Below are 288358 nucleotides of genomic sequence, written 5' to 3'. Positions count from 1 at the left end.
AAGACCAAATTGATCCATTTTCTGTCCTAGTTTGCATTCTCTACAATTTCAAATAAATCAAACAGTATGCCCTCTGTGACTTTTTTTACTCAGCGTAATTATTTTGAGATTTACCTATGTTGTGCCTCAGTAGTTCATTACTTTTTTTTTAATTGTTGAGTAGTATTCTTTGTATGGGTATGCCACAATTTCCATATCCATTTACCCATCAGTGGATATTCTGCTTGTTTCAGTTATTGTCTATAACAAATACCATTTTTTTAAAAAGACCCTATTTATTTATTTGACAGAGAGTGAGAGAGCATAAGTACAGGCAGTGGCAGAGGGAGAGGGAGAGGGAGAAGCACGCTTCCCGCTGAGCAGGAGGCCTGACTCGGGGCTCAATCCCAGGACCCTGGGATCATTACCTGAGCCGAAGGTAGATGCCCAACTGATTGAGCCACCTTAGCACTCCTGTGACAAATATTCTTCTACAAGTGTTTGTATGGATATAGGTTTTTATTTCTTTTAGGTAAATAGCTAGGAGTGGAATAGCTGGCATTTGATAGGTATATGTTTAATATTTCAAGAAACTGCCAAGCTGTTTTCCAAGCGGTTGTACCATTTTACATTCTCCCCAGCTGTGTATAAGAATTTCAGTTCCTGGGGCGCCTGGGTGGCTCAGTGGTTAAAGCCTCTGCCTTCAGCTCAGGTCATGATCTCAGGGTCCTGAGATCGAGCCCTGCATCGGGCTCTCTGCTTGGCAGGGAGCCTGCTTCCCCCCTCTCTCTCTGCCTGCTTCTCTGCCTACTTGTGATCTTTGTCTGTCAAATAAATAAATAAAATCTTTAAAAAAAAAAAGAATTTCAGTTCCTCCTGACTTATGACTAGTATCTTTAATCAGCCATTCTAATAGGTATGTAGTGGTGTATCTCATTGTCATTTTAATTTGCATTTACCTAGTGACTAAAGATGTTCAACATGTTTTTATGTACTGCTTTGCCATCTATATATCTCCTTGAAGAAAGGTCTCTTTTTCTCATTGTTTATCGAATTCCTTTTGTTTGTATTGATTTACAGGTGACACAAATGGGACATTTACAGTAGCCTTAGAAGATTTTTAAATAAATAAATAAAATCTTTAAAAAGAAAAAAAGAGTAGGGGAAACTAGACTAAAATGAGACGGAGCAAATGATACAAGAGGAATGTTTGGTCTAAACACCCAATCAGCTTTCTAAAGGTAGACGAAGCTTTTTTTTTTTTTAATTTTTAAGTCTAAACTTAAATGAAGATGCTGGATGTTACTAGAAATGTAAAGTTACAGATGCCGTAATACACAGCAGTCCAGAGATAAACTATGGGGGACGAGTTCGTAGTGCAAAACAGTGCTATTGCTATGGTTGGGTGTCCATACATTTTTAAGTTTAAAAACAACTAGGAGAAACTAAGCATTTCAAAAGGAAAAGAAAACATCTTAAAGTTCATGGTCTAAATTAAAGGCATGTACACTTAAAATATAAAACAAATATACCATGCACATGACTTTCTTTTTCCGTTTTTTCTAAGATTTATTTGAGCATGTGAGCATGTGTGGTGGGGGTGGGGCAGAAGGAGAGGGTCAGAGAGGAAATCCCAAGTAGACTCCCCCCAGAGCACAGAGTCTGACGTGAGCTGAAACCAACAGTTGGATGCTTAACTGACTGAGCTACCAGATGCCTTGATCATGCATATGACTTTCAATAAGATATTTATTATATCTCACATGAAATTCAAATAGAAATTAAAATGTTTGCCTGATTTTTAGTAGGTTACTAGTAACCTAAAGTACTAATTGTGCTAACTTTTAGAGTGATGCATATTGAAGAATATGTTTGGTATTAAATTAGAGGAATAAATAATCCTTAAACCAGGAAGTGCCCATATAATCACTTTACTAATAAACTGGACAAAATAGATGGAACTTTCTATCAAATCAGCAGGTATAGGCTTTATTTTTTAAATTAAAAATGAGGAGGAAACACATTCTCAAGGAGATAACTTCTTTCTCTCAAAACTTTTTTTTTTTTTTAAAGATTTTTCTTTATTTATTTGACAGAGGGAGATCACAAGTAGGCAGAGAGACAGGCAGAGAGAGGAGGAAGCAGGCTCTCTGCTGAGCAGAGAGCCCAATGTGGGGCTCAATCCCAGGACCCTGGGATCATGACCTGAGCCGAAGGCAGAGGCTTTAACCCACTGAGCCACCCAGGCGCCCCTTCTCTCTCAAAACTTTTAATTTTATAAAGGAGATTGAATCATCTCACATGAAAATATCTAAGAATATATAAAACCAGTAGATGTAATAGAGCTGCCAGCTGAACATTTCCACAATTTTTTAAAAAGATTTTATTTATTTATTTATTTGACAGAGATCACAAGTAGGCAGAGAGATAGGCAGAGAGAGAAGAGGAAGCAGGCTTCATACTGAGCAGAGAGCCCGATGGGCTCAATCCCAGGACCCTGGGATTATGACTGGACCCGAAGGCAGAGGCTTTATTTAACCCACTGAGCCACCCAGGAGCCCCCATTTCCACAATTAAAATGAAATAAATCACTGTTTTTTCCCCTAAGCTTTGTCCTGATCTTCCAAATCCGTTCGTCTCCTGACTGACTGATTTAAGTGACTCTATTTTCTAGTCACCAGGATTCATTTTTTTTCTTTCACCCTCTCATTCCTTACCAGTCTCCATTTTTCTTCTTTGGATCTTCAAATGCATATTACACCTTAAATTTTATAATATACATTTAAAAAGATTCTTATCATTATATTTATATAACCACTCTATGAGTTAAGCAAAAGTTATTAGCATTTCATCATTCCTATTAAAGGCCTCCAAGGTGATGGGCGTGTAAATAAGCAGAATCAGACAGGTTAAATGACTTGCCCAAGTTGACAGGACCAGTAATTACAAGTCCTATGATTCTAGTGTAAACATTCTTTTCATTACACTATGACGCCTGTCATCAACAACTCATATTTGGTCCATTACTATAGATTCCCAGTGGTTTTCTCTCCCTCTATTCCTACTTCTTCAGTCTATTTTGCATGTCACTATCAGAGTAAACACAGCTTTTATTAAAAGAAACCACAATGAGGAAATTTCCAATGGCTTCCTATTATATAGAGAATACAAATCAGAACTTGATCTCTGCCTTTGTATATGCAATCTCTAATCAAGTTGGGCTCCTCATGTTCCTTCAAATACACCTGGCTGTCTCAGTCAGTTCAGTGTCTGCCCTTGGCTCAGGTATTATTTCCAGGTCCTGGGGTCAAGCCCCCACTCAATGGGGAGCCTGCTTCTCCTTTCCCCACTGCCCCCTTCCACCAGCTCATGTGCTTTCTCTAATAAGTAAATTTTAAAAATATCCTTCAAATATATCGTAACTTTCCTGAGACTATGCCTTTGCTTCCAGTAGTGTTTCCCTTCCTTGAGTTACAAATCCCTGAGTAACAGTTATTGCAGGGAACCTGGACATAAATAACACACTACTATGTTTATTACATATTTATTTATAGTTTATATGTGAAACATATACAATTACTACCTTGTGTGTTTTGATAAGAGAGGGGACAGGGGCATCCAATAAAAATTTTTGACATTAAAAATGAGTCTTCGGGGGGCACCTGGGTGGCTCAGTGGGTTAAGCCGCTGCCTTCAGCTCAGGTCATGGTCTCAGGGTCCTGGGATCGAGTCCCGCATCGGGCTCTCTCCTCGGCGGGGAGCCTGCTTCCCTCTCTCTCTCTCTCTGCGCCTGCCTCTCTGCCTACTTGTGATCTCTCTCTGTCAAATAAATAAAATCTTAAAAAAAAAAAAAGTTTAGATCGCCTTTAAAAAAAAAAAAAATGAGTCTTCGGGGGCGCCTGGGTGGCTCAGTGGTTTGAGCCGCTGCCTTCGGCTCAGGTCATGATCTCGGGGTCCTGGGATCGAGTCCCGCATCGGGCTCTCTGCTCGGCAGGGAGCCTGCTTCCTTCTCACTCTCTCTGCCTGCCTCTCTGCCTACTTGTGATCTCTCTCTGTCAAATAAATAAATAAATAAAATCTTTAAAAAAAAAAAATGAGTCTTCGGGGTGCGTGGCTGGCTCACTTGGTGGAGCATGTAACTCTCGGATCTTGGGGTTGTGAGTTCAAGTCCCATGTTTGGTATAGAGATTACTTTAAAAATAAAAAAAAATGAGTACTCTGCAGTTACACTTCTGGTAATGAAGAACTAGGTGAGTTTTGATCATGCTTCAGCTGACAACAACTAGAAAAGTGGACCAAGAAAAAGAAAACTATTTTCTTTAAAGGCACTGAAAAGCTGCCAAATTGGTGAAGATTGCAGGGCCAAGATCTAGGAGAGGGAGACATGTTGGAGAGATGCTTGAATATCTGGGGTCCCCCCATTCTGCTGAGGCATCAGTCTCTTCCAAAAGCAACTAAAAGGTAAACAGATTTTTGTAAGCTCACAGGCTTAGGAAAGGGGGTAGGGAGGTTGAAAAACTGGAGTTTAGGGCTCACCAAGGAAGAGATAAATACCTCACCCAGCCTTTCAGTTGAGATCCTAAAGAGATGTACCCTAGCAAAGTGAACTGAAAATAGGTCAGAAATGGCAGGGACTGAATCATCTCTGGCCCTAACTGGACTATAGTGATCTGAGTCTGCTAACAGCTCCAGTTGAGTTGCCTAATGGAAGTAAAAGAAATCCTCTCTAGAGGAAAGCAATGCTATCCAGAGCTTCAAAATACTTCTGCAATATTTTATATATAATACCCAGCACACACACAAAATAATCAGGTATGTGAGAAAGTACGACAAAACCAGAGAAGCAACAGATCATGGAAACAAAACCCACAGGGATTATGAAACAAAGACTTTGAAATGCTGTTTAAAATGCTCAGGAACTTAAAAAATAAGAATGTGTGTAGAGAATGAACACATAAACAAATGGAAATTCTATTTGTTGAAATACTGTAACAAATTAAAAACCCAGTGGATGGACTTAATAGCCAATTATACAGTGCTGAAGACAAAATTAGGGAACTGGACAAAATTCAGAAGAAAATATTCAGATTTAGAGACAAAGGATGAAAATAATGGCAAAAAAGGGGTGCCTGGGTGGCTCAGTGGCCTCTGCCTTCAGCTCAGGTCATGATCCCAGGGTCCTGGGATAGAGCTCCACATTGGGCTCTCTGCTTAACAGGGAGCCTGCTTCCTCCTCTCTCTCTGCCTGCCTCTCTGCCTACTTGTGATCTCTGCCTGTCAAATAAATAAATAAAATCTTTAAAAAAAAAAAAAAGAAAATAATGGCAAAAAAAATTTAAACAGTGGAAGAGACTTCTGGTACAAAATTTAAAAAAAATTAATATAGTTATAATTAATGCCCAGAAGGAGAGGAATGAGAGACTATAACAAAGCCATACCTGAAGAGATGTCTAAACTAAGTAAAAGGCATCATGCCTTGTATTCAAGAAGCATTATAAACATTAAGCAAGAAAAAGGCAAAACCACACCTAAGCACATCATAGTAAAACTGCTGAAAACCAAAGAGAAATTTTAAGCATCCAAAAGAAAAAGATAAATTACTTTATCAGATGAATGACAGTAAGGCCAATGGTTTGCAACCAAAATGATGCTATCTTTAGAGTACCAAAGGAACATTATCATCAACTCAGAATTTATGTTCAAACAATATAACTTTCAAATATTGAGGCAAAATAAAGACATTGTCAAACAAACAGAAACAATCTGTCACCAGCATTTCTGCCTTATAAGAAAGAGTGGACCTTGGGCAGAGAGAAATGATCTCAGATGGATGCTCTCAGATTATGGAAAAGATGAAGAACAATGAAAAGGAAAAAATATATAGGTAATCTCAATAAACAGTAACTTTACAAAACAATGCTAATATATTGTGATGTTAAAAACTTACAGATTTAAAAATGCAACAATACAGTAATTGAGAAGAGAAGATAAAGTGATCCAAGCTGGTCCCATTGTCCAGGAAGTGGATAAAGTACTAATATATCTTAGGTTTTTAAAAGTCAAGGATGTACATCCTAATTTCTAGAGGAATTAAGAATATTAAAAGAACACAAAACCAAAAAGCTAATCAAAAGAAAACAAACAAAAAACTTGAACAATCCCCAAGAAAGTAGAGAAAAAAAGAATGAAGAACAGGTGAGACAAAAACATCAGGATGGCAGCTTTAAAGCCAATGTATCACTAATTACACTAAATGGAAACTGATTATCCCAATGCAAAGACAAAGACTGTCTTGGATTTATAAAGGTACACCTTTAATCTGTTTCAAGAGACAAATCTTAATAGAATGTAGAAAAACTTACATCATGCAAAAACAAAGATGGTTTGATTATGCTAAATCCAAGTAGATTTTAAGCAAGAAGCAATAGAAGAGATAAAAAGTTCATGGTTGCCTGGCCGGCTTAGTTGGTAGAGCATGGGACTTTGATCTCAGGGTCAGGAGTTCAAGCCTCATGCTGGGCACGGAAAAAAACAAAACAAAAAAACTTCATGTGTCCAAGAATCCTAACAGGAAACAAATGATACACTCAGGATAATTTAAAGATTTACCTACAAAGCGACTAATTACAAATGTGTGTATGTAGGATATAACAGAATTACAAGGGGGGCTCTAAGAGACAGAAGAGGAAACAATCAGAACCAGGAAGGAGAGAATTGTGAAGAGTTCACTTTGAGAGAGGCAGTGACCTAAGGTCAAGGTATACATCCAGTTCCAGGTAGCCTCTACTGGAGGGAGCCAGAGGGAATAAATATGCTTACCTCACTCTTTTCCACTATGCAATTTCCTCCCATCAGCTACAAAATCATCATAGGGTGGTATCATTCAGTCCTGAAACCATAAACATTAGCCACTCCAGAAGTCTTCATATATAGTACAGGAGAAAACAAGTTCCCAAATAGTCTTATAAAACCTGCTTTTTAGGGGCACCTGGGTGGCTCAGTGGGTTAAAGCCTCTGCCTTCCGCTCAGGTTATGATCCCAGGGTCCTTGGATGGAGCCCCATATCGGGCTCTCTGCTCAGCAGGGAGCCTGTTTCCTCCTTTCTCTCTGCTTGCCTCTGCCTAGTTGTGATTTCTCTCTGTCAAATAAATAAAAAAACAAACAAACAAAAAAACCCCCTGCTTTTTAAGCTGATTATGAGGCGTAGATTCATAAACATAGTTGTTCTCTTTCACCATCCATTCTTGGTTTCTCTCACTTTTTGCTTTACCTCACCTGAATGGGATTTTATTTTTTTTTTTTTTTAAGATTTTATTTGAGAGAGAGAGAGAGAAGAGGAGCAAAGAGAGAGAGATTGAGAGTAGGGAGAGGAGTAGAGGAAGAGGGGGATAGAGTATCCTAAGCCAACTCCACGCTGAGCATAGAGCCTGAAGCAGGACTCAATCTCACAACCCTGATATTGTAACCTGAGCTGACGTGAAGAGTCAGATGCTTAAAAGACTGAGCCACCCTGATGCACCCTGAACAGGATTCTTTTTTTTTTTTTTTAAGATTTTATTTATTTATTTGACAGAGAGAAATTACAAGTAGGCAGAGAGGCAGGCAGAGAGAGAGGAGGAAGCAGGCTCCCTGCCGAGCAGAGAGCCCGACGCGGGACTCGATCCCAGGACCCCGAGATCATGACCCGAGCCGAAGGCAGAGGCTTAACCCACTGAGCCACCCAGGCGCCCCTGAACAGGATTCTTTACAAGGTCAGGTGCTCCAACATTCATTCTTATGAGTCCTAGTGGAGATCATTTTTGGGCTACCCTAGTTTTTTATTGGACTATTGGCTAAGAGAATACAAATAAGCATTTCAGAGAATACCCTTACATTCCATATATAGTCATATTTATTCCATCGTATAGCAGCAATGCAATTTCCCCATTAAAAGGGATCCCATGGGGTTCCTGGGTGGCTCAGTAGGTTAAGCCTCTCCCTTTGGCTCGGCTCATGATCTCAGGGACCTGGGATTGAGCCCCGTGCTGGGCTCTCTGGTTAGCAGGGAGTCTGCTTTCCCCCTTCTCTCTGCCTACTTGTGATCTGTCAAATAAATAAAATCTTTAAAAATAAATAAATAAAAGGGATCCCATGACACCTGGTTGACGCAGTCAGTTAAGCATCTGACTCTTGGTTTTGGCTCAGTTTGTGATCTCAGGATTGTGGGATCCCTGCTAAGCGTGGAGTCTGCTTAGGCTTCTCTCTCTCCCTTTCCCTCTTCCCCTGCTCTAATAAATCAATCTAAAAAATAAAAAATAAAAGGGATCCCTCACCTTGCCAGAAGAGTGATCCTTTCTTTGTTGGTTAGTGACAGAAAAATCCCATACCTGCCAACGAGCAATGTCCACTTCTAATTCACTGAAACCACTTTCCTAGGAAGATTTCCTTGGAAACATTCCTCTCTTCAGTATTAAGACCTCCAAAACCACTAAGTCCAAAGTTTCAGGGACCAAAAATTCTTCAAGTGGGTTATTAGGTATAATAGAAAACCCAACAAAAATGCATAATGTGTATACCAGAAGATGTACACAAGAATGTTCATAGTAACAGTCCTTATAATAGCTCCAAATTGAAATACCTCCCTTGGCTGTCAACAGTAGAATGGATAAATGTGGAAGATTCATTAAATGTGATATATTAAATAAGGGATATATCAGTGTTGAAGCTAATGAAGTGGGTGCTGATTATACAGTAATCTTCACTTTGTGGAAGTCATGCTAAATAATTATATTTGTGCACTTTTCTATTCATGTGTTATGCTTCAATTAAAAACCTTTAAAATAAATGCAATAATAGCCTTCTTGTGTGTAATGTGTACTTGTACTGAATGCTTTTAAGATGTTTTTCTTAGTTTTATCAGTTTGACTATAACATGCACTGGTGTGATTTTCATTGTAATTTTCCTACTTGTGGTTCACTAAGTTTTGTGGATCTGTAATTTCATGCTTTTCACCAAATGTAGAAAACATGCCAGTTTTTTTTCGTTCGTTTGTTTGTTTGTTTTTAAGTTAGACATGTATAAAATAGAGGAGCCATTCTCATCTCCACTATGTGTACTTTCTGGTTAGGATAGCACTATATATTGATTATTGGGGTTAAGCATATACTTCATTCCATTGGTCAGCATCCTAAATTTGCAGGTTATTGTCTCTTGCTAGCCCCATAAACTGAATCAGTTTTCCAATTTGTTCTAAGCTCTTGTCCAGCCCTTCAATTCATAAGCCATTAAAAATGAACCAGAGTATACCCTTACCTCAGGCCATTGTCTCCTAAAGTTCTTCTCAATGAAAGGATTTCTCTTTACTGTAGTGTTTCAGGGCCACGAATGAGTGATGTTGTATAGTGACCACTCACACCCAGGTATCGCAAGCTCACTGCAGGCCCTTTTTTGAATTAATAAGACCAAGGGGCGCCTGGGTGGCTCAGTGGATTAAGTGGTTGCCTTCAGTTCAGGTCATAATCCCAGGGTCCTGGGATTGAGCCTTGCACTGGGCTCCCTACTCCGTGGGGAGCCTGCTTCTTCCTCTGCCTCTCTCCCGCTCTTTCTCTGATGAATAAATAAATAAAAATCTTTAAAAAAAAAACCACAAACAAACGTTTCTCTCTTCCATTAATTGGTTCGAGGAACTCTTTTGAAGCCAGTTTATATGGATTGGGGGAGAAGTGCTAAAGGAATAGGGGCAGGTACTACTCGTAGTCTGAGTCACCTGCTTGTTCAGTTTAGTTGTGACAGTGTTCCCAGTCTTGTAGGGCGTGAACTGCTGTTGTGCTCATCCAGTTGTATGGTCTGGTGAATCAGATAACACCAGGTCATGATGGTTGGTTTGATTATTCACACAGTCACTTGATGTCCCATGGTCAAGTGTTCCATCTTTACCAGGTACCAGCAGCAAATCAGGAGCTACTTTTAAACAAAACAAAACAAAACAAAACACTGGTTGAGGAAGATAGATCTTTACTCAAAAACCAAGGAATCTGTGTTGTAATTCTCCTACTGGCACTTATCAGAGGCTTCTTATAACATTTCTACCACATGAATTTCCAATACCACTGGATCTGCCCAATCACAAGGTCCAACTGGCAAGTCAGTTTGTCCTGGGCTCCACTGGAAACTACAGTTACCAGAAAATAGGTTAGAGGAGGCCATCCAAATGTTCTATTTTGTTGTCTTCGGAACCCAAGAAGGTCTGCCGTATGTTTTGCCTTTTTCTTTACTGCTGTGGTGAAAAACACAACACACTGTCACTTACTTGAATGGATAACCTAATTGTCTCAGGACACTGGACCCCTAGAAATTTGTGATAGGTCCTGGAAGTTTTACAGGGTTTTTCTTGCACCCTCTGGCATGCATAGGTCTTACCAAAACATGTGGAGTGCTTATTACTACTTCCTGCTCATTGGGTTCATTTAACATTCATTTCTATAATATTTGACTACTGTAACATTCTTTTTTTTTTTTTTTAGATTTTATTTTTTTATTTGACAGAGATCACAAGTAGACAGAGAGGCAGGCAGAGAGAGAGAGAGGGGGAAGCAGGCTCCCTGCTGAGCAGAGAGCCCGATGCGGGACTCGATCCTAGGACCCCGAGATCATGACCTGAGCCGAAGGCAGCGGCTTAACCCACTGAGCCACCCAGGCGCCCCGACTACTGTAACATTCTATGGCATAGCAAGATGATCAAGGTCCCTTCACACCACAGAACAGAAAGCTGACACAGCCCTGCGACAAGACAGTAAGGGCTCACTGTTGTCCCTGGCAATTAAATGTGATCTATTTCTGACTTCCCTTACTAACTGGAATGGAGTGGTGGGGGCACTTCCAGACCAAAATCTATATATCATGTCAAAGTCTGTATTAATTTCCTCCAGTGAAGATCCCACACCGAGAACAGGAACTACAACTGGCATCTCTGCCTGACCAAATTCTGCAGTAATCCAGTCATTCTTTACTACCCGTCTGGTTTTTACACTGTCATTCCCTATGACTCATGTGGTGACCACAAAAGGAATTTAAGTAGGAATGTGGTATGAATCACTATTCCAGCATGAGTTCCCCAGGATGTCGTACTTTCTGTATACAGTCTTAGTGTGAGAGTGGTAGCAAGCAGTTATGAGCTTCTACATAGCCCTTCCTACTGTAACAGCAGTCACTCCATTGGTCAGGAAAACAAAATGAAGACTGCTTTGGTTATTAAAATATATCTACTCTTACTACACTTCTAGGACTGGAGAAATAGCCACAATATGGGTCTTCCTGGACTCACTGCTACCCAGATTCAGGCCAAGACTATATCCATCACTTGACTTTCTATTTCAACCAGTTGTCCAGGATGGTGTTTGGGGTATCTAGGTATCAACAGATATTAAGAGGAGGTATCTAATAAGCCTCAGGAGGTCTGGTATTTTCCTTTCTTCAGTAAGTGGCCACTAGAGAAGGATTAGGGCAGTGATCCCCTAAGTTCTCACAGGATTTTCCAGGGAGCTTTAAAAAGTATCAGTGCCTGGATCTCACTCCCTGGAAATATGATTTAATTGGTTTGGAGTATGTTCTTCAGAATTCTCAGGTGTCCTAAAGTACAGACAAGTCTGGAACCCACTGGATTAGGGGAAGGTTCATGGCTATAAAACTGTGGCTGCACAGCTGGGTACTTCTTCACAGGGACCCAGTCTCCTTCCATCATCAAGGAGTTCCAGGTCTATGAACTGGATGGGAGTCCTCAAATTTCACTACGACAACACAAGTTTGTTTAGAATTTTCCCACCTATGTATGTCAAGCAGCACCTTATGGACTACTTAAGCCATTTCATTTCTAGGGACTCTGTTATCATTTGGTCATTATCCCCCTTTCCCTGCAGGGAAACTTATTATGGTAATTGTGCCACCGTGTCTCTGGTTGTTATATGCCATCATGTGGGCTTTGCCACTTTGGGATGGCATTATTCTCTTTGAGATTAGGAAACAATTCTACCACAGCATTCATCACCATCATTTTGACAGAGGACAGCCACTTCAGAGCTCTTTGGGAATGCTGATGCTCCTATCACCAAAGCATTTCTTAATGGCTTGGTGAAAAGAGAATGTTTAAGGAAACTTTGTACTCCCTCCTCATGGTATGCTAGGATCCTGGGATCATGACCCAAGCCGAAGGCAGAGGCTTTAACCCACTGAGCCACCCAGGCGCCCCTTTTTAAATTTTTTTAAAGATTTTGTTTATTTGACAGAGAGAGACAGCGAGAGGGTGAACATAAACAAGGGGAGTTGGAGAGGGAGAAGCAGGCTTCCCGCTGAGCAGGGAGTCCGACTTGGGGCTTGATCCCAGAACCCCGGGATCATGACCTGAGCTAAAGGCAGACACTTAATGACTGAGCCACCCAGGTGCCCCTGTTTTTTTTTTTTTAATATTTTATTTATTTATTTGACAGAGAGAGCGCGAGAGAGCACAAGCAGGCAGAGCAGCAGAGGGAGAGGGAGAAGCAGACTCCCCAATGAGCAGGGAGCCCAATACAGTGCTGGATCCCAGGACCCTGGGATTGTGACCTGAACCCAAGGCAGTTGCCCAACCAGCTGAGCCACCCAAGCACCCCTAGCCTGTGAGTTTTAAGGTAAATCCTCACTAGAGAACTAGTCAACAATAGCAACAGAGATAAAGCACTACAGCTCCTCTGTGGTACCTGGAGCTCTCTGCTCTCTAATCTTTAAACTTGTGGGAAGGGATAAAAACTAGGGTCTGCTCTTTTTCTCTTCCTCCATATCCATTATCAGAAAGGGTAGCAGAGGGGCACCCGGGTAGCTCAGTTAAGTGTCTGCCTTTGGCTCAGGTCATGATCTCAGGGTCCTGGGATGGAGCCCCACATCAGGCTCCCTGTTTCTCTCTCTTCCTCTGCTCTTCCACCTACCTTCACCCCCACCTCTGCTCATGCTCTTTCTAGGGTGCACTCTCAAGTAAATGAAATCTTTATTTTATTTTTTTAAAGATTGTATTTATTTATTTGACAGACAGCGATCACAAGTACGCAGAGAAGCAGGCAGAGAGGAGGAAGCAGGCTCTCCACCGAACAGAGAGCCCGATACGGGACTCGATCCCAGGACCCTGGGATCATGACCCGAGCCGAAGGCAGAGGCTTTAACCCACTGAGCCACCCAGGTGCCCCAAGTAAATGAAATCTTTAAAAAAACAACAACAAAAAAAGGGTAGTAGAGAATATAAGCTTGTAAACCAAATAGCTAGACACCTGAGGAGTATGATCATTATGTAACACAACAAATTATGTAACATATACCAACTGAAGCAGAACTATAGGCATATAGGTATTTTAAAACATGTTTTAAGTTTAAGAATTAAAAAACAATTCAGTTAATCATTCAACAAATTTTTACCGAGCTCCTGCTAGTGTCAGGCATTGAGGATTCATCAGTGAATAAGATAGACAAAAACCTTTCTTCTTGTGTGTTTTATTTTCTAGTGGTAGGAAATGGCATGAGGGACAGAGACAAAAACATCAAACAACTTACTATCTAAGGAATAAAATGTTTTAGAAAGTAGTATTTGCTATAAAATAAAGTAGGATAAAGCCGATTGGGAATGCCGAAAAGGGTCACAATTTTAAAAAGAAACTAAGCCTAGGGGCACCTGGGTGGCTCAGTGGTTTAAAGCCTCTGCCTTCAGCTCAGGTCATGAACCCAGGATCCTGGGATCCAGCTCTCTGCTCAGCAGGGAGCCTGCTTTCCCTTTTCTGCCTGCCTGCCTCTCTGCCTACTTGTGATTTCTGTCTGTCAAATAAATAAAATCTTAAAAAAAAAAAAAAGAAACTAAGCCTAAAATAGGAATCAAGAGGATGCTGAGTGGGAGGTTAGTAATATATAAAGAAGGAACAAGAAATCATTAAAAAGCCATGGGAGACTCTTAGGTATGGAAATATGAGTTTAAAGAACATCATAGATAAATTAAAATGAAATTAAAAATTTTTAAAAGATTTTATTTATTTGACAGAGATTACAAGTAGGCAGAGAGGCAAGCAGAGAGAGAGGAGGAAGCAGGCTCCCTGCTGAGCAGAGAGGCCGATGCGGGGCTCGATCCCAGGACCCTGGAATCACGACCTGAGTCGAAGGCAGAGGCTTTAACCCACTAAGCCACCCAGGCGCCCCTGAAATAAAATTTTTAAAAAGTACATCATAGATGGATAAATAGAAGGGTTGGTCAGATTTTATGATGCTTTTGAGGTACAGAATATCTTTATGTAGCTACGATCTCTAGATTTTCCCCCTTGTGGTACCTAGGGCTTTCATGTTTGAAAAATGTAACATTTAAAATATTTTCAATTACAAAATAATATTTGTACATGGTATGACAATCAAACGAAACAAGTAAAGCAGAAAGTAAAAGACCTCATCAACACCTCCCCATTATGCTTTACATAAAAGTAGTTATTCTTCTATGTATCCTTCCAGAAATTTTCTATGTATAATCAAATATGCATATATACATGGTTTAAAGAATTTATAAATAGAATACATTTTTTCTGTAGCCTGCTTTTTCTTTTCCTACATTTGGATCTACTCCAGAGATTGAGGTTTTAAATTACAGTAAGAACTTCTTTTAGGAGGCAGAATTATAGAGATAATAAAAAGATCGGTGGTTAAAAAAAAAGATTATTGGTTGCCAGGGGTTGGGAGAGAGTAGGGATGAACAATGGAGGAACATAGGGCATTTTTAGGTGAGTGAAACTATTCTCTATGATCCTATAATGCTGGGTCCATAATATTATGCATTTGTCAAAACCTACAGAAATCTACAAAAGAGAGTGAACCCTACTGTAAACTATGGACTTTAGTTAATACTAATTTATCAATATTGGCTTATCAAAGGTAACAAATATACCACTAATACAAGATATTAATAATAGGAGAATGTGTATGTCTGATGTAGGAACTCTCTATTTTCTGCCCAATTTTTTTTTTTGTAAACACAGAATTGCTCCAAAAAAAAAAAAACTATTAAAAAATTTCATTTAGAAAAACTATTTTGTAAATCATTTTTGTAAAGGTCTGTATAGGATATTTTAGAGTTGGAGGCTATAGGTCAAATATTAGGCAGGTTGTAGCTATGGTCCAAACATAAATTGATTAGTTCTGAAATAGCAAATTAAATTAGTTTGAAAAGTTTTGCTAATACTGCACCTTGGAAATCTTAAGTGGAATCTACTGTGTTCTTTTGTTTTAGTAGGCTTCATTTAGTAGGCTTCATAGGGGCCTGAATTCCTGACCCTCAGATCAAATCCTGAGCTGAGATCAAGAGTTAGATGCTTAACTGAACCACCCAAGGGCCCCAGAAGCCTTAAGTGAAACTTAAAATTTGTGATTTAAAGGAGTAATCTGTTAAAAAATATCACGTTAATCAAGGGTAGCACACACAAAAAAATGTTTTTCTTTTTAAAGATTTTATTTGACAGAGAGAGAAAGAGAGAGAGAGAGAGAACACAGGGCACAGGAATGGGAGGAGGGAGGAGCAGAGGGAGAGGGAGAAGAAAGGTCCCCGCTGAGCAGGGAGCTCTATATGGGGCTTGTTCCCAGTACCCTAGATTCATGACCTGAGTCAAAGGCAGATGCTTAACTGACTGAGCTACCTAGGCATTCCCCCCACACCCACCAAAAAAACCCCAATATGCTTAAGAATTATGAGAACAAAAAGGAAATACAGCTGCAAAGATGTAAATAGTCATAACTGACATGTTGAATATTTTGTAAGTTAACATGGAAGAATCAGGAAATTATTAATCTACTACACTTGGTGTTGCTTATATTCTTAAACCATTTATTTACAGTTTTTTTTTTACCCAGCTATGTCCTTAACAAATCGGTCATCAACAAGATATTAATGGGTGCTTTTAATCTAAATAGCATGATTCCATACAAAATTCAGCTATCTCAAATTTATGCTATGCACAACAGTATTATCACAAAGCATTCGTTTCCTGTTTTCTTTACTGCCCAATTTATCACACTTGGAGTAGGCTAGTTCCATAAACTTCTGAGGTAATTAAGAATTTGTTCTATTATTTTAATGATTACATATGAAGATTATAGTATATATGGAATTTCTATGGCAAAAAAAGGTGGCTTCCAAAAAAGAAAAAGAAACTTCAAAAGTCTACAGATTCAAGCTTTTTATTATATATGTATGCATTTATCTGTTTGTATTTACTTCTTAATTGTAATCTTTTTCTAGTCAATGACTGCAAAAGTGGCATGTCAATACAGTCCCTTAACATTGTTTGACTCACAATTTTTCAACTTTATAATAATGCAAAAGCAAGGTGTATTCAGCAAAAACCGTACTTCAAATTTTGAACTAGGATTTTCATCTGGGATAGTGATAGTGACAACGATACGCTCTAGTGATCCTGGGCAGTGGCAGCAGCCACAGCTCCCACTCAGCCACAAAATCACCAGCAACAACCAATACGTGTACAGATATTCTGCACCAATACAACTACTCTGTTTTTCACCTTCAATACAGTATCCAATAAATTAGATATTTGGTGTAAACTAGGCGTTGTGTTAGATAATCCTGCCTAACTATGGGTTAATGTAAGTGTGCTAAGCATGTTTGAGGTAAGCTAGAGTAAGCTATGATGTTCAATTAGGTTAGGTGTATTAAATGCATTTGCAAATTACAGTATTTTCAACTTATGATGGGTTTGTTGTGGCATAAACCCATCATAAATTGAGGAAAAACTCTATACTTACAGAATTATAGAGTAGAAAGGTTTTTCAGAGCTCACTCTAGTCCACCACATGTCTCTAGGAATTTCCTATGAGGCAATTCTGCTTGTTTTTAGTACTAGGAAGTACTATGGAAGATGGTTTTAAAAGTTTTATCATATGTTATTAATTTACCAACACCAGTTTTGTTTCTCTAATTTTGCCTTTATTTCCAGTTTGTTGCATTTCCTCTTAGAACTATGGGTAAGGCAAAGGAGTTAAAATGTGGTTCCTCAAGAAGAAAGGGAAGTATAATGTGACACCAAATGCCAAAGTCAAAACACTCTTTTTAATAAATTTTGTTTATCCCTTTAAAAATGTTTGAATAAATAAATTGATAAGTTTAAGAAAAAATCTTTTTAAGACTCTGCTTAGTTTCTAAATCATTTAACCCCAAACTGCAACCCAAGAGGGAAAGCCTGCAAATAATTTGTTCATGCATACAGGCAAATCTAAGCGATAGAGTGGGTTCAGTTTCAACCACCATAATAAGGCAAGTATCTCAATAAAGTGAGTCAAATAATTTTTTTGGTTTCCCATTGAATATAAAAGTTAGGTTTACACTGTACTATAATCTACTAAACATGCAATAGCATTACATCAAACAATGTACATACCTTAATTAAAAATCCTTTATTATTAAAAATGCTAACCATCATCTGAGCTTCCAGTGAGTCATAATCACTGATCACAGATCATCAAGACAAATAATAATGAAGTTTGAAATACTGTGAGAATTACCAAAATGTGACAGAAACACAAAGTGAGTAAATGCTGCTGGAAAAACAGTACCGACAGACTTGCTCTGTGCAGGGCTGCCACAAACCTTCAGTTTATAAAAAATACAGTATCTGTGAAGCAGAATAAAGTGAAGCACGGTAAAAAGCTATGCTTGTGTTAGGTGTTCCATTAATTTCATCTTACTGTTCCAATCCATCAAATGCAATTCCTTTACCTCTCTCTTATTTTGGATTTCATATTTCCTTAAACACATGCTTGCTTTTTCCTGATTTAATCCTCATTTTGGTGGTACACATTCTCTGTTAGCTTTTTAAGAGAGGATGTATGGAGTGTGAGACCTTTTAGGTTTGAACATACTTTATTCTAGTCTCATAACTGATAAGTAGGTTGGCTTATATAGAATTGTAGACTAGAATTAATTTTCCCTTAGAATTCTGAAGCACTGCTCTATTACCCTTTTGTTTCCAGAGTTGCTACTGAGAAGTCCAACACATTTACCTTTGTGTGCCTCATATGAAACCTGTTTTTTTCTCTATAAACTTGTACAATCTACTCTTTGTCTCTCTACTTGTTATCTTTATAGAAATGTGCATGTGGCCCCCCTGAAGCATTTTAAGCAATATTAATAAGATCCCCAACAGCCACATGTGATTAGCACTGACACACTGCACTATCATCACACTGACCACACAGACGTACAGCAACCACGGTAAAAAACCAAGTGTAGCTATAATAAACAAGATGTGCTAATAGTGATGTAAGAGAGAAGATAACGCAACTGTGCATGTGTATGTGCCAAGTGGGTTTAGTTGCTTTGTACGTATTAATCCTCTAAATTAGTATATACAATACAGCCTTAAGAGGTAGGTATTATCTGCATTTTTATAGGTTACATAATTTATTTTGGCAGAGCCAAAATTCTAAACAATCTAGCTCCAAAGTCTATGGTCTTACTGTTATGTTATGTTACCTCCTAGTAGTAGGTGGTAGTAGTTTTTTGTTATATTGCTTTTAAATATCTTTTCTTGACAAAATAAAGAGTTGGCAAACCTATGTTGATTATCTCAATTAAAAAAATTATTGGCGAAATCTAAAAGCCTGGAGGTCACCAGTTTGTGGGGCCAGTAGAGAAAGAAAAATGAAAATTTAAAATGGTAACCGATGAAGCAAGGTCTTGGAGGATGAGTTCTAGAACACAGGGTGCAGAAGACTTGGAGAGCAGGGCAGATGCTAATTATAGGAGGAATTACAGCACATCTAGAGATGCTGGTGAGGAGAGCTTATCTGTTAACTAAAATTCAGGGTCATCAAAGCTTAAAATAAGCACAGTAGTAACAATTAGAAAGCTTAATAAATAAGTAATGTAAAATAGTGAAGATCTGAAGGAATGAAAAAAGTAAATAAATTCACGAATGGACTGACAGACTCGAAAAAGAGAATTTCAACACTAAATATCTTGATAAAGTCAAAGAATAAGTTTAGTAGGAGTGAGGGAGTGGAAGACGTATAAAGAGCTATAGTAGGTTGTGGTCAGAAGGTAGTATTTTTGAATTTAAGATCTCAAAGCCAGAGTAAAGGCTCATTCACTGATGATGATGATGATACAAATGACAGCAACCATTCATTAAGCACATGAAAACAATTAATTATATCTAGTCATAACAACCATTAATATAGGCATATTAGGGGAGAAACTGAGGTTCTAACAATTTTTCAATAAAACTCTCATGTTTTTTCAATAGATTTTAACAAAACTCTAAAATTTATATAGAGTTATCTATAACTGGCATTTCCAAGATAATTTTGAAAAAATATGTGGATTATTAACTGCTGTTAATATCCTCCTGGGTATTAACACTTACTATAAATCTGTAGCAATTATAATAGTGTGGTAATGTCACAGAAGTCATACAAATTGACCGATGGAAAACTACCCACATATGTGTGGAAACCTGTTCTGAGATTAGTGACATAAAATAAAAGTTAAATTATTCAATAAATGCTTCCAGAACAATTGTACATATATAAATAAAACAAAATAAAATAAAATTAGATCTACACCTCATGCACGAAAATAGGTTGATTAAAAATGTAACTATGAAGAATAAGAGTTTTAAACTTTTAGTAAAAAGATAGATAAAAATCTTTGTTACTTTGAAGTAGGAAAGGATTTCTTAAACAAGATCTCCAAAGTGCAAAATATAATGGAAAAGATAAATCTGACTACATTAAAACTAAATTTCAGTATAAGAAAAGACACCAGAAACAAAGGTCAGAGAAAAGTCTTAAACTGGAAGAAGACAGGGAACCAATATAACCAACAAGGTATTATTTTCCAGAAAACATAAATCAATGAAAAAGATGAGCAAAGCATTAGCAAAATAAGTAAAGATGCACAGAGATATCCAGGAGGCATTTGAGATTGCTTACAAGAGAAATCTGGGCTGGGATTAGAGATCTGGGCTATGTCAACATATTGATCACATTTGAATTCATGGGACTAGATGAGCTTACAGAAGAAAACTTGTAAAGAAATTAGAGACTTGGGTCTAGCTAGGACACAAAGTAGGCAGAGGATTTACTGATCTTCATTCAAATTCTTAACACTAAATAATAACTCCTTTAGCTTTATTCACATATTATTTTGTCTGTTCTTTTCTTTTTTTTTTAGGATTTTTATTTATTTATTTGACAGAGAGAGATCACAAGTAGGCAGAGCGGCAGGCAGAGAGAGAATGAGAGGGAAGCAGGCTCCCCGTGGAGCAGAGAGCCCGATGCGGGACTCGATCCCAGGACCCTGAGATCATGACCTGAGCCGAAGGCAGCGGCTTAAATCACTGAGCCACCCAGGCGCCCTGTCTGTTCTTTTCTAACCATAAAATATCTTTATGGCTTTTAAAAATGGCATTTAAATCTAAGATACAAATACTAATAAAACCAGATTTTGTTGGACACCATGTCAGAAAGTGGTTAGATAAGCCTGTCACTTCTGTGTAGGATATTATTTTCAGCCCCTCTGTTTCACATATTGCCACGAAGGCAGGGTTGTGGAAATGAAATGCAAATTAAAAAATATGAATGAAACAAGATTTATATTTGAAAGTAAAAGGAATTTAAGAAAATATTCCCTAAAATACACAGTAAGAATTTTATTGGAGGGGTTAGGAAACTATCACCTTTTATACATTAATGTAGTTTGTGTAATGCATCTCCTCTGAATTATAAGATTAGAAAAAGAAAGAAAGAAAGAGAAAAGGTAAGATAAGATAGACATGGGGATAAGACTTCCACTCATTACATTTCTTCTACTTGGAAACAGCAAACCAGCTATCCACATAAACTGCTCAGGAAAGCCAGTCACAAAAGAATTATGTATTCTTTTTATTGTATAATTGTATAATTTCTTTTATACGAAGTCCAAGAACATGTAAAGCAAAACAGAATAGTAGTGGTGGTGGGGTAAGGAGACATGGTTGGAAGGGGCACAACGAAGCTCTCTCAGATGTTGGAGATATCCCATATATATTGATCTGCACAGTTGTCACATCAGATTCTACCTTTGACACCCGAACATTTTACTATGCTGTACCTCTTAAGTATTTATTTTTTAATTCTCTTAAAGAAAAACCTTAGAAGCCTAAAGAATCTCACTCAACACAGCTTGCTTTTTGCCCTTGTCAAGGCTACAAAGCCTCTAATTAAGAAACAAGTATTTAGGGCACCTGGGTGGCGCAGTAGGTTAAGCCTCTGCCTTCAGCTCAGGTCATGATCTCAGGGTCCTGGGAAGAGGGCCCGCATCCGGCTTTCTGATCAGCAAGGAGCCTGCTTTGCCCTCTCTCTATGCCGGCCTCTCTGCCTACCTGTGATCTCTCTGTCAAATATAAATAAATAAAATCTAAAAAAACAAAACACCAAGTATTTAGGGGTTATCTCCAATCTTTTCTTCCCCTAATTTGCCTCACTCCCAACCCACCCCTAGGTCAATCATCTCTCCAAGGGTACTTCTACATCTGATCAACAGAGATTAAAGATAACCCCTAAGGGGCGCCTGTGTGGTTCAGATAGTTAAGAGCTTTCTTGGACTCAGGTCATGATCCCAGGACCCTGGGATCAAGTCCCTCACGGTGCTCCCTGCTCCCTGGAGAGCCTGCTTCTCCGTCTCCCTCTGCCTGCAGCTCCCTCTGCTTGTGCTGTCTGTCAAACAATAAAAACAAATAAAATCTTTAAGAAAATAATAAAGATAACCTTTAAGAGAACAATCCAGAGGATGAGGATATCTGAGAATACCATATTCATAATAAACAAGCTTCAGGGTCCTACTTTCACCAAACCAACAGTAAGCTCCCAAAAGGAAACTGAAAAGAAATCCTAATGTAAACAACCTTTTGATCATCACTTTGTATACTACCTTCTATATTGCTCTCGTTCATGAACCTGTTATCTAAACATTTTCATTGAAAGTCCACTGTAATTGTATTTTGAACAGGGTAAATTATAGAAAATTGGTTAATCTAGATTTCAACTAACTCTCTTACTGACGGCTATTTATTTATTTTTTAGCTAAAACCACCACATATTAAAGATTCCAGAAAACAAAAGTTACTTTAAAAAAATGTCTTCTCTTTCTCACTTTACAATGAAAATACCAAGGGAAAAATAAAGAAGAAAACGTATTTATTACAACTGGCTGTCATATTAAGTCACACAAAATGAAATATTGCACCGTCGGCAGTTCGTTGGTATTACATATCACTATTGGTCAGGTGGGATTCAGAACGGTAAGGAGGCATAAGACAGCACACCACATACACAACATGCAACCAGCAAAGTGCATTATTTCGGATATTTCACTTCAGTAAAAATAGGAAACAAAGTCACGCCAAGGAAAGAGCTGCAAGGAAGTGTAGCTTTCTTCGATTAAAAAAAAAAAGATATTGGGGCGCCTGGGTGGCTCGGTGGATTAAGCCGCTGCCTTTGGCTCAGGTCATGATCTCAGGGCCCTGAGATCGAGCCCTGCATCGGGCTCTCTGCTCCGCAGGGAGCCTGCTTCCTCCTCTCTCTCTGCCTGCCTCTCTGCCTACTTGTGATCTCTCTCTCTGTCAAATAAATAAAAAAAATAAAGTCTTTAAAAAAAAAGATATTAATAAACAATTAAAATTAAAGAACTTAAGATACTTTAGCTTGTAGCAGAAATTGTACAACATAAACGTCACTTGAAAGGTTTATATTCTTTTACCACTTTCCTAGTTTTAGTTAACTGAATAAAGAGAAAAGATTGGCAGAAGGAACTGAAAGTATCTAAAGCAGGACCATCGCGGGTCAAATAGAAGGAGCTGGGGCGCCTGGGTGGCTCAGTGGGTTGGGCCTCTGCACGGTCCCTGGGATCAGCCCCACACAGGGCTCTCTGCTCAGCGGGGAGCCTGCTTCCCTCTCTCTCTTCCTGCCTGCCTCTCTGCCTACTTGTGATCTCTGTCTGTCAAATAAATAAAATCTTAAAAAAAAATCTAAGGAGCAGAAAAACCCCTCAGGGTTACACAAAACTGCCTAATGGCTAGCTTTAAACAGTTCGTCGTTTGAGTATGTTAACTTTTTTTTAAAACCTGGCTTGTTGGGGTGAGGGAACGAGTCAGGCACCGCAGGGGGCCGGGAAGGGTGCTCGTGGTGAGCATGCAATCCTAGGGCCCTGGCACCCGACCGGTTCCGGGAAGAAAGGGGCCCGGACGAGAGAGGCCAAGTAAATACCGACGCCAGGAGAAACTCACTTTTGAAAGGCACTTTCTGGTTACAAAGCACTCTCACATGCTTTATCTCATCGGACACAGTACCCTTTCTGCGGGCCTCGAGCGTCTACAGATGGGAAAGGCCCAACGTGAACACACGCCCTCTTCAAAACCGAGATTCCACGGAAGGCCTCCTTACTCATCCTTTGCCGCGACTCCGCACCTCGCGGCCGCGCGCTCCCCCTTGGCGTCCGCGACGCGCACACGTCACTCGCCCGCTGCCAATCGGCGCCCAGCAGGTCAACCTCTCCTCTGGGGGCCCTCAGCGCCGCCCCCTCCTGCCCACCGCAGGACCCAGGCCGCGGCGCCCGCCGGCCGCTTCCGCTCTCCGCGCAGGCGCGACAGCTCGGCCGTAGAACGGCGCGGGCCGGGAGGGGAGTGGACGCTGCTGGCGAGGATGGTGTTGGAGAGCGTGGCGCGCATCGTGAAGGTGCAGCTCCCGGCGTATCTAAAGCGGCTTCCGGTCCCCGAGAGCCTTACCGGGTTCGCCCGGCTCACAGGTAATCCCCGCCTTCCTCCAGTTTCCATCCTTGCACGTCTCCCAACGTGGGAGTGGGGGGTGGTCTAAACCTCCCCGGGCCAAGGGGCGGGGCTTGGCGAGTGGCGCGTTACTCCGTGACCCCGTGCGCAGACGGCGGGGGCGGACGCCGGCGCAGTCGCTTTGGAGCGCGAGTGATTCCACTTCTCGTCCTTGTCCTAGTGGCTTTTCCGAGTCCTTTCGTGATGGGAAACCGGGTTTTTGCAGAGAAAGTGCCAAGTTGATAGCGAGCCCATATCTTTCATCTCTCTCTTTGTATCTCTCACTGCTGTGTGCTTGTTTGTGTTAGAGTAGGATAAGTCATCGTTATCTAAGGCGCTGTGCAATCAGGCAGTCCCAGCTCTCAGCGGGGTTTTACCCACAGCGTGTGAGTGTGTGTGTGTGGTGGGGGGAGAGAAACAGAGCCATACACGCAATATGTGTATGACAGTTTTACTCAGTAACAAAATCCGAGAATAGCCTCCTTTCCCATAGGGAAGACTTGAACTACTCCCAGGGCATTTGAGGTTAACTCCATTACCTTGGGCCTGGATGTAGTTAAGGTAACTTGAGTTCAGGAAAGAAAAGTTAGCCGAAAGGTGTTCAAAGGCTAGTACGATAGACCAAATGTTAGGTAATGAAATTTAATGAATATATGTAACATCGTGTTTTTAAGATCCGTTCTTTACAAAACAAAAACCCCACAACTCAGGATTTCACGCCTAAAAGACGAAAATTTCCATAATGCAGCCAACACTTGGAAGATTTTGTTGGGTTTGGGGTGTTAACAGTCTAAGAGGGGTATTTGCAAACCAGACTGAGACTGATTGAGATGGTGAGGGGAGAAAAAACCATGTTGATTCGGCAGACTTTGAACTCATAGATCCTGAATGGGAATAAAACATGCATTGAGATAATTTTAAGATCAATAGGGCTCCTTAGCCTGGAGCAGTCTGGAGTTCTGTGGTAGCTGACATGAAACATAGTGTTTGGAAGGCTTACTGGTGGAAGGAGAATAACATTCTTTGTATACCAAAAGACAGAACTAGGACCAAATTAGTGAAAATTATTTGGAGATGGATTTCAGCCCCAATACACAGAAGGCTTCTGGTTTTTTTGTTTGTTTGTTTTTTAAGAGAATACTGTCCCTAAAAAAGGATAATTTTTTTTTTAATAAAAGGCAGAATCAGATAGTAGATTTAGAGGAGGTAAACTAGAGGACATTCTAAATCTAGAGATTCTTTGAATTATGGCTTGGTAGGAAGCTCGTAATTGAATAGAAAGCATGGTAACTGAATAACATTGAAAGAAGCATCAAACCTCAGAATCAGGGTAAAAGTAACATAAAATGAAAAAATGTTTCAAGTATTTATAAACATCAAAATCTTTTGATCCTGTAATTCTGGTAGATTTTCTGCAGTTATGTAAAATTTTGACTTTTTTCCCTTTACCATTGCTTTTACTTTAGTACTTTACATATTTTAATATATTCCCCTTTTTCTAACAACTGTATAATCCTGTTTTAGACTAACGTCATGGTAGGCCTATCCATTCCCCTGCAGTTGGAAATTTGGAATGTTTGTGCATATATATCTTTCATTCATAATGTTCTGGTAAGTAGCCCTATACCAGTTGTTAGGGGTTTTTTCCTCCTTTGAATTATACCCTCGAATGTATTCACAAAAATGGTAATACCGGGTCAGAAGAATATAATTGTTTTGTGACATTATTTCCCAGTTGCCAACTTTTATTAATAATTTACTCAAATTAATTGCCAAGTTTTTAACAGGAAAGAAAGAAGTCCCCTTACTCCCACCCCAGTCCAGTGTAACCTGAGTTATGTGTGCTGATTCCAGTGGTAGCTGGTTTTACATTGGTTTCAATTTTCTGTAAATGTAGTGTAGTTGTAACAGTACAAAGTATGTAATTTGATTGAATGGCTAGATTTTAGAAGTGGATTTTTTTTCCCCCTTCAAAATCTCCACTGTCAACAAATACTTAATTCCTATTAAAGGCATTAAGGAAAGAGGCGCCTGGGTGGCTCAGTGGGTTAAAGCCTCTGCCTTAGGCTCAGGTCACAATCCCAGGGTCCTGGGATCGAGCCCCACATCGGGCTCTCTGCTCCGTGGGGAGACTGCTTCCTGCTCTCTCTCTGCCTGCCTCTCTGCCTACTTGTAATCTCTCTCTCTCTGTCAAATAAATAAATAAATAAAATCTTGGAAAAAAAAAAGGGCATTAAGGAAACTTAGCCTAAAGTTTTTCTTCCTTAAATCAATAATACATAGTAACTTCCTCTTCGAAGCTGTTGAATATTTAAAGCGGGGACTGATTCTCAGGAAGAGTGACAACATTGATAAATATCTTAAGAACATGTATTTAAGGGGCGCCTGGGTGGCTCAGTGGGTTAAAGCCTCTGCCTTCGGCTCAGGTCATGATCCCGGGGTCCTGGGATCAAGCCCCATGTCGGGCTCTCTGCTCCATGGGGAGCTTGCTTCCTCCTCTCTCTCTGCCTGCCTCTCTGCCTAGTTGTGATTTCTCTCTGTCAAATAAATAAAATATTTAAAAAAAAAAAAAGAACATGTATTTAAGTTCCATTATAATGTGTCTATTTTATTTTTTTAAAGATTTTATTTATTTATTTGACAGAGATCACAAGCAGGGAGAGAGGCAGGCAGAGAGAGAGAGAGGAGGAAGCAGGCTCCCCGCCAAGCAGAGAGCCCGATGCGGGGCTCGATCCCAGGACTCTGGGATCATGACCTGAGCAAAAGGCAGAGGCTTTAACCCACTGAGCCACCCAGGCGCCCCTAATGTGTCTATTTTAGTTCTTATTGTATTGCTTGTTAGGAAACATGTTTGTAATAACTGCTTTATGAAAAAATGAGGTAGTCTGTTTCATACTAGACAACAAGATAACAGTTGCAGAATTTGTTTTGGAGCACTATGGAAGAAAATTCCCACTCACCAATTTCTATTCTGAGTCTTCCCTTCAGAGTAGATTGTAATAGCTAATTACATTTATCTGTCTTGATTGAGCTACTTACAGAATCCATACTTAGACTTTTGTTGAAACAACCTGGAGGATCACTTTTCAGCAAATGTTTAAAATGTCTAAGACACCAAAAGTGTTTTCATTTTCTATCTGAAAATTAGAAGGAAGTAATGGCTTACATTTTTATTGCTTTTTTTTTTTCCTTCCCTATTTACATCTAGTGGTTTTTTTAAAAGCACTTGGCTCTCTCATGATGACTCTGCATTCTTAGTAAACACTTGGAGATCCTTAATCACCATACAGTATTTACAGACAGTCCTTATCTATTAGAAACAACTTACCTATTTTTGTTTAGGTCATATGTTTAACAGTGAGTCTTTTAAGATAAATTTGTATGATTCTGCCCTTTGGAATTGTAGTCTATTCTAATACTCTGACCTTAAAAAAGCTTTCCCTGTTGTATAAACTTTTAAAATAGAACAACAACAAAATCTTCCTATGCGGAAAAGCTTGCTGTGAAACTAAATGTAGTAGCTCTTCCCTCCTTGACCCTGTTTGCTTCTTTGAAACATAACAGTTATGCTCCTAAAGATAACACAGTGAATCCCAAGATAATCAGTATGTTTTCTGGAGTAACACAAGCATGTCAGAGCTGACAGCTTTAAAGGCATTAGCTCTGTTTATCCAGAAAGGGTCAATTTTGAATGAAGAATTTAGAAGTGGAAAAGGGTTGAAAACGTATATCGGTAAGAAGACTTCTACAAGCATGTTTATAGCAACATTATTTGTAATAGCCCCAAACTGGAAGCAACCAAAATATCTACCAAGAGGAGAGTGGATAAACAAATTGTAGTATATTCAGAGTGGAATATTGGTTATCAGGTAAAGGGAATGAATTACTGATCCACTGGATGAATCTCAGAAAAACTTAATGTTGAGTGAAAAATCTTTGGTTGTAGACATCAGTGGTGGGAGGATAGACTGGAAAGGGACAGAAGAATACTTTCTTGGGTGGTAGAGTATTTTGAATGTTTTTATGTTTTCAGTGGAGGCTGCTGGAGTATATTTAATTGTACCGCTCAGAGCTAAACACCTAAGATCTGCTTATTGTATGTAAAATTTGCCACAATTTTTTTTTTAAAGAAATAGAATAAAAGGTGAGTTTTCTCAATAGGGGTATATAAGAAATTATTAAGTTCAAACTAAAAAGTTGCATTTATTACTATGTAAATACTAGCGATTATTTCTAAAAGATCAAAGAATTTTATCTTAGGGGCGCCTGGGTGGCTCAGTGGGTTGAGGCCTCTGCCTTCGGCTCAGGTCGTGATCCCGGGGTCCTGGGATCGAGCCCCGCATCGGGCTCTCTGCCCCGCAGGGAGCCTGCTTCCTCCTCTCTCTCTGCCTGCCTCTCTGCCTAGTTGTGATTTCTCTCTGTCAAATAAATTTAAAAAAAAAAATTATAAAAAAAAAAGAATTTTATATTAAAAAACTGTTTTTGAGAATTTGGGAAAAGAGTTACATAGTTTCTAGAAGTTTTAAAAGTTTTTTCCCTCTTCTTAGCTAGACCAACTGTATTTAAGTCAGTGTAATTAAAGAATTAAAGATTATACTAGCCTTTGTGGAGAACAATTTCAGTCTCAACACATTTTGTGCCATCTAACTACTTTGCAGTATAAAATTTTTCAAGTCATCAGGTGTTTTTTGAGTACTTGGTCCAGGAAGTGTTTTAATTTTTTTTTAATTTTATTTTTTTAAACATTTTTTTTTTTTAAAGATTTTATTTATTTATTTGACAGAGAGAGATCACAAGTAGGCAGACAGATCTCTGCCAAGCAGAGAGCCCGATGCGGGACTCGATCCTAGGACCCTGAGATCATGACCTGAGCTGAAGGCAGCGGCTTAAACCACTGAGCCACCCAGGCGCCTCCTATTTTTTTAAACATTTTATTTATTTATTTGACAGACAGAGATCACAAGTAGGCAGAGAGGCAGGCAGAGAGAGAGAGGGAAACAGGCTCCCTGCTGAGCAGAGAGCCCGATGCGGGGCTCGATCCCAGGACCCTGTAATCATGACCTGAGCCGAAGGCAGAGGCTTAACCCACTGAGCCACCCAGGCGCCCCCAGGAAGTGTTTTAGACACCAAAACACTGTTCATAGGAATGAATGGAAAAAAGGTTTTTAAATTGATCATTAATTTCATTTTACTGGCCTTTGGTCCTGAACAGTTCATATTAGATTTTAAGTGCCAATAGTAAAACCATCCCTTGAAAATATTTTACTTTCCTCTTTTTACAATTCAGAGATAGAAATATTTCTATCTTATCTAATAAGAAAGCATGTTATTAAACTATCAGCAACCATGTTTCCAACATTATTTTAATAGTATCATTATACACCACCTTTTGAGAAGGCAAAAGTCTGTCCTAGATTCTTAGAATATAATTCCTCATAGAGATCCATGTGTGTCTGTGTGTGCTTTTACAAAATATTTTTATCATTGTATTTGTTTATGTATCTTGGTCAGGAATAGGGTGTGATAGGTAGCCTATCTTTGTAAAAGTTTGAATCTGCCCTGTCCTAATTTGAATTGTTTCTCTGAGGAGATACTTTCTTTGAACAGTATCTAAACTTCCAAAAAATTATGTGAAAATTGCTTGCTATGCAGGTTGCTTTGAAATGTTCTTTTTGGTCTAGATTTTGTTACTCTGATGGTATGAGTTGTTTCAGTCTACCTTCTGAGGCTGTGGCGTATCTTAATAGTGGGAAGTAGAATATTACAAAACATATTTAAAATTCTGCTTGGTATTTTAGAATTAGTGTGGGTTTTTTTGTTTTTGTTTTTGTTTTTAACTTAGAAACAGTTATTTTAAAAAAATTGGAATCAGGAAAACTTCACTGGAGAGGAGGAAGATCTTCCTGAAGTGAAAAATTTGAAAAAAAGGAAAAAATTTGAGGAAATTTAAGCCTTTTACGTTCAAATGAGTAAGCAGAATGTTGCCTAACTGGGTCCCTTTTTAGTAGATTGAATGTTGACGTCACACTAAGGTCCATGTACTTGACTTAATTATAGCCCAAAATACCTACACCCCACACTCTCCCACCCTTGATCTCTCACACTGTTATCTTCTACTCCTGGCTTGTCTACTTCATGATTTTTCATAGATGCACCTCCTTGCCCTAAATGAAACAGAGCTCTCCCTGAGGAAGTCACTTTCACTTCCCCTGCCTGTAGCTCTCTCATTGGTATCTTTTCTTTCTCTATCTTTCCTTGTCGTCTCTGGGATGAGGGGGCAGAGAAAGTTGGCATATTTTAGGCTCTGCAGAGCAGCTTCCACACTGGACTACTTCACTGTTTCAAAGAAAACTGTGACTTGTGCCATCCATCAGTATCCCTAATTTTTTGCTGCTAACTATTGACCTTTTAGTCTCTCTCTAATATTCTTTATTTTATTTTATTTTATTTTATTTTATTTATTTGACAGAGAAAGAGAGATCACAAGTAGGCAGAGAGGCAGGCAGAGAGAGAGGGGGAAGCAGGGTCCCTGCTGAGCAGAGAGCCCGATTCGGGGCTCTATCCCAGGACCTTGAGATCATGACCTGAGCTGAAGGCAGAGGCTTAACCCACTGAGCCACCCAGGCACCCCTCTTTTTTATATTCTTTAAAGATGTCAACACATCATATTTTCCCCTTTCTTCTACAGCACTACACTGGTCTTTTCCTGATTAAAATTGTTCTTTTTATGTTCTATTTTGTTTTGTTTTTAAGTTAGAGACCAGTATCTCCATCCATCCAGATAATGAAACCAGAAATCTGGAATCATAAAAAGCCTCACTTCCTCCATAATTGATCACTCACCCAATCCTATCGATTTTATTGAGTTAGTGGTTCTTACGCGTCAAGGCAAGTGAAGATTGATCACAGACCTACTCAGTGTTCCCAGTGAAAGCATCAAACTATCCTCAAAAAATGCATGCACACATGCACTGTTAAGGCAGTGTCAGGGGATCTATTTGTCCTTTTTACTTTAATGGCCACTGCCTTAGTTTAAGTTTGCATGATTTTTTTCGGGATTATTTCCGTGGATTTCTAACAGATTTTCTTGCATCTTGTCCTCCCACTACCAGCCCTGTCTGCTCTTACCGCTGTTTCTCCACCAGTCCATCTTCCATCTGATAACCATAATTCCATCAGATTCCATAAAGAATAGCTTTCCATTTACTTTAATATTTAGATATATCAATGATTCCCTTTTATGTACAGAGTGGATTATTACCTACCTATTGATTTTTTTTTTTTTTTAAGATTTTATTTCTTCATTTGACACAGAATGAAAGAGTACGAGCAGGGGGAGCTGTAGGCAGAGCTGCAAGCAGGCACCCCAAGGAGCAGGGAACCTGACATGAGGCTCCATCCCAGAACCTGGGGTTATGACCTGAGTGGAAGGCAGACGCTTAACTGACTGAGTCACCCAGGTGCCCCTCCTGTTGATTTTTATCATTTGGCACCTGGTCACCTGCATAGTCCTTCCCTGTTTCATGATATTCCAGCAGTATTGTTACTTTTCATGCATCTTGTATCTCTGCCTTTGCCTATGCTGTTTCTTCTGTATGAAATACAGCCCCTCCTCCCATATGCCTGTGGACTCCTATACTCTTAACTCATCTTTCAGAAACCTAGTTAGGTGCCATATCCTCTCTGTAAAGTCTGCTCATCCCTGCAGAGTTAATCATGTCTTCTGTATTGCTTATTTATAATTATACATACTATACAGTAGTGTAATCCTTTTTTATAGATCTGTATTCCATTCTAGATGAAAAGTTTCTTTGGGTTAGGGATTGTTTCTTATAATTTTTGTATCTTCACCTGTCATATCACCTAATCTGTTTGTGAGGTCTTATACTTCTTGAGGGCACTTATAATTTTTTCCTTAAATGTCTTAAACAGAATTTTTATCTGTTAACTTACACTGTTATCATTCATAAGCCTTGAACAAAGGCAAACAAGTGCATACTAATGGGAGTTACCTTAGATGCCAGTTTAGTGGAGTACAGACTCAATTCAGTTAAAATTAATTGAAGTCTTGGTTTACATAAGTCTGTTAGAGGATAGTGAGTGGGTGAGGAGACCGATACTTTAGTTTCAGGGTGGAATGTATTAGTAGCTTCTTTTTGCATAGTACTCAAAAGTTTCTAGAGTGGTTTCCAACTTCATTCATTCATTCTTCCCAACAGTTCTATGAAGTTGGAAGTTTCTTTACATGTACTCTTTGTTGTGCCTTGAAAGTTCTTTACTCAAGTCTTTGAGCTCCCTGCTTTTCCTTTAGGTCGTGGCTTAAAGATCTTTTTTCCTTCCTGTGTCCCTTACCTAAAGCTGCAGTCAGCCTACTGCTTTGCCCCTAGGATAGTCTCTTTCTTGTATCATCCTGTTTGTTTCCTTCATAGCTCTTATTATAGTCTAAAATTATCTTTCTTATTTATTTGTTTACTTGGTTATGGTTATCTCCTGCTCTAAAATGTATACTGTATGAATATACAAGGACCTTGTACATCTGCCTCTGAATCCCCAGCACCTAATGTAAAATTTGGGATGTGGTGGGTACTTGCATTGTTGAACAAATGAATGAATTATGTTGTTCTGTTTTATAGACCAAAGAAACCTAATTCCGAGTATATGAAAATCTGGATTTATTCCACAGATAAACTGTGAATTCGTTATGTATTGAAATCCTACTTTTGTGCCAGGCACTGTACTGAGCACTGGGTACATAGAAACAGATAAGAAAGCTGCTACACTTGCATTAGCACTTTATCTCCACATCATGGGTACTTACTATGTAGTCAAAAACTAAATTGGAATTGTTTAAGAATAGCAAAGAGGTCAGATTTGTTAATTCATTAAAATCTATTAAGTACTGAAATTGGCGAGGGAACTCAGAGGGGATTGATTTTACAAGAGCAAACTTTCTAGTGTGAGGGAAATACCCCATATTTTGCTTCAGGTGGTGTTTATAGGTCTAGATAGGTGTAAAGACTCATCCAGTAAAGCACTTAACTCAAAGCTCAACAGGCTATACTATAAATTATGAATCAATATAAAATAAAATAAATTGAAGCAAGCATTATTTAGGCACGGAGGATATAGTGGTGACCTGGACAAATAAGGTGTCTGCTTTTGTAGATCTTACATCCTGATTGGGATGGATGTAAGCTGTTAAAATTCATGTTTCCAAATGATGCTAAGAAATTGGGAAATGTTCCTGATATAAAGTGAAAAATGTAAGATATGGACTAAATATACAACATGGTCTCAGTATTGGTTTTTATGTATTTAAAACACATATTTACAGAGCAAAAACAAAAAGTAAAATTTTATCAACTCTTGACTGATAGTATTATAAGTTATTTTTATACTTTCCTAAATTTTGTAAAATAAGTGCTGTTTTTGATAATCCTAAACAATAAAGAATACACTGTACAAAATATACATTATACCTAACAATTAGGAGGTAATAGTTTTCCCCTCAAAGTATCTAAAATTCCTGTAATAGCTCAACATATATCAAGCAGGTTCATTGGAAATAACTATTTTAAAATTTTTAAAAATTTGATTTTTCTGTATTTCATATTTGTTTGCTAAAAATCAACCTTAATAAATACATTTAAAATTATTAACCTTCAAAGACTTTATTATTTTTCTTTATAAAGCTTTTCTGTAGTTAAATTGAAGATTATCACCTTCAAAAAGTAGATTGTACTCAGGCTCTTCTTTCAGTTACTTTGTTGTAGGAGATAATAGGACTTTTTATTCCCATACTATCACAGAGTAATGTTTTACTGAGGAATTAAGTACGTCAAAAGAACATTTTCTGAAGTAGATTTTTAAATGTATTAACACCATTTTTTCCCTGAGATTTGTGGGCTAGGACAGGAAATGCCAAACTTAAGAATCTAAGTTAAGGTTTTCATCTTTAAATTCCTATTTACTTTTTGAGTTTGAGTCATTTAACCTCATGACTTCTTAATTTTGTAATATGCAGAATAATAATTAAAGTTACTCTACATTTAATAAACATTTACTAGATACCTACTACTTTAAAATATTTTACTGGGTATTGGGGGTCAATAGATATTCATTGCCGGACTACAAGATAAGTGCAAATAAATAATTACAGTACTATGTGGTGAGTGAGAAAGGGACTGACATTTATGCTCTGCATTCATTCATTAAGTCATTCATAAAACACCAATGAGGTATTTACTTTGTGTCAGGGAGAGTGGTAGGGACAAATGAGTCAGTTTTATAAGCAGATGACAGTGGTGTGATAAAAGAAACAGGAAAAGGGTTGGAAGTACAAGAGGAAATGATAGATTTTGCTTTGTGAAATCAAGGAAGACTTCTGGAGAAGGCAATATATGACATTAATCTTAAAGGGTCTACACAAACCAGTCTAATAAACTAGAGGCAGAAAGAAGGAATTCCTTATGCAAAGAAAAAGGAAGGCAGCTACTAGGTGGTAGCTTTGGGTGGTTTCAGGTAGGTAAGAGATGGGTGCCGAAGCTGTCAAAGCCTTGCCATGTTGTAGAGAGTTACTTTATTGAAGCAATGGTCCGTAGCAGTGCATCCAAAAAAACATGATGGAAGTGTTCTCTGGCTGTCAGAGTAGCCACTAGTACCTTGTCATTATTGAGCTGGTGATATGTAACTAGTTTGTCTTAGAAACTAAATTTTAGGGGCGCCTGGGTGGCTCAGTGGGTTGGGCCTCTGCCTTTGGCTCAGGTCATGATCCCGGGATCGAGCCCCGCATCGGGCTCTCTGCTTGGCAGGGAACCTGCTCCCCCCGCCCCCCTGCCTGTCCCTCTGCCTACTTGCAATCTCTCTCTGTCAAATAAATAAAATCTTTTTAAAAAACCTGAATTTTAAATTTTACTTAATTTTAATTTATTTAAAGTTTATAGCTTTATGTGTGTTTTAATCATGTTTTTAAATTTTCTATATTTTATGATACTTTGACATCATGAGGGCCAAGAAGAACCTGCACCTTCCCAGCTAATTCCTAGAGATAGTAAACAACCTGCGGGAAGAACAGACTTTTCATATGCAAACCAACCACCGCCTTTAAATCACTCTCACATAGCACACCAGTATTTCTCCTGCCCTAATCACCCAGGGCTCGGTACTAGACAACTAGAGACTACCCCTATAGCCCAGAGCCCATGAAAATTATTCCTTCACCTTTTCCATGGAAAACACAAGATTTGTGCCAGTGTTTTCCTTTTGCCTTCCTCCTGACCAAATCTGGTACTTCCTTGTGTGGCTCTGTGTGACATGGTGTACCTGTTCTTGGGAATTGCAAACAGTAAACTTTTCTTTCAAGGCAGTTGTCTCTTTGTCTGTCATCTTACCATCCCTGGTTAAAATAAAATCACAGGTACAAATCAAAGCAGTGTGGCTTGTAGCTACTATGTTCGACAACAGCTGATCTATAGATAGACCCCTTCTCCCCAAGAAACAGTTCTTTTCATTTCCAGAACTTCAGTTCATTCAGAGAATCTATAGGGGGTGTCTCCACTTTGGTTATGAGAATAGAATGGTGAACATGATAGGTAAGGTCCTTGTCCTTACAGAGCTTCATTCTGGCGACTAAAAGATTATATCCCCAAAGATTCAACTATATACTGTTATCAAGTTGAGATGGCAATATTTTTTCAAAGGAGTGGCTACCAATTTCCATAACCTACTAATAAAAATTATGTATTATATATCTTCTCTGCTAGGCACTGTTACAGATACTATTCATATAGTATATAAATACCTGTTTCATTTAGAACCCATAACAAACCTTTGTCATGGTGATGTATCAAAAATAGTTTCATTTTGGAAGACTTCATACTAAGCCAGTTTTTTCTTTTAATACTTGAATAGTAAGAACAATTATCTCTGGGGTAGTTTTACCAAGAGAAGAACAGATAAAAATTTAAATCTGTTGGATTTGATTAAATCAAAACAGGTTAGGATTTATCGTCCTGCACTAAACCTGCTTATTAAGTTGTAGTTTACCCACATGAATAATGGATATAATAATGGTACCTACCAAGTATAGTTGTTTAACACAGCTTAACAGAAATAAAGTAATGCAGTTGTACTCTTAGCATAGTGTGTTAACATTCATTAGCATGCCTTGGCATATGATCTTTAGTTTTTCTTTTTTTCTTGACTAAGCTATTTCTACATAGTGCTTAGCAAGATAGCAGGTAAGCACTCAGTGAAGATTGTCAAAGGATAACATTTTAAGAACAGAAAGGTTTCTTGGGGCGCCTGGGTGGCTCAGTGGGTTAAAGCCTCTGCCTTGGGCTCAGGTCATGATCCCAGAGTCCTGGGATCGAGCCCCACATCGGGCTCTCTGCTCCGCGGGGAGCCTGCTTCCTCCTCTCTCTGCCTGCCTCTCTGCCTAGTTGTGATTTCTCTCTGTCAAATAAATAAAATATTAAAAAAAAAAAACAGAAAGGTTTCTCTACAGAGGCATGGCACTAGCCAACATTTGATGAACGCATACTGAAATGTTGAAATCTTGGTTTCGTTATGTGTTTGTCTTCACAGACATAGGGGCCATTTTATTTAGTCACTTATATTCCGTAACCCCCTCAAGACAGTACTTTGTACTCCCAAAGGCATTTAATGAACACTTAGGGAAAAAGATGTATCTAATGGGGCGCCTGGGTGGCTCAGTGCGTTAAAGCCTCTGCCTTCGGCTCGGGTCATGATCCCAGGGTCCTGGGATCGAGCCCCACATGGGGCTTTCTGCTCTGCGGGGAGCCTGCTTCCTTCTCTCTCTCTGCCTGCCTCTCTGCCTAGTTGTTATTTCTCTCTGTCAAATAAATAAAATATTAAAAAAAAAGATGTATCTAATAATGAGAACATTCAGTGTATGAAAATTTCAATTCTTTAAAATAATAGCTTCTAGAAGCATTTTTTTTTTAAGATTTTTATTTATTTATTTGACAGACAGAGATCACAAGTAGGCAGAGAAGCAGGCAGAGAGAGAGGAGGAAGCAGGCTCCCCACGGAGCAGAGAGCCTGATGTGGGGCTCGATCCCAGGACCCTGGGATTGTGACCTGAGCCGAAGGCAGAGGCTTTAACCCACTGAGTCACCCAGGCGCCGCTCTAGAAACATTTCTTAAGGAATCACTATGTCTTACCAAAAATGTAAATTAAGACACTGAAGACATGTTCTGTCTGAAATCCTAAATCAAGGGTAAAATATTCATTTTTGGGTATTCTGTTATATGATTTTAGACATGGAAATGTTTTCTAAATCTATAAAATGTATCATTTTTGTTTTTAATAATCGTGATCATTATTCCTGAAACAAAAACAAATTAAACACAAATATACTTAGTGTGAGGATAATGAAATAAGATATTTGACATAGGATAGGATCTATTTCTCCAAGTTTTGTGTTTCAAATCTTAAGTTAGCTCACAGATAAAATGAAGTGGTCTCAGGTATAGGTGGCTTGATTGTGTTTATTTATACGTTGTGTTATAGATAAGTTAGTTTTGAGATTAACATGAGAAGTAAAGAATAGGTAAAGAGTAAGCTCAAGGAAAATACGTGCTGTTTGAGCTCTGTTATGAGAGGGCCGCACGCTTAAATCTGTACGTGTTCAGTTGCAGAATGGCTTCGGTTACTGCCTTTCCTCGGTGTACTTGCACTACTTGGCTACCTTGCAATTCGTCCATTCCTCCCGAAGAAAAAACAACAGAAGGATAGCTTGATTAATCTTAAAATACAAAAGGAAAATCCCAAAGTGGTGAATGAAATAAACATTGAAGATCTGTGTCTCACCAAAGCAGCTTACTGTAGGTGTTGGCGTTCTAAAACGGTAAGATGTGTGCTCACACATACTCTAACACCGCACAGTTACAGTTGTTCTGCTTGTTAAATCATCACTTTTGAGGTTCTGGGAGACGAATGATTTTTCCATAGGGTTCAGTACTGAAATTCTATATTCCTAAGTTAAAGTTTGTATTTTATGATGGATACGTACCTGTTTTAGAAAAGTTACAGCAGCAAGGAAGGATAGAAATCTGATGCTTCAGAGCTCATGTCTGCCACTGATAGTGTGACTCTGGTTGGGCAGGTTACTTAATCCTAAATCTCTGATGTTCAGGGTTGGTGTTTTTTTTTTTTTTTTTTCAATAATATGTCAACATCGTAGACATTTTTTAGGATTTAGTGAGGTGCTGTATGTACAGTACCTTATATATAGATGAGCTAATAAATGGCACTTATAATTATGGATGACTTTTAATGTAGAAATAATAAAGAATATGGAGTGATGAGTATTACAGGTGGCTGGTGATATGTGTTCTAGTACTATGATCATAGGTTATTTGAAGTTTTAAGTACGTGAGTGTTCATCACAACATTTTTTTGTGATAGCAAAGTTTTGGAAATAATCTAGAGATGTATCTGATAATGGGAATGATTAAAGTATGGCATAATACAAATTAAGGGATATTAGGAAGCTATTACAAATCATGTTTTTAAAGACTATTTTAATGACATGAGAACATGATGTAATTAATAAGAAATGCACAGTACATTCAGTGTGATCCCAGTTTTGTTTTTTAAAAAAGGAATACAGTAAATGCAAAGGAAAAATAGATCAAAATCTTGAATATTGTTACTTATGAGTGAATTTTTTAATGTATTTTTAAGTTTTTTCAAAAATGTTATAGTATATGTGAGTTTTATAGTAAGAAAACATGAAGTAATGTTTTTTGAATTTAAATTGCAATTGACCCTTGAACAGCATGGAGGTTGGGGCAGCCACCCCCTGCACAGTCAAATCTGCTGATGACATAAACAGTCAATTAACACATACTTTGTATGTGAGATGTATTACTTACTTTATTCTTACCATGAAGTAAGCTAGAGAAAAAAATATGAAATTTTCTCTTCCCATGGTAAAAAAAAAAAAAAAGAGGGAGAGAGATTTATTAAAAAAAAAAACAAAACACAGTTACGTGGACCCACACAGTTCATACCTGTGTTGTTTAAGGGTCAACTGTACATTCTTTTCAAATTTAAATAAATGAAGAGGTAAGCTCTAATTTGGAGTTCCTCAGAGAACAAGGGTTTATTTTGGTCCCCCTTTCAACCTGTTTAATTGACTCTATAATAATTCAAAGCTTTTTATTGAAAATCTGTATCAAATAATACATTATTTTAAATTGTAGGATTTGCTATGATATTGGAATGAGTTAGGTTAGATGTAGAATACACATTACTCAGGAAAGCTGATGATTTTTTTTCAAAGTTATGTAATTTTTTTATAAGAACATTTCATAAATATTCCTACTTATTAAATCATTTTAAAAATAACACTTGTAATGTTTTATATGTTAATAAAAAAATAAAAATTATAATAAAAAAAGAAACAAAAAAATAAATAAAATAACACTTGTAATTCTTTTTCCTTTCTAGTTTCCTGCCTGTGATGGTTCACATAATAAACATAATGAATTGACAGGAGATAATGTGGGTCCACTAATACTGAAGAAGAAAGAAGTATAATAGTAATGAATTAGGATTGAGTTCAGTTGTGTGCTGTAACAATATTTTTTCATTCTTTGTGTATAGAGGGTCTTTCAAATGGTGGTCTTAATTATTGCTACTGGTTGAGTAATTATTTCTGCCAATTTATTTTCTTGCTACACTACTGTTCATATTTGATACTTTGTATATTCAGTCGTTATATAGCGGTTAAATTGTACAACCCTTTCATTCGTAATGTATCTTCCTGAATAAAACCAACAGTCTTGGTTTTAACTAACTGAGAAAAATATGTTTTTGGTAGTGAATCCAAAGCTATTCCTCTGAATTTCAATATTTTGTACAGAATCTACACTTAAAGTTTTTCTCCCTACGTACACTGTTAAATATATTATTTTTCAGTCCCCTTCTGTTTGGGTCATTTGAAGTGATTTTTCCTCTTGGCCTTCCATTCTCCGTTCTTTTCAGATCAATAAGAAAAATATTGCTTTCAAGAATTACTTGAGTTTTTAAAGAGATAAATGCTTTGCTTTATAAAGACTGTGTCTAATAAGTGTGAATATCCCAATTTCCGAAAAGACATGAACTGGATATAGAAAGTTCCAAAAAGGAACAGTTATATGCATTATAAAAAATTTGTTTACTTTATAAAAGACTTGTTTGTGTTTGTTTAGGTGTGTGTTTTGTAAAAGTATCTTGAACTGACTCAGTGACAGGGTGGGATGGGGTGGCAAGAACACTTAAACTAAACTCCCAAGCTGCTGCAGTTTGAAGGTTAATTAGAAATGAACATAAAAAACATCTGAATTCATATTAAAATGATAAATTAGTGTCCAAAATCCTTTACATTTTTCTCTTTATAACAGTGTAAGCCAATAAAACATAAAATACAAAAAGGTTGCAAAATAAACTTACTGGAGAATCTTAAAACTTTTTTGTAATTTTTTAGCCTAAGTCTATTTGGTTTTATTGTACATTATAGTTCTTACATTAATAGCTATTCTTAAGTCTGTCTATTAAAGGCACAATCCTGTCAGTTTCCTGTGTCTTTTTTATATACAAAGAAGGTACAGGAGGCCGACATATTTAATTCTCCCAATAATAAGCAAAGTTAATGGCATGCATATATACGAGACCCTGCACTAAGTCTGGTATGTAGATTTGTAATTTATTACATGTAATGTCAGTAGGTTCTCTTGTGTGATCTTTGATCTTGACTCTTGTGACCAACAGTGGGAATTATTTATTTGTTTATAAGATTTTATCTATTTGACAGAGAGATCACAAGCAGGCAGAGAGGCAGGCAGAGAGAGACAGCAGGGAAGCAGGCTCCCCACTGAGCAGAGAGCCCGATGCGGGGCTCTATCCCAGGACCCCGAGACCATGGCCTGAGCCGAAGGCAGAGGCTTTAACCCACTGAGCCACCCAGGTGCCCCAACAGCAGGAATTTTAAAGTTAGAAGGGCAGTTGCGATTTTGAGAAGTTTTACAAGGCATATGTACAAAATAGTTACTCTTTCCTCATGTATGAAGAGGGAGCAATCTACCCCTGTTGTCACTGGCTCTGGGTATTCTGTCCTACAGCCTTCTCTTCGACACTCTTGAGGGGCTTCACTGTCAGATGAAGCAAGTATTTTTCCATAGCTGATCATAAGACTTTGGGAAAAATCTTCTGTACCAAAAGTTTGAGTATCCCTGGTCTGTGGTCATAAAATGCTTTTCTTTAAAATTATTTACTGCAGGGCGCCTGGGTGGCTCGGTGGGTTAAGCCGCTGCCTTCGGCTCAGGTCATGATCTCGGGGTCTTGGGATCGAGTCCCGCATCGGGCTCTCTGCTCGGCAGGGAACCTGCTTCCCTCTCTCTCTCTGCCTGCCTCTCTATCTACTTGTGATCTCTCTGTCAAATAAATAAATAAAATCTTTAAAAAAAAAAAATTATTTACTGCAGCACAACATGTATATTCTAATGGTTCCCATACTTAGATTTCACAGGAGAAGGTAAAATTTCCTAAAAATGTGGAGACTAAAATGAAATTATCAATTTTAAATTTTGTCAACTAAACATATATAATGAATTGGAAAACCAATTATCTCATAAAAGGTAACTTTAACACCTCAGAAGTATAAGGGCTATACTCTCAGGATAGTTTTGCTCCCCACATTTTCAACTTTTAAAATATGTAAAGAGCTGTGTCCAAATATTTTCCTACCTGTGCAGATTTTTCAGAAGCCTGTGGCTGGTAGCAAGCTGTTATTTTAATGACTCCCTTTACATAAGCATTATTATCAGTTGCTGTCACTTCCTCTTGTAAATTCACAGAATTCTGTCTGCTTTAAAAAAAAATGGATATCGGGGCACCTGGGTGGCTCAGTGGGTTAAAGCCTCTGCCTTCGGCTCAGGTCATGATCCCAGGGTCCTGGGGTTGAGCCCCACATCGGGCTCTCCACTCAGCAGGGAGCTTCCTCCTCTCTCTCTGCCTGCCCAGATCTGCCTACTTGTGATCTCTGTCTGTCAAATAAATAAATAAAATCTTGAAAAAAAAAAAAAAGGATATCTAGTAACTGCTTCTGAATTGTTTCAACAGACAATAGCAGCTCTTGAAATACGTATCTTGGGTTTCTAGAACCTTTAAGAAACAATGCTATCACTGTCAACGTGATTGTTTTGAGGCCTGTTTCTCCTTACCCAAGGAATTGCTCATTGCCTTACTCAGCAGATGAGCACCACCATTACATAAATATCAGGTATCCAAAACTGTTGAGCAGGCTTGAGGTATTAATGACTCATTCATATGGGTAATTAAGGAAGTTGTATTGTGAAAGCACCTTACAATTCAGCTTTGAGTTCAATGCCTCATGTGATGATTCATTGAACTGCTTTTGTATTTTGTAACCTAATTTGTTAATAAGTTTATGGGAAGCTACTTAAGCCAGTTGCTGATCCATAGAGTTCTACCTTCCTTATTGTGATTCCTATAGTTTCCCAGTAGAAGCATGCTGTCAGACTGTCCCTCTGTAAAGAGATTTTTAAAACTCTACTGTTCATTAGGTTTCTTAAATTATGGTGGGTATCTTATTAACTACCAAAAACATCTAAAAATTGAGTGCCTCGGGTCCCCATCTTAAGAGTCTGCTTATTCTTACTTCACAACTAATTCTGATAAATTTGGTTAGCTGATTTCTGCTCCTTAAGAAAACAAAAACAAAAAACAAAGAATAGACAGGGTCTTGCTAGTGGCAGGTAAACAATAAAATGTAACAGCTGATAGCAGGGGAGGGACCCAAACAATAAATTTAATGTGAACATTAAAAGCATGGCAGCTAGAGAATTTAACATAGGACCCTGCACACCACAGTCCCTGAGAGCACCTCTGTGATCAAATTATACAAATGATGTTTCATGACGAATTTGAATCAAGATAGGTAGCGTATGGTATTTAAGAAGGCAGGATATGTGTTGCATTTGGTGGTACCAGTTTCTGCTTCAGATAGTGAAAAGTTTAGTACTTAAGTGATATATCCAGGAGGAAAATTTATGCAGGAAATACCTTGACTCATTCTTGGATATGTGGAGGATTATCATAGGAAATTCTTCCATTTAATTGAAACGTTTTTCAAGTTTAAGGGTGGTAATTCCCTACACAATTTAATTTGTTAAAGTATGAGGAAAACTAGAGGAATAGTGATTTAAACCACACAAATCACGTTAGAGGACTTCCACCTTTGGGAGGATAAAATATGCTTGTTTGCAAAGCGCACAGCAGCAGTTCTGTGACTGACTGTCTTGCTGGCCAAGGGATACCTTTGCACCAGAGGTTGGACTGCAGAGGACTCCCATAGCTGTTCTGTTTCATTTTCGCTATGCCACATCATCTGAAGCTGTGTTTTAGTTTGTCACGATAGTCCTTTCCTGGAAGCTCACTTTATTTTAACATGTTCAGATAGTGAATACTTTTATCTTTCGCAGAGATCCAGTTCAGTGGAGTCATGTCATAGCAAGCATTATTTTAATATAAGAAGTAGACAGTTTATATTATTAGCGTTGTATTATGCCATTTTATATTCGTTATGGTGTTGAAGGACACTGAAAATCTGTTCAGAGAGGCATACTTAAGTTGTTACTCAGAGATGACATCACCCTCTAATTGTCCGTTGGTTTAAGTATTTGATTCTTTGCTTATAAAAAGAGTATATCTGTGACTCTATTCTCTGTTGTGAAATTCAATATTTATGGTTATCATGGAGATCAGCCAGTGTTAACAAATTCCTGATCTCTCCTATAAGACTGGAATTTTCCATTATGTAGAAAAGGGGGAAAGGGTAGTAAATTGCATAATTACAGAGGTGAACCCTGTACTCATGAGAAAATAAAAAATGTCAAGAAATAATTCACTAAATTTTTAAATTTTCTGTAATTTTCCATTAGTATTCATCATACATTCCTCTGCCTTATCACACTGAAGGTAGGAATCCATAACACCCATTCAACAAATTTAAGAGACACAAAACCTAGTACAGTCTTCAACTATGTTGAATGCTGCTGAGAAGTGAAATAAGATGAAGATAGAATGATGTTCATTTTAAAATGCTGCGTACGACTGTATAAGTGACACGCTGAAAAACTTAGAGGAAATGGATAATTTCCTAGAAAAACATAAATAACCAAAAGTGACCCAAGATGGAATTTAAAATGTAAGTAGATTATCAAATAAGAATATAAAATTGAGGTTTTTTAAAGTGATTTTTTAATTTAAAAAGTACTTGGGGCACCTGAGGGGCACAGTCTGTTAAGTGTCCTACTCTTTGCTCAGGTCCTGATCTCAGGTTCATGAGATTGAGCCCCAATTGTGTTTCTATGATCAGTGCAGAATCTGCTTGTGATTCTCCCTCTCCCTCTGCCCCACTTCCCCAAGCATCCCTTCTCTGTCTCTTTAAAATAAATCCTAAAATAAAAAATAAAGTAAAAAGTACTAAGATTGCAAGAAAAATAAGTTACTGATTTTTTAAATAGGAAAAAATTACCAACTTATTTCATATAGTTACATAACAATATGAAAAGCTGATAAACACACAAAAACTCAGCAATGTCATTTATACATATCAATAAAAATTCTAAAAAATTCAGCACAGTTAAAAGAAAAAGGTTAATACACTCCAGGAATTAAGAGTATTTTGATCAGTAAATCTATTAACACAGTCAATTACATAAATGAAAAAAAAATATCGTATCAATAGATGCTGGAAGAACTATCGCTAAGATTCAATAACATCAATTGGAGATTGATAAGATTCTAATCAAGATTCTTCAATAGAAATTGAGGGAAACCATTTAAACAATGAAAGTATTTATGAAAAGACTACAAGTATTTAAAAATCAAACTCATTTAAAATCATTAACTAGGGAGCCTGGGTGGCTCAGTTGGTTGAGCGATGGCCTTGGCTCAGGTCACGATCCCGGACTTCCAGGATCGAGTCCCGCATCGGGCTCCCAGCTCCTTGGGGAGTCTGCTTCTTCCTCAGACCTTCTCCTCTCTCATGCTCTCTCTCACTCATTCTCTCTCAAATAAATAAAATCTTAAAAAAATTTTTTTTCTTAAAAAACTCATTAACTAGCAGGAATGAATGCCTACTGTCATTATATAATATTAAAAATTATCTTGGAGGATCCAGTGAATGTGACAAGATTAAAAAGTAAAATAAAAAAAATGAAATAATCAGTACAAATATAGGAAAAATAGAAAACTCTGTTGATGTAATTATATACTTAGGAAAACAGAGATTAGGAAAAACAGAGATTTTGTAAGGTATTTGGAAATAAGATGAATCTACAAAATTTAATAGGAATAAGCACCCTGAAATGCTAATGGAAAAAATATTTCATTCACAATAGTGAAAAAAATTAAGTATCAACTAAAATTTACCATGAAAGGTAAAAGACCACAGGGGAGAAAAAAAATCTATGAAAATATTATTTAAAACAATTGAATGACATTTAAACACATGAAAAAAAATTACTAGTGTAAAAGTATAAATCTTTTAAAATTAATATATATGGGCACCTGGGTGGGTCAGTCAGTTAAGTGTCCCATTGTTGATCTCAGCTCAGCTCTTGATCTCAGGGTCAAAGATAAATAAAAATTAAAAATTAAATCAATATATAAATTTAATAAAATTGACATTAGAATCCCAAGAATATTTAAAAATTGGATTAAGTTATCTTAATCTTCATATAGAAGAATAGTCAGAAAATCCTACCCAAAAGAAAAGACCATCGAGAGAAATTTTACTCACCAGATATCAGCATACCCTATAAATGCATCGAAATCAAGTCAGCTAATAGAAGAAAAGCAATCGCATTAAGTAAGAATAAACATGATTGATAGAATCGTGACTCCAGATATATATGAACATTTATTATATGACAAATGTGGTGCTTCAAGTCAAAACAAAATTGGATTTCCAATTTACACTAAGTGCTTTGATGTGACACCTAAAATTTTAAAATCATCTTAGAGGTAGAATGGGAGCCAGGGGGAGAGGGAGAGGGAGTAGACTAGTGACAGGGGAAAACTGCTGCAAAAATGAACAGTTTTTGTGATAAAAGATAAAGTCTAATAATAATATAAATACGGAGAAAATTGCAATGCATGTTACAAACAGTTAACATCTATACTCTACTACAAAAACCACCTACACACATAAGCCCTCTTTCTGATGCCTTACTCTTCTAGGAGTTCCCTTGCCGTCTTCCCCTCTGAATGATGGCCTCTGTCTTAAGGCTTTAAATGGTCTGGTGTTGGGGCCTTACCCAGTAAGCAAACCTTCAAAGTAGCACCCAAATAAAGCTTGTGTGTGCTACTGCCACCTTATGGCCATATTTTCCCCCTGTGTTCAGCCTTGAAATGCTTAAACTCACTCCCTTTCACTACATGATGATAAAAGTAAAAATTCATGAGGAAGATATACCAGTTCTAAAATCGTAGATAACTAATCATATATTTTCAAAATAAGGCCAAAATTAATAAAATTATATGGAATAATTGATAAATTCACAAATACACAGAAATTTTAACACATTTTTAATAATTGGCTAAATGGATTTAAACTTAGGCTAAGGGCACCTGGGTGGCTCAATCATGAAGCGCCTGCCTTTGGCTCAGGTCATGATCCTGGGGTCCTGGGATAGAGCCCCGCATGGAGCCCCACATTGGGCTCCCTGCTCTGTGGGAAGCCTGCTTCTCCCTCTCCCACTTCCCCTGCTTGTGTTCGCTTTCTCTGTGTCAGATAAAATCTTAAAAAAAAAAAAAACTTAGGCTATAGAGATATAAAACTATAATCAACAAATAATCCCTATTCTTTTTAAGTAAACTTGAAATATTTACAAAAATTGACCAGATATTGGGCCTAAAGTTATCACATTTAAAAATTCATATATAGACAACAAAGCACTAGTATTAGAAATAAATAACAAAAGCTTATCCAGGGGTGCCTGGGTGGCTCCACTGGTTAAATGTCTGCCTTTGGCTCAGGTCATGATCCCCAGGGTCCTAGGATGGAGCCCCGTATCAGGCTGTCTGCTCAGCAGGGAGTCTGCTTCTCCCTCTCCCTCTGCCCCTCCTGTCTTATACACTTAAAAATAAATAAATAGATAAATAAGTGATCCAAAAGAGATAAATACATTTTAGAAATTAAAAACACAAATATAAATAATTTATGGAACTAAGTAATTGTACTAAAATTAGAACATATTTAAAATTGGATAAAGATGAAAAGATTATAAACCAACAGGTGTACAATATACCTGAAGCTGTACTTTAAGGGACATCTACTAGAAGAAATTCACATTCATGAAAGGACAATATATGTTTACAGCCTTGTCCAAAGTCTATGTTAGCTTTTCTACCCTCTGTCATAATACAGTCCAAAGAGACCTGGACTTCTGGATATTCTGTAGAATGTCACATTTGTTCATTATACGGACCAGTTAAAACAGACTAGATGAATAAGAAGTTGCAAGTATGTTGGATATGTGGGACACGCATATCCCTCAGAGTATGAGAAAACCCTTTGAAGATTAAGGGTCCTACCACATTAGAGATTTTAAGGGTCCAGTGCTCTGTGGTGGGTTTAAAATAAAGTATAAACTATTGCATCTTGTATTCCCACCATGTCTCATAGGCATCTTTGGGTTCCGGCGGTAGCATAGTCCACACATAGGGATACTGCTCTGACACATTTGCTGAGGGACACAGAAGGCTGCCAGCTTTGACAGGAGCTTAGAGTAGGAAAGGGCTCTGCAGCAGGTCCAAGCCACAGTACAAGCAGCCCTACCACTTGGCCGTACAATCCAGCAGACTCTGGCATTAAAGATACATGCAGTGGGAAAGACACCATGCGGAGTGTACAGCAAACTGCAGTAGGAGGAATCACAACATAGTTCTCTGGGGTTCTCTAGCAAGGCCATGCCATCTGCTGAGAATTATATGTCATATTGTATAGTATAATTCTATACCTTATTAACACTGGGTTCACCTGGCAATGGGTATTGAGTGACCTTGTAACTAGAACTTCTCATCATGAGCTTGGTTTTGTTAGACCTACTGAGTCATAAGGTCTCGTAGTAACACATCATAGAATGGAAGTAACACATCAAGTATCAGGCATGAGAAATAGTACAGGGCACAAGTAAACAGTGTGAGCAGGTGGCGCATCAAAAATTATTTCACTAGTTTTTCTCCCTCAGCTCGCACAACTATAGTTGTGTAGGTATTCCCATATTGCTTAGAGAGGAAAAAGGTTAAACTTGGTTTATCGAAAGTTTAGCTCAGGATATGGATGAAAGCCAAAATTGTACGGCTGCCTACTTTAGCTCTGGAAAGAGCAAAAATTAACATCTTCCCAGTAGTCAAACTTTGGACTCTGTACCTTGTCATTCATTCTGCATGTATAGAGAGGTGGCCCAAAGTAAGAATATACTCATATAGGGGCGCCTGGGTGGCTCAGTGGGTTAAAGCCTCTGCCTTCAGCCCAGGTCATGATCTCAGGGTCCTGGGATCGAGCCCCGCACTGGGCTCTCTACTCGGCGGGGAGCCTGCTTCCCCCTCTCTCCCTCTGCCTGCCTCCCCCTCTCTCCCTCTGCCTGCCTTTCTGCCTACTTGTGATCTCTCTCTGTCAAATAAATAAGTAAAATCTTTTTTTTAAAAAAGAATATACTCATATATTCATAGCCAAATGACTTGGCTGATAGGTCAGGGGTTGGAAGGAGAAAGCTTGGAAAACTGAAGACAAAGAAATCTGGGAAAGAGGCATATGGATGAAACTATGGAAATAGACAAGATATGAAGATCTTTGTATCACATATTAACTCTTACAGAGGGTATCTACCAATAACCAAGGCAACAAAATGATTCAGCCAATTGATGTCAGCCAGCTTCTTCTATTGGCTACCTAAGTACTAGCACTATTGTGCATAAATGTAGTGGCAGGGATGGAAACTATAAAGAAGCCCAAACAGCAGAAGTTCCTTCTGACCCAGGCTGATGTAGCTACTGCTGCTGCTGAATGTCCAAACTGCCAGTAACAGAGAACACCACTGAGGGCTCAATATGGTACCATCCATCAAGAAGACCAAATAGTCACACAGTGGCAAATTGAATACATTGAATCCCTCCCATTTAGGAAAGAGAGCAATTCATCTTGACTGGAACTGAGACTTATTCTGAATATGGGCTTACTTTCCTACTCATACGACCTCAAACAGTACCATTATCCAAGGGCTAACAGAATGTTGATCCACAAACATGGAATCCTGGTCATCATCGCATTGGACCAAGGAAGACACTTCATAGTACAGTAGTTGCACCAATGGACACGTGACAATGTGAATCAGTGATCCAGCAAAAATTATGAAATCATTACAACCAGAACCTGCCAGACTGATGGAGTAATAGAAAAAGCTTTAGAAGTCCTTTGACACTACAAGGATGGGGCACCAGCATACACTCTAGATCAATGATCATTATATGGTCCCATGTCTCGGGCAGACAGAGGATCAAGGGTAGAAGAAAGAGTGGGAGATTTACCATCGTTCACAGTGACCGCTTGGGAAATTTTGCTTCTCATCTCTCTCAATGTTGTTACAAAATGGAAGGAGAGAGAAATGTTTTTGGCACATTCCAAGTGATCCACCTGTAATCTTTTGTTCAGTTTTGATGGCACAATTTAAGTAGACAAGTGCAGTGCCATGGCTGAGCATTGCATTCTGTGTTCAGTAGAGGAGGAATGACAACCCAGGCTAAGACTACTCAGGGATGATGATCTAGGTCACCCTGCCAGAGAAGTGAGGACCAGCAGAAGTGTGAGCTGAGGCTAAGAGAAATGTGGAGCAGATAGTATGTGGATAGCAGAGGAGGCAGGTAATCAGTTGAGGGTGTAAGACCAGCTGCAGAGGTAAGGACCTATAGTTCATTCCATTAATGTTCCTTTCATAAATTTCTCAGCAAAAGAAAAGAATCCTGGAGGAGCTTTTCCTAGATGGGAGTGAAATTTGGATCTATATGGAGCAATAGATCCAAAGATCTAAATGGCACAAAGGGTGGTGATGTGTAGCCAATATCCCTCTTTCAGGACTGAGACACTCGTTCCCTTGCCTGCTTTGAATGTCGTCTGTTGAAAGACCACAAGCAAGACCTTCCTTAAGAGTTGCCTTAGACAAAAGGAACTATGTAGCCCAAATTATACTACCTCCATGGGGGCAGTACGCATCCAATACTACTTCACTGGAATTGATATGAACTATTGATAACAATATTTTAAGTAATATGTTCATCACCATTAGCCACCAGGGAGATTCAAATAAAAAACCAAATTGAGATACCACCTTACACCAGTTAGAATGGCAAAAATTGACAAGGCAGGAAACAACAAATGTTGGAGAGGATGTGGAGAAAGGGGACCCTCCTTACACTGTTGGTGGGAAGGCAAGTTGGTGCAGCCACTTTGGAGAACAGTACAGAATTTCCTCAGAAAGTTAAAAATAGAAATACCCTACAACCCAGCAACTGTACTACTAGGTATTTACTCCAAAGATACAGATGTAGTGGAAAGAAGGGCCATCTGTATCCTGATGTTCATAGCAGCAATGTCCACAATAGCCAAACTGTGGAAAGAGCAGAGATGCCCTTCAACAGAGGAATGGATAAAGATTGGTTCATATATATTACTCAGCCATCAGCTTTTGAATCAACATGGATGGAACTGGAGGAGATTATGCTGAGTGAAATAAATCAAGCAGAGAAAGTCAATTATCATCTGACTTCAATTATTTGTGGAACATAAGGAATAGCATGGAGGATATTATGAGAAGGAGGGGAAAAATGAAGGGGGGGTAAATCAGAGGGGGAGAAAAACCATGAGAAACTGTGGACTCAGAGCAACAAACAGGGTTTTAGAGGGGAGGAGGGATGGGGGGATTAATGAACCTGGTGATGGGTATTAAGGAGGGCACGTATTGCACGGAGCACTAGGTGTTATACACAAACAATGAATCATGGAGCACTACATCCAAAACTAATGATATACTGTATGGTGACTAACATAATAAAAAAATAAGTAATATGTTGTATTTTTTAGCAATGTTTATGACAAGATCCAGATACAATGATTCTCCAGCAATAGGATTCCTAACCTTCAGGCTTTGGTTTTAACATACCCATTTTCATGGAAAGATACCAGTCTTTTGGAGACGAGCTGATTCCAGGTCTGGAGTAGGGAAAATGCTTATGAATCTGGGACAGCTTGTTATGCCCGAAAGGAAGAAAGCATTCAAACACTATGGCTTCGTGCTCGCTTTGGCAGCACATATACAAACACTATGGCTTCATGTCCAAAGAGTACAGAATCAACTGTGAAGGGTACCCAAGGGCCATATTTGGGACAATTTGAGAATGAAAAAGTAAATTGTCCTGGGCTAAAACACCCTGCATATTTAAAAAAAAATACCAAGTTGACATAAACAGAATACAAGGGACTTCTGGCTCTGGTGATGATATAACAGCGAGTATTAGACTTAATCACCAGCTGGAAACAACTACAATACCTGTATACTCGTCCTTCAGGTTACTTCCTGGCAGGGATCCTGTAGACTCAGAACCATGCTGCATACTATTCTCCTCACCAAATTGCTCAACTAAGACCAAGTCCTTGCTGGACTGTTCAGGGTCCCAGACCTCATCCATTCCAAACCATGCCTGGTGCTATCTACCAGCTACTCCTTGTCTACCATTTAATAGTGAGACCAGCTTCTTTGTAGGTTTCATGAGTCATGTCAACAGCATGTTGCTAACACAACAGACAGTGGGTCCCCCACTGCAGCAGCTGCTGTGGTAGCTCTTCCAGCCGTCAGTGTTCTACCACAGTATAAATATGCTGTAGGAGTTGGTAATCCTCCACAATGTCTTAATGTAAAGCCACAGGTTACCATGCAGCAGCCTACTGTTAATGTACAAGGTCAGGAGACTGTGACTACTTCCATGTTGGCCTCTGCTCCTCCTCAAGTACAAACACAAATTTGTGTGAATGACTGCTTCCTTTTTTTCAAGCCATGCACCCTTCTGTTGCTGGTCAAAATCACCCATGTGTTGTTGGAGACTGATAATTCAGAACCTCTTCATAGGCTTGAATCTCCAGAGTCTCTGATTTGAGGTTGCTGAAGCATTGGTGTACTACAAGCCCACCACGCAAAAAAAGGCTGCCCAGGGGGCGCCTGGGTGGCTCAGTGGGTTAAAGCCTCTGCCTTCGGCTCAGGTCATGATCCCAGGGTCCTGGGATCGAGCCCCACATCGGGATCTCCACTCCGCGGGGAACCTGCTTCCTCCTCTCTCTCTGCCTGCCTCTCTGCCTAGTTGTGATTTCTCTCTGTCAAATAAATAAAATATTAAAAAAAAAAAAAAGGCTGCCCAGGAAGCAATTAACAATGTCCTTGGAGTTCCAACTGTTTAAAATTGATTGCAGACCATGAATAGAAATGCATGCTTCACCAAAGAAAAATATCTAAACACTAAAAAGCTTACATATTATGGGGAAAAATTGCTAAATGTAAAATAGATGCAAAAGAGGAAAAGAAACTTTGAAGCTTATGTACTGACCAAATGCCAGGTCTAGCAAACATAATGCTAGATTACTTCCTGATTTAAACACACACACAAACACACACAACTAGTACTATAAAAACTTTTTTAAAAAGATTTTTTAAAAATTTTATTTGAGAGAGAGAGTGAGCATAGAGGAGACTTTGACTCCCTGCTGAGCAGAGAGCCTGACACAGAGCTCAATCCCAGGACCCTGAGATCATGACCACCACCGAAGGCCGATGCTTAACCAACTGAGCCATCCAGATGTCCCAAAACTAATGTTTTATAGATCCTGGGAAAAACAGTTTTCAGCAAAGTACAAAAATTTAAAGCATTCCTCTAATTTTATAAATCTTTACTGTGCAATATCTCAGCATGTCATTTTTTTAAGTAACAGAAATGAAAACTGAGCAAGGAAATGTAATTTGGATTATGAAATTCTTGCTTTAATAAAAATTCCTTAAATAGTGAAAAAATATTAATGAGTAAACAAAGACATACTTGGCAAATTTATAAGGAACAATGTTCTTGTATTTGTTCAAATCTTATGAATACTTGAATACTATAAACATGGTTAACTGCTTGTAATTTTAAAATGACATTAATGAAGGTAATTTTTTAATGTTCAGTTAGCTAGCATATAGTATATCATTAGTTTTTGATGTAGTGTTCAACGATTCATTAGTTGTGTATAACACCCGGTGCTCATCACAACACATGTTCCCCTTAATACCCATCACCCAGTTCCCCCATCCCCTGACCTCCTTCCCTTCTGTAACCCTGTTTGTTTCCCGGAGTCCAGAATCTTTCATGGTTTGTCTCTTTGATTTCTTCTGGTTCAGTTTTCTCTCCCTTCTCTATGGTCCTCCACTATTTTGTTCCACATATGAGTGAAACTATATGATAATTGTCTTTCTCTGCTTGACTTATTTCACTTAGCATAATCCCCTCCAGTTCCATCCATGTCGATGTAAATGGTGCGTAGGTTGAGTAATATTCCATTGTATACATGAACTACATCTTTTTTATCCATTCATCTGTTGAAGGACATCTTGGCTCCTTCCACAGGTTGGTTGTTGTGGACGAAGCTGCTATGAACATTGGGGTGAAAGTGCCCCTAATGAAGGTAATTTTTAAAAAAGTTTTTATATAGAAAATTAAAAATTCAAATTATTTGAATGCCTGCAACACTACTTTTTGAAAGTAGAGTGTTTTGGTCTAATGAACATATAAATATTAAATTTAATACTTAAGAAAAAACTATAAATCACAAAAAATGACAATTTTCCCCTTGATTAAAAAACATAGTTCCTCATTCTGAAAATGATTTATTGTAACTTTATCTTTTATTAAGATCAATTTTCTATTTTAAAATCTAATTCTCTTGTAAATGTAAAATACTACCTTGTGAATGTAAATATTTTTTCATTTACGTATTAGTAAAAAATGATATGCCCTCATGATTTAAACCTTAGTCAAAACACTGGGGCAGTTTAGAATTTTAAATGTTTAGAATTTTAGTACTAGAATTAAAATAGTTGAAAATGAGGCATAGGATTGATGCTGAGTTGTAAAAAAAAAAAAAAAAGAATGTAGAAGAAAATGCTTCTAGAACAGCAGCGATTTTATCTCCTCCCAGAGTTACCCAGGTGTGTGTGTGAATTTTTGACAGTTTTAGTGTTATATTTTGTGAAAGGTCCCAGTATATACATATATAGTTTTGGTTGCCTTAAATTATAGTTGCTTCACTTTGCAAATTTATGTGTAAATTTTACATTCTGTGCTATTTTAGTATTTTACTTACATAGAAGAGGGAAGAGGAAACCAAGTAATGTTTAATTCTTGCATTTGGCTTTTGCCAAAGAAGTCTGAATGACTTTAAGAAGTCATCCACTAAGGCTATTTGAGAAGATTTTACATGACCCTTCCAACTTTAAAATAAAGAATCTTGACATAAACTGAAAACTGCATTTTGCTTGTGATTGGTTCTATATAAGCATAGCAGATTTAATTAGCTAGAATTGAAAGAAGATTCTGTATTACTGAGGAAAAGAAAAGCTCACATGGACAAGTCTATTAATCTTTCATTTCTGCAGGCTTACTTTAACTCTTTATTTTATACTCATTGAAAAATCATCGTTTATTTCCATTTGTGATTTAATTTTATATCTATAAATAAATACTTCACATAATGTTTCATTTTAAAACTATTATACTTGTCATTTTAAGGGTACTGCAGAAGTAAGTAAGTCTAATTTTGGTTCTTTTATTTAATATACCATTCATTCAGATAGTCACAAAAAACAGAATTTGAAATCCATTTTGTTGACCCACTTATTCTTGGCAATTTTTTCCCTTTTCTGGTGATCTTTTTAACTAAATTACTAAACAGATGATGAGTTCTACTTCTCCTGTATGGAGGTTTAGACTATCTTACTTTTCTGTCATTGGGTTAATTTAATTTTTTATTACACCAAGTTTGTAATGTGACAGCAGATTCAGCCTGATGGATTACTTTAAACTTTTCTAGAATATTTACAGATTTGTTTTGTTTTTAAAATACATAAATACTATTGGGCATTCTATTTACATTGTTTTTATTAAATTAACCTTGGAGTAAAAAAATCATAGGAAAGCTCTGTAATGAAATTACATATTTATTAAATCCTTGGTACTATGTACAATCTCCACATATTTGTATGTTTTAATTTTTCTCTCATGTAAGATAATTTATTAAAAGAAGCAGCAGGTGATGGCAAATAAACTTTTTAATGAAGTTCCATCTTTGTCAATTCCATACTGATGGTGTTTGGATCATGGCGTGTAAGTACTTTGGGCCCCAGTATGCCAATAATTAGAGCTCCATTTGGAGCTGTGATCAAGATGGCTAAAAATGCGACTGTCATTACATCCTTCGAATATGGTTCCAAGTGGGGTGCGCTGACTCTTGCTGTTTCTAGAGCCAGAGGACCTAATACAGCCTGCATTTAGGGGGTAAAAAGATGAGGCATAAAGAAAAATGTTAAATAGCTAATACATGACAAAAGTTAATGGCCCTGTTAAAACAAACAAAACTTAGTAGTAGGCCATCAGAAAAGAGACAAGCCTTAAAATGCTGAGGAATTATCAGGAATTACTCATCAATTCTATGTTCTCCCTAGGAAATATATCTGGATGAAAAGTGAAATATTGACAAATCATTGTGCATGCATTTTGGGGCCGATTTTGTATTTTTATCATCTCAGCTTTCTCCCATTTAAATATCTTTTTGAGTGCTCACATTACTCTCAGAACCTCAGGAGTTCTAGCTAAAGCAGGATTTTGCTTACTTACCTTTACCACGGACTATAAAGTTCTTGGGTATAATAAGAGAACACAAAATACTAGAGTTTCTTATGGTTCTCTAGGATTTTGTTGCTTATCTTCTTGTTACTCCTACTTGGGAGGCAAATGTGTCCAGTAAAACTGGCAAGAGGTTTGGAATCTACAAAGTGCACAGGGGAGATTAGGAAGTAACTTGCCTAATGTTTTAGGCCAGTAACATGATATTCAAAACACTCACGCTGGTCCCATCGACCTGCTTTTCCAACCATGACATAGTAAGAATTTTGTTGTACAAGAACTCACAAATTTCTGTTTTGGAATAACAATGGAAAAAAGAATCTCCAGAAATCAAGACATTATGCTGCCAGGTTAAAAAGTCTAACAATAAGTAGTAATACCTCTTTGTAGGAACAGACTAACATTGAATCAGAGGGCAAAACTATACGATCTCCCCATTCATTCATCATTCATTATTCATTCTTGTAGGTATGCTGTGCTTACTAATTGTGTACCTCCTGCATGCCAGGCAGTATATTAAGTAGTAGGGGAAAATTAATGAAAGAAAATACTGTTCCTGTCTTTCCCAGAGAGTCTGGTGAGGAGATTTAGTTATTAATTAAAATCATATAAATTAAATGCATAATTAAAAATAATATATGTGCATTCATATATGGTGGAGTGGGTGACAAGGGTAGGAAAGATATATTTTTAAAAGAATCAATGTGTCTCGGGGCGTCTGGGTGGCTCAGTCATTAAGCGCCTGCCTTCGGCTCAGGTCATAATCCCAGGGTCCTGGGATGAAGCCCGGCATCGGGCTCACTGCTCGGTGGGAAGCCTGCTTCCTCCTCTCCCACTCCCCCTCCTTGTATTCCCTCTCTCACTGTCTCTCTCTCTGTCAAATAAATAGATAAAATCTTAAAAAAAAAAAGAATGAAATGTGTTTCCACTTTAAAGTCATTACATTTATCACTGTAATATTCAGCAAAATGTAAACATTCCAGTATCCAGATATATTCTTATATTTTGGGAAAACAGAAAAAAATGTTTCAGATGTTTAGGAAGTATTTGTCATTAAAGGTGTATACTTTTCAACTTCAGAAGAATTGCTTTTAAAACAGATTTTGAAAAAGGTTACATTATTTTCAGTAAGTAGTTATGCTCAATCAAATATTTTAAAAGTAAGGCTAATAGCATCCATTTTGTAATTAAGGTTACATTTCACTTGGAATTTAAAAAAAATCATTAACATAAAAAATTATTAACATGACTTAATATGTTCTTACCTGGACCGTAGCTTTGGGCATCCACGATAAAGCAATAAATATTTTCTCCTTAAAATTGAAGCCAGCAAAACACATCAATACAAATGTAAAAGAAATTCGAATCAATAATGCCAAACTCATGGTAGCAACACAAATGCCTACAACAGATTAAAAAAAAACAGAAACAATGAAATATTTGGAAAAAGTGGTTCTTTGTGTCTAGAAAAAGTGTAAGAGATTATCTTATGGTGGAGGTACCCTGAAAGATAAGACAGATTATATTTATTTGATTCGGAGCTAATAGACTTTGAACTTTCACTACAAATGAAAGTATTCAAAAGGTGCTGATGGTATGTAATATTTTCTGTCAGAAAAGAATTTCAAACTGCATTTCCTCAGATCACTCAGGGAAGGTATTCAGAGCTGGCTTTGGTAACGAAGAGCATACGAGGTAACAGAAGAGCCAATGTATGTTATCAACTGTATCAACATGAGTTTCTGAAGAAGGCTCTTATAGCACTCAAGACATATTGTAAAAAAATAAAAAAGTTATTCATGGTTTTCTTAAATATTTTCAAATCTCGTATTTTTTGTGCCTGTAATTATTCTTACCAATAGCATTTGATTTAAGAGATGCAACAGATACTTCTGATCCAACCAAACCAAAAAGAAGGGGTTGAAAAATATACCATGTAGTTTTAATAATTCTTTGGACTTTAATCTGTAGGAAAGAATAATGTATTTTTAGTTATTGTGTTTAGTTATTCAGACACAAAAATAATTGCTTTTTAGAAATTAAAGTCTCTCAACATTTAATAAACGTAAGATATTTTATTTGTAGAAGAAATGTTAAAGCTTAAAAATTGAATAGGTTAGGGGCGCCTGGATGGCTCAGCGGGTTAAAGCCTCTGCCTTCAGCTCAGGTCATGATCCCAGAGTCCTGGGATCGAGCCCCGCATCGGGCTCTCTGCTTAGCTGGGAGCCTGCTTCCTTCTCTCTCTCTCTCTGCCTGCCTCTCTGCCTACTTGTAATCTCTATCTGTCAAATAAATAAATCTTAAAAAAAAAAACATGTTACCTCTCTAAAAAAAAAAAATTGAATAGGTTAATTCTTTTATTCAAACACTTGAGTAGAATTTGGTTAAAAAAAATGTACAAAGCTTATGGCAGAATTATTCACAATAGTCAAGACATGGAAGCAGCCCAACTGTCTGTTGATTGATGAATGGATAAAGAACATGTCGTATGTATGTGTACACGCACACACACACACAATGGAATAATATTCAACCGTAAAAAAGAATGAAATCTTGTCATTTGCAACAATATAGATGGGGCCAGCGAGTATAATGCTAAGTGACATAAATCAAAGAAGGGCAAATACCATATGATTTCACTCATGTGGAATTTAAGAAACAAATGAGCAAAGAGGGAAAAAACAGAAAGAGAGAGAAAAACCAAGAAACAGGTTCCATTTTTTAAAAAAGATTTTATTTATTTATTTGACAGAGAGAGAGCACAAGTAGGTGGGGAGGCAGGCAGAGAGAGAAGAGGAAGCAGGCTCCCTGCGGAGCAGAGAGCCCGATGTGGGGCTCGATCCCAGGGCCCTGGAATCATGACCTGAGCCTAAGGCAGAGGCTTTAACCCACTGAGCCACCCAGGCGCCCCTAGAAACAGGTTCTTAATTATGGAGAACAAATTGATGGTTACAAGAGGGGAGGTAGGTGGGGGGAAGGGCAAAACAAGTAAAGGGGATTAAGGACTGCACTTGCTGTGAAGATAACTGGATAGTGTATGGAAGTGTTGAAACACAGTATTGTACACCCGATACACATATAACAACTGCATGTTAACTTACTGGAATTAAAATAAAAATTTTAAAAAAGAAGTAAAATAAAAATAAATGGTCTTTGAAACCAGAAAAAAAATCTATAAAGCTATTCAATAAAAATATTATTTGGTAATTTTGTCAGTAAACAAATAAGGTCTTCAGAGTTCTAGACATGTTTGAATGGTTCAATAACAATTCTAGCTTTTGTTTACAAGGTAATTGAACAGAGACAGAACTAGAACTACATCATGCCTGATGAGCACATACTCAATATTATTCAACCATTTCGGCTCTCAAAAGGGAGTTGAGAAGACCTCCACTAATAATTGTCTTGGAAACCAATCCCATAAAAGGTAATCTTGATATGTCCTAAGCTACCAGGCAAAAAATGTCAGTAATCTGTTAGGCCTGCTTCTGAAGGACCCATGTTGAAAACTTCAATTTTATTTTTTCCTTAAAACCAAACCAAAAACATAAATAGATTCTTAATTTGGTTGCCTGCCTGGCTTTCCTTTCTGAGAATGAACCTCTCCCAGTGCTACTTCCCTGATTATGTGGTTACAACAAAGTCGCCAGTTGATATAACAGTACATCCAAGGAATTTGGATGAAGAGATTTTGTTTCAGTCTGGGCTTATCTTATTTTATTTTTTAATTTTATTTGTTTGACAGGCAGAGATCACAAGTAGGTGGAGAGCCAGGCAGAGAGAGGAGGAAGCAGGATCCGCGCTGAGCAGAGAGCCTGATCGGGGCCTCAATCCCAGGACCCTGGGATCATGACCTGAGCGGAAGGCAGAGGCTTTAACCCACTGAGCCACCTGGGCGCCCCTGGGCTTTTTTTTTTTTTTAAAGAAGAGACATGAAACTGTGATATCCTTTGTTTAGGGTATAAACTACGTTTGTAACTATTTCCCTTATGACTGGGTTTTCTAATTTATAAAAGTAAAGTTAAAAAAAAAGGAAAAAAAACAAAGAAAAAACAATCTTACTCTTTCTTCATGGTGGCACATTATCCCATTTATTTCTTTTAAATTTTTTAATAAAGACTTTATTCATTTTTCAGAGAGAGAGCATGAGCTGGGAGGGGGGCAGTGGTGGATACAGAGGGAGAGGGAGAACAGACTCCCTCTCCCCGCTGAGCAGGGATCCAGACCCAGGGCTCCATTCCAGGATCCCGAGGTCATGACCCGAGCTGAAGGCAGACACTTAACTGACTGAGACACCCAGGTGTCTCAGGTGAAATTTGGTAGTTTTCGTTTTATTTAATTGTAATTTATTATTGACCATTTAATTTTTTTATGATTATGATTTTATTGGAATACTAAACAAAGCACTAATATAATTTTTGGGTTGGGAAATTCTCAAGCTAATTTTAAAATTTATCTAAGAAAGCATTTGTGCTGGAACAGTCAAGAAATACTTTAAGTACAATGAGAAGGATCCTCCATATTAGATTTTGAGACATAAAACGACAGATTTTTTTTTTCTAAAGATTTTATTTATTTATTTGACAGAGAGAGATCGCAAGTAGGCAGAGAGAGAGAGAGAGAGAGAGAGAGGAGGAAGCAGGCTCCCTGCTGAGCAGAGAGCCTGATGCGGGGTTCAATCCCAGGACCCTGGGATCATGACCTGAGCCGAAGGCAGAGGCTTTAACCCACTGAGCCACCCAGGCGTCCCTAAAACGACAGATTTAAAATAGCGTGGTACTGGCACAGGACTAGATAGGTAGGATTAAATATATTCCAGCAATGAATATATATGTATTATGGAATATATATATACATATATACATATATATATTTAACTCATGTTAAAAGAGGCTCTTAAAATCACTGAATAATTAATGGTTAGTCAATAAATAATTTAGTAAAAATGACTACCCATTTATATGCATATATATATTATACGTATATGTATACATGTTTATGAACACACACACATATCCTTATCTCACAGCGTTTACAAAAATAAATTCCAGATGAATTAAAGAACTAAATGCAAAAATAAAACAAACAAAAACTACCAAAGTATTAGGTGATACTCTAGAAAACATTATGGTTACAATCTTATAATCTTTTGGGTGATGATATCCTTCTTAAACAAGATACAGAATTCAAAACAAAAAAGAAAAATAGTTTTGGCTACAGGTAATTTTACTTCAACACAAAAGACATCATAAACAAAGTTAAAAATAAGCAAAAATTGTATGCAATATATACATAACAAATGATTAGCAGCACTAATATATACGGAAACTATAGAAACAAAAAGGCAAATCAACCAATTAAAAACCAGGCAAAGATGAATAGGTAGTTAAAAAAGAATATATGAAGAGAAGGTTACTGCACTATTGATCAGAGAAATGTCAATGAAGAATAATAATGCTGTATCACTTCTTACCCATCAGATTGCTTAAAATCTTTGAAGAGATAATTTTGCAGACCCCTCAAAATAGAGACATTCCACTTCTAAATTCAGCAATTACATTTCTAGGAATCTGTTTTACAGAAGCACTTTTACATTAGCAAAAAGATACATGAACAGGATTGTTCATGGCAGCATATTAGTAATAACAAAAATGGAAAGGATCTTAATGTCTACAAATGGAGAACTGATTAAAGGATGATTGATTCTGGGAAGGGGGTCTGATATTTGGGAGTGATAGGGGAAAAGGAGTCTTTTACATTTTGTTCTATATGTGGGCTTTTTGTATTGTTCTAATCTTTTATGAGCATTTTCATGGATTAACTGTATACTGTAATTTTAATGAATAAAATAATTAAATCAATAAAAGTTCTATAATCACATTGCATAAAACTTGAGAAAAAGAAAGCAGCCTGATTGTTAACTCAAGTTCTGATTGCATTTTAGTGTATTTCCAGGTCCTTTTCCTAAATATCTTATTTCCTCGACCAATTTATACACATCCTTGAAGACACAAATTTCTGGAACATCTTCCAACTAGAATGAAGAGATTTCCTAAACATCTATTATAGATGTAAAAAAATGCAGTTATTTTATCTTAAAAAGTGATGTATTAAAAATAGTCACCTTTTCTGTAGACCATTTCATCCCTGCAACAAAAGTTAATGCTAGTGTGCATAATCCTCCAGCTGCATGTAAACCAATACGCTGGCTGCCCAAGACAGCAGTAAGAGACATACTCAAAATAAAGAAAGCTCTCTTCACTGGACGTCTTGTCTAGAATTAGATAGATATTTAGAAATTAATTTACATTTAATATATAAGACAATATTTATATCTTCTACCATTTATTATTCACCCTTTGGTATCATGTCTCTAGATGTTATATCAAATAGTGTCTAAAATTTTTACTTTCTTCCTCACTAAATATTTTAGCAGACCAAGTGAAAAAATCTGCAATTATTAAGTTTTATCTTCTGCCACATCTCTCATACTAATGTTAGTAAAATGGCTGTAGTGCCTCAGTTATAAGTGAAGAAGGAAGGAAAGAGACCCATATAAACAAAGTAAACTGTATAAACTGTAGTTCCTCCAACATATACTGTAGTTCCTATAACATATCCAGTTAAAAAATAAAGTTTTGAATATCTCTTTAGCTGAGATAGCTGTTACAGATAAGATGGAAGTTACAGAAATACAAGAGTAATAGCATATCCTTTAGGGGAGGAAAAGGGTTGAGTTTCATAGTGTTGCCTTAGTCAAAGGCAGTGGGAGTAAATTTAAGTCAGAAAATATGCAGAGATAAATGGCAATCTACTTTCCAAAAAATGTTCAGGGAAAAATTTGAGTGGCAAAAGATTAGGGAAAATTGCCAGTGGTCAGGAGGTGATTTAATGAATATAGGGCTGGGGTGGAATGGAGAAGGTAGTCTGGGTTAAGTACAGTTTTCTTTTTTTTAATTTCTTATTTTTTTAAAGATTTTAAAAATTTATATATTTGACAGAGAGAGAGAGAGAGACAGCGAGAGAAGGAACACAAGGTGGGGCAGTGGGAGAGGGAGAAGCAGACCTCCTGATGAATAGGGAGGTGGATGCGGGACTTGATCCCATCATGACATCAGCCCAAGGCAGGTTACCCGACTGAAACACCCAGGAGCCCTAAGTACATTTTCTGACACTCTTATTTGTTGAATCAGGAAGCAGAGACTTCAATCTAGGCTGCTGACCTGTATCAATCACAAATGTGCTCCATTTTAAGCAGAGAGTAGCATTAGGGGCTATTTTGGGGAAAGAGAATTAAATATTACATTTAAAAGCTCATGGATCCTCCAGAAATTCAAATTTTTGAAAGAAATGTCTAATACTATACTTCTAAAAAATAGATTAATTTTAATTTACCTGATCTCCACTGGGAAAATACTGAATAAAAATTCCCAAAACAGCTCCTGCCAGCATGCCAATAAGTACGTCCCGAAAAGAGACAAGGACATTATTAAGTATAGTACCTGTAAGGGCACACAATAAGGGAAACATCTCATAGAGTAATATTTTCACATACCTAACATATCAGAAGATCAAGTCTAGGTGGTTCATAGAGAAAAGCATCTATCTTCTAGAACAAATATGCAAAAATGGGCCTTTAATATTCATATACTTGAAAACATAAAGATCTATTTGATACATTATGTACCCTCAAATAATTTAATAAATACACACAAGTCAGAAATGTTCATTGAAAATGTAGGCCAGGAAACAAGGAAATAATAAGCCACAGTGTGCTCCCTTATAAACACAACTTTAAAGACCCACTGAGGTGGAAGAATGGACAGACGCTGGACAAAGGAGCACCTCTGGCACCTTGCATATGTCGGGTAATGTTTCTTCTCTGATATCCTGTTATGACAAAGAACAAATGACTTAAACATACAAAGAAAAATATAACAACAACAGAAAAAAAAGATGTACTGCAGGGTCAACCCTAGGATTATTTGAGTCAGCAGTCAATTGAGTTTCCAACATATTTTTATGTACCTGTATCTGTAGTTCAGAGTGAAAAAATTTTTAAAATCCTACATCACACAAAAAAATTGTTATGCTCTGGGTATTTTAGCTCAATGAGGTGTGTAAATATATATATTTTAGAAATGTTTTTCCATGAAAAAATAATAGAAAGGCAGGATGACAATTGCAAGATGATAGAATGGGATGCCCCAGAACCTTGATCCCCCAAAGAGGCATTAACTTAACAATGATAGATACAGTCCAAAAGCCCTAAAAGAACTCCACAAACTAATTAAGAAGTTGCGGCAAGAGAAAAATGACACATCATGTACAAGGAAGCTTCTATAAAATTATCAGAGGATTTCAGAGCAGAAACCTTACAGACCAGAAGGTGGTGTGATGGTAATTCAAAGTGTTGAAAGGAAAATAACTGCCAATGAAGAATACTATCCTACAAGATTATCTTTCAAAGCGAAGGAAAAATTAAGACTCAGATAAACAAAAACTGAAGGAGTTCATTACCTCTGCACCTGCCTTACAAGAAATGTTAAAGGATATCCTTCAAGTAGAAGTAAAAAGATGTTAGCAACACAAAAGCACGCAAATATAAATATTTGGTAAAAGTAAATACATAGATGAATTCAGAATCCTGTAATACCGTAATGGTGTTGAGTAAATCACTTTCAATTCTGTTACAGAATTTAAGCTAGAGACATAAAAATAACTATAAGATTGTATTAATAGAGATGCCTGGGTGGCTCAGTTTGTTAAGTGTCTGCCTTCAGCTCAGGTTAAGATCCCAGGGTCCTGGGATGGAGTCCACATTGGGCTCCTTGCTCAGCAGGGAGTTTCCCTTTCCCTCAACCTGCCTTCTGCTCTCTATCTCTAAAAAATAAATAAAATCTTAAAAAAAAAACAGTATTTAAAAATTTTTTAAATAAACATATAATGTATGATTAGCCCCAGGGGTATAGATCTGTGAATCGCCAGGTTTACGCACTTCACAGCACTCACCGCAGCACATACCCTCCCCAATGTCCATAACCCCACCACCCTCTTCCTATCCCATCCCCCCGCCACCCCCCCCCCCCCGCAACCCTCAGTTTGTTTTGTGAGATTAAGAGTCTCTTATGGTTTGTGTCCTACCCCCCAAACCCCCCACATTGCATCTCCACTTCCTCATATCAGGGAGATCATATGATAGTTGTCTTTTTCCGATTGACTTATTTCGCTAAGCATAATACCCTCTAGTTCCATCCACGTCGTTGCAAATGGCAAGATTTCATTTCTAAAAAAGACTGTATTAATAGATAGACAACATAAAAAGAAATAATTTGTGACCTGGGTAACAAAGGAAAGAGGTGAGATGTAAATGATTAGAATTTTTATATGTGATTGAAATTAAATTATCACTTCAAATTTTTATAACCTTGGATGGAAAAAGAGAGTCCATGCAAATGATCACCAAAAGGCAGCAGGGTGGTCACACTTATATCAGACAACATAGAATTTAAGTCAAATACAAATAAATCATAAGAGATAAAGAAGGACATCATACAATGATAAAAAGGCCAACTGATCCAGAAGACAGGATTAGGTTTCTGTATCTACCATATTCCAAAATATAGATGTACTGAAGACCTATGTAAAAAAATAAAACCTTAAAGGTCCTTAACATTTAAAAAAATTTGAGAGAAAAAAAATATTTATTTGAGAGAGAGCGAGCATGAGAGGAGGTAGAGGCAGAGGAGAAGCAGACTCTCTGCTGAGTAGTGAACAGAACACTGAGATCATGACCTGAGTCAAATGCAGACCCTTAATCGACTGAGCCACTCAAGTGCCCCCAAAGTCCTTAACATTTTAAGTGACTGTATACATAGTCACAAATAAAGAGGATTATCTAAGCATGTAGCTGCTTTCAGTTTTTTTCTTTTTCTGTCCTCCACAAATTAGGTTTGATCTTCTGTAGCATGTTCCATAGTACCCTACACTATGTACTATTCATCACATTTTGTAATTATTTGTTTAACACAAATTCCTTGAGAACATGAGCCATATGGTCTTCTCTGCTGGGTAACTAGTGTAGAATAGCACTTAAAAATGTGGGTCTAGGGTCAGATTGCCAGATTGCATCTTGGCTTCCCTACTTTTTGGATCTGTGACTTTTATCAAGTTATTTAACCCCTGTTCCTTAGTTTCCTATTCTGTAAAATGAATATCATACTGTGGGGTGACTATGAAATGAGTGGAAATAGCTATGGAACTTGGAGCAAGCACCAAGCGATTATAAAAGCTAGTATTATAGTTCACTGTTTATCCTCAGTGTTTGGCACAGTTGTTGACACAATGGAAGAGGAACATAAAAATATTTTTTAAAAGAATTATTGATACTAGTCATGAAGGAAAAGATTGTCAGATTTGACAATAAAAATTTGAAAAATCTGAATTGCAAAAAACGATAAAGTTAAAAGAAATGTGGAAAACTACAGGACATAAAACAGAAGGTTATCATTCCTAATTTTATACTGAATCTTGACAAAAAGAACAAAAGATGAACAATGCCTATAAGATAAGCAAAAGGTTTCAAGAAAAACAATTTATAAAACATTCCAGGATGCCAATAGTCAATAAATGTGAACATTTAAAAATATTACTAGTGGGGCACCTGGTGGCTCAGTGGGTTAGAGCCTCTGCCTTTGGCTCAGGTCATGATCCCAGGGTTCTGGGATCGAGCCCCGCATTGGACTCTCTGCTCAGTAGGGGGTCTGCTTCCACCTCTCTCTCTATCTGCCTCTCTGCCTACTTGTGATCTCTGCCTGTCAAATAAATAAATAAAATCTTAAAAAAAAAAATTACTAGTATTCAAAGTATGTCATTTAAAGAGGCCTCACCTTTCACCTACCAAATTAACAAAGATATAAAAGACTAGTAATACTGAGTTTTGAAGAAGGTGAAGAGAAACTGGCAAGTTTTTACACCCTGGTAGGCCATAACATTGTGGTAATATATCCCGAAAAACTTAAAACTTTTTAAAAAAAATAAAATGTCTTGGGACCCCTGGGTGGCTCAGTTGGTTAAGACACTGTCTTTGACTCAGGTCATGATCCCAGGGTCCTGGGATCAAGTCCCACATCGGGCTCCTCGCTCAGCAGGGAGCCTGCTTCTCTCTTTGCCTCTGCCTGCCGCTCTGCCTACTTGTGCTCTCTCTCTCTGACAAATAAATAAATATATAAAATATTTAAAAAAATAAAATGTCTTTATTAATGTCATAATTATGTACATATACAATGTAAGAAAACCTACAAGCTCTTAAAACATATAAGTAAGTTTAGTAAGGTCACAGGGTTAGGGTTAATATATGAAGAACAATAATTTTTTTATATATCGGCAATCAACAAATGGGAAGAAATTAAAATGACACATGTACAATAGCATAGAAAGACCAAATAAAAATCAATGAGTTTAATGAAAGAAGTGAAAGTTCTCTGCACAGTAATCTGCAAAATATTATTCAAAGAAATTTAAGAAGTTCCCAAAAAATGCCATGTTCTTGGATCAGAAGAATCAAAATTGTTAAGATGTAAATAGTTTCCAAATTCTCTCTACAAATTGTATACAATTCCAATAAAAATTCTAGTAGTATTTTTGCTGGTGGATTTTGCTGGTGGCAAGTGATTCTAAAATGGACTTAGAAATACAAACAAAGAAGTGTCAAGACAATCTTGAAGAATAATAACAAAGGTGGGAGATGCACAACTACTATAGATAACAAAAACTATCTATGTACAGATAAAATATATCTATATTAAAAGATTATCTCGCACTACTAAAGAGATCAACACTTATTATAAAACTGTAGTAATCAAAAGGCTGTGTTACTCCTTGCAAGGATAAACAACTAGACCAAATTAACAAATTATAGAGTCCAGAAATACATGTACATATATATGGTCATTGACTTAAGACAATGTACCATTACTCTGTGGTGTGGAAAGAATTGTTTTTTATTATTTTTTAATTAACATATAATGTATAATTTAATGTATATATTTCTGTGATTCATCAGTCTTACACAATTCACAGCATTCACCATAGTACATACTCTCCCCAGTGTCCATTACCCTGCCACCCCATAAAAACCTTATAACTTTTATATTTTTATCTCAACAATTCCACCTTGAGACTATGAAAATATTAAGGTTAGGTAAAACTATTTAGTCATAAGATGGTCAACCAAGCATTCTTTTAATATTGAATATTGGAGTCAATTTCAATTTTCAACATGTTACATAACCATTAAAAATGTCATGGGAATATATTTACTGAAGAGAAACATGTTGGTGATATACAATTAAGTACAAAACAACTCAGGTTATGAGAAAGTATGACCAATTCTTACAATTTTATAAGAATATTGGGAGGAAGTCAGAAAGAACGGCTAGGGGAGGGGTGAGAAGAGAGAGGGAGAAGAAGAAATCTGGATTTATATCAAGAGTCAGTTATTAGGGGCACCTGGGTGGCTCAGTGGGTTAAAGCCTCTGCCTTGGGCTCAGGTCATGATCCCAGGGTCCTGGGATTGAGCCCCCATCGGGCTCTCTGCTTGGCAGGGAGCCTGCTTCCTCCTCTCTCTCTGCCTGCCTCTCTGCCTACTTGTGATCTCTGTCTGTCAAATAAATAAATAAAATCTTAAAAAAAAAAAAGAGTCCATTATTATTCCTGACGGTATGTTGCAGGGCTTATTTTTATCTTTTCCTTTTTTCCTTCTTATTTATTTCTTTTGATCTTAAGAGAAACTAGACATATTACTTTTCAACTTAAGAAATATTTTGGTGCTTCAATAATACAGAAGACAGAATTTCAAACATTGCAGATAATTAAAGCATTAAAAAACGTGGAAACATTTACTTTCACAATTTCTTGGGACATCCAAGACCAAATATTACCTTGGGATTCAGAATTGCTGCAGAGCTTGTCCCACCACTGCCAAAAAGGCACACAGTTGTCCATACTCTATATATTTAGGTTGTCTTAGTAATAGAGCAACCAGTTATTTATAATGATGGCCAAAAAGGCATATTTTAGAAATATATATCAAATAGCAATACTAGTAATATTGCTACTTAAAATTTTCTATTGAAAACTGTGATAAACTTCCAAAGCAATGTGAACAAAAAAAAGATAATAATATGGGTTATCAGATTAATTACAATATATGGTTATGAAAATAAAATTGCGTGCGTTAACTAGTGCTTTCTTAATCTACTTTCTCTTCCCTACTCTAGAATGAGCTTTTTGTGAAGAATAAAAAGATGTTACATGTAAAAATAAATGTTAATAAAGAAGCAAAGCCAGAAACCTTGTTTAAAGAACCAGAAAAAGCTGTGAATAAGATAGCAGTTGCTGTTTTTTGTTTACCTGAGGAGAAGACGATGCTCAAGCATGTATTGAATCCAGTGATTGCTATGATGTCATCTAAACTGCTAGCAGCCATTAGTAAGGTTGGGATGCCTTTCTTAATGCCATATCCATTTTCTTGCAAAAGGAGCATGGAAGGGACAACCACAGCAGGAGAGACAGCACCTACTACAAAACTGTGAGAAAGATTTTGAAAACCAATTTTAAAACATTCTTTTAGCAAAGTAGTGTTTTATATTAAATTTTACAACAAATACATTAACCTTTACAGATTTACTATAACTTCAAAAGTTAAAATGCTGAGTCAATTCATTTAATGGTAAAATTTTCCACATATTTTTTACTGCTGGCTAAAAGTTTATAGAGATTTCATTCAAGATGTTGGTTTGGGCATAAACTGCCTCTCCCTTCATCCCTAAATCCTTTGAGATGAAGATATAAAAATAGTATGAAAACCCATAACCTGGGCGCCTGGGTGGCTCAGTGGATTAAGCCGCTGCCTTCGCTCAGGCCATGATCTCAGGGTCCTGGGATCAAGCCCCACGTCGGGCTCTCTGCTCCGCGGGGAGCCTGCTTCCTCCTCTCTCTCTGCCTGCCTCTCTGCCTACTTGTGATCTCTCTCTCTGTCAAATAGATAAAATAAAATCTTAAAAAAAACAACAACCCATAACCTAACTAGAAAAAAAAAAGGGGGGCAAATCCTCAATGGATAAGAAACCAAGTATATCCCAGGAAGATAAGAGTTTAAGATTGAAAAAGGAAATCATAAATCAAGTGTGTGTGAGTAAACATTGCTACAAAAAATATGATATACTTCTAAAAATGCTCCAAATACAGAAATGGCAGATGCTGTGAGCAGGAGAAATTTGAGGAAATCCAACAGGTGACTATTTGGGGTACCACTGTAAGAATGGCCAGATAAATGTACTCTCCACCCCATTTCTAACTCTTGAACAAGTCAGTAAGGAACAGATGTCTGTCCCAAAGAAGGAACAATGAGTGTAGGCACCAAAGTTGCAAAGACAACTGAGAAAATTCCTGGGGTGGATGATGACACCCATGAGGAATGAGGACATTCCCACTCAGAATGTCCTTTGGTGGTATCTCATTCAGTACCTTACCTCATCTCTTCCACATTCACTTTATAAAGGTTGAAGTTGAAGTATATGCCTTGTGTAGAGATGTTCTTGGTGCCCCACCAGAACACATTTAACAGGACAGTGCACACATCCCCCAGATGCTGCTTGTTGGCTGCTAATCTCTGACACCTGCAGCTTTCTAGCAATATTACCCTGCTGAGAAGAGCTTACTTGAGGTTGCTAAGGAGGTTTTCCTCCTACTCCTCCTTCTTCCAGACAGCTCCTGTGAATTACTGACTGATATAGAGGGTCTGATAGTTTAGTACCTTTGCTTCTCTGGCTTTATAGTCTGTTATAGTTTTAAAATTTCCCTGTGGACTCAAGAAGAGCCTAGAATTCTCTAAAAATACTTATTTGCCTAGTTCGATTGTTTCTGACCTTTACGGCACATTGGAATCACCTCGTATATTATTTATCCGTAGATGCTTAACAAATTATTCCCAAATTTTGTAGCTTAAAACAACTCGCACTTATTATCACACAATTTTTGTGGGTCAGGAATCTGGGTGTGGCTTAGCTGTATGCCTCTGAATCAAGGTCTCTCACAAGTGGCAGAAGATCTGCTTTACTCACATGACTGCTGGCAGGCTTTCAGTATTTTGCCCTGGGGGTTTCTGAACAGGGCTACTCATAATATGGCAGCTGGCTTCTCCCAAGATAAGTAATCAAAATGCAAGAGAGAACATGCAAAATAGAAGCCATGGTCTTCTCATGGCATAGTATGTCTCATGACATTCTATAATTTCTGCTGTATTCTGTTCATTAGAAGCAAGTCAGTAAGTCCAGCGCATATTCAAGAAGAGGGTATTACACGAAGGTATAGATATCAGAAAGTGATCTTAGAGGCTGACTACCTGGTACTTGGGGACCTTTCAAAATACTGATGTCTGACTCCCATTCTAAGACATGTTGATCTGATTTAAAATGCAATTTGACCTGAATGCTAGGATTTTAAATAATTTTTAAAAAATTGTGATAAGGAATACATAGTATAAAATTTATCCTCTTAACCATTTTTAAGTGCACAATTCAGTGTGCACTTAACTATATAACTATAGTGTTAACTATATTCACATTGTTGTATAACAGATCTCTAGAACTTTTTTGTCTTACAAAGCTAAAACTCTATATCCATCAAACAACCCCCCTTTCTCCCTCACCCAAGACCCTAGCAACATTCTACTTTCTATTACTATGATTTTGACCACTTTAGATATATCAGTGGAATCATACAGTATTTGTTCTGGCTTATTTATCCCAGCATAATGTCCTCAAGATTCATCTATGTTGGAGAATGTAACAGGATTCTTTCTTTTTTCCTCTTCCTTCCTTCCTTCCTTTTCTTATAGGTGAATAATATTCCATTCTATGTATATACCACATTTTCTTCATCCATTCATCTGTCAATGTGGGCTGCTTCCACTTCTTGGCTATTGCAAATAATGTTCCAATAAACATGGATGTGCAAATATTTGAGATCTTCTGTTCTCAATGGGCCTCAGATATCCAAAGTGTTCCACTCTTTTTTCTGCTAGCATTCTGAGTCAGGTGAGACAGAAATGTGGGAGGCCGTGATAAGGCTTGAGACGAGGACCAAACCAGGCCCTGACTTGTGTCTCCTTTAAAGTCCGTAGCCTAACAAAAGGCTTAGGACGGAAAAGTTGAGTAGCACTGAGAAAGGGTCTGTGCTATGTGTTGTGCGCTAGCCAACATGACTTCCCACATGTTTACTAGTTAGATGAGAGCAATTTGGTTGGGGTCATAAACACTTAACTGGTCTTTGCTGTTCCAGCACAGCTCATAATCACTTTCAAGTTTGCTGTTACTTCTTGTATCAATACAGGACAATTGTACTAACATCAGCCATTGCCTGCAGGTGCACCTTGCTCGTTTCTCACTAGTTCTCACAAGAAACCAGAGGGTCTGCAATTAGACCTTGAGAAGTAGGTAATGGGGAAGTCTGGAGGTTTTTTGTGCACGTAGCAAAGTCTTTTGTAACCAGCTGAAAATAGTTATTGTTGGCTATATAATGCCTCACTGCCCTGAATAAAGTCGGCACTGTTGGACATCTTCCTCAGTGCTTCTCCTGCCCCCATCTCTTTGTCTCTTTAACTTCTTTTCACCATCCTCTTACCATCACGTTCCTGGTCGATTTGTTGCGCTGGCCGCGACACAGAAACCAGTCCCTTGGGTCAAAAAACCAAATTGCAGGACACATGCTCCAGCTTTTTTCTTTCCCTCCTGATAGAGAAGCCAGGAGTTGGGAGTTTTCTCCTGGTTACACCTTGCTATGCAGGGAGGGGATGAGGTATAGTGGGTAAATGCAATGAACTGTTCTAACTGCTCCAATGTGTCTCTTGGCCTTGCACTTGGATGGGATGCTATAACTTCTCAAGTGGGTTCTGGAGTTCTCACAAAGGTAATCTGGTTCTTATGTTTTTAAGTCAGTATTATGCGAGAAGGAGAGCCTGGGACTTCCTATTATTCCATCTTGCTGACATTACTCTTCCGATTGTTGGGATTTGCGAAAGCTCCCCGGGTGATTTTAATATATAGCAAAGTTTGGGAACCACTGATTTTCTCCAGAATGTATCTAGCTTCCTTCACTCAGAGGTTTCTATGGAGACCTCCCTCAATACATTACTTGCATAAGAAGCTTAATCTCAGCCTGAGCTTCTAAGATACCTTGCTTGGTAACATGATTGGACTATTCCCTGCAAGAGGACAAAAGCCAGTAGCTAAGTAATCACAAGTTAATGGGAATTAAAAGTATTGCAAAATATTTAGGGAAATCTATCACTTCGAGGCACATGTTCATGAAGTGGAAGGAATTTATATTGAGAAAAGAGATACAATAGGAAGAAAGCCACCAAAACGACTTCAGAATAACTATAAATATCCTCTGAATCATGAAAGTATACTACATCTATCCATAAAATTTTAATGATAGTTCCTAGAAATTAACAATGAGTTCCCCAAATTAAAAAAATATATAAACATAGCTGAAGAGTGATTTAATAAGCTAGAAAACTGTGCAGAGAAAATTTTTCAGTGTGTACTGAACACACTGAAAGGTAAAACACATAGAAGGTAAAAAAGGTAAACACATAGAAAGTATAAGGAAAACTTAATAGGTATGGAGAAGAGAATTACAGAAGGACATAATAAAAGAAAACTATTATCTCGAAGGACATAATAGAAGAAAACTCTTACCTCAGAGAGGTAAAAGATATAATCAAGACCTGGAAAAAGATACACAATCCTCTGATTGAAACATTACACCAGATACCGAGTAGAACAAATTTTAAAAAGACTCGCCTAATGATACTAAAGAATTGTTGTTAATTTAGTAAGAAAAATGCTGTTCCTTTTAGAAATGCATCCTCTAGGATATAGGGATGAAATGCCATCATGTGTGTAATTTACTTTAGGATTCATTAGGGACTATTAACTTTAAATTAAGGATATTTAGTGCTTGCTATTTTGTTATTATTCTCTCTACTCTTGTACATGTTTGAAAATTTTCACTAAATAAAAAGACTTGAGGCTGCTCTAATCAAATTTTAATATGAAAATTATTTACACGAGAATCTCATTAAAATGCAGATTCTGTTTCAAAAAGTCTGGGATGGGGCCCAAGATTCTGTATTTCTAACTTTTAGGTGATACTAACGTTGCTGTCTAAGGAACATACTTTGTATAGCATGAAATTTTTAACTGGAAAATTTTGCAAAACTCAGCTTCCGAAAAAGAGAGAGAGAGACAGAGAGAGAGAGATTATATTAGTCTACCTAGAAAAGGAATTAAAAATTAGTTTGATAAGAGATTCTTCATGGGCAAAACTAATGCAAAGAAATGACACTGATATCCTTAAAATATTGAGGGAAAAGAATTTTGAATCTAAAATTCAATACTGAGTCACAAAGTTATGTTCAGACACTCAAGGATGCAGTTTCTTATTCCCTGATCAGTTTTAAAAGAACTAGAAGATCAACTTATCAGGAAGAATATTTAGTACAAAAGAAAGGAGTTTTAAAAAAATACAAGGGCAGAGGCAGCATAATGTAGATGTTAAGAATAAAGGCTCTAGCCATAGCCAAAATTCTTGATATGTCTATTTAGTTGTCTGATGTTAGGAAAACCATGTAGTATCTCTTTTCTCTGTTTACATGCAAAAAAGTGGGAATAATAATAGTATCAACTTTATAGGTCTTTGTGAGGATTAAATAAATTAATTATCAAGTACTTTACAAAGTACCTGACACATGGTAAGCACTATATAAATGTATGCTACTACTATAACTATTATGATTATCATCACAAGAGATAATGATAAGCAGTGAAATTCATTGCTAAATCTATAGAACTGTTCATTGTAAAGAAAACTTAAAAATAATTTTGGAGTAAAATTCTAGATTATATTAACTGGTGGGAGAATATATGAGGGAGTGAAGGATAGGGAAAATATGCTATAAATTTAAGTATCTTTTCCCCAAAATTATAGGGAATTACTAGGAGAATGAATATGTAATCTCTAAATATTAAAGGAATAAACAAAAGTGTAACAAAGAAAATACTGTTAATTCAACAAAAGTTAGAAAAAGTGAAAAAAGAATGAAATTCACATGAATCTATTATATTTTAAAAAGTGAAATAAGGTTAAGTCAAAATTGACCTACAAGGGGGACACCTGGGTGGCTCAGTTGGTTAAGCAGCTGCCTTTGGCTCAGGTCATGATCCCAGCGTCCTGGGATTGAGTCCCACATCAGGCTCCTTGCTCAGTGGGGAGCCTGCTTCTCCCTCTGACTCTGCCTGCCACTCTGTCTGCCTGTGATCCCTCTCTCCCTCTCTCTCTCTCTCTCTGACAAATAAAAAATAAAATCTTAAAAAAAAAATTGACCTACAAGGAATTGGCTGGATGGACCTGTTAAGAAAGAGCCTCTTTGACTGAATTTTAAAACTTTAGCTCTGTTAGTGAGATATACATCTAAGACAAAATGGTACAAAGAAGGTGAAAATTGTAAGTTTGGTAAATAAACTGAATCCATTTCATAAATGAAAGTTTGGTTTACATTAGAAAATTAATCAACATGATTCACTATAATAAAGGAGAAAGTTCACACTATCTCAATAGAAGCAAAACAATTATTTGATAAATTCTACACCCATTTTTTTTAAGATTTTATTTATTTATTTGTCAGAGAGAGAGAGAGTAAGAGCGAGCACAGGCAGACAGAGTGTCAGGCAGACAGAGAGAAGCAGGCTTCCCACCGAGCATGGAGCTGGATGTGGGACTCGATCCCAGGACGCTGGGATCATGACCTGAGCCGAAGGCAACCGCCCAACCAACTGAGCCACCCAGGCGTCCCACTACACCCATTTTTTAAAAAATATTTTATTTATTTATTTGACAGAGAGATAGCACAAGTAGGCAGAGCAACAGGCAGAGGGAGAGGGAGAAGCAAACTCTGCTGAGAGCCCAATGTGGTGCTTGATCCCAAGACTCTGAGACCATGACCCGAGGTGAAGGCAGACAAAAAAAAAAAAAAAAAAGAAAAAGAAAAAGAAAATGTAGCAAACTAAGAATAGAGGTAAATTTTCTTAATTTAATTTAGGGCAGCTACAAAAAACATGACAAATACAGAGTCAAGACAAAGATGCCTACTATCACCACTTCTAATTAACGTTATATTTAAGGGCCTAATCAGTGCCACAAAGAAAGAAAAATAGATGGTATACTTATTGGAAAGAAAGTAGAGTTGTCATTATCCATAGATGATACAGCTGTACATGCAGAAAAACCAAAGCAACCTACAGATAAATTTGAATTAATGAGCCCAACAAGGTTGCTGAGACAAAAGCAATTTAGAAAATAATTAAATAATATTTCTAAATACCAGTGACAAATAATAAAAACATAATTCATAAGTACTATTTATAATTGCAATAAAACTATCAAATGCCTAGGAATAAATCTAATTAAATGTACACAGGAACTCTATGTAAGAAATAAAAACCCCCTTGATTAAGAAAAATTAGAGAATACCTAAATAAATGGAGGGGCACAACATGGGTATGAATTGAATAACTCAATATTAGAAATGTACCAGTCAGGGTGCCTGGGTGGCTCAGTGGGTTAAGCCTATGCCTTCAGCTCGGGTCAGGATCGAGCCCCACATTAGCTCTCTGCTCAGCAGGGAGCCTGATTCCCCCTTTCTCTCTTTAAGGTAGATTATGGATTTATGGATTATGGATTTAAATGTGAAAGTTAAAACAGTAAAATTGCTAGAAAATAATATAGAGAATATCTTTATGACTTTGGATAGGGAATGACTTCTTAAACAGAAAATACCAATAATGAAGAAAAAGAATGAAAGACTGGACTACATTAAAATGAAAAATTTCTGCCACTAATGGAGTGAAAATGGTAGTTGATAAATGGAAAAATATATTTGCAACGCATTTAACAAAGGACCAATCCAGAATATGTTAAGAACGCCTACCAATAAATCAGAAAAAAACAACAATACCAAAAAGCCCATTAGAAATATAGGAAAGAAACATAACAGGCACTCTTCAGCCTTATTATAAACCGGGGTAATAGAAATAAAATCCCAATGAGATGTCACAACATATGAGTGGTTCAAATTAAAAAGACTGATGATTCCAAGTGTTGGCAGGAATTGGAATAATAGGAACTCTTATATACTACTGGTGGAAATGTACATTAGGAATTCTGAAAAATAATTTGACATAATCCAAACTTTTAAACATATAGCTACCCTGTGAACCAATAATTCAACTCCTAGTTATGTACCTATAGAAAATTGTGGACCAAGAGTTATTTACAAGAATGTTTGTAAGAGCATTGGTAATAACAACCCCCAACTAGGAACAATGCAAATTCCCACTGACAATAGAATGCACAAACTAGTATATTTATACAACGACATACTATGTGAAAAAGAAAGTGAACTGTGTTCACACAATAACATAGGTGAATCTCAAATATAATGTTGAGTTTAAGAGCTACACACAAAAGAATATATACTATATGACTTCATTTATATAAAGTACAACTACATGCAAACTAAATTATAGTGTTAGAAGTTAGTATAGAGGTTATCTGTGGAGAGGACGGAGAGAAGTGATTAGGAGAGAACATTCTGGGTTATGGTTACATGAATATTCACTTTTTAATCGTTCAAGGAACTGTACATTCATATCTTTACACTACTCTGTATGTGAGTTATACTTTAATAAAAAGTTTAACAATTTAAGGATGGAGAAGTTCATTCTAAATAGGGTACACACAACAAAATAAGAAGAGAAATATTAATATCTGGCAAAGTGGAATTCAAGATAGATAAGGATTAAAATGAGTGAGAAGGATATGTTGAGTGTAGAAATTACTTAAAATCTTAAAAAAATAGAATAGCAGTAGATGTTTCATTATTTAGATGATAAGAGTGACAGAAGGGGGCCTGGGTGACTCAGTCAGTTAAATGGCAAGTTTCCAGCTCAAGTCATGATCTCAGTGGCCTAGGATTGAGCTGCATAGAGCCCCATGCTCAGTGGGGAGTCTACTTTAGGATTTTCTCTCCCTCTGCCCCTCCCCCTACTTGCTCACTCTCTAAAATAAATAAATAAATCTTTAAAAAAAAAAAGAGTGCCAGAAAGATAAATATATTAAATTAGAGAAGATGGTATACTCAAGAAAATAATGAAAGTAAATTTCCCTTAATTAAAAACAAAAGATGGGGGCACCTGGGTGGCTCAGTGGGTTAAAGCCTCTGCTTTCGGCTCAGGTCATGATCCCAGAGTCCTGGGATCGAGTCCTGCATCAGGCTCTCTGCTCAGCAGGGAGCCTGCTTCCTCTCTCTCTGCCTGCCTTTCTGCCTACTTCTGATCTCTTTCTGTCAAATAAATAAATAAATAAAATCTTTAAAAAAAAAGGACAAAGTTGTTTAAAAACAAAAACAAAAACAAAAAACCTTAAATCTAAATAAAGGGTCACACAGACAATGGAACAATCCATATTTAAATAATTTAAGTAATATTTAGGAAAATCAAAGAAAAGTCTAAAAACATCCAGACAGAGGATCACCTACAAAAGAATAAGAATTAGATTGACATCAGACTTTTCAATAGCAAGGAGATGAAGGAAAACAGAACAGGTTTTAAAAGTTTAAGAAAAATAATTTTGGACATTTTCCTTCCTCCCTTCCTTCTTGCCTGCTCTCTTTCTTTTCTTTCTTCTCTTCTCTCCTCTCCTTTTTCTTTCCCCCTTCCTTCTTCCCTCCATCCTTCCTTCTTTCTCTCTCTCTCTCTTTCTTTCTTTCTTTCTTTATTTTTTTAAAAGTAATCTCTATGCCCAGCATGGGGCTTGAACTCACAACACTAAGATCAGAGTCACATGCTCTACCACCAACTGAGCCAGGTTTTCTGCTTGGGAGCAATTTCAAGGCTGTGGTAGAGGAAAACCAAACAAAGCCCAACAAACTTGCTGAGTTGAGGAGAAAGAGTCTGGGAAAGCCAAGGCAGTTAAAATTTTCAGAGCAGAGTACCTGAGGGCAGGAAAGACAAAAGTTCCAGAAATTCGCATGAAGGACTCTCTGTGTCTTTGGTTGAATACCAGTGAGGAATGACATATAGTAAAACCCCAGAAATCTGTACAAGTACAACACTTAAAGAAAGATCACTGAGAAGTAGTAAGATAAATAATTTCCAGAGCTCACACAAGGGAAAACCTCTGGGGTCCCACCAACTAGAGTGGAGATACCTTGTCAAGCACATAAGGCATTCAGTAGCAACTCAGAAGGGCCACACCTTAGAAGGAAACTAAATTAGTCCTATAGTGAGGCTACTCTAGATAATCCCCAAAAGATCTTAAAAATGAGACTTGAAAGCATCAACGAATTCACACATAATTTAAAACTGCCTTTTGGGACAAAGTGTAACTCTAAAGAAAAATAACAACCATGGTACCTGGGTGGCTCCGTTGGTTAAGCTACTGCCTTTGGCTCAGATTGTGATCCCGAATTCCCGGGATTGAGTCCCTTATTGGGCTCCCAGCTCCGTGGAGAGTCTGCTTCTCCCTCTGACCTTCTCCCATCTCCTACTCTCTCTCACTCTCTCTCTCAAATAAATAAATAAAATCTTTAAAAGAGAAAAACCCAAAAAAACCCAACATGTAAAACTTTCAAAATCCAGCATCTGATCACTAGACATATGAAGGGGTAGATAATGTAACCTATACTGGCGGAAAAAAATCAGTTAATAGAACATAGATCCACAAATGAGAGTGATGAGGGAAATGATAAATCAATATGTTAATACAGCTGTTATAAATATGTCACATAAGGAACATATAAGTATGTTCCTTAAGAATCTAAAGGAAAACATGAACATAATGGAGAAAAAAGTGGAAGACAGAATAAAGAACCAAGAGAACTTTAGGAAATAAAAAATGGCAGTATCTGATGGAAACAACCTAAGTTTCTGCCAATGGCTGAGTAGATAAACTGTGGTGTGTGCGTGTGTGTGTATTATACACACACACACACACACACACACGGAATATTCAGCCATGAGAAAGAAAGAAATACTGCCATTTGCAACGACATGGATTGACCTTGAGGGCAGTATGCTAAGTGAAACAGACTCAGAGAAAGACAAATACTGTATGTTCTCACTTATGTGTAGAATCTAAAAAAGATGAACTCATAGAAACAGAGTAAAAAGGTGGTTACTAGAGTCTAGGGGGGTGGGAGAAATGGGGAAATGTCAGTCAGTAGAGTATAAAATTCCAATTACAAGATGAATGAAGTTTCGGAGATCTAATGTGCAGCATGGTGATTATAGTTAATGGCACTGTATTATATACTTGAAAGTTGTTAAGGGAGATGGTCTTAAATGTTCTCACCACTCACACACACACAAAGGTAATTATGTGACAAGATGGAGGCATTAACTAATGTTATGTTGGTAATTATTTTGCAATCTCTAAATGTATCAATTCAATGCATTGTATATCTTAAACTTACAAAATGCTATATGTGAATTATATCTCAATAAAGTTGGAAAGAAATGTATGATGACTTATGACCAAAAAATGCAATATTTGAATTTTTAAGGATTCACTGGATAGGACTGAGAGAAGGTTGAACACTGCAGAAGAAAAGATCAATGAATTTGAAGACATAGCAATAAAATATGTCCAAAATGAAGTGCAAGCAGTCCAGATGTCCATCAACAGATGAATGGATAATGAAGACATGGTGTGTGTGTGTGTGTGTGTGTGTGTGTGTGTGTGTGTGTAAAAAAGAGGATACTGTTTTTATAAAGGCAAAATAGCAAAAACTTTAGAATACTGACATAGAAATAGATAAAACAGATTGGGAGAAAATAGAACATAAAGTATAAAAACAAATCTATGGGATTTGTTACATGATAAAATCAACATTTCAAATCAATGGGGACAAGTTTTCTATAAATGGGGTTGAGACAACTACCTATTCATGTGGAAATGAATGTAGCTAGATCCTCATATGTAATAAACTCCAGCTATTTTAAAAGAATTTTAAAAATTAACTTAAAAGTAATGTGAATAAAATATAAATAAAATTTGTGATTATAGGTTAAAAAGGACCTTTTGAATGACACGTGAAAAGGCATTAAACAGAAAAAGAAATATTGATAAATTTGATTACATTTATAAAACCCTTTGGTACAGCAAAAGCAATTATGTTTCCCTATGCCCTCATTTTTCTTTTTGATTTTCAAAATCAAGGAATGGTTTTATGTATTTGCTCTTCTATATGTTGGAAATAATAAAATACTTTTAATTTTTTTTATTTTTTAAAAAGATTTTATTTAGTTATTTGACAGAGATCACAAGTAGGCAGAGGCAGGCAGAGAGAGAGGAATGCAAGCAGGCTCCCTGCTGAGCAGAGAACCTGATGTGGGGCTCGATCCCAGGACCCTGGAATCATGACCCAAGCTGAAGGCAGAGGCTTTAACCCACTGAGCCACCCAGGTGCCCCTGGGTGCCCCTAAATATACTCTTTTTAGATAGAAAGTCACTATAAGCAAAGTTGAATATCTAGTGGTGTATTAGGATAAGATATTTGCAATACTTGTAACAAAACATTGAAATAATAAGAAAGAAAAGAATAACTCAACAGAAAAATAGAAAAAGGGTATGAAGAGGCTAGGATAAAAATACTCGGGAAAGGGGCACCTGGGTGGCTCAGTAGGTTAAAGCCTCTGCCTTCGGCTCAGGTCATGATCTCAGGGTCCTGGGATCAAGCCCTGAATCAGGCTCTCTGCTTGGCAGGGAGCCTGCCTACCGCCCGCCCCCCCCACCGCCTCTCTGTCTACTTGTGATCTCTGTATGTCAAATAAATAAATAAAAATCTAAAGAAAAAAAAAAAAAAAAACTTGGGAAATCCCTTTTACGAAGATGGCGCCGAAAGCTAAGAAGGAAGCCCCTGCCCCTCCCAAAGCCGAAGTCAAAGCAAAAGCTTCCAAGGCCAAGAAATCGGTGCTGAAAGGTGTCCACAGTCACACACACACACAAAAGATCTGCACATTCTTAGGTTCCAACAACCCAAGACTCTGTGTCTCCGAAGGCAGCCCAAATACCCTCGAAAGAGCGCCCCCAGGAGAAACTAGCTTCATCACTATGCCATCATCAGGTTCCCCCTGACTATTTAGTCAGCCATGAAGAAAATAGAAGACAACAATACGCTTGCATTCATTGTGGATGTCAAGGCCAACACGCACCAGATCAAACAGGCTGTGAAGAAGTTCTAGGACATTGATGTGGCCAAGGTCAACACCTTGATGGACCTGATGGAGAGAAGAAGGCATATGTTCGACTAGCCCCTGAATATGATGCTTTGGATGTTGCCAACAAAATTGGGATCATCTAAACTGAGTCCAGCTGGCTAAAACTAAATACAGTTTTTTCATCATAAAAATACTCAAGGTCATTAACATATAAGTGCACATTAAACCAACAATGAAATATCATTTTTCATTCACCAGATTAGAAGAAATCATAAAAGTTTGGCAATATCAAGAATTTTCAAGGATGTGAAAGAATAACAGTTATTCAAACTAGTATGAGCTGAAGGCATTTTGATAGTATCCATCAAAACTGAAAATGCACATAACCTAGGTAACTATTCTAGAAAAACTCAGATTTGTGCAAAATGAGACAAATAAAATGTATTTGTTGTAGCAGGGTAAATAAAATCTGGTCTTATCACACAATGTAATACTATACAACAATTAAACAAATGAACTACATTTTTAAATGTGTATAATCTCAAGAATACTGTTTAGTAAGAAAGAGAAAATTGCAAAGAAAGTGATACATTCTTTGATACAATTTATATGATATATACGTATATAGTACATATATCCCTGGAAAACAGAGCTGTTTTATGTATTTTCTTTTTCTTTTTTTTTTTAAGATTTTATTTATTTATTTGGCAGATGGAGATCACAAGTAGGCAGAGAAGCAGGCAGAGAGAGAGGAGAAAGCAGGCTCCCTGCTGAGCAGAAAGCCCGATGCGGGACTCGATCCCAGGACTGGGATCATGACCAGAACCGAAGGCAGAGGCTAACCCACTGAGCCACCCAGGTGCCCCTGTTTTATGTATTTTCATATAAATTATATGGAATGATAATTTTATAGGTCTAGAATGATAACATAAAACTTATAAAAGTTGTTGGGTAGGGGTATGGGCACTAGGATTTGAAGACATGGTTAAAAGGCTTTTTACTTTTGTCTGTAAAGTTCTAATTTTTTAAAAGTAAAATGCACTTGGGTATTACTTTTATAATAAAAATTAATTTTAAAGACTCCATTGCATTTGGCAGTAAGTATGTAATGGGTGAACTTTACTATATTTTCCAATGGATAAGTAGAGGCAAAAGGAAAATGAATTGAAGAATGAAAATGAGTTCAGGATCTAGAGAGAGTGATTATAGACTATTACTCTGAGGAATTGGAACATGAAGGGAAATGGATAGTGGGTAAAAATACATGGGACACTAGATATAGGAAAGAGGTTTTTTTTTTGTTATAATATCTATATCTATACAAAATCTTTCTCGTGTATATATAATATATACATATAGTGTATAAGGAAAAGGCCATTGGATGGGTTAAAAAGTAGAAATAGATTATAGTATAGAAAGAATAAATTGATCAAGTGAATTATCTTGCCCTAAACATTTAGGGACTATGCATGTTTGTTAAGGATATGGTAGATTTAGAACATGGCTCTGCTTCTAACCAACGAACTTTCAAGGTTTTCTACCACTGTGAAAAGAATTTTAATGAGAAATTTGTCTATATAATATTCTGATTATTTCAATAATTTTATTGAATTATTTTCAATAATTTTAAACCAAGCATCCTTAACTGGATATTTTTGTAGAGAAAATGAGAAAAAGTTACCCCAACAGAAATCCCCATTCCCAGGGAAATTTCATAAGGAAGTGGGAAATAACAGCAGTCGAACACGCCTCCATGAGGCAAGGACCAATAGCCAACCTTAAACAAACTCTCTTCAAACGCTTCAAAGCCTGAAATATAAAAATAATCACATTTAGACAAACTTATAATGGCCAACAAGAAAATTATTAAGTAAATTCTGAAATATATAGTCTTTTTTGAGTAATTAGCTTTTACTAAGCTAAATTTTCCAGATTGTCCCACTGGGCTTGAAATGCTAATGCAGCTCATTTTGTAGGTCCATTGGATTATAAACTATTTCACATTTTGTAAAATATTTTTGTATCTAAACTATTTTAAAAGATCAATTTGTCTGTAATTAAATAACTATTTCTACCTTCCTTAATCTTCCTTGTAAATGATGTAATGAAAGTAACCGTTGTTTATTTGTAGAAATGACTTGTTAGATTAATTTAATAATTATAACAGAACATACCAATGTGCCAAAAGAGAACATCACTTAAAGACAGCATAACTTACTAAAAGGGAGAAATTTATAATTTTTTCATTGGTTCTATTTTTCTACTTGAGAATATAATAAATTATAAGTTTTTTAGGCTTTTTTTTTTTTGCTTTAACAGGGGTCCCCCCTTTTTAAAAAAATTTTTATTTATTTTCAGCATAACAGTATTCATTGTTTTTGCACCACACTCAGTGCTCCATGCAATATGTGCCCTCCCTATTACCCACGACCTGGTTCCCCAACCTCCTACCCCCGCCTCTTCAAAACCCTCAGGTTGTTTTTCAGAGTCCATAGTCTCTCATGGTTCATCTCCCCTTCCAATTTCCCTCAACTCCCTTCTCCTCTCCATCTCCCCATGTCCTCCACGTTATTTGTTATGCTCCACAAGTAAGTGAAACCATATGATACTTGACTCTCTCTGTTTGACTTATTTCACTCAGCGTAATCTCTTTCAGTCCCGTCCATGTTGCTACAAAAGTTGGGTATTCATCTTTTCTGATGGAGGCATAATACTCCATCGTGTATATGGATCACATCTTCCTTATCCATTCGTCCGTTGAAGGGCATCTTGGTTCTTTCCACAGTTTGGCGACTGTGGCCATTGCTGCTATAAACATTGAGGTACAGATGGCTCTTTTCACTACATCTGTATCTGTGGGGTAAATACCCAGCAGTGCAATTGCAGGGTCATAGGGAAGCTCTATTCTTAATTTCTTCAGGAATCTCCACACTGTTCTCCAAAGTGGCTGCACCAACTTGCATTCCCACCAACAGTGTAAGAGGGTTCCCCTTTCTCCACATCCTCTCCAACACACGTTGTTTCCTGTCTTGCTAATTTTGGCCATTCTAACTGGTGTCAGGTGATATCTCAATGTGGTTTTAATTTGAATCTCCCTGATGGCTAGTGATGATGAGCATTTTTTCATGTGTCTGATAGCCATTTGTATGTCTTCATTGGAGAAGTGTCTGTTCATATCTTCTGCCCATTTTTTGATATGATTCTCTGTTTTGTGTGTGTTGAGTTTGAGGAGTTCTTTATAGATCCTGGATATCAACCTTTTGTCTGTACTGTCATTTGCAAATATCTTCTTCCATTCCATGGGTTGCCTTTTTGTTTTGTTGACTGTTTCCTTTGCTGTGCAGAAGCTTTTGATCTTGATGAAGTCCCAAAAGTTCATTTTTGCTTTTGTTTCCTTGGCCTTTGGAGACATATCTTGAAAGAAGCTGCTGTGGCTGATATCGAAGAGGTTACTGCCTATGTTCTCCTCTAGGATTCTGATGGATTCCTGTCTCACATTGAGGTCTTTTATCCATTTCGAGTTTATCTTTGTGTACAGTGTAAGTGAATGGTCGAGTTTCATTCTTCTACATATAGCTGTCCAGTTTTCCCAGCACCATTTATTGAAGACTGTCTTTTTTCCACTGTATATTTTTTCCTGTTTTGTCATAGATTATTTGACCATAGAGTTGAGGGTCCATATCTGGGCTCTCCACTTTGTTCCACTGGTCTATGTGTCTGTTTTTATGCCAGTATCATGCTGTCTTGGTGATCACAGCTTTGTAGTAAAGCTTGAAATCAGGTAACATGATGCCGCCAGTTTTCTTTTTGTTTTTCAACATTTCCTTAGCAATTCGGGGTCTCTTCTGATTCCATACAAATTTTAGGATTATTTGCTCCAGCTCTTTGAAAAATACCGGTGGAATTTTGATCGGAATGGCATTAAAAGTATAGATTGCTCTAGGCAGTATAGACATTTTAACAATGTTTATTTTTCCAATCCAAGAGCATGGAACGGTCTTCCATCTTTTTGTGTCTTCTTTAATTTCTTTCATGAGTGTTCTGTAGTTCCTCGAGTACAGATCCTTTACCTCTTTGGTTAGGTTTATTCCCAGGTATCTTATGGTTCTTGGTGCTATAGTAAATGGAATCGATTCTCTAATTTCCCTTTCTGTATTTTCATTGTTAGTATATAAGAAAGCCACTGATTTCTGTACATTGACTTTGTATCCTGCCACGTCACTGAATTGCTGTATGAGTACTAGTAGTTTGGGGGTGGAGTCTTTGGGGTTTTCCATATAAAGAATCATGTCATCTGCGAAGAGAGAGAGTTTGACTTCTTCACTGCCAATTTGGATACCTTTTATTTCTCTTTGTTGTCTGATTGCCGTTGCTAGGACTTCTAATACTATGTTGAACAAGAGTGGTGAGAGTGGGCATCCTTGTCGTGTTCCTGATCTCAACGGGAAGGCTGCAAGCTTTTTCCCATTGAGGATGATATTTGTTGTGGGTCTTTCATAGATAGATTTTATGAAGTTCAGGAATGTTCCCTCTATCCCTATACTTTGAAGCATTTTCATCAGGAACGGATGCTGGATTTTGTCAAATGCTTTTTCTGCATCAATTGAGAGGACCATGTGGTTCTTCTCTCTTCTCTTATTGATTTGTTCTATCACGTTGATTGATTTGCAAATGTTGAACCATCCTTGTAACCCAGGGATTAATCCCACCTGGTCATGGTGGATAATCTTTTTAATGTGCTGCTGGATCCTGTTTGCTAGGATCTTGTTGAGAATCTTAGCATCCATATTCATCAGTGATATTGGTCTGAAATTCTCCTTTTTGGTAGGGTCTTTGCCTGGTTTGGGGATCAGGGTAATGATGGCTTCATAAAAAGAGTCTGGAAGTTTTCCTTCTGCTTCAATTTTTTGAAACAGCTTCAGGAGAACTGGTGTTATTTCTTCTTTGAAAGTTTGGTAGAATTCCCCAGGGAATCCGTCAGGTCCTGGGCTCTTGTTTTTTGGGAGGTTTTTGATCACTGCTTTAATCTCGTTACTAGATATTGGTCTATTCAGGTTGTCAATTTCTTCCTGGTTCAATTTTGGGAGTTTATAGTTTTCCAGGAATGCATCCATTTCATCTAGGTTGCTTAGCTTATTGGCATATAACTGTTGGTAATAATTTCTGGTGATTGTTTCTATTTCCTTGGTGTTAGTTGTGATCTCTCCCTTTTCATTCGTAGTTTTATTAATTTGGGCTTCTCTCTTTTCTTTTGGATTAGTGTGGCCAATGGTTTATCAATCTTATTGATTCTTTCAAAAAACCAGCTTCTAGTTTCATTGATACATTCTACTGTATCTCTGGTTTCTACCTCATTGATCTCTGATCTAATCTTGATTATTTCCCTTCTTGTGTGTGGAGTTGGTTTGATTTGTTATTGATTCTCCAGTTCTTTAAGGTGTAGAGACAGCTGGTGTATTCTGGATATTTCAATTTTTTTGAGGGAGGCTTGGATGGCTATGTATTTCCCCCTTAGAACCGCCTTTGCTGTATCCCATAGGTTTTGGACCGAAGTGTCTTCATTCTCATTGGTTTCCATGAATTGTTTAAGTTCTTCTTTGATCTACTGGTTGATCCAAGCATTCTTTTTTTTTTTTTAAGATTTATTTATTTATTTATTTATTTGACAGAGAGAGACCACAAGTAGACAGAGAGGCAGGCAGAGAGAGAGAGAGAGGGAAGCAGGCTCCCTGCTGAGCAGAGAGCCCGACGTGGGACTCGATCCCAGGACCCCGAGATCATGACCTGAGCCGAGGGCAGTGGCTTAACCCACTGAGCCACCCAGGCGCCCTGATCCAAGCATTCTTAAGCAAGGTGGTCTTTAGCTTTCAGGTGTTTGAGTTCCTTCCAAACTTTTCCTTGTGATTGAGCTCCAGTTTCAAAGCATTGTGATCTGAGAATATGCAGGGAATAATGTCAGTCTTTTGGTATCGGTTGAGTCCTGCTTTGTGACCCAGTATGTGGTCTATTCTGGAGAAGGTTCCATGTGCACTTGAGAAGAATAAGTATTCTGTTGTTTTATGGTGGGATGCTCTGTGTATGTATGAGGTCCATCTGGTTCAATGTTTCATTCAATGCTCTTATTTCTTTATTGATTTTCTGCTTCGATGATCTGTCTATTACTGAGAGAGGCATATTAAGATCTCCTACTATTAATGTATTCATATCAATATGACTCTTTCTCTTGATTAATAGTTTTCTTATGTAATTGGCTGTTCCCATATTGGGGGCATAGATATTTATAATTGTTAGATCATCTTGGTGGATAGTCCCTTTAAGAATTATGTAGTGTCCTTCTGTATCTCTGACTACAGTCTTTAGTTTAAAATCTAATTTATCTGATATGAGAATTGCTACCCTGGCCTTCTTCTGAGGCCCATTGGCATGAAAGATGCTACTCCATCCCTTCATTTTCAGTCTGGGTGTATCCTTAGGTTCAAAATGGGTCTCTTGTAGACAACTGTGGATGGATCCTGTTGTTTTATCCAATCTGCAACCCTGTGTTGTTTTATGGGTGCATTTAGGCCATTCACATTGAGAGTGATTATTGATAGATACGTTTTTATTTATATCGTGTTACCTTTGAAGTCTTTCTGTCTGTAGATTGTCTCTATATTTCTGTTCAATGATATTCTTAGGATTTTTTCTCTTTTATAGGACTCCCCTTAATATTTCCTGCAGTGTCGGCTTGGTGGTTGCATAGTCTTTTAAGCATTTTATGCTCTTTTTTTTTTTTTAAGATTTTAAAAATTTATTTGACAAAGAGAGAGAAAGAGTGAGTGAGAGTACAGAAGCAGGGGGAGCTTCAGAGAGAGAGGGAGAAGAAGGCTCCCCACAGAGTAGGGAACCCAATGTGGGGCTCAATCCCAGGACCCTCTGGATTCAGGGATCATGACCTGAACAGAAGGCAGACGCTTAACCAACTGAGCCACTCAGGTGCCCCTGTCTTTAGGCTCTTGAAAATATGCTCTTAAAAATATCTTGAGATATTTCCACTAAACTCTTATATTTGTTGTTTGAGTACGTTATACTCATGAATAATCACATTTTAAAAAGCCAAATAGATTTATCATTCTAGATATTAATATTTTAAGAAATATTTAAAAGGATTAGCTTCTACAATAATGCAAAGTTAATCAGACATATATTCTGGGGGGTGGGGTGGGTAGCTAACAATCACAAAACAAAAATATTACCAAAATACTTAATCCCTCTGAAAAACAAAGCAAAAGAAAAGCAAAAACAGTTTAGAAGTGGACTTTATCCTTTATTAACTGGAAAGTAAATAGTTCTCCACAAAAAACCTGCAGCTCCCAAACAATACAAATGCTGTACAAGGGACATGTATCTCTATACAAATAATTAAAGATGAACTCTAATAAAGATGTCATATCATTACAGATGATCTCTAATAGAGATCTCACATCATAATGATTCTCTTCATATCAGCAATAATAATGGTGACCAGAAGTAGAAATTATAAGATGCCAATATTTCTGCAAAATCCTTTTCTCTTAGTTTTGCTTACAGGCTCCATTTGGAATTGCTATAGCAAAAATTTTGCCTCTTTTTCTTTTCTATAAGCCTCTAATATTTAAAATATTTTTAAAAGATATAATTAGAAATCTACCTCTGGATCGAGTCCAAGTCCAGCTTGTATTAGGATAATGGTAAGGGCACAGTTTCTTAAAGCTGAAGACCACCTGTTATTAATACGGATGTAATTACTGAGGAATGGAACATTTCTGAGAGTAAAACCAGCCAGTAACATCCCTTAAAAGAAAGAAAATAAAGCATGTCTCATTCACTTAATTTTTCCAAGTTAGAAGAGAGAAATGTTTAATTTCCCTTCTTCAAACACACTGTATCTCATTGCTTTGGTGAAGGGCAGCTTACATACAAATAGAGGAAGCAGCATAAAAAATTACATATCTTAAAAGGCTACAACAAGTAATTAAGTGTTGTTGGGACATAAAGGGCAAGGAAAGGAGTAGGAAAATGGGCAGGAGGGGACAGATAATATAAAGCTAAGCCCCCTGCAGCCTCCATTCGCACTGCTTTGCCAGAGTAATGCACCACAGGAAAGTTTTAGGAGGAAGTGACATAACGAGCCTTGTATTTTCCATGTGATGGTCTTGATGAATTAGATAGACATAAAACTGGAGGGGAGAACAATTAGAAGGCTCTGCCATAGTTCATCAAAGAGTGGAAAACAAATAGCCTAAGCTAGGACAAGAGTGGAAGTTTTGGACAAAGAAAAGATTCAATAAATACTTAGCAGGTGCTGAAAGGGTGCTGTGGACATAGAAAAGGTATTAGCAATAGGATGGAGTGATTATCTCTAATGAAAGTGTACTGAATATTTGGGTGTACTGAATATTTAGAAAATATGAGACACCACTAATTGATATTCTTCCACTAATTTTCCTCTGTCCAGATGGAGAGTTATATAGTAATGGTAATGATAAAATACTAGTTAGGCAGATGATGCATCCAAGAATGTACACAGTAGAGATGCCCATATAGCTTACTCAAAAGCCATAAAACCTTCTTATGCCCTAATCACTACAGTATTTGAATCTTATAATTGTATTTGAGTTAGGTAAAAATTCAGTCTTTTCCAAATGTTTCTTTTTCTACAATATATTTAAAATTAACTAAAAAAGTCCTATTAAACAGTAAGGCAACAGGAATCATATATTGGATATATTTAAATTATTTCAAAAATATTTTAAGAAAAAAATCTGTGTGTTCATTTGTAGAAAGAATAAATACTTCTAGAAATGAGCTATAAGCATACATATATGGTAAATACATACATAAAGATCATATTACATTGAAATCTTTCTAAATTATATCTATTCTGTCTAGAGTATGTTCATAATTTACATAGTTAATAACAAAGAAATAAGAGCTAACTGTACACTTACCAAGAAGAGGTGGAAGTTTAGGTACTGAAGGTATTTTAATGTGTTCCAAAAGCTTTCCCCCAATAATAGCACTATAAAAGATCATTAATAGTCCAAATAAATTTCCACCAGGGAGAACTTCAGTGCCGAAGAATGACCAGGCTACACACCATACCATAAAAATTGTAACTCCTGAAATATAAAAAAAATAATATAACCACATATCTACATAGACATAGATATATACATACAAAAGATAAATTCTATTTTATCTATATAATGAATGATACATAGCATTAACTAACGTTGCTTGTTAGTATAATTGAAGACATATCCATTTAATATATATTTCAAAGTTCCTATCAATTTATGGGACAAGTTTTTAACAAAGTATTATTATTATTTTCTTTTTGAGGATATTTGAAATATGTTTAATAATAAGAGACAACCAACATTCTCTTTTTATTTTTATTTGCATTTATTCTGTGCAGTATTTACTCCTGGGCCATAAATTTTTGTTTCTTCGGTTTCTTTTGAGATATCGTTTTCTTCTGTGCAACCTCCTCTTCTGGTTTAGGAACAATCAGCTCTTTCTCAGTAAGGATCATCTTGGTGTGGCAAGGAGCGCTCATGTATGTGTTAATTTGACCATGAGTCCTGTAAATTCTGTGCTGCATCGTGTGGGGGCTTTTTTCACCCAAATGTGCTCAATGACCAGAGAATCAACATCTAAACCCTTAAGTTCAGAATTACTCTCTGTAATTTCAGGCATGGGCAGGAAAAATTCAGCACTCTTCTTGGGCCATTGACCCTGTGTCCAGCCCCACTGTTTGGACTGGGCACACCTACCAACTTTACCATGATGGCAACGGAATGGCATTTACTGCTTCTGCAAAGTGACCATCTTTCAGATACTTGGTGGCTTTTTGAATATGCATACCCTTGTTGGCCTGGGCAGTTACATATGTGTTCCTAAAGTGAGTACATAGATCTGAACCTCTTGATTTGCATAATTTTGTATGGTTTTCTGGGTCAAGCAAATAGCAAACCATTTTCTGAGGTCACCTCAGGCCACTTAGGGGAAGAGCCAAAGTATTATTATTTTAAAAAATATTTTAAAAGTATATGTGAGTCCTTTAAAGTGCTAAACTGTTCTCAAAACAGATGACATTTTAAAAATATTATGGTAATATTATGAGCTTTACTTCATTATATATCTTAGAGTAGCTTGTGTTTCTTAAATTCCACATATGAGTAAAATCATATGGCATTTTTCTCTGATTTATTTTGCTTAGCATGATACACTTTAGCTCCATCCATGTCATTGTAAATGGCAAGATTTCATTATTTTTGATGGCTGAGTAGTATTCAATGATCAATATTCAATATTCAATTAATATTCAGTTATATCTCACATCTTCCTTACCCATGCATTCATTGATGGACATTGGTCTCTCTCCATCGTTTGGCTATTGTTGATAATGTTGCTGTAAACATTGGGTGCATGAACCCTTTTGAATCTGTATTTTTGTATTCTTTGGGTAAACACCTAGTAGTGTAATTTCTGGATCATAGGATTGTTCTATTTTTAACTTTTTGAGGAAGCCCCATACTGTTTTCCAGAGTGGCTGTACCAGTTTGCATTCCCATTAACAGTGCAAGAGGGTTCTGCTTTTTCTGCCTCCTCTTCAATACCTGTTGTTTCTTGTGTTGTGAGGTAGTATCTCATTACAGTTTTGATTTGTACTTCCCTGAGAGAAGAATTTACTCCTTAAAAAAAAAGAGCCAGGGTTTTGGGTAGGACTGATGAAACTCTGAGGCCTTCCTGCCTGGGATTGCTATCTCTCTTCCCCTCATTTCCCCTCACTTACTTATTTGGGAAAAACTTCAGTTTTACCAGTATGGAGGTAGATAAAAAACCAGCTGCTTTGTTGTCAGAGGTGGAGCAGATTTGATACGGAGTAGAGGGAGAAAACCTGTAATTTTGTTAAAAATTGTGTATTGTTTTCAGAATTGGCAGAAAAAAACATGCAGTGGTGTTGGTTTGAGGTTGCAGTTCAAGTTGATATGAGTAGCAGACAAGCTAAAATTTTAACTGTGAGATCTTAGATAGTACAGAATCAGAAAAGTTAAGGTAAGTTCTCCATGTATTTATGGCTGATTGGAAAGTATGCAATTGCAGAGAAGACTCCAGAGAGTATGGCCAAAAAAAAAAAAAAAAAAAAAAAAAAAAAGAAGAAAGAAAGAAAAAAGTGAGACTTGATTACCAGCAGCAATTTTGAATGCCTTCTTCAACCCACCTACAGATTACTTGACAGAAGGTGGAAGCCTTATTGGCTTGAACATAATGTCTCCCCTAAATCAGTGGGTGACTATTAAGCTATGCAAACAAAAGAGAAACTCCTAGGAAGATAGGCTAAAAACTAATAAACAAAAACTAAAGAGACATCACCTGCTGCAAACCATGGGGCAGAATGATTCCACCAATTTAAGTACTTGCAAATTACCCAAACAACAACAATAACAACCACCACCACCACCACCTTAAGAAACTAAAACTGAATTCAAAGTTGCCATAATGTGTAACTAAACGTTTCATTTTTCAACCTAAACTTACTAGACATGCAAAGAAATGGGAAAGTACAACCATATTCAGAAAAAAAAAAAAGCAGGCAACAGACAATGAGTGAATGAATCCAGGTGTCAGACTTATTAAGTTTTCAAAACACCCATTTTAAATATGTTCAAATAATTTAAATGTAACGTGTAACTTAATAAAGAATATTAATAGATAAAATTTATTTAAAAATTGAAATCTGGAATTGAAACCTACAACAATTGAAATGAAAAGTTGACTAAAGAGGCTCAACAGCATTTTTGAGCTTGTGAAAGAAAATATCAGTGAACCTGAATATAGATCAACATAGATTAATGAATCTGAAAAACTAAAGGAAAAAAGGAATAAAGAAAAATGAACAGAGCCTCAAATACCTATAGGATACCATCAAGAGTACTAACATATGCATAAAGGAAGTCCCAGGAGGAGAAGAGGAAGGTAAGAAGGGGTGGAAACATATTTGAAAATATAATGTCTGAAAATCTCCCAAAGTTAATAAAAAATATAAGTGTATAGATGTAGAAGCTCAACAAATTCCAAGTACACTAAACACAAGAGAACTACACCTAGAGATCACTGTCATCAAATAGCTAACAACAAAAGACAAAAGGAAAATCTTGGAAGAAGCCAGAAAATGACTCATCATGTACAAGAAAACAATAATGCAATTAACAACAGCATTTTCATCAGGAAAAATAAAAGCTAAAAGGCAGTGGAGTGACATTTCAAAAGTGCAGAGAAAAGAGCACCTGGGTGGCTCAGTCAGTTGAGCACCTGACTCTTGCTCTGAGCTCAGGTCTTGATCTCAGGGTTGTGAGTTCAATTCCTTCATTAGGAATTGATTATGGGCTCACTGGGCCCTTCACTGGGCATGGAGGCTACTTTAAAAAAAAAAAAGTGCAGGAAAAAAGCCCGTCAATCAAGAATTCAGTATCTAGTAAAACTATTCTTCAAAGTGAATATGAAATAAAGACATTCTCAGACAAACAAAAATAGACAAAATTCACCCCCACTAATGAAATACTAATGCTTTAAGTTGAAAGAAAATGACACAAGGTTGTGATTTGGACCAATAGGAAGCAATAAAGGGCACTGGCAATGGTAAATAAATATCTAAGTAAGGAAGATTGTATGTATGTATACATATATATGTACAAATATATATATATATAATATATATGCATATTATATATATGTTTTTAAAAAGTTAAGATTATTAAGAGCAGTAAGTATAACAAAATAAATGCCTAAGTACAGAAGATTGTGTGTGTATACACATACATTCATTTTTAAAAAACTAAGATTATTAAGAGCAATAAATATAACAAAATATTGTTGAATTTATAGCATATAGAGGTCTATTGGCTCAAAGCTGCTTTATACCACAGGAATTAAGTCAATGTTAAACTGAAGTAGATGGTGAAAAATTGAAGATAATAATTATAATCCACAGAGAAATCACTAAAACTAAAACCTCTAAAATATAGCTAAAAAATTAACAGGGAAATTGAAATAGTGCACTAATAATATTTGGTTAGCACAAAAGAAGCAGTAAAGAATGAACAGAAAAACAAAAGACATGACACTTACAGAAAACAAGTAATAAAATGGTAGACATAAGTTCAACTAAACCAGTAATTATGTTAAATGTGTTTGGTCTAAATTCAAAAGGCAAAGATTATCTTACTGGATTAAAAAAAAGAGATCCAATTATTTTGTATCTATAAGAAACATATTTGGATGAAACAGATAAGCTGAATGTAAAAAGATGAAAAAAGACACATTATGCAAACAATAATCAGGAGTCAAAGAAGTAAACACAAGGGGACTTACAAGTTATCTTAAAGCAAATAAAAATGAAAACACAGCATATCAATATTAATGGGATATGATGTGTACAGATGGAAATGTATAGCTTTAAAAATATTAGAAAAAAAGAATTATCTAAAATTGACAATAAAAACATTCACCTTAACAACTTAAAAAAGAGAAGTAAATCAAACCAAAAGTAAGTAGAATGTATGAAATAAAAAAGATTGAAGTGGAAAATAATTAAATAGAAAACAAAAACATAACAGAAAACCAATGAAATAAAAATTAATTATTTGAGATCAATAAAATAGATATCTCTAGCTAGACTGACAAAGGAAAAAGAAGGTACAAATGACCAAAATCAGGAATTAAAGAGGAAACATCACTTTAGATTTAGAGAGATCAAAATAACACAAAGGAAATATTGTAAAAAACTTCAAGCTAAAAAATTTAAAAAACTAGATAAAATAGACAAATTCTACTTTTTAAAAAAGATTTTATTAATGTATTTAACAGAGAGAGAGAGAGCACAAGCATGAGGAGTGTCGGGCAGAGAGGGAGGGAGAAACAGGCTCCCGAGGAGCAGGGAGCCTGATGTGGGGCTTGACACCAGGATCCTGGGATCATGACCTGAGACGAAGGCAGTTGCTTAACCAACTGAGCCACCTCGGCGCCCTGACAAATCCAGAGAAAGATACAAGTTACCAAAACTGATTCAAGAAGAAAGGAAAATAGAAATACCATATGACCCAACAATTCTGCTTCTGAATATTTATACAACAAAAATAAAAACAGTAAGTCAAAAAGATATATGCACCCTCCTCCTGTTCACTGCAGCATTCTTCATAATAGCCATAGGGAAACAACATTAAGTATCTCTTTAAGGTGAATGGATAAATTGTGGTATATATATACAATCAAACATTTTTCAGTCACAAAAAAGAAAAAACTTGGGGTGCATGGCTGGCTCAGTTGTTGGAGCTTGTGACTCTTGATCTCTTGGTAATTGTCAGTTCGAGCCCCATGTTGGATGTAGAAATTACTTTAAAATCTTAAAAAAAAAAAAAAGAAAGGAAAGGAAAAGATAAGACTCTTTGCTGCTTGAGACAACATGGATGGACCTTGAAGGTCTTATGCTAAGTGAAGTAAGTCAGACTAAGACAAATACTGCAAGCTCACCTATACATGGAATCTAAAAATCAAGCTTACACATACAGAGAACAAACTGATGGTTGCCAGGGACAGGGATGGGGGGGTTGACAGGTGAAGCGAGTCAGAAGTTACAAACTTCCAGTTATAAAATAAATAAGTTACTGGTGCTATTGTTAGTGATATTGTATTATATATTTTGAAAGTTGCTAAGAGAGTAGATCTTAAAATTTATCATTATAAGAAAAAAAGTTTCTGTGTATGATGATGGACGTTTACTAGATTTATTGTGGTGATCATTTTGTAATATATACAAATATGGAATCATTATATTGTGCACCTAAAATCTAATATAAGATTATATGTCAATTATACCTCTATTTAGATAATTTTAAAAAAAGCCAAATTGAGACACTTTCAGACAAAAGCTGAAAGAATGCTATAAGACTTATACTACAAAAAACACTGCATGAAGTTTTTTAGACTGAAGGGAAAGAATTCCACATGATAATTCAGATTGCCAGAAAGAAATGGAGAGAACCAGAGAATGTAAATATGTGGACAAATATGAGACTTTTTTAAACTTAAAAAAAAAAAGACTTTTGGCTTTTAAAAGCAAATGTAGAAGAAATAACATATACATAAATGTAGAAGTAAAAGTTAGAGTGTAGAAGTAAAAATATATATAAATCTTGCACTGAAGGCAGAGAGGGATAAATAAAGTCATATTGCTGTAAGGCTCTTCTATATCGATGTGATGACCACAGGGTATGTAGGTTTATAGTAAGTGTTGTAGTTGGGTAGTGTTAGTTCTCATCTAATTTTCCTCCTTTGATACTACATTGGCTCTTCTCAGTCTTTTGCCACTTTATATAAACCTCAGAATGAGTTTGTGGACATCCACAAAGTAACTTGTTGGGGTTTTGATTGCAGTTGTATTGAATCTATGGATCAAATTGGAAAGAACTGACATCCTGACAATATTGAGTTTTTCATGAAAAGGAAAATCTGTGCATTGATTTAGTTCTTTTTTGATTTCTTTCACTAGAGTTTTGCAGTTTTCCTTGTGTAGATCTTGTACATATTTTCTTAGATTTATACTTAGGTATTTTATTTTTAGGGGCACTAATGTAAATAGTAATGTATTTTCAATTTCAAATTCCATTTATTCATTGTTGGTACATATGAAGACAATAACTGACTTTTGTATTATTAGCCTTTTATCCTGCAATCTTGCTATACTTGCTTATTCGTTGTCTCTGGAGTTTTCTTCTTGATTCTTTTAATTTTCTACCCAATCATGTCATTTGTGAACAAGGGAAGTTTTATTTCTTTAAATACTTTCTTTTTGTATTTTTTATTTCTTCATATGCTTTGTTTCTGCTTTTCTTATTGTATTAGCTAGGACTTCTAGTATGATATTGAAAAGGAGTAGTGTGAGAGGGCATCCTTGTCTTATTCCTGGTCTTAGTGGGAAAGTTTCTGGTTTCTCACTATTTAGTATAATGGTGGCTGTGGATTTTTAGCCAATTTTTTTTTTATCAAGTTGAGTAAGTTTTCCTCTATCTGTAAATTATGATGGATATTGGATTTTGTCAAATGTTTTCCCTGCACCTATTATTATGATCATATGATTTCTCTTCTTTAGCCTATTCATGTTATGGATTATGATCATTCATTTTCAAATATGAACCAACCTTGCATACCTAGAATAAATCTCACATGGTTGCATGATGTATAATTCTTTTTATACATTGTTAAGTTGACTTAGTAATATTTTGTTGAGGATCTTCTGTAATTATCAGGGATACTGGTTTATGGTTTTCTTTTCTTGTAATGTTTTGATTTGGGTATGAGGCAAATGCTGACCTCACAGAATGATTTGGGAACTATCTCTCTGCTTCCATCTTTGGGAAGAGATTGTAGGAAATTGGTATAATTTCTTTCTTAAATGTTTGGTAAGATTCTCCAGTGAAGTCATTTTAGGTCTGGTGCCTTTTGTCTTGGGAGGTTATTAATTATTGATTCAATTTATTTAATAGATATATTCCTATCCATATTGTCTATTCTTGTGTATATTTTGGTAGATTGTGTTTTTCAAGGAAATGGTCTATTTCTTCTCGATTATCAAATTTGTGAGCTAAGAGATGTTCACAGTATTCCTTTATTATCTTTCTATCTTATCTTTAATATCTTTCTACAGGTCCATGGGTAGTGATGTAGTGATGTCCCTTAAATTTCTGATATTAGTGGATTATATCTTCTTTGTGGTTTTCTTAGCCTAGCTAGAGGTCTATTGAGGTTATCAATCTTATAAAAGAACCAGCTTTTGGTTTCATTGATTTTTTGCTATTTTTTTTAAAAGGTTATATTTATTTATTTGACAGAGACATAGCGAGAGAGGGAACACAAGCAGGGGGAGTGAGAGAGAGGGAGAAGCTGGCTTCCTGCAGAGTGGGGAGCCCGATGCAGGGCTCAATCCCTGGACCCTGGGATCATGACCTGAGCTGAAGGCAGATGCTTGAAGACTGAGCCACCCAGGCACCTAGAATTTTTGCTATTGTTTTAAATGATATCTGCTCTAATTTTTGCTATTTATTTTCTTTTGTTCACTTTGGGCTTAATCTGCTCCTTTTTCAGGTTTCCTAATGTGGAAGATCAGAAGATTGATTTTAGAGTCTTATTTTTTTCTAAAATGTGCATTCAATTTATAAATTCTCACTCTTTTTTAAAGATTTTATTTATTGATTTGAGAGAGAATGAGCCAGAGAAAGAGAGAGAGAGAGAGAGTAAGAGAAAGCGTGAGCATGGGGAGGGGTAGAGAGAGAAGCAGATTCCCCAGTGAGCAGGAAGCAGGATGTGCGCCGATCCTGGGACTCCAGATTATGACCTGAGCTGAAGGCAGCAGCTTCACTGACTGAGCCACCCAGGCGCCTCTAAATTTTATAAATTTTCCTCTAAGCACTGCTTTCACTGCATCCCGCAAATTTTCATAATTTGTATTTTTATTTTCATTTAGTTTCAACTATTTTAAAATATCACTTGAAGTTCCCATGTATTATTTAGAAATGTATTGTTTAATCTCGAAGTATTTTAGGATTTTCCAACTGCCTTTGGAATTTTTGCTTAAATCCTTTATGGTCTGAGGGCATATACTGTATGATTTTTATTCTTTTAGATTAATTAAGGTGTTTTGTATGGATATGACAGAATGTGGTCCATCTTAATGAATGCTCCATGTAAGCTTGAGAATAATGCATATAATCAGTCAACATATTTTTGCTATTATTGTGAAATGTTATGTGTTCAATCATTTAAGAATATTAAAAAAAGTTTTTGTTTTACCTTCATGTACTCCTTCTCTGATGCTCTTCCTTTATGTAAATCTGGGTTTCTGAGCTATATAATTTTTTTCTCTCTGAAGAATTTAACATTTTGCAAGGCAGATTTCCTGGTTTGATTTTTGTTGGTCTGAGAAAGTCTTTATTTCTCTTTCACTTTTTTTTTTTTTAATTTGGGGGTGAGGGACAGTGGGAGACAGAGAGAGAGAGTGTGTGAGACTCTTAAGCAGGCTCTATGCCCAGTGTGGACCCTGATGCGAAGCTCAATCTCACAACCCTGAGATTATGACCTCAGATCAAAAAATCAGACACTTACCTGACTGAGCCACCCAAGAGACCCTCTCCTTCACTTTTGAATGATTTTGTAGTATAAAGAATTTTAGGCTGGTGTGTTGTTGTTTTTGTCTCAACACTTTAAATATTTCATTTCCTTCTCTTTTTACTTGCATCATTTCTGCAGATAAGTCAGATATAATTTTTATCTTTGCTACACTATCAGTAAAGTGTTCCCCCTCCCTGGCTTCTTTCAAGACTTTAAAAAATCTTTGATTTCCTATAGGTTGAATGTGATATACCCAAGTGTAGTATTTTTGTTAGTTTATTTATTTTTTGGTATTTATCCTGCTTGGAATTCTCTGAGCTTCCTGGATCTGTGGTTTTCTATCTGGTGTTAATTTGGGGGAAATTCTCAGTTATTATTGCTTTCAAATCTTTATTCTGCTGCTTTTTCTCTTCTCCTCTGCTAATCCCATTATGTTTTGTAGTCATCCCACAGTTCTTGTGTATTCTGTTCCTTTTTTCCAATCTTTTTTCCTCTTTACTTTTCAGCATTGGAATTTCCTAATGACAGATACACAAGCTCAGAGATTCTTTTGTCAGCTGTGTACAGTCCGTTAATGAAGCCATCAAAGACATTTGTTTCCATTAGTGTTTTTAATTTCTGGCATTTTTTTGGTTCTGAGGACTTCCATCTCCTGCTTACATTACTCTTCCATTCTTACATGTTCCATTGGAGCCCTAAGTATATTAGTCGTAGTCTTTAAAATTCACAGTTTGATAATTCCAACATCCCTGAAATATCTGGGTCTACTGATACTTTGTCTCTTTAAACTGTGGTGTTTTTTTTGTTGTTGTTGTTGTTTGTTTGGTCTTTAAATACATCTTACATATTTTTGCTTAAAAGTGAAGATATTGTCCTGGGTAAAAAGACTTTTGGTAACATAGTGGTAAGTTGTGTGGGAAGGGGAAGACTTCTATAGTATTGAACCAGTCTTTAGTGAGACTTTGCTCCTGCACTATAAACCTCACAAGTGCCTCTTAGTTTTGTTTTGTTTTTTTTCCTATCCCATTAGGTTTTATAGGAGGCTAGTGGGGGTTATACAGAGGGGGCAAGTTTTGGTTATTTCTCTTTTCCCTGGTCAGTTTGGTTCAGATAAAATCCCCATAGATTAGGTTCTGATAAAACGGTTTCTCTTGAGGGAAGGTATTCTTAAGAAGAGCAGAAAGCTCTAGTATACTGCATATGATTACTTTCCTCCTCCGCCTGCAAGATGGCTCCTGGAGGTAAAACTCACAAAAGTGTGTTTCCGGTACCATGACTGGCCTACCCCCCTCAGACTTATCCACCCTAAGTCCCTAGCCAATTTGTCAATTAAAATTTAGGTATACCTACCCTACTACTGGTTCCCACAGAGGTTTCTGCTCTGATAAGTTATGATCCTTTGTATCCACATGCTGTCTCGAATTTGAGGGGCAATTATTTGCCCTCTAGCCTTACTTCTTTGGTGGAACTAAGAAGAGTCATTAATTTTTCAGTTTGTTCAGCTTTTTATATGTTAAGGTGGAGGGATGATGCTGGACCAGAAATTGAAAGTGTCTGGGATATTATTTTTGAGCTCTAAACTTTCAAGACTCCTTACTTCATAACACTGATGATAAGATTTTAATGGAGAAATTCTGGTCCTAAGATTATTTGAAAGTCATAGTTGGACATATAATAAAGATTTCCTTTCATTTATTTAAAGGAAAAACAACTTTATGAAAATAGTTATTAAGTACCTTTTATTGAAAACAAAGTATCTTTACTGAGAGCAAACTTAAAAGAAACAAAAAAGAATAATAGCCTAAAACCTAAAATATTTCCCTAGAATATCCATTTCTTTCTTTTTTTTTTTTTTTAGAATATCCATTTCTTTGGTACTAGGCAAGCTACCACCTGAATAAAAGATATAAATAGTGTGATTTAAAAGTGATAAGACTGATTTCTCCATGTGGTTGAGAGTTTAGATTTCTTACTAAATTAACTTATATACATTATGGGATTGGTGAATTAAATATGATTTATACAGAAACTGCAGCTCTATCTCCATTACCTAGAATATATGCTATTATCTAGAAAATATGTTTTAAGAGTTTCTGTACACCAATATAGGGTGTACAGTTGTGTGTGTGAGAGAGACAGAGATAAGATGCAGACAGAAAGATGGAGATGGAGACAGAGACAAAGACAGAAAAAGAGAATACAAGAATATACACCCCCTAAGATAGAAACATGGAAGATACTTTTCCTATAAATTTCTCTAAATTTGAAAAATCAAAAATGAAAGCAAACAAAGGGGAAAACCAGTTATAAACCCAAGTATGTTTGTAGTTTCAGTACTGGTGTTATAAAACTCCTAAATTAGTTCCTGAGCAAACTGCAGTTCTCAATCTCAGTGGATAATCTTTGGTGATCAATACATTTTCCTCTCTTCACAGGCCCTGACCCTACTCCTAACAATTGCTGTATAGACAATGCCCACTATATAGAGTATACGGTCATAGTAAAGTACATGTAAGATCTATGTGCATAAATTATGTTTACAAAGAAGTCCAATCACTTTACACTGTCAGATATTCAAGTTCAGCTTTAGAATCCTTAAAAATATTGATGTTAAGGGGTGCCTGGGTGGCTCAGTGGGTTAAAGCCTCTGCCTTCAGCTCAGATCAAGATCCCAGGGTCCTGGGATTGAGCCCCACATCCGGCTCTCTGCTCGGCAGGGAGCCTGTCTCCCCTTCTCTCTCTACCCACCTCTCTGCCTACTTGTGATCTTTGTCTGTCAAATAAATAAAGAAAATCTTTAAAAAAAAATTGATGTTAATTAAAAAGTAACTTTTACTAAGGGAAAATCAATTAGTAAAATTTGGTTTCAAAAGTTTAAAGTTAGCAAGCAGTAAATAAAGTAAAATTTTAGAAGTGCCTGAGGGTTCAGTTGGTTTTAAGTGTCCGACTCTTGGTTTCTGCTAAGGTTGTGATCTCAGGGTCATGAGATCAAGTCCTGTGTCAGGGTTGGCACTCAGTGCAGAGTCAGCTTGAGATTTTCTCTCCCCTTTTCCCTCTTCCCCTCCCCCAGCTTGCACATGTGCGTGCTCTCTCTCCTTCTGAATAAATAAAATCTTAAAAAAAAAGAAAAGAAAAATTTAAAACTTCAGTTACTTGTTCATCATATTTTAAACTAAATATTGTTCTCTATAGGCTCTATATTTATGGAGACCAAAATCTAAGTTAAATCATATAGAATATCTAGAAAAAAATCAAGAAAATCTTTTATTAATATTAGGTGACAGCATATAAATATGACAATAAGATGCTTTAAAATTTTTTATTTTTTTTTAAAGATTTTATTTATTTATTTGACAGAGAGAGATCACAAGTAGACAGAGAGGCAGGCAGAGAGAGAGAGAGAGGGAAGCAGGCTCGCTGCTGAGCAGAGAGCCCTGATGCAGGACTCGATCCCAGGACCCTGAGATCATGATCTGAGCCGAAGGCAGCGGCTTAACCCACTGAGCCACCCAGGTGCCCAAGATGCTTTAAAATTTTAATGGTAAAGCAAATTTATACAATCCTTTACAAGGCAGCAGCTCCTTAAAAATTTGGGTCCTAATTTTATTAAGAACCTTAATATTGCCAGGGGTATAATGTTCATTCCAGCTGACTTAAAACTAAATATCAGAGGTACCTAGATGGCTCAGCTGGTTAAGTGTCCAACTGGTGATTTTGGCTCAAGTCATGATCTCATGGGTTGTCAGACTGAGCCCCACATTGGGCTCTGGGTTCCGTGGGAAGTCTGCTTGAGATTCTCTCCCTTGGCTCCTCTCCCCACTCTCACTCTCTCTCTCTCTCTCTCTCAAAAATAAATCTTTAAGAAACTAAATATCAAAAGTAGGGTTTAAATAAAAATCATTAATTAATGCCCATTCTTTCTTTTCCTTCCTTCCTTCTCTTCCTCCCTTCCTTCTCTTCTTTCCTTCCTTCCTTCCTTCTTTCTGTCCTTCCTTCCAGGTAGGCTCCACACCCATTGTGGGGATTGAACTCACAACACTGAGATCAAGAGTCAGATGCTCTACTGACCTAGTCAGCCAGGCGCCCCTTAATCCATGCTGTTTCTAATCCCCAAGATTTAACAGAAGAAGTCATTAAAAAATTAAAATATGTATCTGTTAAGCAATTATTATTAGTTTTTGACAGCTAAGGAAATATTTCCTCTTTGTCCACATATTGCTTGTAATAAGACTGAAGTATATAGCTAAAGTGTACAGTAAATGTATAGGTTTAGCAGTGGCTTTGTTGGTTCCTGTTTTAATATTTATCATATTTATCAAATATAGGGGCACCTGAGTGGCTCAGTCAGTTAAGTGTTGGCCTTCGACTTGGTCATGATCCTAGGGTTCTGGGATCAAGCCCCAAATCAGGCTCCTTTTTAGTGGGGAGCCTACTTCTCCCTCTGTTGCTCTCCCTGCTTGTGCTCTATCTCTGTCAAATAAAGAAAATCTTTAAAAATATATATTTATCAAATACATCTCTCATTTTTTCTCTACTTACATTTCTTATTTCACATACCATTTGTAATAAATTTATTCAGTTTTCCTTGTGGAGGACAAGAACAAGTCTTTTCCATCTGTGGTTTTGTTTCCTCTGTTTGTGACAAGACTGTTTCCTTAGTTTCTTCATGTTCACTAATACTACTATCTTTGAGGATCTGAAGTAAAGCAAGGAAATCTTTGAAGAAATACACTTTTCATACAATTTTATGACAGTACAAAACCACCAAATCTCAATTAAATTCATATCATTACTGTCACCCTGGAGAATTACACATAAAAAGAATATTCATGCACTATATCAATAGGTATTTGAGGATGTCACTTTGTAGAGCACCTTGATTTAGCTTTTATAGACTTGAGTACCTGCTATTTTTAATTTGTGATTTATGCATACTGAAAAAGTGAGCTATAGCATAGGCAGAATAATTAAAAGTGTTCCTCTTCAGTCTTACTGCCAAAGATTATTTAATAAAACTTTTGTAGAATGAAAATACAACTATGTTGGAAAGGAGGTGAAATATAATTTTACTTGGACTCATTTTTTGAAAAATTATATTACTGGAAAAATGAGAAAAACAGATCAAGCTTTCAGAAATTTAAGGTTCATGCTCCCACTCTTAATTATAGATAACATCCTTAGGTAATTCATGGGTTTAGCTGTATCTTCCAGGCTTTTAATGGTAGTTAGTCTAATTATGAAACTGCTGACTTAGAAAAAAAAAGACATCTTAGTTGGTGAGAATATTGAGAGGTTTCTACCAAGGTAAACAAAACAAGACAAAAAATAAAAAAACAAAACAGAGTAGCATTAACCCTGAAATAGAAATCATCAGTTTTGCCTTACTGTCATGGTGTGTGTGTGTGCACGCACATGTATGCATGTGTACACACAGGCCAACACTTTGAGTGTACTGATAATACTTTGAGTGCAGTGGAGAGAGAACACTGGATTATCAGAAGAAATGGTAACAAAGGCTAGAGGCATGGACATATTAAGGAAGCAAAGAGGCTCTTTGTCCCTAACATTTAATGACTAGGGAGGCAAAGGCATCACAGCAGCTGATGCAAATGAATTATGTAGCTCTTTTAATATCAAAGTTCTTTAAATCTGATCGTGATTAATTTGTTGTAGTTCTGGTATAGAGACTTCTGTGGGAAGTCTGTCACTATACAAAAGGGCCAAGGTAAAGACACAAAGATGAATTTTGATTAGTGTGCGTCAAAGATCATATGAGGTAAGACCATACTATTTTAAGTTTTATTATTTCAGAATAAACAACAAATTGACATAGACTAGGATAAAGTCTTTATAGACAAATAATTTGAATTAATGGTGAATATTTTACATATTTAAAACAACAAACTTTTGGGCCCTTGAGAATTATAGAAACCTCTGTTTTAAAAAAGTAAACAAATTTTTAAAAAGTAAACAATTTATAATTCTAATCATAAGCAATTATTATGCAGTAAAATAGACCAACAGGTCTATGACTTACTCTGTACTCTTAGAAAAATAAAAACTTGGTTCTTTTCAAATATATAACACAACATTTTAATTAAGTTCTTTACCTCTTGTAGTCTAAATTATTGAGTTTTTCCTAGATATGGCAAGAAATAATAAGCCATATTTCCATTATTCTTGATATCTGAACTCTTTACTCCAAAATAATCTTTAGTCACCCCTTTCCATCTTTTCATTCCTTTATCTCATTTCTTAGTACTTGTTTAAACTAGTTATTTTTAAGTGACACCTTCTCATTTTTTAACCAGACATATAATAGAAACCTAACTGGTAAACTTGAAAAATAAACTTTAAGATCAGATTGATTTTTATATTGTACATTACAAAATAGTTTTAGGTTTTTACCTGAGACGTTGTAGATGATGGGGTGTTTTTATCCTCCAGATGTTCATTTTGTGATTCTGTGGTGTACATGCTAATATTTAAAAAAAAACAATTTGAATAAAATAGTACTATACAGACATCTGAAACAAACATGGGTAAGTGGGATTAATTTTTTAATGATTTTTTTATCATAAAGTTGTATCATAGTCAAGCCAGATATCTTCATAGTTAAGACAGCTCCAAATATTCATTGTAAAGTTATGAAGCAAAATCATGTACATATGTTTTAAAAACCATTATCACACAGAAATTTAATACTTCTCAGTAGTTCATAATGGTGGGTAATATCTTAAAAGCATGTATCAGAAAACTCAGTTCTTTATTTTATGCACTGAAATAATTTTCAGCATTGATTTACTCTACCTTCAGTCACATCCCTGTCAGAAGAGTAAAAAAAAATTTCTTTATTTTTAGATTTATTTATTTAACAGAGAGAGGTCACAAGTAGGCAGAGAGGCAGGCAGAGAGAGAGAGAGGAGGAAGCAGGCTCCCTGCCGAGAGCAGGGAGCCCGACACGGGATTCGATCCTAGGACCCGGGACTGGATCCCAGAACCCTGAGATCATGACCTGAGCCGAAGGCAGAGGCTTAACCCACTGAGCCACCCAGGCACCCAAGAGTCCAAAAATTTTTTTAAATTAAATATGATCAACTGCATTAATACCTACATCTGTAAGTTACTGATACATACTATCTTCATATGTAGTCCATTTGAAAGATCCATAGGTGCAACATTTAAACAAAATAAAATAAGTTTCATTTTGAATAACAATGAACTAGAAAAAAAAATGAAATAGGACCACATCAGGAGAAGAATTAGGTCTGAAATCTTATTTTAAAATATCTATTATTTCTACCTTCTCTGTGATTTTTGTTGCCATAAAAATATCTTTCAATTCCTGAGTTACTGTTGAGGACAAAATTAAAAACTTTAAGTCTGAATTTTTAGGTACTTGATAAGACCAAACCCCACAGTATTTCCAGTATCTAGACTTTTTTAAAAAGGCAAGCAATTTTAATAACGAAAATTTTTAAAGAAAAGAATCATTAACATTTGAGTATCCACCATATATGCCAGGTGCTTACATTTATTGCCTCATTTTAATGAAGTAAAATATTAGTGTGTAAAATCCTATAAGGAATCATAACTAATTTTTGACATTAAAACAGAAAATAAGGGCGCCTGGGTGGCTTGGTGGTTTAAGCCGCTGCCTTCGGCTCAGGTCATGATCTCAGGGTCCTGGGATCGAGTCCCACATCGGGCTCTCTGCTCGGCAGGAAGCCTGCTTCCCTCTCACTCTCTCTGCCTGCCTCTCTGCCTACTTGTGATCTCTCTCTGTCAAATAAATAAATAAAAAATCTTTAAAAAAAAAAAAACAAAAAAAACCCAAAAAAAACCAGAAAATAACTTTTATTTTTAAGATGTGATGAAAAATAGCTAAGTCCCTTTAAAGTAAAATTCCACTTTAATGAAAGGGAATACAGAAACTGGTCATTAGAATGAGAGCCTGTCATTAACTGTTGGACTAGAAGTTAAAAGTGAGTAAGCTGTATGAACAAGGAGGGTAAGTGAAATCACCTAAGCTGTGGCGAGTTCAGAAAGGATAGGCTGAGGGCTAGAAATATTAAGAAATTTGAGCTGGAGTGCACAAGAGTTGTGAGGTCGGGGCACAAAGCCCCGTTCATACAATAGTTATTGAATGTCTATTCTTCTAGGCTCTGAAGATAAAACAGCAAAATAACATAAAACAAAGGTAGGTTTCTGCTCTTATGGAGATGATATTCTTGTTGGGAGGAAGAGAAAGACAACATATTTTCAGGTTGTGATTAAGTACTGGAGAAAATAAACCTGGAAGATGTTACAATGATCATCAAGGTGACATTTGAGCTGTGACCTAACTAAGGAGAAACTGTGAGTCATAACTAGGCAGGTAGACAGGAAGAGGCAAACATAACACCAAGAATCGTATAAGACACCAGGCAGCATATTTTAAAATCTACAGCTATGTTGGAGCACCTGGGTGACTCAGTCAGTTGAACCTCCAACTCTTGGATTTGGCTCAGTTGTGATCTCAGGGTAGTGAAATTGAGCCCTGAGTCTGCCCCTGTGCTCAGCACAGAGTCGGCTTAAGATGTCCTCTCCCTTTGCTTTCCCCCTGCCCCCTCTCTCCCTCTCTTTCTCTAAAAATCAATAAACAAATCTTAAAAAAAAAATCTATAGGTCATGGTTAGGATAGCAGGACTTGGAATCCAGGCAAGCGGACCATGCAACAGAACTTCAAAACCTAGATAAGGAGTCTGAACAATAAATGTACATGTTAGCCACTGTAAGAGAAGTTTGATACTGTGTCAAGTAACATTTTTGCCTGGAAACTACTCAATACTCTCTTTACATATCTGCCAAGAGAGGAACTGGAGGTAGTAAGCATAGCAACTAAAAGTAAGGACTTTGGAGCTGAGATAGGAATGTATTTTACCCCTTTATCTTTTAATAACTGTGAGGAGTGATTTATTTCCATAGGCCTCAATTTCCTTACCTGGAATGATATATTGCTAAATATATTGGTTATTGTGAGGATTAAATTATATAAAAGCTGATAAAAGTTGGATTAAGTTGCACTTAATATGAATCATTTCCACAACACTGAGTTTTTTTTAAATTAACACATAATGTATTATTTATTCAGGGGTACAGGTCTGTGAATCATCAGTCTTACACAATTCATAGCGCTCACCATAGCACATACCCTCCCCAATGTCCATTACCCAGCCACCCTATCCCTCCCTCCCACCCCAGCAACCCTCAGTTTGTTTCCTGAGATTAAGAGTCTCTTATGGTTTGTCTCCCTCCCGAGTCTCATCTTGTTTCATTTTTTCCCCTCCCTACCACTTGATCCTCCACCCTTCCTCCCAAACTCTGCATATCAGAGAGATCATATGATAATCGTCTTTCTCTGATTGAGTTATTTCGCTTAGCATAATATGAGTTACTTGTTATTCTCATTTTATAGATGTGGAAACTGAGACCCCCAAAGGGTAAGTGGTTTTCCCAAAGTCACACAACTAGCTAATGGCATAGCTGGAAGTTGAACCAAATGCTCTTTAACACTATTTAAATCCTTGTTAACCTTGGTATCATCTTTTTCCTTTTAGTTATTCTGGAGCTGTTGCACTGTGGATTTAAATTGCATTTTCTTTTTCTTTTTCTTTTTAAATTTTTATTTGACAGACAGAGACCACAAGTAGGCAGAGAGGCAGGCAGAGAGAGAGAGAGAGAGGGGTAAGCAGGCTCCCTGCTGAGCAAAGAGCCCTATGCCAGGCTTGATCCCAGCCCCCTGGGATCATGACCTGAACTGAAGGCAGAAGCTCTAACGTACTGAGCCACCCAGGTGCCCCTTAAGTTGCATTTTCATGGTGACTAACATTATTTCCACATGTTTATTGGCCATTTGAATATTTTCTGTAGCAAAGTGTCGGTTCAAATCTCTTGCTCATTTAAAAAAATGTATTGGCAGACTTTTACTGATTTTTTTGAGTTTTTTTATGGATTCCAGAATCAAATCTTTTATTAGATATATAAATAGGCTATGTTGTCTCCTATTCTGTGGCTTGCCTTTTCACACTGATGATGTCTTTGAATGAACAGAAATTTTTAATTTAGCCTAATTTATTTTTTCTTCATAATTAGAGCTTTATTGTTTTTTAAGTCTTTTCCAACCCCAAAATTACAGGGTATTCTCCTATATATATTTTCTAGACGCATTAATGTTTTGCCTTTCACATTTAAGTCTAAGATCCATCTGGATTTGATTTTTATGTATGGTGTGAGAAGAGGTAAAATTCATTTTTTCTCATATCAATATTGAACTGACTTAGCATCATTTATTAAAAAGATCATCCATGGGGCACCTGGGTGGCTCAGTCACTAAGTGTCTGCCTTTGACTCAGGTCATGATCCCAGGGCCCAGGGTCCCAGGGTGGAGCCCTGCCTGAGTCGGGCTCCCTGCTCAGCGGGAAGCCTGCTTCTCTCTCTCCCACTTCTGCTTGTGTTCCCTCTCTCGCTGTCTCTCTGTCAAATAAATAAATAAAATCTTAAAAAAAAAAAAAAAGATCATCCTTTACCCATTGCATTCCAGTATCACCTTTGTTGTAAATCAGGTGACCACATATATGTGAATTTTTCATTTCTTCTGTTTCACTGGCTATTTGTCTGTCCTTATGCCAACACTACACTAGTATTTGTATAATAGGAATTGTTACCTAGTGTTGTAAGTTCTCCAGTTTTGTTCTCCTTCAGAGTAGGATTGACTCTTTATCTCTTTATATTTCCACATAAATTTTAGAATAAGGTTGTCTATTTATACACACACTCTCACTTTCTCTCTCTGGTGGAATTTTGACAGAAATTGCATTGAATCTGTAGGTCAATTTGGGGAGAACTGACATCTTAACACTACTGAGTCTTTTAATTCTTGAACACCGTTATCTCTTCAGACTTGGATTTTCTTTAGTTTATCTTAGTAATGTTTATAGTTGTCAGTGTAGAGCTCTTACATATCTTTCATTAGATCTATTTCTAGGTATTGATGTTTTTGGGGATGTACCAAATGGTACCATTTAAAAAATTTATTACTTGTTTTTTGCTGGTATTCAGAAATACATTTTTATTTATTTACTTTATATCTAAGCCTTGATAAATTCACTTTATTCTAACGATTCTTTTAGATTTCTAAGTATACAAACACATAGCCAGCAAATGTTTTATTTCTTACTTTCTAAATTTTATATATTTTATCTTTTCCTTTCCTTATTGCACTAGTTGTAACCTGTCTTTACGTTTTTTTAAAATTTTTTATTTTTTTATTTTTTAAAGATTTTTATTTATTTATTCGACAGACAGAGATCACAAGTAAGCAGAGAAGCAGGCAGAGAGAGAGGAGGAAGCAGGCTCCCTGCCAAGGAGAGAGCCCGATGTGGGGCTCGATCCCAGGACCCTGAGATCATGACCTGAGCCAAAGGCAGAGGCTTTAACCCTCTGAGCCACCCAGGGGCCCCTGTCTTTATGGTTTTATATCCTTGTTGACCTTGGTATTGTCTGTCCTCAATATTTGTTTTAATATATATCTGTTGGCAATACATTCCTTATTTGTTTGCCTTAAATGTCTTTATTTCACCTTTACTTTTGAAAGGTATTCTCACTGAATACAGAATTCCATATCAGAAGTTATTTTCTTTAAGAATTTTAAAGATGTTCCTCTCTATTCTGGCTCCCATGATTTCTATTGAGACATTAACTGTTAATTCTTACCATGGCTCCTTTGAAGATAATATGTTCTTGGCTGATATTAATCACAGTCATTAAAAAATCTTCCATTGTGATAAAATACATATAACAAAACACTTACCATTTTAAAGTATACAGTTCACTGGCATCAAGTACATTCATATTGTTAAGCAACCATCACTACTATCATTTCCAGAACTTTATTATACCAAACTGAAACTCTGTATCCAACTTCCTATTAACTCCCCATTCTCTCTTCTCCTAACTCCCTGGAAACCACATTCTACTTTCCATCTTTATGAATTAAAGTACCTTAAGTACCTCAGATAAATGGAACCTACAGTATTTGTCCTTTTGCATTTGGTTTATTTCACTTAATATAATGTCTTTAAAATTCATTCATGTAACATGTATCAGAATTTCCTTCCCCTTTAAGGATAAATAACATCCCATTGTATATATATAACACATGTTGTTTATCCATTCATTCATTGATGGATATTTCTGTTGTTTCCACTTTTTGTCTATTGTGAATAATACTGCTAAAAACATGGATGTACAGATAACTGTTCAAGTATCTGCCTTCAATTATATTGGGTGTATACAAGAAGGAAATCTGCTACATCATATGGTAATTGTCTCATTTTTAGGGGAACTGCCACACTGTTTTCCACAGTGACTATGCCTATACCATCCTATATTCATACCAGTACTGCACAAGGGTTCTGATTTCTCTACATACTTGGCAGCACCTGTTACTTTGTTTTCATAATAGCCAACCCAATGGGTATGAAATGGTATCTCACTGTGGTTTTCATTGCCATTTTCCAATGATTGTTGAGCATCTTTGAGCCCTTATCAGCAATTTGTATAACTTCTTTAGAAAAGTATCTATTTTGGGGCACCTGGGTGGCTCAGTGGGTTAAGCCTCTGCCTTCAGCTCGGGTCATGATCTCAAGGTCCTGGGATTGAGCCCCACATCTGCCTCTCTGCTCAGCAGGGAGCCTGCTTCACCACCCCCCCACCCCTCCTGCCTCTCTGCCTACTTGAGGTCTCTGTCAAATAAATGAATATTTAAAAAAAAGAAAAATATCTATTTTGCCTGATGATTCACAGACCTATACCCCTGGACAAATAATACATTATATGTTAATAAAAATAATTTAAAAGAAAAAATATCATTTTAGTCCTTTGCCCAGTTTTTTTTTTTTTAAGATTTTATTTATTTATTTGAGAGAGAGATCACAGAAGGGGAGGTAGGGGGAGAAGCAGACTCACTGCTGAGGAGGGAACCTGATGTGGCGCTCCACCCCAGGACCCTGAGATCATAACCTCAGCCGAAGGCAGATGCTTAAGTGACTGAACCACCCCGGCACCCCTTTGCCGAGTTTTTAACTGGGTTATTTATTTTTGTTTTCAAGTTGTAAGAGTTCTTTATATATTCTGGCTATTAATCACTTGCCTGATAAATTATTTGCACTAATCTCTCATTCTGTGGGTTGTCTTGTCTCTCTGTTGGTGGTGTTTTTCAACACACAAACATTTTAAATTTTGATATAGAACAATGTATCTATATTTTTTATTGCCTGTGCTCTGGCTATCTAATCAAAGAAATCACTGCCAAATCTAATATCATGAGGTTTCCCCCTATATTTTCTTCTAAGAGTTTCCTAGTTTTAGTTCTTACAGTCATAGTCATTTTAACATCTATTTCTGTTAACTGCTAACTAAAAATTCTGGGGTTCCTTTGAGTCTGTTCCTATGTTCAATGTTCTGTCTCATGCATGCACAGATGGAGATGACCTAAAGCCCCTGAATGGGTTCATATGCAGAACTAAGGAAACTCATTCTCCAGTTTTTTTCTTCTCCTATATCTGTACCCTGCTATATCTCTCAAGGTCTTTTTTCCTCGTTTCTCTGGTCTGAAGATGGGGTTTTTCTCTGAGTTGTAGTAGCCCATAATGCCATTAATAGGACCTGCCCTTAGGGAAAAATCACAAAAGGAAAACAACATCAATAACAAGGATTCCTCATGCTCTCTTTAAACTATAGAGTCCATTTTTCTACATCTTGAGGTCATAAAAATAGGTTTTCTATTGTAGTTTTGGCCTCCTGTGCTATCATTGCATTGGTTTTATGACTGGAGCCCGTCTTCAGGTCAAAGCTGCAAAAGAAATTCAGTCTTGTAGTTTTGACTCCTTCACAATCCATTTGCTTTTTTTACTTTTTGATCTTCATGTAGTTGCTCTTCATGTTTTGTCCTGAGTTTTTTACTGTGAGCAGTGAAAAAAAAGAGGTTGCAGTGGGCCTATTACATCTTGGAGGGAACTGGAAAGATGTGTGCTCCACGAGAGAAGGGACAATAACCTTTTACCCTTGATCTACATGTGGTAAGCACTCAATAAATATTTGTGAAACAAATATGGACTGAACTGAGAATTTTATTTTTTAATTTTTTTAAAAGATTCCATTTATTTTTTAACAGAGAGATCACAAGTAGGCAGAGGCAGGCGGGGGGGGGGGGGTGGGAAGCAGGGTCCCTGCTGAGCAGAGAGCCCAATGCGGGTCTTGATGCAGGGCTTGATGACCTGAACCGAAGGTGGAGGCTTAACCCACTGAGCCACCCAGGTGCCCCAAGAACTGAGAATTTTAAAATGCCACATACTCAAGATGACAACAAAAACAAAAACATTTCTGCATTGGCTGAATAAAGGAGAAGAAAGGAAGGTTTGAAGAGCTAGGACCCTGGCTAAGGTAAGATTTAAGAATTTTAAAGATTTTTAAAAAGATTTTTGGTACAAAAAAGGAGGAAGATAAAGAGGAAAATCCAGATACCTGAGTAATTTAGGGATCAGAAGCAGGCTAGGCAGGATATATGAGCTTTAGCTCTCTCCCCATTGCCCCCTTCTTTCTAATATTGTGCCTATCTGTTTTCCTCTTTGCTCTAGATATCTCTTCTCTGTTTTCCTTTGGACTTCTCACTACCCCTGGAGATGTCTTTTTCTTAGATAATCAATTTTTCAAATGCCAATTTCCTTAATACAATACAAATTTTGTTATTTAAAATGTAGATAAGCTCATAACATTTATCTTTCTTTTAATAAATTTTTGGGAGTCAGTTTCTTGACAGAATAAATCTTGTCAACAGCTCTGTGCAATTTTGAAAATAAATTTGATATAAACAACAGCCTACCTGTATAAATCAGAATTGTGGCAATCCAGGTGTCTAGGGGTTACAGTGACTGTATCCTGTTAGGAGTCCTCTCATTATACGTCTGGATAGCTGGCAAAATGGAAAGAATGAGGGCTTTGAAATCAGAAATATACTACTTGCATGATCTTGGAGAAATTATAGTATCTGGTTATCTTTTAATGAGCATAATACTATCTACTCTTCTTACTTTGTGCTCACAGGTAGAGAAGGCAGAACAAAATTTGAGACTAGCCAATCAAATCTGATTTTACTAGACATTAGGGCATGATTTTCATATACTAACAAAAAGAAGACTTAATAGTGGTTTATATTCTAGTATCTTTTATGATCACTTCAGTTTCATTTTTAATTTTATGATATATTTATTTCAGTGAGCTTCTTTTTAAAACTTTATTTATTTGAGACAGAGATTACGAGAGTTGGCAGGGAGGGGCAGAGAATCCCAAGCAGACTCCATGCTGAGTGTGGAGCACAATGAGGGGCTCAATCTCATGACCTTGAGATAACAACCTGAACCAAAACCAAGAGTGGGATGCTTAACGGACTGCACTATCCAGGTACCCCTCAATAAATTTCTTAAAAATCCTTTTTGGAATAAGACAGAAATAACTACAGACTACATATCTTGCTATTATGGGGATAAAGTGAGATGTCTTTACAGTTCATAGCAAAAGCTATGGTATTCAACTGATAATTTTTATTAGAAATGGGGGATGTTATCATATTGTTAGACTTTGCTTTTATTTTTTTTTATTTTTTTTTAAAGATTTTTTTTTATTTATTTATTTGACAGAGAGAGATCACAAGTAGGCAGAGAGGTAGGCAGAGAGGTAGGCAGAGAGGCAGACAGAGAGAGAGGAGGAAGCAGGCTCCCTGCAGAGCAGAGAGCCCGATGCGGGGCTCGATCCCAGGACCCTGAGATCATGACCCGAGCCGAAGGCAGCGGCTTAATCCACTGAGCCACCCAGGCGCCCCTAGACTTTGCTTTTAAAGGATAGGAAGTTTTGATGGATTTAAGAGGCTCTGGTTTTATTAGAATGTCTCTTTGATTATAAATGTTAACGGAAACAGTATGGTATCATAAAGTTGGGAAATCCAAGCTTTCTGCTTTTAATCTGCTACATAGTATTGAGTCAATTTCTTGTCACTTCACTTCCTTGTCCTTAATTCCAAACTTGTAAAATGGGGTAGAGAGGGAGAAGGTTAGATGATCAAAGGTTTTTGCCAGTTTTAAGTCTATGCTCCTTTCTATTCACTTAGACTTACTAAGAAACAGTATGAGAGAATATCAACACATGTTGCTTTGGAACTACCTACACATCTTATATAAATATGTATATATGTGTATGTATGTATATCATATAATAGAAACAACTAGTTGTCTTTCCTTGGTCTGTGTTCTTGTACTCTATACTGTACTTCGGGTTTATCATTTTGAAGCAATATTGTGCAATGGCGACATCTAGTGACTTTATCCCTACCATTCAGCAAAATTTATGGCCAATTCTTAGTGCTCTTAAATAGGGATCATTCACTCAGCGGTTTAGCCAAATACTTTAAAATCATTCCTTATTTCTCTCCCCTAGAGATGTAAAAATATCAATTAAGTTTGACAGCAGCATTAATAATTGGATACATAATAACTGAAATTTCTTTCAAAAAATCGTAATACTTAGAATTAAGTATAAACTATTCTAAGTGAGATTGCAACTTATTTTTCCTTCCATTGAAAGCAGAACTGGGATTTGAATTCAGGTGTGTTTCAATATGTAGCCCATGCCCAGAGTCACTAAGTATTACTGACACATAATGCTCATTTAACATATATTTATTAAATGAATGTTAGGTAAAGCATCAGCATCAATATGTATTTACATGTATTGTTTTAGGATGTTTGGAGCTATTGTTATCTTTCATACAAAGAAGTCTTTTTGAGTGTATGTCAAAGATCATCAAGTAAAAACTCAGTATAAGCCTTTCTGAACAAATGAATTTGAAAGCTGTATCTACAAAGAGAATATACTTTATAAGAGCATTCAAATTAGATCAGGACTTTTTGTTTTGTTTTTAAGATAATGACTAGTTGGCATTATTGTTTAATCAGGACAATACAAATCTGGACTAAATTAGTACTCCAATTCAAGTCGACTTTGCCACTGTAATATTAAGTGTTTGTTCTCATTAATCAGATATTATCTTGAATTTTTATTCTTTTCAGGTGCTGAGATTTTGTTTCCACAATAAAATGGTAAGGTTTTCCAGGGTTCAGAACATGTTTTATATCCTTGTCTTTCCCTTACCCTAACCACAATGGTTTTTCTTACCAAATAGTAAAGTTACCAACAATTTACCCAGAATCCGTGGTTTTCCACGATAGAGCATCAAACTATCATGGCTTTCTCTCTAGTTCTCTTGATTCTACATTTCAGTCACATTACACTGTTACTTGTTCTCCCATGCATTTTTTGTTTTCTTTGCTTGTAATACTTTACCACTGCATCTCTTCTTTGTAAATGAATTGTGTTGGTTAAGGGTCTTTCCAATAGAATTTCCTGTAAGGCACTGCACAAAACTAGAAGTTGTCTTCCCTTTTTGAATTCTCACATCACATTATCACTTGTCCAACCTTCATTCTAGCTCTCTGGTTGTCCTTTCTTGGTCTTCTTTTTCTCTATCCATCCTTTGAGTGTTGGGGTTCCTTAGCACTCTTCCCTATCCCCTCTTCTCTTTTTTTTTTTTTTTAAAGATTTATTTATTTGACAGAGAGAAATCACAAGAGAGGCAGGCAGAGAGAGAGGAAGGGAAGCAGGCTCTCCGCTGAGCAGAGAGCCCGATGTGGGACTCGATCCCAGGACCCCGAGATCATGACCTGAGCTGAAGGCAGCGGCTTAACCCACTGAGCCACCCAGGCGCCCCCCCCTTCTCTTCTTATTCTACAAACATTTCTTAGGAAATTTATTTTATTCTCATGGCTCCAATTATGACCAATATGCTGATGAGTCTGCCTAGAGAAGCTCTGTTGAGTTTCTAAATAGTGTATTTAAGTACTTACTGGATATCTCTACTTCATTGTCTTTACAAGCATCTTAAGCTCAATATATGCACAACTGAACTCAAAACCGTTCCCCACTAAGTCTATTCCTTCTTCAGGGAATTTCCTATTTCAGAGAATGAAGCCACCATCTACCTGTTGCTGAAACTAGAAACCAAGGAGTCATTCCTTCTCCTTCCCTGCTGATATCCACTGAGTTACTAAATCATGTTAATTCAAGCTCCTAAGTAACTGAAAATTTTGTACACTGCTCTCATTATAAATTGCTGCTGCTCCAGTCCAGGCTATAGGCACCTTTTGCCATAAGCTCTGTAATGACCTTTCAACTGGTCTCCCTACCTCCAGTCTTGGGCCTCCCTTTGTAATGTCCACAGTGCAGCATAATCTAAAATATAGCATGATTATGGCAACTTCCTGCCTAATATTTCTCAATGGCTCCCCATAGAAGAAAAATGTCCAAACTCAAACTCAGCTATGGAACTCACTTTAATAAGGGCTAAACTTGTCCTTGCCAATCTCATTTTTTACTTGGCTTTTTAAACTTCAGCTATATTTTAGTTCTTCAAACTTGCCAAGCCTCATATCTCTGAGACTTTATGTATTCTATATATTGTCTTCTAACCCTACACCACTGTTTTTTGTACAAATAACTCTATATCAGTGTAGAAGTTCCCTTTAGAAAGCATCCTTATCACAGCATCCATCCCTTACCACAGCATTCATCTCACTAATACAATTGCTCGTTTAACTATCATCATGCTATTATTTGACAAATATTCACTGACAGCCCACTGTGTAACTGGTACTGAATTCATTCTCCTTTGCATATAGAGTTTAGTCAATACAGGGTATTGTGGAAGCACATATAAAATTGCTTGGGAGAGGGCGCAAGAAATGCTGTTTAGTGACTTGCATTTCCCTACTAGATTAAATCAGTGATTTCATAATCATCTCTAAGTAATCATTCTTTGAATTACCTAACACAGATGGTAGGTAATTATCTAATCTCATTAACTGTTGAATTTTAAACATACAGAAAAAGTTTTTGAATTGTAAAAGGCTTCTAGCCAGCCATTACTTTCTACCTAGCTGTTTTTCTTTGATATCATTTTGGATATAATAAAGTATAAAAAGCAAAGAGACAAACTACTACAGTCAAAAATATGGGACTTACTGTCAGAACACTGTGGTTAATAATTCTGCCACTTACTAGGTATGTGTCCTTGATCAAGACCCTTAACCTTTCTAAGTCTCAGTGTCCTCATCTGAAAAAGGTAGTTGTAAAATCAAATGAGATAAGAGAAAATAAAAGCATATTATAAAATGCATATCCCATCCATTTTTTCAAGCAAATGGAACAAATAATCCTAAAATTTATATGGAACCAGAAAAGACCTCGAATAGCCAAAGGGATATTGAAAAAGAAAGCCAAAGTTGGTGGCATCACAATTCCAGACTTCAAGCTCTATTACAAAGCTGTCAGCATCAAGACAGTATGGTACTGGCACAAAAACAGACACATAGATCAATGGAACAGAATAGAGAGCCCAGAAATAGACCCTCAGCTCTATGGTCAACTAATCTTCAACAAAGCAGGAAAGAATGTCCAATGGAAAAAAAGACAGCCTCGTCAACAATTGGTGTTGGGAAAATTGGACAGCCACATGCAGAAAAATGAAATTGGACCATTTCCTTACACCACACACGAAATTAGACTCAAAATGGATGAAGGACCTCAATGTGAGAAAGGAATCCATCAAAATCCTTGAGGAGAACACAGGCAGCAACCTTTTCCACCTTAGCTGCTGCAACTTCTTCCTAGGAACATCGTCAAAGGCAAGGGAAGCAAGGGGAAATTATGAACTATTGGGACTTCATCAAGATCAAAAGCTTTTGCACAGCAAAGGAAACAGTTAACAAAACCAAAAGACAACTCACAGAATGGGAGAAGATATTTGCAAACGACATATCAGATAAAGGGCTAGTATCCAAAATCTATAAAGAGCTTAGCAAACTCAACACCCAAAAACAAATCATCCAATCAAGAAATGGGCAGAGGACATGAACAGACATTTCTGCAAAGAAGACATCCAGATGGCCAAAAGACACAAAGAAAAAATGCTCCACATCACTTGGCATCAGGGAAATACAAATCAAAACCACAATGAGACACCACCTCACACCAATCAGAATGGCTAAAATTAACAAGTCAGGAAATGACAGATGCTGGCGAGGATGCGGAGAAAGGGGAACCCTCCTACACTGTTGGTGGGAATGCAAGCTGGTGCAATCACTCTGGAAAACAGCATGGAGGTTCCTCAAAAAGTTGAAAATAGAGCTACCCTATGACCCAACAATTGCACTACTGGGTATTTACCCTAAAGATACAAACGTAGTGATCTGAAGGGGCATGTGCACCCGAGTGTTTATAGCAGCAATGTCCACAATAGCCAAACTATGGAAAGAACCTAGATGTCCATCAACAGATGAATGGATAAAGAGGATGTGGTATATATATATATATATACAATGGAATACTATGCAGTCATCAAAAGAAATAAAATCTTGCCATTTGCGACGATGTGAATGGAACTAGAGGGTATTATGCTTAGCAAAATAAGTCAATCGGAAAAGACAACTATCTTATGATCTCCCTGATATGAGGAAGTGGAGATGCAACGTGGGGGGTTTGGGGGGTAGGAAAAGAATAAATGAAACAAGATGGGATCGGGAGGGAGACAAACCATAAGAGACTCTTAATCTCACAAAACAAACTGAGGGTTGCTGGGGGGAGTGGGGTCGGGAGAGGGTGGTGGGGTTATGGACATTGGGAAGGGTATGTGCTATGGTGAGTGCTGTGAAGTGTAAACCTGGCGATTCACAGACCTGTACCCCTGGGGCTAAAATTACATTATATGTTTATAAAAAAATTTTAAAAAATTTTAAAAATAAGAAAAAAAGCATATTATAAAATGCAAAAGACTACCTGAATGCTGTCTATTATTATTATATATTATTATTATTATTATTTGAGTAAATGCAAATTAGGTTTCCCTATTACTGGTCATCACAGCTCCATAGGCAACAGGATTTCCAAATTTCATCCTTCATCCCCACTTTACTATTTAAGAGTTAGGGTTTTGCAATTTAATAAACACATATTGATGGAAGTGGTTAAAAAAAAAAGCCCCCACACACCAAAAACAAACGTAAAATTTAACAAGTAAATATTAAAGGGGATAAGAGAGAAAAAAGCAGCAGCCTATGAAAATCTAGAATTTAGAAACATGGATCAAAGAAAAAAAAAGTCTTTTTTTTTTAATGTTAACTAGAAGGGTAGGTGGTACAAAAGAATAATGCTGTGAGCCATTTATCAGTAAAATGGTAACCTATCGAGCTGGGAAGTCAGGATATCTGGGTTCAAGAACTCACTCAATCACTAACTTATCACTAATAACCACGTAGCCAACCCTCCCAACAGTATGGTCTTATGACTCCTCGGCTACTATGATCTTTTCCTCCACCCTATCTCAGCTACCCACTAATAAGGCCACAAATCTCAAATGGGCACTTGATCCTACCCAGCTATGCTACTATGCTTTTCTAGTATTGCTATTGACTGAATATTTGTGTCCCCTCAAAATTCATATGTTCAAATCCTAACCCCTAATGTGATGGCATTAGGAGGTGGGGGTCTTTGGTATATGACTAGGTCATGAGGACAGAACCCTCATGGATGGGATAAATACCCTTGATGAGAGTTCCTGAGAGCTCCTTATTCCATTTTGGCTACTTTGAACCACAAATAGGGCTCTCACCAAACACTGAATCTGCCAGCACCTTGATCTTGAACTTCCCAGCTTCTAGAACTATGAGAAATAAAATTGTTTATAAGCTACCTAGTCTACGCTATTTTTTTAGAGCAGCCCACACAGACCAAGGCAAGTATGACTGCCGTCTGTCCTTTAGAATGATATTTTATAGGGTGTCTGGGTGGCTCAGTTAGTTAGGTGTCTGCCTTCAGCTCAGGTCATGGTTCTAGGGTCCTAGGACCGAGCACAGCACCAGGCTCCTTGCTCTAGGGAGCCTGCTTCTCCCTCTCCCTCTGCCTGGGGCTCCCCGTGCTTGTGTTCTGTCAAATAAATAAATAAAATCTTAAAAAAAAATAAAATGTCTATTTTATGTCTTCTTTTAACCCCTTAAACCTTCTACCCAAACATTCTTCCTTCTCTCTCCTTACTGATCTAGCCTCAGACCTCAGACCTTCTACTTTCTTGAGAAAAAGAGAATCAGTATCAGGCAGAAACTCTCTCCTGAGATCACTGAATCTATTCATCTGTCTGCATGGCTATCTATACTCACTGCCTTTCTTCCTATTACTATAAATTTTATGTTCATGTTTCTGAGCCAATACGTCTACATATTCCCTGGATCCCATTCCCTCTTGTTTTCTCAAAGACTTCACTCTTAAAATACACATTCTCTCTTATACTATAATTTTTCTCCTCTATGGAATAATTCCCATTAGCCTAGAAACACACTTCAGTATTCCCATCTTTGAGAATTCTACTTTGACCCCACATATTCCTCTATTACCTACATTTCTCACTCTTCTTCATGAAATATCCTGAGATATCTCTAGTGCTATGTCTATTTCTTCACATTACATTTTCTCTTCATTTTGCTTGTCAAGGCACATAACTACTACATGTTGCCAAAATCCAATGGTCAGATCTCTTTGATTTTTCAGTATGTTTCAATAGCACTAGCCATGCTTTGTTGTCTTGGCTTTTAGGTCCCCGCATTCTTGGGTTTTCTTCCTACTTCCCCAGCTACTCCTTTGCCATCTCCTTTGCTTGCTCCTTTTCTTCTGCTTTACCTCTAATCATTGGAATGCTCTCTATGAATACACTTTCTCCAGGTAGTTTTTTCTATGTGCTGATAAATCTCAACCTTATATCTTTGGTTCCTTACACAGAACTCAAAACACAGAACTTACTTTGGATTTCTTTTTTTCTTTTTCTTTTTTTTTTTTAAAGATTTTTATTCCTTTATCTGACAGAGAGAGATCACAAGTAGGCAGAGAGGCAGGCAGAGAGAGAGGAAGGGAAGCAGGCTCCCCGCTGAGCAGAGAGCCCGATGCGGGGCTCGATCCCAGGACCCTGAGATCATGACCTGAGCTGAAGGCAGAGGTTTTAACCCGCTGAGCCACCCAGGCGCCCCTTGGATTTCTGATAAACATTTCAAACTTAAGGTGAGCAAAATTAAAACCCTCCCCTACACATACACACACACATTCTTCTTTAGTCTTTTTCATTTGGTATATGGCAGAACCATCCACTCAAATTCAAGAGAAGAGCCTAGGAGCTTCTCTTTTTTTCTCACCCCGATATTCATAATATCATCAAGTCTGTAGATTCTGCCTACAAATATATTTCATACCCATTCACTTCTTATACCACTTAAGCCCAAACTACTGTGATTCCTTCCTGGATCACAACTATCTTCTGCTACTAATCTTCTCCCCCAATCCCTATGATACATTAACCACATAACAGGGAGAGCACATCTTTTTTTCAGTGTAAATCAGATTATATTACTCCCTTCCAGAAAACTCCCTGCTGGTTTATCATCACGCTTTAAATGAATTCCAAACTTATTCCATGGGTAGATAGATCCCCATGACCTATTCAAAGCCCTATGTGATTTAGCTCCTACTTATCTCTTTAAGGTCATATTACACCACTTTATCCATATTCCAGCTACAGAAATCTTATGGTGTTCCTTGAAAGAGCCCAGCTCTTTCCTACTGTAGGATTTCTGCAACTGGAGCATCCTTTAACTGCAATTCTCTGATCCTAAATATTTCTGTGGTTGGCTTTTTTACATCACTGAGGTCTCAGCACAAATGTTAGCTCTTTGGAAAGCCCTTCCATAACCAATAAATCTAAAGCAACTTCTTCCCCAGTATCTCTCTCACTTCATACTGTTTTACTTCTTCAAGTCACTTAACATTATCCAAAATTTCCTTGTTCGTATCTTGTTTCCCTTTTCACTAAATTTTAAGTTCCATGAGAACAGGGATCTTGCCGGTCTTTCTTACCATTATATTCAGAATAATGGCAAAATATTAGCTCCCTAAAGATAACTTATTGAATGCCTGTTCCGGAGTGAGTCACTCAACCTCTCTCACATTTGCGAACTTCCTAGGCCTAGACTTAGCTCTGCGTCCAGAGAATACAAAGGTGTATAAGGCAGGGTTCCTTGAGGATCTCATCCATTTATTCCTTCAACAAATATTTACTGAATGTATATTATACTAAGTTCCAGGTACTGTTTAATCTGTGTTTAGTTCCCTCCTCAGTAAACTGGAATTTTGTGAACCAACTCCATCTCACAGAAATGTATAAACAGGATGAATATGCAAATAATGTACAAAATGAGATGTAGCATAAACATGTTATTTATATAGTACCACTACTGCACATGCCTCTTTCCTTTTGTCCGGTAATGGGTGGGAGCTCATGAAAAGAGCCAACTGATAAAAAGCTATATAAATTTTGGTACTCACAGAAGGCGATAAATATGAATGCCCTTTTCATAGGCACACAGTAACTAAACCATCCGGGGTCATGAATTCTTTAGTTGTGATAGTAACAAGTGTTAACTTCCCACAGTGCTGTTGCACAAATAACAATTCTATTTACCCTTATGGAGAATTAGGGAGTATGGGGGTCAATTGCCCCTCTCCCATTGCACCATCTAATTTTTCACAGACTCTAGGACACACATCGAGGGGTGTCAGGGACTTGGTAGGGCCTGCAGAGCACTTACGACTCCTGAATGATGTACTGGACACCTGGTGCACAGGTGGACACCTGTGCAACAACTGTCCTTAATTCTTCAAAAGCACTGATCTAAAGGGCTTGTCCCCTGTGATAAAGCCAACAGAAAGGGGCTGGGGACGGGGGAACGCAGAGGAGGGTAAATTAGGGAGGAAGGTCTTCCCGGGATAATAAGCAACGAATCCTGGAACACACCTCCAGTCACAAGAGCATGTTAAGGTTCATTTGCAGATAGTCACCGTTTGTACAACAGTCTGCCCTTAATAAAATTAATTTTGCAGTCAATCTTGACTGACAGACCTCTTTTGTCTTACTTGCCAATTACCTGTAAAACGAGAGAAACAGAGGAGGAAGGGAAAGAATAAAGAAGAGATGCGGGATGAGGGAGTACAGAAACGAGTCAGGGAGAGGGGAGAAAAGGGTTTGTGGCTGTTTCCCCAGCCTCGGAGATACACATCCTCCTGAAGTGGGAGGTAAGGAGTTCCTCAGGTCCACAAGAAGGGAAGGACCAAAGGAGACCCGGGACCAGGAGTGCCCAAGGGCCTGGAAAGGGAGAGTTGAGAAAAATGGACCGTACCTACAATTCCTTCAGCATCCCTCGCTACCCCAGGAGCGGCCCTGGCGCCCAGCAACCGCCGCGTACACCACGCGCCGCGCCGGCTGGGCAAAGCCGCCGAGACCCAACCCCCACGCGGGCAGCCGGGGCCACGCTTACTGCCGCTGACTCCGCAGAGGGCGGCGGGGCGGGGTCTGGGCGGGGTCTGGCGGGACGGGGCGGGGCTAGTGGCGGAAGCGCCTTTAAGCGGTGTGGTGGGAGCTGCGGCCTGCGGAGGTGAGGGTTTTGGGGTTTGCCGGGACCGACTGATGTGCTGTCAGTTTATTCGACCCTTTCCTTTCCACGTCTCTTGTGAATATTGATCTATTGGGTTGTCAAAGTCCAGGGACAGAGTAGACGTCAGCCAAAAGGCAGCACCAGGCGGCGGCACCTGCCAGAAGTGACTTGTCACAACTCACATTATGTTTCCTCTTAAGTCAGCTGAAATATCAGTTGTAAAAGAGAATAGTCTCTATGGATAAGACCGTCTGGGCTCAAATTTCAGCACTGCCACTCTATAGCTATGGAATGACAGACAAATAGGTAGCCGTCCCCAGCTTCCGTTTTCTCTGCTGTAAAGGACGCGGTTGCTGGTGGTGTGAGAAAAATGAACTGATACATGACAAGTGTCTGGAACAGGGCTTGGTACAAAGTAAACACTCAATGTCCTGTTACTACCAAAAAACCCATTTTTCCCCTCACATGAAATCTTATGTGGAGACCTTCATATGAAACGAAAGCAGAGTTAACCTAGGTGAGGGCGGGCCCCTAGAAGCTTTGGGTTCTTTCTTTCTTTCTTTCTTTCTTTTTTTTTTTTTTTTTGATTCTTTGGATTCTTAATCCTAAAGCTCCTCTGATGGAATCTCCAAGATTTCTAAAAGAAGATAAACAACTGTCATTGGATTAAGTCCAAATTTCTTATAAACTGCCCTTGTCTAACTTTGCTCCTGCTACTCCAAAGAACTTCAACTCCTGCACACACTGTAATCCTTTTAGCCTATGTGTGTTTTTTTTGAAGTTATTATTATTATTATTATTGAGAGAGAGAGTGTATGCCCAGGGGTGGAGGATAGGGGGTGGGGAATGGAGACAGGGCGGAGGGAGAGAAAATCCCAGGCAGGCTCCAGGCCTAGCACATAGCCCTAGGAGGTGCTCCAACCCAGACCCTGAGATCACCTTAGCCGAAATCAAGAGTAGGACGTTTAACGGACTCAAGCAGGCGTCCCTAAAGTTATTCTATCAAGAGTGTTCTCTTTCCCCTTTTCTTATTTATCCTTTAAAATCTGACTTAAATTACAGCTCTTTCTTGGGTGAAGAAATCTTTAGCATCCCAGCAAGGACTGAAAGTTATATTCTCCCTTATTTCAGGAGAGTAGACCAGATTTTTTTGTGATTATAGGATTAGGGAAATGCTTTGTTCTCCTGGCAGGGAAGGGAAAAGCAGGGTACTGGTAGCGGTAAAAATGGTAGCGTTGGTTAGGAAGGCTTTTGAGAGGATTCTGATAGCCTCCAGGGCCATGCTCTGTGCTCCAGAAGCAATGAACTACTTAAGAGCTTAGTGCTTTAGGGTCCATCTAAGGAGGATGGAGGCACATCAACAAGTGGGATTTTGGAATTCTCATCAGAAGGCTCAAGTCAGATTTAATTTGGGCTCATCATCTAAAACCTGTGTTACTTACTCCTAAAATGGTGCAAAGCAATTCCCACTGCTTACAAAGAACTGCATAAACTATTCATCTAGAAATACAATGTTCTGAAAGATTTAAAAAATAATGTCCTTCATTTATTTAAAGATAACATGATGAAAATTTAATAATGGTTCAAAAAACTTTGATGCATTTTTTTAATAAAAACTCAATAGTAACTTAATAATGAAGTTGATTACATGATTGCAACCATGTCATTGAAAACAAAACACTTTTGAGGAATGAGGAGAACCTTATTAATGACAGCATTTTTCACTAAATTTGACATGATAAAAATAGCTTTAAAATATCTTCTATATAAAAGGTTTTGTACATTGGGAAGCAATAAATTGAAAGGTGGTCAAGTAATAAAGATAGAAATGTGGTCAATGATCTACGTGGTACAATTAAACTGTCAATTTTCTTTTCTAATCCTCCTGTCACTAATTTTCTTTATCAACCTTAAGTGCCACTTATTTACTATATTCCAGGCTTTCCTATTTCAAACTTTCCTAATATGCCCACTCATGACCTAGTTGTTTCCTTCTTCACCTTACTCTCTAATATTAATACATCAATTTAAATTGAAGATCCAATTCTTGAAGGCAAGTATCATGTCTTATTCACATTTGTATTCTCCACAGTGTCCATTTCCCACTAGAATTCAAATTCCATTAAGCAGAGCCCTTGAACATCTTGGCCATTGCTGAATTCCTGGGTCTTTAACATAATTCCTGGCATACAGTAGAGTATCATGAGTGCAATCTGAGTGAGTGAATGAATGGATTTTAAAACATAAGCTACATGAAGGTAAAGATTTGTTAGTTTTATTCATTGCAAAATGAATATTTGACGATTACCAGGTGACTGAATGAGTATTTGAAAAGTTCAGTATTCATTATATACAATAAAAGTTCTTCAATCTGTGTATCTTCACAGAAGTCAAATATAAAGTATTTATGTTGCTTTTCACCTAATTCAGTGGATGATGTATCTTTAAGACATCCTTTGAACTGCAAGAGTAAAATGTAAAAGAATCAAAATAAAATGGATGTTTACATTGAGTAGTTTCAGTTTTGTTCCTTGTACTTTTCCATGCTCTAAATTTTCTGCAGTGAAATGTCTTATCTTGCAATCAGGAAAAAAATACTATTTTTAAAGAGTGTAAAGGATGAGATCATTTGCAAACGTGTGGCTGAGGAAACTTTTAGGACACCCAGGTCCAATCAAGGTTATCTGGAGTTAATAACAGAGAGAAAAATATTGGAATGTGAAAACAATTTAGAGCTGAAACCTCATCAGCCTGCCTCCCCGCCCCCCCCCCCCCAAAAAAAACCAAAAAACAAAAAACCTCTTGGAGGAGAGATGGATGGCACTGATCCTAGGGAAAAAAGGACATGGTAGAAGAAGTACTTAGAGTGATTTTTTTAGAAGTGTTCTTGAAGTATGACACCCTTGTTGTGGACTTTTTCCCCCAAATTCATATGTTGAAACCCTAATCCCCGATGTGCTGTTCTGTGAGCTGGGGCCTTTAGAGGTCATTAGGATTAAGTGAGGTCATGAGGGTGGGGCCCTTGTGATGGGATTAGTGTGCTTGTAAGGAAAGATATCAGAGAGTTTACATACTCCCCCTCTCCCACCCCATTCTCATCTCTTTCCCTACCACATGGGGACACAGCAAGAAGGAGGCCATAAGCAAGCTCAGAAGAGAGCCCTCAGCAGAACCTGATCATGCTAGCACCCTCACGTTGGACTTCCGTCCTTCAGAACTATGAGAAAATAATTGTGTGTTGTTTAAGTCACTCAGTCTGTGGTATCTTTTATAGCAGCCCAAGCAGACTAAGACAGAGCAAGGAGACTAAGATCTGAACTGTTATGTGGCAAGTGGTTTTCTATATCTAGAGGATTCCCTCAGTAATTCAGTCAGCAAATGTTCATTAATTGCTTACTGTATTTCATGCCATGTGCAAACTAGTAAGGATGCAAAGATGACCAAGACAAGTCTCTCACTCCTAAGGAGCTGATTTCATAGGAGACAAACATGTAGACAAACTGAAAAAAGGGTTATAAGTGTTCTGACAGAAGTATCTTCTCTTTTATATGTATCCCTTTTGTAGGATATATACATCCCTTTTATAGGGACTCAGGGGTAGAGTAATTGTTTCTATCTGTGGTTGGGGTGGGGTAGGTTTGGTTGGCCTGAGTCAATACTCTATGTCAAGTTAACTCTGAGTTCACCAACCAAGGGACAGCTGTGACTCACAATGTGGCGATAAACCTGAGGCTTCAATGGTGAGCCCTGCACAGGCCCATACTGGACATTTAGAGATTTTGATGGTGGCTGCTCATCGAGGAGAGAGAGAACTCGCTGCATGCTCTTCGAAATGGAACAGGCTATTGGCAGTGGCTAAATGGCTTCTTCCACCATTTCTACACTGTGAATTTCCACTTCTTATTCTTCTTTGGGAACTTGACTATTTATAACAACATTCTTATTGACTTATACCAGTTGTATTTTTTTTTAAGATTTTATTTATTTATTTGACAGAGATCTCAAGCAGGCAGAGAGGCAGGCAGAGAGAGAGAAAGGAGGAAGCAGGCTCCCCACTGACCAGAGAGCCCAGCGTGGGGCTTGATCCCAGGACACTGGGATCATGACCTGAGCCGAAGGCAGAGGCTTTAACCCACTGAGCCACCCAGGCGCCCCATACCAGTTGTATTTTTTTATAAGTTAATAAGCGTTTGGAGCCTGTTACTTTGACAAAAACTATTGGGGAATGTGGGACCTAGCACTAACTGCAGCACCCTTCTGGGTCACATGCCTTTTGCTGTCTAAGTCTTAATCATCCCCCACAGCCTAGCCAAGACCCTACTTTCTCTGGAAGCTGTGCCTAAACTGCACCACCCCTGGATTAGGTGGGTGCTCCTGTTATGAGCCTCCTAGACTCCCATATTTGCTGCATTATAGCACTTATCATACTGTTTTGAAATCTCTTATTTATCTCCTCCATCAGACTGACAGATCCTTAAGGACAGGAACAATAACAGTTTTGATGACGTGCTTAGGTCATCAAAAGCTTCCACTAAGTATTTGTTGAATGAATCTGGTTTTAGAGCCTGTCAAAATAGAGGACCAGATGAACATTGGGTTTACGTTGCTGCCACCAATGTACACCTAACCAATTAAGTTCAGTTTGAAATATCTATCTGAATTTTTGTGTAAATTAATACAATCCAAATAAAGAGCATAAACTAGAAGAAAGCACAGTACCACAGAGTAACCAACATCAGGCTGATGTAAAAATGAAGCTGTTATGGCTTCATAATATATAAGCTTAATAAAAATTAATCTGGTTTTAAACAGAGGTAAAAGTGATGGAGAAAGGATCTGGAAGAGTAGTCTAAGGACACAAGAGGAATGGATAGACTTTATGAAAATCAGCTTGGTAGGATCAGAATATTTATAATCTGTTCATTTAATACATTAAGGATCTGGAAGAGTAGTCTAAGGACACAAGAGGAATGGATAGACTTTATGAAAATCAGCTTGGTAGGATATTTATAATCTGTTCATTTAATACATTTTAAGATTAGACTGAACTTTGGATTCTGGGTTAAAGAGTTCAGAGTTCAGGGATATGAAAGTAAGTAATAAATGCTTCAGGGATACATACACAATGAAAAACACTGTGAACTATATTCAAACATGATTATTCTAGCAACTAGGCAGGAATTGACCTAGAGTCAAAGAGAATTTAAAGATGATACACAAAAGCAAAGATGGTCTGTTGAGTAAGTGGGATAAAATGTGACCTATGTAGATAAGCCTTTATTATTTTTTTTTTGTATAAGCCTTTATTCTACTGTCTTCTCTGCAAGCATGCCACAATGTTTGAAATTCTTGCCATAGAAATCACTCTTTCAGTTTAAGGTACTATCTTTAGAAAGCGTGCTAAAATTCAAGATTATGCTACTAAGTGATGGTAACATTCCATACAATGGTACCTCTGTCTCCCAAATCTGAACTTTTCTTTCTTCTAGGAATCTCACTAAAGAATGCTTAGTGGGAGGCAATAGTATCAGACCTCCACAGAGCTGGGTGTGGTCATCACCAGTAGAATGTAAGAGGAGATATGTCACCAAATTCACATCATTTACTCAAAAATAAATTGCTTGCCTTGGATTCACCCTCTCCACTTCTTCCTGAAGTCTAGAAAGGAGACATGGGAGAGATTCATCTTTAACCTGTCTTAGGGCTTAAGACATGTCACAGCCTCAAGATAGAAGGACATGGGTCTCTGAGGAAACCCATGAACTGACTAATCAAGACAGCATCAACCAGTCAGCCAGTTTCACGAAAGGGAAATAAATTTCTATTTTAAGTACTATATTTTTGTTTCCTCATTATAGCAGTTTACCTTACTCTAATTAATATTACATTCATGAGGTTGGCATAAATTTGACAATTAACTATCTCTCACCTACAGCAAAGGAAGAGCCTGAAGATGTGGGTCACAAGAAACAGATAAGAAAGGGCTGAACCACAGCACTCCTTAGGGGAAGGCAAACTCAGAGGCGCTGCTAAAATGGGAGACTCTGTGTTGTCCGTTAGGAGAAAGGATAAGGTCTTTGACATCTAGATAGGTGCAAGATGAAGAGCCAGTGAAGACACCTGGCATACTTGAAAATTTTGGTGGGACCAATCAGTTACAATAATTCACAGAAGGGTAGCAAGAGAGGTCGAAATGGAGAAGAGGCAGATTGGCACAGAAAGTGAGAGTAGAAACTGATGAAGGGTTGCATTATGGTATTTAAAAATAAAAGAGTAGAGAGGAGTCCAAAACATTTCAAGGTTTGAGTGGTCAGGTGACCATGAATCATGAAATTATGACGGTTAACAGTAAGTTAGATCAAGCTGCTGGTTAGTAGAACAGGATACTGAACTTGATCTTTTCCATGTTAATTTTAAATTGTGGGAGTGGGGAGCCTGGGTGGCTCAGTCTTTAAGTATCTGCCTTTGGCTCAGGTCATGATCCCAGGGTCCTAGGATCAAGCCCAGCATCCGGGTTCCTGCTCAGTGGGGAACCTGCTTCTCCCTCTCCCACTCCCCTGCTTGTGTTCTTTCTCTTGCTGCGTCTCTGTCAAATAAATAGGTAAAATCTTAAAAAAATAAATTGTGGTAGTACACTTTACTAAACATTTTAAGATACACAATGAAGAGGTATTTGAAAAAAAAAAAGAGGTCAAGAAATTAGGTTGGAGATGTAGAATATTACCACCAACATGAAAAGGACAGCTAAAAATGCTCTTTAAAGAAATAGCCACACTTTTGGTTCTATTACATTTAAAGTTTAAATATTACATATCTCAATATGCATCTAGATAACACAGACTTCGCTAGTTGGTAAAAGAAGTTTCTAGCAGCAGCTTTCTAATCATTACACTCAGCCTTGTCTCTTTTCACCTCTAAACTTGTATAGAGGTCTCTTCCTGAAATTCTTCACCTTTATTTTGATGTTCAGCTTTCCGGAGAAGCCTGGGACCCAGCAAACCAATGAGTAGACTTCCAATTGGGGCTGTGATGAGGATGGACAAAAATGCCACTGTCAACACATCCATTCCATATTCTTCTAACTGTTTCTCTCCATGTGATCTTGCTGTGTCCAAAGCCACAGATCCTATGGCAGCCTATAAAAGTTTAAAGGTTACAATGGAAACATAAGACAAGTACATAGAGAAAAGGTGAATTATTTTGTCATTTGCAAAAACAAATTACTGTTCTTTTGATCAGATAGGAAAGTTCTATTAGTCTTCTTTCAAAGTATACTGCAGTGGGTTTTGGTTATTTGAAAACTCTCCCTGCTTGGAGAAAGAATAATGATTTATATGTACCTATTTGCATAAGGTAGGGTTACAAAAATATCAGGTAAATATATGTCAAAACACAAGGCAAAGTCAGACTCATGATATTAATTAACTAGAACATGATACCATATATACTAAATTCCCTCTGAGTAAAGATGAGAGTTACTGGTCATCTCATTCTTTTATCTTTAGTAATTTCAAAGTAAGAAAAAAAAAAGATGAAAAAATGCAGTGATACTGGAAGATGGTGAAGTTTTAAATGAAAAAAAAAAAATCCATAAGAATAGGTACTGCTTTTAGAGGCTAACTAATTAAACATCATGAAACTTGAAAGTAAGAAGCTCCTTCAAAACTTGAAGTTAATCTCATTGGGCATTTAGTTAATTTTTGCCTCAGGAGTTGGTAAAATGTTTTATTTAAGATTTATTCTTTTGGAAAGTTTCATGAAAATTTTTATTCTCTTTTACAGGCAAAATGTAACATTAATGTACATGGGAAAATAACACATATGCATATATACATATATATTTTTTAAGATTTTATTTGACAGAGAGAGAGACAGCAAGAGCAGGCACACGTGCAGGGGGAGTGAGAGAGGGAAAGTAGGCTTCCTGCCCAGTAGGGAGCTGGATGTAGGTCCCTATTCCAGGACCCGACCCTGGGATCATGACCTGAGCCAAAGGCAGATGCTTAAAGACTGAGCCACCCAGGTGCCCTGGAAATAATATATTAAACAATCTGGTTACTCCCTTATTCCACAGAACACAACATTAGCCTCTACGACAATGAAACAGAAGAGAAAATATCAGTATGCATGAAACACATGACAGAGACTACTAATTGCCCACAAATATCTGAATATACTCTTCTATTATAGAACTCTTGAGTTTCAGCTGGTCATATTACTGTACAGATAGTTTTTCAGCCTTCTTTACAACTAGATGAACATACATTATTCAACATGTTCTTGATAATGTTTCCTTATTTTATATTGGCTTTGGTAGCAGGAGAGTGCCATCTTTCAAATTTTAATGTTTGGGAACTCATCTCTCATACCAAAGTTACTAGAATGATTATTTTGATATTTACCCACTAAAGTTACCAGAGGTAGTGAGGAACTTGAAGATACTCTGAGGGAGAAACTATTCCATCTATTGTACTACTAACCTCACAGTATTCATTTTTTAAAAACTTTTTAAAAATTAACATATAATGTATTATTAGCCCCAGGAGTACATGTCTGTGAATCGTCAGGCTTACACACTTCCCAGCACTCACCATAGCACATACCCACCCCAAGGTCCATAACCCAATCACCCTCTCCCTACCTTCCTTTCCCCTGCAACCCTCAGTTTGTTTTGTGAGATTAAGAGTCTCTTATAGTTTGACTCCCTTCTGATCCCATCTTGTTTCATTTTTTCCTTCCCTACCCCCCAACCCCCTGCTTTGCCTCTCAAATTCCTCATATCAGGGAGATCATACAATAGTTGTCTTTCTCTGATTGACTTATTTCACTAAGCATAATACCTTCTAGTTCCATCCACATCATTGCAGATGGCTAGATTTCATTTCCTTTGATGGCTGCATAGTATTCCATTGTGTATATATACCACATCTTCTTTATCCATTCATAAAGAAGGTTCTTGATGGACATGTAGGTTCTTTCCATAGTTTGGCTATTGACCTCAGAGTATTATCCATTATGTATGTCTCAGACTTCTTTGAAAGTCTCATGGAAATAAAACTTCTCTGGAATAATGCCAAAGCCCAAAGCCACACAAAATCTGGCTTATAATTATAGCGCATACATATCCCCCAAAACTTCCTAAATTTAGAACATCTCATTTTGGGGATGCCTGGGTGACTTAGTTAAGAATCTGACTCTTCAGGGGCGCCTGGGTGGCTCAGTGGGTTAAAGTCTCTGCCTTTAGCTCAGGTCATGATTCCAGGGTCCTGGGATCGAGCCCCACATCGGGCTCTCTGCTCAGCAGCAAGCCTGCTTCCCCCCTCTCTCTCTGCCTGCCTCTCTGCCTATTTGTGATCTCTCTCTGTCAAATAAATAAATAAAATCTTAAAAAAAAGAATCTGACTCTTCAATCGGAGAAAGACAACTATCATATGATCTCCCTGATATGAGGAAGTGGAGATGCAACGTGGGGGGTTTGGGGGGTAGGAAAAGAATAAATGAAACAAGATAGGATGGGGAGGGAGACAAACCATAAGAGACTCTTAATTTCACAAAACAAACTGAGGGTTGCTGGGGGGAGGGGGGTCGGGAGAGGGTAGTGGGGTTATGGACATTGGGGAGGGTATGTGTTATGGTGAGTGCTGTGAAGTGTGTAAACCTGGCGATTCACAGACCTGTACCCCTGGGGGCAAAAATACATTGTATGTTTATAAAAAATAAAAAATTAAAAAAAAAAAAAAAGAATCTGACTCTTGATTTGGCTCAGGACATGATCTCAGGGTCGTGAGGTTGAGCCCCAAGTAAGATTTTTTTTCCCTTGGCCCCTGCCCTGCTTGGGTGCATGCTCTCTCTCTCTCTCAAATAAATACATCTAAAACAAAAAAAGAGAACATCTGATTTTCATTTCATAAAACAAAAGTTTCCGTGTTTAAACAATTGCAAAATAATCAGAGAAGAGACAGTTTAATATTGTTTGCTATAATTAGTTTGAAAATCAAGAACATAATCAGAAATTTATTACGTTTGCAACAAATAATCTATACAGTTCTAATTTAATTAGTAATTAAATTCTACCAAATACATGGTTAATACTTTCAAGCACCTATCTCTTCATGCCTTATTCATTACAGTGCACAATTTTTGGGTCATGTGATTGATATATTCAACAGAAGTTTTAGCTAGTTTGAAAAATTTACTACCAATCAATAATCTAGAAAATCAATAAAGCATTTTCTCAGTTGCTTTTCAATAAATTTTCTCCTTTATATATAAAGATTGTGGCCAAGCTAACTGATCATCAATTATATTGACATTGAAGTATTTCCAAATACTAAGATGCACCATGCTATTTCTTTTTCACTCTCTTCTTGGAAGATATTGAAATGAAAAGGTTTAACAACTATCTTTCTGGGTGATTTACCCCTCTCTTTCTGCCTGCCTCTCTGCCTACTTGTGATCTCTCTCTCTCAAATAAATAAATAAAATCTTTAAAAAAAATAGAGGGCTCTGACTGATAAAAATTCAAACTCTTTCTTCCCATGACTACTGCTTTCTAGTTAGTGTGGGAATTTATTGGCTTTTTAGTTGATTAAAATAAAGCTGGTGATCTAGATAAATTTAAATGAGCCATCATATTTAGGAAATCAATATATGTAAAATAAAACTTTTAAAGAATAGATTAGTATAAACCCTTCTCACAAATCAAATTTAGATTACATCTTTTCCACCAAATTTGAATAAACCCTCTTATTTAAAATTTTAGGATGTCATATAGCAATAGGAGTTAAAATGTTACGCCATCCAATCCATCATTACCTGGACTGTGGCCTTTGGAAGCCATGCAAAAGAAATAAATATCTTTTCCTTGATGTTAAAACCAGCAAAACACACCATCAAAAACGTAGTAAAAATTCTTATCAATACTGCAATGCCCAGGATGGCAACACAAAGGCCTGTAAGAAATATTTAATTTTTAGACACAATAAAGTATTGGGGGAGAAACTGTACCTCATGCTTATTGATTCAAAATACGATCAACTATAATTATCTAAACATATTAAAAATTAAGAAGACAAAAAATGGTTAGGCATAATTTATCAAAACACAATAACAAGGATCAAACATTGATTTAAAAGAAGGTATTTTTCATAGATTAAGCCAGAAATTAATTAAACAATTTATATTATAACGGAGATACGAATGTTATTTCTCTCATGCTTTATAGTATGAACCAAACATTCTTCCATGTGTTTATTCAACATCAACTTATTAAATGATAACAGGATTTGGACTAGGTATTGGGTATACAAAAATGTATAATGTACAGACTTTGTTTGCCTCTATGAACTCCAAAGTCAGAGGAAAACAGAAACATAAACAAATAATTAATGTACTATAAGGTACATACAGTATAAACATATTGGTAAGAGGTCATAGAACAGAAAAAGGTAATATTTTCATTAAAATGGTTGAGAATTGTTTATGGAGTATAAACCAGAGGTGATATTAAAGATATTTATTAGCCAAGATGAAAGCAATCAGTCAATCAGAACAGAACTGGCGGGGCACCGACCCATCAGAATAGACACTCGCTGTCTACACCTGTTTCACCATATTGGTGTATACACTGAGTACCCATTAGCCTAGGTGCACATGTACAGCTACTTCATCCCATCCTTTAGAATCCTTTGCTGTTAAAGATAAGTTCATCTTGATTTCCACCCTGGGGACTGTGACTAGGCTACTGAACCTGAGAAAGGCACAGCTAAGGTGACTGCTAATATGGTGATTTTCTAAAAAGTAGCATTTGTTAAGTGTTTACTCTGTCCCAGTTTCTGTATTAAAATTTAAGTGCATTCAGCACCTAACTCTTACAATCGGTGGGGTAATCTTTCTTATTTTACAATTGGAAAAAATGAAGTTTAGGAAGGATAAATGACTTTCTCAAGTTCAAAAGGCCAGTAAAACAGATAATAAAACCAGATAGACATAGCCAGAGGACTTATGAATCTGCAATATGGCTTCTTTATAGAAAGGTGTTGTGGCTTTTTATTGAGGGATATTGCTCAATCCCTCAATGGTTTTCAAAAGTTGGTAGGTTTTCAAAAGCACTTATTGCCTGAAGTGCAAAAAACAAAAGAGATTATACCATTGCCAGCAGAGAGCATTGAAGGTTTGGGGAGAAGAGGATTTAGAAATTTTGAACGTACCGAGTTTGAAGTTTTGTGAGATTTACAAGTAGTGATGTTCAATCAGCAATTAGATACACTGATTTAGAGATAAAGATTTTGGAATTATGTGGTTTATAATCAAAGCTACTGAATGTAGATAAGCTCAGAAAAATGACATAGAGAGAGAAGCTTAGAAACCTTTGGAACAACCCTGATGAAGAGCGGCATTTAAGCTATATGTAGCGTAAGTGAGGACTCAGAGTGCACTGAAAATATGAAGTTTCAGAATTCAATGTAAAACATGTTTTAAAGAGATCAATAGCATCAAATGCTGGTGAGTTATCAAGTAAAAAAAAAGACTGATAAGTATTCAGTGTACTTAGCAATATAACTTTGGTGGGAGCAGGGTCAGTTGTGTGATGGGCATAAGCTGGGCTGAAATGTATTGAAGAAGAGAGTGAGAATTAAAATGGAAAAGGGAAATAAAATTACCTCTTCGGAAAAGTTCGAAAAGAGGAGTAAAAACAAAGTGTGGTGGGTGAAGGGACAAGTTGAGTGGAAAAAGGAATATGTATATATATATTATGTATATATATGTTATGTATATATATATATATAATTGTGGTAAAATATGCATAACAAAGTTTACCATCTTAATCATTTTTTTGAGCCACCCAGGCACCCTCCATCTTAATCATTATTAATTGTGCAGTTCAGTAGCATTAAGTTGAACATTCACATTTTTGTGTAACCAATCTCTAGCATTTTTTCATCTTGCAAAACTGATTAAACATTAAACATTAATGTTAAACAACACTTCATTTCCCCCTCCCCCAAGGCCCTGGCAACTACCATTCTACTTTGTTTCTATGATTTGACTACCTGGATACCTCATATAGGTGGAATCACACAGTATTTGTCTTTTGGTGACAAATGTCCTCCAGGTTCATCCACATTGTAGCATGTATTGGAATGGAAAGACATTATTTTAAGACAGGAGAGATTAGAATTTATTTAAATTCTGAAGAGGAGAAAACTGTGACATGGGAATAGGCGAAGAATCTATGTATGAGGTCCTGAAGGAGGTAGTGGGAGATGGGATTCCCAGTAAAGATGGAAGAATATGGAATGAGTGGAATGGAGGAAATAATGAGTATATGTGCGCAAATAAATTTTTAAGTGCAGTGTTATGAAATCAAAAGTTTTAATATGATGGCTTTAGAATGTATGAATAAATGAATGAATGAATGAATGAATGAATGAACATTTTTGTTCCATGGATAAATATTATAGAAATGATGAATAATTCTGGTCCTTGATCAGAACAAGTCTAATTGAATGTTTTTGTCCTTGGAAAAAAAAAATTTAAGACCTGCATCTTCTGGATAGTAGTTAGTAGTGTTACTTTTCTTTACAAGGAATAACATTAAAGGTATAAAATTTATGCCCGAGATTGACAAAAATTATTTTCTGGCCAACTGCTCTAAGAGACATAGATTATTATTAACTTTTTCTATAATTGTGATAATAACTATACCTACTAAAGGTATTCCACTGAATAAAAGTTGATTTTAGCAAATGTACTACTTTGAAATTCTTACCTACAGTTTCTGGCCTGAGAGATGCAATAGATACTTCTGCTCCAATCAGTCCGAAGAGAAGAGGCTGAAAGATGTACCAGGCACCTGCAATAATTTTTTCAACCTCCGCCTAAAAGAAACACCACTTGTTTTATTATTGTAATACTTTAGACTATTTGAATATCAGACATGTGCATATATACTCTAAAACTTAAAAATGGGAGATGAATAAAAATGTATCTTCTTAATGCTTTTTCATAACTTCAAAACTAAAATGTATGTGCTTATAAAGATAATGAAGTCATGGAGTCATCAAATAGGCTAAGTGTAAAAGAGAACAGGGGAATGAAGACTATGTTGTCCACACTTAATGTTAAGGTTACGTTAGAGCCAGGAGGGGCAAGATGGTGGAGAAGGAGGAGACCCTGTTTCAACCGGTCCCCTAAAGTGAGCTAAATATCTACCAGAACACTCTGAACACTCATGAAATCAGCCTGAGATGTAAGGCTACTTTACACATCCGTTTGCTCTAATAGTAAGAATCTTTAAGAACATAAATCACTTTCAAGGATAGACAAAAGAAGAAAATTAGCAGAAATGGAGGTTTTATCATGACTTCAATCTCTATTTAAGCTGATACTTCCCTTCTCAGACAGAAGAACATTTCAAGATTCAGGAGATTCAAAATATGTCAGAAAAACCATCCCACAAGTACAAAAGTTTGTCAGAAGCAGCACTGTATTTGAAAATAGATTGGGGGGGGGGGAGAATATGACAGAGACTTTCAAAAAGTGAGTGTATTTGAGGTAAATATTAAAAAGAAAAGTACCTAGTTCTTTTACTGGGTTGTGAGATTACACTGACCTACATAATCAGCTGGGCTTCAGGCAATGCTGGCAAAACTATGACAATTGCAGACAAACAGATACTGTGTTGTGGCTTATAACAATCTTTTCTTTATCAACCATATAGTTTTCAGAAGAGTAATGTGACTAGAACTCATCAATAAGTTTCCCTTATTTATTTTTTTATCCTATCATTAATGAATTCAGAGACTTAATTTTAAATTGCAAAGCATAGCAATGTGTTTTTAATACACTTGGTATGTGTTTTCAAATAGATGTCAAAATACATAAATGTGCCCTGCACAAGAATGCTACAGTTGTATTACAGAGTAGTACACTCTGCAGTCGGGTAAACCTGACTTGAATCTCAGTGCCACTTTCTAATTTTGTGACCTTGAACATGTTGTTTTATTATGTCTTTCTGATTTATAGTCTCTATAAAATGGAAATGGTAATACTTTTTAATTTTTTTGTGCTTGAAAATAAATGAGAATATCCACTTAGTGCCTAGCATAGAACTATACAAACTGGCAATAAAATTTTATTAAAAAATGGGCAGAGGACATGAACAGACATTTTTCCAAAGAAGACATACAGGTGGCTAAGAGAGATATGAAAAGATGCTCAATGTCACTGATCATCAGGAAAATACAAATCAAAAAAACAAGATATCATCTCATACCTGTCAGAAAGGCTAAAATTAACAATACATGAAACAACAGGTTGTTGGCAAAGATGTGGAGAAAGGGGAACCCTCTTATGCTGTTGGTGGGAATGAAAACTGGTGCAACCACTCTGGAGAACAGTATGGACATTCCTCAAAAAGTTAAAAATAGAACTACCCTATGACCCAGCAATTGCACTACTGGGTGTTTACCTAAACGGTACAAAAATATTGATTTGAAGGGATACATGCATCACGATGTTTATAGCAGCATTATCAATGATAGCAAATTATAGAAAGAGCCCAAATGTCCATTGACTGATGAATGGGTATAGAAGAGGTGGAATATATATATAATAGAATATTACTAAGCCATGAAAAAGAATGAAATCTTGCCATTTTCAAAGACATGGATGTAGTTACAGAGTAGTGCTATGCTAAGCTAGATAAGTCAGTCAGAGACAAATACCATATGATTTCACTCATATGTGGACTTTCTCCATTCCTTTGAAGCCCATCCATCTGTTCTATCTTTCTCATGGCCTCAATACACTTCTCTAGACAATGCTCCAGGCAGTCCCTAACATCCCTCTCTCCTCTGAAGCAAGACCATTCAATTATACTTGTCCTAACTTTGTAATCACATCCTTGTAGAGTGAGAGCCTCCCACTTGAGTGTTCTTTGCTCACAAGGAAATTATGTCTCTAGTATACCTCTACAGAGATTCACTCAACTGAATTTGAATATATACCTAGCCTCAAGCTTTATAACCCTCACATATTTTTCCATATGGCACTATTTTAAGTTTAGTCACTTTGAACAGTTGTTTCCAGGTTGTCCAAAATGATATATCTGCATTTAGTTAGGTCAGCTACATCTAATTTCGTCATTAAATAGAACAGCATTTGCTCCTGTCAAGTTCAAATCTACAAAAATGTAACTTGAAATTAAAATTAGTGAATGGCCATCAGCTAATTTCCATTCTACATATGGAGAAATAATCTTAATAATTTTGAAAATCAGTAAGAAAAACCAAAACAATCTTTTAAAAATGGACACAAACTTTTGAACAAATTGGTTAGTAAGCAAAGGAAAAGATGATTAACTTCTCTCATAAAAAATGTAAATCAGATCAATAATGAGATACATTTTCACCTCTCAGGTTAGCAAAATATCTGATTTTTAATAATTTCTTCAGAGAAATAGATCCCTGGGAGATAGCAGGAAGATGGTGGAGCAGTAGGAGACCTTAGTTTTGTCCGGTCCCAGGAATTCAGCTAGATAGCTATGAAATCATCCTGAACACCTGTGAACTCAAGTGGAGATCTAAGAAAAGAATTGCTGCAATTCTACAAATGGAAAAGCTACCACTTTCTGCAAGGTAAGAAGTATGAAGAAGTGAATCAGAGACGATATATCAGAAGATAAACTCCAGGGGGAGGGAGCCTCTGTAGGCCAGCTACAAGAAAGTGATATAGCATGGAGTGCAAAATCAGAACTTTTAGAAGTCTGCTGTGGTGAGGGATGTCCTCATGTCCCCACCTGAAAGGCACTCAGGTGGTGAAATGGGGTGGAATTCTTGGTGGGACAGTGTGGTCTCAGGATCCTGGAGTTACAGAAAGAGCCACAACCAATTGGGATTTATTTCTGGGCTGCAAGGGTAGTATAACATCCGCAAATCAATTAATGTGATACACTACATTAATAAAAGAAAGGATAAGAATCATATGATCTAATCAATAGATCCAGGAAAAGCATCTGACAAAGTATAGCATTCTTTCTTAACACTCTTCACAGTGTAGGGAATAGGGGAAAAGACCTCAATATCATAAAAGCCATCTATGAAAAGCCCATAGCAAATATCATTCTCATTGAGAGAAAGCTGAGAACTTTTCCCCTAAGGTCAGGAACACAATAGGAATGTCCACTATCACCACTGTTGTTTAACATAGACATACTAGGAGCTCTAGCCTCAGCAATAAGGCAACAAAAAGAAATATAAGGCACCTGATTGGCAAAGAAGAAGTCAAATTCTCACTCTTTACAGATGACATGATAAGCTATGTGGAGAACTCAAAAGATTCCATCCCCAAATTGCTAGAACTCATATAGGAATTCAGCAAAGTGGCCAGATATAAAAATGAACACACAGAAATCTGTTGCATTTCTATACACTAACAATGAGACAGAAGAAAGATAAATTAAGGAGTCAATCCCATTTACAATTGCACCAAAAACCATAAGATACCTAGGAATAAACCTAACCAAAAAGTCAAAGGATCTGTACTCTGAACACTGCAGGCCATTCTGAAAGAAATTGAGGAAGACACAAAGAAATGGAAAAACATTTCATGTTCATGGATTGGAAGAACAAATATTGTTAAAGTGTCTCTGCTACCTAGAGTAGTCTGTACATTCAATGCAATCCCTATCAAAATATCATCAGCTTTTTTCATAGAGCTGGAACAAATAATCTTAAAATTTGTATGGGACCAGAAAGACCAAATGAATGTTGAAAAAGAAAACTAAAGCTGTGGCATCACAATTCTGGACTTCAAGCTCTATTACAAAGCTGTAGTTATCAAAACAGTATGGCACAAAAACAGACACATAGATCAATGGAACAGAATAGAGAACCCAGAAATGGACCCTCAACTGTATGGTCAACTAATCTTCAACAAAGCAGGAAAGAATATCCAATGGAAAAAAGACAGCCTCTTCAAAAAATGGTGTTGGGAAAACTGGACAGCCACATGCAGAAGAATGAAAGTGGACTATTTTCTTACACCATATACAAAAAGAGACTCAAAATGGATGAATGACCTAAATGTGAGACAGAAATCCATCAAAATCCTAGAGGAGAACAGGCAGCAACTTCTGTGACCTCAGTCATTAAAACTTCTTGCTAGACATGTCTTCAGAGGCTAGGGAAACGAAGGCAATGAACTATTGGGACTTCATCAAGTTGAAAAGCTTTTGCACAGCAAAAGAAATAGTCGACAAAACCAAAAGACAACCGACAGAATAGGAAAAGATATTTGCAAATGGCATATCAGATAAAGGGTTAGTATTCAAAATCTATAAAGAACTTACCGAAGTCACCACCCAAAGAACAAATAATCCAATCAAGAAATGGGCAAAAGACATGAAGAGACATTTCTTCAAAGAAGACATACACATGGCCAACAGACAGCTGAAAAAATGCTCCATATCACTCAGCATCAGGGAAATACTAACCAAAACCACAATGAGATACTACACACGGTGATCAGAATGGCTAAAATTAACAAATCAGAAAAAGACAGATGTCAGTGAGGATGTGGAGAAAGAGGAACCCTTTTACACTGTTGGTAGGAATGCAAGCTGGTGCAGCCACTCTGGAAAACAGTGTGGAGATTCCTCAAAAAGTTGAAAATAGAGCTACCCTATGATCCAGCAATTGCATTACTGGGTATTTACCCCAAAGATACAAATGTAGTGATCCGAAGAGGCACCTGCACCCCAATATTTATAGCAGCAATGTCCACAATAACCAAACTAAGGAAAGAGCTCAGATGTCCACCAACAGATGACTGGATAAAAAAGATGGGGTATATATATATGTATATGTATATGTATATGTATATGTATATGTATATATGCATATATGTATATATACATACATATATATAATGGAATATTACACAGCCATCAAAAAGAATGAACTCTTGCCATCTGCAATGACATGGATGGAACTAGGGGGTATTATGCTAAGTGAACTAAGGCAATTAGAGAAAGACAATTAGCATATGACCCTACTCATACGTGGAATTTAAGAAAGAAAACAGAGGATCATAGAGGAAGGGAAGGAAAAGGAAAACAAGACAAATCAGAAAGGGAGACAAACCATAAGAGACTCTTAACTTTAGGGAACAAACTGAGGGTTGCTGGAGGAGAGGAGCTGGGAGAATGGGCTAAGTGGGTGATGGACATTAAGGAGGGCACGTGATATAATGTGCACTGAGTATTATATAACACTGATGAGTCACTGAACACTACCTCTGAAACTAATAATACGATAAATGTTAATTACCTGAGTTTAAATGAAAAAATAAATTTAAAGAAAGAAAAACAGATCATAGTCACACACTGTTGGTGAGAATATAAATTGGTGCAGTCTTTAAAAGGGTAAACTGATATTATTAAAAGTATCAATGTGCATTTTCTTTCATAGAGGAATTGTGTTCCTAGAAATTTATCCTGTAGATAAAGTATATTATATTTTGTTGATTTTCCCCTAATTTCTCATTTCTGAAATTAGGATGTCATATCATAGTTTAAAAACAGTATTGTTTTTCATTTTTGGTGGCATGTAAAATTCTTGGTGGTATGGTAAAATAATGGTGCTTTTTATACCTGCTGATGTCTTAGAGTTTATAAAATATGGCAGGATATTTTACATGGCAGGATATATAAAATATGGTAGGATATTTTATTGAAACAGTCTTTGTCTTAGCAGAAAACCAAAAACAATCCAAATATTTGTTAATAGGAGACTGGTTAATTATAATACAGCACACAATATAATACTCTATAGCTCTTACAAAGAGTAAGGAAGGCAGCATGGAAATATGACCATGATGTATTTAAGTAAAGATATCAAATTATAGATTTGTATATAAGGGGGATGTGTTTACATCCCCATGTGTTTACATCCCGCATGTGTTTACACATGGGATATATTTACACATGCATAGAAAATAGCTCTTATGATTAAATAATTTATTAACTCGATATGAAGAAAGTATCTGGAAAGAAAAAATTTATCTGATCAGAAATAACTTAAATGAGTAGAAGAATTTAAAATTCACCTTTTCGCTGGCCCATCTCAAGCCTGCAAGGAAGGACATGACCAATGTGCACAGTCCTCCTGACCCAGGGAAACCAAAATACACGCTGCTGAACACAGCTAGCACGGACAGCCCCAAAACAAGGAATGCTCTCTTCCACACAAGTTTGTCCTTGAGGAGAGAAAAGAGGTTGATTAGATCAATTGTTTCATATAGCTGATTTTTAAATGATTGATTTTTCTATATTCAGGACTTAGTGGGAAATCAAAATGTCTGTCCATGCCCATAAATGCATGCCGTAACATTTACTGTCTTTTCCTTAATGAAGGTAGAGTTGGCACATGTACAGATGCCGGTTCCTCTTTCAGGAATGCTAGTTACCTTCCTCTGCACTTATCAAAAATGGAATTTCAGAGGGCTGAATGCAACAGCAGAAAAAAGTGCATGGGCTTTGGAGCCAGACAGACCAGAGTTAGAATTCCAGCTCTTTTACACCCCTGGCGTATGGAGGGCTCCCATTACCTAACTTCTTCAGGTATTGTTTCCTCCTCCCTGAAAGCAGTTAGGTTACAGGGTTTCTGTGAAGTTAATAGATGTGATATCTCTATTATTTTTAGTCTCTTGACTCTTCAGTGTGATACTCTCCTGGTTTTTCTTTCTAAACCCTTAAAAATTGAGAAGCTTTAAGCAGCTATAGATTGAGAGTAGTTCTTTTGTTGTTGGTTATTAAAGGTCTAAGAAAAGTGCACCTCTCTTCCTTTACTTTTCTCTCATCAGCCTTTTAAACTTTTCAATCACTTTTTTTAAATTTTAAAATTATTTTTAATTTTTTTGAGCATAGTTGACACACAATGTTACATTAGTTTCAGGTGTACAACACAGTAATTCACTTCTCTCTATGGTATGCTATGCTTACAAGCATAGCTATCAAGCTGTCACCATACAATGCTATTACAGTATCACTGACTATATTCCCTGTGCCATGCCTCTTATTCCCATGACTTATTCCATTTCTGAAGGCAGGTACCTTCTGCTCCCCTTCACTCTGTTTTCCCATTTCCCCTTCCCCCACCCCTCTGGCAACCATCAGTTTGTTCTCTATATTTATAGTTCTGATTCTGCTTTTTGTTTATTCATTTGTTTTCTTTTAGATTCCACATATGAGTGAAATCATAGGCTATTTTTCTTTCTCAGTCTGATTTATTTCACTTAGCATAATACCCTCTACAGCCATCCATGTAGTTGCAAATGGCAAGATCTCAACCTTTTTTATGGCTACTCGACATTCCATTGTATACATACAGCACCTTCCTTTTCCATTCATCTGTCAATGGACACTTACATTGCTTCCATATCTTGGCTATTGTAAATAATGCTGTGGTAAACACAGGGGTGCATAGTCTTTTCAAATTAGTGTTTTCTTTGAGTTAATATCCAGTAGTAGAATTACTGCGTCATCTGGTATTCCTATTTTTAATTTTTTGAGGAACCTCCATAATGTTTTCCATAGTGGCTGAACCAATTTACATTCCCACCAACAGTGCTCAAGGGTTTCTTTTTCTCTGTAGCCTTGTCAACACTTGTTATTTCTTGTCTTTTTTATTTTAGTCATTCTGACAGATGTAAGGTAATGTTTCATTGTGGTTTTGATTAGCATTTCCCTGATGATAAGTAATGATGAGCATCTTTTCATGTGTCTGTTGTCCATCTGTATGTCTTCTTTGGGAAAATATCTATTCAGATACTCTGCCCATTTTTAATTGGATTATTATATTTTTTTGGTGTTGAGCTGTAAAAGTTCTTTTTTTTTTGAATTGTATAAGTTCTTTATATTTTTTGGATATTAAGCCCTATTGGCTATATCATTTGCAAATATCTTCTCTCTTCAGTAGGTTGTCTTTTAGTTTTGTTGATGGTTTCCTTCATTATGAAAAAGCCTTTTATTTTGATGTTGTTCCAATAGCTCATTTTTGCTTTTGTATCCCTTGCCTTAGGAAACATATCTAGAAAAATGTTGTCACAGTCCAAGCTTCTTGATCACTTTAGAAGGCAAGTGGGTCTTCAGAAGTACTTGATTTGGAGGCATGGAGGCTCTGTTAGTGAACTACCAGAGCTCATTCCCAGCTCTGCTGCTTTCCAACTATGTGAACTTTTTCAACTTCTTCCTGAATCTCAATTTCCTCATCAGCAAAAAGATCATATTAATAGTACTTGCTTCATGGGTCTTATGTGGTTTACAGTAGATTGCATAGATTTATATGCTTGCAATGGATCAATGCTTTCCAAAAGAACAGTCAGTGATGATGGAAATTTCTATATATGCACCATTGGAATGTTCTCTATCTGCTATAGCCACATGTAGCTAGCTAGTGGTTGCCATATTGAATGGAATGGCACTTTACTGTACTTACCTCTCATTTTATATAGAGTAAGCAACAAAAAGTAAGTCATTATTTTTCTCTTTATTTTGTTGTATAATTAGAAAATCCCATGATTTTTTTTATGCATTCATAAAATCTTTTACAATTTTAGTTGGAATTTTTGGGGGCATAGCAAAAATTCAAATCAGCATACCTTCTAATAATGGAAATAATAATGTTCTTCATGTTCTACTTTAGTTAAATTTCTAATTCCATTAAAAATGCCCTAAAATCTCAAAATAATGCCATTTCTTATAGGAAACAAACAAGATTTTTATACGTTTATCTATCCCAAGAGACTTAGGAGGATAAATGAAAACAAAACAAAAAGAACTCTGTAATGTTAAGAAGTCATTGTGTATAACAAAGAACTGTGATCTCCTTGGTAAGAAATATTGGATGATACTATAATGAAATGTTAAGGTTTAGGTATCTGATAGTATTAGAATCTAGGGTATGCTAATACTAAAAAAGGGGGCCAAAAAGTCATTTTATATTTTGATTACTTGAACATTATTACAGTAAAATTAAAAATAAAAACAATAAAAATGGCTTACACATTTGGAAATTGGTGTTATTTATTCTTCAGTGAAATTTAAAGTTTACCGAATATAAATTAGAGGAAAAAATTTTAGGGTTGTATTAAAATCTTATTCAGTTAATGCTTAACAACACAGGTTCGAGCTGCAGTGGGTCCACTTACATGCAGATTTTAACTAATCAATACAGTACAGTTTAATTAATCAATACAGTACTGTAAAGTGTATTTTCTCTTCCTTATGATTTTCTTTTTTTAAAAAGATTTTATTTATTTATTTGACAGACAGAGATCACAAGTAGGCAGAGAGGCAGGTAGAGAGAGGGGGAGACAGGCTCCCTGCTGAGCAGAGAGCCGGATGCGGGGCTCAATCCCAAGACCCTGGGATCATGACCTGAGCCGAAGGCAGAGGCTTTAACCCACTGAGCCACCCAGGTGCCCCTCTTCCTTACGATTTTCTTAATAATATTTTCTTTTCTCCAGCTTACTTTATTGTAAGAACACAGTGTATAATACATACAACATGCAAAACATGTGTTAATCAACTGTTTTATGTTATCAGAAAGGCTTCCTGTCAACAGTGGGCTATTAGTAGTTAAATTTTGGGGGACCCAAAAGTTATACATGGATTTTTGACCATATAGGGGGTCTGTGCCCCAATCCCTACATTGTTCAAGGATCAAATGTGTATCTAGCCTTCTTTATAAATCTCATGGATGGCACTGATTTGGCAATAAGCAGTTTTAGAATGGGGAGCCATTTCTTTCTTTTTTTTTTAATTAAAAAATTTTTTAAAATTAACATATAATGTATTTTTATCCCCAGGGGTACAGGTCTATGAATTGCCAGGTTTACATACTTCACAGCACTCACCATAGCATATACCCTCTCCAATGTCCATAACCATACTCCCCTCTACTGACCCCCCCTCCCCCCAGCAGCCCTCTGTTTTGTGAGATTAAGAGTCACTTTATGGTTTGTCTCCCTCCCGATCCCATCTTGTTTCATTTATTCTTTTCCTACCTCCTAAACTCCCCATGTTGCATCTCCACTTCCTCATATCAGGGAGATCATATGATAGTTGTCTTTTGGGGAGCCATTTCTAAATTATATTTTTCACATTGGCTTTCAGGGGACTATTCCAGAATGTTTTCCAATGATATTTTATTTATTTATTTATTTTTTAAAAGATTTTATTTATTTGACAGACAGAGATCACAAGTAGGCAGAGAAGCAGGCAGAGAGAGAGAGAAGGAAGCAGGCTCCCCGCTGAGCAGAGAGCCTGATGCGGGGCTCAAACCCAGGACCCTGGGATCATGACCTGAGCCGAAAGGCAGAGGCTTTAACCCACTGAGCCACCAAGGCACCCCCCCAATGACATTTTAAAGACTACTTTCCCACAGCTTATTAATTTTACCTGGTCACTGCTTGGAAAGTACTGAATAAAAAATCCAAGAAGAGATCCAGCTGTCACACCAATTACCACTTCTAAGATTCCTCTGAGAACGTTAAAAACTGTGGAACCTTAAAAACATATAAAAAGAAAAACTTTAGACAGAACTCTAAATCCATAAATACTTAGACTTTAATCATCAACACAAAGCATCTAATTACATAGAAGGAAAATTATATAGGTATTTCCTGTTCTCCACATTCTTAAATATATGTGACTTAAAACGTTTAATAAAATGGAGCTATATTATATGAAAGCTATGCATATTATTGCAAATAAATTTCAAGGCAGGCAAGAGATATGATTTCTGTACTTTTTTGTTTATCCACTTCAATAAAAATTTACTTAAAGGCCTAAGAAAATATGAAAGATAAAATTGATGAGTCAGAGCTAATTTGTTTTACTATACAATAGATGAAGTCTAGGTGAGAAGACGTATCTACTTTTCCAATTGCCATTTAAGAGCCTAATTTTTTTTTTACTAATAATATATATTGATTTTAGTAGCTCTGATATGTATAGAATATAGTATCTTAAAAATCTAGCAATTAAAATAAAAAATCTTTTTCTTTTTTTGTTTTTTTATTTATTTATTTATTTGTAATTCCTACACCCAATGTGGGGCTTGAACTCACAACCCCAAGATCAGGAGTCACATGCCCTTCCAAATGAGCCAGCCAGGAGCCCCAAGAATCTTTTCTTACTATAGTGAGTGTAGAGGATTTACTCTTTCACAAAAGTTATTTTTTTTTCTTTTAAAAGATTTTCTTTATTTATTTGAGATAGAGAGATAGAAAGAGTAGAGTATGAGCAGGGAATAGGGGGAGAAGGGGAGGTAGAAGCAGTCTCTCTGCTGAGCAGGGAGCCCAATGCCGGGCTCCATCCAAGGCACCTGAGATCATGACCTGAGCCAAAGGCAGTTGCTTAACTGTCTGACCACCCAGGTATCCCTCAAAAGTTATTTCTAGAAGTCTGAAAACAAATTATTCTTTAAAATTGCTCCCAGAAGAGTCTTTATTTGTTGCATAGCCTCTTTAAGTATCATAATATGACTAATTGATAATAATACAATAATACTAAGGGAATTTAAAACCCCAGTTACATTAACAAACAGATCATTGAAGCAGAAAATCAACAAGGAAACAATGGCGTTGAATGCCACACTGCATTAGATGAACTTAACAGATACATTCAGAACATTTCATTCTAAAGCAGAATGCACAATCTTTTCAAGTGCACATGGGACATTCTCCAGGTCACAAATCAGGTCTCAGAAAGTAAAAAAAGACTAAGATGATACCGTGCATATTTTCTGACCACAACACTATGAAACTTGAAGTCAAACACAAGAAAAAAGTTGGAAAGACCACAAATACATGGAGGTTATAGAACATTCTACTAGGGGTACCTCGGTGGCTCAGTCATTTAAGGGTTTGACTCTTGATTTCAGCTCAGGTCATGATCTCAGTGTTGTGAAACTGAGTCCTGTACTGGGCTCCACACTCGGTGTAGTCCGCTTGAGATTCTTTCTCTCCCTTTGCTCCTTCCCCTGCTCACTCTCTCTATAAATCAATAAATCAAATCTTAGGGGAAAAAAAGAACATCCTACTAAGGAATGAATGAGTCAACCAGGAAAATTAAAGAAAAAATAAAAAAATACATGGAAACAAATAATAATGAAAACAGGACACTCCAAAACCTTTGGGATGCAGTGAAAGCAGTCATAAAGGGAAGTAGATAGCAATACAGGCCTACCTAGAGAAGCAAGAAAAAACTCAAATATACAACCTAACCTTACAATGAAAGGAGATAAAAAAAGAACAACAAATGAAGCCTAAAGCCAGAAGAAGGGAAATAATATAGATTAAAGCAGAAATAAATGATATAGAAAGAAACAAAAAAGCCCCAGTAGAACAGATCAATGAAACCAGGAGCTGGTTTTTGAAAAAATTAATAAAACCAATAAACTCCTGACCAGACTTATTGAAGAAAAAAAAAAAAAAAAAGAAAGAAAAGGCCCAAATAAATAAAACCACAAATGAGAGAAGGGAGATCACAACCAACATCATAGAAACAAAAGTAATTATAAAAGAATATTATGAAAAATTATATGCCAACAAATTGGGCAATCTGGAAGAAATGGACAAATTCCTAGAGACATAAAAACTACCAAAACCAAGACAGGAAGAAAGAGAAAACTTGAACAGATCAATAACCAGAAAAGAAATTGAATCAGAAATCAAAAATCTCCCAGCTGCGGGTATAGCTCAGTGGTAGAGCATTTGACTGCAAAAATCTCCCAACAAACAAGAATCCAGGGCCAGATGCCTTTCCAGGGGAATTCTATCAAACATTTAGAGAAGACTTAATACATATTCTTCTCAAATTGTTCCAAAAAGTAGAAATGGAAAGAATACATCCAGACTCATGATATGAGGCCAACATCACCTTGACCTCCAAACCAGACAAAGACCATACTAAAAAAGAGACTTATAGGCCCGTATCACTGATGAACATGGATGCAAAAATTCTCAACAAGATACTAGCAAAGGGAACCCTATAGTACAGTAAAAAAATAGTTCACCACAATTAAGTGGATTTTATTCCTGGGCTGTAAGGGTGGTTCAATATTTCCAAATCAATCAACATGATAGACCGTGTTAAGAAAAGAAAGGATAAAAACCATATGATCCTCTCAACAGATGCAGAAAAAAATCTGACAAAGTACAGCATCCATTCTTGACAAAAATGCTCAACAAAATAGCTATAGAGGGAATATACCTCAATATCATAAGGGTCATATACAAAAGATCCACAACAAATATCATTCTCAATGGGGAAAACTGAGAGCTTTTCCTTTATAGTCAGGAACAAGACACGTATGTCCACTCTCACCACTCATATTTAGCATAGTCCTTGCCTCAGCAATCAAAAAGCAAAAAGAAGTAAAAGGTATCCAAATCAGCAAGTAAGAACTCAAACTTTCACTATTTGCAGGCAACATGATACTCTATGTAGAAAACCCAAAAGACCACCAAAAAATTGTTAGAAGTGATACACAAATTCAGAAAGTTGCAGGATACAAAATCAGCATATGGAAATCTGTTGCATTTCTACACACCAATAATGAAGCAGCAGAAAGAGAAATCAAGGAATAAATCCCATTTACAATTGCACCAAAACCCATTAAGATGCTTAGGAATAAGCTTAAACAAAGAGGTAAAAGATCTGTACTCTGAAAATTATAGAACACTTATGAAAGAAATTAAAGAAAACTCAAAGAAATGGAAAAACATTCCAAGCTCATGGATTGGAAGAACAAATACTGTTAAAATGTATATACTACCCAAAGCAATCCACATACTTAATGCAATATTTATGAAAATACAACCACCATTTTTCACAGAGCTAGAATAATTCTACAATTTGTATGGAACCACTAAAGACCCTGAATAGCCAAAGCAATATTGAAAAAGAAAAGCAAAGCTCAGGCGTTACAATTCTGGACTTTAATCTCTATTACAAAGCTATGATCACCAAGACAGTATGGCCCTGGCACAAAAACAGACACTTAGATCAATGGAACAGAACAGAGAACTCAGAAATGGACCCCTAACTCTATGGTCAACTAATCTTCGACAAAGCAGGAAAGAATACCCAGTGGAAAAAAGTCTCTTCAACAAATGATGTTGGGAAAACTTGACCACTTTCTTAGACCATACACAAAAATAAACTTAAAATGGATAAAAAACCTAAATGTGAGACAGGAAACCATCAGAATCCTAGAAGAGAACATAGGCAGCAACCTCTTTGACCCTGGCCATAGCAACTTCTTACTAGATATGTCTTCTGAGGCAAGGGAAACAAAAGCTAAAATGAACTACTGGGACTTCATCAAGATAAAAACCTGCACAGTGAAGGAAATAATCAACTAAACTAAAAGTCACCCTTCAAAAATGGAAGACGATATTAGAAAATGACATATCTGATAAAGAGTTAGTATCCAAAATGGATAAAGAAGTTATAAAACTTAGCACCCCCCCCCTCCCGTAATCCAGTTGAGAAATGGTCAGAATACATGAATAGACACTTCTCCAAAGAAGTGAGTGACTAACAGATGGCTAAGAGATACATAGAAAGATGCTCAATGTCACTGATTATCAGGAAATTATAAAGCAAAACTACAATGAGATATCACTTCACATCTGTCAGAATGGCTAAATTAACAACAGGTGTTGGCAAGGATGTAGGGAAAGGGGAACCCTCTTACACTGTTGGTGGGAATGCAAACTAGTGCAGCCACTCTGGAGAACAGTATGGACATTCCTCAAAAAGTTAAAAATAGAACTACCCTATGATCTAGCAATTGCACTCCTGAGTGTTTACCCAAAGGATACAAAAGTAATGATTTGAAGGGATACATGCACTAGTATGTTTACAGCAGTGTTATCATTAATAACTAAATTATAGAAGGAGCCCAAATGTCCACTGACTGATGAATGGATAAAGAAGAGGTGGTAAAATAATGGAATATTACTCAGCCATGAAAAAGAACAAAATCTTGCTATTTGCAATAACATGGATGAAGCTCGAGAGTTATGCTAAGCTAGATAGTCAGAGACAAATATCATATGATTTTACTCATGCGTGGAATAAGAAATGAAACAGAGGAACATAGGGATAAAAATGAGAGAGACAAACAAAGAAACAGACTTTTTTTTTTTAAAGATTTATTTATTTATTTATTTGACAGAGAGAGATCACAAGTAGGCAGAGAGGCAGGCAGAGAGAGTGAGAGGGAAGCAGGCTCCCTGCCGAGCAGAGAGCCCGATGTGGGACTCGATCCCAGGACCCTGAGATCATGACCTGAGCCGAAGGCAGCGGCTTAAACCACTGAGCCACCCTGGCGCCCCAGAAACAGACTTTTAACTAGAGAGAACAAACAGTGGAGTGAAAGTGGATGAGGGATGGGCTAAATGGGTCATGGGTATTATGGAGGGCATGTGTTCTCATGAGCACTGGGCTCATAAATGATGATTCACTCATAAGTGAAGATTCATCATAAGTGATGAATCCCTAAATTCTACACCTGAAGCTAATATTACACTGCATATTAACTGGGATTAAAAAAAAAAAAAACTTGACATAAAAAAATCAAACAAACAAAAACCCCCCAAAACAACAAAACAAGAAATATATAGGTAAGTAGAGCCTCTATTTTCTTCCATAGCAAACAGAATTTAGAATACTTTAATTTAAAAAACGGTTAGCACATTGTACAGAAAATATAATAAATTGCTCAAACACATAAGGTTCTTTTACCCACACTGTTCTAAGAAAAAACGTACTAACTAGTTATGTGGTTTCTCATTATGGTAGTTTAGGGTAACAGAACATGACATCCCAAGGTAGGCCACTTTTGCATAAGGATTATTTTGAGCAGAAGGCAACTGAGAAGAAACAGAATCAAGAAAAGATGTCCATCTTCCACTATTTACCTAAAAGGAGGACCTACCTTTTTAAAGTGTCCTTCTCCCCTCTACCAGGAAAGACAGAAGTTAACCGCTGAGACAACTTCAGACTTTTCTCAGCCTAAAGACAGCATCAGAGGAATCTGTGTAACAAACTTTGCTGAAAGCAGCCCTAGCTACCATCAGTGTCCCAATTTACCTTTCCACAATTTGCTGCCTTCAACAGCTAAGTTCTTTTCCTTTACCTTGCACTTCTCTACAAAATTATTGTTCTTTGCTCAGATGCCATAGAGATAAGCCCCCAAATTCTAACCACCCCTTTGAGTTAGCCATCACTGAGTACTCCCCTCTGTGCTTGGTGCACAGGCTGACAAACTTGCTTTTCTTTTGTTAACTGGTATTTGTCAGTCTGATTTATAGGGCCCCGGCCAATGGACCTAAGGTGGGTAGAGGGGCAACCGTTTTTCCTTCCTGATAGTTTCAATCATCGCTCTTATTTAAAAAAGTAATTACCTCAGTAGTAATTTTATTTTGCTAGAACAGCTCTTTGTTAGGTGATGGTGTGACTGTCAGAAGCATCTAGCTGTGATATGTCTCAAGCAATTACAATAAATAATTTACTATAAATGTGTAGAAATTAACAAATTAGTTTTAGTCTCTGGTATGTAAAGTTGCTTAAGAAAGAAAAAAGACTTCTTGGACCCACCTCTAAAATTTCTGATTCGGTAAGCCTGACAGGGCTTGCGATCCACATTTTAAAATGTTCCAGGTAGTTCCCACCCAAAATGTCCAAGCACTACATTTAGTGGAGCAGGTCAGAGAGAACATAGCATTGTTGACTAGGAAAATTCTTAAACTATCCATAGCCCATACTCCCCAGATTATGAAAACCCTAGTAAGCCTTCCCTCCCCCATTTCTCTTCTTTCCCACCCCTATGGTTCTAATGCAAACTCTTGCTCGGATGCCTGGTTTCTATTCCCAAAGGCTCTGATTTAATTGGTCTGAGGTGGTGCCCACAGATGAATATTTTTAAAAGCTCCCCCGGTAATTCTAGTGTGCAGCTGAGGTTGAGAACACTGTTTCAAAGATGCAGACAAACAAAGTTTAACTCAGACACTGAGAGTAGAAAAATAGTTGCCAGGCGTTAGGGGGTAGGGAAAAGGGAGGAGGCTGGTAAAAGGGTACAAACTTTCACAATAAGATGAATGAGGTCTGAGGATCTAATGTTTAACATGGTAACTGTTAACTATACTGGATAAATGGAATTGGCTAAGAAAGTAGAACTGAAATGTTCTCAACAACAACAACAACAGCAACAAAAGGTAAATATGTGAGGTAATGGAAGTATTATTTAATTCAACAAGAGGATCATTTCACAATGTATACATGTATACCAAAGTGTCACACCACATGCTTTAAATGTCTTACAATTTGTCACATATACCTCAATAAAGCTGGGAAAGAGAAAACAATAAAGTAATAAAATAAAAAAATAAATAAAGAAGCATACCAGGAGATCAGTGAGAACATGTTTGGACACATCATACAGCAGAATGAAAATAAAGACAAGAGTATAGATTTGATCTAATAGGTAATAGCAAATCCTTATTGGTTCTTGTACCAAAAAGTAACACTATGAGAACTATATTTTGGTAAGATTAATTTAGTGATTGGATGTCTAAAGGCAATGTTAGGGCAATGGGAAGAGGTGAGGTTCTAGGTAATCAGCATAAATTGTAAAATGGGAAGAAACTATGGGGGTAGAGAAACTGAGAACATATAACCTTGCAAGAAAGTGTTTTCCCATAATTCTTGGAAACTAAACTTACGCCACAAATACATTTTGCCAATAATATTGAATTGCAGATCTTATCTCCCAATCTTGGACATGGATTAAAAAGAAACTTGTGGTTCTATGGACTCTGAAAAACAACCTGAGGGTTTTGAAGGGTCAGGGGTGGGAGGTTGGGGGAACAGGTGGTGGGTGATGGGGAGGGCACGTTTTGCATGGAGCACTGGGTGTTGTGCAAAAAGAATGAATACTGTTACGCTGAAAAAATTAATAAAAAGGGAAAAAAAAAAAGAAACTTGTGGTGTGTTAAAGGAGAATAAAAATGTTGATAATAGTGTGGGACAAACAGTGCCTTGCGCCTTTCTCTTATTACTACTTAGCACAAAATATATCCATATCAGACACTTAGTAAGTACTAATAAGATACCCATTAAAATCATTGTGGTTATTGCCCATAAATTGTTAAAGAGAAGAGAGCAAAAACTTCGTATTTTAGAAGAATGCTCTTCCTTCTGCTTGGACGACTTGCAGGTCATCTGTGCTCTTTGAAAAACCTACTCATCTACGTGTGAAAGTCTGCAATATTTCACTTTCCCAGAAGGCTCATTGCAAAAGCCATTCAAATCCTGCCTTAAACCTGGCTACTCTGGATCCCCCACTAATGCACTTACCATACCACTTGGAGAGTCCATGTCCAGAGGGTGAAGGGAATAAAATAGGAAGCTACTAGCCCCTTTTTGGGTATAGAACTAACTCTTGGAGTTGCTTTCTCTACTTCAGTCTGCCTTATTCAACTATCAAGCAAATATGCCTAGCTTGTCACATCATAATTTATGTCTTTACAGCACAAGAGAACAGCTCATTGCGAACTGACCAGTTTACCTGTGGAAAAGGCCATGCCCAAGCATGTGTTGAAGCCAGTGATAGCCAGAATGTCATCGAAGCTGCCAGCAGCCATGAGTAAGGTCGGGATGCCCTTTTCAACTCCATAGCCTCCTTCCTGCAAAAGGAGCATTGAGGGTACCACGACAGCTGGAGATACAGCACCTAAAACAAAACTAAGTAGGCAGCACTTTAAACAGTTGATTGCACTTTACTCATTGTTACTACTGTTGTGGAAATTCCAGTAAACTCTACTGTTTTAGAGGTTACACTTCAAACAACTGCAAATGGCAGCAAAGCACTAAGCCAGAAACACACACACACACACACACACACACACACTACTCACTCACACACACACAAAATCTATAGAGCCCCTTCTCCAAGTGTGGCCACAAACAAGTTGTACTGGAACTACTTAGGCTGCTGGAAAATACATAATTATGGGTGGTAAAGAAGCCCTCATGGGGTTAAGTTTCAAGAATCTGCCTTTAAAAAATAAACACACACAGGGGCACCTGGGTGGCTCAGTGGGTTAAAGCCTCTACCTTCGGCTCAGGTCATGATCCCAGGGTCCTGGGATCGAGCCCCACATCGGGCTCTCTGCTCAGCAGGGAGCCTGCTTCCCTTCCTCTCTCTCTGGCTGCCTCTCTGCCTACCTGTGATCTCTGTCTGTCAAATAAATAAATAAAATCTTTAAAAAAAAATAAACACACACATTCATGGTATGACAGCTGAAAAACACAGTTGTGGACTTTTAAAATTGGAACTGACTGATGTTAGACCGTCTGTCGGTACTTGGTACGTAATATAGACAATGGATTAGAGAAGGCCATAATGGCAGTGCTGGCTATAGTAACCCCAGTAGGAGCCGTTAACAGCAGAAAATGTTATACGGTGGTTACTGGGTGCCAAACACTATTTTAAGTCTTTTACATATATTAACTAATTTAATCCAACAATCTTTTTTTTTCCAAAAGCAGAAAAGGAAAGATGTACATTTAATATATAAAAGAAAAGGCTAAATCTGACATAATTATATTCTTAAAAACATTCCATTTATTTACAGATGTATAAAAAGGCGAATTATTGGTCTACTGAGATCATGCTTCTTATAGTGTTAGGGTGAGAGCTCACTATCCTCCCAAATCCTCAACTCCTCTCACTCAACTACATCTTTCATAATCATACATGTCATTTTCATAGATCAGTTTCTCCTGCGGTAAAGTTAAAGGGTAGGAGTTTTTGGAAATTTGAGATTTCTGTCAAGACTGCAGGACTGTTGTAAAGACTGAGCCCTCCAAATTAGCCCTCACAACTTAGTAGTTCTAAGAGGTCTTGAAAACGCCATTATCTTGGGAGTTTGTAAAGACATCTGCAGCCTTCCTTAATCCAACAATCTTATCTTCATTCTGCAAATTAGGAGATTGAGATGTGGAGGGATTCACGACCTTGTCAAAGGTCACATACTGGAAAGTCACAGGGCTGGGATTGGAATCCAGGCAATACAGCTCCACAGTCTCCACCATAAAAAGTAAGAATTTCTTGCGTCTTGCCTACTTATTAGTACTAAATTCTTACTAAGTACTTTCACATTTATTTACTTCTCATGGCTGTTGACCACTTGAAGGACTGTCAGTGGAAGAAAGAGACAGCAGAACCACCTAATCATAATTGTCTAGTGTCAGAAGGAGAAAAACAGCATTAGGGGTTGATTACTGTTGACATATTCATTATCTTTTGCACAGACTTTGAGGTTGAAAGGCGGCATTTCTCTTACCAGCATGGCATCAGGTATAGGTAAAAGACCATTACTTTTTCAATAGTTTAAATCATAATTGTTGTGAAAGTTAGCGATACTCTTTTTTTCTTTTTTAAATGTTTAGGGGTTTTTTTTTTGTTTGTTTTTTTAAAGATTCTATTTATTTATTTGGCAGAGACAGAGCAAGAGAGGGAACACAGGAAGGGGGAGGGGCAGAGGGAGAAGCGGGCTCCCTGGCTCTATCCCAGGGTCCTGGGATCATGACCTGAGCCGAAGGCAGATGCTTAATGACTGAGCCACCCAGGCGCCCAGTTGGAGATATTCTATATACAGTACATTTTGAAGTTATAATATTTAGATGATGCTAGAATATCTATGTTGTAATTTCTGACATCCTTAAGAAAATTTGTTATGGATTCTCTTGTATGGAATCAGAGAAAGCCCTCAACATTCCTGCATTATTTTCATATGACAAAGAAAAACCATTACCCCAGTATAAATCCCCATTGCCATGGTAAACCCATTAGGAAGTGGGCAAGAAGAGCAGATGTGCACGCCTCCACCAGGCAAGGACCCATGGATAATCTTACACAAACACCTTTCAACTTCTTCAGGGCCTGAAATATACAAATAGAGATGCTAAAATAATCCTATAAAGACAGGAAGAGATTATGACATTAATAGTTTTTCTTCAGTACTCAGACCATGTCTGGGTTATCATGAATTTTCCAGGTAATGAGTTTTATTTAACAAACATTTCAGTGTTCTAAGTGTTTTCAGTCCTCATAGCAACCTTATGATATAGGTAATATTATTATCCCCATTATTTTTAGACATCTTCATCTAAAAAGGCACCAGTTAAAGTCAGTTGCCCAAGATCATGAAATTGGTGAGTTATGCAGCTAGGTTTGAACTCAGGCAGGATGTTCTAGAGTCTGTGCTCAGTAATACCCAAACTAACTGATTGAACACTCTGAATTAACTTTTTTAAATAAAGAGGCCAGAGTGAAAATCTTCATCCATAAGAACATTCATTCCCTCATTCAAAAACATGCATTAGAAATCGTATTAAAATAAGCATGCTTGAGACTCATCTTATGTACCACACAGCTTCTTGAGCTGGTATAGTTAGCCCTAAATACTAGCATATGGCTTTGCACACCAAAAATGTAGTATTTTCTCTCATGACCATTATTTACAAGGATGATCTAGATCTCTGTCAGAGAAAAGGGGAGCCTTTATTCTTAGCGCTGTCCCCTGACAGCAATTCCACAACATTCCAAGAAAAAAATATGGGACATGTTCTGGGAATAGTCAGCCCTGCATGAAATAAACTCCATTCTCTTCTCGAGACTGTCACACATAGTGTCTAAAGCTCAGTGATTCCCAAGAGCTGCAGTATTGGAAGAATACAATTCCTGGTCAACAATTAGAAATTTACACTTCATACCTTTGAATCAAGTCCAAGGCCAGCACGGACCAATATGACAGACAGGGCTATGCTTCTCAAAGCAGCAGACCACTTGTGCTTGATCTGTATGTTATCACTGAGGACAGGGGTATTTCTGAGAAGAAACCCAGCAAGCAGCATGCCTAGGATGAAGAAGCCAACAACTCCTAAGTTAGTATACAAATACAGAAAATATTTTTGGCACTTTATTTTTGGGTTCATGTCTCTTTAATATTCCTTTTTAAAAGTCTTTATTTAAATTCTAATTAGTTAACATACAGTGTAATATTAGTTTCAGGTGTACAGTATAGTGATTCAACACTTCCATACATCACCTGGTGCTCACTACAAGTGCCCTCCTTAATCACCATCACCTACTTAACCCCCCACCCCCCACCCCTCCTCTGGTAACTATCAGTTTGCTCTCTATAGTTAAGAGTCTGTTTTCCTCCATATGAGACTCTTAAAAAAGTAAAAAAGATTTTACTTATTTATTTGACAGAGAAAGTGAGAGAGAGACAGAGCACAAGCAGGGGGAGTGGGAAAGGGAGAAGCAGGCTCCCCACTGAGCAGCGAGCCCAATGTGGGGCTTGATCCCAGAGCTCTGGGGTCATGACCTGAGCTGAAGGCAGACAGTTAACTGACTTAGCCATTCAGGCACCCCAGGAGACTCCTAATCATAGGAAACAAACCGAGGGCTTTCTGAAGGGGAGAGAGATGAGGGATGGGGTAACTGTGTGGTGGGTATTAAGGAGGGCATGCGATGTAATAAGCACTGGATGTTATATAAGACTGATAAATTACAGACCTGTACCTCTGAAACCAATAATACATTATATGATAATTAATTGAATTCAAAATTTTAAAAGAGTCTGTTTTCTGATTTGTCTTCCCCCCATGTTCAACTGTTTTGTTTCTTAAATTCCACATATGAGTGAAATCATATGGTATTTGTCTTTTTCTCACTTATTTCACTTAGCATAATACTCTCTAGCTCTATCCATGTCCTTGTAAATGGCAAGATTTCATTCTTTTTTATGGCTGAATGATATCCCATTGTGTGTGTGTGTGTGCGTGTGTGTGTGTGTGTATATATATATATCGCACATCTTCCTTATCCATTCATCAGTTGATGGACATTTGGGCTATTTCCGTAATTTGGCCATTATTGATAATGCTGCTATAAACATTGGGATGCATGTGTCCCTTCGAATTAGTATTTTTGGATTCTTTGGGTAAATACCTAGGAGTGTAATTTCTGGGTTGCAGGGTAGTTCTATTTTTAGCTTTTTGAGGAACCTTCATACTGTTATCCAGAGTGGCCGCACCAGTTTGCATTTCCAGCAACAGCACAAGAGGGTTCCCGTTTCTCTACGTCCTTACCAACACTTGTTTTTCTTGTGTTGTCTATTTTAGCCATTCTGCCAGGTATTTCCTATCACTTCAGGTGTGAAAAAGACTACCTTATAATCCCAGGAACCACATCCTTTATGCTTAGGCCCTAGATGAAATAAGGTTAAACTTTTGATGAAAAATTACAATAATATGTTAAATTAGAGGAGCTAAAAAAAAAGGCGTTAATGTACAGATAAAAATGATTAGAGTAAGAGACAACTGGGTGGCTCAGTCAGTTAAGCATCTGGCTCTTGGTTTCAGCTCAGATCATGATCTCAGGGTTGTGGGATAGAGCCCCATGTCAGGGTCCATGCTCAGTTGGAGTCAGCTTAAAAATTCTCTTCCTCTGCCCCTACCCTCTACTCTCTACCTCTAAGATGAATAAATAAATCTTTAAAAAATGATTAGAATCACTAATTGTTCCTAAATAATTGAACCTGGGAGAAACAGGATGCAGTATTTGGATAGAAATGTGGTCAAATTCTAAACAGAATATTTTAATACGATACCCAATTCAGTTACCCTTTTGTGTGCAAATAGCAATTATTTGCTATGTTGGATTACCTGAATTGTCAACAAATACCTGTATGGGTTCTATTTTACCTTCAAGCCAGATAATTTAATACAAAATATATAACTTGCTTTGCAAAGGCCTATAGGAGAGTTATGATAAAATAGACATTGCTTTGTCATGTCAGCTGCTGACTCTTTTGTTCAGCCTTTCAACATTTACCTAATGCCTTCAGTATTTTATTTTATTTTATTTTATTTTTTAACTTTTAAAAAGATTTTATTTATTTATTTGAGAGAGAGAAAGAGAGCATGAGCGAGGTGGAGGGGCAGAGGGACAGGGAGAAGCAGACTCCCACTGAGCAGAGAGCCCAAAGTGGGCCTGAATCCCAGGACCCTGGGATCATGACATGAGCTGAAGGCAGAGGCTTTACTGACTGAGCCACCCAGGAGCCCTGCCTTCAGTATTTTAGACACCATGGTAGGTATTAGAAATATAATAATGAACAAAAACTTGGTACTTCACGTCAACAAGCTTTCAGGCGCTAGGGGAGCAAACGAACTGACAATCTCAGTCTTATGGGAAGTATTGAATGAGCTCAGACAGGAAGGGTGAGTCAGAGGGATTCAGAGAAGGGAAGAAGGGTCTGGGAGTTGAAAAGTTTCTGGATGGGTTAACAGTTTCTTCCAAGGTGTGAAGATGACATGTGATACATTCTGGGAAATGTAAGTAGTTGACAGTGACTGAGGGAGCTAAGGCGTTTGTGAGAGAATTGTGCCCTTGCTGATCCCACATGCCCCTATAATGGGAAATACTTCTCTGTCAGACACTGTGAGGCTTCCAGCCTCTGTTCTTCCCCAGCAGTATCCTCTGTTCACCATGTCCTTTAAAGCATGACACATTAAATGATTAAACAAACTTACTAATGTTGAAATGTTCTGTGTGTAAGCTAAGAGAATAGAAGCTAATTATAAACACAGCTTTTGTGACTTGCTCCAGATCCTGTTAGACCAAGAAGCATCACTTCCAAGCGTCTCTCACAACTGCCATTTAATCTAGAAGGTCTCTTAAGTTCTGAATTCTGCAGTAGGGTCTTTCCAGAACTTTTGCAAGTATGAACTGGCCTACAACTGTTGTTTTTAAAAGAATAATAAGGATACCCTATGCTCGTGGTAAATTACGGACAAGTATAAAGGGCCAAGTACAAGACACACAACTGGAAACTTTCGATCTTCATTCACTAAAGTTTTTCACTCTTGAGGGTTTCTATACCAATTTAAGCATGCTTCTGTACCTATGTGTGTGCCTCATTTTTTTAATAGTTGCAACAGTATCAGGGTGCCTGGGTGGCTCAGTTGGTTGAGTGTCTACTCTTGGTTTTGGCTCAGCTTGTGATGGTGGGACTGCGCCCTGCACCAGGCTCCACGCTAAGCAGGGAGTCTCCTTGGGATTCTCTCCCCCTGCAACCCTCTCAAATAAATAAACAAGTCGTTAAAAAAAATAGTTGTAATAGTATCTCATGTTTGGAAGTCCTGTAATTTCTCAATTAATGGACTTCAAGGAAATTTTCAGGCCTTTCATTACAAAGAACGCTGAAATGAGCACAGTTCAAAAGAAATAATAACCTAACAAGAACTCAAAAATATGTTAAGAGTTTCTTTTGGAGTTTTGTTGGAGGGGAATGAAGAAGCATTTTTTATTCTCCAAATGAACGTGAAAACGACTTCCCTGGGACACGGTTTCCTTTGCCCATGGTCTGGATTGATACGGCCTCCTGATATTGATTTGGCAGAAAACCCCCTCACTCCTTTGTCAATGATGTGAGTGACTTACAATATATTGAGCCCTGTTTTGCAGCATTTGCTGACTTCTCTCTTATGGTTACTTCTACCATGGTTGATGTTAACCTACCAACATGATGTCAACGAACGTGCAATTGGGAAGAGCTAGCCAGTGGCACACCATTATATATTAGTTCTATAATTTTAAGAGCATAGATAAGGGGAAAATGCAGTAAAATAATTAGGAAGTGATCAATTTTGAGTATCTATTGGTCTTGTTTTTAATGCAAATTATTTAATTGAAGTTGAAACTAAAACTGCAAATTTAATTTAATTTTTAAAAATTGCTGTATTTAACTCAAAATTTAATGATTGGCTTTTGGTGCCAGCACAGCAAATACAGAAATATTTTATATCTATTTCCAAAAGCTTTCCAAACTACAATTTTTAAGATACGATATATTCTTTTTTAAAAAGATTTTATTTATTTGACAGAGATCACAAGTAGGCAGAGAGGCAGGCAGAGAGAGAGAGGGGGGGAAGCAGGCTCCCTGCTGAGTAAAGAACCCAACACAGGGCTTGATCCCAGGACCCTGAGATCACGACCTGAGCTGAAGGCAGAGGCCCAACGCACTGAGCCACCCAGGCGACACAAGATATGATATACTCTTGAAGAAAATAGTAAGTGTTTAGCACTTACCTAGAAGACGAGGCAGTGGAGGCAATGTAGGTAACTTAATGAGCCCCAAAAGTTTACCTCCAATGATGGCACAATAGAATAGGATTATAATTCCAAATAGGTTTCCTCCAGGAAGACATTCGCTGCCAGTAATTGACCAAACTACAGCCCAGAGAACAACAACCATGGTAACTGAAATAAACCAGGAAAACTAGTTTCAACCAGTAACTTGTCATATGCAGGTTTTAGTATAATGTAAAAATTTAAAAAATGTTGAATATACATACATACATTTATAACCATATGTAAATTTTAAAGAACATTAGTAATATGAACAACTGGGTAATTCCCAACCATCTTAAAAAATGAGCAATTACCAGTGCCTTTGGATCCACCTGATCCTATCCCCAATCTCCTTCCACACTGCCAGAAGAAACTTTTTTTTTTTACCATTCCCCTATTTTTCTTTATAATTTTACCAAAAATAGTCACTAGTTAATAAAAAAAAAGTAACATCGGCTATCTTTACTATCTTCATAGGAACAGGAAAATGCTCGAACAATCACATTCAAGTATTTTTAGTTCTGTCTTGAATTAAACACTGTTATCGTTTCTTTTCTATAGTCAATGTTTGTTTGGAATTATCCACATACTCATCTATTTTCTATTTTGAATATTATTCGTTATGCTAACTCAGCCCTTTTATCTGGGACAATTATTTTGTTGCCTGAAGAATTTCCTTTAATAGAGGCATTTGTGTTAGGATATGAAATGTTTCCTTGTTTGAAAAGTTTGTGTTGTACTAAACTGTATGCTGACTCCTCGGAAAACAGTTGGACAGACCACTCAAAACTCAGAACTTGTGACCAAAGTACTGACAAAAAATTAAGAATCCTAATAAAAGTACCAGTGCAGTTAAATCTCCACTGACATTTGTATCTCATGGTCTCTTTTTTGCAGACTTAATCCCTGGAACCACACTACTTCAACATGTAGAATCCTGAAAGCATTTGCTTTCAACAGAAAGCAGTTCCATCTAAATCTGATCCAGATTATAGTTTTTCCATCCATCAAATATTTGTTGTTGTCTTAACTGAGGAAAAAGTTTTGGCAGCTACTTTAACTGTACTATCGGCTTCTACATCCACATGTGGTTTCATTAGACAGTTTAATGGTGTAGAAGTTGAAAAGACTTTGAAGCCCCTGAAGCCAGTAACTAACAGCCTGAAGGAGTTAAGCTTTTTTAAAAGTCCTCATCTTAGGGAAGCCCGGTTGGCTCAGTTGGTTAAGTGGCTGCCTTTGGCTTGGGTCATGACCCCCGGGTCCAGGGATTGAGTCCCATATTGGGCTCCCTGCTCAGTGGGGAACCTGCTTCTCTCACTTCCTGCAGTTCTCCCTGCTAGTTCTTTCTCTCTTGTCAAATAAATAAGTAAGATCCTTAAAAAGAAAATGAAAAGTCCTCATTTTAGTAAGACTTTATCTTTAATTGTAAGAAACCATACACCTGATCTTTTTTGGTCTGTTTTTGCTTTTCAGTGTGTTTTGCATTCATGTGCTATTGCTTGATGATGCAAAATGTACACATGACAGGAAAAATATGTACAAATGCAAAATTTCATATTATACTGACACAATTCCTTATTTACCATCGTATATGAACTAATTCATGGTACAGAAACACTGTATTAGAGTACACTATATTTCTCATGAAGATCTGTTGGCAGTAAATTCTTGGTTTTATTTATTTGAATTACCTTTATTCTCATTCTTGAAAGAGAGTTTTCCAGGGTATACACTTCTAGGCTGAGAGTTACTTTCTCCCACTTCCTTGAAAATACTATTCCTTGGTTTTTTGGCTTTCATTATTGTTTTTAAGTCTCTTTTAGGGAAATCTTTTTCTTTGACTGTTTTTAAATCTTTATTTTTTCTTTGGTTTTCTGCAATTTCAGTGTGATATGTTTAATTTCAGTACGACTTCCTTTTAGTTTGCTTGGAATTTATGTTTTTCATCAATTCTGGAACATTCATCTTTATTTCTTCAAATATTTCCTCTTCGCCATTCTTCTTATTCTCTTTTGCTGGAACAATGATTAAATAATTAAAAAGTCACAGTCCTTTTTCCATTTGCCTAACCCTAGTTTTCATGCTGTCCATGTCCATATTTTTTTGTGTGTACTGCTTTGTAATCTCTTCAGATCTATTGGCTAGATTATCGATCTTCTTTTCACTTACTCTGCTGCCTGAACCACTGGGTTTTGAATTTCAATTACTGTACTATGTCTTTCATTTCTAGAAGTTCAATTTGGTGCTTATTAAAATCATTTCATAAACAGTTTCTTGTTTTATATTTCCTACCTCTTTAACTTCTTCATAGATATTGAGAATATTTTATATTTTATTTCCTAATAATGCAAATTTTTGAAATCTATTTCCTTGTATGTGTTGTGATTTCTGTTTTTATTTTTTTATTATTATTATTTTTTTTGCAACAGGGAGCTCTTCCCTGAAACTTTGTCTTCGGGAATTGTTGGAGGTGTGAGTTTCCCCAGATAGGATCTGTATTTGTTCCTACCATGTGCTTAGAATCTTAACAATCTGGGACTATTTTTAAAGATGGTGAACTTTTTTTTTTTAAAGACTTTATTTACTTATTTAACAGACAGAGATCACAAGTAGGCAGAGAGGCAGTCAGAGAGAGGGGGAAGCAGCCTCCCTCTGAACAGAGAGCCCGATGCAGGACTGGATGCCAGGACCTTGAGATCATGACCTGAGCCTAGGGCAGAGGGTTAATCCACTGAGCCACCCAGGCGCCCCTGGGACTATTTTTAAATATATTTTCAGCTTTTTCTGTGACTCTGAAATACAAATCAGTGTGAAGCTACACATTTTTAGTGGAGATTCTTCCTTCCTCCAGGAACACTACAACTTGGACAGATAAGGTTTAGTGGCTGGCTGCCTTTACACAGCAGGTTTACCTCAAATTCACCATCACATTGGGTTCCAGCTTCCCGGTGTGGGTGAAGGGAGAATGATGTCTCCTATGAAACATCTCCCAACCTGGGCAGACTCAAGCATAGCCTCCTATACTCTCATGGTTCTCAAAATGAATCTCAAGTTCACTGTTGTTTTGCAGAAGCCTCCAGAGTGAAAGCGAACGTGAGTGCTTATTTATCTCTCTTAGGCATACTGTTTTTGGTGTCTGACAAGTGCCTGTTTTCTTGACAGATAACAGGTACACTTAAAAGACTTAAAATATTATATTCAGATGTTTTCATTGACATAAGTGATAGGATTGTTCATTGAGTGTCATTTACCATATTGCTGGAGATCAAATCCAATGTCCCATTTTTTAACCTTCACAGAATTATCACAGATTTTGTAGACTGTGATGCTATTACAATGAAATAACTAAAGAATCCTCTGTATTTTCCATTTGGGTATAGGAGGTGAAATTTCTTTTTTTTTTTAAAGATTTTATTTGACAGACAGAGATCACAAGTAGGCAGAGAGGCAGGCAGAAAGAGAGGAGGAAGCAGGCTCCCCGCTGAGCAGAGAGCCCGATGTGGGGCTCCATCCCAGGACCTGGGATCATGACCTGAGCCGAAGGCAGAGCCCTCAACCCACTGAGCCACTCAGGCGCCCCTAGGAGGTGAAATATCTATGTAGTATGGGAGGTGCAATGGGAAAAGAGGAATTGCCAGCTACAAAATTTTATCTTATCATAGAATAAAACCTGGTTTGTACTAAATTCAGAAGGTGAATTAGTTTTTTCCATTTCAAGACTGCTTTGCTTTTAAACCTCTAATATTTCTTTCCTTTCTCATATGTAAAATGTAGTTCTAAATACATAGTAAGTGTACATTTACAAGATTTCTCTAAATCACATTTAATTCAGTTAGTAATTTACTTCTCATTTGTGATTTTGGCAAATCATATTTTCACATGTAAGATCTACTTCTTAAGAAAAATACTTAAGCACATTGAAGGGACATAGGAAGGGGTACAGGGGTAAAAAGAGCAGACTTGTAAGCCTCAGGAACAGAGGAACAGGAAAACAAGTAAAGAGTTGTTTTTATATCACGAGTTCCCATTTCTCAAGCCATTTTCTGGACAATGATCATAGAATTTAAAAAAATGAGTCTCCAAATCACTTCATTCATTTATACTCTTTCCTTAATGCAATCCCTATCTGTTTTTACTATAAATATTTAAACTAGAAATGTGCCATAATTTGAATGATGAAAGTTTAAAAAATAATAAAAAGGACAGAATAGGTATTAAATTAACTGTTGCCTTATCAACTGATGTATATTTTGGAACTTACCTAATTTTATTAAAACCACATGTGGAGGCTAGAATATAACACATTATACTCGGCTTCCATTGTTCCAGCTGAGAATGGTAAAATGTCTTTGAGAGCCCACAAATGAAGTATAACAATAAAGAAATGAGTCTGATATTTTAGTAAACACAACTTTTAGATGAAACGTGTTATGTTCTTCAACATAATTATTGGGGAAGCCATATATATCTCCAGTGGTGCTGTCACTCCTCAACATAATTTTTGAAATTGCCTTTAAATTTGCCTTTATAGACAATTTTCAAACCCCTTCTCCTTTTTCCTGCTATACTACATATCCTCCAATGTGCAAAGTTAAGACACACACACACACACACCCCTTTCTTTTTTGAACAAAAAATAGCATTGAATCAGAGCATGGAACTGAATCTGAACATCCATCTTTTATCAAAATAATGTTTGGTTGCCTCCAAAAACCAAATCCATTCCTAAAGATAATATCTGAGATAGTGTTGAAATAAACTCCCAAAGAAAAAGCTCCCAAATATTTTAGGTAATTGTAGTTATACTGGAATAAGTTGAATTGTAAACTAGTATCCTTACTTATAGAATGATGGATTCATTTGAAAGGATATATTGAGCTGTGTTTGTTCAAACACTAGTTCCATTATTTAATAATAATTAAAACCAATATTTATGTAGTGTTTTTCTGATTACAAGTGATTTCTCAATCATTTTTTCTTTCTGGAGTCCTAATGTAATCCTGTGAAATTACTCAGATACAAAAAAAGAAAGTGTCGTTGATCTCTGCTCTTTTCCTCTCCCTGCTTGCTGCAATGGTAGTAGCAACAGCACTGCGGGAAACCTTATGTTGAAGATGGTAGACCCATAAGCATGCGACCCTCAGTGACTTGTGGAGCAGAGCCAAATACCAAGTAAATTGTTCACCCAATTTTATGTGTGAGTTTTTATGTGTGAGAGAAGTAAACTTCTTTCTATCCTTTAAATCGTATTATTTTGGAATCTCTCATTACAACAATTTTATCTTTTACCCTCTCTTTGTGAATTATTTTTTACCATTTACATACCATTTGTTATTCCTCTATCCAGAAAACCATGTGGAGGACAAGAAAATGTTTCTCTTAGTCTTTGCAAATTATTTGATTCAGTTGGTATTTTTTGTAGCTTTTTTTCATGGCTATTCAGGAGGTTACTTCCTTCTGTTGGTTCTTTGGCATCTGTAGCTTTGGAGTTCATAACTGTTTTCTCCTGTGATTAAAGCAATTTAAAAAACCTTAAATACAGAAAACGGTATATTTGCTGTACATTTTTATAGTTAGAGCCATCATATCACAGATCAAATTTCCATTGCTAAAATCAAGGTTAACACTTTATAGTGGAAATGCACAGCTATATTGATAGCTAATGAGTAAATGCTTGGAACCAAAACTGTGTTTAGGAGTATTTAACATTGAGTCCCTATGGGTAACATTATAAATGCTTGAGTCACATGGTATTCATTTTGTTTTGTAGTACTGGGTTTAAAATTAGCCTGTTTAAGATATTATTGGAGGCAATAATTGGTAAATATATCAAACTGGTCCAGAAAAAGAGAACTATTTGTGGTGAAAACAAATTCAAATTGATTCATCTACTTGAATTTAAGCAATAAAAAGACAGAGGGGAGAAACCAGAACCATTCCAGGGGGTAGGTTGGGAACACAAAGCATTTCACAGGCTCTCTATTTTTCCAGCCTCATGTGGGTCTAGCTACTAACGACTACCAGGAAAACTGGTAGTTACATCTACTGTACAAGTTTGGGTATTAAGAATGGGGAGAATTGTTAACTGAGTAATGGAGAATGAAGAGAACACAAATGTATCATAGATTTGGAAATAGATAGTCCCTTCCTTAAGGAAATGGTTAGAATGTTCTACATTTGATCATAGGTTTACCTGTATTTCTTGATATGCAGAAGCTGTGTGATCCATTCCTGTGGATGGTTTCAAATCTTCATGTTCAATGACTTTATCTTCATCTCCCATCACTTATAATTAGAAAAAAGATGATACAGGGAAGAGGAATGGGATCTGTTTTAAAGGAGAAATAGTATAGATATAGAATAAGGTGGAGATTTACATGAATGGATTCAGCAGCATTTTAAGCAATTTAAATGAGTGACTTGCACTTATTTTTTCCCTTAGAACTCTCAATGTCTAAAATACTTTAAATTGGACTATTCTTAACTTTCAAAAAAATTTTCTTTAAAAAGTTTTTTTAAATTTATTTATCTTTCAGAGAGAGAGACCGAGCAAGTGAGTGCACAAGCAGGGGGAGCAGCAGGCAGAGGGAGAAGCAGGCTACTTACTGGATGTAGGACTCTCCCAGGACCCTGGGATCATGATCTGAGCTGAAGGCAGGTGTTCAACTGACTGAGCCACCCAGGAATCCCTATTCTTAACTTTCAATTGCTAATCTTTCCTTTGATTGCAATATATTATATTAATTCTTATTTACCTTTACCTCTCTTGGTAAAGGCCTTATTAATGTTTTTATATGATTTCTCTCCCACCTTGTTTCTTGAGTTATTCTTTCAATATGCCAAACATTATTGCTAAATTATTCTCTCTAATGGGCCAACTTGATGAAACAGGAAAGCTCCAAGCAATTTTTCAATGTTGAAATGAGTCACTGAAGAGAATTCTATGGATTCCATCATTTTCAGAGAAACTAGAATCATTAATTCCTGCATGTTCATACTTCTAAATTAAAGTGAAAATAATACAACATTAATAGATGCCTTGTCCCTTAATAGTCATTGTGGGTAATTTGGAGATTACCAAAACATATTTTTTGTTCTCTGTAGGTTGACAATATACCAGGAAAAATAAACTTATATGAAGTAACCAAAAAAACCCTGTAGGACAGACTTATAGTTGACTCCATAAACAACTACTTCAATTTCTTTGCCCTTGGCTTCCCATGCTATAGGCTGAAAAGCCAAAAACTCCAATTCCTATTCATTTTGGCAACTCCAGGAGGTCAAGTGTCATAGTTCTGTGTGATGAGATATAATTGAGAGTCCCTGGGTAGGGCTTTCATTCCCAGACAATAAGGCAAGGCTTTTTGAGGATCATACTGTTTACTCTTTGTCCTTTAACATTTCTTTCTCCTCCCTGGAATGTAGATATACCATCTGGAAGGCCAGTGGTCATCTCTCAACCATGAGAATAAAAAACCCTACACTAAGGGTGATAATTAAGATAGGAGGAGCTGGTTCCTTGATGATATCCTTGAATTGCTCCATCAATCTAGGATGCCAACCTTTGATGCAATTGTTGAAACCACTGTTAGTCAAGTGTTCTTTTTACTAGTAATCAATCTTACTCCAAATGCAACAAGTATGAAGATATTCTAATGGAGGTATGAACTATAAACCCTGGTAGAAGGCAAAGAGAAAATTATGTGGGAGAAGGGATAATCGAATTCAACACATTTGCATACCTAATATGTTCTACACACTACACTAGGCCATAAAGACAAGGATTAATTAGACAGGACCCCTGCCTCAAGGAATCATTTTCTGTTAACAAATTGCCAAGATGTTTGCATTTAATATTCCAAAGAAAATTATATCCTTTCCATCACTACCACCATCATTATCACCACCACCACTATTTTTCTTCCTTATAAAATACAATGTTGGCCAGCTTGGCATCTCAAAAAACCTTCAGTTTGATTTTTATTATATATCATATATAATAAATTCATGTATGTATAATTATATATATGTGTATAAATGCAGATATGATTTTTAAAATTTATAAACTCATTCCAAAATTTAGACTCATGATGAGAAAGAATGGCATTTTGACAGAAAAAATATTGGGTTCAGAGAACCCTTGTCTTAAAGGTATGGAGGTATGGAAGCCAGTGGGATGTAAGGGGAAACTTTGTTGCAGCATGTGCTGGGAGGCTGAGAGCAATGGGAAATGAGGCTGGAACGTCAGGATATCATATCCCAAATGATGGCACTTGGCCTTTACTCTATGTAGACAGTGATCCCTCATATAGTAAGTGGTGATGCCTGCTGGGTCTAGAGTTGAAGAAAGGTGGGTCTGTAGTCTAGTTCCATCATATACCAAAGTTCTTAGCCTCCTTGTAACTAATTCCTTATCTATAAAATGGAGATAAGAGTGGTCCCAACCATGCATATGGTAAACATTCAATAGTGTTGGTTATGAGCCACTCAAATCCTTTTCCCTAATTAATATAAGCTCTAAGATTCTTTTTGCTTTCCTTATTAAGCAGGACAGGGCCCCCCACCCCACCCCACCCCGTCTTTCAGAATTTATTACTTAATCCCATTGATTTTCTTTGATGATGCCTTTTACCTCTTTATTTCTTTTTTCTTTTTTTTTTTTAGATTTTATTTTATTTATTTGACAGAGAAAGAGATCACAAGTAGGCAGAGAGGCAGGCAGAGAGAGGAGGAAGCAGGCTCCCTGCGGAGCAGAGAGCCCGATGCGGAGCTCAATTCCAGGACCCTGAGATCATGACCTGAGCCAAAGGCATCGGCTTAATCCACTGAGCCACCCAGGCGCCCCTTACCTCTTTATTTCAAGGTCAGCTTCTTGATAAGGAGAATGTAACGCTCATCATTGTCATTTCTTCATCTGTCTTGCTAGTAGAATTATACAAGAACTCCTGGGCAATGTCACTAGAATCAACTCCTTTATTAAATTTCTAAAATCAGCCAATTATGCCATTTATGAATAATATTTTTAAATAGCTAACAAGTTCTAATAGACATAAACTATTGGATAAATTGGAGCCTTGAGAATTTACTTTATTAGTTATTCTACTCTCTTTTAATGTAAATAACCCAAACTTGGCATGTTGCACAATATATGCTATTTGTGGGAATTTTGAGTCTTGACATTACAATAGTGTATCCCCTACCATGAAGACAGTTTTGGCAAAGAAATCAGAGAATATGCAAAAATGACCTTTTAAAGAGTCTAAAATATATCATGAAATCCATTAAAAAGTAGAAAGTTTATACTCCTAACTTATGGAGAAGCTCTCCAGTACTCACTCAGAGTCCACTAACTCTCAACTCAAATGACTTTGCTCATCTGGTTTCCAAACCCACAGAAGATAAGATTTATAAGTTAAAATATAGGAAGAGATTGTGATAACGGCAAACTGAGAGCAGCATGAGTGATAGCTGACAGGAAGGAGATGGAAAGATAGAAATTTAAGGTTAAAAACATAGGGATAAATATCTTTTCCGTATTTGCAGTTTTGGCCTGCCAAACTTCTTTTTCCCTGGCTTTTTGGTTCTAGCATACTAATTTTCTTTTGTATAGTCCCTATCTCCTCTATTCTCCATCCATGTGGTTCATTTGAAACTCATGTCCTCCTCACCTTCCCAATCCCCATGCTCTACCAATGCTCTGAAGATAAGGACAAGCCTGACCAATGAGGGAACTTCTTTCCCAGTCACATTGATTGTTTTAGGCATGAGAATATGATCCACACCTGGCCAATGAGATTCAGCTTTAAGGTGTTCACTGGAACCACTGAGAAAGAGCTTTCTTTTTGCTGGGTTTGCTAAGCCCAGACTCACTATTGGCAATCCTTGTGATGTACAGAAAAGCCCTCCAAAGAATGAAGTGACTTAATATGGAAGGAGAGAAAGGGAAAGCCTCAAATTGATAAGCACATTGTTGATATACCTGGAAGCAGCTCCTTTTCAGTTATAGCTAAGCCAATAAATTCCTTACCAGTTTGAGTTGGATTTCTGTCACTTGCCACCAAATGAATTCTCAGTAAGAACCTTCGTACCTGAATTACCCTGAAGGATTCCCTGTATAATAACAGATGTTTAGGAAGATGATTTTACATCTTCAAGAAAATGAAAAGAAAAAAAAGATGTGCCAATATTTTCTGTTTTAGGTGTCATTAAAGTATATAGTATGGCTTAGAAATGTAAAGAGAATGTTTAGAAAATGTGGTATTCAATAAAATAGGTGTTAGTTATCCAGAAAGTTAATTTAAAAGAAATACTTCAGGGCACCTGGGTGGCTCAGGGGGTTAAAGCCTCTGCCTTCTGCTCAGGTCATGATCCCAGATCCTGGGATCCAGCCCTGCATTGGGCTCTCTGCTCAGTAGGGAGCCTGCTTCCTCCTCTCTCGCTGCCTGCCTCTCTGCCTACTTGTGATCTCTGTCTGTCAAATAAATAAATAAAATCTTAAAAAAAAAAAAGAGATACTTCATTTTCAACAATACTATTTAAATGAGACCATTGTTTTTTCACTGTATTCATGAAAGTCTTTTCAAATCTTTCATTCCAGTAAAGCTTCAAGAAAGCTGTTAAACGGAGGTGCTTGGGTGTCTTGAATAAAAAAAATATATATTTTTTGAGAGACTAGATGGTTTCCTAGTAATTAAGAATCACAATTTAATGGGATAATAGAAGTTGGAAAGGCCTTTAGAAATTACCTGGTTCAATATCTTTAATATTTGCATAAGAAAACTAAAGGCCAGAGAAGCTAAATAACTATTTTCAATTAACACAGCCAGTATCAGCTAAGTATCATAGTAAAACTGTGTAAAAATTTGTGAAATGAAAGAATTCTTTAATCTGTATCTTTGATTTCATGTCATTTCTACCAAATCATTGCATTATATTTTTATATTTTTGCTGTAACATTTTATTTAGAATCCTACTCATATATAGCCATAATTAATTATAAGTTTGGAAACATATTCTATAAGAAAATATTTTTATTTTCTATCCTATAATATCTTCAGCTTTACTCTTTCTCATTGTTATGACTGTTATACAGTTTATTATAAACAAAAAAATTTACCAATCCGGTTAGGTTAAACAACATTGGTGACAAAATAAATGAAACAGGAACTTTTAATCTGTTCTCATGACAAATATTATTTACATATTATGAATTATTAATTAATTGGCTAAGTGGCAACTTGCCATTTTAATATACCTGAAGATTCTAAGGATTAAGGAACTCTGTTTTTTAAAAAATCCGTTAAACTAAGATGCTTTGAGAGATTTTTGCATATAAAAAATGTTACTGAGAAGTAAGAAGGCAAAGCACATTGTAGATAAATACTAAAAGTGCCTACAAACAGAAGAAATTTTTTTTCTACTCTCAATCAATATATTGCATTATTCAGACCGATATACAACAATAAACCATATTAGAAAAAATTTCATGTCATGAAATTCCACCATGTCAAGTGGTGGAATTTTATAGATTTCATAATTCAATAAATCATGTTAATTTAATTAAAGTTCTGTGACTCAAATATAGATTTCTATAGGAGAATGTGGTTTGAACTAAGTCAAAGGATGTGACTGTTATGACTGTTTTGATTCCCCACTAAAAGGTCAAGAGTTTTCTAAAAACATATGCAAAGGTTGTTGGCCACTTATGCCTCTCTTTAACATTTCCAGTATACAGAATTTCCTACAGAATTGACCTACATGCTTAGAAACCATATTGGCTTAATTTGCACTTCATGTTGCAATACTAGGGACATATGCCACCAAAATCATAGAGCTGTGGACTTGAAAAGAACAGTCTCCTAAATCCTTCCTCTAAACTTGAGAGAAAATTGTAGATCAAGAATAACAGATCAAGAATATCAACAATTATGTATATGTATATATATGTAAGTAAATGGAAAAAGTCTGTTAATAGTAGTTGCCTTTGGGGAAGGAAATGGAATTAGAGGGAATTTCATTTTTATTCTCCATATTTTTGCATTGTTAGGATGTTTATGATAAGATTTTCTTATGCAATTCAAAAATACACTTGAAAAAGCTATATAATTCTTAAACTTTTAGTGAAAAGAAAATGATACAGCTTTCCTCAGTAATAATATTTTTCAGAGATAAAATCTAGTAATTTTATTTTAGGTAACTAAATCCCAATGCTACAATTTAAGGTATTTTTTTTGCTTGTTTGTTTTTGTGTTTTTCTAAGAAGATGGAGAAGTGCCTAACATCTTCTACAGCAGTTTTCAAATATTTTTTAAGTAAAGAAATCTTTCATCAAGTAAAACCTTATCCTTAAATCCAACACATAGGACCAATAAAGATGGAGCCTCAGGATCCCTGTCCACTGACCCCTATTCCTCCTGGCAAGTGAAGCACATTTTGAAAACCACTTTTGTAAATATGCTTTCACATATAGAAAGATGTCTGTTAAGTCAGCCTTCTCTTTTTTGGATTATTTTAGTAATCTAAATGTTTAAAAGTGCTTTCTGTAATATTCTAGAGGAAATAAAAGAACACTCAATTTGTGAATGTCCATAGGCTCTTGGTCAAGTAAAATATGCTTATTGCTATCAGCTAAGTTACTGTAAAGGAATCATTACACAGAGAAAGGCTGGTAATTCTTGTTATTTTCTGTCTGAGCTGGGGACAGACCAACACTTAATGGGGTAATCTTAATGAGAATTTATATACATGGCTAGAGTACTGTATGTGCTATAATCATGCATTTGAAAGAACATCTCCACGACTCTTTATTAAGTGCACTGTAATGACAATAAAAACTCCTACCTTTGTTGTTTATCACTTGTGTTGAAAGAGGAATTTCGCAGTCTGATATAGTGTCTGTGTGGAACATACAGAAACCTTCCCGTTTCTGGATTCTGCTAATCAACTCTGATCTCATGTTCATTCCCCAAAAGGATACCTACCCAGCAGTGAGAAATTCAGGTCAAGTGAAGGTCAAGTTAAAATTTCCTTGCATTAATTATTAAAATGACTAAGAATGTTTCCTGGGACAGAATGACCTTATCTGAAAGTGTTAGGTGTGCCGACCACGCAAGACCAAGTAATCAAAGGAAAACACCTGCTGCTCTATTTGGTTAGCTGGTACAGCGATTTGGTTGAATCATTGTGAAGTAAAACACTATGTAATGAGATATGAAAACAAGCAAATTATTTTTAGTAAGAAGGGACCCAATACTTGCTTCTCTGCTTTCTAATTCCTTTCCCTACCAAGGACAAATGCATTTAATTCAAAGTTTAAAATACTACCTCTAGGCCTACTGAAATCAGAATTTCCAAGATTCAATCTCCCCAGGTGTGGCAACACAACCTATTACCTACGAAGAGCCATTACTCAGGAATGCCAGTGTGTACCTTCTCCACCCCTAGGGATAAATCATGCTTGGTCTAAATCAATCTCTGTGCCACCATTCCTTTATGCCAGCTGTTTGGCTTAGGGCTGAGCATGATTTACTTATTGCCAATAGAATCTGCGGGCAAGGCTGTTGGGCACCATTGGATGGGGAGAGAAAAGGAAAAGTGCATGTAGGGAATTCTACGCACATTTACATTAATTAGAGTATAATGAGCATAATGCTGCAAAAATGTGGAGCAGTCAGAGGAAGATGGAGATGAAAACCCTGAATGTAAATCCTTGTGTCACTGCCTCCTAATTGGGCCACTTTGGGTAAGTTAGTTAGCCAGTCTGGATAGGTTTTTTTCCCAACTGTAAAATGGTGATAATGCCTATGTCACAGAAAATCCTAATATAGTATTAATAGAGTACGCCCCATGCTTTATCTCCCTTTCATAAGATTTTCCTTGAGAAAAAAGCATACGTATACTGTACTGAAAAGCACAGATAAGGAAGAGTGCCAAATTCAAGCCTTTTAATCCTTCATATAAACTACAGAAAAATAAATAAAACAGATTTCTAAAAAAGGTAAAGAGATTTTATTATATGGATAAGAGACACTCAATGACTTTAGGAGGCTGTTAAAAACTCTTTAAAACTTCTCATAATTGTACTCTTCTTAACATGTATGACACATGACTATAAAATACTTAGAACACTCCCTCATTACACAAGTGCATATACAGGTAGCTCTGTTTTTCCATATATAATGTCCCTAGGCTTTGTGTGGAAAAAGCTAGAAATCCTTTTCTATCAGAGGAAAGATGTGTTCTATCATTAGTGTTTGTGTGCTGACCAAGACTCACTGGCCTACCAGTTATCAACAGGGCTAGAAAATACTGAATAGATTTTCAACAATCCTTTGTTACGGAACATATTCTGTAGAAGTTTTAAGTGAAGTATTTTATGTTACATTTGTAGAGCAGGAGAATTTAGAGTTAACCTAGTCAGAGGGTAACGAACTCAAATACCTTCAAGGGCCAAACTCAAATGTGTGTGTGTGTGTGGGGGGGGGGGGTCTGTGGCAACTGCAGAGGGTGGAGCCCAACTGAGGGTATTCACATCACTGCAAGCCCCTGAATCTAATCTCATCGTTTCATTTCCCATCTAAAGAAATGGGAGAGAGGGGCGCCTGGGTGGCTCAGTGGGTTAAAGCCTCTGCCTTTGGCTCGGGTCATGGTCCCAGGGCCCTGGGATCGGCCTGCATCAGGCTCTCCGTTCAGCAGGGAGCCTGCTTCCCTTCCTCTCTCTCTGCCTGCCTCTCTGTCTACTTGGGATCTCTGTCTGTCAAAAAATAAATTTAAAAAATCTTAAAAAAAAAAAAAGAAATGGAAGAGATTTGCTATGTCACAGAAGCCACATAGCGAACATATTAATCAGTCAGTACAGGAAATTGAAACCACTTCAGGCATTTTAAACAGGAAGAGGATTTACACAGGGAATTAAGTGAATTATTTAAAGGCTAGAGAATGTTGAAAGGGCTAAAAGTGCAGCTTTCTAGACTGGGCCTCCAGGAATGACATCTAGAACACTAACCAATGAGCCATTGAAGAATTTACTATTTTTGCTACAATCTGAAGGCCTGGTAAGGACTATGGAGTTCAAGAACACCACTGTAGCTGTGATTCCAAGGAGCTGGGATCTGGAAGCTGCCTGGACAAGGAATATAAGGTTTACCACTTCCTTCAACTGCTTCTTGACAGCCACAGAACTGGTGATATGGCATGACAATGCTGAGTCTGGTTTTCACTGCTGCTGTTCAGTTGCTCCCCATACCCACAGTTCTGAAGACTAGGACTGGCATCTCCTGGACCTTCCTTGTCAATAGCAAACAGCCAAAAATAGAAGGGAGATGGCTTGTGCCTCACCTCTGCTTTTGAAATTTCAGACAAGTTCATCTACTTGCCAGACCCTAATTTTACATCTAGAGCTCCAGCTGGAATGGAGTCTAGGAAGTGTTTTTAGTTTTCCGGTTTGTTCTGTACATGAAGCATACTAGACGTAGGTAGGAATGGATGTGAATGCCAACCTTTTATATGCAGCACAGCAATTTTTAGAGTAGGCTCCAAGACAGACCTACATCACTGATTTTTTCCCCATTTCTATTGAAATCCTTACCAAAAAAAGGCAAAACTCTAGTCAATAGGGTTATAATTCTAAAGATATTAATATTCTAGCAAACATAGAATGTGAATCAGCCACTTTGCTCACATCTAGTATAGCACAAATCACCATACCTATTACTTAAGTATATTCTGATTCACTGGATTTTGAGGTGCTGAATGGCAAAAACTGTATTTAATTCATATTTCTTGTTCCCATTTCTTGTTCTTGTTCTTGTTCCCTTGTTCTCTGCTTGACCCAGAGAAGACACACAGGTATTTGCTAAAGCGAAATGTTTCAGGAGCGCCTGGGTGGTCGGTTAAGTGTCTGCCTTAGACTCAGATCATGATCCCATGCTCCTGGGATTAAACCCATACAGGGCTCCTGCTTCTCCCTCTCCCTCTGCCTGCTGCTCCACTTGCTTGCGCACGCGCTCTCTCTGTCAAATAAATAAAGTCTTAAAAAAATAGTGAAATGTTTCATTCTTAGAGAGAAACAGTAAGCCAGAATTTTATGACAGCAGTTTTCAGCAGCAATAACGTCAGGTGGAGTTCCCCGTATAGAGTGGAGGAGTGGGGTGTCAGTCTTTCAGTGAAAACAGAGGTTAACCAGGCTAAGTAAGGTAGTTGTCTTCTCTCTGTCCACTGGTGTCCGTTTCTTGACAGGAGGCTAAAGGAAATGGTGGCTTTCTGATATTAATCTTTTAGGGCAACAAATCACCAGAGTGGAGGGTGAGATAACAAGACGATGGCTGATAAGTTTTAAAAAAGCCACAGGCGAAATGTGTAAACCTGGCGATTCACAGACCTGTACCCCTGGGGATAAAAATACATTATATGTTTATTAAAAAATTTAAAAATTAAAAAAAAAAAGCCGCAGGCAGTGTGCACTTTGAGCAGGCGGTTGTATTTTCCAGTCAGTAGGATCTGGTGGTTCTCAGCTTTTCGCGATGCTAACGAAGCCCACAGTAGCAACACCCCCCAGTTGATTTGAGAACTAAAACACAAACAACAAAACACGCTCTAGGCCCTTAGCATCCTCTGAGGGCTACTCACCTCGCGGTCTCCAGCGCAGGAAGGGCGGGAAACAGGGTAAAACGTCTGCGGAGAAGCCTGGTCAAGCCAGGCGCGCAGGGTCTCCAGGCAGAGCATCTCCCCAGGCGGAGCCCCAGGCTGCGAAATATGCAAATATCCGGACGCTGGGCGTGCCGGGGGCTTCCGAGGCTCCGCCTTCCCCGCACAGGCGGAGCGACCCGGCAGAAAAAGGTCTGGCCGGGTGGTGCCGCAGTGTGCGGCCGCCCCTGGCGCCCTTTACCTTTCCGGGCCGGGAAGCCTGGCCGACCACCGGCCCCTTTCCCGAGACCTCGGCGCGGCCCCGGCATGTTTCAGTCGTGGGTTCTGAGCTGGCGCACCGCCCCGGTGCCCGGACCAGCGCGTCCCTAACAAAGGTCGCCCCGCGAGCTCGGACCGCGGCGGCGACGAGACCCTGCGGAGGGCGCGCCGCGCTGGCTCTTCCAGAGCCAGTGGTGCAGGCCAGACAGCCACTTACGAGGTTTAACGTTCCCTAAACCCACTTCTACATTTTGGGTTTTAGCTCCACCTTTCAGATGTGCTTTTTTAGAAATGTCTTTTCAGATGCGGTGGGAAGATAGGATTCTTTGGGTGACCCAATTAGGGGATGAAGGACTTCCTCCGCCCCTCCCCCCCGCTTCTTTATTGCTTCTTTAACACCAGCCCGTCTTACTGCATCATTTTAGATTTTAACTTTCCCATCAGCAGTTCTTTTTTTCCTTTAAAATTTCTTCCAGGGGCACCTGGGTGGCTTAGTTGGTTAAGCGCCACTTTTGGCTCAAGTCATGATCCTGGAGTCCCGGGATCCAGCCCCGCACTGGGCTCCCTGCTCAACAGGGAGTCTCCTTCTCCCTCTGACCTCTCCCCTTTCATGCTTCCTCTCTCATTCTTTCTCTCTCAAATAAAGAATAAAATCTTAAAAAAAAAAATTCCATTTCTGTCTTCCTTTCCCGCTCTTCAAGTGAGTGTGTGTATATGCATGTTCTCCTTTTCGGGTAATTTTCATTTCCTTCAGGAATAAAAATTGTCTTACCTGTTTTTCACTCGTTGGGTCAGTTTTAATCACCACTTTTCAGGCAAGAAGGACAACATCAAGGCGATGTCTCCACTGGATAGAAACCACTCATTCTTGTCTCTCAGATCCTCTTTGTGAGTAGTGTGGATGAACCTACATCCATCTAATAATGTTCAGAGCATCTAAAGTGATTACTGTATTTTCCTAAACTGCTCTTCCTCTCCTGAAGCTTGCAGAAATTTCTGGAGGTATCCAGCTTCCTCTTACGACTGGAATGAAATTATTTTTCCTTTTCTTTCAGTCATATGATCTTCATTGACACATCACCCCATTTGATTAACATGACTTTGGAGAACATTAAACTTTTTGGTGAGATTTTATCTCTGCTCTTATTGTTTATAATGTTTTATCATTTATAGTGAGCTGAGAGAACTAACTCTGAGAAAGCCTTTTTTTAATGTTAGAATTCATTTTGCAGAATTCATTGTGTGTTTATTTAGAATTCATTTGTCATAGCTATACATACACATGTATACTGGCTCACAGCAGAAAGTACCTCATAACATACTTATAAGCTTCAGTCTTCCATCACTTCACTTGATGAGAAGTTACAGCATTTTGATTATGATACACCAAAAAAACAAAACCCAATCATATAGCACAACTCTTTAATTTCACAAACCAGAAAACTGAAGTCCAAGGTCAACTGGGTGACTTGGTCTAGGTCACAAACCAAGCTATCTGTGATGCAGTTGTGGACTACCTGGTCCAGAATCCCAAACCAAATCTTATAATCAGTGGACTCTTCGGGAGAGTTAATCAGTATATCCTTTGCTGTCAATTTTAACTCTTTTTCATCAACCACATAATATTTTTCCTCACACGTAAAATATTATCCTTTCATTGTCCATTTCAAAAGTTTCATTGTTAATATGAATTAATATTATTAAGGTTTTAAAAAGAAAGAGAATAAGTGCTCATTTACTGAGTATCTGTATGTGCATTATACCATTTAGTCTTTTGAAGTAGCAACAAATAAAAAACAAACATAAAATGCTAAAACTAAAAGAATAAGAAAAAATTTCTTCCCAATAATCTCTTATCGAATTATCATCCATGAATTTGCTTAAGCTTTTTCTTTTCTATTCTTTTCTTTTTTAAAGATTGTATTTGCCACAGAGAGAGAGCGAGCATAAGCAAAGGGAGTAGCAGAGGGAGAAGGAGAAGCAGACTTCCTACTGAGCAGGAAGCCCAATTTGGGGCTCCATCCCAGGACCCCAGGATCATGACTAAAGCTGAAGGCAGATGCCTAACAACCATCCAGGTGCCCCACTTAAGCTTTTACTTGGAAAAAAAAAAACAAACCCAAAAACTTTGTAACCATATTTTAATTGAATTATAATTAATGTACAATGCTGTAGTAAGTTCAGGAGTACGACTATTGAGTCAATAGTTCTATACATTATTCAGTGCTTACCATGATAGATATAGTCACCATACAATGTTATTACAATTCTATTAACTATATTCCCTATGTTGTACTTTTCATCTCTGTGACTTATTTATTTTAAAACTGGAAGTTTGTATTCCTTAATTCTTTTTATCTATTTCACCTATCCCTTGAAAATTTTATTTTCTTTAATTTTGTTTCCTATTATATGAATCACTTACATTTATTTATCCAGAGACTGTTTCTAAATTTCATGTCCTCTTACTATTAACTTGGAATTTGGTGAAAAAATCTACACTTAACCTAAAAAATATCACTCAAATTGATAATATTGCTAGTTCATTATAAGTTTCTTAGGCTCATACCAATTATCATTGCTTATTTTAAGAAAGATTTTTTTACTTAAACTAATAAAACAGTACTAAATTTTGAGTGATAACATCCTTTAAGTATAAACACTTGATGATTATTTTTCTTTTGTATAACAGATCAATAGTATAGTTCCGAATCTAAATTCCTTTTTTTTTTTAAAAGATTTTCAAGGTGAAAGAGATTTTTTAAATTTTTTTTAATTTTTTTTTTTTATTTGCCAGAAAGAGAGATCACAAGTAGACAGAGAGGCAGGCAGAGAGAGAGAGAGGGAAACAGGCTCACCGCTGAGCAGAGAGCCCGATGTGGGGCTCGATCCCAGGACCCCGAGATCATGACCTGGGCTGAAGGCAGCGGCTTAACCTACTGAGCCGCCCAGGCGCCCCTCTAAATTCCTTTTAATGTAAGTTACTGAAGCTAAATTCCTTCCTACCTTGTATTCATTTATAATGGTGAAAATTTTAAAATTAGTATCCATGTACAGACCAATGCGGAATTGTACAAAATAGTTGAATAATTTGAAATAGAAGTAAAATACAAAGTAATACCTTTTTCTTAAAAACCTTCCATTTTTTCATATTCACATTTTCATTTTATATGCTTGCAAATTGTGGTTTATTTTAAAACTATTCATTTGCAGTGAGTTCATTATCCTTTATGTCATCTCCCTACAATGATTTCAGAAGAGGTTAGAAAGAGATTAATACATTTAAAGAATCTGACTCTTGTGAAAAATGACATCATTAAAAAGGGGTTGTTTTCATTAATATGCCATTAATAGGAAAGACATGATGGGTGAATTTTCTTCATAACCAGGTTCACTGTGGACAGGAAGGTCCTGCCTTCCTTCCCAGCAAGGAGATCAAAATCACAAGCTCCAGCCTCCATCAATGATGACAGGATTACCTGTTATGTAGGCAGACTGCAGTGATAAACACAAGGAAACAGAATAATTACAAGGTTTAACACAGGTTGTGTTTCTTCAATTTCCTCATGACTGAGATAGCTAAACAATATATTCATAGTAATAGCCATACTCACCTAGCAAACATTTTAGGAAAATCTCAATTAAGTTTTAGATGATTTGAAACAGCTGCATGTCCTTGAGATTTGGAGTTAACTGGCCTCTGGCTAGTGTTTTAGCACACGTCACATTCTAAGCAGCTATTTGGTCTCAGAATCAGAAAATTAAGTTTAGAGATATGCAGCCACTCCCTAAATTAGGGTAAAGTATAGGCTAAAATAGCACATTTTCATTTTAATATTCAGCACTTTACCAAGAAATGACCCCAACTCCTCAAAAGTGTTTTTTTAAAGAGCAAGCTTTCTGATACATATGGACTCCTCTGGGTTCCTCTAAAAGTCCAAAGATCTTTTTAGTGCACATTTCAAGCCAGAACATTCCCAAATATTTGGTAACCTAAGCTCTGACTAAACAAGGGCAATTTAGGTCCTCAACAGCACCCCCAAATCAAACGAGCTCTTCTGTAGATAGAGAGTCAAAGAGACCACAAAGGCCAATGAACTTGTTCCATTAGTAATTTGTTTAGCAATTCCCGCAGCTACTAAAAACTGTAGTTAACAGATCTGAGAAGTGGTAACTTTTGTCATTAACGCATTTCAGCCACTGTATTTGTCACATTCACCAACCGCTTGGTGTGTACCAAGTTACTGTAAAGAAGAGCTAATGCATCAGTAACACACCTCCTTATTCCTCCCTGGGTCCCTTTCTTCCTCTCTCCTCATACACTGCGGTTCCCTGGTCATATCACATGCAAACACATAAAACAGAGGGGGATGTTCTTGTGCTCTATGCCTTATAATTGTAGTTTCTGCTTTCGTAGTTGTGTGCCATTTAAGAATATATACAATAGCTATTAAGGGAGAAACTTGTTACAAGACAGATGCGAAGTGGAAAGAGCTAGAAATAGGAATTCCCATAAGTGATGACAAACAAGAATTCATAGAAAAAAAGAGCCAGTAGGATTTTCCTAAACTAAAAATACCAGATGCCAGTTCTGTGTCTTCTAGAGACAATTACATCTGTTTAACTCTCTCCCCATTTCACCTGAAGCTCTCATAATTTTGGAGGTTCCTTGCTTGATGTACTTTTAATCAGGATTTCCCCCATTACAATATTTGAAAGCAATTGTCTCTCATAAAATTGAACAATTTAATTTTTTCTATCCTCCCCGTCATTTGCTACAAGATTTAGTGACATGTAGAGTTGAATGAGGAAGAGTTGGTGGCTCTGATCACATGGTCTTTCTTTGAGCAAATTAAATCACAACTGATCCCTAGCTTGTAAGTGCAACCTCTTAGCGTATGTATGTTGCAACTCTCTAATGTGACCTTATTTTGATAAGCGAATCATGGCCAAGTGAGGAGAATGAACTCATTATCATGCTTACTTCATCGGAAGCCAAATACACACACAGTAGGGCTATTTCTTCTGCGGTTGCAAATCTTCCAGTCTTCTGTCTCTTCAGGAAATCGTTCCGTGCCTAAGACCAGAAACCATACCAGGTATCAGTGACATGAGGTGTAGTGAGAACTCGGGAGGTCAAAAGCAAGAGGAGTCTATAGAGGTATCAGTGGTGTGTTACCTTGAGTACTTGTGCATTATAATGAGAATATCATTAATTTCATTCATTGTGAACCAAGTAGGACTATGGCGACTTCAAAGGTACTCAAACTATGTGTTATGCTTAAACCTACAGACACTGTATCAGATCAGTTAAAGAAGTGGGCTTTTTTTTTTTTAATTTTTGAAACTGTGGTAAAATACACATAGTATGTTATTTATCATCTTAACCATTTTTAAGTGTAGAGTTTAGTAGTGTTAAGTACATTCACATTATCGTGCAACAGATCTCTAGAACTCTTTTCATCTTGCAAAATGGAAACTCTATATCGATTAACCAATAACTCCCCCTTCTCTCCTCCACCAACTCCTGGCAGCCACTCTTCTCTCTGTCTCTACGAATTTGTCTACTCTAGGTAAGAAAGAGGAATTTTTCAACCAGAAGATATAAACACATTTCAAATAGATATACCTCTTCGGGATTTGGTCTGGCTTGTATTCTTTCTTGCAGAGATGGGGTATCAACTGTTCCTAAATCAAAGGAGGACATTCAGCTTGGTTAATTACTCAAACTGAAAAAGACATTGACAAACTTTAAACTTCCTTTACATATGATACAACAATCGGTGAAACTCTTCTCCATGACTTTGAATGATAGTTTCACCTCCATTTTCTATGATATTTAAAAATACAGATCATAATTCCTTGTGACACGAGGCAAGGATTCTGGATGAATTGTCCAGCATTCCCAAGACATATTTTAGTCACAGTACATTGACATGACACTTTAAGGATCCGAGTCACTTTTACATGTATTATCTCAGTTACTCCTCAGAACAACCCTGAGATGTCCACACATCCATGTAAGTGCTTCACAGTACAAGAACATAGGATACGTTCATGATCTCAAAACCATTCTTTTTTTTTCCCCCTATTTTTTTTTATTTGTTTGTTTATTTACAGCATAACAGTGTTCATTGTTTTGGCATCACACCCAGTGCTCCATGCAGTACGTGCCCTCCCTATTACCCACCACCTGGTTCCTCAACCTCCCATCCCCCCGCCCCTTCAAAACCCTCTGGTTGTTTTTCAGAGTCCATAGTCTCTCATGGTTCATCTCCCCTTCCAGTTTCCCTCAACTCCCTCTCCTCTCCATCTCCCCATGTCCTCCATGTTATTTGTTATGCTCCACAAATAAGTGAGACCATATGATACTTGACTCTCTCTGCTTGACTTATTTCGCTCAGCATAATCTCTTCCAGTCCGTCCACGTTGCTACAAAAGTTGGGTATTCATCCTTTCTGATGGAGGCATAATACTCCATTGTGTATATGTACTACATCTTCCTTATCCATTCATCTGTTGAAGGGCATCTTGGTTCTTTCCACAGTTTGGCGACCGTGGCCATTGCTGCTATGAACACTGGGGTACAGATGGCCCTTCTTTTCATCAAAACCATTCTTTGCTGTCAGGTTCACTCTGGGGATTCTTGGGGACAATGCCATGCCTGTTGTGGTCCTCAGTAATTAAGATGGTTCTACATTTTCCTTATTATCTTGCCTATTTTCACTGGTTTCAAAGTCCTATATTTAAACATAGTTTCATGTTTCTCATAAAAAATATAATTTGAAATTATTTCACTTAAAAAAAGTAAGAATGACGCTAAAATTTTTAAAATCCCACTTGGTTCAGGCTCCCACAGAGCAAGTTGCCCGAATTTTTTTTTTAATTTATGTAATCTATAAATTGTCTTCAGAAGGCCTTTTTTTTGTGGTGGGCTGACAGCCCTTTGGGCAACCACATGATACATGTAAGGTCATAACAGGTGATTTTAGAGTCATACCCTCTGGTCCTGAGAGTGCCAGGAACCATTTCTCAATTTTAGCATCATTTGTCACTTCCCTGGAGAAGGTGGGAATCTTCATTCAGGAAGTTCTAGCTCCTTTGTGTTGAACACCCTTTCTTTAGGTTACCTGTCTCCTCTCACATTTTACCAGAAGTGGGCAGCCCTTTCGACCTCAGAGTGGAAAACTGCCTTTAGTAGGTCACCTGGTTCATTAGGAACATTTTCTACCTTCCACATCATTGCAGGCAATAGTGTTGATAAACGTTCTGGAGCCACATAATATCTTCCTCACTTCTCGCACCCATAGCCTCCTGACAGTCCAAGATCCTACCAACAGTATGCTTAAGACACCCGAAGCCTTCCACCTGGGTGGCTCAGTGGGTTAAAGCCTCTGCCTTCAGCTCAGGTCATGGTCCCAGGGTCCTGGGATCGAGCCCCGCATCGGGCTCTCTGCTTGGCAGGGAGCCTGCTTCCTCCTCTCTCTCTGCCTGCCTCTCTGCCTAGTTGTGATTTCTCTCTGTCAAAGAAATAAAAAAAAAAAAATTAAAAAAAAAAGACACCCGAGGCCTTCACTAAACAATATCCTCAAAATCCAGTTTTAAAATGCAACTTTGATACCTTCCCACCTGCTCAGACAAGTGAGCATCATCTCTTTCGTATGGCTGCTCTTAATGGCTATTAAATGGAACCACAGAGCAAGCTTTCTACTTAATTCCATTGTGTTGAGTCTCGTGTCACGGCACAGACTGACATGGCCTGCACCAGTCTACATGAGCCTGATGAAGAGTTGTGACTCTACCGCTGTTGGCGCCACCCCAGACACACTCATCCCTTGTCAGGTTTTCTTCTGTGACTGGCTCTTGAGTCACAGCTAGTTCCTTGTTCCAGACGGTTTGATAATATATTTTCCAGTCTCCTGAAAAGTCCAGCTGCTCAAACAACCACATTTTCCAAGTCATTTTGCCATTTATTCCACTGGGTAAATGGCACCCAAAATAGCTGGAGTCAAGTGTCACCAGTGGTATGTTAAAACCCAGTGAAACCGGCTTGACTACGTCCTCCTTTTTCTTGGTGTTACCTAGGTTTACTTTTCTAGTCCAAGAAAAATCAAACAGAATACCTTAACTGGAAATTGTGTAGCTTGAAGGGTGTTTTGTATTCCTCTTTCAAACGGATAAATCAGTGGTTTTTCACTTGAGGGGAGAGCATGGTGGAATATGTAAAAATCTGGTGTGGAACTTTCCCAATGACAACAATTTTCCCCATCCACTCTTTCCCCAAATTCTGGCATGCATTTTAGGGTTCGAAAAGTTCCACAGATAACCGTGAAATGCTTGCTCTCCTCAACTTCCCAATACCAGTTGCAAACCCCCGAGGGCCGCTTTGATCCTGGAGATGGATATTTAATTCCTTTCCAGAGAAGAAGTTAATAATTCTTCTTAGACTCCCTGTATTCATTTTGGGTCAGTGGAACCGGTGGAAGGGCCTATCTACTTCCTAGACAACACACAGTTATTAAGAAAGTAAGTTATTCCTATGAAGTAAGTTACAGAATGCATTTGTTTGGACAGATCTAATGTCTTGTCTACTAAGTTCTGCTTTTCTTTTTTCTTTTCAATGGGAGGTCAGCCTACATTTTGGTAAAAAGCCAGATAGGGAATAATTTTTCTTTGAGAACCATTTATTTGGTCCTTTGAAGCAGGAGTGTGGTCATAGACAATATGTATGCAAACTCAATGGGACGTCTTAGACTACGACTATCTTTACTCCACAGGAGGTGGGCCAGATTCCTCCTGCAGGCCACAGTGTGCTGATCCTCTTTTGATAGCATCAAGGAAGGTGTTAAACCCTCCTTTTTATTTATGGCTCACCCCAGGTGATTGACAAGACTCAGTAGCTCCCTGTGTCCTAGGAGGCTGCTCTTACTTTCCTCCTGTGGTCCTGCGAGCATGGTCTACTTTTTATCTTTCCCTTGACAAGGTCATCTCTGGTCTGCTTCCAGAACACCAAGCTCTGGCCAGTTATGTGTCTTGGCCATGAGATTTGGAATTGTTCCACACACATGACTACCACTTAAATCTCTTGCATCTATGGTACATTCTTAATGACTAAGCATCTCGTTCCGAACGTACTGTGGGACTCTTATCTTTTTTTTTTTTTTAAACATGTTATTTTATTTGAGAGAGAAAGAGAGCACCAAAGGCGGGAGGGGGAAAGGGAGAGGAAGAAGCCTCTCTACTGAGCAGGGAGCCTGACCTGTGGCTCAATTCCAGAATTCTGGGATCATGACTTGAGCCGAAGGCAGATGCTTAACTGACTGAGCCACCCAGGTGGCCCTGTTGAACTGTTACCTTAATTAGCCTAAACCCTTTTCCATTTGAGCTTTTTCCCGATGACAGGATACAGTATAACATGGTAAACAAGCTTCCATGGATGGGTTTCACAGTGGCAGCCAGGGTGTCAGGAAGGACAGGTGTGCAGTCCTGTGGTGCCCACCTCACCTGGACACACGCAGTTGCACCTGATCCCCTGCTGGATGAAGTCTGCGGCCAAGGACTTTGTGAGGCCAATCACAGCTGCCTTGGTTGTACCGTACACACATCTGTTCACAACTCCTGAGGGTGAAAGGAAGGCTCAACAATTGAAAGAGCAAAACAACAGTCCCCTTGAAAAAGGGAACACAAATAACTGTGACCTCTGTCATGCTTCTTCCCATCCCACCCTTTTTAAAATTTGGTATCAGATTTTCTCCCGTAAGAGGGCTGGTTTCTGAAATTTCTGGGAAAATATTATCATTCTTGGCACAACTCAGTTGAGACTGAGGTGTTGAGAACCCACATGTAGGGAACAGCAGTGGTCTTAGGTTTTCATCAGAACCCTTGGGCAGACTCCAAAAGAGAATCAGGGGAAAAAACAACAGAACAAACCGGTCCAAAAAATCAAGAGGCCCACACCCTTTTTTTGCCTTCCTGTCTTGGGTGGGCTTCCCGGGCATTCTTGTGGAGAGAAGGGACACCACCTCAGCAGTAGTGCTTTCATTTGAAACTCGCAAATCATCTGCCAGACTGTGACGGCATTTCCACTTGGCACCACAGTCCTGGGTCATGGACTTGACTTGTTAGGGCCCAGATCATCTGACTTTGTGAAGCACTCCCCCGTATCAATGCTATTTGTGAAAACCCACAGATTGTGAAGTTATGGGAGTCGGTGCATCATGATTCCCAGAGGAAGACAGACCTACCTTTGATGCTAGAAGCCACAGACGACATGTTGATAATGTTGCCAGATTTCTGTGCAAGCATCTGCCAAAACAAAACAAATAAAAAAAAAAATGCCACTCTGCAAGATAAAAATATGACCTCTTTAAAAGATTTGCATTTACTTATGGTTTGCAGAAGCATCTTATTAGCTATTAACATGAAGTGCTATTAAGCAGTCTTAACAGTGTCACCCAGTCATCACTGGGAGAGGGTGGCATGCTCACGTACTCACTGGCAGGAACATTTCCCAGGGGGATTACCACCTTCCTTTGGCACAAGAGCGTCAGCAAGACCAAGAAGGAGCTCTGAGTTAAATGGAAAGTTAATGAACATTAATCATTACTTTGTATTCTTGTTGGAAAACTCTTATTTTGACACATATCTGACTATGATCAGATATGTGCTAGTTCCAGGAATTTGGAAGATAAGCCACACACTCCCTGTCTGTAGACAGCTGCCTGCAGACTGGAGGGGTTGACCCAACCAGCATCAGGCACCCGACAGCAGAGACCTCCACAGAGTGGGATTGGGGTGGTGGGAAGGGACCAATCCAGGTTGCAGGACACTAGGAGGAGGTTTCCAAAAGAGGAAAGAGGTGGCTTGATTTTTGAAAACCAGGGCATTAGTCAGAAAAATAAAAGAGAAACTCGTTTTAAGGAGGAAGAGCCACATGAAAAAGGCTGTATCGTGGAGCTGGGAGGAAGCGGTGGGTCTGGTTGGAATGCCGAGCATGAGAGGAAGGAGGCTGCTGAGGCCGATGGGGACTAAATTTAGGAATTTGGGCCTTACCTTGAAGGCAGTGTGGTGGTGACAATGAAGGGTTTAATGCAGAGCAGCGGTATGTTTGCATTTGGGGACTACTAAGACTACTTCGGCACTATGTCAAGAAGACCCACTGGAAGCTGACAGAGACCCAGAAATGTCTGTGGGCAACAGGGATGGAGAGAGCTGAGGTAGTAAGTGCAGGATATGGTAAAGGGTTACAACAGTGAGGCCTGCCCCCTCATGGAAGGAGTGTTTCCTAAGAACACCTCCCTCAGATTCCCCCCAAAGTGTGAAGGTCTGAAGAGGAGGGTCTGTGGCTGTTTTGTCTTCCTAGATGTGGTATACAGTAGGTGGTCCTTACACTGTGATGAATCAAATCTCTTGAGGTGGAAGCTTCTTTTTAAAATTAATTAATTTAGAGAGCTCATGGGTAGGGGAAGGGTAGAAGGGGGGAGAATCTTAAGCAGACTCCCTGCTGAGTGCAGAGCCCTACAGGAGACTGGATCTCATAACATTGAGATCATGCCCCGAGCGGAAATCAAGAGTCAGAAGCTTGACTGACTGTGCCATACAGGCACCCTGGGATGCTAGTTTAAAGTGCAGGTTTCTGGACTCTGCCCCAGACCTAAAGGAATAATATAATGAACGAAAAATATTGCTATGAGTTAACAATGTTTTCAGATGAGTTTATACTTAAGTATAGCATGTAAGTGGGTTAAACCTCTGCCTTCAGCTCAGGTCATGATATCAGGGTCCTAGGATTGAGCCCCACATGTGTGTGTTTTCCAGGGCATGTAGGTATGTCTGGGGGCATGTGGACCCATGAATACTTTGGGGGAAGAAGCAAGAGCTAGAGAGAATCCCTGCCCAATGGGCATTACCTTCTCATTGAAATCAGAGGCTCGGAGGATGACCATAAAGAACAAGGAGGGGATGGTGGACACTAAGAGTGGTAAAGGGTAAAAACACCTGGTCAGAGGGAATGGAAGACCACTAGAGAACAGAGGAAGGAAAAGCGGGACACGCTGGACCATCAGAGTCAAGGAGAAAGTTTCTAAAAAGAAAGTGTCTCAGAAGCCAGTGTAGAGAGAGAAATTGCTTCTGCTGGGCTGAGTTGCTCTAGCAGCTTTCAGACAGAGAGGTGCAGGAATGGAGGTGAGTAACCGAGTGGTCCAGGACGAGCCTCCTCCACGGAGGAGAGGTCTCCCCATAGTATTCCCTCCCTTCTGTTTTGATACTTAGTTGCCATTTGCACCCAGGAGCAGAAAGTCTAAAACAAGCTAAGGCATTGTGTTGGATTAAAGGGTGCAAGGGGAGGCTGAGGCGACCCATCCAAGTCAAAGACAGCAGTAGGCATGAAAATATTGAACCCAACTTGCTTGTCTATGTGATAAAGAGGATCATAATGAAATGGGGTCCTCATAAAAAAGACCAGGAGAATAATTCAAGGCTTGAAAACAAAGCCTTATTATTCTTTCATATCCAACTTTGCAAATAACCCATTTTTACATATTTTCAAAAAATTTTTTTGTTTTATTGAACTATCATTGTCATATGTAACCCATTTTTAATGCCTATAGGATACATAGACTCCAACTGGATGTATAAAGATGAACTATTAAATAAGTTCAGCCTCTCATCTTCTGAAATGCAGCAGTTCCTCAGGCAAAATTTAGAATATAGAATATATAACAGAGATGTTAGTGCTGCCCCTAACACTTGTGCCATCCATTCAACCAGGTCTGTCTGCTGGTTCTTGAGCCTGTCTCAACGCCGGCTCAGTGTCTACTGGTAGAGTGTGGTGCTCTTCCTTGCTCCCCACTCGACAGCCCTCTCTGGCAAATATGACTTGTATAAAGTGAAATGCCTCCTACGTGGGGATCCTATGTAGGATTCACCTCCCAGAAACTCTGGCAGAGGCTGGAAAGAGCTATGAAAATTCCCTCTAGCTGTACATTAACTAGATCAACTAGTCCTACCCCGACCCAGCTTTTTTGTCCCCACTGACCTCAACTCCTGAACCTAGCAGACCTTGGTTTCTTGGGTCTTTGGTGATTCCATGTCTGACCTTTTCCTGGACTGACAACCAAACTGACAGATTGATTGATTGATTGATTGATTCATTCATTCATTCAACAAAGACTTGACAAAGCACTTCTATGTGCTAAGGGTCTTCTAAGATACAGCTAAGGAGAGAAACCTTCACATAGCCAAGATTTCCCTGACTTTGGATTTTGCACTGACCTCTTCTTAGAGTATTTTTAAATTGTTCTTTGGCTTTTGACTCATATTCCAGTTCTGGAATGGTTTTCAGTACGTCTACCTATGAACAAAAATTTCCAAAACTGTTTCTTTCCTCTGACCACCTGACTTTTCAGATCTGCCTGGACTCTAAATACTGGTTTCCCTTGGAAAGTTCTTTTCTTTTTTTTTTTTTTTTGGTTAAATATTTTATTTATTTATTTGACAGAGAGAGAGGAAGCAAGCTCCCTGCTGAGCAGAGAGCCCGATGTGGGGATCAATCCTAGGATCCTGAGATCATGACCTGAGCCGAAGGCAGAGGCTTAACCCACTGAGCCACCCAGGCGCCCCTTCTTCCCTGCCCCCTGGGAAAGTTCTAACCTGGAAATGTGCATCATAGTAATTGAACCCAGAGGATCCCAGACAATTGGGGCTGGAAGGGATCATGTAATTTCTCACCCTCATTTTAAATAGAGTGCAAGTGTCATCTCCCAAGGCACACAGTGAAGGAGGGGCCAAGTTCAGGCTGTGATGCCAGAGTCCGAAATCTGGGGTCAGGTTGGTTACTGTCACTTTCATCCTGCCATTCTAGTCATTAATATCTCTTGGGATTTTTTTTTTTTTTTATAAATGGGTGTTACTGCTCATATAGATTATTGTTAAGATGCTTTAAATCATAGGTAAACTCACTAATTTGCAAGTTAGTGTTTGCTATTTCAAAAGTTAACACTTACTGACAAGTATAAATTTTAGCTCCATGGGACCATACCTCACCCTTGCTGCCTTCGCTCATATTTGTAAAGCATTCCGGACATGAAGGAGGCTGGTTATGTTGGCGTGACTGTGACCTAAGCTTTCTCCTTTTACCATAGCCTCTGCTTCTTTCCCATATCCTAGAATCAGTCTTCAAAAAATAATCCAAGTTCCAAATAGCATAGATTCTCATGAACTCCAAATGAGCAGAAAAAATGAGATTTATATTAAAAAATTGCTGGTTCAACATCCTGTGGACCCACTGAGAGATCCTTTTTAGGTGCTAAGCAAGCAGATTAAAACAAATTCCTTTGTTTCTAAGTCCATTTTTCCTAATTTTCCTTTTAATGTTCATCTGGATCCTTCTTAATATTAGGCTGAATGTTCAGAGCAAAGCATCAGCCCTGCCTTGCCATTAAAAAAGCTCTTCTCTGTGCTGGGCTGGCAGCATTCGGCATGTCTGTCATCTAATCTGGCTGGGCTGGAAGAGAAGAATGGCTCCTCTGCATTTCACTAGGCTTCAGTTGGCAACTTTGGACTGAGCTGGTTCTGTACTGAGTCTGCCCCTTTCATTGTCTGAGCTTGTGCGGTCAGTTTACTACTAGCTTGTAAGTTCATTTGAACTCATTTTTTTTCCTATTTACTCTCCCCTCCCCCCAGAACACCTAGTGTGTGCTTTATATCAAAAGGCATTTAACGCTTGTCTCTAAAATAAAATGAAAAACATTGATGAGTTGTGTGAAGGCTGTGGAATTCAAGGGCAGCAGACTCAGGAGGAATGCTCTCTCTCTAGCAGGCACCGTCTCTCACCTCTCTGGTGCCTCTGTGGCTCACCTAAAAAGAAGGAGAGTACTCCGGGAACAGAAAAGCAATGGTGGTACGTCCATCTTGAGAGCATGTGCCTGGACACTCGACAACGGGCCCAAATTCCAGGGTTCAGATCCTGCTCTAACCACTTGCTAGTTATGTGACCTTGGGCAAGTTACTTCACCGCCCAGTTTTATCCTCTGTACTGTGGATGTGATAAAGTAGCACTTACCTCTCACATTCTTCTGGTCCTGCATGCCTCCTTGCTGTCCCTCTCCCTGGGGCCCTCTTCCTCACATACCTGAATGGCTAGCACCCTCATTTCAGTTGGAACTCTATGAAAATTCCAGCTTCTCAGAGAGGCCCTTCTGGACTTTACTGAGATCCTAGCTTTTTTTTCTTCATATTACTTCTAGTCATTCCCCAAGTTATATGTCTCATTACCCATCATCCTGTCTCACTCCTCAAAAATGGGATCTCTCTTAGAGAAGGGACTTTGTTTAGTTTTCTGATGGGTCTTCTGCACCTAGAATGGGGGCCTGAAAATAGAAAGTGCTTAATATTTCTTGACCATTTCTTGACTGGAAGGTTAAATGAGTTAATTCGTATTAAATGCCTTGATATAAGTGTTCAGTACAGGTTAGTCATTATGGTAGCTACTGTCACTGCTCGGCACACGCGAGGACCCTTTCTGGGTGCCCGGTGTGGAGGCTTACTTATCCAGTGGTGCTTATCTTAGTGGTGGTGGTCCTTACTTTAGGAAGAAATGCCTTGATCATCAAGTACATGCTGCGGACATTGAGATTCATCGAGAAGTCCCAGTCTTTCTCCTCGCAGTCCAGGATGGTTCCATGATGGACAAAACTGGAAGAAGGATTGATCAATGGGGAAAAATGATCATTTAAGAAGATCTGTATTCCATTTCCTTACCATTTTTTACTGTCGTATATTAACTCAGGCCATTGACCTTCCCTTTTGAAGATTTTAACAATTTGGAATATGACTTAGTACATTAGGTTAATGAGTATCCAACTTAGGCTAAATAAATTTATTGGAAAACATCTTTCTTTTAAAAAAGAAAGGCAGAGGTTTGGGGCCACCAAACATAAGCTGGACGGCAACTGCCCAGGAAATAATGATAAACAAAAGTGAGACTAGAACGCCAGCCCTGACTCCTATAAGAGCAACAGTGCCCTCTGGTGACACAGATTTAGTGTTTTCAAAGGGAAATAAATTGCAAGAAAACCAGTGTTTCCACATCTCAGGGTTGCAAAGTAATATTGCTATCATACAGTTCTAACATATTGAGTAAACAAAGCAGAAAAAAATCAAAACTCTTCAAGCAGCCTTCACTCCTTTTTAAGTCACACTCGTAAATAACCTGCTCATCTTTCATATGACAGCAAGAACCACATGCTCTATTTCTATACCTCTTACCTTGCTGAAAATTTAATATATAGATGTTCAAAACCTAATTTTCCCGTTTTTTTTTGTGATGGCTCTCAGTATATTCTCATATAAGGAATGAGTAGTTTATAAAATAGATTATCATAAATTGTTGTTTTAACTTAACTTCCACACAATGTAACGTATGACAAACTACAAACGGACTTTTTTTTTTTTCCACCGAAACATGATTAGCAAGAAGAACAAAAATATATTAGAAGGCTCTGGAATTTTTCTGTCAATGCGGCCATACAAATACAACACAACATAAGAAAAATGGAATGTCACTTAGTTCCTGTGTAAACGTCTGTTGGGCTCACCTCTACTGGGCTACATCTGAGTAGGTAAATAGTAGCACTGCCTGTCCTCGGTGTGGCTGCTTCAGCTCCAGTCTCCCCTCATTCACACATGGTTCAGGACCGTTTGTACCACCCTAATAAGTTCAATTAAGCCATTCTCCTTGCACTCTATACAGAAGTGCAACACAGGAACTTCTTTTGCTGGGTGGGGCTCATTGTCCCAGTAAGAAACCCTGAGCTTGGGCAGTGTAGAGGACTGGCTGGAACGGTGTGCCCCAAAATGGGGAACACCTGCATTTCAACAGGCTGAGTACTTGGTTTGTGGTAAATATACTTGTTTTAAAGACATCTATTGGAAAACAGTTTTTCATTTTATCTTATAAGTCTTAGTGGAACATCCATAACCCGTCCAGTGTGAGGCATTACCAGACTTAAGAACGTCAACAGGTTTGGATTATTACCAGTTCTCTTGAGCAGATCATAATTCCCCTGAGGACTCAGCCCATGTCCACTTCTCTGGTTTCTCACTTGCTGAATCTCGGAATAAAAATTCTATCTAAACTCTAGCTGTATTTTCTAAGAAATATATTATGGTTCATGATGACTAATTTTGCCATAGTATCAAAAGTCATTAAATAAAAGAGAAAACTTTCTGTAAGGACAGTGAAATCAAAGTGTGTGCATTACCCAGCAACATTAAAGAGAACATCAAGTCTCTCAATTTCACTGGCAAACTGGTCAATTTGTTTCTTCTTTGTGACATCAAGGGTCCGAATTTGAATACCTGAAAAATAAAACAAAAGACACGATTTACCTTTACTCATAAAAAAGTTTAGCTTCGAAGATTTAGCTGTTTTGAAGTGTAAAGACTACAATATTTGTCCAGATAGGCTTCACAGGATTGTTGGCCGTTAGTAGGGTCTTAGGAATCTGAGAATCTTATAGTCCTCCCCATCTAGAGCTCTGTATCAGATGCCTCTGTAAGCCAGCAGTAATATCTGAAAGTGGGTCCATTCCAGCCCTTCCTTTGCACAGAGGTCGAAGTGCTGCTACAGTGATCCTGAATTCTGTCTCAGTGGGAAGGACAGGGGTGGTGGGAGAAGCGATTGTTTCTATTTGTGCCCTTTACCTTTATGTCAATTCTTCTATTTACTAGAAATGACTTTGTCGGTCATGGGTACCATCACTTATTTCTGGACTACATTGCAAGAAGAAACATGAGGCCAGAAGAAGAGATGGAAACACTAACCATGAGAGATCTGGCATGGGGTCTGAGAAAGGCATGCTGTACTAGCTACTAAAATAAAACCAAAAAAACAAACAACCCCCCCAAACCTAAACCAACAAATATGCTTTAATGAAAGAAGCAGTCACTTTTACGATTTTAAAAATATATGGTTTATTTTATTCTTCCCTTTTGGATATAGAAAAGAAAGATTATAAATGAAGAAAGGGAAAACTAAAACCGAGTTTCAGAAGAACTTCCTTTGCTTCTTGCTTTTCTAGGACAGCAGCTTCCCTTAGACTTGTTGAAATGGTAACTCAACACGGTGTAATTCAGTTAACTAATTCAGCGGACTAAATTGTATCTGATCATGTAACCAGTTCTACTTTGCCGAAACAGTTAACTTTCAAATGAGTTCTACATCCTGATTTCTTTCTGAGTAACATCACTAGAAGACCTCTGATGCTGGAATTAGGTTCAGTGTGGTACAGTGCGGGGAAATACGCACCCAGACAAGTTATTCTCTTACAGTTTCTCATCATGATATGTGATTTTATGGCTGAGCTATCTTTAGTATGGTAGCCACTAGCCACTTGTGGCTACTGATCATCTGAAATGCAGATAGTCTGAACTGAAATGTACTGGAAGTGTAAAGTACATGTACATTTCAAAGATTTGGTATATGTAAAATATTCCATTAGTAACTTTTTTATACCGTGTATGTAAAAATTATATTTTAGATATATTGAATTAAGTAAATATATTATTATTACTATTATTTTAAGATTCATTTATTTATTTGACAGGGAGAGAGAGAGAGCACAAGCAGGGGGAGTGGAAGAGGGAGAAGCAGGCTCCCTGCTGTGCAGGGAGCCGGATGCGGGACTCAGTCTGAGGACTCCAGGATCAAGACCCAAGCCGAAGGCAGATACCCAACCAACTGAGCCACTAAGGTGCCCCTAAGGAATATATTATTAAAATTAATGTCACCTGTGTCTTTTTACTTTTTAAATATAGCCACTACAAAAATTGACAGTCATCAGTGACATCATCATTGACATCAACATTGACATGTTTCTATTGGATGCTTCCCTTACAGAGAGGCACTCAAATGGAAAGTCATCATTAAAAGTTAACAGTATGGGACGCCTGGGTGGCTCAGTTGGTTAAACGTCTGCCTTCGGCTCAGGTCATGATCCCAGGGTTCTGAGATTGAGTCCAGCATTGGGCTCCTTGCTCAGCAGGGAGCCTGCTTCTACCTCTCCCCTACTTGTGCTCTCTCTCTGAGAAATAAATAAATAAAATCTTTTTTTTTTTTTTAAAGTTAACATTAACAGGGCACTTGACTGGCTCAGTCGGTAGAATGTCCAACTCTTGACCTCAGGATCATGAATTCAAGCTCCATGTTGGGCTAGAGTTTACTTTAAAAAAGTTAGCAACTGTTAAATTTTCATGTTACTTTGTCACTGAGTACTGAATCTTTCAACATGTTTCAGAAAAAAATATTTTAGGTATACATCTTAAAATGTTGCTTATACATTTAAATATATAGATTTTTGTGGGTTCACACAATATGGACTGGATATCAGGGAATTACACTCTGAAGAGAAGGCCAGTGTAACTAAGGAGCTAAGGAATTTTCTTTCAGCACCTGAATCCCAAGTTCACACTGTCAACTTGCTTACCGGGGCACTCTTCAAGTTCCTGAAGTTTGGACTCATTGATATCCGTGGCGATGACTTTGGCACCTTCTCTTGCAAAAGCCTGGGAGACACAATGTGCAAGTAAATCCTTTGTTTATTTGATTTGATTCCATTCTCTTGAGTAGAAAGTCGGTGAGCCTTTCCCTCTTTATCTTATTTTCATTGTTTTCCTTATAAAATAGGTGGAATTTCAAGCTCTCTATTCTCACTTCACCTTTCCCATTGTTACTGTTTTCATCATTAATCAGAACAACGTGACATACATTGTGCTTGTCACTTGATTGTGTCCCTTTAAGCGTTGTGCTTGTCACTTGGCTGTGTCCCTTTAAGCGTTATGCTTGTCACTTGGCTTTGTCCCTTTAAGCGTTATCAAATAAAATCGTGTTTTTGAAATCTAGGACTCTGTTACTGACACCTCTCAAAATACTATTCTGTGATGTGATAGCCTGTACTTCATTTCTGAGCAAGTTCTTACTATTTTCTATTTCCTATTATATTCCAAGCAATAAGAGAAAATGGGTTACTTTTTCACCTAAGAGTATACTACTGTTTTCATAAATGTCAACCATCCCACATGACTATACCATAAGTGCATTAATTAGTTCAGGTGGGGGTTATAATGTGCAAGAATTTGACATAAATTGGAAGGTAAAGGTAACCTGATAGTCTTGTAACTCTAGAGTCCTGTACCTGAACTGACGTAATTTCAGAAAGCTATGCATTCTGGTAGGGCCCCTGCAGCAAATATATCATAATGCACAGAAGCTGAGCAGAGAAAAGAAGTCTCTCAGAGTCAAAAGGTACCAGTAATGTCACATAATAAACATGTGAAGTGTTCATTCCTTCATCTGCCCACGGTGAGGGAGAGCGACTTTTCTTTTTGTAACTTAGGACAACAGAAACACAAAATTAAAAAAAAAAAGAAAAAAAAAAGTAGAGCAGAATTAAATAGCCACAGGATCTGTCCACATAATTCAATACCTCAAAGGTAGTAAGCAAACAACAGATAATAACTTACTAAGGCAGCTGCCCGGCCGATCCCCTGAGCAGCGGCTGTCACGATGATGACCTTCCCATCAAGGCGACCCATAACGGAGCCTGCAGTTTAAGCTAGAGACATGTGTTTAATGGCTTAGTATATAGTCCTATGCAGTGACTTCTAGATTGAACAGTTCAATGAACTCTTTAAGAACGTAATGATCTGTCGTCTGAATTCTCCATGAATGCTGACTCTAGATACCTAGCTTAGTATATAGAAAACATGTAGGATAACCCACTGAAGTGATAACAGAATTGGACTTTAATCCACCATTTGGTTTCTTGAGTACTTAGAGAAGACAGCATCTGATACTGACATAGCAGAGGCAGGGTCCTTCCCCTCACTACCATCACCATTGTCCCCACCGTCCCTATACAAACTGCTGTGGCATTGTATGTGTCCTTGCTAGTGGGGGCTGTTTCTCAATTTCTCTGCTGTAACTTTTCTTGGGGTTCGCACTATCAGTTGTCTATGGCTCTTCCTTGTCACTGGAAAGATTTCATGGTTGGCCTCAGAGAGTCATTGAACAAAAGGGCTGGAAAATCAAATCATGTCCAATACTCCCATTTTATAGATGAGAAAACTGATTTGACTTCCTAAGGTCACAGACCCAGTTAATGACAGAGTGAGAACTAAGCTCAGGCCTCCTGACTCCTTTGCTATGTAAGATTTCACCCCACAATGCTGCTGATCGTCTCTTAAAGTTTAAGCATTTACTTGAATTTTAACAGATACCAGCCATAACTTTCAGAATGGAGGACTGAGGAATTCTGACTTAGGGGAAATAAGATATGCATAAGATATTTGGTTCTTGGGATGCCTGGGTGGCTCAGTCAACCGGTTAAGTGTCTGCTGTCAGCTCAGGTCATGTTCCCAGGGCCCTGGGATCCAGCCCCACGTAGGGCTCCCTGCTGATAGGGGAGCCTGCTTCTCCCTCCTTCTCTGCCTACAGCTCCCCCACTGTCTGTGCTCTCTTGTGCTTGCTCTCTCTGTCTGTCAAATAAAATCTAATTTAAAAAAAAAGATATTTGGATCTTAGACGGTAGCTTTTCAGGATGAGAGGAACGGCTCATGATGAGGTTGGGGTAGTTAAGGTCAAATGATGATCAACTGAGGGTTTCTTCAAGGAAATGAGTACATTTTCTCACCCCACTATCCTTAATGGGTTCCTATGATCTCATAACAAGTCACACAATGGCTGCTTTGTCCAAAGTCATCACATCCCCATTCCAGGAAAAAAAAAAAAAAAAAGGGAGGAAGCCAAAAACCTTCCAGAGGGTCCTCACTTTCTATTCAAGAAGGAAGCCCTCCTTAGAAATTCCAACCCTCATTTCACAGACCAGCTCTAGCAGCAGAGGCTAGGAATTTGAGAGTTTTGTTTTCTATTCTCTAAAAAGAGAAAAGCTGGGGGGTGGGGTGGGTGGGGAGCAAGCCCCCTTAAACGGTCCATGTAAGATAACCTACATAATCACCCTGCTCAATTACCCGCCTGATAAAGAACAGATAGCTAGCTAGTCTTGCCTGGAGAACTCACATGATCCTGTCCTTTCTTTTTGAACCCATCTCTGTTGTCCCCAGCCAACCTTGGCTTTCTGCTATAACCAAGCCTCCACGCTTTATCTAACTCGGAATGCTGAGGCGCCAGTTACTCTTGTGGGCAATGGGACGAAAGGACTGATGGAAAGAGTGTGACACAATCGACACGTATTTTAGAAAGATCACTGTGGGACAGACCCCCGGGACAGGTGGTTTCCTTGGGAGGGTGTGCTGTGGCCTGAAGGGCGGGGGAAAATTTCAGGGAGGAAGGAGACGGAGAGGGGGACTGGATGACAGCAATGTTTCAGTTGGAGACTGAGTCTGGTCACCCGTGCACTACCTTCAGAAGGATTAAGTGGACTCCCCCTTTTCTCCTGGCTGTGAGTTCAAACCTAGGCCTCCGGGTTGCAGGTGCAAGAGAAGACCTCGCGGGTCGCATCGTTCCTGAGGTCTTGGCACGCCCTCCCGCGCTCTAGGTCTGCACGCGGCCTCGCGGGCTCTGCGCGGAGGCCAGTGCGTGAGGACCACTTCTGCGCGACACAGAGACCTCGCGGACCCTCCCGCCACTGCGCCGCCCAGCCAGCGGCCCTCGCTCCCAGCCACGCGGTGCGTGGTCCTCCCTCGCGATCCGACGGCCGGTTCTCTCGTTTCCTCTCACCCTAGCATTTCCTTTAGTAACGCGATGCAAGCTTAATTCGGGGTTGGAGCTTTGCTTCCCAGAGGGCCCCACCAGCAACAGGCTCCTGGGACCTGCTTGCAGCTTCCCCGAAGTCCTCGGATTGAGTCTGCGCTCGTTAGGTGCCCCGGAGGCTGACTTTTACAGTGACCGACCTACTCTGATGCCAGGGAGTCCCACTGTTTTGTTTCGCTTTTCTTTATTCTTGCACGAGTGATCCATTTGCACTGTAAACACCTTAAGAGCTGAGAGACACACACGCTTTAGAAAGAAGAGACTCTAGGGGCACCTGGGTGGCTCAGTGGGTTAAAGCCTCTGGCTTCGGCTCAGGTCATGATCCCGGGACGCTGAGCCCCACATGGAGCTCTCTGCTTGGCAGGGAGCCTGCTTCCCTTCCTCTCTATCTCTGCCTGCCTCTCTGCCTCCTTGTGATCTCTGTCTGTAAAATAAATAAATAAAATCTTAAAAAAAAAAAAAAAAAGAAGAAAGAAAGAAAGAAGGGACTCCAATAAACGCCACCCCCGCGCCCCGATCGTGGGCATGGTGTGGGCATGGTGTATTAGGAAGCTATTATCTTGCACCCCTGTCACTGCCGGCCGTAGGCGCCTGACCCTGACGGCGCGCACCAGAGGTTTCTCTGCAAATCCGGGACACCCGAGACACGCTTGCTGAACAACTGTTCGAGCACTGAGCGGACGCCTCGCTCACTCTGAAATCTCTCCCTCGCCGGCCTTGTCTCCCGGGAACCAAATTTTGGGGACAAATCCTTCCTGTTACAATAAACGATACTATCAAACTAAAATGAACTTGTTTGGAAAAGTGAGTGCAGACACGACCTGAAACGGTAAAATGAGGCAACTCTCAATAAATCCAACGTGAAAAACCACATTGAAAAACTTACCTATACCAGAGTTTCAAACTTGTTAAAAACACACTCTTATCTTGATCTAAGTAAGATTAATCTTGAAATAGGTACTCTGCAGAGCAAAGCAAATCTACCCCCCACCCCCAGTCTGAAGTGTAATTTAAAAAATATAAGGAAATCTTACTTTAGAGCAGCAAGTGGATGTCGTCCTCCAGATCCCTGGGCCAGCCACAGACTTGAGACCTTTGTGCAGAAGCGAGTCAGGCCCATCACGCACGCCGGGATTTGTAGTTTCCTTCAGTTTTAAGAAAAGGAGGCGCACGTTTGTATACTACGTGTGTGTGTGCTGCCATCTAGTGGACCTCTGGTAGAACGGCTAACTCCAAGGAGAAGGTGAAAAATGGAAACGCTCCTTAGGACGGACTTAGGAAATGGGAATCATTTCCGTCACTTTAATCCAAGTCTTTGTGTTTGTTCGTGCCTACTATGTGCTGTTCTAGGATATTAAAAACTTAATGAATCAGAAACATCATATGGAAGACAGCAGGTCAATGACATAGAAGGACCCTAGGTGATTTAAGATAGTGGAGACTTCCTTCCTGGCCCTTCACCAAGATTGTTTTGAGGGAGAGAAATAAAAATTCCCTTGTGTTTAAGGTATAGTTATGGTTGTTTTGTCACACTCTTTGTCTTCTAACACTTGTCCATATTTAGTGGTGGGGTGCAGGCACCCCGAGTACATCGGGACAGGGTCCAGGTAACACTCTAAGATTTACAACGTGGAGGCCCGAAAGGGAACATGTTGGGTAAGAGCAGCAAATCAAGTCGAAAAGAACAGACAGTACAGATCGAAAAGAACTAGGTCGCGTGTGCTAGGCTTATTTACTAAGTCATACTATAGCAGGTGTACAATTGAGCAGAGTGGTTGCGTAGGTTATTTTGTACGTGTATTGTCTGTATTGTTTTTGTTGGTTCACTCAACATCTACACACCACACTTTCCCCTGCCTTTTATTTTATAAAGACCAGAAAACAAAAAAACTCTCACATTCCTAGTCTCCTTTGCTGCTAGAGCTGGCCAATGAAATGCAAGTTGTGGAGGATTTCCTTTTGGATAGAAAGGTAGGGCTCCTTTGAAAAGATTTCTCTTCTTTTTTCCTGGAATGTGGATCTGTGTTGGAACATGGCAACAATTGTGTGACTTGGCATGAGGTCAGAGGCATCCATCAAGGACAGAGCAGGGAAAGGAGAGGAACCTGATTCCTTGAAGACAGCCTCTGTGCCACGGCCTTAGACTAACTCTTCTGGGATTCTTTTCTTTTTTTTAATTAAAAAAAATTTTTTTTTAAAAACATATAATGTATTTTTATCCCCAGGGGTACAGGTCTGTGAATCGCCAGGTTTACACACTTCACAGCACTCACCATAGCGCATACCCTCCCCAATGTCCATAACCCCACCCACCTCTCCCTCCCCCTCTTTTTTTTTTTTTTTTTTTAAGATTTTATTTATTTACCTGAGAGAGTAAGAGAGAGCACAAGCAGTGGGTGGGGGTGCAGAGGGGGAGAAGCAGACTCCCTGCTGAGCAGGGAGCCTGATGTGGGGCTTGATCCCAGGACTCTGGGACCATGACCTGAGCTCAAGACAGAGGCTTAATCCACTGAACCACTCAGGCACGCCCCCCCCGCTGGGATTTTACGTGTGAGAAAAAGTAACTTCTTTGGATTACATTTTCCCCCAAGTTTTTTTTTGTCTTTGGAGCCAAGTATACTCATAACAGTCACGGTGGTTCAGAAGAAAGGCTGTGCAGTAAGATAAGTCCCCCATTCTTCACTAGCTCAGTAAATCATTTAACTCTTCCAGTTTACCTTCTGTAAAGAAGGTAAACATAGCACCTGCCTCAGGCATGTGAAGAGAAAGGACTAGGTATTCACAACTACCAGCACAGCATTTGTTACATTTGTACTTAATAAGTGTTAATGATGACTATAATTCAATTACAGCAGATGGCAAAAATGGATGGAAAAAAGTCTCTGATCTAATTTCTGCATATATAAGCATATGCACATAAAGTCTTTGGTAAGACCGTCTCTCATTGCCCAGGGTAGCTTCTAACGGAGTCTACCGATCTCTAATCGTACTCAACTGTGCTCCTTGCTTTAGTAACAATGTCTTTAACTTTTGAGAGTTTTAGAATACATTTTTTATGGATATGAGGATTCTCTAATCAAGGCCAAGTCTAACACTTCTTTCTTGGTGCAGCTTTCTTAAGCCTCCCTTTGTCCTGATTTCCAACAATAATGCTGACTCTCTGACAGACTAAGTAACATGGTGTTGCAAAAATTTTCTTAACCATGTGTATTTTCCATGGACTAAATTTCTTCAAGATTAGGGACCATATCTTTCTCATCCTTATGTTGCAGTCAGCACATATTATGAGATGTTTGTTTTCCAACTAAATATGTTCTCAAAGGCAGTAACTTTTGGTGCCTAGATCAGTGACTGGCACACAGTAAACAGCAGTTAAGTATTTGCTGAGTATGAATGGTAGGCTTTACTAGGTTTCTTGGATATAATTTTGTTAGGCTTTCCAGAAAATGTTCCCTGCGAATAATAATCTATTTGTCTTCTTTGGTCTTGACTTTACTTCTCAGACCATTTTAGTGTCTGACTATATTACTGCTTTTTAACATTTTTGCATGTTCCATTGTTGACTTTCACAGCCATTTATCACGATATCGAAACCCAGATCACAAGAGTTAAGCAACATTCTGAGGGAGATGTTGACAACACAGAGGACTAGAAAGCTCTACCTCTATTCCTCTCACAGAAGCACCAACTTAAAACAATATACAGACTAAAATAGCTTTATAAGAACTCAAGTCAGTTAAGAAGTTGCAGTACCCCAGGTCAGGGGAGAGCTGAGAACAGCTGCATTGAAACCGGCAAGAAGGGTCATTTCTCTTTACCTCTGGTTCCACCCACCCCACCCTTTCCCCAAGCCATCAAAGCTCAGCCTCTGGCTCCTGGTTTCTCCAAGAGAGTAGGGGGAAAGAGAAGGGTGGAAAACTAACCCAGAGTTCTGGCCTTTTCTATGGCAGCCCAAGGGTTTCTGTCTTGCCTGACTTGGAGTGCTGATGGAACTGGCAATAGTTGGCACTAGAGGGCTTACAGTGCCGGAGATGGAGGCTGGAGTGGTTCATCACAGTTGGAAGAGAACGAGAAGAGTGGAGTATGTTCTTGGTGTTCCAACTTTTTGGAGGGCTGTCAAACACTGATATTTGTCTTGCCTACTTGGGGTGCTAATGGGAAGCTGAAAGACTTTGGGTTCCTGGGGGCCAATGAGAAGAAAGGAGCAGGGTGGCCTCTTACTGCAAGAACATGCTGTACTGCAGACAGACACCAGAGGGAGCAAGAGATCCAGCTCCTAGAAGAGAAATTAAAAAACTTCTCTAATTGGCAAATTATACTCACAGTCCAGAAGTCAAACGCCCTAAAAAGGTTTCAGAGATCCCCAGAATCGCTGTAGACTAGAATAGGTGGCTGCTTTTCCAAATGCATAAAACTCAGCAAAAACTCAGAACTCAGAAGGTGCGCGCGTGCGCATACACACACACACACACGCACGCACGCACACACACACACACACACACACACACACACACACACACACACACACACACACGAAACGTGACCTAAAGGACAAAATACATTTCCAGAAATCAACTCCAAAGAAACAGTGATCTATGAATTACCAAATAATTCAGAATGATGGTTTTTAAGAAACTCAATGATCTGTAAGAGAATGCAAATAGGCAACTAAATGAAATCACGAAAATGAGGTATGAACAAAATAACATTATTAACAAAGAAAAAAACTATTAGGAAGAACCAAACAGAAATTCTGGACCTGGAGAATACAGTGACTGAATTAAAAAAATTTACTAGAGGGGTTCAATAGCAGACCTGATCAAGCAGCAGAAAGAATCAAAGAAGGGAAGAAATTAAAAAAAAAAAAAAAAAGCAAAGAAAAGTGGAGAAAGACTGAGGCACTTACGGGACATCAGCAAATGGACCATTGTATGCATTATGTAGAGATGCATACATTGGTATGCATCTAGTAGAGAAAAAAGGACAAAAAAAGTATTTGAAGAAATAATGGCCCCAAACTTCCCAAATCCGAGGAAGAATATGGACATCCAAATTCTAGAGTTAAGCGACATTTTATGGACTGAACGGATACCTGATGACTGATTATACTTTCAATGGCCTTAGTTTTATTATCCAGGTGAAATTACTACTTTGAGTTACTTTTATTCAGCGGAGGAGCAGACATGGTAAAGAATCACATCTATAGCTCTGTTACAGTATCTTATTTGCGGAAGAGTGAAAAGCAGAAACAAGACTCTGAAGGGACAGGCAGGCTTGGGGGAGAGAATTAAAGGAAGGACACTTTCCCCTTAACCCTGTTAAGCATATTAAGGAAAAATATCCATCCATAGATTGTATAAAATGATAGCTATGGTGTAATTCATAATCTCTTCCTTTGAATGAATCTTACTAAAGAGCCAAGAATGAGTTGAAATCACTAACTCTGTTCTAAACCTTTGCAACTTGCTGTTTTATGTGGTTTTTAAAGTCATATGATATAAAAGTAATATTATAAAACCTCCCTAAAACCACAGTTCTTAACCTCCTGTAGGGTGACAGATCCCTTTAATAACAAGATAAAAGTATGGGTCCAAGTATCCTAGAAAAATGACAAAATTATCAAATTAACATAAAATTTCCGAGGTTTTACAGACTGCATGAAGCCCATCCATAGATGCTTTATATGTCTGTGGGGACTCCGGGTTTAGAAGACTTTCTACTTCGATAGAAATTCTGGTGCTGTTTCCTCATGTCTGAAATAAAAGGGTAAACTAAATGGTCCATGAAGTTCTTCCAGCTGGGAGTAAAATGCAGTAGAGTACAAAATCTGGTAACAAACCAACCAATGTAGAGTGCTTTTCTAAGGGGCTGGTGGGTGACAGAAAATCGAGAGAGAATTTTTGTATTTATTATAGCAAAAGAAAGATTAGCCTAGAAAATGAAAAGGTCATAGCACTTTGCTATCCCTTAGCCACTTAAATCCAGAAAGCATGTGTAGATTCTCATAGCAAAATTCTGAGATTCTGAAAAATTCAACAAACAAGTAGAGCCAAATATACCGAGTACCCCACCAAGAAACCATTAATTACCATTACAGAGAGTTGTGATTCAGAACCACTAATTAAACATTTATTGAATATTCAAGGTACATAAAAAGGAGCTTATAATTCTGTTAATTAAATGATGCTTTAATCTATGCATTATGCCTTGGAATTATCTAAGTCACATGTGGATAACATTACATTAATAAAAATGAATACATTTTATGTATACATGGAAAGACTGGAACATTCCTTCAATAATTTTGTTCTTTACAAAATATATAAATAAATAAAACAATTCAACTTCTAAAGTATTACCACATTCAAGAAAATATTGCCATCACCATTCTAAATTACTGGAAGGCATTAATCTCTATTCCTTCATCTTCGATTTCAAGTGGCAAAAAGAAAACTGAATTGAGATTAAGTTGGGCTGTGACAACATTGCCAGGGACAGGCACATGAAGGAATAAATAGTCATGTCCAAGCAGGGAATGCTGGGGCCCCAGAAAAGCAACAGGAAAGGAGTCTACTGTGTCCTGCACTCGGGTGCATCTTTTCCTGAGGAGGTGTGCCACGGAGCTGACTGAGGACCCACACTCTCTGCTCCAGCAGTTTGTTCTTCTGAGAAAAGACAAGAAAACCCAAAAGTAATCTTATTAAAAACCACACACACACAATTTGAATACAACTGGGAATGGAAACGATTTTAAGACAGTAGAGATATAAAGCATGAAAAATGACAGTATGGTCATTAATGTCCTCATGTTTGGTCATTAAAAAGGTGTATTTCACTTCATCTGAGGTGGAGAAGTGTACTGTCTATTTTCTCATAAAATCAACTCTTATAGAACTGTTATAACGCTAACCCTAACCCGTTTTGTATATAAAGCCAAGAAGTAATAAAGTGTCACTTGAAATTCATCAGTTTGAGATTCAAAGTGAATCAAACACAGATTGAGTCCAATTTTCCTTGGCCCTAATTTTAGAAAAAAAAAAAAAAAAATCTGTGCTAAGCAAATAGTATATGTTTTGGAGAATATTTAGTCATTCTTTGAACACTCTGAGGCTTTAAAAAGCACTTCAACTGTATTTATGTTTATAAGCAATATTCATTTTCAAATGATTAATTAAAATAAATCTCACATACCTGGTCTTTGCAATTATCTCAAGTTGTTGAGAAAATTTATCTTTTTATAATTCAAATTCAAAACTAACATTAAAATTCTTTTTGAATGGTATTTTACTAATTCAGGCTGGGACTATGTCCTTTAATTCTGAATTTTTTTTTTTTAAAGATTTTATTTATTTGACAGACAGAGAGAGTGAGCACAAAAGTGGGGGCAGCAGGCAGAGAGAGAGGAAGAAGCAGGCTCTCTGCTCAGCAGGGAGCCTGATGTGGGGCTTGATTCTAGGACTTGGACCAGGATCTGAACTGAAGGCAGACTGAACTGAGTCACCCAGGCACCTCTGAATTCGTCAGTTTTTGATTCATATTCTTCCAGCTTACTCTTTTATTTACTTCAGTTAAAAACAGTACCAGAGTGATGCATATATTGATAAAAAGACTCAAGCATTTTTATTTGCGGTTGAATTAATTCATATTAATTCATATGAACTAATTCATATCTATGTCCCTGGCACTATCAGATAAAATCAAAAGATGATTGAAAGTTTCTCAGTTTTTCGGGGCACCATAGTATGACAGGGGCACTCTGCCAATCCTCCATCCACCCCTCTGTGCCTGGCACCTGGGCTGAGGTGGGGGTGACCCTTGACACTGCCTCCCTCCGACCAGTCAGGAGCCTAGCACTGCTGATTTTACTCCCAAATCTCTCCCATCCATCCATTTCTCTCCATCTCCCTTGAGCCTGCTCAAGTCCCTGCTACTATCACACTCCTTGCTTGGACAACTGTCATCAACTCTTGCTCCTATTATTTTTTGGTCACCATAGAGCTAAGGTGCAGTGTTCAAAATCTATAACTCATTATGATTCCCCCATCATGTTGTTTAAAATCTTTCAAAGTCTTTGTCTATATGTTTTCAGGAAAAAAGTAAAAATTCTTTTATACAATCAACAAATTCCCACACACCTGGCTCTTCTGTTTGGCTTCGCTGCCTCCACCCCCAGCAGCTTGTGTTCACTGTGCTCGGGTCAGCTTGCTTTCTTTCAGCCCCCACCCTGGTTACAGTCCGTCCTACCCTGGGGGTGTCACTGTTCTATCTGCCTGAAATACGTCTCCTTCTCCTCTTTGTTAAGCTGACTCACATTAACCTTTTAGATTTCAGCATCCTTCTTCAAGGAAGACTTCCCTACTATTCCTGAAACAAAAGCCTATTCTATGCCTTATAGCCTCTTACACTCTAGAATTTTACCCATTTTTATTTTTATTTTTGATTACTTGATTACTGTATCTCTTAGCAGGACTGTAAGCTTCCGTAGGGTGGGGACCATGTCTGGTTTAGCTTATCAATGTACCATCAGGGTCTCATCTCTGACACATAGTTGGAGACCAAAATTTTTTGCTGATTGGGTGAATTAATAAGTAAATGAAACAAGTCTATGATCTTGCTTGTGTAAAATGAAGATAATGCTATTGGAAATACTGGCCCACTGCATTGATAAGAAAGCTTCTTCAGTGAAAGTTCTGTTTATAGGGTAGTGTCTTCATGTTTTTAATAGAGTTGCTAGTATTTTAGGGAAAAGTTGAAGGTTTAAGAGGTAGAATAAAGACTCAATTTGGGGTAAAAAATGATGGACATCAGTGTGGTGCTTTGGAGAAACTTTCTCACAATAGAAATGTCAAATGAAGTCTGTGCGCTGTAGCTTGCTCAACTATATATCCTGTCTAACCTTGCCCTTCGGGGCCACAAATTAAAGATGAGTTCTGACAGTTATCCCCTGATTTCCAAAGAACCAGTATATTTACATACCTGGGCAAAGGCCTAAACTGGAGTTATCAAAATAGCGAACTGGATGAGGTGTTGGTAAAGACTTTGATCGGCTGTCAAAAAACCAAGACTTTGGTGATTCCCTTGGCACAGGATCTTGTAAATTCCGTTCCTTGCATTGAGAAGGTGTATGTGGCCTCTTTTTAGAAGGTGTTCTAGTCACTTTAGGAGACTGTGGAGAATTCTCACAACTAACTTCTCTTTGAGTCTCTCTCTTAAGGATTCTCTCCTTCCATGTTTTGACCTCATTGGAAAGATGATGATTATTGCTTGAATATAGGAGAGAGAGAGAGAGAGAGAGAGAGAGACTGTAAGTCTGTACAATTCCTGCATTTATTCACCTGGTACATTTGTTCTCTATTTCCTGGCCACATTGTGTGTTGCAGTTCCACCAACTGGTTATTCTTTGTGACCAAAAGCCTGTGCACATGTTGCCCTCTGCCTAGAAGGCTTTCCAGTCTCTCCTTTCATCTGGCCTAACTCTTGCCCTTTTCCACAGCTACTCTTTTATCAGTTTCTTCACCATCACCCCTCCCCACATCTAGATAAGGTCTTAGTTGTGGTTTTCTGTTCTTGCTGTTTAATAGCACTCATTGCAAAAAATTAGTTGTATAGTTATTTGTTTACTGCCTATTGTTCTTCTATTGTATCATTAGTAAAGTGCTTGGCACAAGATTCTAATTGTTGATAAAAGCCAAATATTAAATTTGTTAGAATTGTTTATAAAATAAAAAGAAAATAGGCTACAATAATAATGGACTTATGGAATTCTCCTTTGACTTGGGTATGCAGACTTGTGGTCTATTTAATTTGCCCCTTAAAGATCTTTGTTTACTTCCTGTTTCTGGCTTTGTTAAAAATAGGTCAATTGACAGATAGCAAACATCTGGAATGGGGGTACTACAGTCTTATTCCTTTTAAAAAACATTTATTACATATATTCTAAAAGTTACTTCCCCGTATGCATGAAGGGTTGCCAACTGCAAAAACTTGTATGGAGGTGTATACACCAAGCTCCCCACATGTAATAGCTAGAAGCATAATTTTGATATCACATAAGCATATCTTACCTTAATAGTTCATTCTTTTGCTTTATTAGCTGTTCGTTTTGCTGCTTTAACTTTGAGACTTCTTTTTCTAGCCGTATATATTCACTTTTTAAAATAAGAGCTTTTGTGCTCTGTACGATGCCACTACCGCCTCCACAAGTTAAGGGTCTATTTGAAGGCTGAGAGTCCGTACATTCTGACACAACTGTGAGGGGGGCAAATACACCATAGGGCATCATTTTCATTATCTCCAAAGTTTAAATTAGAGGAAAAACTACGAAGAGCCATTAAGTCACTGCAAAAACCAGACTATCTCAATCACCATGTCCCTAGAAGCCATCCTTCCTTCCTCCTTTTACCTCCTCTCCTAAGCCTGCTTGATCAACACTTCTAATTGTCTCTAGAATCCTCCCGCTTCTCTCTAGCTGCCAGTTCCACTAGCACAACACTGCTGGCTGGAAGCTTCCACTATAACGGCAGCAGCGGCTCCCTGCCCCACCCCCCATTTAGTGTTGTCCTTCCCTGCTCTCTCCTCTGCATCAGTGGACACCCTGGAGGGCTTCTTATAGCACAGAATGTGTGTGTGGGGTCCACCACCAGTCATTCAGCGTGCTTTAAGTTCTCAAGACACAGTTGTAACTAAATAAAATTCAGAATGGTACAAAAACATATATTATTAAGTATTCTACACTATATGTGTGAAAATAAGGTAAGGACACATTTTGTAAATTTTAGGTAAAAATGCCTAAAAATGTGAGGTGCTTACAGAGTAGAGCAAGCCACTGCTTAAATGACAATTTAAAAAAGAGGGAGAGTTGTGTGGGGGGAAGATATTCAATGTCCATTTTCTTTTGAATTACTCTGAGTTCAGATATAATATGTACCTAGGAAAGAAACAAATCAAGAGTAATTACAACAAATCAGGCTTGTTTCTAGTTTTGTCCCTTAAAGTTTTCCAGGTAGGGGTGAACTTCTCCAGCAACAGATACTAGAGAAGTTCAGGCCAAACATGTATGAGACAACATCTTTAAAACTATCTCATTTTTTTTTAAATGTGTGGATAATAATACACACAAGTATCACCTTATGTTGGATTGACATTCAGAATTTTCAGTGTGCTTTTACACACAACTTTCAGTTTGATCCTTACAATACATATATATGTATTATAATATATATATTTACATATATATACATATATATATTTACATATATACATATATATACAATAATGTAAAAATATATAAACATATATACACAATATGTAAAAAATAAAAATGTATACATATAGACATGTAATATGTATATACATGTAAAAATATATATGTATATACATTATATATATACATACACATATATATATACACACTATATATGTATATACATACATATATATATACATATATATACACATATATATATATGGAGGTCAGGTATCATCCCCTTGATTTCAAAAAGCCATCAAGTGAGAAGGATCAGTCCTGACTTGGTTCACTGCTCGTTTACTATACAAAGCTGTTCCAAATACTGTTCAGCATCCTCTCTTTTCAAATGAAACAAAGAGATAGTTATATGGAAAAAGGTACAGGTTGAGGAATGCATATGCAGAAATTTGACCATTAGACCTGAAAATTGTATCTAAGATAAATTTGAACGCCTTTGCAAGTAAGCATCAACTCTCTTCTCAGTACTAAGAACATGTAGGATATTATTTCCTTATTTCTACCATGTGCTGATTGTATTTTTGCTGTGCATATGGTTAAAATCTATTACAATATATTTGTATTTTTATTGGTAAGGGTACTTTTACCTTGAGAGTTACATTATTCTTTTATAGTACTGAAGATATCTTCACTCACATGTAAAGATCCGATAATGCAAAGGTAAAATTCTTATTTTTTAAGAATCTATAATGGATAAATAGTTGAGATTACAGGAAACTAAGGAGATATCATAGAATAAACGTGATCCCAATAAATTCATTTCAAAAGTAGTTTTTTCTAACTTAGTGGTTAACAGTTTATTCTTGACTGTCACAAATATAACAGTCTTAAAAATGTCTAAGTATACTGAGAAATAAGATGGAAAGAATCTGGCAATATCAGTATTTCTACTTACTTGAGGTATCTTGGGCTTGTTGATTTCTTCTCAGATTTTCTCTCAATACCCTTATAACTTCTTTTTGATATTCTACAGTGGCTTTTGTAGAAGTAATTCTAAAAAGAACAACAGAAACATGTAAAAGCTTTATAACTAATTTTTGATGGAAGAATAAACAGAACTGCTATCAATAAGATATATTTTATTTTCTTTTTTTTTTAATTTATTTATTTATTTTTTTTTATTTTATTTATTTGACAGAGAGAAATCACAAGAGAGGCAGGCAAAGAGAGAGGAAGGGAAGCAGGCTCTCCGCTGAGCAGAGAGCCCGATGCGGGACTCGATCCCAGGACCCTGAGATCATGACCTGAGCTGAAGGCAGCGGCTTAACCCACTGAGCCACCCAGGCGCCCATATTTTATTTTCTAATAAGATATATCACATTGACATAAAACCCATAAGTGGCAGTAGGGTATCACGTATTTTATAGGGGTAACGCCATCAAATTAGAAGTATTCTATTTGGTTGCAGGTGTAATTTTTAAAGTTCTTTTTAAATTTCTGGAAGCCCAATGGCTGTTAATCAGATACAGTTACCAGAGCATTAAAGTGAAAAGAACTTTTACATATTTCAGGTAAGAAAAGAATTTTTACCTATTTCAACACTGTCAGGGAAGCAAACCCTGGCTGCAGCTCTAGTCTAATGTGATACAAAGGTCAAGTTCAGCTCACTGTTCCCTAGTAGAAAGTGACATTTTAGGAATTGTTGTCTTAAGTGTTAATCAGCAGTGTTAAATCACGAGAATTTCTGCTTTTAGAGACTCTGAAAATATCTGCTGGTTCTATTCTATATGTAAAATTGCCTTTTTAAAAAATGTTTATTTATTTGAGAGAGAGAGAGCCAGAGGGAGAGGTAGAGAGAAACTCAAATAGACTCTGTGTGGAGCCGAATGCAGAACTTGATCTCAGGACCCCAAGATAATGACCTGAACTGAAACCAAGAGTTGGATGTTTAACTGACTGCATCACCCAGGTGCCCCTGAAATTGCTTTTTTATAATGAAGAAATTGATAGGTATAAGTTTCATTAAAACCATGGTCCTATCAATGGAAGGCTGGTTAGAAGGCATGGAGCTTCAGAGTGCTACTTTTTGGGCAAATTTGATATCACTGTTAAATATTTATAGGAAGAACAAAAAGCATTAGGAGTCAGAAGGAGTCTTAAGAAATCATCTAATACAAACCTGTCCTTACTAATTATGAATACAAAGACCAGAGAGATTAAAAAGCTAATATGTGAGGTAATATAATAATAAGTGGCAATATTATATTTCTAATTCACTGTCTCTGACTCTGTTTAATGTTCATTATGCTATATCATAAAGAACCTCAGGCATGCCATTATATACCGTATATATAAATAAAAAGAAGTCAGTCATGCTTTTTGGGTACTAGGTACCCTAATTTAAAATGATATACAGTTTTATACAAAAATACAATAGGAAGAACAAGTTAAATTAAGAGAACCAACAGAAATCTTAATCGAAATCTTAGTCGAACTGCTAAATATATAAATACAAGATGCACATATATTTAGGTTCTTAACGTTCATTTTCAAGCATAAAAAGGCCATTTTTTAATACTATTTAAGACAGCAAGAAGCATCAAAACATAGCATGTTAGTAATTGATCATAACTATGCTTATTTTTTAAAAATTTTGCAGCTGTAATGAGAATTTAGCAAATTTAAAATCGGTGGATGTTTAAATTTATTTTAAAAAGCAGTAATAATACTTTCATATATTTAAAAAAGTTAACTTTTTAATGCAAAAAAATTTAGATGGGAAAAAGTGCAAAAAATTTAGATGGGAAAATTAAGCTTTTTTTCCTTTTAAAGATTTATTTATTATTTGACAGAGAGAGAGCAAGAGAGTGAGAGAGCACAAGCAGGGGAGCAGCAGGCAGAGAAAGAGGGAGAAGCAGTCTCCTTGCTGAGCAAGGAGCTCAATGTGGGGCTCAATCTTAGGACCCTGGGATCATGACCTGAGCTGAAGGCAGATGACTGAGCCACCAGAGATCCCGAAACTTAAGGTATTAAAGTCATGTTCAGTTAAGGCAAAGACATGCTCTTTTTCTTTTTTTTAAAAAATGATAATTATGAATATTTATTTGGCATTTTCAAAACATGATATGCTAACTAATAACTGTCTGAAAAAGACAAAAAAATCAGAGATTTTAAAACATTTCAAATAAGTACTTATATCCAACTACAGGTAAAACAAATATGTAATAATACAGAAGGTTTCCATAATACAAAAAACAAAAAAACAAAACAAAACAAACAAAAAAAACTATTTCAGCAGTATGGTAAGCAACCTGAAAAAGGTAAGAAATTCTGACATACTCTTTTTCAAACTCTTTAGCATTTTTCATCTTCTCTAGGTCTATTTTCACCAGCTTCGTTTTGAGATCTTCAATTTCTTCTTTATAGGGCTTAGCTCCTAAAGCAACTTTGTCCTAATTTTTTTAGAGAAAAGAAAAATAATTTCAGAGCAGTTTTAAAAAGCTGTTAACTAACTTGATTTGGAAGGAACATTTTAAAACAGTAAGCTCCAAATACATGAAAAGTGAAAAGGCACAGAATTTAACCCTAAAATGAACAACATGTACATATTTGATGTGAAGTATACATGAAACTATTGAAAGCTAATAGGGAATTAAGAACACATGACCTTCACTGTTTTTTTTTTTTTTTTTTTTTTTTTAAATTTTTATTCATTTGAGAGAGAGAGTGAGAGAGAGAGCATAAGCAGGGTGAGGGGCAGAGGGAGAGGGAGAAGCAGACTCCTCACTGAACAGGGAGCCTGACACAGGGCTTGATCCTGGGACTCCTGGGATGATGACCTGAGCCAAAGGCAGGCACTTAACCTACTGAGCCACCCAGGCACCCCTTCATTTCCTAAAACAAATTTTTCTCCAATTAAAAATGATATAAACAAAATGAAACAGAAAGGTTGAAAATAATGGGTAGATACAGGTAAATCAGGAAAATGAAACAAAAAGATGTCAGAATGGCAATATAAATATCAAACTAGATTTGAATTCAAGGTACAAAGTAATATAAAGTGTTGTTGGGATATTTGTACTCAAAGATGGTTCATTCCAGTGCTGAAAATACATCTACTTTCTACTCAGAGAAAAAAATCATATGTAAATACATACATATATTTAAACTTTTTTATAAATAAACTTTTATTTCCCCTATTATTAATACCACATTTTAGTGATGGGCCAATATTGATACATTCCAGGCTGCGCTCAGGTTTATTATTTGTATTGAACATTCTGCAGGTTTTGACAAATGTACAATGACACATGTTCTTTAGTATGATATCATACAGAATATATTCACTATCTTAAAAACCCCGTGTTCCACCTAGTCGTCCTACCCTCCCTTTCCCCTTCTGGACCATTGGCAATCATTGATCTTTTTACTGTCTCCCTGGTTTTGCCTTTTCCAGAATATCATATAGTTGGAATCACTTTTCAGTTTGGCTTCTTTTAATGAACAGTGTGCACATAAGGCCCATCCATGTCTTTGCGGCTCAATAGCTCATTTCTAATTACTGCTGAATAAATCACTCATTTCTTTTTAGCACTGCACCACAACTATAGATATTAAACAAAAAATAAAATCCATCTAAATAGGGACCGAAAGAGCTCGCTCTATTCCTCTAGGCTTTCCCAACCCAACTCCCAGAGAAACGTTTACATGCATACCATGGCTAGCAAAGACTAAAAAGATGCAAAACCTCCAAAAATGATAGATGATCAGTTTAAGGAGGTGGATGACTGTATAAGATAAGCTCATTTTTGGAGGAGCCGAGTAGAGTAAATATTTACTCTAAAAAATTATAAAGCTTTGCAGTTTTCTTGTTTTTTTTTTTTTTTTTTTTTTTTAGTTTTACATTTAACAAGATTGAGACTGTTTTTTATTGCCACTTCTATTTCAAGAACCAGAACTTTTAGAACAGTGTTAAAATGATGAAAGGAGCATTCTTTTTTTTTTTTTTTAAAGATTTTATTTATTTATTTGACAGAGAGATCACAAGTAGATAGAGAGGCAGGCAGAGAGAGAGAGAGAGAGAGAGGGAAGCAGGCTCCCTGCTGAGCAGAGAGCCCGACGCGGGACTCGATCCCAGCACCCTGGGATCATGACCTGAGCCGGAAGGCAGAGGCTTAACCCACTGAGCCACCCAGGCGCCCCAGGAGCAGACATTCTTGACTTGTTCCTAATTTTAACTGAAATGAAGAGATAGCAAACTTAAGTGACTATTAGGGTCAGACTCAAGCAAAAGAAGCATGAGAAGGGTAGGAACTAAAAAAAAAGGAGTGGTAAGGAAGTGATGAATGAAGGTACGACTTGTGTAATGGCATTCATGATCAAAGACAAATTACTATGCTTCCTTTTTCCCCCTTTAATTTAATTAATTTATTTATCTATTTGAGAGAGAGAGAGAGAGAGAGAATGCACAGAGGGAGAGGAAGAAGCAGACTTCCCGCTGAGCAGAGAGCCTGATGTGGGGTTGGATCCTAGAACCCTGGGATCGTGACCTGAGCGGAACCTACTGAGCCACCCAGGCATCCCATGACAAATTACTGTTCCTTATAGAGTAAACAGATCAGATTCAGCCCAGAGGCTGCCAGGTGGGGCTCAATAATGAGATTAAAAAAATTTTTTTAAAATGTACTTATCTAATAAAGAGTAAATATTTAGATGAGCTTTTTAAATGAAAAATAAAAATGCACATCTTAAACTATAAAGAATATATATATTTAAAAAATAATTTTCCTAAGAGTATAGAAAATAATCATTATCTTACATGAAAATCTACTCTTGCATTTCAGTTCTAAATTTCCACTTGCTTTTTTAAGCTTGAGTACTGAACTTTAGATGTTACATAAGTAACAGGAAGTTCAAGTAAAAGATTGGAGTTCCAAATTATCCTCCAAATTCAACAGTAAAAGAAAAAAAAACCCCTTTTATTAGAAAATGAGTTTGTTAAGTTACCTGAAGTACTTGGATCATTTCTTTTGTTTTTTCAAGGCATTTATTTGATTCATTAACTTGTGCTTGAAGTTTCGATATTATGTCATTAGTCATCTCAAGTTCTTTCTGCATCTTTATAATCTTGCTTTCCTTGTACTTAGCGCTTTCCTTAGCTTCACGCAGTGAAGTTTCCAGCTCCTGAATTTTCTGTTAGAAAAAGTCCACAGATGAGATGTGCCATGTAGCAGAATCACAGTATGTAAGTGTAAGACAAAGATGGCCATATATACGTATTAACGTTTCAGGTTGCATTAATAAAGGATAGAAGAGAAACCAAATGTCATTCAATTTACACATGTATTATTTTCTTTATTTAGAAACTGATGATTTTTGGATTAAAACGACCCAAATTTTATATTATAAGGTTTAGTGTTATTTTATTTACTGGTTAGTATTGTGCTAAGCATATTAAACACACTCACATTTTAAATTAATACCACTTAAAGGAAATACACTCATTAACTGACTCTCTAAGTAATGCATATAACATATCTTTTCCTCTATTTTTATTACCTAGTTTTAAAATTCAAAAATACAGGTATGTGGAAAAATTCGAATGCATGTAATGAAGGGTAAGTTTCCCTGTCTCAGAACAGTAGCTGACCCAGCAGCAACCACTACTGAACTCTTTCAAGTGTATCCTTCTGAAAATTTTCTATGTCTATCCGAGCATTTGTGAACATATAGTTATAAAAATGGTCAGTCATACATACAGTAGGAACATACTGAATATATAGTTTTTTTTTTCAACCTGACAATATATTTCCATTATCAGCACATACAGATCTCTCCATGTTTTTGTTTTCATGGATACATACATCCTGTTTCTTAGAGGTACTATAAATTAGTTAACCCATCAACTGCCAATGAATATCTAGGTTATTTCTGGTTTTTTACAAGTAAAAAATACGTGAATTTAAATACATGAATTTGTCCATATTTATAAGATTATTCACCTACATACACACACATACAGGTTTTTCTAGAAAATATCTGTTTCTTCTTGCTCCATCCAGAATTTATTTTTGTTTGAGTGAGGTAGAAACCCAGATTTATTTCTTCCCAGGTGGCTAGCTGGTTGTCAGAATCAAACATTAATTAAATCATCTTTTCCCCACCGAGTAGGCTGCTGCCATTATCAAACACTGAATTTTCCTCCCTGAGTACATATGCTGCTAAACTCTCTACTTGGGTCCACTGTTCTATTTGTCTATTTCTGTATCATTACCAAACTATTCTATGATACTCTAATTTGTCATAATTACCAAAGTAATAGCATGTAATAATTATCTGATAGGGTATTTCCGGGGATTATTGAAGACGGAATTTCCTCCTGCTTCTTTATTGCTTTGGTAGATGGGGTTAATATTTCTGCTATTTTTGACTCTACTAGCTACTGAGGTCTGCAGGGATTAGCAAATCAATAAACTGTACTAGTGATTTTCTAGTTTCCACCGGTAATTGATCATTAAACTAGTGCCTGATATTTTAAGTATTTATTTGGGTAAAAATGATAAATTATAATTTACTCTTGGGTTCTTCATTAAGTCATTTTGTAAGCTAACAGAATAAAATAGCATGTTTGCTTCACAGATTTCCAAGTAAGGCTAGTTAATAAAATAACTGAATCATTCAAATAATGTATTGATTCTTAGATACAGGTAAATCTGCACTAAGACATCTGTTATATTTTTAGTCTCTTCCATTTTAATTTTGATATAAAATTAACCAATATTAAGGCTTTGATTAGATAAAACCTGAATTGCCCTTTCCCTCTAAGCTCATTCTATCAATAGACACAGATTATAGTTCAATAAAAAGTTACATGATTGAAAAAATTTAATGTTACAGTAATGGCACTTTAAGAGATACATATATCTCTTAATCAAATTAAGCTATGAGTTACTTCTGTTTTATAATTCAAAGGGAAGATGTCATTTAATATATATAGCTCTGTAGTTGAGTGATTAGCCACAATAGAATTCAATTTAAAAAGGAAAACCATCACATACAAAAACATGGTCTATGTTGTCTGATACATTTGATACTATAATTTTGCTCTGAAATGTTTGCTCTGAAATGAAATGTATATAAAATATAGCTTTAACTTATCAAATTGCAAACTGTAAAACATCTTATAAGAAATCACATACCTCTGCGGTTAGTTGTGTGGCTCTTGCTGTAACATGTAGATTCTTATTGTCTTCTGTAGCAGAATGAACAAGGATACCAGACGTTAGGGACATCTTCAAAGTTTGGTAGTTTTTGAATAGTTGTTCATTTTTCTCTTTCACTGATTTCAGGTCATGTTCCCATTCTCTGACTATAGCAGCATTTCTTTCCTCAAACTCAGTAGATTCATTCATTATAGCCTATTAAATAGTAAAGCACCATTATAACTCTAAAATGAATTACATATAAAAAACACTATGAAAACTACTAGAATTCTAGGACAAGGCATATGCTGAAATTCATTATTTAGAACATCCTAGAACCGTACTTTATAAAAATGTGACCATTTGTGTTTTGCCTCAGTTCCTGGAATTTCAGAAGATGTTGGATGTTGATGATGAAAATAAAACAATAAGGATTGGAGAGGATTTGTATGGATTTGCAAGATGATAAATCTCACTTTATTGGATCAGTGCTAACATATGAAGCAGAAATCTGCAGAACTGTGTTGGTTAAAGTCATTATGTTATGACATTTAAAATGCCATGTACAAACATTAACTGACAAGTAATGGCAGAGTATATCCAGTAAACTTAACAGCAATCTATTTTCCTGTTTCATTTTAAACCTCAGTGTTTAGAGGGTAAAGAATTCACTGACTTTTGGTAATTAATCTGAAAATCTTGTATTTCTGTTCATGGAATAACAATCACTACCTTCCTTTACACTGAAGGCTAACTCTGAAATTACTCATATTATCTTTTTATTTCCTAATTCTTATAGGATGTACTTTTTGTTCTCATCATTAATGCCTTATTGGTTTTATCTATATCTTTAAGGAACTTCTATCAGACTTGGATGCTAAATTAGTTGTGTTCTTGCTGGGATCCTGGACTCTTCTTGGTTCTGGACTACTGGCCTCATACCATATAAAGTTATCAATTCCTATATTCAAGGTGCTAGAAGAAGCTACATCTCTAGCTCATTCAGATGGTAGGAATCCTACCTTTATTCAGAAGTAGGTCCTCAATATTATAAGAAAAGCACTAAATTTTATGGGGATTATTTTATTCAAATATGTATTTTTATGCTTTTCCTTTGCTTTGAATTTTTTTTTTTTTTTTTTTTTTGGGAAGTAGGTCATTTACTGTTTTGGTAGCTTGAGGTATTCAACAAACAGGAATATCCACAGGAAAGCATATTTTGAAAATATTACCTATATTTCAGTGTGATTTAAGTATAGTTTTCAGACGAAATTAAAGTGTCAAACAAGATCTACCCAAACATATGAAATGTAAAACCAATTTTAGAGGTTTTAATATTAATCTAGCTCCCTTTGCTCCAGCCACATATACAATAAGTAACTTTCTGACTACTGCATATTTTATCAGGTACATGAGATAGGGATTACTTGAGAGCAGAATGAATATTCGATTGGTGGAAAGTGAAACAAATTAACAAGCTGGTCTTAAGCCATATTGGTTCTTGTGAATCTGTACACTAGAGCCAGTCACTTTGGGAACAAAGATATATACCACATCTCTGACCCTCAGAGTTGAAGGATCAGGGCATAAGGCAGTGATACTACCAAGATGAAATTCCTATTCTCCTGAAATTGTTCCAAAAAATAGAAATGGAAGGAAAACTTCCAAACTCATTCTATGAGGCCAGCATCACCTTGATCCCAAAACCAGACAAGGATCCCACCAAAAAAGAGAACTACAGACCAATATCCTTGATGAACACAGACGCAAAAATTCTCGCCAAAATACTAGCCAATAGGATTCAACAGTACATTAAAAGGATTATTCACCACGATCAAGTGGGATTTATTCCAGGGCTGCAGGGTTGGTTCAACATCCGCAAATCAATCAATGTGATAGAACACATTAATAAAAGAAAGAACAAGAACCATATGATACTCTCAATAGATGCTGAAAAAGCATTTGACAAAGTACAGCATCCCTTCCTGATCAAAACTCTTCAAAGTGTAGGGATAGAGGGCACATACCTCAATATTATCAAAGCCATCTATGAAAAACCCACCGCAAATATCATTCTCAATGGAGAAAAACTGAAAGCTTTTCCATTAAGGTCAGGAACACGGCAGGGATGTCCATTATCACCACTGCTATTCAACATAGTATTAGAAGTCCTAGCCTCAGCAATCAGACAACAAAAAGAAATTAAAGGCATCCAAATTGGTAAAGAAGAAGTCAAACTATCACTCTTCGCAGATGATATGATACTATATGTGGAAAACCCAAAAGACTCCACTCCAAAACTGCTAGAACTTGTACAGGAATTCAGTAAAGTGTCAGGATATAAAATCAATGCACAGAAATCAGTTGCATTTCTGTACACCAACAACAAGACTGAAGAAAGAGAAATTAAGGAGTCAATCCCATTCACAATTGTACCCAAAACTATACCTAGGAATAAACCTAACCAAAGAGACTAAGAATCTATACACAGAAAATTATAAAGTACTCATGAAAGAAATTGAGGAAGACACAAAAAAATGGAAAAATGTTCCATGCTCCTGGATTGGAAGAATAAATATTGTGAAAATGTCTATGCTACCTAAAGCAATCTACACATTTAATGCAATCCCTATCAAAATACCATCCATTTTTTTCAAAGAAATGGAACAAATAATCCTAAAATTTATATGGAACCAGAAAAGACCTCGAATAGCCAAAGGAATATTGAAGAACAAAGCCAAAGTTGGTGGCATCACAATTCCGGACTTCAAGCTCTATTACAAAGCTGTCATCATCAAGACAGCATGGTACTGGCACAAAAACAGACACATAGATCAGTGGAACAGAATAGAGAGCCCAGAAATCGACCCTCAACTCTATGGTCAACTCATCTTCGACAAAGCAGGAAAGAATGTCCAATGGAAAAAAGACAGCCTCTTCAATAAATGGTGCTGGGAAAATTGGACAGCCACATGCAGAAAAATGAAATTGGACCACTTCCTTACACCACACACGAAAATAGACTCCAAATGGATGAAGGACCTCAATGTGAGAAAGGAATCCATCAAAATCCTTGAGGAGAACGCAGGCAGCAACCTCTTCGACCTCAGCCGCAGCAACATCTTCCTAGGAACAACAGCAAAGGCAAGGGAAGCAAGGGCAAAAATGAACTATTGGGATTTCATCAAGATCAAAAGCTTTTGCACAGCAAAGGAAACAGTTAACAAAACCAAAAGACAGCTGACAGAATGGGAGAAGATATTTGCAAACGACATATCAGATAAAGGGCTAGTATCCAAAATCTATAAGGAACTTAGCAAACTCAACACCCAAAGAACAAACAATCCAATCAAGAAATGGGCAGAGGACATGAACAGACATTTCTGCAAAGAAGACATCCAGATGGCCAACAGACACATGAAAAAGTGCTCCACGTCACTCGGCATCAGGGAAATACAAATCAAAACCACAATGAGATATCACCTCACACCAGTCAGAATGGCTAAAATTAACAAGTCAGGAAATGACAGATGCTGGAGAGGATGTGGAAAAAGGGGAACCCTCCTCCACTGTTGGTGGGAATGCAAGCTGGTCCAACCACTCTGGAAAACAGCATGGAGGTTCCTCAAAATGTTGAAAATAGAACTACCCTATGACCCAGCAATTGCACTACTGGGTATTTACCCTAAAGATACAAACATAGTGATCCGAAGGGGCACGTGTACCCGAATGTTTATAGCAGCAATGTCTACAATAGCCAGACTATGGAAAGAACCTAGATGTCCATCAACAGATGAATGGATCAAGAAGATGTGGTATATATACACAATGGAATACTATGCAGCCATCAAAAGAAATGAAATCTTGCCATTTGCGACGACGTGGATGGAACTAGAGCGTATCATGCTTAGTGAAATAAGTCAATCGGAGAAAGACAACTATCATATGATCTCCCTGATATGAGGACATGGAGAAGCAACATGGGGGGGTAGGGGGATAGGAGAAGAATAAATGAAACAAGATGGGATTGGGAGGGAGACAAACCATAAATGACTCTTAATCTCACAAAACAAACTGGGGGTTGCTGGGGGGAGGTGGGATTGGGAGAGGGGGAGCGGGCTATGGACATTGGGGAGGGGAGGCGAACCATAAGAGACTATGGACTCTGAAAAACAACCTGAGGGTTTTGAAGGGTCAGGGGTGGGAGGTTGGGGGAACAGGTGGTGGGTGATGGGGAGGGCACGTTTTGCATGGAGCACTGGGTGTTGTGCAAAAAGAATGAATACTGTTACGCTGAAAAAATAAATAAAAAGGGGGAAAAAAAAAAAAAAAAAAGAAAAGCACATCTCTGTGATGTCGCTGCACAGACTTGTCTCTGCACGGCCACAGCTGCTGCCCGTAGCCCTGAAAGAGGCTCAAGTCTCACTCTGTCTGAGGCTACTTGGGGGAAGCTCAATTCCTCCAGAGGCGGTGAGAAGTGAGAAAGGAAAGAGCATTCAAGATTCCCCAAGTGGAAATTGATTATTACACCCCAAGATTTTATCTTCTTTACAAGTGTAAACTTGTAACTGTCTTTTTTTTTTTTTATTAAAGATTTTATTTATTTATTTGACAGACAGAGATCACAAGTAGGCAGAGAGGCAGGCAGAGAGCTGCTAAGCAGGGAGCCCGATGCGGGGCTCGATCCCAGGACCCTGGGATCATGACCTCAGCGAAGGCAGAGGCTTTAACCTACTGAGCCACCCAGGTGCCCCTATTTTTAATTATCTTAAGGAAGCCTATATAACATGTTAGAGGAAGAACATATTTACCCATTTTTTCCAAACAAAAAATAAAGTATATACAAATAAATTTAAGAAGTATACCTAAGATTAAGTTGCTCTTCTAAGTCTTTTTTAAGAAAAAGGAGACAAATTAGAGCAAACAATAAAAAGAATGAGGTAGCCACACAAACAAAAATCACTACTTACAATTATTTTATTATTATAGAAGTTATTCACTTGACAAATCTTATCATTTTCTTTCTGGATGCCATTTTTAAGCTTTTCTATATCAAAATGAGTATTCAACCATTCTTCCAAAAACTGGGTCATTTCTTTCCTATTACTTAGCACTTGCTGAAATTCAGTCTTTATGCAGTGGAAGTCATTTTCTGAAAGATCTTTGAGAATTTCCTGTTTGAAAAATAAGTATTGAATCATCTGTACATTAAGAGTTTTTCTCTAAATATACAAATATCAGGAAAAGGGGAAAATACTTACTGAACTCTCATCTTAATATTTTGAGTATATTGAAATAATCATAATTCTAATTTAAACCTTTGTTCTAGCTATTTGAATAATAAAAATCTGGCAGTATAAGCTATGTAAGGAATGTCTACAAATTCTTCCTGCTGGAATTAAAAACTACCCAAACTATCTGTGACTACTACTCATATATATGCAGGGCTTCTGCATGTAACTTTTCTGTGCACCAGGCCTTCCATGGATGTTGGGACTATTTGCCAGTCTTACACTCCTGGGGGAGAGCAAGGACACTCCATGATGAGTTGTAATAACATTGCTCCAGACTCCCAGCCACGGATCTAGGACATTTTAGAAAGCATTTGGAAACTTATTTTGGGGTTCTATGAATTCCCCCTTGTTGGGACTAAATCTATTTTTCTGTGTCTGTGGAGTCCTGGTACTCTTCACATCTGGCCAGTTGTCACCCTGCAATGTATTTTTAATTTCCGAAAAATGAAAATGGTTCTAAATGCATGCAGAATTACCTTTTCTATATGATAAAAAGGGTTAAAAACTAATTAAACCATTTAAAACAAATAATACCTCAATATGTAGATCCATATTCTGGCTCAACTTGAGGTTCGTTAATTCTCTGGATGGTACATCATAATCTTGTTGAAGGTGCTGTATTTTACTTAGCAGTTCATTTTGCTTTTCCACTTCATCAATAAAAACCACTTCAGAATTATTGATGGATTCATGTTGTTCTTCCTTTATCTTTGTAACATGGCTTAACACATACTTGTGAAAAACAAATTGGGAAATGAACCTTTTATCACATTTAAAGGAAATTTTAAACCCTCCAGACAAAGCGGGATGGCATCTCTTGTTTATCTATATCCTCTGGAGAGTGAGGAAGAAGGAAAGAGCCTCTCTCTAGCCCCAGTTTTCTTTTCCCAGTATCTTGAGAGAATAACTTCTAGACTTCATGTTCCTTATTTCGGATTCCCTACTGGCTACATCTCATGGATGTCCTATAATTACCTCAGATTCACTGTTAAAATGTAACATAATCTCTTTCCCTATAAACTCACCTTTCCTTCTGCTAACTTTTTGGTTAACTCTATCACCAATCACGCAGGTACCCCAGCTAGATACCTGAGATTCATTTTCAACATCCTCTCCTGCCTACCTTGGTTGGGTAACCAAAGTGGGTATACCAGCTTCAAGATGTACTTCTCACATGTAGTTAGATGTTTGGCCTCAAGGTGACAATAATTTGAATGTCATATGTTCCATGGACCTCCTGGATAAAATCTGGATAGCTGATTGCCAGTATTTGTGGAAGAATATCAGGGCCTGAGAGGCAATCTACCTAGAAAAGACAGACAGGATCTCCCTACTTCCTCAACTTCTACCACTCCTTAACCTCTTAGAATCTGGCTCTTCCCTAACCACTCAATTAAAAGTGCTCTGACAAAGGTCAACAATAAGCTCTATTATCAACAAATGGAGGGCATGGTTCCAATTCATATGCTGGCTGTTTGAAATATGTCACTCTTTTTTTTTTTTTTTTTTTTTTAAAGATTTTATTAATTTACTTAGAGAGAAAAAGAGCACAAGTAGGCAGAGTGGCAGGCAGGGGGAGAGGGAGAAGCAGGTTCTCCGCCGAGTGGGGAGCCCGATGTGGGGCTCGATCTCAGGATCCCGGGATCATGACCTGAGCCAAAGGCAGTTGCTTAATCGACTGAGCCATCCAGGTGCCCCCATATCTGCCACTCTTGAGCGCTTCATCTGTGACATGCTGTCCTCCAGTGACTTGAGCAACACCACTTTTGCTTGATTTTCTCCTGTCTCTGCCATTTCCAACCTCAAATCCATTTGTTGCTCTCTTTTCTGCTACTGCCTCTTGAAAATGTATCTTTTCCAGAGTTCTCATCTTATTCCAGGCTCTTATTTTTATATTACACTTTCTGGGTGACCTTACTCACACATGTGTTATCTAGCATCTATATGCTGATGAATTCCACACCTTTATCTCTAGTCCTGACTTGTCTCCTGACAAACCTCAGACTCACAACTAAGTGCCTACTTGTTTCTCTTCTTGAATGCGCCAGCATGGCTATTTCTACCTCAGAACATCTCAAACTAAACACCTGATCATTTTTTCTACCTCGCCTGCCTTGCTCCTTTTTCTTTTCTCTTTGTCACTTAATGGTAACCACTCTCCACAAACCTGGCCAGGCCCAAATCCCGGCACTCAATCTAAGCATCTCCCGCCTTACCTCCACTCTCCATCACATGAACCTACTATTTTAAGCTGCTGAATATTTAATTTCTTTTATCCTCCCTGTGCCTATGAATCCTTTCCTAGTAATATGATCACCTATAATATCTCATCTGGACCACTACAACTGCCTCTTGTCTCTTCTCTCTGCCACAAATTCATTGCTTTTCTACGGTGCAGTAGTTAAAATGGTAATCTGGTCATGCTACCGCTGCCACTTAAAAATATCTGCCCAGTGGCTCCCATCATTTGCAAAATGAACTCTAAGCATTACTGTGGACTCCAGTTTCTCCTGCAATCTCCTTTTCTGTATCTCTTTATCTGGTATGTCACACAACCTGCATGTGCTTCTATCACATTTACTGGCTCCTTATATGTTTGCCTCGTGTGCTAGAGTAGGAGATAGCTGAGACATTATTCCTATCTGTATCTGGAGCACCATGATGGTTTCTAGGCTCACAGGTAGAGCTCAAGTTTTGTTGAATGAACAGGTCCTAGAGACACAGTGGGTCTTGTACATACTATTCTGAGATGCACATTAATTCAGCAGTAAATATACTAAATAGCAAATATGCCAACTCCCAAAGTAAGACATAGGACCTAAATACACTGATGTTAAAACTAAAATTTATAGCAATATTTACAAAGATAATACTAAAAAAGATGGTACCTGAAGTTTCTTCATGACTCTGTGGAATTCCATTGAACATCTTTGGTTTGCGGTGAGTAGTTTTTGAATTTGTTTGATTTGTGGATATGGAAGTGAGAGGTTTGTTTTTATTCTAGCTGAAAGTTCTTTTTGGGTTTCAACTTCTTTTTCCAAGTCAAGGGATAGTCTATTTAAGCACTCATAATGATTATTCATCTCTGAGTATCTCTTCAGAAGCTCCTAAGGAAAATTAGAAATCATTCAGTTTAACAATTCATCCTAACTTAACAACAAATAGTCCTTGCCCTAGAATTGTTTTTCTTTTTCATTTTTAAATGAATTTCTTTAATGTAAATTCAGTTAATTAACATATAATGTATTATTTGGTTCAGGGGTACAGGTCTGTGATTCATCAGTCTTATATAATACCCTATGCTCCCCAAAGAATAAATAATCCAATCAAGAAATGGGCAGAGGACATGAACAGACATTTCTGCAAAGAAGACATCCAGATGGCCAACAGACACATGAAAAAATGCTCCACATCACTTGGCATCAGGGAAATACAAATCAAAAGCACAATGAGATACCACCTCACACCAATCAGAATGGCTAAAATTAACAAGTCAGGAATTGACAGATGCTGGCGAGGGTAGGGAGAAAGGGGAACCCTCCTACACTGTTGGTGGGCATGCAAGCTGGTGCAACCACTCTGGAAAACAGCATGGAAGTTCCTCAAAATGTTGAAAATAGAGCTACCCTATGACCCAGCAATTGCACTACTGGGTATTTACCCTAAAGATACAAATGTAGTGATCCGAAGGGGCACGTGCACCCGAATGTTTATAGCAGCAATGTCTACAATAGCCAAACTATGGAAAGAACCTAGATGTCCATCAACAGATGAATGGATAAAGAAGAGGTGGTATATATACACAATGGAATACTATGCAGCCATCAAAAGAAATGAAACCTTGCTATTTGCAATGACATGGATGGAACTAGAGGGTATCATGCTTAGTGAAATAAGTCAATCAGAGAAAGACAACTATCATATGATCTCCCTGATATGAGGAAGTGGAGATCCAACATGGGGGGGTTAAGTGGGTAGGAGAAAGATAAAGGAAACAAGATGGGATTGGGAGGGAGATAAACCATAAGTGACTCTTAATCTCACAAAACAAACTGAGGGTTGCTGGGGGGAGGGGGGTTGGGATAGGGGGGTGGAGTTATGGACATTGGGGAGGGTATGTGCTATGATGAGTGCTGTGAAGTGTGTAAACCTGGCGATTCAAGACCTGTACCCCGGGGATAAAAATACATTATATGTTTATAAAAAAAAATAAAAAAAATAATACCCTGTGCTCATGATAACACATACCCTCCCCAATGTCCATCATCCAATTACCCCATCCACTCAGCCATCTCCCTTCCAGCAACCATCAGTTTGTTTCCTAAGATTAAGTCTCTTATGATTTGTTTCCCTCCCTGGTTTCATCTTGTTTCTTTTTTTTCCTCTCTTTCCCTATGATCCTTGCCCTGGAATTGTAACAAAACTTATGCTTTAACATTTTCTGCAGTACAGAAATAAATTAAGACCTTTGTGTTAAAAAAAAAGGGAAAGTCTTATTGTTGATTTTGAATTATAGAAATAATATTTAATTACTGTGAAATTTAAAAAGTTTAAACAAATAAAACAAAGAAAACCAGAAACAACCACTGTTATTTTTGATACATTTTCTTAAATTTTTTGAGTACTCATGATTCAAACGACCATCTACAAAGAGTGAAGATAAATTTGAGTGAATTCAATCTAGTATGTATTATAGTTCAAGACTGAATGCTGGTTCACAAAGAATCACACTAGCTATTTGCCAGCTTGGTGTAGCCTCTTTACACATTTCTATTTATCTGCCTGGAATCTGAGTTTTCTAACTTTTTATCAAGAGTTAAGAGTTCAGGTTCTGCCATAATAGACTATGGACTCTGAAAAACAACCTGAGGGTTTTGAAGGGTCGGGGGTAGGAGGTTGGGGGAACAGGTGGTGGGTAATAGGGAGGGCATGTATTGCATGGAGCACTGGGTGTTGTGCAAAAACAATGAATACTGCTACGCTGAAAAAAAAAATAAATAAATTAAAATTCACATATTTAAAAAAAAAAAAAAAAAGAGTTCAGGTTCTGTCTCTGCTACTTCCTGACTAGGGAAATCATTGAGCCAGCTTCCCAGCTACAAAATGAAGACTATGGTAATTGCCACAAAGTTTTCTGGGGGAAAGTAAATGTTATAGGATATCTGTATCTACGTAATCTACAAATTATATACAGACATATGACTTAAAGGAAATAAAATTTTATTTGTAAAAATGCTTCCATATTTAAGTTTTAAACTTATACCTAATTTCAAATCCTGATTTCAAAGATGACCTTTCGAAGGTTGGCCATGTGACCTTAGGCAACTACTAAACTTCCTCTCTAAGCTTCAGTTTATTTCAAATGGAGCAATAAAGATAATCTCATGAGGTAAAAGCACCTGGTATTAGTGCATATGGCAGACACTCAATAAGCCTGGCTTCTGAGATCAAATGGCTAGAGGACACACCAGTCAAAGTATAAGTGGAGGAACGCAGTAGTTCAATTTGTTAGTCATATAATAAATAACACATTTAATTCAGGGGGCTAAATACAGAATAGGGGGTTGTTGACAATAATGACCTTCCTGTTTAATAACTTAAGGAAAAGCTGGGTGTTCATTTATCTGGGATGTTGGAAAGGGGATTCGTGCCTTTGGTCTTAGTATGAATCACGTTACGATATGGAACAGCACTGTGTAGTCCTTCATTTGTACTTTTAATACATATTCTGATAGGAATGTGCTAAGTGACATAAATACACACAAAAATTCTTTAGGGATCTTGCATTTGGAGAGGAGTGACAATCATGCTGGCCTTTTTCCTCAGCATATATTCAGAATCCAAGTACTTCCTACTGCTTCCACTGATACCTCTTTAGGCTGAGCCACCATCATCTTGGCCTGGATTATGGAACTTAGTCTCTCAAATGTTCCTCCTGCTTCCAATTTGTCCATTTTCAACACAACAGAGTCATCCCTTTAAAATGTAAGTCAGATCACATCTCTCTCATGGTCAAAACCCTCCAAAAGGTCTCCATCTCACTCAGAGTAAAACCCAAAGATCTCTCAAGGCCCCACAGCTTGCATCTTCCCCCATGAGCTCTCTGACCTCATTTCTTATCAGCTTTCCCCCTTCTTAATGCTCCGTGAACCCATCAGGCAGGCTTCTGCCTCAAGAGCTTTGTACACCCTAGTTTTTCTTCTCATCCTATTCTTCCCCCAGGCAGCTTTAAGGCTTAATCCTTTACCTCTTTTAGGTATTTGCTCAAATACCACCTTTCCAGTAGGGCCTTAAAATCATAACCCCCCACTGTTTTGTGTGTTCATGTATGTACATATGCACACACATGCACACCTACACTAGATCATAAAGTTTAAAAAAACAATGAGCACTTTCTATTCATTCCATAGATGTTCCTTGGATTTCATTTAGGCCTTTAGAAGAGTACCAATATTCATTTGTAATTTTAACATAGGGCACTTACTTTTATCCTAGAGCACTTTTCTCTCAGGCTTTCTGTGAGGTAGTGTTTTTCATTACACTGTAACTGTTTGTCATATTTTACTACCTCTTTATGGTTCTGTTGGTCCTGTATTGGTACAAAGAAATAAACAAGCTTCAGCTATAACTATATCCACATATAATGTCTGTATGTTTTTCTAATTACATTTTCCCTCATCATTTCAATAATGGAATTATAAACTTATAACTCAAAAACAAAGTTAAAAATGGCTAGAAAATGAATAACACTACTACTAAGTATTGTAGTGAGTGGCCTCAACTCATTGAGATAAAATGTGGAAGAACCACATATTTTTTGAGGTGGGATTTATTCCTATAAACAGCAGAGTTGAAAACTAGATATTAGATATATATTTGATTCTTACAATTCCAAGTCTCTGAATTAGAATTAGTCTCTAGAATTGCTGCCAAATAATACATTAGCAAAACCACCTGAAATATCTCTATTCATACTCTTCCCAGTACCTTCGAACACAAAATGCATATCCTGATACATTTTGTACTTCTGATTAGAAGTATAAAATAAAATCTTTTCTCCCATTTATTCACTACACTACTTAGAAGAATGACTGTTTAATAAATATTTGTTGAATGAATTAAATTTCTTTACAAGTTTAGTTAGGGTCTACATAAGGATGGTTCCCAAGTGTCCATGTTTCTATTGATAATACTGCAAATGACACAGTCTTCTGTTCTTGTTGAATTATGAGAATAAAAAGAGTTATAGATTTTATACAATTTCTTTTTTATCTGAAATTTATGTTATTTTCTAGAGGGTTCAGCTGAGTTTTTTAAGACGTGTTGTAAATACGTAAAGACAGTCACACTGGCTGAACTTCCTTCCTTGTGTGTCTGGCCATTTCCCTCCAACTTTACTGAGAAGGGTGCATGCCTAAAATTCTGTCATGTGGAGGCAGAGAAATGGGCACTTACTGTTTTACAAATCTAGTCCTTCATATCTTTTCTTATTGAGGATAATTCCATTTCCTCGTTTAAAAAACCCTTTTAAAAATTACATTAAAGAAAATAGTCTGCATTATGTAACAAATCTTTTCTTAAAAGTAAATAATTAAAATGATATTCCCTGAAAAATATTTTGGCTTCTTTGAAAACAGTATAATCTATTTGTATGAAAAATTATAGTTTCCCCATTATCCTTTATTGTTAGTAGAAATTTCCAAAAAGAAAAAAAAGCCAAAAAACCACAAGTCGCCCCCAAAGCAAAAACAAACCCAAAACCCCACAACAATAAAACCAAATTATTCCCCTTTCCAAAAAAGCTTGATTCTTATAAACAGCTACTAAATAAGGGAAGATTCTGAACTCACTCTAGCTATCATTTCTCTTAAGATTTCTCTGAATTGGTCTCTTTCCATTTTGAGAGACTCTTTTATCTTCCTTAGCTCATCTCTTTCCTTAGCTAAAATTCTTATTTCTTCATGGCTTTTATGAAGTTTCTTAGTCAAGTATAAGTTATCCATTTCCACACTTTGCATAGATAAATTCTGGGCCTCAAGTTGTTGCTTCAATCGTTCCATTTTGTTTATAATTTTATGAGTTTTATTGACATCTTTCATTTTAAGAAGTTGAAGCTCATTTTTCTGAAGTTCTTGTATCTTGAGATAATTATAAAACAAGTTAGAATGCAAACAGAATTGCTTCAAGGAAGGAAAATAGTGTCTACTGGTTATATATGTACATCTATGTCTCTATCTATATATCTGTATCTCTATCTTTTCTCACTCCACATGGTTTTAGACAGTTATACCCCAAAGAACAAAACAACACATACCTTTTTCTGTAACTCATCTTTAGATTTATTTAAATCCTTTTGAATATTTGAAATCTGAGTTGTCTTTTCTGAAACTCTCTCTCTGAATTTATCAATAGTTTCTTGGTGTTCTTTCAAATGCATATGAGCAATTTTTAGTTTTTGTTGTGTCTCCAAATCCTTTATTAGAAGAAATTGAGAAATATCATTATATTAAGGCAATTACCTGTCCTTAATGATGAACTAGTTAAACAAAATCTTAAAAAGTTCATGCTCATAAATAAAAACAATGAGCACACCACCCCCAGATTAGAACCGTACAGAAGGATACAAACTAAAACCCCTTTCCTTAGCCTCCTCCATCCTCATTGGGCTGCCTGGTGGACTCTGCCACTACTTTCCCCTCTCTCATACCACTTGGACATGATTCTAAATCACTAACACATAAAAAGGGCCCATTCTCATGCTTAGTAATCCATTATACAAATGGATCCCACTTAGCCAGTGCCTTATGAGTGGATACGTCTAGATTTTTGTCAGCACTAATAATGTTGCAATAAATGTCGTATTTTTGCCCAAATGTGTGAATATATTCGTAGGATAAGTTACTACAGATAGAATCACTGTAGCAGATATATATGTTGACAAATCTTTATTTAATAAGGCAGTGTCAAAATGTCTCCCTAAAAGATTATAACATTTACATTTTCACCAAAATTATTATAAGAAGGAAGCTTCTGGCATGAAAACCACATATACTGAAAAAAAAATACACATATACTGGATAGATAGAGCACAACTCACTCTACTTATGATTTCCTGTAGGTTTGCCTGGAGCTGGTCTCTCTCCAATTTCAGATTATCTCTTTCTTTCATTACAGATTTCATTTCTTCAAGGTTTTCATGAAGCTTCTGAGCCAAATTTAAGTTCTCCATTTCTATTTTATCCAGAGTTAAACTTTGGGTCTTAAGTTGTTTCTTCAATCGCTCCATTTCAGACATTTTTTTCTGTGATTCATTGACATCTTCCTTTAACTTAAAAAGTTGATTTTCATTTGCCTTAAGTTGTTGAATCTTAAGATAATCATAAAATAATGTGTTAGGATACAGAGTTTTTAAGAAAAGAATAAAGAATAGTTCTTAAATTGATTAAGACAATAGTCTTCCTATGTTGCTCATTAATATTCTGCATAATTTCACACAAAATTTTTTTTTTTTTAATATTTTATTTATTTGACAGAGAGAAATCACAACTAGGCAGAGAGACAGGCAGAGAGAGAGGAGGAAGCAGGCTCTCCACGGAGCAGAGAGCCCGATGCGGGGCTCGATCCCAGGACCCTGGGATCATGACCTGAGCCGAAGGCAGAGGCTTTAACCCACTGAGCCACCCAGGCGCCCCCAAAATTTATTTCTTTTGACATATAAATTTTTAAAAAAGATTTTCATTTATTTATTTATTTGAGAGAGAGGAGGGAATACAAGCAGGGTGAGGGGCAGTGGGAGAAGCAGATTCCCTGCTGAGCAGGAAGCCCAATGTGGGACTCAGTCCTGGGACCTGGGGATCATGACCTGAGCCAAAGGTAGACATTTAAATGACTGAGCCACCCAGGCACCCTTGCGGTATAATATATATAAGCACATTAATCTTAAGTGTAAAATTTAATTATTTTTGACGTATGGTATACATCTATATAATTACAACCCAGACTAAAATTTAAAAACTGTCTAGTACTCTACAAAGTTCCTGTGTGCATCCCCTCCTAGAGCTCACCACTATTCTGAACTTTTTGCATCCTAGATGAGTCTTGCCTGCTTTGGAACTTAAAATCACAATGTATTTATCCATTCTCCTATTGAAAGACATTTCACTTGTCTTCCATTTTTTTGCCATTATGATTACAAAACTGTTATGAGCATTCTTGTGCATAACTTTATGTGGAAGTACACACTGTTTCCTCTTATGTACATACTCAGGAACAGAAATGCTGAGCCACAGGAAGGTATATGTTCAGTGCTAGTAAAAACTCCCAAGATGTTTTGCAACGAGGCTAAACAGTTTTACATCCCCAGAGGAGCTTGGGCACAAATAAATCAACTATCCAAACAAGCACATTCTCCATACCTTTTCTTGTAATTTGGCATTTGAATTTTCTAAATCCAACTGCATATTTGATATTTCATCTGTCTTCTCAGAAACAAGGCCTCTGAGCTTATCAATAGTTTCCTGGTGCTGTTTTACATGCATGTAAGCAATTCTTAGTTCCTCTTGTTTTTCCAGGTCCTTTATCATTAGAGAAATTTAAAGAATGGTGACACAGCTTAATATTAATTAGCATTTTTTTCTGAAAGTGATATATTTCCTTAGTATGAATAATAAAACTATTACTTTTTAGTCCACATCTTTGTTGTAGAATAAGTTAAGGATAAGGATAAGTTAAGAGTAAGTTTAGGAAGTTATAACATGTCCCTGTCTCCCTTTCCCAGTCCTTACCTCCCTACAACCTACTTCTACTTTTGAGAGGCAAACACATGATCCATATGCTATTCAAAATTTGCTTTTCCCTCTGAGTGATTTGGGCTTCCAAATCAGGACATTCAAATCTATTTCTTGCTTTCTTCTTCTTTTTTTTTTAATGTGTTGCACAGTATTCTGATATATCGTATTTACAGTTTCCTTCTGATGGACATTTAGATTATTTCATACTTTTTATTACAAATTGCTACAATGAAAAACCTGTGGTGTATGTGTGTTTGTGTAGTATATAAATATACATGTAGGATGAAATCTACAAAAAAAAATACTGGTTACAGAATTTGATATTTTTAGAACAGTACCAAATTGCTCGCCTGAAATTTTGTTATCAGTTCACTCACACCAACACGGCCACTTATGTCAAAGAAAGGCTCACTGCTGTCAGGAAAACATCACGTTTACTCACTAGTATAGGTAGAGTGACTTACTTTAGTTTCTTTTTCTCTGAGGCTTTCCCTGAGCTGGTCTCTCTCCATCCTAAGGGTTCCCTCCACGCTTCTGAGGCCATCTCTTTCCTCAGTGACACATTTTATTTCTTCAAGGTTTTCATGAAGTTTCAGACTTAACCTTAACTTCTCGGTTTCTACACTTTCCAGGGTTGAATTCTGGGTCTCTAATTGCTTTTTCAATTGCTCTGCTTGATCCATATTTTCTCTGAGATCATTTTTTACCTTCAGAAGTTGATGTTCCTTCTCCTGAAGTTCTTGGATCTTGAGATAATCATAAAAAAAGATATAGATAGATATTGAAAAAAATGCTAAATAACCCTTTTGAAATTAAGAAGGCTCATCTTTGCCTTTAATTTTAGGCTAATTCATATCCTGTTTCATTACACAGAAGACCTAATTCAAACTCTCAAATTAAAAAATAAAATACCTGTGCTTTTAAGGCAGCATTTGAGTTTTCTAAATCCACTTGCATATTTGATATTTCATCTGTCTTCTCAGAAACAAGGCCCTTGAGTTTATCAATAGTTTCCTGGTGTTCTTTCATATGCATATAAGCAATTCTTAGTTCCTCTTGTTTTTCCAGCTCCTTTATCATTAGAAAAAGGAAAATGATATATTCAGAGTAACAAAATTTAAACAGTGTGTAGAAAGGCAGAGAGAAGTTAAGGGGTAATTACGTCCCCCGACTCCATTATGATTCATCCTCTAAGTTCATCTTAAATGTCAATACATGCTAGATATATTACTCCACAATACACCCCTTTCCTTAATAGGATACTTCCAAATCAGCACCATGGCACTACCTCTTTCTTTACTGGTGGCCTCGTATTCTATGGTCTGAATGTGTGGCAGTTAATTAACCAGTCCCCTGCTAATGGACATTAAGCATTTTCCCTATTTTTTTGTTTACTTAGTTTTATTATTACAATTTTTGCAATGGATATCCTTCTACAGGTATCTGTGCACAATTTGTGTTACTATGTACAAGAGAAATAGCTACAACTGGACTTTTGGGGTCAATGAACAAACTTACTGAAATATTTGAAAGATAGTACCAAATATCCCCCCTCCAACCTTCCCCAACGTTGGACCAGTTTTACATTCCCACCAACCCTATCACCCATGGTTCTTTTAGGACACAAAATCATATTTACTGGATGGGGGAAAGAAGGTAACTTACTCTAATTGCAGTTTCTCTCAGGTTTTTTTCAAGCTGGTCTCTCTCTACTTTGAGAGTCTCCTCCATACGCCTAAGATCATCTCTTTCTTTGATAACAGATCTCATTTCTTCAAGGTTTTCATGAAGTCTCTGAGTTAACCTTACATTCTCCATTTCTGTATTTTCCAGAATTGACTTTTCGGCCTCAAATTTGTTCTTGAAGTATTCCACGTCACATATTTTTTCCTGAGTCTCATGGACAGCTTTCATCATAAGAAGCTGCTGTTCTTTTTCCTGAAGTTCTGGAATCTGAGAAAATAAAACAGGTTAGGACACAGGCAGAAATTTGTAGGAGAAAGAGGAATTGTTTCTAAATTAAGTCAGTCATCTTTACATTTTTATCTAATGTATATACTGTTTCCGTCCACAGGGAAATGAGCAACACAATAATCAGATGTCATTTTCCAACTTAACAAAATAAGACCTTACCTTTTCTTGTGATTCAGCATCTGAATTTTCTTCATCTCTCTCAATATTTGCTTTTTGGTCTGTCTTCTTTGAAATATTCCTCATACTAATGGTTTGTTGGTACTCCTTCAAAAGAACATAAGTAGTTTTTAGTTCCTTTTTGATTTTCAGTCCCTTTCTGATAGAATAAAAGTTAATAAAATAACACTGATATCACTGTTAATTACCTTAGCATTATTTTTGTACATAAAAAAAATTACAAGAAGGAAACTTACTTCAGCTACAGCTTCTTTAATGTTTTCTTTGAGTTGGTCTCTCTCCATCTGAAGAATCTCCTGCACCCTTTTCAGTTCATCTCTTTCCTTAACTATAATTTTTATTTTATCTTGACTTTCCTGAAGTTTTTCAGTCAACTTGAGCCTCTCACTTTCTATACTTTGTAATGATGAATCTTTGACTTTGAGTTGCTCCTTTAATTGCTCCAGTTCACTCATTTTTTCCTGCATCTCAGTGATTTCTTTGGTGCTAATAAATTGTTCCTGTTTCTCATGAAGTTCTTGGATCTTAAAATAATAATAAAGTAACAACCAAAATATACATACATGTAAAATGTGTATATTTATATATGTGTATGTGTGTGTATATATACAGATCTGTTTTCCTTTTTTGATTTTTTTTTTTTTTTTAGATTTTATTTATTTGACAGAGAGAAAGAGAGAGCAAGAAGATGGGGGGAAAGAGGTAGAGAAGAGAAGCAGGCTTCCTGTTGAGTGTGGGGCCCGATCCCAAGACCCTAAGGTCAAGATCTGAGATGAAGGCAGATGCTTAACAGGCTGAGCCACCCAGGAGTCCCAGGATCTGTTTCTGTTTCTAAAGGAAAAACACCCAGAATGTTCTGCATAATAATCTAGCATGCAAAATTAGTTTCTGTAGTTCAGTTAGCTAGCTCCCTCAGGTTTTTTCCTACATGCCCTTCATCCCCAATTTACCTTTTTCTGTAATTCATCGTTAGTTGTGTCTAATTCCTTTTGAAGGCTGGACAGTTCAGTTTCCCTCTTGGAAAGATTCATTCTCAGCTTATCAATAGTTTCTTCCTGTTCTTTCAGGTGACAACGAGCAACTTTCAGTTCCTCTTCAGTTTCCATGTGCTTTATTATTAGAGGAAATTATTGAGAAATTTACAGAAACATTATAACCATCATACTCTAACTCCTTTTCCCGAAAGTTTAATTTTTACAAAAATACCTGCTTATAAAATAATTTTTTAAAAAAAGCACAAGGGGGAAAGGATGAAACTTACCATAGCTGTCATTTCTCTCATGTTTTCTTTGAGTTGGTGAGTTTCAGACTGAAGAACTTCTCGCAGCCCCTCCACCATCTCGAGCCTTTCCATGCCCTCTCGTGGCAGTGCCGCCTCTCCGGCTTCGAGCTGCTCTTGCGGTAGCTCCAGCTCACTCAGGATTTCCTTAGCCTCCTCGTCCTTTTCTTTCACATTGAAGGACTGATCTTGTTTGTCTTGAGGATCCTGGATCTTAAGCGAATCCTAAAAACAATAGCGTTGACAGCCAAAGATCTTTTATTTTAGTCTAGGGGAAAAGAAATTAGGACCTTTTCTAAAATGATTAAGTCAGGATTCAGTGGCTCATTACAGAGCATTCTTTTCACTCTCCCACTCCTCATTACTCAGGTATTGAGCACTTATTTCCTGAGGGCTCACTGTGCTGTTACTATCCTACTAGAGGCTGGAGATACAATGGTAAAAGAGACCTAACATGATCTTTGTTTGCCTTTTTGAGACTTGCACTTTAGAGGGAAAGAGACATTATGCCGAATCTTACCAAAGGAGTTTCTGGGTTCCTGCAGGGTATGTGGTAAACCTAATTTACCCTGAGTGGTTAGGAAGGCCTTCCTGGGGGATGGAAATTTTCAGTTGAGAACTAAAGGGTGAGAGTATTAATTAGGTGTAGGTGGAGGGAAATGCTGACGCAGGCGGTGATACCAGAACATCTGGAAGCCACGAGATGAAGAAGCATATGGCTGAAGTATCATGAGCAGGGCTAAGAGTGAGCAGAAATAAGGCTGGAGACCAGCAAGGAATGGGACCCAGGGCCTCAGAGACCATGTGAAGAATTCCAGTCTTTAGTTCAAGAGTAGTGATAGACCCTTAAAGGGTTTTAAGAAGAAAAGATTGCTTGGGTTCAGAATGGCGAATGAATTACAGAAGTACAGGAATGAATATGGGGAGACCAATAAGAAGGCTACCGCAGAAAGCCAGGGACAGAAATAATGGTGGCTTGGATTAAGGTGTTGGCAATGTGGGGAGAAAAGGTGGAAGATTTCATACACATACACATATGCACCCAGACACACATAAACACCTTACAATCAACAAGGTTTGGTGCTTAGATTATAGAATGAGTGGGAGGAAAGGATACTGGGAAGGAAGGGTGATTCTCAGATTGAGGAAGTGCCTTATGAGATGCTGTAGGAATAGATTTAAAGAAGGGGAAAAGATGGTTTTTCTGGCTTTATCCTTTCCTGTAATTTAGCATTGGTTTTTCTAAATCATTTTTAAATATTTAAGAAGACTGCTGTTGGGGTGCCTGGGTGGCTCAGTGGGTTAAAGCCTCTGCCTTTGGCTCAGGTCATGATCCCAGGGTCCTGGAATCAAGGACCCTTGACCGCATCGGGCTCTCTGCTCGGCAGGGAGCCTGCTTCCCCCCCACCCCCCCGCCTGCCTGCCTACTTGTGATCTCTCTCTGTCAAATAAATAAATAAAATCTTAAAAAAAAAAAAGAAGACTGCTGTCTTTTCTGAAATGTTTTCTCTCAATTTCAACAGTTTTTTAGTCTTTATAATTTTAGTTCTGTTTCCAATCACTTCATAATCAAGAGACATTTAAAGAAAACATGATCATAACATTATAACACAAGGGCTTCCTTTCCCTAAGATTGATTCTCATAAAATACTTCTTAAATGGAAGGAAAGGATGAAACTTACTTTAGCCAACGTTTCTCTAATGTCTTCTTGCTGCTGATTTTGTCCAACCTGAACCGCTTCTTTTATTGTTTGAAGGTTGTCTCTTTTCTCAGTCAGAGATTTTGTTTCTTCATGACTTTCTGGAAGTTTCTTAGTCAACTCGATACTTTCTATTTCTGTGCATGCCGGTGTCACTGACTCCTTGGTTTTGGACTGCTTTTCCAACAGCTCCACTTCATCCATTGTTCCCTGAGTATCACTGACTTCTTTTACATTGCACAGTAGCTCCTGTTCCTCATGAAGCACTGGGATCTTGTGATAAGCATAAAATACCAAGGTTACTATCTAGAGATTATTATCATAATTTTTTGTGTGTGTGCAAAAAGGTGATTTTATTAAAGTAGGGGGACAGGACCCATGGCCAGAAGAGCTACTGCCATATTATCATAATTTTTTAAAGGGAAAAGATGAGGATACTATCCATAGAAATAAAAGTGATCCTGAAACCATGGCCTACTGTGGATCATGAACTCCAACTTATTCATTTTCTTTTGATTTCTACTGAAGCTATTTATGACTTTTCTGCTGGTCATATTCTGCCATAATTTTCTTTTGCTCCAGCTTACATACAAAGTGAATCAATTCTTATACTTGGCTAACACACTGTTAATTTTGTCAGTTTTATACCTCTTCATTTCTATACTAGTTCCCAAATGCCACAGGAGAAAAATAATCACTGAGCAGATTATATCTCAATAAATAACGGTCCCTAATTCTCAGATGAGCTCCAATGCTTCGTGCCAATTTTTTTGTTTACAGATTAATTCTCCTTTCCTATGGTCACTTGTGGTTCCATGTAACTTTGCATATCGTAATTCTGCATTTGTCCTACTCAAATAGAGGGATTATTTTATATGCCTATATTGGGGGGCTGGGGTGTGTGGAGAGAATGATGTCTTATTCATATCCGTAGTTTCAATGGGTTGCACACAGCAGCCTTTAACATAAGCTGGTTCAGTTATCCTAATGTTTTATTTCCTCTACAGTACTTGCCATTATGTTAAATTATCTTATTCATTCGTTTGCTAATTTACTAGTTACCTCTTTCTACTAGAGTAAGCTCTATAATCATAGAAATTTTGTTCACCTTGTTCCCATTTTATTTCTATAACCCAGGACTCTGCCTGCCACATTACACACTCAACAAATAGTATCCAATAATGAATGAACTATTAACATAGTCACTACTTATTGCTCATCTTTCCTTCAAAGAAAAAAGGAAAGAAGAAGGGACAAACGAGAGAAGAAGAGACAAACCTTTTCTTGTAATTCAGGATTGGATTTTTCTAAACGCTTCTGAATATTTATTATTTGAGCTGCCTTCTCAGAAATGTTTTTTCTTAGCTCGTCAATAGTTTCTTGTTGTTCTTTAAGATGCACGTGGGCAATTTTTAGTTCTTCTTTTGTTTCTAGACCCTTAGTAGGAAGTGATATTTAATGAATATTTCAACCACATCATCTTAACATTGCCTCCCCCTTTTCCAACTGGCTCCGTTTTAAAGAAACATTCAATAGATGAAAGAAAAGGGTAATAACTTACTGTAGCTTCGATTTCTTTTATGTATCCTTTAAGTTCCTCTCTCTCTATTTCAAATGATTCTTGTAATTCCTTTAGATCATTTCTTTCTTTGGTTATGGATTTCATTTCCTCATAATTTTCATGGAGCTTCTGAGCCAACTCTAGCCTCTCCATTTCTATACGTTCCAATGTTAATTCTTGGTTTCTTAATTCATTCTTCAAATTCTCCATTTCATTCATCTTTTCCTGCATCTCATTCATTTCTTCTTGTACACTAAGAAGTTGTAGCTGTTTTTCTTGTAGTTGTTGGCTCTTAAGAGATAAAATTTTTATTTTATTTATTTATTTTTTAAAAGATTTTTATTTATTTATTTGACAGAGATCACAAGTAGGCAGAGAGGCAGCCAGAGAGAGAGGAAGGGAAGCAGGCTCCCCGCCAAGCAGAGAGCCCGACGTGGGGCTTGATTCCAGGATCCTGGAATCAGGACCCAAGCTGAAGGCAGAGGCTTTAACCCACTGAGCCACTCAGGTGCCCCAAGAAATAAAATTTTTAATTATCAATTTCCCTATATACTCTTAAAATCTCGTGTGAAATATACTTTGCTAAACTGAAATAATCATCACAGCCCTGGCTACACTCCCAGTGTATACAGACAAGCAGCTTTAAAAGGAAAGTATCCTTCTAAGCATAGTGACGGTAGTGGGCTAAATAGTGTCCTACCCCAAATTCAAGTCGATTCAGAACTTCAGAATATCACCTTACTTGAAAGTACCGTTTTTGCAGATGTAATTAATTAAGGGTTGAGAAGAAATCCTATTGGATTAGGGTGGGCCCTAAAGGCAGAATGTCCTTATTAGAGACAAAAAGGACACACAGAGAAAGTCCTGTGAAGATGAGGCAGAGATAAGAGTGATAAAGCTATAAGCCCAGGACACCAAGGGCGGCTGGGAGTGAAGGACAGTTATTAGACTCAAGGAGATTCTGTTCCCTGAACGCTTTCCGTAGACTCAAGGAGAGATTCTTCCCTAGAGCCTTCAGAGGGAGCATGGTATTGCCAGGAACTTGATTTTGGACCTCTAGGACCCAGACATCTGACAATAAATTTGTTGTTCTTTAGGCCACCAAGTTTATGGTAATTTGATAAAGAGGGTCCAGGAAACTAATACAGTGTCAGTAGGTTAATCAAGGAGGCAAAGTGAAAATGAGAAAAACTTGAAAGAGACTAATTAAATATAAAGGTGTAATTGACAAACAACTATAATTCCTCATCTCTTAAAAATTTTTAGATAATCTATTTTTTACTTCTAATAAGGTCCTTATGGGGTAGTTCAAACAACGACTGAGACATTTTTTTTAAACTTATTTAAATTCAATTTAATTAACATATAGTGTATTAGTTTCAGAGGTAGAATTTAGTGACTTATCAGTTGCATAGGACACCCAGTGCTGCTTACTTCAAGTCCCTTCCTTGATGCCCATCACCCAGTTACCCCATTCCTTCACCCACCTCCCCTCCAGCAACCCTCAGTTTGTTTCCTATAATTGAGAATTTATGGTTTGCCTCCCTGTTTTTGTCTTATTTTACTTTTCCTTCCCTTCCCCTATGTTCAACTGTTTTGTTTCTTAAATTCCACCCAGGAGTGAAATCATATGGTATTTGTCTTTCTCTGACTTATTTTGCTTAGTATAATGATCTCCATCCACATTATTGCATATTGCAAGATTTCATTCTTTTTGATGGCTGAGTCATATTCCATTATAAATATATATACCATCACATCTTTATCCATTCATCTGTCAACGGACATCTGGGCTCTTTCTATATTGTGGGTATTATGAACATTGTTGCTATAAATATTGGAGTGAATATGCCCCTTTGAATCTGTTTCTATCCTTTGGATAAATACCCGGTAATTCTATTGCTGGATTGTAGGGTAGCTCTATTTTTAACTTTTTGAGGAACCTCTATACTGTTTTACAGAGTGGCTGCAGCAGTTTGCATTTCCACCAAGAGTATAAGAGGATTCCCCTTTCTCTGCATCCTCATCAACATGTGTTGTTTCCTGAGTTGTTAATTTTAGTGAAGCATTAACTTTTTTAAGTTAATAAATATGCATAAGTCTATCTCTTTATTTTTTTAAATTCAACTGACTAACATATAATGTATTATTAGTTTCAGAGGTAGAGGTCAGTGATTCATCAGTCTTATATAATACTGAGTGCTCATTACTGAGGCATTAAATTTGCATAAGCCTATTAATTTAACTTTAGAATGAGTATGAAACAGACATCAGGTTTTAGTAAATTTAGTTAGGTTATAGTGAAAGGGAGGAGAAATAAGAGAATACTTACTAGGAGATAAACACTCCACAGAAGTGCAGTGGAAATCATAATGTATCATTTATAATGCATGTGGCACTGTTCTTAGAGTAAATAGAAAGCTCTTAGTGGTACATTTTAGAACTACATGGGCAGTACAATTATTACAAGAGTCTTAGCTCTTATATAAATACTACAACAGCACCTTACTTCCATAAAAGAAATGAGTCAGGAAACTGTAAATGTCTAAGAGATGGTAACAGTCATAAAGCTTACATTTTAAAGAATCACTATTGTATCTTTTTTTTTTTTTTTTTTTTTAATTTTTTTCCCCTTTTTATTTATTTATTTCTTTTTCAGCGTAACAGTATTCATTCTTTTTGCACAACACCCAGTGCTCCATGCAAAACGTGCCCTCCCCATCACCCACCACCTGTTCCCCCAACCTCCCACCCCTGACCCTTCAAAACCCTCAGGTTGTTTTTCAGAGTCCATAGTCTCTTATGGTTCGCCTCCCCTCCCCAATGTCCATAGCCCGCACCCCCTCTCCCAATCCCACCTCCCCCCAGCAACCCCCAGTTTGTTTTGTGAGATTAAGAGTCATTTATGGTTTGTCTCCCTCCCAATCCCATCTTGTTTCATTTATTCTTAATAAAGGCAGGATCTTTGTGTTATTGACTAATGGATCTCAAGCACCCAGAACAGCATCTAGGCTATGGTAGTTTCCAAAAAGTTTCTGATGAATATATTATATGATAATTTAAATGAATCATGGCCTCTCTCATCTGAAGACGAGAATGATATAATCCTCACAAACAGTGTTGGTTAACAAAAGACAACTGACAGAATGGGAGAAGACATTTGCAAATGACATATCGGATAATGGGGGCTAGTATCCAAAAGCTGTAAAGAACTTATCAAACTCAACACCCAAAGAACAATCCAATCAAGAAATGGGCAGAGGACATGAACAGACATTTCTGCAAAGAAGACATCCAAATGGCCAACAGACTCATGAAAAAGTGCTCAACATCACTCGGCATCAGGGAAATACTAATCAAAACCACAGTAGATACCACCTCATACCAGTCAGAATGGCTAAAATTAACAAGTCAGGAATTGACAAATGTTGGTGAGGATGCGGAGAAAGGGGAACCCTCCTATACTGTTGGTGGGAATGTAAGCTGGTGCAGCCACTGTGGAAAGCAGTATGGAGGCTCCTCAAGAAGTTGAAAATAGAGCTACCCTATGACCCAGCAGTTGCACTACTGGGTATTTACCCTAAAGATACAAACGTAGTGATCCGAAGGGGCACGTGCACCCAAATGTTTATAGCAGCAATGTCTACAATCGCCAAACTATGGAAAGAACCAAGATGTCCATCAACAGATGAATGGATAAAGAAGATGTGGTATACACACACACACACACACACACACACAGGAATACTATGTAGCCATCAAAAAACTAAAATCTTGCCATTTGCAAGGATGTGCATGGAATGAGAGGCTTTTATGCTGAGCAAAATAAGTTAATCAGAGAAAGACAATTATCATATGATCTCTTTGATATTTGAGAGGCAGGGTGGGGGTCATGGGAGGTAGAGAGGGAAAAAATGAAACAAGATGGGATCGGGAGGGAGACAAACCATAAAAGACTCAATCTCAGGAAACAAACTGAGGGTTCCTGGGGGATAGAGGGAGGGATAGGGTGGCTGGGTCATGGACATTGGGGAGGGTATGTGCTCTGGTGAATGCTGTGAATTGTGTAAGACTGATGATTCACAGACCCGTATCCATGAAGCAAATAATACATTATACGTTAATAAAAAAAAAAAGAAGAAAAAAAAAAGAGTGTTGGTTTGAATATAGGTAAGAGTTGCAACTGTCCACAATATTAGCAGTAACATGTGTTCATTTGGGAGATACATGCTATTTTTAGAGTTTAGCCCTAGAGCAATCAAAAAAGTTTCGTCAGGATATATAATATGGTTAGGAAGATAACTTAAAAATTCACCTTTTCCTTTAGCTTTTCTTCAACTTCTACTAATTTCTCACAGGTCCTAGAAATCTCTTCCTCTTTCTTTATGGTGTGGTTCTTTTCTTGTACGACGAGCTCTTGCTGCTTTTTAAGTTCATCTCTAAGAATTCTTAATTCTTCTTGGTTTTCAATAGTCTAGAATTTAAGAAAAATTGAGATTAAGATACATATTACCTTACATTTATAAAATTAGGTAAAAATCAGCATTTACCTTAGCCTAAAAATGAAGAAATCATGGCAAATTCTATTGGAAAAGACTATCTTAAAGCGTCTTTAATTTAATCATATAGATGCCAAACATCTGCTTTTTATGCTGTTTCATTATTACTTCACTTACATTCCTATCGTGAAAATTAGAATTGGATTTAGTATTCTTATCTTGAGAGGTTTGCCCATTTTCTACCCTTAAGCCAAAGGAGACTGTTTCTAACTTTCATGGATTGATGACAAGACTAGTTATGGGCTCTTCATATGCCAGAATAGTTATGATTTAGAGCACCAGTTAACAGCAGGCTCAAAATGGCAGCTATCTTTTGCTAGCATGATGTAGGCTAACCCTAGTTATCAGCTTAAACAGTGACAGTCTCAAGTCATGACCACAAAAACACTGCAAACATGAGACCAAGAACAGACTATGACTTTTGTCTGTATTCTTCTTTAAACTTAGCTCTTTTGACCAGAAAACCCCAAGAAATATTGAAAATTACACAAAAATTCAAGTTCTCCTGTAATCCACAGCAAACTTCAAAAAATGTCAATTTCAATCTATACATATTATTTTGTCTCTAAATACGGAATCAAAAACTAAAGTAGATTTGACAATACGGCAAACATTAACAATGAATAATTAACAACGAAGTTTAAAAATTACAACAGAATAAACGAAGAGAAACATTTAGGGACAAATTTAACAAAACGTGGATAAAGACATGTACACTAAAATCTATAACACATCACTGAGAGAACAGATAATTTATAGAAAGATATGCAATGGCCAATAAGAATATGAAAAGATGATCAATATCCTTAATTGTTAGGGAAAGGCAAATGAAAACAATGAGGTACATACCCAATAGGATGGCTAACATTGAAAACACCAATAATATGAAGCACTGGTGAGGATGTGAAATCATCAGAATTCTCTTAATTTGCTGCTGGGAATGTAAAATGGCACAACTACTTTGGAAATCAGTCTAGTAATTTGCTATGACCCTGCTATTCCATTTAGATACCCTTGAGAACTTTAAAAAAAAATGTTCATAAAAAGTTTTGTGTAAGAATGTTTACAGCAGCTTCACTCAAAATAGCCAAACAGTGGACAGAACTCAAATTTCCATCAACAGGAGAAAGGCTAAACAACTTGTGGCCTGTTCATATATGGAACACTACCCAGCAATAAAAAGGAGTGTAAAAAAAGTAAGGTACAAAAGAGTACATGCTGTATGATTCTATTTGTATGGAGTTCTAGAAGAGACAAAGTGTCCTACGGTTAAAAACCATCAGGACAGCAACTATATGGGGTAGAGAGTGAGATCAGAATTGCAGGGGTCAAGGCGCAAGAGAACTCTGAAGGGAGAGGTAAATGTTCTATACCTTGACTGGGGTGGAGGGTACACAAATAGAGACATTTGTCAAAAGTTATCAGACTGTACACTTGCATCAGATACATTTCTCACATGTAAATTATGCCTCAGTAAAGTTGTAAAAATCCACAACATAAAAGACAAGAATATATTGCTAAGTATACAGTGCTAAATCCTACCATTTCAATATTTTCCCTTAGGTCAGTCTGTAATTGTTCCTTTTCTGCTGTAATACTCTCTAACATTTGTTGCAGTTCATTTTTCTCCTGTATTAAAGAAAACATCTTTCTCTGTTGCTCAGTTAGCTCATTATCTTCAACATTCACAATCAGTGCTTGAGTATTTTTAGCTTTCAAATTCTGTTTTTTATTTGTGTCAACCATCTAAAATGTAAATAAAGAATTTGTTAATTACAATTTTAATAGTAATGAAAATTGCCAAAACTTACATTACTTATTATTTACAGGCATTCTTTTCATTTATTGACACATTTACTCTTCACTCTAACCTTATGAGGTAGGTACAAGTATTATTTCCATTCGACAGATGTGGAACATGAATCTGAGAGAGGATGATCGGTCACTTGCCAAAGGTCACTCAGGATTGGAAGCCAAGAGGTCTGGCTCCAGAGTTTGTGCCCTTAAGCGTACTCTTTTTCATGGGTTAAGAACTACCTGAACAACTGTAGATAATTCACAATTATCTTCATGTACGATGATGGATCAACCTAATTTTAAGAAAGAGTAAGCCACCTTGAACTCCACCATGCTCTTTCCATCAACAGCTGGAAATGATTCTCTATCCCCCCACTCACAACAAAACATTATTTTCAGAAGCAGTCCTATTCACAAAAGGTTGGAGTTTTATCATATGAGAGGGCAAAATAACTTTGATAAAAATAGATTTCATATTATAGTAGTATAACCACCTTTTAAAAATACATACTTTTTATGTTCTGCTTAAAAAAAGCATGTTATATAATTTATCCATAAATAAGTCTTAAGCAAAGGTAACCTAACACATATACTTTTTGATCAAGTGAGACAAAGACTGACATTAAAATCATTGGTTTGAAATTAGGTTATCACTATGTAACCTTACATATCCAGGAAATAAATACAGCTCCATATTGGCTGTATTTTATGAAGTTTTAAATATGTTTTAAAAAATTTTAATAGTGGGGTACCCGGGTGGCTCAGTCAGTTAAGCATCCGACTCTTGATTTTGGCTTGAGTTATGGTCTCAGGGTTGTGAGATCTAGCCCTGTATCAGGCACCACATTCAGTGGGGAGTCTGCTTGAGATTCTCTTTTCCTCTCCCTTTGCCCCTCCCCATGCTCTCTCTCTTGCTCAAATAAATAAAATCTTTTAAAAAAAGTTTTTATAATCATCTACAATTACATTGGAAAAAAACTGAAAAATAAAGAGAAAAAAAAATCATCTAGCATACCAGCTTCACACAACCCACTATCAGAATTCTGGAATATTTCCTTTCAGAGTCTGTCCTTGAAAAATTCCTTTTGAATACAGTAATTATGATATATATATATATATATATATATATCATAACTAAAATATTCAGTTTTGCTTTTTTCCATTTAGATCACATACTTTTACCTATGCTGTTACCTAATCTTCTAATTATAATTTTGAGTAGTTGCCTCAATTCTCTAGAATGGGTTTGGACAAATCATACTTGATTTTACTATTCTCTTACTATTGGCAGTATGCTTGAGTTTCTAACAATGGCAAACACAGAGCTAATACATTAGAACTTAAGGTAAGGAACACATGGTCATTGGGACAAGTTTGTCAGATACTGTACTTCAGAATCTTAAATCTGTGCTCCTGAATATAGGAATGTACACAAAGACAAAGCAGGCTGAGACAAAGTATGTGAGAATACCCAAAGGATATTTTAGAACTAAACTCAGCCCAGAAAGTATTTCAGCTACCATGAGAAAATCTAACAGATTTTATTATTAAATAAAAAAAAAGAATTGTGTCCTTTACATGAGATAAGCTTACTAATCATTGTTTAAACTTTCTGTTGCAAGACACTAGAGAAACTGCCTTTCTAAAGAGAGAAACATCAAATAGGATTCAACGTGGGCACTTTCAGGGGATTTATGAGAGACCTACTAATGCAGCCCTGTGGGGCCCGGATGAACAGAAGTTTCCATGTAGGATCCATCATCAACACAGTAACAGAAGACCAAGCTGACCCCAGCCTTCCATCCCAGATTTAAGAAACCCCTGGGAAACAAAAAATCCTGTTGGACCTTTTTTATCAACATAGATGCTTCTTTTTTTTTTTTTTTTAAGATTTTATTTATTTGACAGATAAGAGATCACAAGCAGGCAGAGAGGCAGGCAGAGAGACAGAAGGAAGCAGGCTCCCCGCGGAGCAGAGAGCCCGATGTGGGGCTTGATCCCAGGACCCTGGGAACATGACCCAAGCTGAAGGCAGAGGCTTTAACCCACTGAGCCACCCAGGCGCCCCAACATAGATGCTTCTAACATAAACTAATACCACACACCAGCTGGTCCCAGTGAATAGAACTCTCCTTTTCCCTTACTCTTCTGCTATTACACCCCTTCTCATGAGGCCCTATGATTGCATTTTTGCATTTGTTTTAAAGTAGCTATTAATTGTTGTATCTTACTTTCAAAAATCTTTTCAAAAAACCTTTCCCCAATGAAAGTGAAAGTTATAAATTTTAAATCAAAGTCAAATGCCTTTGTTTAGCTCATTTGATTGATCCAAACTATAGATAAGCTAAGAACATAGAACATATAAAACAAGTGAAAATGCTTTTCTAGGAGAGAAGTACTAAAACATAGGGAGAGAGGGGAAAAGCTTTTCCAAGGCAAGAATACTGTACCCCAGGGCAAATGGGGGAAAAAAGTTCATTATGTAAAGTAATAGCATATAAATCTATAAAGAGATTTATTTATATAAGTTGGAGCTTACTGAATTATTCTGAAGAAGTATTTGTTTTTATTTAATAATATGTCCATCCTGGTGATTTTTCTGATTGAATTGTGTCCTCCCAATATTCACATTGAAGTCCTAACCCCTATGTGACTATATGTGAAGAGAAAGTCTTTAAGGTGGGTAATTAAGGTAATTAAATGAGGTCATAAAACTGGAGCCCTAATACCATAGGATTGGTGTCCATTCATTCATTCATTCATTCAGCTCCATGCCCAGCACAGAGCCAGACGTGGGGCTCAAACTCACAACCCTGAGATCAAGACCTGATCTGAAATCAAGAATCAGTTGCCCAACTGACTGAGGCACCCAGGCGCCCTGGGATTGGTGTCCTTTTAAGTAGAGGAAGAAATACCAGTGCTCTTTCTCAACTTGAGCATAGGAGAACACAGAAGGAAGGTGCCATCTGTATGCAGCGAAGAGAAGACTTAATGGAAACTAAATTTTCTAGCACCTTAATCTTGGACTTCTAGCCTCCACAACCAGGAGAAAGTATATTTCTGTTGTTTTAGCCAGCAGTCTGTGATATTTTGTGATGGCTGCCCTATTGGACTAATACATATCTCTTTAAAAAAAAAAAATCATTAGCATCTCGTAGCCTTTCTTGTATAAAATTAAATAACCAGTTAAGACCTTATTCTCCTAAGATCTCAGAACAAAATAAACCATACTACTTAGAATAAATTAAGGTGAGATTTAAAAACCTGATAGTAAAATTATGGCATAAACCCTAGAAAACAGGCATAAATAAAATATACACATTGATTTTATAGGGATCTCTAAGCAAGTTTAATATGTAAAATCTGACATAAAACAAATATTTTAGACATGGTTAATAATTAGTAATCTCTCTTGTATTCTTAGAATTCAGAGTGATTTTTAAAGACATTTAAAATACGTGAGGCCTCAGAAAATATCAGCTCCAAGTTTGAATTAATTTTTGCCTTTTTTTTTCAAATTGATTTTAAGCAATTATATCTGAAATTATCTTAAAGACATTAGGGTTGTGGCTTATAAATATTGTTAGTTAATAGCATTGTGAATAATAAACAAGATTGCGATTATCAGCATGTACTTAAGTGTTTGAGGTAGAAAAGAAAGCTCATCTACACATACATAAAACTTTGAAAGGAAACACCATTTACCTTTTCCTGGAATTCATCCTTAGTTTCTCCTAGGTTTTCCTCTGTATGCAAACTCCTGGAAGTTTCCTCAGAAATTTTCATTTTTAGCGTGTTAATTGTTTCTTGGTGTTGTTTCAAAGACTCAAGAGCATTTCTTAATTGTTCTTGGGTATCTATATTCTTTGTCAGAGAAACAAAACAATTTCCATTAGAATAATGTGAAATAGTGGAAGTAATTGTATAGTGACTACTTGATATTAATCACGAGTGATGGCTCCGGTACTGTTTGTAAAGAGGTTCTGAGTTTTCAGAGTTTACTCAGTCAAAGCCTTACCATGTTTACAGTATCTTGAATGTCACTTTTGAGTTGGTCCCTCTCAATGTGCAGGCTCTCCTGGAGTTGTTTTAGGTCCTCCTTTTCTTGGGTTAAGGTTCTTACTTCTGCTAAAGTTTGCTGAAGTTGCTCAGCGATCATTGTTTTTTCCTTTTCCATAGTTTTCAGCCTCAAATCTCTATTTTCTAATTGTTCCTTCAGCTCTTCCACTTCATTTGAACTTTTTTGACTCTCAGTTGTTTTTGGCTGAAGTTCTTCAGATTTGGGAGAAAGCTTTAAAATAAGAAAAAGTAAATGTGAAAAGCAGAGCATTCTGTGGTGTATACATATGGAAGCCAAACCTCAGAAGGCTAAAGACTACTTCCCTAGAGGATGTCTTATACCAACCTCTGTGTTCAAAGCATCCAAACTTAAACCAAGTTTTTGAGCTTGTTTGGAGAGATTTCCTATTTCCTGATTCATTCTTGCATTCTCCTCAAAGACCATCTCATACTTTTGCTCAAATTCACTATGATGATTTTTAAAATCTTGGAATTCTTGATCAATGCTTTCATAATTCAACTGGGTAGTTGCTAGGTCATTTTTAGTTTTCCCAATTTCTTCAAGTAAGTCTTGAATTCTACTTTGCTTTTGAACTACTTCAGAAAACAATTTGTCTCTTTCTGATGTTATTATACAAAGTTCTTCAGATTTATCATGCATCTATGGAAAAGAAGTAAAATTTAGCTATGTTAGCATTGTAGGATCTACTGAAGCAGCTTTCAGGGAAAAAAAAAAGTTTCCTTGGGGTTGGGGGAGGGGAAGACATTGAAATTAGGCAAAGATTTTACTAAGTAAAGACAACATTTTTTTTTTTTTAAAGATTTTATTTATTTGACAGAGAGAGATCACAAGTAGGCAGATGGGCAGGCAGAGAGAGAGAGGGGAAAGCAGGCTCCCTGCTGAGCAGAGAGCCCAGTGTGGGGCTCGATCCCAGGACCCTGAGATCATGACCTGAGCGGAAGGCAGTGGCTTAACCACTGAGCCAGCCAGGCGCCCCTAAAGGCAACATTTTTATTGTCACCATCCCTGTGTATTATCCTCTTTAACTTTACCTTCAGTTTTGTTTTCTAATCTCTCTGGGTTCTAGTAAGGATTACATGGAGAAGGATACTCAGTAGAAAAACATTATTTCAGGATGCGCCTTTATTTCCTTATCTATCATTCTAAAGTATTTTCTAACTTCTTGGTGTATCATTTTTTGTTTTTTTTCTTAGAATTTGACACATTTTTTTCGAAAGCCTTTGAATGCAGCTCCAATTTCTAAAAATGTAATCCCTGAATGATTTAAATAATTAAGGTTTATTTGAATTATTATTTAAATAAACCATATCCAGCTTATGAACAATACAATCATTGTTAATGGTAAGGTAGAAAAGGTGGGAAGAAGAGAAGCAAACTTAAAGCAGAGACTAAGGACGGGGTAATGCAGCAGGGTTGTTTCAATCATGGACTCAGGATAGGAGACACATCTGTTTGGCTCAACTATTGGCTTCATAACTACTAGCTGAACTAAAAAACAGCACCTACTTTAAAGAGTTTTTAGAATGACTAATTAATGTTCCTAGAGTTCTTTATCATGGTATCTGCCATTTGGTCTTCAACCATTTGTCAGTTTTCTTTCTTTTAGAAAGGTAAAGAGAAAGGAAATCTTGGCAGATGGTTTACAGGACTGTTCACTAGCCTGCAAGATTTACACTGCAAGATTTACCCCTAAACTTTATCAATTCCCTCCTTTATATCTCATTGCTCTTTTTTATTCAACATAATGACAGAATTAGTACCAAAAAAAGATGAAAAAAGTATGGACCATAGAACTCTTTAAAGATTTTATTTTAAGTCATCTCTCCACCCAATGTGGGGCTTGAACTTACAACCCTGAGATCAAGAGTTCATACTCTCTACTAACTGAGCAGCTAGATGCCCCCATAAAACTTTGCTTAAAAATTTTTTTTGTTTTTAAATTTATTTCAGACAGCGAGTGAGCATAGCAGGGAGGAGCACAGGGAGAGGGATAAGCAGACTGCTGCTGTGGGGCTGGATCCCACGACCTCGAGATCACAACCTGAGCCAAAATCAAGAGTCAGATGCTCAACCAACTGAGCCACCCAGGTCCGCCTAGAATTCAATTTAAGTGAAACATTTGAGGACTGTAGAAATGATTGTTACATTGATCAGGTTACTAAGCATACTGTTAAATAGGCTTTGAAAATGTGCTTTCTAATAATATAAGGAAATTAGAGGAGGAACTACATTCATTTCTATTCCTAACAAGTTGAGTCAAATCTTTACAGTCTCTTGACTGCTATATTAAGATATACTACAGCAAAATATTAAAAGTGCTATTATAAAGGTTTTTATTTCAAAAGAAGAGTTATTTGCTTAAAAATGTGTTTACCTCTTTCCTTAGCATTTCTATTTCTGAAGGTAAAGATTTCAATGCTGAGAGCAAATTAACTTCCTTATGCAAAGCTTCATTTTCTTCAACTTCTTTATTCAGTTCTTTCTGGAGGTCAGTAATCTTTCTTTCCAGTTCCAAATTACAGAGCAAATCTAGGACATTTTGGGTAAATTAAAATAGCCTGCAGTTATTGGGACAATCTAAATTACATGCAAAGTTAGATTATTTAATCAGACTGTATAAAATTTATTAAAGAGTCAATTTTGGTTAACAGGTGAACAGTTAATAGTTCTTCAACCACTTTTTGAAAATCAGGTCTAATTTATTTGGAAAATAATTCCTAAACCCTTATGAATCAGATTTCAGGGAAGCAGTTATAAATACTGATCTCAAATAATATTGAAACTCATTATTAGGCTACTAAAACAATCAGATAAGAGAATAAAAAATTTCTAATCTTTGGAATGTAGTCACAATCCTTCAGGTAGGTTTCTAGACAAAGTCAGATCTGCAAATAATTAAGTCTGAAATTATGAAATACCTTTTGGAACTTTGCCATCTACAAGGGAGGTGAGTTTTGTTATTTCATTAAAAGATGATTGTAGTTCTTTCTCCAGATCAACTTGCATTTTCTTTTTTGCTTCCAGTTGACTTTGGTATAACTGAATATCATTTTCCATTTGCTTGTATGTACTTGTAAGTTCTTTCTGTTAGGAGAAATACTGCAAATTCACAGAAATGTACTGGTTGTGACAACTGTTTTATTATAAATATTACAGGAAACAATTACCATTTTCTCTTTCAGCTCCAGATTTTCACTTCTAAGAAAGGCTGATTCTTTCTTGGCATCAAGGGCTACAGTTTCAGCATCAAGCAGAGTCTGTTTCATTTGTCTTAGGTCTTCAGTGATTTCCTATATACACGACAAAAAGAATTTAGTGAAATCTAACTTGGTGAGAGTTGGAAAAGATTTTAGAGAACATGTACATAGACGTTTTTCTGAATAAATAAAGAATGGTGAAAATATGCTAATTATCAAGTTCATTATTTATGAAAGCTGAAATAATATTTTCCATAATAAAAATATTTTAAAAACTCTGACTATGCTTTTCCAAGTTATAGAGGCATTATGTAGACTGAGGAAACTAATTTTTTAAAAAAGGTTAACACAATTGTTGTTCAGCTAGCTTGTTAAAATTTCTTGTGTAGTTTTAAGTCATTCTAAAACATGGCAGGTAAGTAGTTCATAGTTAATATTAAGGATATGAAATCACAAATTGAAAATTAGCTTACATAAATTCAACCACATATATTCTTGGCAGAATATTAATGAACAAATGAATGAATGAATAAACTGGCTGAATAAAGAGAAAGAAATAACAATTTTTAAAAAGTGGGCAATTCTGCTTGCCACTCTATCAACAGACACTCCTGGATGATACGAAAGTGCCTTTCTTCCCAGTGCCTTAAAACAGTAAGATTACTTTTACAAAAGATCATTTGTTATTGATAACAGGTAACCGAAGAGTCCTAATAGAAGGTAATAAAAAGTACTCCGGAAAAACTCAAATGGATACCAAAGAATGACAGAAACCAAAATTTCAGCTAGAAACTGTTGCCTTCTTTAAAAGAGTGTTAAAAACTAGAATCAAACTGATACTTTCTTGAAGTAATCAGGAATATCGAAGCAAATAGAATAGAAAGCACGTAGCAAAAATTAACAATTTTGCCATGAGATTAAATGTTATTTAATGCCATTTTTTTTTTTTAAGATTTTATTTGTTTATTTGAGAGAAGGAGCATACCTGTGGGGTGAAGGGCAGAGGGAGAAGCAGACTCCCCACTGAGCCTGATGTGGCTCCATCCTGGGACTCCAGGATCATGACCTGAGCGGAAGACAGACCCTGAACCTACTGAGCCACCCAGGAGACCCTTAATGCCATATCTTTCTTTCTTTCTTTTTTTTTTTTTTAAAGATTTTGCTTTATTTGACAGAGAGAGAGAGCAGGAGAGCAGCAGAGGCAGGGAGAAACAGGCCCCCTGCTGAGCAGGAAGCCTGATGCGGGGGCTTGATTTCAGGACCCTGGGATTATGACCTGAGCCTGAAGGCAATCATTTAACCAACTGAGCCACCCAGGTGCCCCAATGATGTATCTTATACCAACTAAAATCATCAGGAGCTACAGTTTCTGAAAAATACCAAACTGTTAAAATAGTTATTTAAATTATGAGAATGCATTAATATTAATAAAATCATGTACAATTGCATGCCATATGTACAGTTCTAGTTAATTATCAATACCAATACAAGTGTTCACCTGAAGATACTGACTACATACTTCTGCATGCATTTATATAAAATAATTAAAAAAATAAAAAAATTTGAATTACTTTTTTTAAAAAAGATTTTGTTTATTTATTTGACAGAGATCACAAGTAGACAGAGAGACAGGCAGAGAGAGAGGGAGAAGCAGGCTCCCCGCTGAGCAGAGAGCCGGATGTGGGGCTCAATTCCAGGACACTGGGATCATGACCCGAGCCGAAGGCAGAGGCTTCAACCCAATGACCCACCCAGGTGCCCCTGAATTACTGATTTTTAATGGAAACTCGTCCTCGACTTACTAATATTCAAAGAATGATATCCTCAACTCTGTATGAATGATTCTTTACCCATAAAACAGCAATGATACTAACAGTTCCTCTTTCATAGAGTCATTGACAAGATTAAATAAAATACTATATGTAAAAAAATTACAACATCTGGCACACAGTAGGTTCGATATAAGCATTTGCTATAATAATGATGATGGTATACTATAAATGCCTACATGATTAAACAACAAAATAAACCTAATTCTTACCGATGAATACGACAAGTCCATTTTTATATCTTCTGACTTCTGAGAGTCTATGTATTTCTGTAGCTTCTTAATCTGGTCTTCCTTTTCTCTAAGCAGCTCTACTTTTGAGCTTAGTTCATTCTGTAAGTGTGAAACAAAAATAAAGTGAAACATTTTATTGGATTTAAATTTTAGGAGATTAAAAAGAACTTACTTTTAATAGTTTAAACTGTTAGTAAAATTTAAAAAGTTGATATTTAAAAAACAAAATGTTCCTTTATTTTCTGAAATAATTATGTATGATGTACATTTTATAGTTCTAGTTCTTTATAATAGAAATACCAATATAAATGCTCACCTCAAGATCTTGATTATACACTTCTGCATGCTTAACTAAATTCTTTAAGTTGGAAATTTCATGAATTAGTTGCATCTGTAAGAGCATGTGAACAGGCAACAGAGCAAACCAATAGTTAATAAAGCAAAAAAAAAAAAAAAAAAGAAGAAGAAAAAAAGAAAAAGAAACTCCCCCCAAAAGATAGCATTTATTCACTGCTTCAGAATCATTAAAACAGTAAGAAGGGATTGAGAAATCAATTGTTCAAGCTACTGTTACAGAGCACCTCATTATTTGAAGATACAAAACAAACAGGAACCCAATAAGCAAACAAAATATCCCCAAACCTCGTAAAACAAGCAAACAAGAAAGAAACTTGACCCAAGTAACAGTTATGCTGTCTGTTAATAATGCTATAAAATGTCAAAAGCAAATTAGTATGCATCCCTTGGAGGAGATATACTGGTAATCAACCTTTAAAACTCTTAATAAATTTTTGTTTTGGGGAAGTTAAGTGCAAAAATGTATTTATTCTACAAGATTTTTTGTTTTCTTCCCACAAATTAGCCATTTAGCTTTACACTGGCATACTTTTTAAGGATTTATATTTTAAAATTTAGGTCTGGATTAGGGTAGTTTCATGTGGTACTTTTAAAATAATATCACTATTCACTAAAGCACAGAGATATGTATAAGATTATTAATTATTACCTTATTAAATATTACTTAATTATCTCTGCCTACTTGTGATCTCTGTCAAATAAATAATTATTAATTATTACCTATTAGATAGGTATAATATTATTAATTATTATTAATTATTATTAATTATTTCCACAGAAAATATTGGAAAGATGATGTTATTGCTTTATATTTTTCAGCTGTCTAAAAGTATAAAGAATACCTAAAGATACATATATTTCTATTAAAGTTTCCTTTCCATCAAATATCTGGAGCATTAAATATTTGAATACTACATATTTTTGTGTCAAAACACATAAATGACAACTTATTACAGATAAACATACTCTCTCTTAGAATTATGAAATATTCATAATTCAATGAGTCCTGAAAAAGTAAAGGCAAGATGGGTGGGGGAATGGGGTGACAGAGTGATGGGCATTAAGGAGGGCACATGATGTAATGAGCACTGGGTGTTACATGCAACTGATGAATCACTGAACTCTACCTCTGAAACTAATGATATACTATATGCTAATTAACTGAATTTAAATAAGATTAAAAAAGAAGAAAAAAGTAAAGGCAAATTCCTGTAGAATGTAAGGGATTTATGAAAATAGCATCTTCTTAAAGTAATATTTTCTGAATGCTTAATTCAGTTCTAAATAGTTTTAGATTCAGACTAGTGTTGACATTCCTATTGTAGGTCAGCGTCATCCAGAAATATTATGTGAGTCATTGAAAATTTCCTACTGGCTGCATTTACAAAAATAGAACTAATTTTAAAAATATATTTGAACTTAATTATCCAAAATATTACCACTTGTTCATGTAATCAATATGAAAAACTAAATAGTTTACATTCTCTTTTTTTCATATTCTTAAGTCAGTTCAGACTGGCCACACTACAAGTACTCAATTGTCACATGTGGTTAGTGGCTATCAATTGTTCAGCAAAATTTTAGACATTTGTGTTGACTAGAATTTAAAATAACTCCATCTTTTATCTTTTCCCTCTTGTTTCTAAATTCTGTGCAACAAAATCACATTTACCAATAAGGAAGAACTAAAAAATTACTCTTTTATTTTAGAAAATAAACATCTAGAAAGAAAACTTATCTCACTTCTCGTTTAATAGCACTTTAAGTACTAGTTCTCATTAATCTAAATTTAAAGATGAACTTTTGTAAAGCCTGGACAACAACTTCTGAATGAGGTATTATTTAGGATGCTAAGCATAAAGAGAAAGTATATGACATGATTAAAAGTTAGTTGGCCGCTATATAAAAAAAAATTACAGATTTCAACTGTAATGTTCAGCAGGTTAAACAAAAATATTTAATTCCTTAGGTCAAAAACCTCCAAGTTGTTAAAATTCTAAAATTAAGCAAGTTAAATCAGGTAGAGGTTGGAATTTCCTTTGTTCCCTGAGCTTGATGATACTTGATTTTGTTTACCCCTCTTTGTAAAAATTATTATTTAAACATACTATATTCTTGTATGCCCATTTGAAAATGATATAGGGTTCTGGTGATTTATAAGACCATTAGGGCAAACCAGGGCAATGGCCACATGTCCTAAGGCCATAATTTGATTTTTTATTTCTTTTGCTAAGCTTTTCCCCAAAATGGAGGTTTGGGAACATATTTTACTGCATACACAGACTTGTATTTTTAGTTTAAAATAGAATAGCGCTACCTTTCAAAAGAGTAAGTTTATATTACTTAATATTTTAGGTTACCATATAGAACCTAGAATTTTAGTTGTGTCCAAGTGAAGATGAAAAGAATAGGATTATTTCCCCCCTTGACTGTGGATAAAAGGAAAAAAAAATCAGGATGTGAGTCAAGCCATATACTCTACGAGCTTCAGTTTTTATTATTAATTGACTATATAAATCATGTAAAAAACTTAGAGAAATTATTGCTATACTTATCCCCAAAGTTTATTTTATGTCATGTTATTTATAATAAGTAAGATACAATTAGATGAAATTTGGAGTTAGAAAGGCCTTGGCAAGCACCTGGTTCAACCTCCAGGGTGGAGAGAAAAAGGAAGTAAGTCCTGAGAGATTCTGGGACTCGCTCAAGGCGTTGTATCCTACTCAGAAGCAAGTTTGGCTCCAGAGACCGTGCTCTTAACCATGACACTATACCACCCTCTTCCTTGAAAATCTCCATTTTTATTGACTGAAGTCTAGGGGCCAATATACAACATTTTGTATTTTGTTAACATGCAAATTTTGAAAAAAGTTAAATGAAACTCTGTGGAGAACATATAGACTTTGCATCTTAGGATACATACTTATGAAATGCAGTATTAACTTTATTTTTTAAAAAAGATTATTTATTTATTTATTTGTCAGAGAGAGCAGGAGCACAGAGAGCTGCAGGCAGAACAGGCAGAGTGAGAAGCAGGCTCCCTGCTGAGCAAAGAGCCGGATGTGGAACTCGATCCCAGGACTCTGGGATCATGACCTGAGCCGAAGGCAGATGCTTAAGCAACTGAGCGTCCCAGGCGTCCCAGGCGTCCCAGGATTAACTTTAATTTGTAGGTAGAATGGAAATAATACTTTTGGCACTGAATTCTTTTTTCCTTATTAAAAAAAAAAAAAAAAAAAGAAGGCAAGAAATGAAACAATACCAAGATAAAAGCATTGTGGTCCTTTGGGCTATCCTCACAGAAATCTCAGAAGTAGCTGCAAATATTTTAACTGCACCAGAACACTAGCTCTTATTTTGAGGGGTAGGGGAGTCAAAGATTGCTTCATCATCTAATAATGGCTATAGATTCTTGTTCCAGAATAATGAATATGCATTTAAAAATTCTGCAGAGTCGGGGCGCCTGGGTGGCTCAGTGGGTTAAGCCGCCGCCTTCGGCTCAGGTCATGATCTCGGGGTCCTGGGATCGAGTCCCGCATCGGGCTCTCTGCTCAGCAGGGAGCCTGCTTCCCTCTCTCTCTCTGCCTGCCTCTCTGCCTACTTGTGATCTGTGTCTGTCAAATAAATAAATAAAATCTTTAAAAAAAAAAAAAAATTCTGCAGAGTCATTTTATAATGTCTGTGACCTCTAGGTTAAGGACAGTCTGCTCTAAGAAATCTCTTGAATTTCTTGGGCAATTTCTAAGTGTCTGAAGTCTGAGTGTTTCTGGATTAGGTTCTCTTAACATGTAGCTTAATATTATATATTTAGAAAATTTAAGTGATCTGTTTTATTTCTAAAAATTTCATTACTAGTATTTAGTATTAGTTACACTAATTTTCATAACTCTCTGATATGGAAAAAGACATGATCAAAATCAGCTTCCCAAGATATTCTAATAATGTTCTAAATATTTGGGAATATACTTTTAAAGAAAATGAAATCCATTAACACAGAGTATCCATGCATAAAACATTCAGCCAGATAGTAAAATTCATATTGGTCTCAGCAGGAAATGGTTATACTCTAGACAGTATTTTTGGTGTACTCAACAAATTAACATTTGAGCAAAGTAATTCATATGTGAAACAAATGATTTAAATATTTTAAAAATAATATAAATGAATTATTTCTTAAATTCTCTAAATTGTGTGTACACATAGAAAATGGTTGGATTTTCCATACATCAACCTTAGAAATAAGTATCTTTAAGAGAATGATACTTCTTTTAAAAGTGTGGTTTTAGTTTCATGTTTCCATATCTTTTACCTCCTGATCTTTCTCTGCTTTTCTTTCTAGGGCCTCAAATTCATCCAAATCATTCTTTTCTTTTAATTTCAATTCCATTTCTTCATTTTCTCGTCTTAGTTGTTCATAGTCCAATACCAGATTATCATAGTTGGCACGAAGTGAATTCAGCTCACTTTCTAAGTTTTCCTGTTGGAAACAAAACCAGATTTAACTCTAACACCTAACTTTAACCATAAAACCTAATTTTAACTAATACAATGGTTAAGTAATAATAATAATTCCCAAGAATCACTGCAATTTTATTCTAAAACTAAAATGAAATTTTCTTAACAAATACATTTATAAAAGCATACTGTACTTCTTTGGACATTAGTAGTCTAGAAAGTCAATATGGACTCTATATACCTACTGAAGTATTCACTGTAGTATTCCCTAAAGTTTTGATAAAACCACATATAATATATTTACTTTTATTTTTCAGTATGATTTGGCAATATTACCCCCTTCCTTCTGTGTCATTCTACTATATGCCTGAGAATTTTGACACTTTATAAAACCTTTAGGGGATTGTCTAAAGAAAAAGAGAAACTAAAAAAAAAAAATCATAGATACCAAGATCTCCTGGGAAAGAACCAGATGCAAAGGTTTACTTATTACTATACACCTGCATTACAAAATTTTTAGTTTCCTTCTACATGCCAGTTATCAACTAGGAGTATAATGAGTAATTAGAACCAAACTGTTACTGAAATTAAGTCAGAGTTAGCAATGTGGTGCTACAACAATGTAAACATCAACAGAAAGTGAATTTTAAAGGGTAAGAGGATAATGTTTTATAAAATACATTTAAGTTACCTGACTCAGTAGCTTTGTTGCTGGATTCCACTCTGTCTCATTTAATGTATCAAAAGTATTACTGAAAATATCAGACTCTGAGCAGAAAGCTAGAGTTAGGAGAAAAAGAAATTTATTCATAAAGATTTTTAAAAGTCAAAGACTAAAAAAAAAATCTGATCAGAGGTAATACTAAGCTCCAATTAGCTAATGTTCTCACAATATGAATGCCAAGAATACATTAACAACGTATATGATCATTTATATTATTAGATGAATTAAGATCCCTGGCTAGAATTAGTAATAAAATATTCGATCCTTGATACAATATAGGTAAAAGGGACAAATACTGAATCTGAGATTTGATCATTATAAGTAGATTTTAAAATACCCTTTAAAAATACTGCTGATGTTGGAGACATTATTTTGAAGCATGCCTGTGTAATGCTACCCTTTCAAGATTAAACAAAGTTTAAGGCAGATGTTATATGGATACTAATTTAATTGGATAATGATTAGAACCAACAACAAAATGTCTCACGTTTCAACTAAAGTGTATCATTCTTAAGAGTGTGAAAATAGTATAGAATATTCACTTTCTTGAAATCACTATTATTTATCATTACTCCATTGTAATTGCATCTAAAATGTATACATTTATTAAATGTGTTTATCACATTAACTGAGTTATAAATAATGTAGTTCTTTAAAGGGATGCTTTTGTAATTAAAAACAGCTGAAAATGCACTCACATTCATCAATTTCCCCCACTACGCTTACAGCCGCCTTACGTGTTTTTGTTACATTTGTTGACATATTAAATTCATTTATATAATTTGAGTCTTTCATTTTGTTAATTTTACCAAGGCACCAAGTGACTCTTCGTTTTCTTTTAGCCTAAAGAGGAAAAAAAATCAAAATTACCTCACACAGATCTGGGCTCAAATATCATGGAATGAGGAAGTTTACATTTTTTGGAAACCATGGACTTGATAGAATTCTTTTCAAGCCTACTTTAATAACATACCAGTCCAAGGATGTCCTAAGAAAACAAACTTTAAAATCAGTTTTTAACCCCATAAAAAATTTGATGAAACTATTGTTTAAAATTCATGTTTTATTTGAAAATTTCCCTACAAATTTTCTGGGACTTAATGGAAAGGAATAGGCTTACAAACTTCCAAGTAACCAGTGTTCTCTAGCAGGGAGCTGCTGCCACCACACCACAGCTACCAAAAGCACTTTGGGGTGGCCAGCTCTAACTGGAAAGGGACAGACAGATGGTCTACTCGAACTTCCTTCAGTGAGTCAAGCTCCACACAGCCTTCACAATGCCAGTTCTCTTCCAATTAAGTAAAACTAATAACCTCCTTCAGCGCCCCTAACCTCATTGTTCCTTTCTGCCTGGGGACCTTGCTCCCTGGGTTATCAATTCATCGGTTATCTTCACCAACTCTCTCCTAACAGCTTGATGAACGAAGGCTCCAGTTGGTTTGCTTTTGTTGTTGTTGTTTTTTAAAGATTTTATTTATTTATTTGACAGAAAGAGAGAGATCACAAGTAGGCAGAGAGGCAGGCAGAGAGAGAGGGGGAAGCAGGCTCTCTGCTGAGCAGAGAGTCTGATACTCTATGCTAGGACCCTGAGATCATGACCTGAGCTGAAGGCAGAGACTTAATCCACGGAGCCACCAAGGAGCCCCTGCTTTTGGTTTTTAAAAAACAAACTCTTCACTCCTTACTTCTCTCTGGCTACAAGTTTCTTTTTGATTCTCTTTTGTGCTCTTTCTTAATCATCTGTCTACTCCTTCTGCATCCTTTCAGGAACACCTCTGTCTCCTGGTGCTAATCCCACCCAGCTAGCTGTCCTCACCACTCATTTGGCTTTGCTGGTTTCTTCTCCTATGCTTGTGTTTTTCCATATTGCACAGCTACCATTCTTCTCCTGAGCCTCTGTGAAATAGAAGTACTATCTCCTCTTACTTGATCCTTCTAACTATCCTATTACTACATCCTTTTTATAGGTGAGCTGATCTATAAATGATCCCTTTTTTCTGAGGTCAGCCCCTCTACTGTGTTCATGATCTCATCCCTTGGGGTCATCTCAACTCTCTGTAAGGTGGGTTTCGCTCCTAGTACATAACTCAAATTGCTTTCTTTGTAAATTACTTTTTGTTTCCAAATCCAAAATATTTTTGTCTATATTTATCTTAACTTCTCAGCAAAATGGGATACCGCTGACCACTACCTCTCTGAAATATTCTCTTGCCTTAGTGACCACAATTCACCCGGTTTCCTTCTTAACTCTAGAGTGAATCCTGGCTCCCTTAGGGATTCTTCTACCTTTATCTAAAAGTTGTTCTGGGGTATGATCTTCTTTTCATTTCTAACATGATCTCAGAACAAGCCCATCCATTCCCATGACTTGACTTAGATCTGCAGTAGCTAATGTCCAAATTGATATCTCTATCTCACATCTTTCATTGTCTGAAACCTTAAACTGGAGATGTCCCAAATAAAACCCCGAGAGATGCACTGCTCTTCATTCAATGTTCCTTAACAATGACTACTGCTACCAGCTACCCAGCAATGTTTGCAAATCTTTCTGGATACTGTTCTCTCTCTCTCTGCCCCTCACATGTAAATAATCACGAAGTCCTGTTGAGTCTACCTCCCACATAGGTCTCCAATTTACCCATTTTTTTCCATCTCCAGAGTCACAGTCCTTGTGGAGCCCCAACCAATCTGATGCAGATAAGCTGCCATACCTTTCTGAAATACAATTGTGATCCTGTTACCGACAAGATGTTTCCTTGACCTTAGCATAATGCAATGCTCAAATCCTTCATTATGATTTAAAATGATCCTGCCACCAAAACATTTTAAGTCTAAGGGATACATTATGTTGTTTTTATGACTCCAAGCTTTTTTACATGTGGATCTCTTCCCGAAATATTCTTCCCTGTACGTTCCACTGGGCTGCTTCTTATTCATCATTCAGTCAACAAATAGCTCTTGGAATATCTTTTTTATACCTAGTATGGTGACTTGAATATAATGTCTATCAATACTATTAATGATTATCTTTAGACTATTCATTTATTGAGGATTTGGAAAAATGTAGTGTTGAGCACATTCTATGTATTATTTCACCTAATTCTCATAACAATCCTAGGAGTTGGGAATCAAGCTATCCCATAGATAAGGAAACTGTAGCAAAGTGGATTTAAGAAATTGCCTAAGGTAAAGAATTAGGAATTGACAGCACCAGGATTCAAATCCAGGCAGTCAAGCTCCAGAGGCCATCCTTTTAATCATGATACCATCAGTCAAAAAATACCTACTAGACTGAAAATACCCCCAGCTCTAGTAAAAACAAAAAGTACATATACTAGAAGTCAGAATCGTGATCACTATGTTGATCTATATTCTAGATCAATTTTTCTGAGATTAATATTTCTGTTTCTTTAAATAGAAAATATTATCATTCAACCTAGATAGGGATGGTTCTTAATCACCTGATCAACTTCATTAGAATTTCTTAAGAAGCATATTTACATAGATTCCTTGTCAGTATTTCAGACTTCTTGAATTAGGATCTCTAGAGAAGGGATCAGAGATCAGTATATATAATGAACTTCTTAGGTTTTGCTGATGAATAGGCTAACACACAAAATGTTCTGGGTTTTCTGAATATACTATATCAAAGGATAAGAAGTGTGTAACTATGTAATAAACATATAGGAATAGCAATCCTAGTCTTTGTATAACAAGTCTGAGTTGTCATCTTTTAAGTTTTACCTTTAACTCCTGTTGTGATGTGAGGGAAGAAGAGGTTACCAGCATCCGTGTTAAGTTCTGAATTTTCTCAATCTGTACTTTTTGAAGCAAATCTTTTTCTTCTAGAAGTTGGGCCAACTGGTCTTTTTCCATTGCCTGGGCCCGAGTCTCTAAAGAAACCTATAGAATGTAATATTAAGTTATGTTAATAATAAATGTAGCTAGATTTTAAAATCTTGAAAATAACTTAAAAGAATAGAATATTAAATTTGTATGTGGGAGCTCTTGGGTGGCTCAGTCAGTTAAGTGTCTGACTCTTAATTTGAGTTAAGGTCATGATCTCAGTGTTGTAAGATAGAGCCCTGCTTTATTGAAATGAAATATACCATATCTACAAAATACTACTACTATGGCAGTTACCATAATCAGTAAGTTCTCAAACCTATAATAAAGTAAAATACACATTTCTTCCTGTGTATTCTAAATGCTATATACAAGATTATAGCAAGGCTGTTAAAGCCATTCTATTAACTGCCTATAAATATATAAATAATAGGCAGAAAAGTCATAAAAGCAGAGCCTTAAATACCTATGGCAAAAGAACAGATGTTTTTATAAGACTTCCATTTGATATTTTAGCTCATTGTATTTGACTTTTTAAAAATTTTAACTTATTTTTAAAAAGATAACTAAAATACAAGGTTTTTATGAAATATAAAACCACAACGGTTCAAACAAACAAATTACAATGACAACTGATTATGCTACTTTATTAGACTTTATCTTAAGGTCAGAGTTCAAGATATTGTGAAAATACAAAAAATAAGGTTTTAAATAACTATACATGGTCTTTCTTTTTAACCCAATTCCGTATGTATTTGTGACAATTTAGAAAGAATGTTTCTACTTGGCTCATTTGAAAATCTCAAATTTTGCCCTTTGGAAATGAAAAATAAAATCTAAAATAATTTCAAGAAACATAAGTTTTCAGCTTATAGTAAATTAAACCAAAATTTTTATGAGTTAATTTCTCTGTACTTGAAAGATGTCTTAAATTGAGGTTACAGACCTCAGATATTGATGAATTAAGAATCTCTGGGCATGTGGCAGATCTTAGTTCTCAATCTGTCCCTGATCTTTACTGAAATACCTGGTTCATACATACCTCCTCTAACTGTTTCTTAAGATCCATTATTTCTTTTCTATATCTTTTCAGGAGAGCTTCATCACTTGATACCTCATTAACATAAGGAGTATTCTTCATATATTTGGCAGTGCTGGCAAACTGGGGAAAAATACAAGTAGTAAGTGTTCAATATAAAAAATTAACATAATTAATAATATTTAGGTTTCTTATAATTAAGTTTTATAAAGAAAGATCAATACTCTTCCTTGGTGGCTTAATACTTTTGAACACGGAGATTAGTCTGTTCTTGTAACTTACCTTGACTTCTTGTTCTCAGAAGAGTGAAGGAAATATCTTGAAGGTGGTTGGATGCCAACAGAGAGCCTACAAACACTGGCTTACTGGAACCCCAGCCACCCCTCAAGTCCAGCACAACTGCCCCTTCTATCCTGAAGCTTTGTTTCCACTTGAAATTATCTCTCCTTCCTCTGAACTCTAGTCTATTTATTAATAGTTAATTAGTCCAAGGTAATCACATTGGAAGACAGATCTCATCTTCCCTCTAAGACTATAAATTTTTGATGCTATAAATTGTGAAGTCAGGGACTATACTTTGTATCTTTGCTTCTCTGACACTACCTTGATGCAGTGCTCGATAACTATTTAGAATAATATTTTTTAGCGTGTGAGTAGCAGAAGCAACTGTAAGTGGGTCCATGAAGGTGACCACTAAATAACACTGAATCCTTGATTGAGACAGCTGTTCTATTGACACTTCTCATCCCCCCCCCGCCTTTTTTTTAACAGAAAATGTAAGCCATAGGCTCAGAGCAAAGATAATTCTTTAACTCCAGCTAGCAGGAGTTCAAGAATTACTCTGTTATAAATACACACACACACACACACACACACACACGTTTTTTGGTTCACCTATTTGTTGAAAGTGATACTACTTTTTCATTCATAGGACTGACAGTTTCCTTCTGTAATAAGTAGAAAAAGTGAGTTGTTTTTTTTTTTATAAAGAAGTGTTGGATGTGGCAAAAATTATGGAGGTGGGATATGAATGATTCAAATTTGGGAAAATAAAGGAATAGTATTTAGTAGGCAATATGTCAATTTTATTGCAGCAGGTATGTTATGTAATTAAAAAAAGATGTCTAATTTTAGTGTGTAATTTTTTCTGCTTAACATGATTTTCCCCCATATTGAAATAAAAATCAAACTCACCTGTAGAGTAGAAAGGGTTTCATCAAAAGACACTGGAGTAATTGTGCAGATAATACGTGTCTTTGCATTTCCTCCCAAGGAATTCTGGAGAATTCGTGTTAATTTACTATCTCGATAATTTATGAAACCACTTAGTGAGAAAGGGGTTTGGGGAAAAAAAAATAGTAGAATTTTTATACAACAAATGTGATTGGTTTTTAATGCAGAACCTTAAATTAGGTATAGTTTAAAAATTAATTCTTTACAGGTTACACGAAGCAGATCAAAACTACTAACTAAATTATATTTAAGATAAAAAGTAAATTTAGTAGGTTACAGTCATATGCCTAAGAAGCTAGCCATGCTCACAGAATCACAAAAGCTTTTTTTTTTTTTAATTTTTTTAAAAAATATTTTATTTGACAGAGAGAAATCACAACTAGGCAGAGAGGCAGGCAGAGAGAGAGGAGGAAGCAGGTTCCCTGCGGAGCAGAGAGCCCGATGCGGGGCTCGATCCCAGGACCCTGGGATCATGACCCGAGCCGAAGGCAGAGGCTTTAACCCACTGAGCCACCCAGGCACCCCACAAAAGCTTTTTAATACAGGGAAGATATCAGTACATTATTTGAGTGTTACTAAATTATTATAATTTTCAACCTTAAGCACAATAGGTAAATATACAATGGAATAAACTTACCCAACTTGTCCATCACTAAGTTTCTTGATCACTTGTCCCAAAATAAATAAACTTCTATTTATATTACAGCCTTCCTTGAGTCGCACACCTGCATTTATTAGGCAAATATGAAAACTAAAGTTAACCTCTGTATTAGATGATGAACTTATTTATCAGTAAGTTATAAAAGAAATTAGAAATTAAAGGGTCAGATGGTAGTCTGTGCTTTGGATTAGATCTGAGCCCACTTTTCTTTTCTTTTAAAGATTTTATTTATTTATTTGACAGAGAGAGATCACAAGTAGGCAGATAGGCAGGCAGAGAGAGAAAGAGGAGAAGGCAGGCTCCCTGCCAAGCAGAGAGCCCAATGCGGGACTTGATTCCAGGACCCTGAAATCATGACCTGAGCTGAAGGCAGAGGCTTAACCCACTGAGCCACCCAGGCGCCCTGAGCCCACTTTTAATACTTCTAGTAAAAGGAGCTCTCTCCCTATTCCTTCAATCTATTAAGTAAACTAGAAATGTTATCACCTGAGAGAAAGAGCAAAAAGAAACAGATGGCTAAGAAAAAAAAGAATTAGAGGGAAGAAAAGTTCATTTCCTAAGACAGCATGTCTAACTCCTCAGTTCAAATCTGTTTTTTTTTCCAAACCTCCAAATACAGGCAACTATAGACTAATCAAATGAGTTCCTATCAGCTCACCACCAACAAAATTATAATTTTTAAATTAATGCTCACATGGCTCATATATCTAAAAAAATCCAAAAGGGCACTGAAAAAGCTCTCTCCTACTCTTATGCTCCATCCAAACAGTTCTATCCTCCTACCAGGAAACCACTTTTATTAGTCTACTCTTGTAGAGATTTTTACAAATACAAGTTCACATACATTTATCTCTTCCTTTTCCTTTTTATCCAAATAGTAGCACATTATATAGGCTAATTTGTATTATGCTTTTTTTTTTTTTAGCTTGGCAATATAGCCTATCAGTAAACATTGGTGTTTTTCATTCTTTTTTATAGCATAAAATTCCACTGAATGGATGTATCAGAATTTATTCACTCAGCACCCTATTGAGGGACATGCAGGATTTCAATCTACCACATATGCAGAAAGTATTACAACAAATATTTTGGATACCTGCTATTTCACAGGGGCATGATTCAGCTACTGCTGTTACATTGCTGTAACATGCCAGCTTAAAACATGAGCATGTATTTCTTGTTCACAGAGGGCCATCAGATTAGTTTGGCCAATTAGTTGCAGGATCCACTGGTTTGATGGATATAGGCCATGCTCAGATGAGCAGTCTCTGTCAGGCTGTAGGAAATTGACATAGAAAGGTCTGACATCTTCATGATTATGAAACTTCCCATCTAAGTATGCTTTTCCATTTGTTTAAGTATTTGATTATGTCCTTTAGGTCTGTTTTAAAGTGTTCTTTATTTTGGTCTTGGGTAATTTTTGTTGAGTTTCTACTTAGGTATTAGATCTCTTAAGTCATTATTGTAAATGGATGGAGTCTTTCTGTACACTAAATGTTCTAACTTGTTGTTTGTATTATGAGTTATTAATGTCTGTATATTAACTCTGTACTCCACCACCTTTCTGAATTTCCTCACTAATTATGAAAATCTAGATGGTTTTCATGGCACTCTCACAAGCTTTGCAGCTATGCAATCCTATCAACTGCATGGTTTTAGTTTTTCAACTGATGCTATAGAAGCCCAAAATAGATAATTTGCCAGATACAGAAGCTGCTTTTAAATGGACTTAAACAATTTTTTTTTTTTTTTTTTTTTAAATTTTTGAGAGAGAGAGAGAACATGAGAGGGGTAAGGGGAGGGAGAGAGAAAATCTCTGGGCAGGTTCCATGCCCAGTGGGAGCCTAATACAGGGCTTGATGTCACAACTGTGAGATCATGACCTAAACCGAAACCTGAAGTTGGACACCCAACTGACTGGTCCACATAGGCGCCCCCAGAAGCTGCTTTTTATGTTAAAGACTTTCATCACAAAATTACTAGATTTATTAGTTTCTAAAATGTAAGTAGCATTTTTTTTTTTAATTCTGTAGAAGAATAAGATGACATTGAGAACAACACATTTATGAGTTTCCATTACCTTCAGCGCCTGTTTGAGCAGCTCTTTCACTGCCTGCAAGGTCAACCAAATTCTGTAAGATAGATGAAAGGTAGATAACTTGAACCAAGGCTAACTTGAACTAAAAAAACCCAACTACTGAAAGAACAAATTTTAACACACAGCCTATTTGCATACCCCATCTAGATGCATGTCTTTCATCCCACTAATTAGGCTTTCCCCTTTCTGAGTCAAATTCATCTGCATACCTTGTTCCTTCTTTATGATATATCCTCCATAATGCTCTCAGAATAGGTTCTCCATTTCGTACATAAAGTACACATTTCGGTGAATATGATTCTTCACAGTCTGGCACTTGCGTTGCTCCAGCCTTAAATCTATCTACCCATTACTTACTCAGAATTCTAGCTGACCTACTCGCTATGCCCTAAATGCCTCATGTATGTCTATGCTTCCAAGAGCTACCTTTTTCCATTCCCTTTGTTTAATCAGTTCTAATGTTCTATTCTGTCCCTACTCTTTATTCAGGACCAAAGTTGATTTTTACCTCCTTAGTAAAACTTTGCCACCTTTACCCTTCCTCTCCCACACCTTGAATGAGCTGTTCTTTCAACAACGTACCCAGTGGTCTTTAAAGATAAAACTTATTCTTCAGCACTTCTTGTGTTGAGCTAGTCAATTGTGTCTATGACTACACTGCAGCATCTTTAAAAGCATGGGTCTCTTCTTCATTTTACAAATATTATTGACAAAAAAGTGACTGCTTGTCATGTGTTAGGTGCTAGGGATATGGTAATGACCAGACAAATAAGTTCTCTGTTCTTACAGAGCTTTTATTCCACGTGAAGCAGGAAGGGGAGAGGAGAACGTTCATGAGAAATGAGAAAAAGACAGATAAAAAACACATCATGGTAAATGTAATATAGATAATTTAAATAGAGAGCTAGAAGAGAGAAGAGGAAGGTACAGAGCAGGTTGTTTGGACAAGGTGTTAGGGAAAGTCTCCCATTAAGCTAGGATCTGGAATGACAGAGAAGAGAGGGCCAGCCAAGCAGAGACCAAGGGAATCATACTCTTGACAGAATGAACAGCCAGTACACCCAGTCATAAAGCAGTAATGAGCTGGGTGTATTCAAAAAAACAAGGGCAGCATGGTGAGGGAGAGATGGGACAATATAAGGTAAGAGAAGTAGGTAGGGGTCAGACTGCAGGGTACTGTAAGGAAGAGTAAGAACTCTGGATTTTCTAAATATGACGGGAAAGGGTGTAGTAAGAGAGTGACAGACATCTCCTTATTTTAACTTTCTGAAGGATTGCCTGTTGCCCCTGGGTGGAGGACTGGAGAGCGGCAAGAGTGGCAGGAGGGAATCTAATCAGGTGGCTCCTGCAGGAATCTCAGTGAGAGGCCTGGGCTAAGGAGGTAGTCATGGAGACGTAAGTGGTGGAGGGATATCTTCTTTATTCTTTGAATCTTGGAGCTGTACTATGTATAGAACATAATGGAGTTTTGGCAAATATTCTTAATGCATTAAAACAAAGTCAGAGATTTAAATTCTCTCTCTCTGTGGACACTTTCAGGGATGGACAGTAATTATGTACTCCTGCTTTAATTATGTCCTATCTAGACACTACTTTCTCTAAAATGCTTAAAGTGTAATCTTTCTTGTATCTATATTACAGAAGACCTAGAACCATAATAAAGGGGCAAAATGGTGAGAAAGGCAGCATGAATTAAGGAATAAAGATGGGAACCAGTATCGCTGTTCAAAGACACCAGGAGGCCCAATGTATCTATAAGAGAGGAGCTCATGTGGAGTAGAAGGAAGTGAAGGTATGTTGGTGAAGAGTGGCAAAACAACATGGGCAGTACTTAGTAACATTAGAAAAATTAGAAATCTGCAAACAGACTGCAGAAAGGAAAACCAGAGTCTTGAGGCCAGGTCTAGGAGAATGATATAGTAATTCAAGGGATGAGAACCTACATGAGTGTGACACTCACTGGAATACTGAATAAGAAACGTCAATACCTGGACAAAAGGGGAAGGCAGAAAAAGATGAGTCAGAATTGACTTGGGTCTGACCTAGGTGACCAGGATAACACTGGTACTACTAGAAAACAGGAATATTCATTACTATAGGAAGAAATTAATTTCGTTTTAGACACACTGAAGTTTGAAATAACAGTGGGACACACAATTATAATCATCTTTACGGACATGAATTAGAACTCAGAAACTCCAGATAAAATAAATATTTGACCAGCATCAACACAGCAATGATGTCTGAGGGCAAACAGAAGTAAGAAGGACATAGCACAATACTCCTATGTTTTTGATAGGATGGTAGGAAAAAGAAACTACAAAGGGAGTAAAGGGAGAAAAGAAGGAACGGAGCTGAAAGAAGCTGGGTATTAAGAACCAAAAGAGCAAAAGACGCTAAAATAAATAAGGAAGTAAGTAAGTAAATAAAAAAAACCATGCATGCCACCTCCAAAGAGCCCAAAAATGACTTTTTTGGGAAAACTTCTTCCAATGATGCTTAAAGCAAGTGGGAAGGTGAAGGGCTGGACCAGAAGGTATCTATAGTACCATTTGACAGAGCATCAAAGAATATGGAAAAAGTCACCAAATGGATCACTGAGTATGTCAAGAATATTAAAAAACAAATTATTAAGAGAAACATTAAAATTGTAGTGAAGTATCACAGATTAGGTTTAGAAGACAAAAGTTAGGATTTGTGTTATTGTTGTTGCTAAATCAAAGCAAGACCATTATTCTAAAATAAATTTTATGCTGTACAGTAAATAACTGAGGTGAACAGAATTATATATTTAATCAAGACTGATTTTTCAAATCTGAAAGTAAAAAAACATACTATTTTTTTCCTGAAATTTTCAAATCAGATAGAATAATCCTAAGTCATATCCCACATGCTAAAAAATTTAGACCTTCAAAACAGAGAATATTGGCAAGGAACGGAAGGAAGCACAGAAAAAGAGAGAGAAATGATACCTTGCAGCAAGAAGGAAATGGAAGGTTTACTTGGTACAAAAAAAGAATGTTTTCATAATGTATATATTCACTATTCAACAAATAGGTATTGAATATAAACTATGTATAATGTGTTGAGGCTATAAAGATGAATAAGATATCACTCTTTCCTTCAAGGAATTTATAGTCTAAAACACTATGTTTATAATATTAAATATTTTATTATATTTAAGGATATACTTGAATAATGTGATTTACGGTTTAACAGTCCCAGCTAGGTTTTTATTGATCTCATGAGTCTCAATTCTATTGGCTGAGACAAAACAACAACAACAACAACAACAAAACAGAATGGATTCCACTCCTGTTCTAAGAACACTCTTCCCACCCCATTCTAAAGACACTCTTAACTTTTAAATGCATATCAAAAATCTCCCCCCAACAACTGTGGTTAGGAAAAGTCCTTCCATCTAAATTTTAGCAGAGGCAGCCATAACATAACAGGAAGAAAGACCCTCTGAATTCTTCCTATGTTTTAGCTAGTAATCACATGTTTACCGATGAGACTAGTTAAACTACCAATTTATACATGTTTTTGCCTGTTTGATTCAGTTAACAGTCCTTATGAAACCAAACATTCAGCAGCCAAATTAAATTATGCTTTGGCCCATACAGTACAGTACTGTGGTCCATCAATACTCACCAAATGGGACACTTTGACGGATCCATCACAATTGGAAGGTTCCCCTTTCTCTCTACTTTCCAAAATCTAGAGAGAAAAGAAAGCTTGTAAAAAAAATTAGTGCATTTTTAATTGGAAAGGCCAAACAGAGAGTTACCTACCATCCTAAAAATTGTATGGGAGCGACTGCTTCTTTGATTCATTTTTGTAATTCCATAATGTCTGTTCTCTGTAAAAAGTAAGTCATATTTCAGCTGTGTACATTAAAATCCAAAGAAAAACATTAACTTCTATTTTTAAGAGTGAAAAGTGTGACTTGAAGCCTAAATACGTTTAACTGAATACTTTTTATAAGCGTTTTGGGGAAATACACTATAAAGTCTTACTTTCTCCTTTTGTGATCCACTTCAAAGCCATTTCTGATGTGTAAACAACTTCTTCTGTGAGATCAGCCACATACACATTCCTCTGAAACAAGTTTAATTATGTAAAGAGTAGAGGAGAAGTCACTAAAAAGTGTGCATCTCAAAAAGAAGTTGTCAACTATTATAGAATTCATTTGTGGAAGTTACTGGTGGAAAATGTATGAAAATAACAAGTAAACTTATGATATGTACAATTTATTTCCTATACCAAAGCACAGCAAATTCTAACCTGATACTTCCATCTTGTTCTTTTTTAAGGTACTCACACCAAAATATTACAGTTGGCAATGTTTAAAATCATACATATTGTTCATATGTTGTTTTTATAAACACGAAAGAAAAAATAAACCATAAAACAGGAGATAGTTTAAAAAATATAGAAATTAAAGGTAAATGTTCAAGAACAATAATCCCAATAAGCAACTATTTTTAGAGCTATTTCAACTCTGTTACTCACATTGAAGTCTTCCCGAATTACTAAAGGTTTCATTTTCTGAGTGTCACAGAGTAAGTCTGTAATGGTTTCGTTGTATATCTCCATGTAAGATACACGTAAGAGAAATTCCCTGTCAGGAAACTAGAGGGAAAAATAAATGTATAAAAACATCAAAGATCATCCATTTATGAAAACCTAATATTGAATACTTATGTGCTAGCATTAAATATTAAAATATTCTGAGAAATTGTCTTTGTAAAGCAAACAAGAAACGAAACCTCATATGGTTTAATATTGACGATAAACACAAAAATATAAAAATGTTTCAGGAATAATGAAAAGTATAGTATCAAATAATTAGGGGAATGCCCAGTCCAACTCTTTAAACTCAAAATAAAACCCTACCAACAGATACTCAAATAAGGACATTAAAAATCATTAAAATAGTAATGAAAAAATAAATCTAAAACCAACTTTTAGTTAGGTTGCTTATTCTGGCCTTTTCCCTACCTCTACTTTTCTCTACTCCTTAATAATCACTGGTAGGTAAACAAAAGCAAGGAGGAGCTAACCATTCTGATAAGATTTTCTTGTTCCTCAACACCCACTTTTTGGTGTGATTAGTATTGTTTCAGGATTCAAGTGAACGACTGAAAGAAATTTAGGCTCTACAAAAGTAAGTTTGTGGGGAAAAAAGTGAATCTATGTTATGCCTTCTTTACCCATGGCTAATAAAGAGATAACTATAAATCTACTTCCTTTCATCATTATAAGAGACTATTAATACTTTAACCTGCATGTAACAGAAATTTAGCTAAGGTATTTACCTTTTTAATTTTTTGGAAAATGTCATGAATTGCTCTGGGTATTACTCCCAAATAATCTTCTGAACCCATCATGGTATATGTTTTTCCTGAAGCAGTTTGACCATAGGCAAATATGGTACCTGTAAAAACAAAACACACACACGCAAAGATTAAAAATGAATCTGTTGGGTGTAAAACTATTAATACTTGAATAGAGAACCGATACTAAGATATTTCTACAGTGAATACAAACCATTGTAACCTTGTATGGCAGAATCTATGATTGGTACTGCTATTTCTTCATACACATTTTTAGTAGTTTCATTACTGTGAAAGACACGATCTAAAAAAAAAAACATACACATACACACAGAGGTTAAATCAAACAAAACAACTTTGTTTTCTTAGTGGTTGTCTAAAGAAAGAAAATTAGCAGGCTATGGTAAGATAAAATATTTAGGACACAATATTCTCTTCATCTTATTGGTCCTTTGAAAATATACTTCTCTATAAAGTAAGATGTGTTGGTCCTCACAAAGAAAAAATACACATCAGACTTCTCAGCTATCCTATGTGTTTTCAAGAGACAGTAGGGCATAGTGGCTGAATTCAGGGGTATAGAATCAGACTGTCTGCAAATCTGGTTCCACCACTTATAAGCTCTGTGACTTTGGGCAAGGTGGTTGATGTCTCTGTGCCTCACTTACCTAATCTGCAAAATGGATATGTATTCTCTTCCTCATAGAATTATTATGAATATATGGTTAATATTTATGAAATGTGAAGTATTACTATGCTTTGAGAAAGTTTATAACATATTTGACAAGAAGGTCTACTTCAAACTAAACTGAGAAATGCACACATATAGAGGAGACCTAAAAAAGCTGAAAGGTTATAGGGAATGACTAGTTGGCTGGCTGCTAAAGGAGTTTGGGTTTACAGTAGCATTCATGCAGATGAGTTCACTAGTTTAGGATGTGGCTTTCTGCTTTTGTTAGCATAATTAGCACATTAAGTATGGCCTACTCTTTTGATGCTGGCCTCATAAAAATCTCACAAGAATTGGATTTGTAAAAAAAAAAAAAAAAAAAAAAAAAGAATTGGATTTGTAAATTAGGAAGGAAATGTATCCATCTCTAATAAGAAATTCAATGGTCAGACTGCTTACATTCTGACTACACATCTGCCCTGTTGGCAGAACAAAATGGAAAACCAAAGTGCCATCTGAAGGCGGCTTAGGGGTTATGGGTTATGATTTCAGAGCAAGAAGAGATGGTAGTATGATTCAAATCTTAATGCCATTTGCTTTAGATGGATGGATAACTCTAAATCCTCTATGGACATACACAGCTACTGAGAATCTATAGTTCATGTGTCTGAATGCTTGTGTATCCCTCACTCTTGGTTTTTTAATCTCCGGGATATATTGTTTTACCTTTTTAAAAATTATATTAATGCTCTAAAACAGTCCTTTACCAGAAAGTGTTTTCTCTTCTATAGATCTTTGCTCTAAAACCTTTTATGATGGCTTTCAGTTTAATGCTAGTTCAACAACCTAACCATTCTTACTCCTGAAGTTCTTGAGAAGACCTCAATGTTGTTCTGAGGAGCCTAAGTGGCAGCATGTTAGTGTGGCTGGATTTAGAGGCTGACTCTTCCATTTGCTTGCTGTGTGACTCCAGGCCTATCTCAGTTCCTTACTGAAACAGAAAGGTACCTACAATATAAACTTGTTAAGAGGATTGAGTTAATCTGTATGACATGTATCACTGTCACCAATACATCCATATTAAATCAATACACAAATCAGCCTTGTCAACCTTTGGAATCTCCATGTCCCTCTGCTGTAACTAGGTCTCACTTATCCTGCAGGTCCCAGTATCAATGGTACCATTTTAGACACCCTTTTAGACTAGTTAGATCCACTATAAACTCTCCCAAAGCTTATGTCAACACAAGTATAATTACTCGTTTAAAGTCTTTCTAACCATATGATAAGTTCCACAAAGGCCAGGGTAGGTCTCTGCTGTATTCCAACAGACAATGAAGGACTATCTTTACTATTTATTGTTTAAAGAATTTTCTTAAAAATAACTGTGGGAAATATAAACTAAATTGAAAGATCATAAACATGAATTGACATTAAGCAACATACTTTAGGGTTTATGGGGTTTTAGTCCACAAAAAAACCAGTGAAGAAAGGAAAGAATGTTAGTTTCAACCATAAGGCACTATGACTATAACTTCATTTTAAATATCAGTTTATTATCTTACTTATCATATATGATGGATGAACAATTTTTTAGTTTCTACTGAAGCAGTTCATATACGGCTTAGTCTGATCTTTAATGACAAATCCACTATCACTATAAGCCTTTTTACTCCTAATAGGAAAAGGATAACAGGTTAACTTTTGATGCTATTATAAGCCTACCAAAATTGAAGGATTTACTGCCATCAACTTGATAAATAGCATTATTGTCAGTTTTCCAATAAACTTGGGTATCTCCTCCAAGAGCTTCTTCTCTGAAACAATAAAAATACTGCATTTTAGTATAACTGATCATAGAAGTCATGTTATATGACAGATAAGTTAAAAGATTCCATCTTCTGAAGAATATTTTAAAAGACAGTATTGACTTATACTATATATGAGAAATATGGAAAATCCACCTTTGAGGGGTCTACACTTTTAAGTGGGGGCCAGTGACCTGCTGCCTTCTCATAGGGATTTCCTTGTCAAGTTCTTCATTTCCACCCTCCTACCCAGTACTGGTTGGTAAAAAGATACATTCAAAGTGCAACTCTGATTATGTCCCTCTTGCTCAAAACTTTAAAAAGACCATCTAAAATTTTTAATATGGAACACTAGACTTGGATCATGTTTATTTCTCTCTTTAATGTTATCTTGCTCTAAATTCTGATATATACCTAACTCCATACAGTTACCTGAAGGTCCCCATCGAAATAAGAAATGCAGCCTCTCTGTGTCTGGAATACCCTGACTAACCTTTCCATTAAGTTATTTAACTATTCTTTAATTCATAAAGTGTCAGGATTTTCCTGACACCCCCACCCCCCAACTGGTGTCATCTCAGAGGGATTAATGCTTCTCTAGCAAACACTCTCCACCTGTCACAACACTTGTTTACCATGTATTGTAATGGTTTCTTTATGTAACTGTCTCCTAAGCATTAGATAAGAAGCCCTTTAAAAATAGGAAATTCCTCATTTTGATATTGTCATTTATTAAACACTTCGTGATATTTAACAAATATTTCTCAAACACAAAATATGTTAGTATTCTGGGGTGAGGGCCAGAGACTAGAGAAGCAAAGACTTCATTTCTTCCCCTTTCTGCTTTTTCTTTATGGCATTTATTACTCCCGTAACATGAATGTCAACTTAACATTCTCTATTTTTTACTTTATTTCCTGTCTGCCCTCCTAGAATGTGGATCCACAGGGGCAATGATGGTAGTGTCTGTTTAATAGTGTACACTGTACTTTAAAAAAAAAAAAAAGATTGATCAATTTCAGCCATTCAACGTTCCGGACGTTGAATTCAGTCACTGACTGAGTGAAGTCTTGAGTGCCTAGGAATACAGTGCAATAAGACAGACTAGTCCTTGCTCTCAAGGAATACACAGTGAAGAGGGAGAGAGTTTGGCGCAAAATCACCAACTGTGATGAGTGCCTGTAAGAATTACCCGATACGACTGCCTTTAATGGGGTGGGGTGTGGTAAGGAGGCTCAGATGGAGAAAGGCAGTGCAGTGCCAGCGGCAAGTCTTTAACGTTGGCCTGCCTGAGTTACACGTTTAAGAGACTCCTACAGATGGAAAGTATCTTCCAGATTCTCCGATCCTTCTCAGTCACTTACAGATAGGGACACAAAACCAGTAAGGGGCCGACATCCCAGGCCGCGGAACCGGGAAGCAGAGAGAACTCTCCGGCTCAGGCCCACACCCGAGGCCCCAGCGGGATCCCGGTCTCGGTCTGGCCTACGTACCTGTTGTTGAGCGGCCGGACCCGCACGCAGACCGCCACAGCCCCTTCCTCCGCCATCCTGCCCGGTAAGACCCCAGAGAACTGGCCCAGACGCTCTACCTTCTAGGTATCGGAGAGCACAGGCCGCCCCGCCTTTAAGTTTAAAATTTCCCAAACGCCGCTTCTGATTGAGCCGCTGCCTCATGACGTCACGGATTGTTCCACGGCGCCCAGCGCGGGGGACGCGAGGCCCGCGGCGCGTCCACGGATAAAGGGTGGAGGGGGGTTAAATGATGTGCAGAGGCAGGGTAGAAATCGCAGAGAAGGGCTGAGAGGAGCAGGCGGTGAGCGGCTCTTCTGGCTAAAGCTGAAACAGCTGTTACCCGCTAAAAGCGCCTGAAATGCAGGCAGCCTTTACAACCCCCGTCCTCCACCTCGCCCTAAGAGTTTGCAATCTGTACGGAAAATAAGGCAGAGAAAAAATTTTTTCATCGGCAAGAGTTGAGACCTTTAAAAGAATCCACTAACAGTTTTTTTTTTTAAATTAAAAACATCTCTAACGACAAGAATTGAAAGTCACTGCACTGCCCAGAAACGTAAGAATTTCGTCGAGCTCCTTAGAAACCGAGTTTTATGTTTTCCTTTTTCTTTCAGCTCCTGTTTCCATTGGCTGTGAGTTCCTAAGAGGTTTAGAAAAAGAATTATTATTATTTTTAAAGATTTTATTTATTTGACAGAGAGAGACAAAGAGAGGGAACACAAACGGAGTAGGAGAGGGA

The 288358-nt window shown here is 37.1% G+C and overlaps 5 protein-coding genes and 1 pseudogene across 9 annotated transcripts; 1 reads left to right on the top strand and 5 right to left on the bottom strand.

The window, feature by feature from the left end:
* The first annotated feature begins 23289 nt into the window (after window positions 1–23289).
* On the top strand, window positions 23290–39647 carry CISD2 (CDGSH iron sulfur domain 2). Its single transcript, XM_045996492.1, has 3 exons — window positions 23290–23801; window positions 37477–37691; window positions 39299–39647. The coding sequence occupies exons 1-3, from the start codon at window positions 23321–23323 to the stop codon at window positions 39386–39388; spliced, it is 786 nt and encodes a 261-aa protein (XP_045852448.1). The 5' UTR covers window positions 23290–23320; the 3' UTR covers window positions 39389–39647.
* A 14006-nt stretch (window positions 39648–53653) lies between these two features.
* On the bottom strand, window positions 53654–125872 carry SLC9B1 (solute carrier family 9 member B1). The gene is made up of 13 exons (XM_045996482.1): window positions 125790–125872; window positions 115295–115384; window positions 106780–106849; window positions 104929–105067; window positions 91152–91322; window positions 89852–89994; window positions 83864–83991; window positions 69251–69426; window positions 63233–63339; window positions 61962–62111; window positions 57694–57802; window positions 57103–57239; window positions 53654–55476 (listed from the first exon to the last, which is right to left on the bottom strand). Exons 3-13 carry the CDS (start codon window positions 106846–106848, stop codon window positions 55264–55266), a joined length of 1542 nt encoding a protein of 513 aa, XP_045852438.1. The 5' UTR covers window position 106849; window positions 115295–115384; window positions 125790–125872; the 3' UTR covers window positions 53654–55263.
* Window positions 91625–92182, bottom strand: LOC123935562 (annotated as a pseudogene).
* Window positions 125873–132600: 6728 nt separating the features above from the next.
* Window positions 132601–183044, bottom strand: SLC9B2 (solute carrier family 9 member B2). Of its 2 annotated transcripts, XM_045997247.1 has the most exons (12): window positions 182957–183044; window positions 172524–172658; window positions 171656–171836; window positions 166289–166459; window positions 161902–162044; window positions 160941–161068; window positions 158690–158865; window positions 150508–150614; window positions 146154–146303; window positions 139816–139924; window positions 136860–136996; window positions 132601–133180 (listed from the first exon to the last, which is right to left on the bottom strand). In XM_045997247.1, the coding sequence occupies exons 2-12, from the start codon at window positions 172611–172613 to the stop codon at window positions 132959–132961; spliced, it is 1614 nt and encodes a 537-aa protein (XP_045853203.1). In that variant the 5' UTR covers window positions 172614–172658; window positions 182957–183044; the 3' UTR covers window positions 132601–132958. The 2 variants fall into 2 exon arrangements, 1 of the variants encoding a protein (XP_045853203.1); XR_006817380.1 differs by lacking the exon at window positions 132601–133180 and having other exon boundaries at window positions 136910–136996; window positions 139105–139924.
* Window positions 183045–186079: 3035 nt separating this feature from the next.
* BDH2 (3-hydroxybutyrate dehydrogenase 2) lies at window positions 186080–207145 on the bottom strand. 2 transcript variants are annotated; one of them, XM_045985437.1, is made up of 10 exons: window positions 207035–207145; window positions 203753–203844; window positions 202717–202795; window positions 200494–200590; window positions 198817–198925; window positions 193477–193537; window positions 192737–192850; window positions 188862–188920; window positions 188217–188309; window positions 186080–186727 (listed from the first exon to the last, which is right to left on the bottom strand). In XM_045985437.1, exons 2-10 carry the CDS (start codon window positions 203822–203824, stop codon window positions 186674–186676), a joined length of 738 nt encoding a protein of 245 aa, XP_045841393.1. In that variant the 5' UTR covers window positions 203825–203844; window positions 207035–207145; the 3' UTR covers window positions 186080–186673. The 2 variants fall into 2 exon arrangements, with proteins under 2 accessions (XP_045841393.1, XP_045841384.1); XM_045985428.1 differs by lacking the exon at window positions 207035–207145 and having other exon boundaries at window positions 203753–203854.
* Window positions 207146–212032: 4887 nt separating this feature from the next.
* On the bottom strand, window positions 212033–287727 carry CENPE (centromere protein E). Of its 3 annotated transcripts, XM_045984386.1 has the most exons (50): window positions 287602–287727; window positions 286026–286117; window positions 283845–283934; window positions 283613–283731; window positions 282807–282926; window positions 282311–282392; window positions 282086–282153; window positions 281946–282011; window positions 278274–278325; window positions 276170–276257; window positions 275494–275623; window positions 274303–274422; window positions 273159–273317; window positions 270113–270257; window positions 269382–269470; window positions 268545–268712; window positions 264195–264269; window positions 263858–263977; window positions 261787–261909; window positions 261538–261703; window positions 260994–261148; window positions 258944–259258; window positions 258557–258829; window positions 258244–258402; window positions 254284–254487; window positions 252498–252656; window positions 248183–248473; window positions 247900–248058; window positions 246604–246894; window positions 244904–245146; window positions 244593–244751; window positions 243879–244166; window positions 243625–243729; window positions 243157–243444; window positions 242404–242562; window positions 241956–242237; window positions 241117–241275; window positions 239799–240068; window positions 239016–239174; window positions 237186–237290; window positions 233590–233808; window positions 231236–231433; window positions 230378–230581; window positions 225405–225623; window positions 223213–223398; window positions 220546–220658; window positions 218162–218259; window positions 216065–216248; window positions 214977–215263; window positions 212034–212665 (listed from the first exon to the last, which is right to left on the bottom strand). In XM_045984386.1, exons 1-50 carry the CDS (start codon window positions 287655–287657, stop codon window positions 212571–212573), a joined length of 8154 nt encoding a protein of 2717 aa, XP_045840342.1. In that variant the 5' UTR covers window positions 287658–287727; the 3' UTR covers window positions 212034–212570. The 3 variants fall into 3 exon arrangements, with proteins under 3 accessions (XP_045840361.1, XP_045840342.1, XP_045840350.1); XM_045984394.1 differs by lacking the exon at window positions 247900–248058; XM_045984405.1 differs by lacking the exons at window positions 241956–242237; window positions 242404–242562 and having other exon boundaries at window positions 212033–212665.
* Between the last annotated feature and the right edge of the window lie 631 nt (window positions 287728–288358).

The sequence above is a fragment of the Meles meles genome, chromosome 2 (assembly GCF_922984935.1).
Source record: "Meles meles chromosome 2, mMelMel3.1 paternal haplotype, whole genome shotgun sequence".
NCBI lineage: Eukaryota > Metazoa > Chordata > Mammalia > Carnivora > Mustelidae > Meles > Meles meles.
This window is presented reverse-complemented; position numbering and strand designations above follow the sequence as displayed.

What these genes read in the sequence shown, in the direction of transcription:
- SLC9B1 (XM_045996482.1), bottom strand. Translation starts at nt 106,848, where the DNA reads ATGTACACCACAGAATCACAAAATGAACATCTGGAGGATAAAAACACC. An exon ending in GACTTGGACTCGATCCAGAG is followed by an intron (nt 83,992 to 89,851) that starts GTAGATTTCTAA and finishes TTTATATTTCAG; the next exon opens with GCTTTGAAGCGTTTGAAGAG. An exon ending in ATTTTCCCAGTGGAGATCAG is followed by an intron (nt 62,112 to 63,232) that starts GTAAATTAAAAT and finishes ATCTAATTCTAG; the next exon opens with ACAAGACGTCCAGTGAAGAG.
- BDH2 (XM_045985437.1), bottom strand. Translation starts at nt 203,824, where the DNA reads ATGGGTCGCCTTGATGGGAAGGTCATCATCGTGACAGCCGCTGCTCAG. An exon ending in CCAGACCAAATCCCGAAGAG is followed by an intron (nt 188,310 to 188,861) that starts GTATATCTATTT and finishes TTCTGGTCTTAG; the next exon opens with GCACGGAACGATTTCCTGAA. An exon ending in TGTATTTGGCTTCCGATGAA is followed by an intron (nt 186,728 to 188,216) that starts GTAAGCATGATA and finishes TTATCACTGCAG; the next exon opens with TCTGCCTACATAACAGGTAA.
- CENPE (XM_045984386.1), bottom strand. Translation starts at nt 287,657, where the DNA reads ATGGCGGAGGAAGGGGCTGTGGCGGTCTGCGTGCGGGTCCGGCCGCTC. An exon ending in AAGAAAAGCTAAAGGAAAAG is followed by an intron (nt 248,474 to 252,497) that starts GTGAATTTTTAA and finishes TTATCTCTTAAG; the next exon opens with AGCCAACAACTACAAGAAAA. An exon ending in ATGCTGAATCACAAGAAAAG is followed by an intron (nt 243,445 to 243,624) that starts GTAAGGTCTTAT and finishes TTATTTTCTCAG; the next exon opens with ATTCCAGAACTTCAGGAAAA.
- CISD2 (XM_045996492.1), top strand. Translation starts at nt 23,321, where the DNA reads ATGCTTTATCTCATCGGACACAGTACCCTTTCTGCGGGCCTCGAGCGT. An exon ending in CGGGTTCGCCCGGCTCACAG is followed by an intron (nt 23,802 to 37,476) that starts GTAATCCCCGCC and finishes GTACGTGTTCAG; the next exon opens with TTGCAGAATGGCTTCGGTTA. An exon ending in GGTGTTGGCGTTCTAAAACG is followed by an intron (nt 37,692 to 39,298) that starts GTAAGATGTGTG and finishes TTTCCTTTCTAG; the next exon opens with TTTCCTGCCTGTGATGGTTC.
- SLC9B2 (XM_045997247.1), bottom strand. Translation starts at nt 172,613, where the DNA reads ATGGGAGATGAAGATAAAGTCATTGAACATGAAGATTTGAAACCATCC. An exon ending in GCCTTGGACTTGATTCAAAG is followed by an intron (nt 161,069 to 161,901) that starts GTATGAAGTGTA and finishes TGTATATTTCAG; the next exon opens with GCCCTGAAGAAGTTGAAAGG. An exon ending in TCTCAGGCCAGAAACTGTAG is followed by an intron (nt 136,997 to 139,815) that starts GTAAGAATTTCA and finishes TATTTCTTACAG; the next exon opens with GCCTTTGTGTTGCCATCCTG.